The sequence below is a fragment of the Bombus bifarius genome, unplaced genomic scaffold (genome assembly GCF_011952205.1).
Source record: "Bombus bifarius isolate JDL3187 unplaced genomic scaffold, Bbif_JDL3187 scf7180000007978, whole genome shotgun sequence".
Classification (NCBI taxonomy): domain Eukaryota; kingdom Metazoa; phylum Arthropoda; class Insecta; order Hymenoptera; family Apidae; genus Bombus; species Bombus bifarius.
This window is the reverse complement of record NW_022884363.1, coordinates 1,098,996-1,335,460: the sequence shown is the minus strand read 5'-3', so window position 1 is coordinate 1,335,460 and position 236,465 is coordinate 1,098,996. Positions and strand designations below refer to the sequence as shown.

Here is a 236,465-nt window from a genome sequence, read left to right as displayed (position 1 = left end):
CCGATATTTCCGGTTGTGAAGTTATTATCTGTGATCAATGTCTACATTTCACGAAGAAAATGAATCATTGTTGAGAGTATGGAACAATCACTCGGGTAGGACTCTTTTTATCTTTTCCTACTAATTAATTCGCCTTTAACATCTTATTTACGAGGTCGGAAATTATCGATAAATTGGAAAGCATTGTTTAATGTCACGAAGCGAAAGAAAAAAGATTATAAAATATGAAAACTTAAATAATATTAAACTTGAAAGATAGCACATGAAATAAACAAGTTTCAAAAAACCAACAGATATTAATATATTTCCACAAAATGATTATCATACATCGTATCGTTGCACAATAATCGCGTCGATATAAATCCAACGCGAGGGACAGCGAGGTACTGAAAAGAAACAGGAAGGACGCGCAAGAGAGTAAAGAGAAGCAGGAAGAAATAAGAAATTGATAGGAGGGGTACGCGTAGCTGCAGGCAATGCAGGCAGGACATTTGATGGTGCAGAAACGCACGCACAGGAGATTTAGAGTCGTGTTGGTCAGCCCTCGAGGTGCTACTCGGAGAATCGTGTGCAGAAGAGAAAGAAAAGACGCCAGAGGCTTCTTCTATCGTTGGCCATCTTTGTTCGCGAGATAAGAAACCATGGAACGGTGACGCCTTCGTTAATGCGAATTAACGTTATAAAGTGTTGGCGTCTAAAACGAAAGATCATTTGAATGCTAAGATGTATTCTTCATCTACGATCGAAAAAGAGATGAAGAAGCAAGAAAGAAGAGGTACCTTGCCCGAGGCGAAGCATGAGGAACATGTGACACTAAATATAGAAACACGCCACGGACGAGATCGAGGAATTCTCCGGGAGGTAACGAGAGAAATATCCTCGTTTCGATAAAATAGAATTAAATGACAGATAGTAAAGAAATTGCGAGGAAGAAACGGATTAGTACATCGATGATCTACTATGTTAGAAGTGGTGCATTTTCTAAGAAGAGTGCATTTCATTCATCCGGAGGGGGAAATGTGTACCATATTATCGTGATGGTAGCAATGCTTGAGTTGGTAATAGGTAGATGGCGAGTTTTCATGTAAAAATTCTAAGGTATAAAAACGTATAGAATACACATAATATTTATTTCGGATTACTATAAAAGAATAGGAAATTTGAACTTACTATCATTTTAAATGTTCTATAAGAAACAATGCTTTAGGAACAAATCCTGATTTCTACATTACATGACTCCAGCAAAATCTAAATCAGAGAACAATGATCGCTTACGACAAACTTTTCACATTCGCTCGAAACGACTTCATCCTCGATCCAATATCATCTACGAAACACCAATTCCTCGAACTCCATAAATCCTCTCCCAAATTTTCCCATAACTAATCCCGGATCTCCAAATCACCAGACCCAAAATACATCCTCATAATGCGTTCCCTCCCACGAACCGCAAAATGACGCGAAGAAGTTGGAATTATCAAGACGAACGCGAAAAGACGAAGGTAAGTAGAGAAACGGGAAGAGAGACGAGACGAGGACGAGGACGAGGACGACGAAGAGGAAGATGATGAAGAAGAAGTACACCTTGCCCGGAGCGCTGCAGGCAGATGCCAGTACGTTGGTACGTGTACTTACATATACACACGTAAGAGCCGTTTCGGTTAGCCCGGGGGCGAAGGCGCGGAATCATGCAGCGTAGAAGAAGAAGGAGGCCCCCGCCTCGCCCCCCGGCCCCCCTGCGTTGTGTGGAAGATGCCTCCGAGGGTAGACGCGGAGGTGTACCCCACCACGAAGTACAGCGGAGCAACGGTCGTTCCGCTGCGGGCACGGAAACGAGAGGAGATAGCGGCGAGCTTCGTGCGTCCTCTTCACCCCCGCCTCCGCCTGGCGGCTCTCCGCGGGCAGAAAGGGTGAAGGGCGGAGGGCACCGTCGAGGTGGAGGGATTCACGGTGCCCTCCGGACATTCAACGAGACAATACGCTCCGTGAAGCCTGCGGCGACTTCACGGCGGACCACGGCTCTTCTTCTCCTGCTTCCCTTCTTCGTCCTCTTCCGTCTTCCCCTCTGCCTGTCGTCCTCGTTCCTCTGCCCTTTCTCGTATCGCGCTTTCAGTCCCTGCTACGCTATACCTCCTACCAATAGTATCGCGGCTCGTGTTTCATCGTTTTAACCGCGTACGTTCGCGGTCTCCTCACACTATAGAGAAATCTGATTCTTTTTATTACGGAAACAGATTCCGAGTCTTGATCCACCTTTTTTTTTTAGAAATTATTAAAAGATTCTGCAACAGTGAATAAGTTATAGAGGTAGATCGTTGATAATGGTGTGAGTTTGTATGGATTTTGACAATTTTGATGATTTTGTTAATTATATTCTTTTGTATCTAAATTTCTCTATAATTATGACAAAACACAAGGCTCATTGCGTATACTGACAGAAATCTAAATATACGAAAAAGGTAATCTAGAAGAAATGCTCTGCGTTCCATCTAGTTTAACCCTTAACCAGTGTGACGCGGATCATATGATATACTCTCTTCCACACGTTTACCATTGTTACTGTCACATTGGAAATCCTACGTTTGGTATCCTTAAATTACGAGTTCGGCTTTCCAGTTGTTAGTCAAACTTCTGATTAACTTTTTACTCATCGCTTATTTATCAACGATCTGACCACACCAATTCAGAGTAGAGAAGTTCCATAAAGGATGGAGGAAATGTAGTTCGCGAAAGATGGATAAGGGACAGCGAGCTCGTCATTTTACAAGAGATGGTAACGAGGATTACGATTAGGAGAGCGCGGAAAGTTTGTCCCTGTTTCTGCAGGGCGAAGAAACTACCGGAGCTGCTGCATTTCGTCTTTCGATGTAATAAAGTGCAGCACGGCCTCCAGTCGGGGTAGCTTCTCGTTCGTTCCGCCGCTCTATATTTGTCTTTCCTTCTTTTCCCTGGCCCTTTCCCTCGGCCTTTCTCGCCCTCCACCTTTTCGTTCGCCTTGTATGCTCGCTTGGAGGGAGTAACGATGCCCTGGGGCGCGCCTCCGCGGCGCGGCTCCGCGGTAACGATAAGCAACGAAATGAAATATTAATGAAGTACCTGAACGCGCGACCATTTTTCGCGGGCGTCTCACAACCGACGCCTCGGGTGTCGAAGAAAAAGTCGTCTGGCTCGAGGGGTGGGTTCACGAGGATCATCGTCGTCGTCGTTGCTTGAAATAGAAAAAACGGCGAATGGTTGGGAGAAAGAAATGAGAGAAACCGCTGACGAAAGCGTGTTTCGTTTCTAGATAAAAGTAATTGATGACTCGGTCAGATTTTATTCGGCGATCCTTCAGAAGGTGAAGAAGCGGGTAACTCCGTGTTTCTTGTTGCAAGTTTCTTTCCTTGACATTCATGTACTATGAAGATTTATTGCAGAAGCACTTAGAGAAACTATTCATTAACATAACATACATACGTAATGAGCTGACTGCCGATTTTTATGGATTCATGAAAAAGAGGGTTTAAAAATGCAGAGGATGAAAATGTACCGTAGTTTATAATATCTAACAAAACAGTTACCCGCGTAGGCCCAATTTTTTAAATTATACACATGAAAACTACGAATTACAAACTATGAATATACTTGAAAATACTCGAACGACACCAAATATTTTATTATCCCGTGGAGTACATGGGTATTTCATAACTCGGGAACTCGTTTCAATAATAGATAGGAGACACGAAAATACCGTTAATTTCCTCTGAACAACTATCTATCTGAACATAAAAATATTATTACACATCGCTAGATTGCAGCTTAAATAAATTGAACAGCATTAAGATAAAAACGACAAAAAAGGGAACAATTTAATACGACCTTTTTCCTCGATGATTTCTTACCTGGATGCAATTATCCATCTACATGGACATGGCTAACATGGATTCGTCAAGGAGAACGCGGATCGCTTGTGAAAGGGTTAATCTATCGCGATATATCATTCGAGCACCTGGCTGGTCGTCGCGTCGCGCTGTGCAACGTCAATCAGTGACACGCCGATCGATGTTTTTTTGCACGCGAAGCGTTCGCTCAATAATAATTAACGACCGACAGTCGTATTTCCAATTTAAAAAATCTCACTACCGCCCGTGAACTGTCATTTGCATCGATCGCGCCTTTAAACGTGCTTCGAAACATGTTCGACTAAAGTTTCTCTTTGGAAGAGACAGGTACGCGTATGTAAGCGGTGAGAAAGGAAGAGAGGAAGGATAACGACGACACGAGAAAAACAGCTGATAAACGAAACTTTCGACACCCCGAATGAGGCATGCACGTCCAGGTAACCAGGAACAGGATACGCGATAACCCGGGATCTCGACGCGAACAGCCAGCTAATTCGCCGAAGCCGCGTTTTCGCGAACAATGCATGAAAATAACCCATTGCACACTTTTACCACGGTGGTTCATGTCAGCGTGGTTGCATTTGCGATGAATGCGAGATACCCCGGGCAATTCCCTAATTGCAGTGAGAGGCAAACGAAGCGGGAAAGAGAGAACGAGATGACCGCGGCGCTGAAGGGAAAGAGAAGGTGAGATCTAGAGAAGGACGATATGGAAAAGGTGAAAGAGAGAGAGAATGTTATCCGCTGTTCTCAGCGATGCTTCGAGCGCTCCAGAATACACCAGAATTCTCTCTCTGTCTCTCCGCGAAGCTTCGCGGAGCATGCCACTCTACATTCACCTTCCTACTCCCTTTCTGTCTCTGTCTCTGTTTCTATAACCAGCAATCCTATCCTCTTCGTCCCTCTATCTCTCCCTTTCTGCGACGTGTGCAAGAGCTTCGAAGCGCTCGAACGCCCCCGCGAGCCAACACGGGCCAGCGCCTTCTTCGTGTATCACCGTCTCGCTCGATCTTCACGATCTTCACGAGTCGCCCCGGGACCCGACTGCCTATAAGCAGACTTCACGGACGGAAGAAAAGGGAACGGGCTGCTTTACCAACGTTTCCTCGGCTGCCTTCCACCGCCGATTCTCCGCTGTTACTGTTTCTCTTCTCATCGTTCTCCTCGTCCTCGTCTTCGTTTTCTACGTCATTGCTTCTATTTCTTTCGATCTTTCGTCTTAATCGTGATAAAACGGTCACGTGGTTGTAGCTTGGTACGAAAAGTATCGTTCCGCAACGATCGCGATACGGTCTTTGGATAAAGATTAATTCTACGTATTCGTTGGTCTCTCGAAGGAAATTTATCGAATCATATTATCATATTCAATTTCCGTCGGTTTCTAAAACAAGCGCAAAATCAGCCACGGAATAACGATTTTAACCGTGCTATACGCTTCAATGTGCACATCGATGGTATTATTGAATTTTCCATTCGAATTGTTTTTAATAACCCGGTATTTGAATGAGGCAAAATTATCCTTGTGCGGTCTTCTGTAAGAGCAATGAAAAAACATTTCAAACCACCGACCAGTACCTATTTATTCAAATTCATAAAACGTGATATACTTTGCGTATATTTGTAAAAAATAAAAATGTAAGTAGGGAATAAAACGTAAAAATACAATGAAAAATAAAACTAAATACAAATCTGTTTTCGTCTATCCAGCCTGTTTTTGTTCCCCGCTCTTCTTTTCTATCCTGAACACGATCGTTTTATCAGAGAGTAACGATCTGGAAATAAACGATAACCCAATTAATCACGCTATTTCGTTTGTTGACATCGATTCCGCCCGCACGATTGCTCGGATAATACGATCGGATCGGTGACCACAATCGCGATATCAAATCGTCGAACCAAATCATTGGAAACTATCATTGGCGCACGAATCGGTTGGATGTCGGGTCGATGAAGCTACACGGTGAGATGGCTACCTGCAACGAACGTAATTACCGCTCGGTTCCAGCGGAGGTGAGGTCGAGGCGAGCAGAAAAGCCAAAGGGGCGAAAAGTTGGCGGAGTACCGTGACGCATTTTCGTTTAACAAACCGATAAAAGTTTTCTGCTTATTTGATAATCTCGCAGGCTACTTTTATCATAACCGAACCTTTTACCATAGACTGTGAGCTGGTCGTTGCGCGTCGCGAGGAAACGCCAAACTTTGACGCCTAGCCGAGTAAATCTTGTTTGCCACGTAGGGAAAAGCGTACAGGACGATAAATACGCGAGCGGAGCAAAGCACGTGAGTTTAAAAGCACGGCGTGGCCCGCCGGTGATGGTTAATGGAGTGGTTATGGGAGAATTATTAGACGAGTGTGTGAGATTAATTGCGGTTAAGCCTCCTCGTTAAACTCACCGAACAGATTGAATTATAGCCGTCGGTGACGATAAAATAAACCCGCGTTATTACACTGTAATTTTCTTCGCCCGTGGATAGGTTGTTTCCTTTGTCGAAATATGCTTCTCGTTCTCTTTATCCCAGAACGAGAGGACGAAGCTTTCGTTTCGCCCGACGCATTGTGCCTCTATATCTGGCGCATTAATCAGAGTTCCCGTTATCAGCTGTCGTTACGAACGAAAACGATCCGACCGCAACGATCGAGCCCGGTAGAGAAATTGAAAAGCGAATGGGAAACGTAGAGGAGAGAAAAGACGAGATGCTCGACAACTTTCAAACTTTCTGACCTCGAACAAACTTCTGCCTTTCTCCCGGCAACTTTAACCCTTAAAGCTGGGCGAACAACGGGGCCAGAGTGACGTCCCGCGTGTAACTTCAAGTTCGAACGCGAATTATTGGAAATTCGATCGTACACGAGCGTCGACTTTAACACGCCCTCGTCGGTCGATAACGAACATGGCGGAAATTATTGAAATTCACGGGGTCATTAGTCTGATGCGGTCCACTCGCATGAGAATAACAATGTGCCGGCGTGATTCTGCGCCACCGATCACATTTATATTCATTTTATAATGGCTGCAAAATTATTAATGCGACGCACGAGGTAGAACAAAAAACATATCGTAAATACGTAAATTATACGGCCATCCTGCCTACCGTAATAATATAATTATACGGTGCCTTCCGTCGATGCGCGAACTGCCTTTCGATACGAATTTTATACCGATTCCACGCGGCCATCGAGATCGTGACGATTCTTCACGCAATCCACAACCTCCATCCTGACGCCGGGAGGATAAAACGGAACCAGAGATGATCTTCGATCGACGATCAAAACGATCATGCGGTCCCAGTTTTATACGTGCATATATCGCAAGATGATTCTCTTCTAACATAATAGCACGATCACGATCGTTCTGACAAGTTGTTATCATTCCGACATGGCGTGTCTGGAAACATATGTGGCTTCTGGCTTCCACTAATCTGCCTCCGTTGCATCGTATGCCGAGTAACCTTTAACTTCCACGATATATTACGTATGCATCCCTTCCCCAAGTATTAGGAAACTTTGAGTTCGAAAAACGAATTAAGAACGAGTATTCCACTTCATGAAACGATTATATGATTCATGATTACTCCATTTTTCTTTACCTTTATTTGTTCGCAACCATTAATTTGCATCCGATTAATTGGATTTATCGTTTCCTTGATATTATAAATCAAATGTCACATTTTATACAAGTGATTTTTAACAAAAACTGTCCTAATACTTACGAACGATAAGATACTATACGTATACTTGTGTTACGAAAAGGCCAGTCACCTGAACGCGCTAACTCATCCCAACCATAGTAACTCATCTTTACAAAGAAGGACCGAAACGAAACGCCGTAAACCTCTCGCACGTGCGTATATATCATCCTCGATCTTATCGTACGTCGAGTTCGAAACCTCGCTGTATACGCCACATGCAACCGGTGTCTCCAAGACACGGATCCCTCTGCTAGGACTTTAGAAACCATGAATTGCACGATTTTCACCGCAATAGCGAATCATACAGGAATTCGTGATAGGTTTCGTGAGGACGTATAGCAGAGAAAGAGAGAATGAAAGAGAGCCTAAAGGCGGTTAATAAACGTTATTGGCGGGGTCCTGGTCGCGCTAGGTGGGAGTAAGGCCCAGAGCACATCCCACGGCCATCTATGGGAGCCGCCTGCCTTTTCTCAGGGAGCGTTCGATGACTTACGTAAGTCTTACGAACGCGGGACGAAGATGGAAACGATGGCCAAACGAGGATAACTGGCTGACGACGAAGAAAGAAAGTAAAGGGGGGTGAAAGAGAGAAAAAGGGGCATCGCGAGGCAGACTCGAAGAGAAGGAGCCCGGGGGCTGTCTGGAATCTTCTCAAAATGATTCACAGCCTCCGGTAATTTACATTCGCTTGCGTGGGTGATCGTCGGAGGCTCGGTATCCGGGGATCGAGGGGGGGTAGTAGGTGGGTGGCAGGAGGGGGTGGTCGGGGGCCGCCGGCCATACTCCTCTCTTTGCCGACTGCCATCGAAAAGGTTAAACATACACCCACAAGAGGTCACGTAACCAGCCAAGAGAAAGACCGAGTTTGCCAGCTACCTTCCTTCCTTTCCCTTCGACCACGGTGGCATACATACGTGCGAGCACCGTGCACGCTCGACACCGGTGCACATCGCGAAGACCAAAATAGAAAATCAGGAGGAAGGGTGAATACTTCGATGGATACTGTATTTTGAATCTGTAGCCTCGATGAGGATTAATTTCTTTTTTTCGTATAAGTGTGAGATCTGAACGTGAGGTTTTTGGAAATTGTGAATGCTCGATAAAAGAAAAACAGACGAAGAAGTAGAAGGGTGAATATTTGAGTAGATATAGTATCGGTGAAGGCCCTTCTCTTTTCTAAAAGCTGAAATTTCTGAATATTTGGAACCTTTAACAAGCATAGAGGATAAGTGGAGGGAAATGGTTACCCTGAAACGGTTACAATATCTTAAATCCGTGGGCTCGTCAAAGATCGTTCTGTATTTTGCGAAGCTGAAATAATGTCAGACAAAGGATCCTTTTTACTTCGAATTTAATGCTTCCAGCTCGTGACTTAATTCGATGGACCGCCAAAAGTCATCCTGTTAACGTTTTTTGGCCATCTGAACCGTTCCAGGGGATCCTCAAGTACTCAATTTGCCCCTTTGAAGAACTTGATGTCTTCATCCTGACATACACATTACAAACTCTGAATCTACATGAAGATGGACAAATTACTATCGTATAATCTTCTTTGTACAACATCGTTTCCTTAGTCATTTAGAAATCAAAGACTAAAATAGCCCTATCAGTGACTGCGTACATAATGATCATGGTTAGACGGCAAACAGAAAGGAAAACGTCAGTTAGCGCTTGACTGGATCTTCGAGCTCGTAATTAACCGCAAGATTGAAATTAATAACGCACAATCATTCGTACCGAGACGTTCCTCGAAGACAAAGGATTCCACGATCGAACAAGCATTCAATCATCGTTTGTTTTTCCACGATGCACCGTCAAGCCGAGCATACCAAACTGGACAACTCCAAAAGGTACACACCGCGTAGGAGTCACGTCGTGGTTCGTTACGAGGCAGAAGTCGATAAGCATCCAATAAAGTATCGGTTTCAGTGCGTTGCATCGAAGTGTGACGTTTCACGGCGATCCGTGCTCGATGGATACACACCCACCCGGTTCAAGGTAATTTTCCACAGACGAGGATTTGCATATCAACGGGAAGTGAGATGCACGCGCTCGCGCAGAAACACTCGCGTCCTATATCCTAGTATTAATTGCTCTGTCTTGCATGGATAACATTTTCTATCTCGATTCTTCGTGTTAATAGAATTCTCACAGCCGCTAGAGGACAGAAAATGAGATATGAAAAGAGAGGAAAAATAAATAGAACGGAAACAGAAGACGAAGGAAGATGGAAAAAGAAGATGAGGAGAAACAGAATAGCGAGACAGAGAAACGGAGATAAAAGCAGAAAGGAAAAAAGTGGAAAGAAAGAAAGAGACAGAGGTGGCTCACCAACCGAGGCTCTCGCCTTGGGCACGACACGACCCGTTTCAAAGACACGTAGGGCCAAACCAGAGGGCAAAGAGGAGGAGGGAGAGAGAGCGACTTCTCCCTAAAATATGCGGACCCACGGGCAACACTCGGACTCTCCTCGTTACATCCTGCTGGACGCCTCAGGCGTATACTGGTCCGCCATGCCGGCAGTCTGTATATCGTATGATACAAAAACATCACATTATTTTCATCTTTCTTCATCGTAGCAATCGTTGTCTCTGTTCTACGCTCTGTCGTTCGTCTCTTTTCTTGCTTTTCTCCGCGGACGAAGGCAAGAATGCCTCGGGGCATGTGACCACCATTATGCCTGCCTTCCTACTCCTTCTCCACCTCCTCCTCATCGTCCTCCACCGCCTCCTACTCCTTCTGGTCTCTGTGCCCGCACTCGCCACTCGGTGTATCCTTCTTCCCTCATCTCGTCCTTCCTCGAGAATTACACATTCGAAAGAACCATTTGAGAGATACCAGTCGCGAGACCAACGATTAATTATGCGTTCGATACCCGATACTTTTCTTTTAGAGGCAATTCCAACCAGGATTTCTAAATAAGTAATGTTTTTCAATTAAACGAATTGAAACGAATTGGATGATTGATTGTGCTAACAACGTCCATTTGTCATTTAATCTATTCAGTCATTCGGTTCCAATATTCCTCACACTGTTTAAATCGTGGATTTCGCGTTGGGTTTTACACTAATTTTACGACCTTCATCCGTGTGCATTATGTATTTTATTTCCAATACTATTCTTTGTATACACCAGAGAATTCGCTTTATATGATAAATAAATGATAACAAATAACTAAACCGAATCTTGGATGCGGGGATCTGTGGTGTACAAAATGAATTATGGAAGAGGACCAAAGTCTTTGATGGATTCCTTTACTTGAATAAATAAATAATCAACGTTCCTTGATTCCACGCGTCTTGAAAGTTATACACATTCGTATATCCATGTTTTAAAAACATTTCTTTTCATTTGCTTATCGTACAATACCATTATAGCTTATCCCTACATGATGACACTGCTTATTCGTAACGATAATTGTTTTTCAATGTCCAAACCGAAATTGAAAACTATTACGTAATCAATTATAATTCCTCTCTGTCAGAAATAAACGACATTCTGATTATAAAGATTCGAACGAGCTTCTCGAACGTTCAAAGTGTTATTTTCTTCGGCCGTTTTCACGGAGCGTGACATTTAATAATATTTTGTAAAAAGATAATTAAACGTATAATGGATTATCGACAAATCATACAGGCGAATTTTATGAATTCACGACGCTCGTGGTCGTAAAATACGAGGTTTAATGACGTCTAAACGTGTCCCGTACGTTAAGCGTCAATCTTTTTCCCAATGAGCTTACCAGACGGACAAATGAATACCGTATACAACCATCAATCTATTAGGCTAGTGGAAAAAGCTAGATACCAAGATAAGTAATAAATCGACGTGGATGCACGTGATTCCGTAAAACTAGCGGTAAACGGTGTTCGTTTTAGTCCATTAGAAAGATAACGCAACGAGTGAAAGCACTCGATGCAATCGAGTGGACGAGTCGAGTGCGTATCTGTTCCCTCTTCTTGCGATCTCCACCGATATATATCTATCGGTGAATTGTGACGATCGGCTAGCTCGATCGATCGATCCATCACCGTGGACGGTAGTTGATTCAGAATACATTCGTCTCTTCGCGCTCAAAAAGAACGAGCATAGAATGTTATCCGTTCGAATCATCCCGTCGATGCCATTTGTATGTTTTTATGGATGAGATAATCGATCGGCCAAGCAGGATCAGAGAAACGAAGACCACAGAGAAGATACGCAATAGGTTTATTTTTGTCAATTTTCTGGTTTTTGTGTAAAACATACGCAAGCAAAATTGATTAATTCCATCAAGGTTAATTCATTTCATTTCCGACACTAATTGGGTAATTTAAATTTCAGGAAAACATAGAACTTCTGACTTTCATTCCACGATCCGTAAAGTTGAATATGTCTGTACACGACGTTCCAGATCTACTTAACGCGGATCGAACTAGTACTTGCATAAATTTCAAGCTTACAATGACTCACACAGTCCACCAAGAGAAAAAACTAAGTAGTACAAAACTGTCTTCATTCGCGCTAATTAATTCTCTTCTCGTTGGTTTCCATTGCCTCTTTATGGTACTCTTTAGAAGGTTTCTTTTCCACGCTGTACTGTAAGACTGGTGTAAAAACAAATTAAAAATCTCTCACAATACAACAACAAATAATACGAGCACATTATTAAAACATACGGACATTACGAAGTATATATATTAATTAGCAACCAGGAGATCCAAAAATTCGTCAGGTTTGCCAGCCTTATCTTTCTTATCAACAGTACAGTCTTTCAGCGATTAACTCAACGAGACCACTCGAAAGTGGCAATATCCATTCAACTGAATCGCATGATTAAAAATTCGCGGAAAACTACCACAAACTTCTACATCAGAAATATTTTCTTATCAACGAAACAGTATTTCGGCGACTACCTCGGAATAACCAAAAGTGCCAATATCCATTCGTTCGATCGCGTGGTAAAAAATCCTGAAAACGTCGGACCATTTCCTCGAACGATTTCCCGTTTGACGAAGATGGCATCACGTGGAATCACGTGAGTCGATTCTCCACGTTGGTTTAATGCGTCCTGTCGATTCGTTCTCAAGCGCTCCTTCGACAGGCTTTCGCGGTCTCGACAGTGGATAATCAGGGCCGTGGACGACTGCAAAAAGCCGTGGACAAAAACGAACCGTGGACGTCGATCGGCGAACATTTCGAATGTGCCTCGAAATGGCAAACTAACCCTCTCCTCCTCCCCGCTTTCCCCCTTCTTCCTTCACATTTCGTTGTCCAGAACCGTGACTCGGTCCACCGTTACGTACACGAGCGTCACTTTGTCCCTGACGAAGTTAGCGTTTACGTATGCGAGCAGCATCGTCCGGTGGGTTTGGAAGTGCCCGGGGCATTCTGGAACGATGTTGTCGGCCGTGGCCGTTTTAGCCCCGAGCAACACGAATACGACAGACACCGAAGCCGAGCCGAGGCATGGTTCCCTTTATATCGGCCCTCGCCAACTGCCCCATTATTCTCGATGGCCGATGGCCAATCGTATCGGCGAAGTACCAACTGTAACTTTACGAGGACGAAGTCCCCGACATCGCAGGCCCGCTTGGAAAAGCTCCAGCTGCGGCTCCGACGAGCCTCCGAAACCCGTTAAAGCCCTGTACGTGGAATTCTGTTTATTTTACCTTTTACAATTTTAGCTCGACCACGAAGCTGATTTTCCAAAGGTATATGGTGTATTTTGGAGGCATTTCGCAAATGGGAATTCCATAGGATGGATCGTTGGTTGTAAGGAATTGGAAATTGCTTTGTGAAATGACGTTTGTATACGGTGTTTGGTAAACAGTTTGAAATGGCAAGCAGTAGTATAGAAGGTCTTGAAAGACTTCGATTTTTAGACTCCTCTTAATATATGCAGTAGTGATCAATAAGTAGGACTGCAGATTCAGTGAATCGAAGAATTCAAGAAACATACAGTTGAGAATTTTGCCAGGAAATTTTCTCTTTAAAAAAATCTGTTAAAAATATACGTGGTATTATTCTCGGCAAATGTTATATTTGCTTTCTCTACTTATTGTTTGCTCAGTGTTTGCAGCTGTAGCATATAATTTCATTGGAAAAGAAACGTGTCTGAAGCACCCTTTGTTAAATTAGAAAACTCTAACAAAAATTATCTTACTATTATCTCAAAGAAGTTCTTTACTTAAAACACCGTTGGACTAAAAAAAATAGCTATATTACCTCAGAAAATCATTTACTCAAGTTAATTGGAAATTAATAACGAACTTGGCAGAAGTTTTGTTTCAACTTTTTAGTCTGTAGCGTGGATAATACTAGCGAAAGAAAGAAGAAGACTAGAAAGGGTTAAGATAACAAGACGTACACAGGTGTATTTAATAAAGGAAGTGGAAGATAATCGATCGACAGAAAGTCGAAGATTATCCCTTCCGAGGATTAAACGCTACAGACGGCCCCGAAGGGTATCGATCCAGTTTTCGTATAAATCTTCGGGACAACTTACTCTCCCGGACGAGTAATTTCAATCGTGAAATCATCGATTGCTTTTATTCACACCAATCATTCTCAAATGCGACAATATCGCCAAGCACGCCGGTAATGACGGACGTCGAATGCTTCTTGCGGGATAATTTATATAGCGTGCAATTACCGCGACTCCCCTGGCCCGAGCTAAAAAGGTAAATGAACGGGTGAGTACGACGAGAGCCAGGCATAGCGTGCATACTAAATATCTCATTAGTTAACTTAAAGGTGGAGTCGCAAATTATTGTTATTAGTATAACGTTAAGTGCGAGGCGGTAATAAACGGGAGGCGCATAGATAGCACCATTTATCTAAATTGTTTATCGAGCAAATTATTTCTCCAGGTGGAAAAATTACACGACGCCGAGGTCGCAATCACGAGGACGTAACTTATCGCGCGAGTCTCCCGTTTCCGCCTCTTTTTTGCCCGTTCGATCGAGCTCGCGCGAACGTTATGCTTGAAAAAGTCGATCGAGACGTTAAATACACGAGCAGAATCTCGTACGCTCTATATCGTTAAGCCTGTTACAAGGGTCTCTCGGCAAATACGAACGTGAAAGAGCCATCGACAGCACGAACTGTGCAAAAAAGACGAAACGAATTGATATACGGACGACGAATACCTACGTCCGCGTATAAGAAGAACCGAAGCGTGCTCCGGGCGCTTATCAAAAGAGAAACGCCTCGGGAAAAAGAAAGGAGGGGAATACTGAAGAAATAGAACGAGGAACAGGATGACGAACGCGATAATCTAAATTAAAGAAGCTAGACATCGGATTAAGGGATCGAAACACCGAGGAGATACCTCGGGCAGCAAACGGGATGAAGTTGTTTCTCCGTTGATTAAATTTCATTTGCATCGCAACAAAGTTGCTCGGCTATCTACCGAGGTCTCGCCACCCGAGCAAATAAAATTGAAATTATATACATGAACGATAGAGAATAAAAATGTTTACATATGGATGTCGATCGTCATGATGAATCTAACGCACAGATCGAATCTGATAAGAGAACCGTAAGCTGGCTATAAAGAAGTTGTGTAAAAGAAAATGTAGTAAATGGTAGTTGTGACGATGATAGCCGCGAATATCGAATTGACCGCAGGGCGTCCAACGGGGTTGAAGCCAATTGACACACAGTAGAGTAGGATGACCTCGAGGGTGAAGAGGATTGCAAGCTCAGGGCGCTTACCAAAACGCCGCGAGAGAATAAGAGAGAGAGTGTGAGGGAGGGGGGAGAGAGGGAGAGATATTAAAGGAAGAAAGAGGCGTCGGAGAGGGGAAGACCAACGCGACGTCGAGGTGGCTAGAGGTGGTGGTTGCGCTGGTAGTGGTAGTTACAGTGGTGGTGGAAGTAGCGCGAACACTGTGACGCCGGCGAAGACACTTCAGTCCCATTAAAGCTGCAGTGGAGTGCGGCTCGCGCTCGTTTTACCTCCCGAAAGAAGACACGTGAATCGTGACCACGTGGATCTGTGCGTGACACACGAGTTTCCCGCGCGTTACCTCCACGGTGGCTCGAAGCAAGTGTTGAGTTTTTCTTTTCCTGGTGAAAAGTCGGGGGATTTTTGTAAGTCATCGCCGTGGACACGAGAACAACCGTCAACCTGGAGCCCACGTGTCAAAAACGGTGGGTGTTCAACTACTTTCTTGCTTTCTTCTATCGGTTATTTATATCGAATTATTAGGAAAATTAAGTGGTATGAATGTTTCTTAATATTTCTAAGTAAATTGAGTTAATTCGTTGAACTTGAAGCGAGGCGAATTATTTTTCTGATGTATTTCTAGGACTTTCATCGTTTAAAAATCTATAGGTGCTATTTTTAATAAAACGAGTTCTATTGCTAGGGATAGGAATAATATATTCTATATATATTGTTTTGTTTTTTTTAGAGTAATGCATAATGTTTCAATGCGAAAAATGTACCGATGAGGTATGCGGATTTATAATCGGATCGTTGGCATATTGTCAAACTTTGATTACAAAAAGGAAGAAAAAGGACAATGTGCGAAGCTAGGCTGCTTCCTAGAACGCTCGTTCCTTCCCGATTTATCTAATCAGTAGTTTTACTTTTGCGCCAACTGTACGGCAACTAACCAACCGGTGAACAATTTATAGGATGCAGAACATTTTATCTAGACACAGTTACCAGATAACACACAACGTACTTCTCCCCTCATCAGCTACCGGTTTAATCTCTATTCGACGATACTAACACGTTCTTCGGAAGATTCTACGTAAACTAAAATATAAAGAATTAGATCCAGAGTATCTACCTACTTTAACGTAAATGTGATTCGATATTTCTGAAGCAAGTAATTAATGAATAGTCCATGGTTGAGTAGTAGTCAAAATAAATCGATCGTGCATTCATGCGAACCATAAATTTATATACATTTAATATCAGTATACTTCGCCGATTGTACGATATTTATAAATATTACTTGCACACCGTTGTATTTACTACAACATTTACGTACCAATTAATTAGACCCAATTTAGTAAATTCCGAATTATTCAATGGTACCTTTATATGACTACAAAAATTTGATACTGCGACACTGAAGAGCATACAGGCCGATGAAAGATGTTTCATTAATAAATAACAGTATATGCAAATACTTTCTGCAACCATTGTATCTACTTCGCGACTCACTACACAATGCGAACGTCGAACAACTTACAAACCATCAACAACGTCCATGGATTAGGATAATTATGCGGAGTCGATAGGATGACGATCTCGCGACTTTATAGATGCGAGGAAAAAGCGTAAGTCGTAATATTTGAACGGTATCCTACGGATACACAAATAGACAGAGTAGCGAAGGCACAATGAAATTGCTCAATCGTTGACTGCATTCTGGCGTCATCGAACAATACTTATGATCAATTATGCATCTCGCGTCCACAACAGTGACATATCGTGCCGCGTTGCACGGAATTCGCTTTCGAGAGTTAATGCAGTTTATAGAGCTAATGCATCGTTTTTAGTTTTCTTTCTTTTTGTAGATTGTGAACGTCTGACAAGAGCTAATAGAAAAGAAAATTGGAAAGCCTTGAATTATATAAGCTTTGAAAAATAGCTTGAAATACCGCTTTGTACTTATAATTGTAATATGTAATTTAATACGTCACTTTCTATTTCTATGTTCCTCATTTCCTTTTCCCTTTCGTGAGAATCAATGTGTGAATTTTAATAGCAGTTTGGAATTTGACTAATTTCGGTTTTGATCTAAGTAAAGGAGAAAATATTTCTATAAATGTCGTTAAACAGTATTTGATAACGTAATTCCTCGAGAGAACATTAGATCGTTGCTCTTTGTCCTAACAAACATCAACATCATTTACCGTGCACATCATAATTCTCGAAACGCGACAAGATTCCTCAGCACGCGTGAATCTTAGATGAATAAATTACGCGTACAGTCTCAACATCTTTTCCACAAAACTTCACACAACATCATCTCCTATAACAAAGCTATAGAACGAAATTCCTGTTCGTTTTCCTACACAGTCACGTTCAACGTGGGATGTTATTCCAGCGAGAGAAACACGCGAGAGAAAATACAACAAAAGGAAAAGGAATAAGAATGAGGCGGAGGAGAAAGGAAGGAAAGCTCTCTCTCCAAAGCGTTTCGTGTCTTCGAGTTTACGAGAACCGCCTCGACGAGGACGAGCTCTTAAATTTTCTCGCGTGAGGCGTTTCGAGAGTTACGAGGAAGCGATCGAACCGTATCGAACGTCGAACGTTCAAAAGCTTTCGAACCGTGGAAGAAAACGTTCCAGTTCGTTAAGACGCGTTGCTATCTGAAATAATTACCGTGCTGTCATCCGGAGACGTGCAATCCGTGACAAAGCGAAGTAACGGTTCGTATGGAGGCCCACGCATTCACGTTAGAGGAAGCACGTTTCTCTCGAAACCGTGGCAGAAAATGACGAAACGGTGAACGCGATTTATCTTTCGCCACGTACGCCACGTGTCTCCTTACCGGTATCCATTAATTTCGTTACCAATTCAAAGAACTGGTGCGTTATTGCCTCGAAATTTCTTCGTTTTAACCGTTCCGCGCGATCGATTCTTCGATAGATCGAACCAGGGGAGTATCGTTTCTTTTCTTGAGAAGATCCGGTTAGCCCGTGGCGAGACTCGCATCAGTCACGAGTCTGACAATCGCGATATCAACTAACTTTCAATTACCAACACAACTCGTATTGCCCTGGTATTTTATACATTGCGTTGGTGAGATACTCCTTTGTCGTGAATTCTCTATTCTAATTAGACACTCACCGTGACGCAATTTTCATTCATAAAGAGGAGATACATATGTTTACCCTAGATTTCTCTCTTCGTTTCTTATTTATCTGTTTTTATGATGCAGCTTCTGTGTGGATATGGAATGGCATTGTGAGAAGAATTTTCAATAGCAGGCAATGTTTAAGAGTGATGATGTTGAAAGCAAATGAAACAACAGGGAAGAATATAAAGTAGGTTGTTTTGTCTCTTCCGTTCGACTACCGTACTTTCGTCGCGCGTCTTTCCAACGATTTGCTTTCTCTCGTACATCCACATACGCATCCGTAGTAACGTAACAATAGGCAAATATTTTAAGCTTTTCTTAAAACGTGAAAACTTCTTCTGCAAACATAAAAACAAGGATAATACCGCTACATAAAAATTGGTGAACCGCGGCAGAGCTGAGATAATTTGACTGTGCAATACGCTAGATCTCACACGCGCGTATCACTACATTATCTCACTCCATTAAATTCCTATACAATCGATATATCGTACGCGAAGCAACGTCAAATATTACGATCACCTTGCTGCGCTTCCACAGGAACCAAACATTTTCACGATAAAGAACGACGCTAAAACACGCCGACAAAAAACGCGACAGGAGAGAGAAGAACGAACAAAAGGAGGTTGTAGAAACCGAAGAACACGCGTCTCTCGGCGAATTTCCGCGGGAAATTCAACCAGATCGCGATAGCGTTTGGAACATCGGAATCGTGAGACGATCCTCACGAAATTGGAAAACACGACGGAGACGCTGGTACTGGAAACTTTTGAAACCGGTTACCGGTGCCGCGGCAGAGGTACTCGACGTATACCGATAGCAAAAGCAGGGTAATGGAAGGGGTGGTTCGCAGGCAGTTGGAGAAGGCAGGGGTACAGCACCCGCTAGCATTTCAGAGAACGGATGTGGAAGGGATGTGGACTCTGCGGAAATTGTGCTGGGGTAGGAAAACGGGGGTTGGAAACTGACCCGAGGGATCGCCCAAGGCGCAGACGAGCTCTGCAGTTGCCGTAATTAGAACCGAGCGCCTGGGGCACCTAGCCGACGGCTGACGAGTCTCCAGCGGACCGAAATTATTCATGAAGCCGCGCCACCCACGGCGAAATTTTCCCGTAAATATTTTCCCTTGTCCGAGATATCGGGCCCCGTGATCCGCGCGGCACAAACCTACGCGTATACTCGTACGTATAGCGCATAGAAATGATACAGCCAGAGAGTAAATTAAAACATTAACCCTTCCGCTACGCTGCCTTCCGAATTGAAAACATTTTTAGTTTATAGAGGCTGAGAATGTCTCTGGTAATCTCCAAAAACTTCAAAAGCTATAAGAAGCGATATTTCATTCTATACGAATTTTGTTTTAATCTCATTGCTTCGTAATAATATCACCGCAGTGTTGTTTGTAACAACTGCAAAGAATAACTCATCCGTGTTTTGCACACTGTTGGAAGAATAACGAAACGTTTAATTGCATTTAGTTAACTTCTAGCTAAGTTATTGGTTTCTGAAATAAAGCAACTATGCCGTTTTAAAAAATTTATGAGGTTAATTATATTGTGACACGAGTGAATGAAAGCAAAATAATTCTTTCTAACAAATAAGTTTTTGATGCCTGAGATTATAGAACTATCTCGAAAAGTAGAGTGGCATACCTGGATGTTTGGAGTTTCCGAGTTATGCACGATGTTTCATTCGGTGAACTTTTTAATAGACGAAACAGAGAAAGAACAGTTGAATGAAATGAACGATAATAAGGTATCGACTAAACGTAACAATATAATATCAACATGAAAGGAAACTGGAAACGTTTAACGATTGTAATCGAGCAGAGATTTTAATCATCGGTAGCAAACCGATTTCTTTTGATATTTGCCAGACTTTACGATCGAGGCAAATCAAACAGTTCCGCACCGTTTCCCATTTCTAGATTTAAATAGAACGTTCGATGGTAATGCTTCTTGCGGTTTGAAAACTAAATTCGACTAATTGTTATGTGTCTAATTCCATATCAATCGACATGAATATGAAATAGTGCAATTAAAATAATCATAGCTCGTTAATAAATCAATTATCAGCTTAATTACAGTAGTCGAACACTCGGTTACCGTACGATTATCAATCTATCTTCCTCAAACGAGGATCGTAGAGCATATCTAACTACGTAATGCACGTTGCAACAGCAATGTCGGATTACAAAACAGCCGAGTACCAACCAACAACATGTGGCTGAATCGTCGGCACATTACCAAAGCAATAAAATAACGACCACCGACCGCGTAGCATTCCCTCGCGTCTTATCCAATCGATTAATTACCGTGATTACATCCATTCGACCGCCAACTGATCTTGTATCGATCGATCTCATCCAAGTCATACTTCTGTCACTTTCGAGACGCGGTCATTTTTAAATCCTCTTTCGGTTTGATTTGTTGTTGACAGACGTATCTGCGGATGAATCGTACGGGTCGTAAAACTGTCAGGGATTACGATACACGTGTCAGATTTATCTGGAGATTTTTGGATTTACATGATAGATCGTGTCACGTTTCTTTTTCTCGGTTTTCAAGATTTCCATTGAAAGCGAGCGATCTGACACGAAGATACCGGAAAATGAGAAATCGTAATAAGCTTACTTTATGTAGAATCACATTAATGCAATATGGAAATTCTGTTTATAGGAAGTCGATCTATTTGAATGAAATTTTAGTTTTGACTCGATTAAATGAACTCTTGCTGGCTGAGTCTATTTGTTGGAATTCCTATTATACAAACCCTAATTATATACTTCAGATAAACAGAGTTCTACTATAGGTGCGTGTATTGTATAGAATCGTCTACGCGAATGCGAAATCTCAAGAAAATCCCTTTATGCTAAGTTCTAGAGAAAGCAACACGTGTGCGTAGGATTATTCATATAGACACAAAATCACATGAAAATGCCTTTTCACAAAATCCCTAACTTCAACGACGAAGGACCACACGCATGAGCACGGAATTGCATTTAAATCCCATTACCTGAAATCCTTAACATCAATGACAAAGCACTCCTAAACAGAGAATAGCCTATGAGAATGGAGAATTTGAAAAAGATTTGTGCTGTAAAATTCGAGATAATCCTCCAACAATAAAGGAGCACATATGCGTATAATTACCCATATGAGCACAAAATCTGAAGGAAATTCCTGTGCGAATCATTCCTAATCTCTCAATGATGAAGTAACACCTGAGCGTAGAAGCTACATGAAAAATCATCGTTTCCGAGCGATTAAGCAGTGTAGATAGATAGAATTGCCTATACTATATAGAAAATCTCAAAAAGCTCCTTTATTGCGATATCCTTAACCCGTAATGATAAGACAACGTGGTACTCAACTTATATCGCGTTATAACAAAACCACAAACCAATTGTTCGACATAAAACTCATAATCTTCGAGATAAAGCAACATCGATGAATAGAATTGCCTATTATAACGTACGAGGCAAAAATGTGAAGAAAACTCGCAAACGCATAAATCTTAACCTTTCGATATTAAAACAACCGGTGCGCATAGAATCGCTGACATTATCATAAAATCGTCTACAAATTCCTTTACGCAAAATGTTTAACCCTCAACGATAAATCCACTCGTAGACATAATACATAAACAGAAATAAGCACGTGAATGCAAAGTCGCGAGGAAACCCAGAAACGATATCAACGAACGCGATAAAAGGCGTATACAGTTGGTAGATCGACATCGCGCTTGACGCGTGTTGCAAGAGGCGTGTTGCACCGCATGAAATTCCATTCTCGGCCGGTCCGTGGCTTTACAACGCGCCACGTCTCGGTCAGAGTTTCCGTCTCGTAGGGTAAGTAGGTGAGTAAGTGGTGGGAATAGGCGAGGATGAAATGGAGCAAGACATGCATTGGCGCGTGTCGGGAGTGCCTCCTCGAGTCTGTCCGCGAGTTTGTGCACAAGCCAGGCCGCGTTACGTGGGCAGCCGTGGCCTGCCTCTCTGAATACCTGGCGTCGACCAGCCTAAGTAACGACGCGTGCAACCGCCTCGTAGGTAGATATACCTACGTCGTATCTGACTGCACCACGACGTATCGCCACCAGGCACAACGAGCACGACCAAGCTAGAGATTTACACCGCGAGAGTCGCCAGCCAACCAACATCCTTCTCGTAGCTCTGTATCCGGCCGCGTGTGTTGCCAGCGTTAAGACGACTTTAAACGGTAAAATATAGAAAAATCGAACGGACGGATTTATTCGACTATAAAAGAGGCGCGCAGGAGAGTCCTGACTCGCGACAAGCGTTTAGGCCGCGCCGCTTTGTGCCAGTGTTGGCCAAAGTTATGTCCGATTCGGCCGATAAAATTTGTTGTAATCGGTCGTGGCTGTGCCGAGCGAATATGTTTTCTCCGAGGATCGTGTTCGATCGGTTTTTAAGAATGTTACGACGTATGTTGCGTTGGCGGTATAATTGAGCGATAATAAGCGCTTTTTGTTGGCTCGAGTGGTAGTTTACTTTATTCCTGATAGGTAATTTATATTTATTGGTGGGGTTTCTTAACCCCTCGCCGTGGGATAGCGAGAGTCTTATATATTATAGTTGTGAATTATGCGAGAGTCTCGTTTGTGTTTGTCAAGTTTGAATTTCAATCCATATCGCGTGTAGTATCAATTAGTAATACAATATCATTAGTATCGTGATATATTACAAGGCAAGCGGTTAATTCAATTTACTCTATAGATGGATACCGTCTCTTTAAGAGGATGATAGTGAGTTAACTGTCTAATAAAGATTGCTACAAACGATTTCGCGGTATTAATTACGAAACTACAGGATCTGATAATACATAGCAGCAGTAATCATAATATATACATTGATTCATGAGAGATATAAAACTGTCAAATCACTAACAATTCAGCGGTATAATTTCGCGGTGCATCGTTTGCTTTCATCAAATCTAATGGAAAGAATTAATCTCGGCGTTTCGTCCAAACGTGCTTAAATGGAACGTGCCCAAATTCATGGACCCAATCTCCTTTCATATTCTAACAACTCGATGCATAACACCAAACATCTTCGTACCAAATTTTTCAATTCAATAATATCATAATGCAACATAAAATGCGTGGAACGCCAAAACTCGTAATCGAGCAGACAGTCTATCGAATAACAGTTTAAAACAAATACTGCAAGGATACACGTTTAGATACCAACAGTGCTAAGATCTCTTAGGATGGACGAGGCTCGGAAAGATTTACATCGCGGCTGCTTGCTGCACGTGCGCGTGTACGCGGTTGTCGTGATCAATGAAAAATATATAGAAACCCGACAGGGATTTATTCGCCAATAAAAGGGGACTTTCCGTAGGCGAAGCGGACTGTTAGGATGCTGGATTTCGGGCAAAAATACGAGACGCTGATAAATTCTACGCTGTCAGATAGAGTTGACGCGATTAAACCTTATCCGCGAGTACACTGTAAATCACGCGTAAAGCACGCGTAGGATGAAACGGTGCAAATCTGACGAACATTTAGTGCTTTCAATGCGTAGTCGTAATCCATGGGATTACAGAAGATTAATGTTGCATAAAGGAAAAAGTCGACGATGACACCGAGTCACACCGTTAGTCGCTCTTTAATTGTCCAAACAATCGCGATGTGAGAATAGCCTAGCTGTTGGTAAAGTAACGCTAAACTCGTGCGATCGTTCGAGTGCTTGTATCGTACAAGCTGTTTTCGCACGCGAGATTCAACTACCTGTAACGATTCGTTGAAAGTTGTGTAATTTGTTTTATCGCGTACAGTTAGTCGATCATTAGAACAACTTTGCCCGATACCGAATACATAGTTAAAATAATGGCCGTATTACTCGCTAACTAGCTTTTAATAACGCTACCTTTGCAACGCTCGGTTTAACTATCAACTTACTTTTTTGTTTACCCTCGTCTTTGAACAAACGCCGTTCGATGCGAGTTATACTCCTTATCGCAATACAATTACTTTAAAGGGTTGACAGCTGGTGTAAATCATTAGCAAGAAATAATTAAAGGTAATTATAGCGTTTGCAGCGTTCCGTACACTGTATTTAGTCTTCTTTTTTTTGACATGGCAAGCTGGTAAGACCCGCTAACACTTATTAATGATGGTGATGATCACGGGATGTGTTAAGAGTTGACTTATGTAAAATGAATTAATAGTAAGCCTGGTTGAAAACAGGCGTTGAGTAATTGATATTGAGTTTAGCTTTCCAGGCAAAGTGAAATTTTTTAGCTTGTAGAGTAATACTATACTACATTCTGTCTCTGTGACTGCATACAAATATACCCCAATGTGCATATTCATTGACAACCCATTCCCATTTACGAGAAGACTAAAACCAACTCCATCAGATTATCCCATAATAAATGTTGTCCCGAGACGAACTTATTTTAAAATGAAAATCCCCATTCAAAGCAAGAATCGTCTCAACCGATACATCATTTCCATCATTGCATATTAATCACAATCTATAATTATTTCGGGATAGTTTAACCAAACTTGCAATCGTAAACAAAAATGAGTCAAAACCCGCGTTCTTACATATTTTACCACGAAAGATATAGAATATAGTTTATATAGAAGAAACTCTTTAAACAAAATAACGTACAAGCAAAAACGATTCTCGAACTTATTTCTCCCGACTTTGAAATGACCAAATCAAGATCTTGTCGGAAAGCAACATTTACTACATGTTGCTAAAAGATAAAGCCTTTCGTACTTGTCACACGCCTTGTCTCACGCAGCAAAAAAAACTGCACACGAGCGTTTTCATGTTTCCTTAATAAAAGATCGATTGCTCGCTGATGCTGCCTACCCTTCCATGATGTATCGCGGCTTAATTGAAGCTCCTCTAAACGAGAATTAAGCGACAAACGCTGGCGTGTGCTCTGAAAGGATGAGCGAGACTACGTGCCAGGCCGTGGCATCGATAAATTTCAGACTACCTACGTAAGTGTTCGTGGTAACTGCGAGCGCAAGCCAAACCGGTCGGCACGCGCTTCGACCATCCGCTATCGAAGCAACGTACATGTACCAAAGAAAGGAGCCACTCTCCTTGTTCGTTCTCCTCTTCTTTCGTCTTTCTTTTTCCTTTCTTTTGCCTTCTTTTGTACCTCGTGCCACCAGCTTTCTGCTCTTCACGCCATGTCAGCCTTTTTCTTTCCCTTTTTTCAGCTTATTTGCGCAACCGTACACGGATAATCGCTGGGACAATGAATACACGATCGCCTCTTCGTTTCTTTTGCGTTACTCCTTCAGCGACATTACCTCCTTCTGTCGCGTTCATCTTTTTGCCATGTTTTCCTTACCTGGCGGACACACCGTCATTGACATTTCGACTTTTTGCCGCTTCTTGCAACGTGACGCATGAAGTCAAGAGTTTTTGTACATACGTACCACACTCTCTGCAAGCGGACGTTTTGCATTTTATAACGTTATTCGTTTTCTGTGGTATTTTCTACTAATCCATATTCAATTTTCGTGTGAATATATTATCAATTTCTGTTATATTGGAATAAATGTTAATCATAGATAGAAACCAAGGTATCCTGACGAGATTAAGAGGACAGTATGTTCGAAAGTATCCTTTAGGAAGATTTCTGGAATGCTATAATTTGTCAAACAATTCTGAACTCTATCGAAACATCGTTGTACTCTACTATTAAAAAGGACTCGATAAAGTTAAAAAGGAAAAAAGCTTTTCAACAGGACAAAATTGTATCAATAGAAAGCAGGTAAGAAACCAGAATTCTTAATTGCTACGTTTAACTCCATTCGCCGAACCGTCACTTACTCGGGTCCTTACAAATGCTTTTCAATAACAAGAAATCGAGTATTCTCCAAAATTACTAGCAAAGATTCATTGTCGCAGAAAGTGATAAGACTTGCAGAAGCTTTCAAAGCTAACCGATAAATTGCAGAATCCTACCAAAATAACTAATGCATTATTAAGAATTATTTATAAAACTGCTAATTTTATGGAAATACATTGTCTTTAAATTGTTTCGAAACTTCGCTATGAAGTCTTCAAAGTACCCAACATATATTTTGCTTCTTGTAATGCAATAACTATAATGATTTCTAAATCGAGTAAATTATAATGAACCAAGATTTAAATATTAATCGTAACTAACACGAGTACATTCTCCAGCGGAAATTCCGCCGCGTTTCTTCGCCATAAGCTCCCTCAAGAATTGAAGTAACTTCTATGCTAAAATTCTCTACTCATCAAGGAAAATTGCTTCTGCTTGATTACCTCGCTAAAGAAACGTTTACAAATCCAGCATGCTCATCGTCGTTTCGCATCTTTCTCCACAAAGCCAGCGTCATGATCTACACGCGACACATTCCCGTCCAGTTCTTCTCCCTTTACCCCTTCTACCTCTTCTTCTTCTTCTTCTTCTTCTCCTTCTTCATCTTCATTACATCACATCCTTCTGACGTGCACACGATTAACTAAGAAGGCTTCATCTATCTCGTGAAAGCACACCGACGCTTATTAAACTCCGTAATAACTACCGTGCCATTCCTGACCGATCCTCAATCAACGAAACCAACGAGTTACTCGCGAACTGGCGGATGTGGGTCAGTGCGAAAGCTCGCTAGCAGGAAGTATACCGTTAGTCAAGGACGCTCTTCGGCGGACGTCCTGACAAAAATCGCGATAACCCTTTGATCTTTTAATTAACGAAACGATACGCGTTGAGGGCCTTCTTCCGGTTTTCCGCAGTCGACATACTCGATCTTCTATCGTTGTCGATTTAATTTCCAAGGGAGTTCTATATAAAAATAATACCGTTTAATAATGAATTTTTCCAAGTTGAGAATTAGGAATTGCTAGCGGAATTTTATTTATTCGTTCAGTTGCTGCAGTCCAAATATTTCCGGCGTTGTAGAGGATTATGAAATCTTGATGGAGATTTGACGTTAGAAAAGATTTCGTGTTAAACGAAGAGAATCTTCGATAAATATTTCATTCAGTTTCCTGTGATACTTCTAATAATACAATGATAATTTCCCATCAATCGTTCAATGCGTATTTAAAATTTACACAGCTACACAAACTCTCTGTATACGAGTAATGCAAATAGCAAGTTATTCACGAATTAGCGTAATGTTTTTCTCCTGTATTCTATTGTCCGTATTCTATTTTTCATGAAAATATACGAAGCAAAGATCACAAGTCGCAAATTCGTCCTCGATTGATAATTGCACGAACCAGGTTCTCCAGTCGAGTCGAATGAAAGTTGATAAAACGCAACTTGACGAGATCGTGCCGTCGCTATTGCATTATAGTAAACGAGATATTTTACTTACTTGCTTTTTCTCGCTAATAGAGGACCCACTTTCAACCGAACGTGCCACCTCATTATGATAAATTCATTATCATTCCAAATCCAGCAGATCGTCGAGTGAAATTCATTTATCCAATGAACGAGGAAAGTGGCGATCCTTTCAGCGATATTTCATCGTCGAAAACCAGATTTCCATCGGTATGCGGTTCGATTAATCGAATACAGGATTTATTATCGTCCGGACACGCGGTAATTTCATCGGAGGCGACGAACGCCAGCGAAAGACACTTGTAAAAATGGAGAACGCGGTCGTTTTCACGCGTCGCTGATCGACGCAAGAACGCTTGTAAAATACAAACAATTCGATTGCGTCGTACCAGTTTTCGCGAGTCGCGTGAAAGAAAACGAGAAATGCAAAAACCCGTGTAGCCTCGACAGAAATGCGTAATTATATAGGTGACGGATAATGTTGGAAATCTTTACGTATGAACAATCATAAGTAGTACTTGAGCATGTAAATGCTGTATCTTTCCTCGCAGTTCTCTTACCGGAAGACATTACTCTTGCAGAAACGAAATTACGCTTACGGTGGTATTACGATTAATTAAATAATCTTGGTTTAAGCTATGGAACTGTTTCTGTCTCTAATTCAAATTCTATCATTTTTATGGAGTTTGACGCAATTAAAATATTCATAGAATTACGATAAATCAAATATTTTTTCTTGTAACTATAGAATTTATATTTCGTATCTAACTTGTGTAACAGGCTTGTACAAACTAGCTGCTGTTCTGATACAGAAACGAAAGTTTTCGAACATTTACCCCGAAAGATATTTACGAATATATTATATCTTCCATATGAAACTTTTTAAAATATCATTAGTACGTAATGAAAGACGGTTGCATTCCGTAATTACATCGGTAAAAGTTTAAACCAATTGGAAAATATATATAGAATTATAACAATTATTACAAATATGCGCTTAATAAAAGATCGGTATACATATAACTTCTTTATACATTTGTAAATTCGTTTCAAGTTTTACAAATACCATCATGATACTCGTGATCGCGCTGTCAATGAAATTGTAAAATGCTTTGTACAACGCACGTAACATATTCGTAAAAAGTTTCTACAAGTGTTGAAATGCTCCCGAGAGCAACTGTATAAAATACAAAGAATTCAATCGCGTCGTTCCAGTTTCCCAGCCGCGAGAAGCGCGAAAATCCGTGCTGCCTCGGCGGAAATGCACAAGGATATACGTGACATATTAGCAGAACGCTGGGTTTCCCTTTAAAGCACGCGTTTCGCGCGGTATCCTCGCTAAATAACGACAGGTCACACCGACTAATTTCTCTGAAAAGACGGTTACGAGTTACGGCTGGTACCTACCGGCGTCGGTGCGGATCGTTAACGTCTTTCCTGCCGTTTCCCTCTGTCGAATAGTCGCGTGGCACGTACTGAAAATTTATGACTCTGTGAAAGCCAGCCGCGCGGAATTACAGGGGAACGTGGAGAATGGATTTCGAAGGTTGAACGAAATAATTTCGCACGGCGACGAGACGAGCAACAGGGAAGACGCGAGCGTAGACACGCTTGAAAAGCGATCGTGAGTGACGATTAGAGGTGACGTAAGTGGTATGTAGTTAACGTAATGGCGTTTTGTTTGAACGTCTTTTACGACTCGGTGAAAGCGTGAGCAATTGTTTTGCGAGAATTTAGTACGGCTAATGAAGCTGTGATTGTACAGTATGCTTGCTCGTTTCAAACCATCGAGCTCATGTTAATGAGGGATTATTTAAAGTTTTGCTGACAATAAATAGCAGAGATGCTTGTAAATAGGCTTTCTTATTTTCTTTCTTCTTGCAGTTTTAAGGTGAGACGATTGTGGGTAATCAATTATTTAATACGAGCAAATCTGTGACTTAAACACGTTAAAGATAAAGTGACACGACTATTGCTTCGATCTTAATTGATCATCTCAACCCGTTTAAAACCAAACATAATTTATTAAAAAGTATAATATCGTTTTGTCAAGATGCAAAAGATGTATCAGAACGATATACAAGCCTACTGCACAAGTTTGAAATACACAAGAAATTCTATAATTTCAAGACAAATTATTTAATTCATCGTACTCTACTATAAATACTATAAATTCCTTAATTTCTTCGTACTCTATAAAATTGTAAAATCTAAATGAATAAAGAAATAGAGATGAAAAATATCAACAAAATTCTTTATTGAATCTCCTTGAATGAAGAGGATCTGTTCATTAATGACAAAAACGCTATCGCATATTCATCGTAACGACGTCTTCGTCAAGTAAGTTCTTAATAAGTACAGAAAGAACATGCAATGCGTGGAATCTCTGGAACGCGCGGATCAAAGCGAGCAAGCGTAATTACAACAACAGATTGTTGATCGTAATCGACACAATCGAATGTTCCTCGCAGTGAAACAGCTCTTATACACGTACAGCTGTGAATCGAGAGCAAAGCCCTCTCAACGACCAGATGGTACTAACTGGTTGGAACCGAAAATCGATGCAAACGAAAAGCAAAGAGGAAGTTAATGAGCCACGGGTGTTTGCAATGCAAAGACCACGCGGGTAGGTACATGTTCATGGTCGTTTTATGAACACGAAGGGTTAATGAAATGCACTAACGACAGATGCGCGTATTAACGCAGATAGCTTTCCAAGCGCCGAATTATTCAAATGTTTTTTTAAAGATATTAAATGCCTCCTTAAAAAGAAGAAAGACACTTCGTTTTTCGACTTGAAACAAACTCTCAACATTATTTATTCACAAGGGAATTTAGGGAATCTGAACATTTAGAAACTTACGAAAGTTTACGTATAGATTAGAGTAGTTCAACTATAAAAATGAACTTTTTCTTTTTCAGCGTTATACGTGTATTACTGTTCTTAGGAAGGTCATTCCTCGAAAAATACGTGGAATTTTTGTTTCTTGTAAAATGCCTTAAGAATAATAAGAGACGTTAAACAACATTTTTTATGTGTTACGTATGCTTTCTATATTTACAAAGCTGTGTATCTAGCAACTCTTAAAATCGTGCTTTTGTACTTTGCACATTTGCACAGAAATTTTCTTGGAAAATCTCTTTCCATCTATGTATATAGATAATTTATACGTCGTATGTTTATTATATAACGTCAGTTTCAGCTGTTTTCATATTCTCGAAAATACTGCAAATTCAGCACGGAAAAACACTGTGTTCATAACAACGTTCGTAAAGCAAACCGACATTCTTTATGCCGCATCAATTACGACCAATTATTCACGACGCTCCTCGCAGCCCTTGTAACGTTCCTCCATGTTATGCAATTCTCATAAATACTACAAGTTCCATAGAACAACAGCGTATCCGTAACAAGCTTCATAAAACAAACACGCATTCATTACAACCGATTCCTTGCAACGTTCCTTCTCTCGATCCACATTTTCATCCTTGCATCTCCATAAATTCCCCTCAATCAAGACCACCCGAGCCAACGTGTTCTCTCCTCGAGAAGAGAAAAAAGGAAGCGTTTCTCGCGGTAGCCGCGCCAGTCGGAGAGGAGAGAAGTCCCGACTTCTGACTGCGGCGTAGCCCGGGGCGTTTAAAATAATGCTATTCGCGAACGAAAATGAGGCATTTTCGAATTTGCATTCGCCGTGGCCCGCAGCTATCGGTGTCCTCAGCGCTTTCGGAGTCAAGTACGAGCCGACACGACTCTTGTTTCTTGTACAATTGGTCCCCACAACGAACCGAACACCCCACCATGCTTATGCACGATGTATACGCGACCCGAGAACCTCGAGTTTCCTGAATTTATAAACTTACGTTAGCAGCAAATCGTGTGGCTGTGACGTTGACCCTGAAGCGGTAGCTCGAGGTGGACTCCGGCTAGGGTTAACACGACTCCTCTGGGCCACGAAAACGACGCTCACTCGACCCAAGGATTCCTTTGTTCCGACGAATATTACCGCGTGAATGTTTCAACGCTCGTAATGAACGCTGTTAACCGGCAAAGAGAAAATTGTAATAGAATTCCGGGTGAACGTGTGAGCGCGATTCCAACTGATTATTGGCAGAAATTAGAGAGTGAACATGATTCGTGAAAAAATCGAAGTAGAGTGTAGATGGGAGAAGGAGTGATCTAGTACGAAGAACGATATGAATCGATCGATGAAAATAGTTATCACAAGTCGTGAAGCGAAAGTACACGTAGATATTTGAACACGAGAATATTGCCTTGTGGGTGTTTCGATAGTCATAACGAATGTAGTTAGCCAAGAGAGAAGAAATTTTCACAGAACTCTAGACGGGGACGTGGTCGCGATTCGAAATGACGACTTTTGTTAAAATTTGAAATTGAGAGTTGAAGACTGAATAAAAATGCAAAGAGATCATACGTAGGAAAAGGATAGTTTAGTAGCTAGAAAGAACTAGGCGTTTAGTTATGAAGCAAATCAACTAAAATAATTATGAAACTGTGACTGTGAAAAGAAAGTATATATTTGAATATCTATGAAAACATTACCAATCGGTTGTAATAAATCATAGATTAGACAACGAAGATACTACAATTCTAGGAATTGAAGTACATATAAAGGATCATCTAATATGAAGAAGCAACAATAGTTGTTACTAGTAATTATTAACAATTACTCTTTCCGATGGAAATATTAATCTTACGAATCGTGAATCAAAGATATAAAGAAATATTTGAACATCATCACATACGTTATTTAATTTAACGTTACGATTCTGTCGATGTCATCAAACAAATGATTACCGTGATAATGTTGCTGTCGCAGGTAACGAACGATCACGAAAATACCATTCCATTACAAATATTATTCAGACGAGGCCGACATCGCGTTCCACCCCACCGGTGATGAATCATTTATAATGAAGTCACATAAAGAAAAGGTCACCATCCCGACCAAATTAATGCAACATTTTACAATTTTATCGCAGTTTGTCGAAATTATGTCGCAGTTGGTCATTCCGTTATTTCTCGATACGTACACTGATTGTAACAACATCGACGAGCTAAAGGAAACAAACGAGCCATAGAATCATCGATCGTTCGATCACAAGAGACGACAGCGAATCGCAATTAACCCGAAATTTCCATACGAAAACATAGCCTGCTCGATTCATTACATGTATCGATGTGATAGTCGTAATTTCTTCTTTCAATTCTCAAAGGCCACAGGCGATTCGATAAAAAAGAGTTAATCGTCGCTTCATCGGACTCCGAATGGAAAAGAAAACGCAGAAAAAGGAAGAAGTTCGTTTTCGTAATGATTGCCGATAGTATCGACGCGGTCGGTCCCATTGGCAGGATTTCCACGTGCAACGATACGTTTTACGGAAACGCGTGCTCGATTGCCCAGCAACAAGGAGAATTTGCATACGACGATGCCTGCAGGCGATCGGACGTCCACGCAAACTTACCGGCAGACTTCTAGTTTGCGACGTCGTACACGCGCTGAGGACACGCGCGTGTCCTCAGAACGTGTTAGACCCCTTCTTCGGTCGAAGCCTCCGGCGAAGCTCATCTTGGCACACGTGCATGCAGCTGGTCACTTGGAGCAGGGTGCCGCCGTTGTGCACACAAATGTTACGGAGAACATCGCACAAAGCGGCCACTACCATCTTTTCGTAAGAAGATCGTTCGCTCTTCCTGCATCGCGGTCTGCTCTGTGCGGTCTGAATCCACTTCCGCGTGTACACTTGTTTGTCGCTTTCTCGAGTTAATCTGATTGTGCGACTGGATACACTTGGTGAGTTTAATCGAGTTAAATTCAACGGAGGATTAGTAAGATCAAAGAAAGATATTTATTCATATAACATATACATCGTATTTATGAATATTTATGTAGCGCTGTATCATCTGCGACTCGTGAAACATGTTTTTAATCATTTAAAGGTGAAGGTTTCTGTATTTCAATCTGAAATTATATGTTGGAAAAATTATTCCGATTGAAAAAGTGTGTTTGATATTTTATTCGAATGAGAGAAAAACGAAAGAAGGAAATTACTTCGGAGAAAATGTACAGATAAATAATTAAATTACAATTTCTTTACTGACTCCTTCCTTTAAGTAATTTCTGTAATATAGTCTGAGCAAAAGGTCCTCCATTTCCTGATCTACATTTCTTACTCAACTCTTCTCCAAGAAACACGTGTGTTTTCTACTAATTTACGTTTCCTTCGCTGTAAGTTCAGTTTGAATGTTAACAACCCAATATTACTTACAGAAAACCATTCGCTTTATTAGAAATGCCTTTCTTTCCAGGACTTTTAATTTTATCACCAAGCAAATACAATTTACGTACATGCTTCCTTATTTCCTGTCGTCCATGTATTGCAATGATGCGTGTCGTCTAGGCGCATTAAAGCGTCCTTCAGCAAACACCCTGCGGCGTCATGTTCATTATCCTAATGCATGTCTGTATTCTACATTTGTATGCATATTGATGACCCATTCATTTAGACCATACGTTCTACACTCAAATACACACACCCACACGCACACACAAACACACAAATATACACACAGATATTCAAACAAGTTCATTTTTGCGATTCAAGGCCCCAACTCGACGGGACAGCTGTTACTGAAATCGTTGCTGCGGTGTTCTTTCACTTTCTCCGGCTAGTTCTGCCTATCTTCGTTCATATTTTATCGCGATTATGTACCAGTATATAATATTAATTATGCAACGTAACGAAACAAGAGCAGTTGAATGTTTACGCTTACATAACTATCGAATTAAAATAGAAAATTAGAAAACAAGAAAATTTAGAGCACAGTGCTAAGGAAATTGATTATTTCTGCATTGTTTTTATTCGCAATTTAGTGTGCAATTATGATCGAAGTTAATTACAACTACGTTCATACGCGTATTTGTATTAATAGAATTTGCATACGCTAATCGATCGCCCAAAGGTATTCAAAGGTCGATCGTTGTTATGTACACTAACATAAAACTTCTTCAACTCACAATCGGTTCTTCTTTTCTTACTTTGCACTTCGAACCGTGTTAAAACTACTTGTATAATATTGAATCCATCATTTTTTAAATTCGTCATCAATAAATCCAAGAGAAGTGAATTACATATTACGTTTTTCAAAAACATCGTTACTAAACCAAACTCGAATATCTATCGCATTCGTCTAATATGGATTTTAAATTAAACAAATGGAATCTTCGTCCAAATTCATGATCGATATACCACGTGCAATTACCTATCACAACTGTGGTAACAGCTTTTTAATTATATACATTATGGAATATTACAGCTTCCTTGAAATTTATTACCGATAAATCAAGTGAAAGCTCGTAACAAATACGCTCGTAATATCAACTCTCAAATTAAATAAATTATATCTTAAATCTTCATTCGGATTCGCTACGAATAAATCAACTAAAAGCACTTACCACATCGATGATACACAACAATTTCTAAATAAAATAAATTACGCAAATCATAAACCAAAGAAAAGTACGCATAACGCGTATCGCCTATTGTTACATCTCTTCAACCGATCTACCACTAGTTCCATCAGCATCAAAAAAATCAACCTTCGCCACTTATTCCAGCTAACAACTCTTCTTGCGTTACTTCACGCCCCCCAAGCAACCCTCTGCGCATTCCCTCCTACCTGGAGGATTTATCGTCGCCCCGATTCCAGCGGCCGCGTGTCAATTAAAATATATGGACCAACCAGGTCCAAACAAACAACCACACCGTATATATTCAACCGTTACTCTACATTCATAAAAGTCAAAGGCGCGAAACCGTCGATCGTCGCTCCGGGCGACGAGCATGGTTGTTGTATGGTAGCCGCCCTCCGTCAACGAAGAAACGCGCAAAGAGCTGTACCAGAAGAAGATGGCTACGAAATTTTGACCAATCCGTACTAATTCGAATACATAGTTCAACAACGATAATTCAATAATCCGAACTTTTTCCTAAACTTAAGTTTCCCACTTACGTTTCAAGGTGATGACGAATTGCAGCATGGCAAGGAGAAAAAGAAACATCTTTCATCTACACGTTATCCTACTTGTAAATCATTCTAACGGTTAAACAAAATTTTATCGAGTGATCCTTAAGGACTTAAATAATTAGATAGATAAATAATACATACTCTAATGAAGGATCCTTAAAGACTTCGAAACTATTGTACTTAAGCAATTTTATAGGTAAATAATATTCTAACGAAGAATCTCTACGGACTTAGAAGCTTAAAAAAAAGGAAAATACGAGCCTGTCTCTGTCACACAGCGGTTTTCAAACAGTGTACTACGCCGAGAGGATGCGGATCGCTCGACGACTTCCACTCGGAGCGACGAAGAAAACGCGCTGCATCGCGTTTCACGTGGTCCCTGCGGCGATGCGCCGCAGCGCATGCTGGTACACCGCGGAGAAAAGAAGAAGAAGACGAAGACGAAGAGTTGGAGGAGGCGGAAAAAGGTGGGGGAGGAGGTGGAAAGAGAAACCAGTCCCCTTGGCCTTACCTTCGTCCCCATCGACGTCGCAGGAACTCTCTGGCTCACAGGCTGAAAATAAATATCGCCACGACGACGAGAACCTTCTTTGCTTCTCGAGTTTCGTGGTTGATGGTACTTCGGCCAGGGTTCTTTAATACCCCCCCCCCCCCACGTTACACAGTCTCATATTTATTGGTGTTTATACGGGCGGAGGTTAACGTTACAGAGCTCGTGTAATGATTTATGCCGTGGAGGGCGAGCTGGAACTCGCGGAGACTCGAACACAAGCGACTACATCGGGGTGATGTTGCGGTTGATTTAAGCTCGCGCCATCCTTGTGGCAAGGGTTTTGTGTCGTCGTTGGTAATTAGTAATTAGACTTTTGCGGTCTGTCGTTTGTATGTCCGAGTAGTTAAAGCACGACTGTTACCACAGTAGTATGCCAGCCGCAGCTGAGGCATTGAGAAACCACATTGATCAACTCCATAGATCGAAAAGCTGGAAAAAGGGACGATGTTGCAAAAACTGTTTTCTTTTTTTAATTTATCTCGGAATTTGCATCGTTGTAAGAAAAGACCGATTGAAAATTAACTCGCTTAACTTAAAACACCAAACCAATATCGCGGAGAAGGATTTGTATACGTTGCAGCGTGTGGCCTTAGTACAATAAATCAATCTTACCTGTTAACCGTGAAGTCATATTTTAAGAACGTCAGTGGAACACAATCAGTCACGGGGTACACGATAAATACCAGAATCTTCAGCTGCGTGAGAAGTTAAAGAAACAAACAAGTATATGAAAACTGATAACATTAACTTATATCATTTGTATTAAATACGAAATACTAAATACAAAAGTTGCGTAAAACAATATTAACGTGAACTTTATTCGTTTCTAAATAACAAAAATTAATGTGAACGATCAAACACACCAAAAGATCGCCGAAATATTTTTTAACTTCGACAGATTCACAGTTATACACGCAGATAAATTTCTCGTGTAACGACGCTAACAGATATCCAGAAACAGTGAACTGTATCTTTACCATTTCCTCCTACGACTTCTGATAACACTCAACCTTAAACGGTTAAGTTGATTTCACCCATAAATTCATTCGTATCTTGTTCCCCGCTTTCCAATATCTCCAAACGTATTTCTAAACTAACTTAGAACTGAATGAACAATCCATGATCCACTTGCATACTCTCGAAGCAACGACAATGTTAGTACCTTGTAAACCTTCCTTCGTTGCATTACCACCTACATAAACTCTATCTCTATAGCCTATTCCTCTCGTTTATTCTCTAGCTATTTCTCTTCAAAAGATAAAAACCAGTCTGTCACTACCACCACAATAGTGATAGTATTGGATTTAAATACGGACTAAAGAGAATTTTAAGTAGTACGAAGCGAAATTTGACAAATGCTCCGAATAAATACAATAGAACATTTTCCTAAACTCATCGAAAGATTGCTATTTATTAATTTTTTTTGTTAAATATATATCTGGTTGTACTCAGAATTCTCAACGAATCCGCGTATCGTCATCCGAACCGGAAGGATTCCGCGCGGCGAACAGAGGAGAACTTTAGAACAAAGCGAGCAGGATCGCAGTGTGTACATAGGCTGGAAATGAGTCAGGGTTCTCTGTTCGCAAACCGCCGACCAGACCGACCATCCCTTCCACTTTTCTCATTCGTCGGACCACGGCGAGTTTGGTTTTCCCTCGGCCAACGGTGCTCGTTAAATATTGTTTCGCCGTTAATTGCCTTATTAATACATATGAAAATCGTTGTAGTGGCTCGGTAGCGCGTGTGGTAACGTTCGAAAACTTTCCGGGTCAACGGCTAGACCGAAAACAATGACCCGCTAGATCAGCGTTATCGTCGTCGGCGACCAACCGCGAGGATCAATAAATTAAATCGAGCCGCGTCGAGTACCGCTTGGAATCACGCGACCTCGTTAGAGGGAAAGTTCCGCGCTAATGTCAGCGTGTGCAGCGCTGTTTTGACTTCTAAATGGCGGCGTCCATCGTCGCGGTTTCAACGTCGGGGAAAAAGGATGATCGGAAACCACAGACACACTCGCACGTGTCTGCGTATGACAAGTGGAATACGGGTGTACGTGTGTTTATGGGAGATTTGCTCGGACAGAAGTGTAGAGATTGTTAGTAGAAAATCTTCAAAATACCTGGTAGATATTATATTTAGAAGATGAAATGTATCTGCATTTAAATTCTATTTTCTTAGTGTCCATAGAAATATACATATACATATTTGGATTCATGTCTGTGGTATAGTAATAAATTATATTTTCTAACTTTTATAGCAGAGAAATTCCATTTATACAGAGAATAGCCACTTATTACTGTCAATGTACTATATACTAGCAAAAGTGTGCATTTATTTGGTTTTGAAGTTAAATATATATTTATATCATTCTCCTAAATACTTCAAAAGTTTCAAATAGCGTACATTAGTTGTATCTTTCGATAAAACCCGGCAAATTTATCCTTTTCAACTATTTCATATTAAAATACTCCAACTAATCAAAAACATAACAAAAATCATCATCGTTCGTAGATAAAAAATAGTTCGCGTTTTAAAAAATAGTCGCCGCAGCAACTATTGCCGATTTCGGGAAAAGTCACATTTTCCTCGATAGTTTCTGGATTCGTACGATGGAAAGCCAATCGGTCGGAATTTAGAACGAGAGATAAGCGAGAGCACAGGGTAGGATGGAAAAGAAGAAGAAAACGCTGATACCTCGCCGGAGAAAGCTGGCTGAAACGTGTTACCATTTGTTTATGTCGTGTTTTGGAATTCGTTTTTTCGATTTACTACGAAGTCTGTTGGCTACTGTTTTAGGGCTTCTGCTCGGGTACAGAATTCTGTCTGAAAAGATTTTGAAACAAAACGTTGGTACTAAGTTGAGTAATAAATTCGTTTTCCCTTCACTAGTGTATATATATGTGGGAAAATATTATGCAAATTATTTAAAGTATATTAAGATACACATATTTAATTTTCTGATGAAAGATATATTTATAGAGATATGAGATAAATACTTCTTGATTAAACAGACTACATAGGAAGGTAATAACACTTCTTGCGCACTTTTAAGGAAACGTGAATGAGCTTATTACACAACCTAATATTTGATAATTCCAGGAAAAGAGATTTTACTACTCTTGTGGTTTTTGTAACATAAAATTTCTTTTTAGCATGCTAGATGTATTAGTGTGCAAGATTACGTTACGTGGATTTTTAATTACAGACGGAAATGTGAGGCCGACGGAAAGGAGGCGAAGGCGGAGCTGGCACAACGCAATATGTTCCCTAGCGCTCAAATTAAAATGAGGTAAATAGAACCACGTTCAAGTTATACTCTTAAAGAGCAAAGCGTAATATACCGTGGAACATCGAGAAAATGATACGCCTCCGTGCAATTGAAATTCTTCGATCTTACGTAACATCTAACAATCGGTCGTAGAATGTAACGAGAATTACACGAACGCATAAATCTTTACAATGGAAACGATAATGTCTTCCTTCTCGGTAACTATTAATAAATCAATTAACTACAAGGTAGTTGCAAGCAATTGAACATTAGAGAAAAGCAACTATAAGAAATCATTTTAAAAGTCTATCGTATTCTATAAAGTCTAAATATCAAAAAATTCAAGCAATTAACTACTAGCTAGTTGCAAACTATTCATTAAAAACATTACATATTCTACAAAAACTAGAATTAATTTAATACGAGTAATTAATATCCTACACCCTATATTCAAAAATTTTAAGACAGCGATTTTTTACCCTTAACCTTACCCTTTCCTAAATTATTGAGGCAACAATTTCGAAGCCTCGTAGAAGGAACACGGCCTGATGGTGGCTAATGTCGAAAGTATCTTTCTCAGATTGCTGTCGCCAAGCAGTTCGCCGGCCACGTCGCCCACAATGTCGAATTCTTCGTCGCCGACGCCACCGACACCGGCTGCACCAGCTTATAACCAGAAGATGACCGGAATACCCTGCGTGGCCGCCGCTTCCAGATACACGGCGCCGGTACACATCGACGTAGGTGGCACGATATACACGTCCTCGCTCGAAACTCTCACCAAGTAAGTACATACACTACTTGATCCTTGCGAGACTAGTGGTACAATGCATGTACAATTGCGTTCTTTTGATCGTTTCTCAACTAAATCGCACTTCTCCATCGTTAAAAAAATTCTGAAATTTGAGAAACATATGAGACGATTTCGATAGATTTTGATTTGAAGATTCTGTGGCTCAAGATTTGTCTAAAATATTAAAAATATTTTTCTCGTTTGTTTTCGAGGACCACGAGAAGCTTAAACATCATTGTCCTTTGATATACAGAGAAATGTTCTGTCAAGCGTGAAGCAAAGGGATGAAGACTAGAATAATTTCGTGGAAAGTTCGCAGATCTCGATCCTCGAACGGATACGCTGCTGTCGTTCTAATATATTACGCGCTGAAAAGTGAAATCTGCGATAATGAATGCGAGATAGATATTTTTACGAACGATCGAGACGGTCGAGACGGCATTCCGACGGGAAAGTTGAAATCGACACTTGTGTGTCGTTAGCCATTAAAATATCGTGCTTAAGATAGCGAGATCTCGAAAATGGGTTAGTACCTCTCCATTGTGTTTGGAAATTTGTCTTTACAGTATACGATATTGTGCTTGAGACAGAGAATTTTCGAAAGTATGTAGACTAGTTGCTCCGCATCTTATTTGGAATTTTTACCGTTTCCAATTAAAAAATATCGTACTTAAACTAACGATCTATCGAAAATAAGTTAGCCCTTCTATTTCATATTTCGAAATTTATTGTTTCGCAATAAATATCGTACATGAAATAAGCAAGCTCTCGAGAACATGTTATCTTTTATCCACCGTGTTTGAAGGGCTTTTATCGCTTGGAAATAAAATATTGTGCTTGAGATACTAAGGTCTCGATAATGTGAAATCTTCCCTATCGTATTTAGAACTTTATAATCTTAAAATATCGTTCTTAGAGAGAACGATTTTTCAAAAATAAATTACGTCTTCCGCATCCTATTTCAATTTTTATCCTTTTGAACTATTTACAAATATCACTGCGAATGCTAGGATAGAACTGGCGAATAAATTGTCTACATATATAAACCTCAGAAACCGAACGTTTTGCATCAAAGCGGCTCCGCGTCCGCGCGAAAACCGTTTCCACAGTCCGAAGAATTCCGCCGCGAGAGAGTAGAAAGGGAGCGTGATGTCCGGATCGCGGAAACGTGACCATCGACAACGCTCCAGGATGTTCGTAGCAGGCAATATCTCAGGGAACATATCGCTCGCAATCAGGCACACCGTTACTATGCTCGACAGTGTCCAAAGGCTATTTGCGGTATACTCGTGTACTTTATGCATAAAAGAGACGTAACGTGAAAGCACAACCACACTTTGTACCGAGAAGAGACTTTAATCTCTTCGAACCATCCTCCCAATCCCTCGATTACAAAAATCTTCCTCGAGTCCAACACCTGAGAAATCAAACAATTCCATCGATGTTGAATTTCGCGAGATACCTGAGTATAACGGACGTGCAACACAGCTCTTTGGCGTCTTTCCATTAACTTTACTTCGTTGAGTGTATCAACCTACTGAATCTACACGCACGAGTACACAAACAGATCTCATCGATCGACAACGTGATAAATCACCAGTTCATCGGACTCGACGTTAATAAATTTCGATTTGAGTCGAGCATCGCGCCTTTCTTTAGTTCCTCTCACGGTGGTTACCTTTCGGATGGTAGCGTAACACGGTAGACCATAAAATGGCACCGCGATACAGTTACGTGCTCGTCCGACGATATTCTACCGATGCTCGTTACGATCCACCGTCCGTAAGATAACTAACGTGGACGTGGATGGATATCCGGTGCCTCGGCTAGGGTTAAGAGAATCATTAAGTCGTCCGCGCGGCATAGGATCCAGCGAAACCGAGCGAATTCATGGCAAAGTTAATTCTAATTGGCAAGCGAATGCCTACTATCGTTAACGGAATCATTAACCGAGTCGCTGGCGCTCGATTTTTCCTTCTTCGACCGCGATGAGCTTGCGAATGCTCATAAGAGAGCCTCGTTAAGCAAACTGTCTCGTTTGTTAATTTCATGAGATATGGTCCTCGCGATACCGACGAGGAAAATCGTGGATGTCGACTTTTTGGTAGCGATCCAGCAACGTGTAAGAACATGTGATCTTTATTAAATTAAAACTACAATCCTTATCACGGACATAACTCGACTCGTCATAACGCGATGGATTAAACAACATGGATCGTTTGCCGCCAGTTCGTATCAATTACGCGATAACACGGTTAATGAAGTATAGAAGATAAGAGAAGCAGACCAAAGAGACGAGATTCGAACGGATAAAACTGGATTTGACTCCTGTCGCGGTTGGTTTCGCGGTTGATCGAACCGTCGTGACGTAGCTTGGCTTCGTTTTCGATCGATCAGCGGTCAGATTCGCATCGTTCGTTTGGATTTTAATCGGTGGGAACGCTGCAAGCGAAGGTAAACGACAGGCGAGGATAAGTGTCGCGACGTGACGCACAAGAATCGAGAGAAAAGAGCCGGAGAAGTGAGGCCAATCAGCCCGTGGATATATCGTAGAAAACCGCCTGGCAACCTCTCCGCCATCTCCTTCGACACGCTCCATTGCACCTTCCTCCTTCATTATACGCCGTCGACCTTATTGTTTTGTCGAAAGTATCGCCAGATTACCGTACACTCGATCGTATCGCTATTAGAATAGGAACGCGACAGAATCGCGCGACAAGGTCTTTCGTGAGAATGATCTGATGGAAATATGCTAAAGGAATTTCTACTACCGTGTTACACGTTACTCTTTTCTTCTATTTCGTTTCTTTAAACACCTTGTATCGGTATTTTCTACTTTTACCACTTTATACGAGCAGAGTTTGCTCGACTCAATTTGTCTGCGAGGAATGTATCGGCCTAATTATGGAAATTATTGCATGAAGCAATTATCTACTGTTCAGTTTTGAGAGGAAGAGGAGAAATATACGAGAGAACTGATCCGACATAATATCCTCGTTTAGCGGGCCCCTATTTTCTTACGTGTTGTTTCATATGTGTTAAATTTGTATTATAGTTCGGAAGATTATAAAACATAATTGGACACGGCTACACATAGCTGAATATGGTTTCTTTTTGTTTATTTGCAATGACCGTGATTATAGCAGTTTCTAATTAAGAAACGATCTGGTTAATAGAAAATACGATATTGAGGAAAGTGATTAGCGAATTATTAATTATATTTAACGAATACAGTAGATCGCCGTGTATTGGAAGGAAATTTTAGTTGGAGTTAGCTGGACTCATGCTAGAGCAATTCGTTTGTTTGAACGTGGGAGGAAAATCAGTGAACTTCTATTATATGAATTATTTATCCTTCGTCGAGTTCAGATAGATTAAATGAATAATGAATATACCCGTGAATGAATTTTATTCATAGCGGATAAAAATTCAAAATATGTACCTACTTAGTAAAATACAAAGGTTGTTTGATTGAAATAAAATTAACAAGAAGGAAATGAAAGCATCCTTTCTTTAGTCTTGCAGATATAAGTTATTCACTTCCTGGTGTAACCATCGTATGCATTTTACATACGCTCGAAGCAAAAAAGAAGAACACAACAGCGAAAGGCAGTAAAAGTCGCGATCGTTCCAATGCATAGCGCATTGTATGATAAGTAAGTTACACCTTTCACCCATTAAACGCAGGGCAAATCGCGCTTAAAACATCTAACTCGATTTAATTCAACGCTGCAACGCGACTCGCTTGAAACATTTTAATGAGCGACTGCTATGTCGACATTAACTTGCAAAAAAAATACATAGTTAAAGATCATACGAACCAAGCTATTACAATATTTTTGTACAAAATTGACAAAAGCTACAAACTTGTAAATTAACATCGTATACATTTAAATTAAAAAATTTGTTCTGTACGTTTCTTCCGAGAAATTTCCCTCATAGATGAAAATTCAAAGAATATTACTTTCGAAGATAGATATCTCCTTTTGAAAAATAAAAATTCTCTATTTGATTGGAAGAAAAGATATCTAACGATAATAATCCCGCAGAAGTGATATTGAAACGGTGAAAAATAATCCGGTACCCCTGTGTTACTCGCAAAATTGATTTACGCCAGGTAAATTATCGTCGACACATAACGGAATCGCAGGAGATCGCATCGAAGATAGTCGTTTCCCAACCTGAGACACCTACAAGGATTTATACGCCACTCTTCGAGAAATGAACGACAATGGACAGCAACCATAATGATTGCGATGATGGATAGATAAGATTACGACCATGAGCAAGTTACGGGATAACCACTCGCAAACCCTCGCCTCGTTGAATATGGTTCCTAAATCAAGCTTTACTGAAACAGACGGAAAAAATGATTATATGTACACACAATTCCATATTATAGTCGGATATTGCAACAGAAAGTTACTCCTCTTGATGGCATCATAAATATCAAATGAAGCTTTATATTAATCATAATACTATGTTTAATGTCTACGGAAACAATTTAGGAATTCTTGAATGTACGATAATACCTTCAGAAATTTATAATGAATAGCATTGAGTTATTAGAGACTAAATCTATGGAATTGCTCTTATCTTCTATCGACTGTTTATTTATGAAGCGTTTAATTGAAAATGGAAAATCTCATATTTCCATGAAAAATTTCAGATAAATTTCTAGTATGGAGAATATTCGGAATCGAGATAGAAATCAATTGATGGAAATGATACGAAGACGTTGTGACGCCTGTTGGATTCTAGAGGAATCCTCTAGGATCCTCCTCTTTAGGATCCTCCACTAGTGATCTCTACGATTCAGGATTTTTGAAGTCACATGATTTTCTGAACCTTCAGAGTCCGTAGAAGTGTCAAGGTCCACGGAGGATTTAGGATTTCTAGAATTCCTACAATCTTCCAGGTATTCAGAATCTTTCGTGACTATGGAACCTCCCAAATCTATTATAGGTCATTGGTCTCCCATTCTCAATTGGTTGATCGTTCCAATTATTTCTAGAGTCTCAGAAATCTTCACACTCTAGCATCTTTCACTTCTTTAGGATATTCAGAGTCTCCGGAGTCGTTGAGGTCTCCTGGATACATGTATTTTTAACTATTCATTGAAATTAAAGAATGTATCTGTTAAAATGCATTTGAATAGTCGTTCGATCAATTTATAAATTCAATGAATTATTCTGCAGAATTAAACATTCCCTCCGTTGAATACAACAAGTTCGCAACCAAAAAACTACTTGTATATCCGTTTTTTATTTTATCATATTCATTTTTTCTACGCTGTTCTTATAAAAGCGATCCAGTCACGTACGTATAGAAAGCCTTGTAAACTTGGAAATTTTATTTATTCTTCAACGATGAAACATCAATTGCAGCATAAAGTCAAAGGATTTATCCACTCTGAACAGAACTCAACGACGTCATCGTATTAACCACGTATTCAAGTCGTTCTATTCTAAAACTAATCCGAGGGGCCAGCATGATTTTCCGTCAGATATTTTCAGAAATTACGTAACCGCCGATCATTAGTTTGCGCTTCCGGTATCACGTAATCCCTAAAACATCGTCCATCATCCTGCCGGGCCGGAGAGTCCTGTTGAAGACTTAGCAAGGCCCTCGGGCTATCCCATAGAGATCCAGCTAGTCCTCGTTTCCTCGCCCTTCAGTCCAGCACGTGCAATTTGCCCAACTCTGACAAAGCGATCCTGTATTGGTCGAGACGTTTCGTTCATGCACACATACACACATGTGAACTCCTGAGTCCATTGTCGTTCGCATGCACCGAACGACGGCATATATTTTATGCACCTCTGGTACCAGCTTGTAACCGTGTAGTATTACCAAGCTCGAGTGACTCTTATTGTTAACTTTCCACGCTGGAACAAAGAATGTAAAACAAGTTTATAAGCCATTGATTGTAACAAAAGAAAAGTGAATTCTCGTTCGTGGAGCGGATACAAAAAAAAACAAATATATTTACGAAAGAGAGGAATGAGAAACGATTGTCGACAAAAGCAGAGTTTGCGAATCACGTGCTAGTATTACAAAGAACGTTTATAGATAGTACAGAAAAAGAATTAAAAAAGAGAGGTATGTAGAAGGCTTTAAACTTTGATTAGATGAAGAAAATTGTAATAAAGAGATTGTAGAATCTTCGGATCGTTGGTTCGCTTGAAATTTTGGACACTAATAGATTTTGTTATTTTATTTACAAATATTTTACGCTCCAAACTTGTTATAAAGTCAGATACTTAACATTTGTTGTAAAAAAGATTTGAGGCTTGCAGTATTCATTGAGAGCAACGAAAAATACTTAATCATACATAGTAGCAGTAATAGTAATAGTAGTAGTAGTAGTACTACTCACTTATGGAGACAGATTTTACATCGAATGAGTTGTTTTTGCGATTTACGTTGATTAAATATCCTCTAAATATCTGTCGTTTTAGCTAACAACTACAAACCCCTAAAATTAGATCCCTTTTTCCTTCGCAATTTACCATAAAATATCAAACAAACGCCAAAAGCGGTAGCTCCAGCTATCCAAACATTCACGCAGACGCAAGCAGAGTATCACAGCGAAAGTAATCAAGAAAAGGTAGATCAAGACAGCTTCAGGGGCCACGATTTGAGCAGCGTATTCACGCATCTACATAATCACGCTGGTATAAAGTCAGTCACGGTTGTTTACGTCGCACACACGCACATAAGAAGATTATAGTTGTGTGTGTATACCAAAAGCAGAGCAGGAATCTGAGTGATGTGAGCCGATCGTTTAGCGTTTTCCCATAGCGAGCGGATCTGACCCGGGATCGGACCTCGGCCGGTCGGTGGGCCCAAGAAATCGCCCCAGGTAATCACGGCGCTCGTCCTCCGCCCCTGGTACCGTTTCCTCCCCCGCACACCCACCCTTTCCAAGCAAGGATCCCCACGAACAACGCGCTCTTGGCCTTCTGGCACATACATCCTGCCCTTCTTTCCCCTTTTGTTCCTCGTCCGTACTTTCTCGCTTTTTTCACCTCTCAACACCAACCTCGCCTCTCCTATCCACCACCATCAGCTTCACCTTCGTTTCTTCTTCTCTTCTTCGTCATCTTGTTCATCTTCCAGCCTGGCCTCCTTTTCGCTACGTCAGCATCGTCCATTGTACGTTTTAATAAGGAAACGGAGTGGTCGTCTATGAAACGATCGTGTGTTTTATATCGTACGATGCACAGAAGAATCTTTGTTTTCCATCAAATCGAAATTTAGTAGAAGTTTGAATCATAATTGGATTTTACCTTGGATCGTGATAACGACAGACGCTGCTGTCTCTCGTAACCCCGATAGAGTACTGATTTTGATCACTACGTATATCGTAAAACTTCATCGAAAATAAGGATGTCCTTTAACTTTCTCGACCATCCGAACCTTATATATCCTTAAACGGCATACTCGAAAATATTTCAGTGAACTTTTACAGAGTTTGTTACATATTCAAAATACACAGAAATCGCGCCAAACTCGAAAGACCTAAGTGTGACACCTTACAGTTTCTAAAGAAATAATCTAAAAGCAACAATTCTGCCATAGCAGAATTTCTAGTACATACCCTCCCTTACGTTACAACCTGTTTACGACCAGCAGTCGGAACGCAAAAAAAACGCTGCATTCGGTTCTACCTCTTTGACGAAAGATAGACGTTCGCTATAAAACTCATGGCGCGGCAACGAGCAACTAATATTCGATAATGTTCTTCTTTTTGAAACGGAGAATTTCCGACCCAGGATTCACAGAATTTTCATTTTCTCGGGCGAGCAACCTTCTCATCCTTCGGTCTCGACTTTCGCGGTACCGTCGAGAAGAACGAGACAGAGCGAGGCAGAGTAAAAGAGACGGAGGATCGTCTCTCGGCCCGTATACACGTCTATACGACGCTATCGTCGTACCTACCCCGCGGTATTTTCTCTTTCTCTCTTCCCCGCTGAAGTCAGATCGCCCACGGGCCTCCACCAGGCCGTCGTTATTATATGTTATCGCCGTGGAAGGTATGGGAACCGGCCTGAGGGGGCACCGGATACCTACGTCGGTATTTCCCCCTCGTTGTGCCATAACGCACCATCGAGGTACACGAAGAACCGAGCTCTCCAGCTCTTGTTCCCTTTCTATCTCTATCTCTCTCTCTCTCTCTCTCTCTCTCTCTTTCCACCTTTCTCCTCTCTTTCTTTCATCTCGCTCAACGTGCTCGTTCTCCCGGCGGCCTTCGTCTTTAGCGCGCTCTTCTTCCTCCTGTGTCCCTCTCTCGTCCTTTTTCCAGGGCACTCGTCTATTATATGCTAAATTACGACGACCTTCGGCCGCGCACGCAGAACGTACCGCCTCTGCTATTGAAAAGCGCATCGATGCCTCTCTCGATACCGGATGACACGATCACGCGTGGGGGTTGAAACAAATTCGAAAGTTGAGAAAGCTGGGGATCACAGGGTTATTTAAAATTGACCGGCTTCTTCATAACACATGGATGAAGGTTTGTTGTCTTTGATTAATTAGCGCGAATTGTCTTCGATTAATTTGATTGACTTCCACAAGAAACTGTGAAATTAATTATTAGATATATTTGAAGAGCACGCGAGAGGAACACGACAAGTCTATTCTAATGGTAATTTCTCGATCTTGAACAAGTTGTCTGGTTCACAAATGCAAGTTTTCTGAAAGTAGGTAATAAATTTACAAAGTTTCGTAAACGATCAAGTCATCTCTTCGAGTGAGTTTCTTCAATAAATGAATAAGTCCACGATCAATCTGTTTCGAATGAGAGAACTTACGATGAACAGCAGTTTCTTCTAGGTGGATGTATCTTTCAACTTTCAAGATGACTTTTATTTTTTCAAATCGAACAGTAGCTGCCTCTTTTTAGTTAGCCGCGTTATTTATATACTTACGTACTATTGTACTGTTATATATATGAATTAACTGTACTTTAATTTTCCTCACATAAAAATTACCGTTCACTTTGCGAACAAATTTAATCGAGTTACTAAGAAAACAAAATGTTACCATGCCAATTAACACGAATAATCTAACAACAAACTTTCTCATGAACGATACATCGCAGCTGTAAAATATACGAGTTGACTATTATATCATTTGACTGAGATAAAATTCCCAGACACTCGATGCAACGCGTTGGAAAATGTCACCAGGCACTTTCTAAATCTGAGTCGCAAAAGGTGGCACGGTTGGACCGCAGCTATCGCATCCGCATCCGCATCCGCATCCGTATGCCTCTTCGATATACATACATTGGCGTGTTCCTGTTATCGTCACGCCTCTAGATCACCAGAACTCATTTCCTTAATCTCTCTTCCTTGTTCGTGTTTTATTTTCCTTTAACGAACCGTTCGTACCCAGCCACGTTATCCCGTTATCCCGATTCATCCCGCGTCCGACCTTTCTCCATCCTGGCCGATCCAGAAGGCATTCGTTCCAGCAGCTTTCACGAAAATGATAGCGGTTGTACGTCTGTTCACCTCCGGCATAGTAGCCGCAATAAAGAGATGAAACTCGAAGCCGAGCGATGCTGATAATCGATCCGGTTGCCACGGGATTAAGCGATCGAAATCGCGCGCGTAATAAGCAACCCCCTGAAAAATATTTTAATAGTCGCGCCAATTTCGATCGTATCTTCGCTTTATTTTGTGACTTCATTGCGTCGATCGGATGATTCGAGTAAATTTTATCGATTCTCATCGATATTGGACTTTCTTTTAACAATCGAACAAATTTTCGTAGTACTCGTAATATGCAAATTCTGGCAGAATGTTGCAGCTGTTGGCCGTTTATCGATATACAGATATTCGGGTCAAAGCTTATGGTAAATGTTATGGCGGAAGATGTACCCAGAATCGTGTTTCAGAATTAAAGAGACGCCTCGCTGTTGCATCTGAGTTTACGACCGACTCGACAATGACAATTTCGATGTAGTTTTTTTACTGAAACCACCGCTTTTCATTCACATAACCGATGAGCCGTTTCTTTCAAAAATTTCCATTAGGTTTTCATTAATCCAATAAAATAATAACCGAACGCGCCGATACCCTTTAGTTAGCGGCACATTCGAGCCGCATAAATGACAAAATATGCATTTACGAGGTGACGTTAATCGATCCGGCTGCGTCGGTGATCGTCAATTAAAGCGAACCAAGGGAGGTGACTCGGTTAAAAAAATTGTTAGCCCGGAACAGCTGCGGCTCTCTTGGTCGCAACGCTACCGACATAACTCGGAGCGATTTTGGCAGGTGACCGGAATATCGGCACCTGCCTCGCCTCGACGAGACCTCTTCAATGCGAAAGTATAATTTATATGTCGCCGAGTACGAACAGCAGCGTACCCCCTTCGGTAAAATTGCTCGAGGATTTATCGAGTCAGTCGATCAGCGAGATTTAAAAACGAACAAAACAAAATACCGTAAGCGTGTAACAAGCTTACAAACGACATCGTTTTATTCGAGAAATTAAGGAACATGGCAACTTAGCAAACAGATTTTCGAATCCAGACCACTCACGTGGGTGTCGAACGAATTTATCTCTTTACATTTAGCTTTCAATTCTTTGGACCATAGTAGGATAAAAAGTAGCCTATCTTTTTCCAGTACTTATGACGTACATGCACAGTGGGATGTTTTTCATCCCACTTTGAAATATTAAGATAATTCAAAGCACAGCGGTTTACAGCGGTTAACTGATTTCGTTTTGTCACAGATATGAATAACACTCGTTTAATAGGTGTACAGGAAAGAACATGTATTAATTCAGCCGGTACGTGTTCATAACTCATTCAGAGTGGTCGTAATTTTAAATAAAATGTCTGTGCAATTAGAGTCTTTTTTTGTATTAAAATTCTGTACCCCAAAGAGTTAAGTTACAGGATGGAATAAAATATCGAATGTGCAAACTTTTTAATGAAGTATGATTAGATTAATAAATTATGGACGGATACATATAATGGTTAAAGGCGTCAATGCATCCCGTGCTCTGTAGAATCCAAGAATAGCTTTTAGAATAATGTCAATTGCGAATTTTCTTCCTTTAAAAAATTCTTTAGTGAAAAATCTATTGAAGTAAAGGAAAGTGCTATTACTGATGTTCATATTATTAATTCTAGCGTGTGGTTCGGTACGCCTAGATACAGTTGGACAGATATTAATTCTGAATTAACAATACAAATTAGCATGAAATACGATATGTGTCTAGATATATACAATTGGACGAATGACTGTAAATTTTTGATCGGTAATGTATGTATTCGGCAAAATCTCACTGTTATAGACCATTGATATGCTTGAAATAAAAAAGATACATTCCATCTGTTTCACACCCTTTTACATAAATAACAAAGTATTTGTGAAACGTTCTTGCGGCAATAATCATTAGTTATGACATATAATACATCTTATGTCATCTATAGAAGACATTTATACTCAGAATATTCATCGCTTAAAGAGTTAATATAAGGAAAAGTTATCTTAAGCACCTTAACCGTAAATTATCGAGGAAAGATACTTTAAAAGCAGAATAAATATTCTTCTAACGTGTATCTTTCAGGTATCCCGAGTCAAGACTAGCAAAATTATTCAACGGCAGCATCCCCATCGTACTGGACTCCCTGAAGCAACATTACTTCATCGACAGGGATGGCGGCATGTTCAGACATATCCTAAATTTCATGAGAAACTCCCGTCTACTAATACCAGACAATTTCGCCGATCTGGATCTGCTTTTAGAAGAAGCACGATACTTCGATATTGCGCGTAAGAGAAACTCTCTCGTCTTATCTTTGATCGTCGTAGTCCTCTGATACGTAGTCCTTTAATTTCCATGCGATTAATTCTTTTCAAACGGTCCTTTCAACGCTCAATTACTCAACGGAGAGGCGTACCGTTAAATACGAACAAGAAGAAAGTATTCAAATTGACGAAAGAGCCGGTATTACTTAATCTCGTATAAAAATCTTTGCGGTTTGGACGGACAACTTCCTTTGGCTTCTGTAAGAAGGAGAAAAGGGGAACAAGAGATCATGGTTCACCAACGATAAATCATGTTATCTGCATGGCAGAATCTCTTCTCAGATCATTTTTCCTGCCATTAACCGCTAATACCAGCAGCGTTAAAAGATCGCATTATAATGCATTAAAACGGGTAATATCTTGATGAACGAGAGCCACGGCGAAAGCACACGGGACTCGTGAAATCCCAACGGCTCACGGTATCGTTCGATCACGATCACGTCTCCTTGTCTCCAGTGTGTGCGATCGAAAAAAAGGTAAACAGAAGCGCAGTAATATATTAATCAATATTCGAGAATTCGGTACCGAGGTAAAGAGAAAGGAGACAATATCTTTTCCGAAGATTCTTTCCCAATCCTACCACATTCAACATTGTACCTTAACGTATTATATCAAGTAGTTAAATAACGAGCGTGTTTGTTTCTGGTAAAACTGGTCTTGATCTTTATTACATTATTTCTTCTTCGAAAATCAGATGAAACGTGTTTCTATTATTGATAGACTGGGGATTTTTTATGTATTTATGGGAAATTTGAAAATGCAATACGCAAAAATATATAACATATTACCTATTATTACATCTAATACATGAAAAAGATTCTTTATCTGTATCCCATTTTTCAATTATATTCGTAAAAATCTGAATTCGCATAAATATCTGCAGTCTGACTAGCAGTAATTGATAAAATTGTCTATAGCCGAACAAAAAGAGTTAAAAGACAATCTGCCAAAATAATAAATCATATTCACGACACATCACTTTAAATATCTATCCACTTATCTTCCAAATTCCGAATGAACTCATCTCTACATTGTTTTTCCAGCTATGTGCAGGCAGCTGGAGCAAATGAAAAAGGAGCGTATAAAAAACGGTTCCACGACGACCACCACGATGTCTTCTTCGTCCCCGAGTCCACCGCCAACCAATCAACTAGGCAACCGTGGCACAGGATGCACAACGCTACCGTGTAACCGAGACTCTGACAAAATCCGCGCCAACGAAGGGAATTGTAACTTCGAGTGCGTGGCCCTTCACGTCAGCCCAGATCTGGGGGAACGAGTTATGCTGTCTGGCGGTCGCGCGTTACTGGACGAGGTGTTTCCGGAAACGACCCAGGCGGTAATCGACGCTCGATCTGGCGTTGCTTGGCACCAACAGGACGCTCGTCACGTTATCAGGTTCCCATTGAATGGTTACTGCAAACTGAACTCCGTGCAAGCCATCACCAGGCTTTTGAACGCGGGATTCCGCGTGGTAGCCAGCAATGGTGGCGGCGTGGAAGGACAACAATTCTCGGAGTACCTATTCGTTCGACAGGCTATCAACACTTGACGGAACACCGCTCATCAGCGGAAGACTAGCTCGAGGACGGTTCGTTGCCTTCAACGCGACCACGATCCCGAGTGAAACTGTCCAGGAGAACTCTTCAAGACTGCGTCACGAACGATGATGATCCGATTGTTCTGGCGGACGGAGCACCTTCGTGTCCGAGATGTTGCGCGAAGATAAGATATCGTAACTGTACGTTGATTCTTCGTTCGAGGGAATACGATGACCGTCGGTGATGGAACAGTTTGTACTTTCTTGTAATATAGCGGTTCCCCATGTTCTTTAGATCGACGAATTTTAATTCATTCTTTTATCCTTATTAAGGACCAACGTTGAGTTAACGCAACATTTATCGAATTCGCTTAGTATGTTACTTTTTTCACCACCAGATTTTGCGTTTAGATTCTACGATTTTATAAAATTTAAAGAAATGTAAGTATTTGTAATGTTATGATAAACTATTATTACTTAGTCCTTAATGAGTTAAATCGACCGATCTTGACTCTGACAATTGGATAGGCAGCCATGTAATCGTAAATTTCATTTCCTTTTGCGATTCTTGTATTCTGTGATATATATCGAGTTTCGGGGATTCCTTTCGTTGATAGATGTTTAATTATATGAACCACTACTGTGGTTCATAGCATTGAAAAATCTATTACCTGGGTAGAAAGAGACAATTATATATGTATAATTAGGTTTTGCAGGGTATGTATATTCTTGATAGAAGGTTTCGATTTTTGTCCAGATTTCCAACTACAGTTACGATAATGAATGACAAATGTAACGAGTATTTACACTTTTGTATCGAATTGATGAAATCGATGTTTAAATTTAATTTAATTACGCGAGGGAAGTCAAACAAGAACAGCCGTTGTATTCTTGGAAATCATTTGGAATAAAATCGAAGTTCATTTACATTGAATTTTATTCGATAATTCCGAACGTTTAATGAATCGAGTGCCTTGAGTTACTACGCGTCTTTACGTTACAGATGTTCGACTCTGCATAACGTTAATGAAATTACGACTGGTGCGGCGTGTAATTTATAATTATAAGAATTACCGTTAAAATCGTTTCAATTCTTTAAGAAAATCGGGCTAAGAAATATAATCTTCGCGGTTGTATATCGTCGAACGGTATCATCACGCACGCTCGTGACCCACTTATGCATATAAGTACGTCGGGTGTGCCGCTTCTTACTTTGCTCTTATTTAATAAGGTGTACCTATATGTATTTAAATGCCATATTAATTAATGTAAATACCGCGAACAAACGTGTATCTATATCGATATATAAATATATATATATATATAAAAACTGCCGACATCTAGATGCGGAACATTCGACAACGAAATAATTCGCGTTGATCTCATCGACTCAAGCTGTGTTTCTAATTAAATAAATTAGACAGAAGCGACCTTCTACCACAAGAGAAACGAACGAATAAAATTAACAAAAGGAAAAAAGAAAAGAAAGAAAGTTCTTTGTATCGTTTCTTTTAATTCGAAGCTTCGCTAAAGTCTCGCGAGTTCTGATCCGCTTCACCGACTGTCCCGGTTATTAACGCGTTGAAAGGAGGAGAATAGTTTCTAATCTTCGATAAGACACTTGCTACGATAACTATCGTTTCGATTGATTTAATAAAATGTTTATTACTTGAAACCGTGGAAACGATGGTGCTTTATTTCGCGCGGGTCGCGAATAACTCATCACCCGAGTCACCGTCCCTTTCACCAATCGATGCATTAAATTTTAAAATTCACTAACGAAACGATTACGAGCGATTACGATTACTGGATGTTATTTAAATGTCTGCTTATTTGAGAGGTATATCCTCGCGATACGAGAGAGAAAAATTGTAAAAGCGGCGAGGAGGACCGCTGGGTTCGGTCAGTTCTCGAGAGGAAAAATAAAATCTGACGGAGAAACCAAGCGGAATAAATCCATTAGTCGGACAATTCAGTTTTCGTAACGCTCCGGTATAAAAATTCGATAGGCTCTAAACTGGTTACGCGATATCTGCTTTCGACTTTTCCACCTGATTGTGAGCAACTCGAGCGTCCCACGCGCTGACCTTTCGCTCTGATGACTTTCAATCGATGCGATGACTTTTGAACGCCGCGGACAATAAAAAACAAAAAAAGAAGATGGCAGTAAAAAATTATTGCGTTGCCGGTTCGCGTTATTATTCGTTTTAGACACGGTGACTGGCCATATCATTTTGCGAACCACCCAGCTTCCCAACGATCTAAAAGAAAACCTTCCCTGATAACTAGCGAAGGACAGAGACAATGGTAATAACCAGATTTATAAATCCACCTAACAATAGATCCCTCGTAGCGCTAGACAAAGAGAAAAAGGGGGCAGCGCATGGAGAAAGAACAAGAGGAAGAAGAAACGGAGGTGGAGAAGCAAGAGAGAGCAAAAGAGCTCGGAACAGCGTTGATCACGTAACCGCGGGAATAAGGGATAAAGCGTACAAACGTCATTGCCTCAGGCCCCGTTTCCATGGTTACCGTGAACTCAATATCCGCGATGCCTGGGGGTAGTACAGGCCGCGGGCTGTCATCCCTCGAACCTGCCGAGTAGAGAGCCCAACGCTCTGCTTCGACCCTCTCACCCAACTCTCTCTCATCCTATCTCTTTCTGTTCGCAGTTCTGTTTTCCTCCTTCCTTTATCTTTTCATCTATCCTACCTTATTGTTTCCGTCATTTTCTTTACAATCCCCTCTTTTTTCTACAACTCCTCCCCTTTTCTCTGCTCTGTATTTTCCCCTTCATTTTTATACGTTCCTCTTTTGTCCTTTCTATAATCCTGTTCCCCTTTTTCCCCAAAACTCCACTTTTTTTCATCCCTTTCCTCAGTTTCTTCTATATCTTTGTAACTACCACTCCTTTTTCTCTGTCCCTCGATTGTCCACCTTTCTTCTGTTCTTCCTCTCTCTCTCTCTCTCTCTCTCTCACCTCTCCTCTTCATGCTACCTATTGCACATTTTACCACCCACCCCAACGTTCTCCGTCTCTGTCGAGCAACGGCTTGATTATATTCCATTTCTGGATCGCCTCGGGGCCGCCTCAGTCCCAGGTCCTTCAATACACGACACGAGGCGAAGTAGCCTTTGGCGTCAACATGGAAGACGGGCTTGAAATTCGAGAATACGCCGGGACGCAACGCTACCCATTGTCTGCATGAAGGCTGAACGAGCGATATTTTTCACGATATCAATCCTCCGCTAACCACGATAACCGCAATTCCATGAAATCGTGATATGTTTTTAATCTGTCATCCCAAGCTACTTCGGTATATTTTCTTCTGTTTTTTTTTTACATTTTACTCATTTACTTCCTGTAAGGGTATTCTTTTACTTTCTAATATCTTGTTGTATGATTAGCGTAAATTTTATGTACTTAAATAACGACGATAATTAAAGTACATATATATATAGTTACGAAGAAGAAATTATGGTCGCGACAACATCAAAGACACGAAGCAAATGTGCAAATGGTCGACCATTTGGCAATTTCTTTAAATGGAATCTTGTACCGAATATTGCCAGAGATGATAGCCCAGCGATACATAATCACAATCTGATAACTTTTAACACGCTTATATTACATAATTGACTTTCTGCCACATGTGTTTTATTTCACGAACAAAGATAAAAATCTTACATAAGTCATTCAATGGTTACTGAAATTTTGCTAATGGATTGTTTAATTGAACTTAAAAAAAACATTTACTACATAAATACATCCATCAAAAAAATGTAACATAAATACAAATGAATATATTAAAACAAAAATGGTACAATAAAAATGATATTTACTCGATTATACTTCCAGTATCTTAATCGTTTAATGTTGTAAATACATTAACAGCCCGAAACTTTATGAACTTATAATTTCACGGAAGCTATACTTACAAGCCGAACTATAACAAGGAAGAACAGAATTTTATTCCTTTTCGAAAAAACTCAACGTACCCCGCATAAAGATCATTTTCCTTTTTTACATGACAAAAAAAACAATTAGAAGCCTAAGAATAAAAAATTCGGGCTATTCTTTGGTGAAACTTATTCTTGTGTTTTATTATCTCTCGATTACGATTTATCCAATTACAATTTGTAAAAATATCATACTGTACCAAAACTGCTATGTACCTTTAGTATTTTTTTTTTTTGTTTCTTTACATTCCTCTATTTATATATTTATGTTAATAATTCCACCTAGTGGCAGTTAGGAGAACATTATAATATAACTAACTTCGGAAATTTGCGTTTTTTTTCATCGAGCTCGTAAAAAATGATGCAATCATTCTAAAGAGGAACACGCAGCTAAGTAAAAATTTCTTACACTGTGAAGTGCGCGGCAAAAAGTATGGTACAAGTAATTGTATGTGCGCCTTTTCCGATAAAAGTATATAGCTACTAAAAAACGAATTATTTACATGTTATTACTCGAATAATGTTGCTTCAACGATCTGTTTTGTTTTTTTTTCTTTTCTTTTTAATTATAAGCTCTCTCTCTCTCGCTCGCTCGCTCGCTCTCGCAATGAAAAACTTATATCAATTGCTATTATATATATTTATATATAAAAAGGCAATCATTTCTTGGTGCACGCAATAACAAATAGAATTATGTAGCTGAGATCAATATTGCAATCATATATCCTTGCACCCATTACGCTTTAAATAATTTTTTCCTCTTTTCTTTTTCTTTCCTCTTTTGTACTGATCCACCTCATAATTAATCAGCGCTATGGATAGTCAAAGTTAATAGTTCAGTTTAACTTAACATCTTTTACGCAATTCATCAGTCTTGTGCGCGTATTATATTTTAAATCGATATTGAACCGTTGAAGCATAACGTTTCACGTAATTGTAACTGAAATGTTACGTTAGACTCGCTTTTATTCTCCCGTTATTTACACTAGAAGACTCACAGGTGTACGTGCCTTTGCAATATATTTTACTTTTCTTTCTTTTCGAATGCCTATCAGGAAGTGTTATCGTGCATTCCAAAAAATGTGGAAGCACGAAAATCATCGAGCAATTACAGTTAATCCAGATTATCAGAATACTTTAGACTTCTTCTTTTTATTATAATTCCTGTTTGTACTCGGATAATCTGAAATAACCATCTTACGCGATTTGCTAAAAAAAAATAAATAGTATACCTCGTATTGTATCATTCTGTAACTCCAAACTACAGCAGTACAATAGAAAAACTTCTATTATTGCCTCAACAAACTTATATCAAATTTATATTACAGCTTATAAAAATCGATGATTTCCGGTATCGGCATCAGTGTATAGTATTTATGTTTATATTTAAGACAGGAATTCACTATCTATGTTCCGTACGTAAATCTGCAAAAATGAACATGAATCATTCAAGATTAAAAACCTTTTTATAACGAAGGTTACCATGGAAAATCTAAACTGATATTATACTAAAAATCAAATCTGTACGTAATAAATGATACATGCGTATATGCATACATGTATGTATTGATGGTTCTGCATATGAGACATATACAATGATTTCCTTTTTTTATCTTTTTTTAATGTTGCACAAGAATCTATTTCGGACACGTGTAGTGTAAGACGCTCATGTGATGAGCAAGTTAGGAAAGATTGATATCTTTCTAAATATTCTGTTCGATAATAGGCACACGTACATCTGCAGCAAATTCTTTTACATTATAAATCAGGTACACGCTTTTTTTTCAATCGATTATATAAAGCATATTTTTCTCTGAAGATTAGCAAAAACTGTACTAATTCCGAAGAGGAAATATAAATGATTAAATTAACATCAATCGAAGAAATATCCGTAATTCTTACTTTTGTAAATATTTCTTTAATAAAAAACGTAACAGCTAATTCTTTTATAAACACTGAAAATGTAGATTACAACATAATATACTGATAACAATTCCATCTTATTGTGGAGAGTAGCTATATTCTGTTGTACCAACATTGAAATTATCACTATTTAGTACTTTATACGTAAGGTATTGTACAAATTATTCCATACTTTTTGGACAGTGTGCTCACAGTATGTTATTACATTACAGATTGCAAAAATACGATTTATTATGTTAACAAAACACGCACTCTTTATACTGTCGCTACAGTGTCCAAAAGTATAGGTCAAGTGTTACAATATAGTAGGCATATACATAAATGACAATATACACACATTCATTCGGCATACATTCACCATATAACAATACTTATATATGGCCACACAACATCCTTTCCATAAAGAGACTATCCAAGACTGATCATCAGGCATGTGCTTATACACATTGCTCTTTCCAATGATGCAATTTTGTGTTGAAAAATAAAGAACAATCTATTATATTACATTTAAAAAATCTTCAGTCATTTACAAATAGGGAAGCCTATCGACACGGTAGAAATAATCTTATCTTGGATGTATATGGAATCCCGACGTGATTCGTAATGAATTTCATTGTATGTAACTTATGAAACACTGTACAATGCAACGCACACTAATGTCACATGATTCGTCAAGGTCCATTGAGGCCAGCTCACACAAGACCATGTAGATAGAGCGCCAGATATCGGGCGGGTCACTTAAGTTCCTGCCCTTTATAGAACATCACTTCAAGTATGATTTATAGAGCATTGTGCTCCTACACGTTTCTTTTTCTTGTTCAAGAAGGAACAATAAGTCTCTGAAATTCACTTTCTTTAAACGTGGTTTCATTGGCATTTGTCTGTTAATCCCAGTCGCTGAAGCGTTCAATCCAGAATTACTGCCAGGACTATTAACAGACACCCCTATGTCAAGTCTAGGCTTCTTACGTGGACCGATTGCTCTCAAAGCTGTCAAGTTTGCTTCCCTTTGCCTTAATTCCTCCATTTCTGCACGTTGCATCTATATGAAATTTCAGATGCTAATTAATTCTTCTTAAGCTATATTTTTTTCTAAATTTATATATTTGTGAAAGTACCTCTTTAGCTTTTGCCTTTAACTTGGCTTGTTCTGGATCCTCAGTTTTTGCGCGACTTTTTGCCGCACGTAAAAGTATTTCTCTTTCTTGTTCTTCATGTCTTCTACGTTCCACTTTATCCAAATCTTCTAAAAATTTTAATTGTGCCCTAACATCCTGTGTTACTTCGTAACGTGGGTCCACCTGTAACCATTATACATTATTTATGCTAGAAATACTCGATTTGATTAACAATTATGATATAAAATTGAATCCTCATTCAATTTATTATAATCTGTGAACTTCACCTTTATCAAATCGGCTCTATGTTCTGCTACCACTGCTAATTTTTCTACTAAATTTTTTAACCTTTCTTGTACAGCATGAGATATTAACGCCGCAACTTCTTGATTAGGTTCTTCTAATCCATAACTGGAAACTAAAGAATAAGTTTATATCATATCTATGTCACATATGTTATATATACTATGTTACGTATTCACATCGAACAATTGACAGAGGTAACTACCGATTTGTTTTATTCTTTGCTGTAATGGTGTCATTTGTAAGAATACTTCATCTTTACAGGATCTGATTTGTGTTCCAACAAATTCTGTAGAACCAAGAATCCTTTGCGATTCTTCGGCGAGATTAACACCACCCATAGCTGCGACATCATTGATATCGTCATCTCCCCTATTTAACCAAAATAAGCGTATATATATAATGAATAAACATTACAAAACAATATGACAAACAACAAAAAATCGTTGCTTACGTGTATCCTGCAGACGAAAATGTCTTTTTTTCTTTTTCTTTAGTAACTGGCTTTGGAACAAAAGAAGGCACTATGGCTTTATTAACAGTAGTGGCTGTGTTGACTGTTTTGCCTTGCGTTATGGTTGGAACTGTTTTAACAACAGTTGTAATAGGTGGTTTTTGAATTGTAGGCACAGTAGGTCGTATCCCAGTTATCGCCGCCGTTGATTTCACAGTATATGGTGCAGGACTACGAACTGCTGTTGTGACAGGTCGTATCTAAAACAATAAGTACTTTATAATTTACTTCAATCTAATATTGAGGAATCTAATCTAATTTTAACATATAAATGGCCAGTTGAATTTTTCGGATCGTACCTACACAGACAGCGGACGACATTTGGATACAAATACATGAAAATATAATTTTTATATATTGCTTGTTTTGAATATATATATATGGTTTATATTTATATAATATAGTTTTGAATATATATTTATTTTAGAATCTATTTTTTCGTCGTCCTCTAAATGTGTAATGATATCCAACTAGTCATTTACATAAGTCTAAAAAAAAGACAACAAATAAAAAGATATTTTATAAAAATGGATAATCGTAAGCAAGTAGTACACCAATCATTAACAACCAAGAATCAGAGCATTAATTTGTCTCTATTATGGAAATTAAATTACATAGCTTATATATACAGCAATATATTTACAATTCAAATAATATATTCTAATGTAACAAAATTAAACCTCTTCTTATATCTTACCAGCCTTTGTTGAACTGGCTGAGCAGGTCGTGGGACTGTAGTTGTAGCTGCAGGTAGTGGAGCCATTACTCTTACTTGTGTAGTTGGAGTAACTGCAGTTACAGGAATTGTTGCAGCTGTCACAGCAACAGTTGGTCTAAGCTGATTCTGCTACATTATATTATAAAATACATTAATATTAAGCAAATAGTATAACCAAATTGAGAATTGCTATCAATTACTTTCAATAACAAATTCATCAATATACTGTACATAATAATACACTAATCTATTGATAGATACATCAGAAAATTATTTTTGAGATTATACTAATTATACTCTTTGGTTTCTTCTACTTTTCAGTTTAATTTTGTCTGATAAAATTTTAATATCTCTTTTTTACATTTGAACAAAATTTTTAAACATAAAACTACTTTCCAAGTTTAATTTATAAATAACCTGCCATAAAAAGACTTTGGATGTTAAAGATCATCTTTTATCACCTTTTTTTTTCAGAAACTGCAAAATACATGTCTTGTACAAATCTCAACAACAATCTCTCTCAGTGATACAACTTAAAACTCTGAAATATCAACATAGATCAGTGCTGTCCATGAAGAAATCTTACGCGATTTTTTATTCGTCTTCACGCGTTATCGCTATAAAAGGAAGAAAGTTTAGAAAGATATCAACAAGTCTGACATATGATTTTCTTCTTTTCTTATTTGAGTCTAAAAGCAGAAGGCAATATACGAGAATGGGAAGAATCCACTTTATTCGCAAGTAGTACTTATACAGCACTGATATACACATATAAATGTAGACACAAGATAACATTATATGTAAACTATGTGTTTATAATCTGTACACACTATTCATGAACAATTTCTACGAACTGTTTGTAAATTTATACGAGACTTTACCTGTGTTACTACAGGAGTGGTAGATGTTACGGGAAAAACAACATTGGCTGGAGGGGGTTTTATTCCCTCTATGACCAATTCTTTTGTAACAAGAGATTGACGTAAAAGTGGCAAACTTTTCTTGAGAAATCCAATCAGACATGGTTGTGGTGATGCATTTAATAATCGTTCAAGCCTATCACAGAACTCTTCAGGTTCAACTTTAGTATCAATTAACTCTTGTATTAAAGTCCGAACATTTCGCTCCACCGCTTTAGGTTCTCGACTAGACAACTCTAACAAGTTTGCTAAAAATTTACGGCACTTTTCTTTGGTATTATCTGTAGTTGGACGCTATAATTAAAAAAAGACAGCGTAACCAACTTAATACACTATAAGCAAAATTATTGGATACATTTAACAACTAATATACACATTTCTTTTTAGTAATTGCATGTAATACATACTGGTGTAGATGTCTGAACTGTTTGAACAGTAGTAACAGGTGGAGTAGGAGTACTTGAAGCAGCAGCAGTTACTGTTGATGGAGTTGTAGTTGCTGTTGTAATAGTTGCAGCCACAGTCTGTACAAATAAACAGATACTATAAGATTTTCTATATTTAAAATTAAACAAAGAAAATAAACTTTTATTTGATAATTCTACGTTTAAAAAATTAATAAATATATACACTTTTCTTTAAATGATATTTATGAATTTGTAAATTCTGTAAAATTCTATATGAATTACAAAACTGCAATGTCATTCAAAAGTATTTAGAAGCATTTTGCAGCATTGCTAAAAATAAAATATAAACAGCAAATTTATGATATGAATAATAATTTTATATATAGAACATGCTTTTATATTTAAGTTTATAAAAATGTTCGTAGCATCACATTTTCCTTTTTCTATTTCTACAATTATAATCTACATATGTCCTCTATATGCATGCTGAACTTCTGATTCTTCAAACACAAAATCTACATTTTTATGATTTTCTCCATTATTTTTATTATTTTAAGAAATCAGATGTCAATAGATACATATATTGTGATTTGATACAATAAGTTTAATGGTATTATGTATTAAAGACGCACTTGTACCTTGTACAGACTCGTAATTTCTTTTACTATATTATACTTTAATTGCTTTTTATTAAGCTGTACATAATATACTTGATTTTATTTTACATACATAAGTACTGTACATGTTTGTAGAAGAAATATTTTATAAGGAACTAATAAATGCATCAACTTAATAAAATATAATTTTTTATATATGAAATTCTAACAGAAAATTAATACATGAAGAATCAAGAATGTTAACTTCATATTTATCTTTTTCAACTAATAATTTTTAAATTACCTTGAATATAAATTATTATGATTTGGAAATAATTTCTAAAGTTGTGTAAATATGAATTTCATTTCAATGAAAATAAAAAAATTTATATAAATATGAAGAAAGTGTCATTGTTCTATTATAAATAATTGCAATAAATATATAAATGTCTTTACTTTCCAAAATTTCAAAAATGAGTTACTCTATGATACCCTTAACCAATATAACATGCAATATCTATACGAATGATAATAGCATTGAATTTAATAAAATAATTGCATATTTAAAAAATGTAGAAAGTCTGTCTACAATAAAGAGGCATCCCAGCAAATAAGCCAATACAAAAATAAAACTTTCTGTATACTACATAAAACTTCTGTTTTATGACAATTGGATATTTTTATAAATCCTTAAATAAATAATATAATATGTAGATATAAATTCTTTCTTTGCATATATCAAAGTGATATTTGTACACCTAATTATATTTTAAAGAAAACTTCATATGATTGAAATAACACAAAGATAGAATGAAAGAATATAAACATAATACATAGCCTTACCAATAACACCATTCCAACTAATGGCACAAACTAAAAATCTACTACTGCACTACATCGAGTCTTGTAAGAGGTATAAGAGTGCGTCACCTGAATAGATTTTCTTAACGTGGCGAGTGGTGGGCCAGTGAACTGTGTGTTCAGCCTACTTACAGCCGGCACTGAGGCTAAGCGATAGGTAGTGCCCGGAGATGGTGCAGCAACCACTGCATTTCCTGCTATACTATTTGGTGTAACTGTAGTACCACCAGGTGTACCTGCTGTTGGAGCTGGCCCTACCCTTAGTAATTGAAACTGTCCAGTTTCTGTTTTTAATAGTATATGACCCTGAGTTCCAGGTTGAAGACCATGTAATGTTTGCAATGTTATCTAAAAAAAATTTTTTTTTATTTTAAAACAATTAAAACAGTAAGGACATTAACGCACACATAATAGAAGCCAAAATTTATAAAGGAATATTTTTCAATACAATATCACAGATTATTCTTGATAATAAAATAATAAAATCAAAATTGGTTTATAAACTACAAATATCTTACCCCTGGACCTCCAGGTCTTGTTCCAAGCATGTGTGGACCAATCACTACTCTAGATGCAACTTGCTTGCCTGCTTGTTGTCCTGTCACCGGTGTGGCAGGTCGCATTGCATTAACATTAAGAATTTGCACATTGCTGGGTACTATCGTAGATGTAACTCCAGCTTTACCCTGTAGTGCTGTGCTGACTGTGCCAGCCACAGAAACAGGAGCAGACATTGGAACAGAAACCATGCCACTTTGTGCTACACTAGTCTTTATCACCAAAGCTGCACCTGACGGCTTATTTACACTAGCAACTGTTTGACTGCCTGTTTCACTGACAGAACCAACATTAGAAACATTTGATGCTGTCTGTAACACTGCCGGTGAAGTTATTCCCAAAGTACCATTGGCCAATTGTCCAACAGTTTGTGCAGGAAAAGAAAGTTTGTTATTTGCATTAGCTACCCCTGTGGTTGCAATTACTTGACCAACAGTAGGATAAATTATTTTGACAGGTTCATGTGTTTTGGTAAGGCTTGGTATATTCGTCGTTTGATTGCTGGTCACTTGGTTTGTAGTAGCTTGATTGATATAAGCAGCAGGGGGGACTGCTGACTGTGTATGCTGTTGCTGCTGTTGCTGCTGTTGTGTAGTAACCTGTGGCGCCACTGTGTTTGAGGTAACCACGTTTACAGGGAGAAGAGTACTCGTGGTAATAGACTTCGTGACTTCTTGATTCATCAGACTATTTACTGTAGTAGCACCGCCACCGTTTGAAACCCCATGTTTCTGTGGTTGTACCGCGGTGATGGTGCCCCCGTTGGAAATACCGCTGTTCACCTGATGATTCTGCTGGCTGACTGATGCAGAACTTACTTGGTGACCAGATACAGCTGGCGTAGATGTTACCAGTTGTGTTTCAAGGGAGCCCACTATCGCGTTCACTGCAGATTCATCGACGTCCGTGCTCAGAGCTTCCTCCAGAAACTTAGCTGACGCCATTTTCTTCCAAGCTCCAACTGTAAACTGATCTACGCATGCGCCTGTCGCAAATTGTTCCCATGGTGCATTGCCCCCCCCACCATGGCTGAAAATTATACGCGGCCTTTCTTCTGTTTACTTTCCACCAATCTCAAATTCATCGATGTTTCTCACCATTGTGAAAAATTCTATCAATCTTTTCCTAACTCAGCCACGAATTACCATGTTCTTTACTTCTTCTACATCGGAAAAGCAATTATCGCCATATTACATGCAACGTCGATCATTTATGTTATGGCTGTCAATACACGGCATGCAAACACGTCACCCGCCAAAATGGCTATCTTCGAAACTATAAAATAGTACACGGCTCGCATTTTTAACAACATTATATTGGTATATAAATCGAAAAATTATAAACATGTATAAAAATTTTCAATCCCTGAGAGCTCTGTACATTTACTTCCTTTAAGGATGCTGTTACTGTTAGTAACAGTTGCCTTAAACAATATGTGTTCCATAATCAATCATTTCATAAGCATCTATATCCTTTTCGCGTTCCGCAAACTTTCTCAATTAAAACACATCAAAATTGTAAATAAGACTGAACGATTTGCGCTGAAGACGATTCTAACGCCCTCTGACAATGAAGAATTAAAATTTAATTGCTACCTCAATTTTTGGCGGTACAATCTATCTTGTATTATTTAATGTAGCAATGAATTGTAGAATAAATTCCTCCAAAAAGTTAGTATTTGGAACAGAGAACTTGATATGATTATTTCTTTTATACCTTTTTACGCAATTCCCTGTTCTCACAGTATGTATTGTAAATTATTTATAATTTTCTGTAATACACCTGCAATAATCTGCATAAAAAATTATGCGGATATCACCATTAACAGTGAAAAATATGACATTTCTTAAATATCTTATCCTAATCCAAAGAAAAGATCCTTATAACACCTTTATAGTTTCATACTTTATTTAACATTTTATCAGATATATCTAAATATCTGCAGATTAATTTACAATAAATTTATATAAAATGTCATAGTTCAAATTTTATCAATAAGGTAGCGTACGTACTAAATTGCTACATGAAGACATAAATACAAACAGAATTTAATTGTTCGAAATTTGTACAAATGTACATCTGTATTTCGGACGATAAGAATATATAATTGAATACATTTGAAATATCACTGATACATCGTATTGTACAAAAAGAAAGATTTCTTTATGGCGATGGTGACCAATGGGGCCAAGTTTGGATGGCACTGTATAATGTATCTCCCGGACTTGAAGTCCGAAAGACTTGTCGGTGTCCTAATAATTTGTAATCCGGCGCAATTTTACCATTTTCAATGCCCAATTCGATAAGTCGTTGCGCAGCATACAGTTGCCTTGTAGGTGGTATTACGATGTTGAACGTTCCGATAAAAGAAATACCTATGCTAATATTATTGAATCCAAAGGAATGAGCGCCCATAAAATCCCAACTGCGACCAACGTATACGTATCCATCGCCACCAACAAGAAAGTTATAAGCGATATCCGACCATTGTTTAGATTCTATGTGAAATGTTTGTATATATCGAACGTGATATGCACATTCTGCTTCTGTTCTACAAATTTCAGTTGCTGTATGACTAATAATCACGTATGGTACTGGAAGTTTCATCTTTGTTAAAGCTGTCGTAGGTGGCTGAGCACCCCATTCATTTTGTTCAATGAAACGAACATTTTTTACTTTATCTGTAATTTAACCAATATAATTTAGTTACAAACAACTTGTTGACAAGCAACAGATATATTAACTCTTCAGACATTTTCAGTTATCATTAAGCTACAAATCGATTGACAAGTATAACAAAAATTAACGAATTATAATGAATAAGAAAGTTATGAATATTACCTCCGAGCCCAGAATCTGGAATTTGCGGAAAATCTACAGATGTTGTAGTACTCGAATTACGCGCGAGGTATTTATTCGTAATGAGAATGATAATTTCAGGAAGGGCAGATACTAAAAACAAAATTGCTGCGCATCCAATGCCCCACAACCATTTTTTTGCTAAAATAACATAAAAGTATTATTAGACGAAAAAAATCATTACATTACTAATATTATTACTAATATAATTATACAGATAATTTTGATAATATTTAGTTTATACGTTTTAATCCTTCCTTAAAAATTTCTTACATCTGTCATCAGCGTTTTTTGTTTTAATTTCATAGCACTCATTGATCTTGTTCAATCTATGTCAGAATAAACATATTTTTAAATAAAATGAAAATATAAAAATGCAAATACCGTGCGAATTAAAAATTGCATATTATATATATTAACATCAATTAAGATTGTGTCTAGTATAAGCTGCACATACCTTTTTATTCTGGCATAATAAGAAGCACGCACCTTTGATTTTTTCATTATTTTGTTAGCGTAATGACAGAAACGATACGATTTTAAACCCAAAGTACAGTGTTAGAACTAGATCGAAATACTTATATACTGTGTAGCAAAAAATATGGTCTGCGAAATCGTTCGTAGCTGTCTGCTAATTTTTGGAATTCCCCCGTGTTTTATCAATTTCCTAACGCAGATTTTAAAATATCATTATTTTCTGTCGTTTATATCATACCCATTTAATAACTGTGCAATGATAAAATTACATAATTAACCCCTTGGCCTACACGCTATCTGCCCATCGCGCGAGCCATAATAAGCAAGAAGTTCGGTCGCGCGCCGTGCCATTCATCTGTTTAGCCGTGTGCTCGAACTGGCGCAAGATGTATACCTCTTATGACATGTATATTTAGGGGCTACAAAGGGAATTGTGAAATAATAAACAACGTTTGAAGACAAATAGTGTTTTTGGATTCGTGGTTTTCGCTTATGGCACAAATCCCGTACCACGAGTCTCGCTCGTGATTATAGGCCAAGGGATTAACAACAAGAGATCTACGCATTTACTTACTGTTTACTTTCCACCAATCTCAAATTCATCGATGTTTCTCACCATTGTGAAAAATTCTATCAATCTTTTCCTAACTCAGCCACGAATTACCATGTTCTTTGCTTCTTCTACATCGGAAAAACAATTATCGCCATATTACATGCAACGTCGATCATTTATGTTATGGCTGTCAATACACGGCATGCAAACACGTCACCCGCCAAAATGGCTATCTTCGAAACTATAAAATAGTACACGGCTCGCATTTTTAACAACATTATATTGATATATAAATCGAAAAATTATAAACATGTATAAAAATTTTCAATCCCTGAGAGCTCTGTACATTTACTTCCTTTAAGGATGCTGTTACTGTTAGTAACAGTTGCCTTAAACAATATGTGTTCCATAATCAATCATTTCATAAGCATCTATATCCTTTTCGCGTTCCGCAAACTTTCTCATTTAAAATACATCAAAATTGTAAATAAGACTGAACGATTTGCGCTGAAGACGATTCTAACGCCCTCTGACAATGAAGAATTAAAATTTAATTGCTACCTCAATTTTTGGCGGTACAATCTATCTTGTATTATTTAATGTAGCAATGAATTGTAGAATAAATCCCTCCAAAAAGTTAGTATTTGGAACAGAGAACTTGATATGATTATTTCTTTTATACCTTTTTACGCAATTCCCTGTTCTCACAGTATGTATTGTAAATTATTTGTAATTTTCTGTAATACATCTGCAATAATCTGCATAAAAAATTATGCGGATATCACCATTAACAGTGAAAAATATGACATTTCTTAAATATCTTATCCTAATTCTAAGAAAAGATCCTTATAACACCTTTATAGTTTCATACTTTATTTAACATTTTATCAGATATATCTAAATATCTGCAGATTAATTTACAATAAATTTATATAAAATGTCATAGTTCAAATTTTATCAATAAGGTAACGTACGTACTAAATTGCTACATGAAGACATAAATACAAACAGAATTTAATTGTTCGAAATTTGTACAAATGTACATCTGTATTTCGGACGATAAGAATATATAATTGAATACATTTGAAATATCACTGATACATCGTATTGTACAAAAAGAAAGATTTCTTTATGGCGATGGTGACCAATGGGGCCAAGTTTGGATGACACTGTATAATGCATCTCCCGGACTTAAAGTCCGAGAGACTTGTCGGTGTCCTAATAATTTATAATCCGGCGCAATTTTACCATTTTCAATGCCCAATTCGATAAGTCGTTGCGCAGCATACAGTTGACTTTTAGGTGGTATTACGGTGTTGAATGTTCCGATAAAAGAAATACCTATGCTAATATTATTGAATCCAAAGGAATGAGCGCCCATAAAATCCCAACTGCGACCAACGTATACGTATCCATCGCCACCAACAAGAAAGTTATAAGCGATATCCGACCATTGTCTAGATTCTATGTGAAATGTTTGTATATAACGAACGTGAAATGTACATCCCGCTTGTGTTCTACAAAATTCAGTTACCGTATGACTAATAATCACGTACGGTACCGGAAGTTTCATCTTTGTTAAATCTGTCGTAGGTGGTTGAGCACCCCATTCATTTCGTTCAATGAAACGAACATTTTTTACTTTATCTGTAATTTAACCAATATAATTTAGTTACAAACAACTCATTGACAAGCAACAAATATATTAATTCTTCAGACATTTTCAATTATCGTTAAACTACTAATTGATTGACAAGTATAACAAAAATTAACGAAATATAATGATTAAGAAAGTTATGAATATTACCTCCGAGTCCAGAATCTGGAATTTGCGGAAAACCTACAGATGTTGTAGTAGTAGAATTGCGCGTGAGGTATACATTCGCAATGACAACGACAATTATAAGAAGCAAAGCTAGTAAACACAAAAATGCTGCGCATCGCCAGGTCCACACCCATTTTGTTACTAAAATAACATAAAAGTATTATTAGACGAAAAAAATCATTACATTACTAATATTATTACTAATATATTTATACAGATAATTTTGATAATATTTAGTTTATACGTTTTAATCCTTTCTTAAAAATTTCTTACATCTGTCACCAGCGTTTTTTGTTCTAATTTCATAGCACTCACTGTTCTTGTTCAATCTATGTCAGAATAAACATATTTTTAAATAAAATTAAAATATAAAAATACAAATACCGTGCGGATTAAAAATTGCATATTATATATATTAACATTAATTAAGATTGTATCTATTATAAGCTGCACATACCTTTTTATTCTGACATAAAAACAAATACACGACTTTGATTTATTCATTATTTTGTTAGCGTAATGACGGGAACGATAGGATTTTAAACCCAAAGTACAGTGATAGAACTAGATCGAAGTACCTATATACTGTGTAGAAAAAAATATGGTCTGCGAAATCGTTCGTAGCTGTCTGCTAATTCTTGGAATTCCCCCGTATTTTATCAATTTCCTAACGCAGATTTTAAAATATCATTATTTCCTGTCGTTTGTATCATTTCCATTTAATAACTGTGCAATGATAAAATTGCATCATTAACGACAAGAGGTCTACGCATTTACGATAAAAGAAATTTTATTTACGCATAAAAAATTAATCAATCCAACATTTGTAGAGAAAATATTTAAAAAGTGTTTAGTATGAGATAAAATACAATAGACAACACCTTTTATTTTGGTATCATTCAGTTATATTTAAAATAAGACTATTTCAAATAGTCAACTATCTATAAATAGCTTCCAGAAAATAAAGACAATCACGGTATCAGGCACGATGCAAACGAGCGACTTTCATCCGCGCAATATTGCTGCGATCATATGTCTGTCTCCGTTGTTCTTAGTTAAGGAAACAAAGAAAGAAATATGATTGCAACAATATCGCGCAGACAAAAGTGGCTCGTCTGCATTTAGGCTCAGTGCATTCAAAATTAATCCATCGAAAAAAATGGAGAAGATTTAGATTCCATAGCTAGCCAATGAAACTTATATGTAGCTAAACCTAATGGATTCTATGTCTGTTACGATCGTGTTTACAGATTCCCATAAAAACATCCACAGAAACCTAAACACGCACAGTACCTATCGAGGGCAGGCTACTAAAAAAAATTACCGTTACGGAGATCAGGATTTTGTGATAAGATCGCAGTCGAAGCTCCTTTGGTAGTCGACAAATCGGAGGTATTTGCATTCGATGCTTGAACATTATCACTCTTCGCCGTATTGGGTTCCTGTATCGAAGTCGGGTTCGTGTAAACGAACTGCTTTATTGTTACTGGACCTTTATAGAAGGTTTTGTTACCAAGATGCACGTTACTCGAATTCTTCACGCGTACATCACCAAAATTCGAGACATCTGCATTTGGAAGCACCACATTGCCATCGACTGTGGTCACTTCTTGATGTTGCTTAAACACCGCCGGCACGGGTAAGTCTGGTACCCAATCTCCTTCATCGATATCCGTTTCATCATCCTCACTGTCATCTTCTATGTTACTGCACTGCGTAGAGGAACCGGCAAGGCTGCCATTTCCGGTGACGCTAACCACAGTATCAACAGAAGAATGCACTATCTCACCTCCACAGTTTTCGTTATCGCGATTTTCAATGGAGGCGTTGCTTATTTGATTTGAATCTTTTAGATATTGGTTTTCGTCCGTTTGTCGATGCTGTTGCACCAATGTCACCATACCAACACACTGCAGAAAGAAAGAGTCCGTTTAACACGTTACAAAATTTGTATGCTCACGAAAAAATGTAATTACTTATCATACATTTTAATTACGTTATTGTACACTATGAATGTAAGTAGTTTAAATATGCAAATGAAACTATTTTCTTAATGAGGTATCTTCAACCAAGTAGTATAGCATGAATGGAGAACATGTACGATAGATGATAAGTTCATACAATGTGATTAATGAAGAATTTGAGTTTGAAAATGAAATAAGAATAATAAAAGAGATTAACGATAAAGATACGCAGGTAATAGAACTTAATAATTCACGTTTACGCTGAGATTTGATTCAGTCTTATATTTCGACCAATATATCTCAGTAACAATAAATACGCTAAGTTGCATATAATCATATACATACATTATGACCGATCTATACTTGTGAATTCCAGAACATTAGACATATCATTTGACAAACAATACGTATATGCTATAAATGACTGGATAATCCTTTCATAAAATTTTTTGTAGGATATTATATCCTTTGTTTTCCTAACACATTTCTATTCCTAAGACATTCCGAGCAAACATTATCGTTAATCACTTGTAGAATGGATACATATTTAGAAAGTTACTAATCTATGATCAATTCACATAATGGCCTACAATTTAGATCATCAAAGTAATTTTTGAGGTACCGAATGGCTTGAAATATTTATATTTACATTTGCTCCATTCTTTTCCATTTATTGAACAAATTTAATAATATCTTAATTTAAATTTAATAATAATTTAATAATAATAATAAACGAACAAATTATGTTATTATTCTAATTTTTTAATTTTTCAGTTAGTTATGACTAGCTAGTAATGACTTATCGTAATATGTATTTGGAGTGGTGTTAATCGCACTAATAGGGCGAAGATCAATGTATACTATAAAATTTACGCAATCATAAAATACTAAACATGACAAAGCTAAAGAATCGGAAGATGTCAAAGGGAAAACACTTACAAGGAAAATTGTAATAAGAAAGATACAGAAGATGACAAGAAGTTTGATAATAACAATAATAATTATGCAGAAAGTTAACAATGACGAAGAATGATTAAAGTAATTTTAGTTTCAAGTGAGTATCAAGTGAATCATAATGGAATTACCTCGCACAGATCATCGTTTCCATCGACCACAGTCACTTTGTCTGCGCCTCTAATTATTATTATCAGCTTCTAACATGGCGTCTTTATAGTTGAATTTTCATCGACGCTGCTCGAGAGGAAGATATCGATGAACGGAACTCTCAAAAATTGTACGGTTTCCAAATACTTTGTGCATGCCACTTACTGTACATTTACACATGCGATACATACATACATATATATATATATATATATATATAAAATTGATATAATTATGAAAACACGTTCATAAAGTAAATGTTAATCTTATAATGATTCTGTACTGTCGGACACTATTGCCGGTGATACCACGCGCCTCCGAAGGTCGCAGCTGGAACTTCGACACAGATAAACTCGTGTTTTCACACCCCGTAAAAATGTATGGCACATAAAAAAAATTAGACGTAATCCGACGCGTCGCGGATATTCGTAAACGATTCGACTAATATTAACATCCTATCGCTTCGTTCACTGTCTTCGCTTCGTCTCACGTCGTTTCACAACTCTACGTCACTGCTTTGTGACGTTCAACGAGTTTCACGAAGGACGTGACAGTCGTTAGCACACACGGTTGGAGAAGGAAGTATTCGATACGTCACTGGCGTACATTAAAATGAAGCTAAAGGAAGATTTAAAAAGAAGCTGGTGAAATGTTCACGCCCAATTCATCATTATCAGTTAAGCAGCACTTTTACCATTTCACGAATCTCTTTACGATAAGACACGAGGTCTCAATCAATGAAAACTAAAGCGAGCTGATTAAATAGGATTGTCCAGCGTCGGTATTATCTATCCGTGATTTGTCGTCATGACGAACTGTCGATGATTTGTCGACCAAACCGCAAAATTGTTTGCAATCTCTCTCTCCGTCTTTTTTTTTCGTCGTGTACAACTGGAAATTCTAGTCTTACATCTCGTTGAATTGTAAGTCACTGAAATCCAGAGTTCAACCGTGCAACTTGCTGCTAGCAATATTTATTTTTGTAAAGTTAGATACGATATGATAATAGCAATGAACTTATCCCACTGTGTTTTCCCATCTTACATTTTGTTTGCATGATAATGATGCTTGAAATCAGAGTAGTATAGATTATTACATACCTACTTTTAGATTGTACTTGTTTATTTTTTTATGAATTAACACACGAGTTTATTTTATAATATTACACGCAACCTATTATAATCATTTCCTACTTAACTTTTATGTTACTTCTTATTTGACACTTAAGTCTCGTGTTATCTAAGTGGTTAACGCTCCGATTATACATGTATACATATGTAGCATAGCAGTTGATAAAAAACACTCATGTTTTGAAGATTATCTGCCGAAATATGCAATATGTTTGCATGTTTCAAAGAATCTTTCATTATACATAAAATTTAAATATATATATATATGTATAATCTTGTTATTAGTTCAAGGTATTAAGTAACTAAAAAAAATGTTTGAGACAAGTGAGACAAAATAAATTTAGTTACATAATGTTTTATTGTAAATCTTTCTTCCGTTAAAGACATCTACATTACTGGTTTTCGTTAATGTTAAACTTTACCTTACGTTGATATCAAAACATTAATCACGTTAAATACATTAAAAACATCTTCTATAATTTTGTTAAAAAAATTTAATTATTTTATATAAGCAGAGTAATCATTATTGATTTCTTTGTGAAGTTGATTTGAATAGCATATTCTTGGAGCATTTGCGATAACCGTATGTTAGAAAAAAAAATTTTTTCATCTTTAATAAAAATAACTAATATTCAAGAGAATCACTAATGACACATGCCCGTCTTTAGAGATAATATATTATACCTAGTAATTATAATATTGGTCGTAAACTTTTCAACAGAGTCTTTATATAAAATAAGGCTTAAATAATATTTAATGACATTTATTGTATGCTTATTTATTCTCATATACGAACTACATTTTGAACTACCAAGATATTAATTTATTTACATACAATGAAAATTTTCTGTAATTTATTTTTATATCGTATACAGATATTTTCGAATATATCTTGTACTAATGTACAAAAATGTTCTATATAATATAATTATATATATATATAATTAATATATTATAATATTAATATAATATATATATAATTATATTATATATATATATAATATACCCTTAAATATATAGTACGATATTTATAGTCCGTAAACAGAATGCATATGATATAAATGAAAAAGATGAATGAAGATGGCGAAAGTGCGGGAGGTAAATTTGCAAATAAGAGAAAAAATATAAAGCCGGAAGTTCATTCTAAGCCAATAGATAAATAATAAATAAAATAAAATATAATATTTTTGAAGACATTACAACCAATAATTTACAAACCGTTATTGTTATTTTTAACAATTCCATTGCGCGTTATGATTGCGTGATCTCGCGGTGAGTTATTAAACTATTTACAAACATTACCTTTTACTGATCATGTAGCAGTCCTACTTATAATCTAACTTAAATTTGTTTTTTTTGTCAATGAACCTTCAAAACAACTTATGTAACCATTCGAAATGAATCTTTTTCTTAACAAGTACACATTTCCTCGATAAAAAAATGTTATACTTTGTATAAATATTAGTACCTAATTTACTTTTCTTTATGACTGTCTGTATCTTATATCTTTAAATACAAATCATTTCAATCAAGTCACATTTATATCTATTTTCGTGTATTAAATACGCTTCAGTCGAATGTAACAAGCAAGATGTATTTTTCTGTTTTGATAATATAATGAACTACTTTTGTAACTTGTGCAAATGATATATTTTAATAATGCTTACCATACAATTTGGGCAATGTGGAAATCAACTAGGACATACATTATTCTCAGAAGTATCATCTGATTTGGAATGTGCAAATACAGGTGTATCATATAAGGCTAATTATCAATATTCAGAAGACACATTTAATAAATGGTTTAATGGTATATCTAAAAGTAATGAACGTTTGGCAAGAGCAGTTCTTGTTGATACTGAGCAAAAAGTAATAAGTAAGATTTATAACGATAAAAGTAATTCATGGACATATTCAACAACGAATGTAATTTGTCAAGCTGGCGGAGGTTGTGCAAATAATTGGGCATTTGGTTATATGATAAAAGGATATGAATTAAGCAATGCGATATTAAATTGTGTCAGACAAGAAATTGAAAAATTAGATCATTTTGATGGATTTCTTTTGTTACTAAGTTCTGCAGGTGGAACAGGATCTGGCATTGGAAGTTATATTACAAAACTATTGCGTAAAGAATATGGTAAAAAATCTATTGTTAACACAACAATATTACCATTTTCATTTGGAGAAGTATGTACACAAAATTATAATACATTATTGACTTTAGCAAAACTTTATAGTGAAAGTGATATCAATATTTTAATTGAGAATGAACAGATATATAATATATGTACCAATTTATTGAAGAAATCACCTACAAATTTACAAGATATGAATGAGGTTATTTCAGAAAAGCTACTAGCTGTATTTCAACCAGTAGATTGTATAAACCATAACATAAATTCATTATTATCACAGATAGCATGTCACCCTTCATATAAAATAGCAACAATCAAGAGTAGCCCACATATACCTGCAGCATTCGCAAACTATGAACCTGTGTATAATTGGAATTCATATATACATCATTTAAAGCAAACGCTTAGAATATCAAACTTCAATTCACAGTTAACTAATGTTGAATTAAAAATACCATCTAATTCATTAAGCAACACCACACATCATACATATGCTTGCTCAATATCAAACGTTTTGATAACTCGTGGAATAGCATCAGAACAAGATCCTATAGTAACAGACATATTTAAAGAAAAACATTTATATGCAGACTGGAATACAATTAATTGGTTCACTCATTTGCATCAAAACCGAAAATTCTTAAACCATGATAAATTTCTTGCATTGATAACCAATAATTTCCAAATTTCTTATTCTTTGGATATACTTTTAAACAAAGCTTGGAAGTCTTATGTTCATTCTGCATTTTTACATCAATATAAACAATTTGGTTTAGAAGAAGATGATTTTTTACAAGCATTCGCAGTGCTTGAAAATGTTATAAAAGATTATAAAGAATTGGTTCCTCATGCAAAGCAATAATAAATCATAATTAGTTTTCATAATTGAAATGTAATAAATAAAAAGTTAATTATAAACTTTTTACAACATTGTTTGTGTACATAAATTTTTACTTGTATCACAAAAGCAAGCTATTTTTCGTGACAAATTCAAATATTGTGTACGTAGGAGTCAAAAACACGTATGGAAGGGTAACTATGACGTCACAAGAAAATCGACCAACTTGCGACGTTGTATATTGCATATTATGTAGGTATAATAGATATCTACGTCTAAAATGCAACGATGACAAAGACAAAACAAGAAATGTAGTAAAAAAAGATAAAAAGAAATTTAACATAGAGAAGACGAGACGTATTTAACAAATCGAGAATGGTTTTCAGTTTAACTTGGAGAGAGTGGGAGAAAGTAAATGAGAAAATGAGCATCTTTGTACTACACATCCCTTTTATAATGTGGGAGTTAGGAATAAGTAGGAAGGTATATTCTGCGCTTGTGCGAAGGGGCGGCTGAATCCAAATGATGCAGAACGAAAAAGTTCTGACCATTTCCAAGAAACAACGAAAATATTTCCAAGAACCGTAGTCATCTATTTCCCCTCTTCTGTTCATCCAGGGAGAATCGAAAGAATAAATTTATCGAGAACGGTATTATATGGTACAGCATCACTGTTAAAATATAATGAAACTTTGAATTTTATTTGATTAACTTTAATTATAATTAAACTTTGAGAATATTGTGTAATATAATTTTTAAAACATGATTATCGATATTTAATAACTAATATATTGGATTATTTAACGCTTACAGATTATTTTAAGATTTAAATATTTTACATATATAAATGATATTACATATTATTGGGCGCAATCAAATTTAAGTATTTTTTATAATTATATCAATATAGGACATTTTGAAATTTCTAAATAAAATGATCTGTTATGGTTGTCTAAGATATTTCAAGGTCTTACTTTTAGACGCGTTATGTAAAGGTAGAAAAAAAGAAAAGAATCTATGGCGTGGGGAATACTATATAAACAACGACAGATGCACTATCCACACCGTTCTCTAGCATCAGTCAAGCGTTACAGGTACAGCTACGATTGTCAGAAACTCGTTTGCTGCCCCTTCATCGCCCCCACTGCATATCCTAACTATTGAGCACCTTTAAGATTAAGTATACCCCACTACTAATCTTTTAAATCTGGCGATAGTATGTATGTATTGCCATAAAAAAAGACAAGGTTTTTGAATATGAATTAATTACATAAATCTTGAGGCATATGTAATCAACATGGAATTTATCTATTCTTCTTCTTTCATAAAATCTAGAAGATAATGTTCCAAAGCTTTAAGTTAGTGATTTTTCATAATGTGGGGTTGAAGGAAGTAGCGTGTACAGTAGTGGCGCCATCTAACATATACAGGGTCGCATAGCTGCCTCTTCAAAAAGTATATTATTAATTGTAAGGTTATTTCTAAATAATATATCAATATCTGCTCTGTATCCTTACACTTTTAATTGTGCGACGTTTATTAACGAGATCATTGAAACTACTATAACAAATGGAATATCAAAATATGTTATTTTAAGATATCAACAAATTAACAGGATTCTTCGAAAGTATACATGCCTCCCTGTAAACCTGCGCACGGATACATAGAACACAGCACGTAGTAGTATTCGTGTGCGCGACTCGAATACCAAGAGGCGTGGTTTGAATAGACGAACCTGTTCGGTACTTTGTCTCCCTCTACTAGATACAGAACCCATCGTCTTTACACACTCCCACAGAAAGCAGGCGCACTCTGGTGTCGAAGCCATGGACGATGGTACGCGCCATTTTGTTTAGTGTCCGCTGGACGCGTCGTGCGTCGGGGTGTTGTGGGGTTGTTTTCATGACCGTCAACCGAGAATAAATCCGCGGCTCTTTGAGCTCGCTTACAATTTCGCGCGTACGTACTAGTGTAATCATTTGAACAGTGAAGACACGTATATATGTCTTTTGCATGATTATTGTGACGTGCAACACGAGGATACGTTTTTTGAAAGAGTCGAGGACTCTCGTGCTTATAGTGTCAGATTTAACAGTTCCAAAGACTTCGCAAATGTATGGCGCCAGATACAACTATATGGATACTTGGTAGGGGATTGCCACTGTCGTCGTTCATCGTCGGCAGATATATTTTTTATAAAGGTAAGAAAAGAGGGGTTGCCCGAGCTTAATCAATAAAGCGTCTTCTCCATACTCTTTCTCTTCCTTTTCTCTGGTTTTCAAACACGGGAAACTTTTATGTATCGTCGTTGTCTGAATGTCCGACGCTTCATGGTTCGACGAGTTTTTCGTACCAAATGTCGTGCGCCCTGACCACGGTAGTGTCTCGCTTGTGCAAGCCGCTCGAGGAAAGTGAAAGCTCACGTTCCCGATCGTTCTGCACTGAGCACGAATCTCGTTCCGTCCGTCGCGTCGTAGTGGTGCACGTTTCATGCGTCTCGTCTCAAACACTGAAGCGTCATTTGGCCCAAGTTGTCGGCACTTTGAATTGTACTCTTATTACTTCTTCAGTAAAAGCGTCCATTATTTTCGTATGAATGAGAAAAGAACGCTTTTAAAGAAAGGCGATGAATGAGAAAGGATACTCTGTGTAAAAACAGGTTTTTCGAATTAATCCGTGCATATTAAAATAAAAGGATTTTTATCTTAAATATTAATAAGGTTCGGTTTTCTTTAAGACCAGTAAAATGTTGAAAATGATGAGTACTGGTATATAAAATGAAAAACTGCCTGTTATTTATTTTTTGAGTATATTATAATTTCGGAAAAGGTTTCTTTTCTTAACATACACTATATATGCAATGCACACATGTACTTTTTGTGTTTTTGAGCCGAGTAAAGGCAATAATATCAAAGATGTTTATTCTCAATAAACATTACATAAGATATTAGTATATAAAGTTATTATTAAGTTCTGGTGACATATTTCTTTTATTACATTGTACTACGTGCCCTTGAACAGATAGGTTACACTGAATTTCATTTCACTTGTGTTTAAAAAATAAGTAGTGAAGTTCATTTTCTTGAAATATTATCAAAATATCGTCTAGTTAGAACCGCATTAAAGCAATATGTGTACCGATCACTGATGCTATAAACAGCATCGCGATCACTCAATTTATCGGGTGATTTCAACGCTAGGATGTGCACCAATACTATACATGTTACTCTAATGAAATATTTAACACGTATACATAATAAACACGTCGAATTTCATTTTTGATAGTAATGATGCAATATATAAACGATGAATTAAGACTATTTGATACACCTTCCGTACTAGATCATATAGCGCTCATTCATTTTTTATGTAATCAATAAATTTTTTAAAAATTCTAATTTATTCTAGTGATGATCTACTTAAAACATTTCATGGATATTTTTCCACGTTATCATTTCTATCGCATACATTGCATTTCGTGCGTTTCAGACAACAGCAAAACTGAAATTTCTTCCACCTCCGTCGAAGGATGCGGAGGTGTATTCGTAAAAAGATGTTAACGAATGCAATGATGGAAGCATTAATATGTATTTCATCCTTCTTTCAATGTATTAACAGAATTTGTTCGTTACGTTATACATAATAAACCATTTCTATTTCTTATCGTATTTAAGTTTTCTATCAAACTCTTCTCTTTTGTTTCGCGACCTCGATATTGGAAGTATTTTTAGATTGTTCTATAAAACTTACGATGGAACTTTTCTCAATGCAACAAAGTCACGCACACATGTATATGTAACGCACACATGCATATGTATATGTAACGAAAATATAAAGGTTTGAAGCTGACGTAATATTTTCTGTTAACTTATTAAATTTGCCGCTATAACATTAGTCATGTACACATAATTCCTTATTTTAATCTACTTTGTGATATACTGAATATATTATAATTTAATATTAACCATCCATATCGTAATGTTCACACATACCCGGAAATTATAGCATTCTGGTCAACAAAGCGACAAATCAGGATAGACAATGAGCACCCTACTCATTACGATTCATTCTTCCCCAACTTTACTCACGGAAATAGTCTGTTCAAGAAACGTGGGGTGCAACATGTTCACTCTTTTGGAACATTGATCTGTTAACTCTAGCAAAATTTTCAGAAACCCCTTCATTGTATCATGTGAAGGTTCCAGCTCTAGAAATATATTCTGTAAATAAAATGAACATATATTCAATTTTGAAAATAAAATTATTTGAATAATCATAAAAAACCATTAATAACGTCTTTCTTTGTATTTATCCCAAATAAATATATTTGGAAGCACAAAATATCCCTCCTGCCCCCCTCCCTTCTCCCAACAGATCTAGGTTTCGGGAGGTGGTTCCTAGTATATTAGACCTTACCTAGCACAGGTGCTGCGGATTAATCCAAGACACACCTACGAATGACTCACTATACAAAACTCTGTATCCTTTTTTTTTCTTTTCGTAGCGCGAAAGGGTTCCGTGTTTAAACCAGTATCTGATAAAGGTTTTTTGCAAAACCGGTTGGATTTTTAATTAATCCTCTTATTTTCTGTCGCATTATTTTTGCTACAAAATTGCAAAGATTTTATAATTTAAAAAAAGCAAAGACTTTTGTTGTTTCATAAGTATTAAATAAAAGACAAGCTATATGTAATACTCAAATTTTAAGTAAATCTTTCACTTTACCTTTCGTGCTAATATTCTGTTAGAAAGCGTGATTTCTTTAATTATCGGCTAAAAATGCAAGTATGATTAGGTTTAACCTAAAGAATCTGCACAAAAAATAAAAGCACGGTTGTTTGGTATGTGACGGCCACATACCACGCCTCTTACTAGATCGGCATTCCATTGAACCCAGCCTCCCCATGTTATGCTAAAGGTGATTTCTTATTCGTCTTTTCTCTTTTTCCTCTGGTCTTCGCTCTTGATAAAGTAACATTGCGACGAATACATTTTTTGACGATATACACGTGCATGTAACAAGCGTCAAAAATGTTCTCTTGCTTAAAATAATATTAGTAAGGAAATTTACATCCATAAATTGTATTATTTATCAAATGATAAATTATATTACAGAATTGGAATACAAAACAATAAGCAACCATGCGTACTCCTGCCGGGACAGAGACACTGTCGCAACCTGAGATGTACAAATTTGAATCTCAGAAAACAGAAGCGTCATCGGGTGTCAATCAAGTAGTTTTATCACCTTCTCATCCGGAAGCGCACATATTCACTAACAGGTAAGAATGTAGTATTTTTACAGTGTCAAATATAAAACGAGTATTGCATATAATAAATTTGAAATAACACGCTTTCTTACATTAAATTACGCGCGTACAATTGCGCATGCGCATTCTTAATTATCTGTCATAGACCTTAAAATTTATATTTGAAATTAGGAGTAACTTAATTATCATAAAATATAACTTTACTGCGTGATATTAATTCTGATAATGTTTCAATTGTACATATGTATTTGTCCTATAAATGATATGTAGAATAATCGTATACTTTTCGATTGTCAAATTGTAATGCACTACAATTACGAACAACCACTTAATCGTAACATCGTCATGCATCATACTGTACATACACACATAAAAGCAAACGGTAAATGTGGCCCTCTGCCGGCTAACTTGTTAGTTTACGATATGTCTCGTGGTCGTATGCATCCTGTATAGTTTCATCGTATTTATATTTTGTTTATCGTGAAAACGTTCAATCAGTGGCATGGTTTTGTGACACTTTCTCTCAGTGTATGGGTCAAGCGTGTTATATCCATATGCTACGCGTGATACGATGGTATTTACACGATTTTTCCTTCGGAAGACACAGAACGACGATGTGGTCGTTCCAAACAACGTCGGTACGAGGAGGTGAGGACGAAGGCCAAGTCGTCGGAATGCGCTTCCGATAACGGCATAACGGCACCATCGTTGACGGCTTTGATCTTGTCCCCACACTAACACATCTATAGAAACTCATATTGTCAATCTTTTCTATTTATCAGATATATTTATGTCCTAAACATAATTCCTAATCACACGACCCATGTCATTTTTATCATTTCTATTTTTCAGTTATTAAAACATGTCTTTCTTACGCGATTTCAGTATCTTCGATATAAACACGAAAGAGTATTTTTAAATGATATAGCACAAGATACATAATACACAGAAGTAAAGTACATTGCAGATACTTACACTTATCGTATGATATTGCTTATAACAGCTACTTGACTCACGACTTATGATCACAGCTTACATGTTTGACAGGTGTATAAGTCATTTAAGGAAATCGATGCTCAGTGATTAAATGTTCCTATTAATTTCACTTACATTAGATTTCATGACGTTTTAACATGACGATTTTAATACATACACATGTCCATATTGATTGTGTATGTAACGAATCGTTTGTTATGACAATAAGACATGAAAATTTGATATGCCCAAATCTCTTTGTTGCGTTTTCCGAAATAACGTCACTTTTCTTTTGTTTGGAGTCTAAATTCTGAAATTTTTCAACACAGATATGTCAGGGACTTAAGTTTATTAATAATAGTTATAAAGCGAAAAAATATGATTATTGTTTGATTAAGATAATTTGATTAGTGTAAATTAATGAGTTAATAAAGAGATTTGTTTAAATGGTACATTTTCAAAAATAATTTATATATTGACATTTTGAATAAAAATTTCATGACAATTATTTACTCTTTTAACAAAGTTATGAGTTAGTCAGTTAGTTTATATTAGAAGCTTTATTCAAAATTAAATTAATAATTTCCAAAAAAATTAATAAAGAATATTTTTACTCCTTACTAACATTTTTTCTATAGTTAATATTTCAATTCACAATATCATATATTACATTATTTTCAGTAGTTCAAGATGAGAAACTCCAGTAAAAAACAAAATTCCTGTAACTCTTGCTTGATAAAGTTTCGTAATACACATTTGCTACATATTTCATGATAGTATTTTTGCTGCATTGTAAAATAGTAAAATAATTGAAATAATTTTGTTCTTTCATTAATATTTTAACATTTTCATATTCAGAAATTAAGTTTTTTAATGTCTTTGATTATTTATTTTAGCATGTTATGTATACAAGAAGAATTAGGTCAGTTGAGTGGAATTGCAGGAGGTCCTATTATCCCTGACCCACGTGATGCTCAATTACCTAATAACAATCATAGCAATTCAGAAAGCAATAGTAACTCTAGTGAAACTGCAACAAAATGTACTCCAGGTACTGGAACTTTAGATGCACAAAGATCAAGCTGGGTGGAAGGTATATTAGGGTGCATGCGTCCAGTTTGGACTATGCTTTCAAAAGCAGCTGTTAATGAAAAAATTAAAGGACATCAAAGTAAGTAATCACTTTTTATAGATTTAATATAGTCTTTATAACATTATTTATAGAATGAAATCAAATAATTTTAGCGGATGACTGGGAAATACCGTTTGAATCAATCAGTGAACTGCAATGGCTCGGATCTGGAGCACAAGGGGCAGTATTTAGTGGAAAATTAAATAAAGAAGTTGTAGCTGTAAAAAAGGTGCGAGAGCCGCGTGAAACTGATATACGGCACTTACGGAAGTTAAATCATCCGAATATTGTTCAATTTAAGTAAGTTTTTAGCTGTACTATAAATGCTATAAAAAATAATATAAATAATCTTTATATATTCTCAGAGGTGTTTGCACACAAGCACCATGTTACTGTATAATTATGGAGTTTTGTCCATACGGACCATTATACGACCTCCTTAGGGCTGGAGAACCAGTTCCACCTCCTAGATTAGTATCATGGTCAAAACAAATTGCTGCTGGAATGGCCTATCTTCATGCACATAAAATTATACACAGAGATCTTAAAAGCCCAAAGTATGTTATTTAATCTAATATAATTAAATTCATATATATTTTTAGGCTCAGTAAATTTTTATTTACCTCATAAAATAAGAGCATCTTTGTCTTACTATACTTACGTACTATATTTACGTGTTTATCTTCTAAATTCTATTTACAATTTCAGTGTGTTGATAGGACAAGGAGAAATTGTCAAAATTAGCGATTTTGGAACTAGTAGAGAATGGAATGAAATTAGTACAAGAATGAGTTTCGCTGGTACAGTTGCCTGGATGGCCCCAGAAATCATCAGAAACGAGCCTTGTTCTGAGAAAGTAGATATATGGTCGTATGGTGTGGTATTATGGGAACTCTTAAGCGGAGAAATACCTTACAAAGACGTGGATTCTTCCGCAATCATTTGGGGCGTGGGCAATAATTCTCTTCATTTACCAATCCCTGCAAGCTGCCCAGAAGGTTACAGGTTACTTGTAAAACAATGTTGGGCAGCAAAACCACGTAATAGACCTTCCTTTAAACATATTGAAATTCATCTCGGAATTGCAGCAGTTGAAGTGCTATGTAAAAAACCTGATGATTACTTTAAGACACAGGTAAATTGAAAACCTAAAAATAAAAATGAAACAAACCTATTTAAATATTAAAAGGTGTTTATAATTTTTATAATTACAGCAATCTTGGAAAAAAGAAATTAGAGATCATATGAAACAAATGCAGACAAATAGTTGTAGTAGTCCAAGATTTGAAGCTGATCTCATTCGACGACGTGAGGATGAATTAAGACATGCTCAAGATATTCGAGAACATTATGAACGTAAACTCGAACGTACTAATAATTTGTACTTAGAATTAAGCGCTGTTTTATTGCAGTTGGAACAGCGTGAACGAGATGTAATTAAGTAAGTAATAAATTAGAAAATTAGAATATCTAATAGTAAGTAATTTTAATATATCTTATTTTCTCTCTTAGACGAGAACAACAAAGTGGGTATAAGCAATGTAAGAAGCGACTTGTACACCCTCTTATAAAGGCTCAAGAAAGACTTCATCGTAGACGTAACCCTCAATTTTCAACATCATCTACTCCAACAACTCCACCATCCCCAACAGACTGTCCACAAACCCCTATAAAAGCAACTATGTGTACCCAACTAAATGAATCTAATCGACCAGAGACAGTTTTAGTCCCTAATAATAGTTTCAAACAACGCAAATATAGGCATCGTAGAGTAGGATCTGGATGTGGTGTAAATTCTAGCCCACGATCGAGTCCTCATCGTGAAAGAAAAGTACGTATCTAACATCAGAATATGTACTTATTAATTAACAAATTAAAATATAATGCTGGGTGCATATCTATTTTCAGAGTACAGAAGTATGTGCACGTTTTGTTGATAGTCAAACACAAACAGATATAATGGATATCAACGAAACTGATTTTAATCCTGTTGGACATACAACAACAATCTCATCAACAGAAAAACTTTCTGTAAATAGTCTTAATAAACAGTCATTAAATAAACAAACACCAGAAAGTTTAAATGGAAATTCAGTTTTATCCGAAGCTCATTATAGAATGCAATCTAGTCCTTGTTCCAGTCCTGAACCTTCAAATGAAAATCGTGCAAATGGAAATGAACGTTTAAAGGACTGTAGTGATGACGATAATCTTGAAACACTTGGTCGAAAAGTTAGCGAAATTATTAATGCTAATCGTCTTATTTCTCCTATAGATAATGGAAATTGCGATGATGTGATACAACACAGGTAAAACATATTTAATATAAATATACATATATCAATATATGGACTTCAACAATAATTAAAAGTAATAAATAATTGTTCATTTCAGAGGCAAAGAAGAACCTATAAACCTGTCCGGACATTTTTGTGGAATTATTATTAACAATACTAATACACCTCATGAACAATCAGAAATTAAAACTCGACCTTGTTCTGAAAGTATGGATACTTTATGCGATCGTGAAGATGATGCATGTGAGGAAAGTTGGTCAGATGAAGAAGGCGAAGATCCAAGTTATACGTATAATTACTCTTTAAAAAGAAGAAGGTATTTTTTTTAGAATAATGTAAAAGTATGAAATTAATCGAATTCATATCTTAATTTAATGAATTTATTTTAAAGTATTGCAAGGCGACCAATTGGTCCTGGATGTAGATTAAGAAGATTTAAACATGCACCTGAACGCATAGAGAGAGTGTTAGCTTCTGATGAGGAAAATACTTCCGAATATTCACATCCTCCGTCCAGTCAATCCTCCACGTTAGAAAGTAATCCCGATATGCAAAGAGTATTTCGTAATATTCACTATTCTCATAAGGTGAGTCAAAATAATTCTTATTATTAATGTAATATTATTGAAAATACAGTAAAAATATATACAGTATAATACACAATATATTTTTACTTTTATTTCTATTTTTATTTAGAGGAAAGAAATAGATGATGTTTCTGATACATCAAGTCAATCGGAAACAGATGAAGTCAGTGAGATTACAATTGCATCTCAACCAGTAGTTGCAAACTTAAAAATAGAAAGTAGTGTGTAGATTAACAGGATTTTTTATATCTCATTTACGATTGATATAAGTACCTAACAACCAGTGCATTTTTGTAGCGTATGCTCTCATCCTGTGTTAAATATTGTAGATATTTATCAATTTAAGGTATATGTTAGATATATATGTACATTAATTTTATGCATTATTTATCAATGAAATATTACATTAATATTATTAAGATACTAGACAGTTACTGAGAAAAGTTTATAAAAATCACATTCTAAATCTTTATTAAAATTTAAATTACTATTTTTGAAAACTATTACAAAATTCAACAACTGAATTAATTTAATGAAATTGTTTTCTATCATTATCTATGATATGATTTATTATACGCTATAGAAAATGAACATAAATCAATAACTATTTTTTCTAAGAAAAATATAAAATATAGATTGCTGATATTTTCAACAGAATCGAAAATTTACACAAACATGTGTATAAACATGTTATATAGTATTATTTGTAAATACATGCACCTCATGCTCGCGTCTGAAAGAGAAAAAAATCATTACTTAAAATTCATTCCATTATGTTTTATATTTTTTTTTATAGTTCCTTTTAGTAAATGTAGAATTCTCAACTAATCAATTATGAACTTATTATCAATTATGTATTGCATTTATTTCATATTATTAATAAAAAATATTCAGTTAGACTCAAATCAATCATTCCTATGATGAATGCAAAATCAGTTATTGATAATTGCATTCACTTGTACGTATAGATGAAATTCACCATAATGTAGAAATCAATTTTAAAAATCAATAAACTCATATATTATTTGGTAGTTTACAAAGAGTTATTGTATATAAATACAATAAAATAAAAGTAAATATTGCATTAGAAAAATATACTTTTGAAAGTAATTTAGAAAATATGTAATGGAATGACAATTACTAAATAAATTTTAAAACATAAGTGCCTGTGGCAATTTTCATGAAGTACACCAAATAGTGATTATTGAAATAAAATAACAAACTCTAATTAATGTGCAATAAACAGCAATTAAGCTTGCAACTGAAAATAGGATCACATCAGTACAATAATTTTTCGATTCAATAAATATTCTGCTATTCCGATAAAATCAAATTATAAATAACATGAGGTATTGCTCGAGGGCTATTTTACTGTAACAAAGTCATTAAATATTTTTGATGCATTAAAACTTTTACCAATAATCTTACTACAGATTTCATTAATGTACTATATGTAATAAATTTTATTGTTTCATTTTTCAATTAATAAATGAAAACAATCTAATTTAATGACTATGTTAGAAAACTAGTGTAAGTAGTATTATGATATGGTCAAAACAATGCAGGTTGTCTGAGTTTCAAACTGAAACTCAATAATAGTGTTGGACTGTATGTAAAAGTCATATACTCATTCTCTCAAATTAATAACAATAAATATCGTAATTACACATGCAAAACTAAACGACATCGTTAAGTCAATTGTCCAAAGTACTGTCTGCATCCATCTATTGTACCTGCTTTGAAACTCAAATTGCCTTAATGACAATTACTATACTATTGTAAATATAGACAATACAACATAAACTTAAGAAAATAGTAGCTAAGGTATGATATAACATTTTCATGTGCTCATTTGGACGAAGTAATTAATAAGATATATAAAGATGTACTTTATGATAATCATACATATTGTATCTATTATATTTATGCGAGTAGTTGCATAAATTGTTCCTTCTTGTGCAGTGGCAGCTAAACTGACTAGTTCTATTATTCTTTAATAATAGAAGCAGTACACAAAATTTGTGTTATAAATAAATAAAGTTGATTTACAATAATTGGTATATGCAATTTAATTACAAACCTTAATAACATTGTAAACTTATTAGATAATTTGATTTTGTTATAATAAAACTATTTTTATATAAATTATAAAGTATTAATTATTTATATATGCATTAACATTTGAAAACAAAATATATATATGATCTGAAATCTTTATTTAAGTGAAAAGCAAATGTTGTAAAGAAAAATGATGCTATGTGGTAGTATGTTACTTTACATGTAAGTATATATATATTAACTTATCAAAATACAATAAATATTTGCACAGCCTATTTTTAACAACAAAGTATACATATTATTATGGTAGAAAAACCTTACTAGCAATAAAAGTTGCTATACATACAAACAACGTAATATTTTAATTATTATATATATTTAACATAATTTGAAATAAATTTCTTTCTGTATAACACTGTTTCAATATCCATTCGACATAAAATAGCGATCTGAATCTTGTTCACATTTATCAAATTAATGATTATGTTTTTTATTCTATTATATTATTGAACATGTGAAAGTTCTAATCACTTAGATCATCATATTGAAATTTCTATATTTTATAGCTCTACTTAATTACAAGATTTAATACATTACATATGTACAGTTTACTTGAGGACAAACATTAAACGTGGACATCAAATTTTTATTACATATAATAAAACTAAATTTATTTACACTTTCTAGTAGATATTCAGTCTATTTTAATAAATATAGTGAATATTTGAGTATTATATTAACTGTCATGAAAAATGAATAACTTGAGATTATATGTCAAATAAATAAAAATTAAAACATGTTTATGAAGAATTATAGTTTCAAACATTTTCTACTTTTATAAAGTTGTTCATTAGTAATAGAATAAAAAATAATACTTAATATACTAGAGCTTACAAATTTACCAATAAAATGAATTGTGCAGAAATTCTGCAGTGGATTTATACAATGATGAAGCACTTTGTCTTAATCCAGTCAATAATGATACAACTCCCTCTTTCTCATCTTCTTGTTCATCTTCTTCAGGTAAGTAGTCTGGCATGTCTTCAGTATCACCATTATTTCCAGTATGAATCTTATGATTAAATATATTGTTAATAAAAAAATCATAACTCATTTTAATCCTATAATTTAGAAATTTTGCTCTGTACAAATATTTACCAATTTAACGAGATACTCTTGATTGAATTTATTTCGTGTCACCAATCTTGCTTCCATATTCTCAGAATTTTTTTGGATAGCTTCTGCAATTTGTTTGGCAGTAACATAACTTAAAGTACGCATTGTAACACGCTGATGTTCTACATCAACTACCAGAGAAACTAGTCCATTGATTCTTATTAATATTGCCTCCAACTCTGCACGAGTTTCCTATTTCATATGCATATATAATTTTTATGAAATAATAAATACATAAAATTAAAACATATACATACTATCTGTATGTATTTACCGGTAATAAGCCTTGAACATGTAATACAATCACATGAGTCTTTAACTTTTTAGGCTCTATAACTCTTTTACATCTGCTACGTAAATTATATATTGGTGGTTTCATTCTTTCTATGTCATCTTTTATACATTGTGCTCGTTTAGATATCTTTGGTTTATCTACATTGTACTTATTTATAATTGCGTCCAAGGCTTCACGAACTCCAAAAGTAGAGGTTATGTGTACATAATTATCCACGTTTTTAACAAATAACTCCAAAATATCTAAACTCAAATTAACAATCTCAAAATCGGGTACTTCTAAGACATACGCTACATACGACAAAACTGTTTTATCCTAAAATCAGTAATCCTTGTTATAAAAATAAAGTATAAACAAATTTTGAAAAATTTCCTACCTTCAAAATCGTATCATGATTTGCAAAATCATTCGCCAATTTTTTATATGTTTCGAGGGTAACTTTCAATTCTTTCGGATCCAGAGATTCGTCCACGTCCATTATCTAAAAGTGTAATGTTGACATTAGTTTATTCTTAAACTAATATTGTCATAATAAAAAGAAGTTCAATATTACTACTTATGATTATCTCCCTGGGTTAACATTGATAGGCATTCAAAAATAAGCAGATCTTTAAAAATATTTTTATTTCTTGAATAATTATCGAATGGAACACAAACTTCGTAGTAGTAGAACGCGTTTACCTAACTTGCTAACTGATATGACAAATTTCAGGGAATAGATTTTGAATCTTTTACTAGGTAAATTTCATAGATCTACAGTTAAATTACATTCTACATATTGTTAAATGAAAAATAATTTCATTTCCAATTCATTCGCAATTTTTCAACAGACTATATTATTCTTTAAAAAACATAACGTAATCGACATAACATAAAGTTTCAATTGAAAGGATTTAAATATAATTTTCATATATAACAAACAATATGTATACTTTGTATAGTAGTAAAATTGTTTTTTTTATTCTTATAAAAAAAATAAACTAAAGTACATACATTTAATGTATGCATAAATTCTATATGCAGTTGCTACGTATATATGTATAAAAGTTATGTATAGATAATCATGTATTTGCATATATGCATATAATACACATATATGATGTTTCGAATAGATGTATCAGTTTTACCCTACGTAGTAATAACAGTATATTCATGTTACAACCAGCTGCTGCCAGATTACTTCGATGACGCGCATATTATAGGACAGTAGCGAAACTAGTGTCTATATGACGTACTAAAATAAGATGGCCGATATTCATTCTACCAGCTACCAACAGCATAACACCCGTATTACCTTTCTAATGAACTTCTTTCTTACTTTACGCAACCAAATATTTTGAACATTCACTAGTGTCATTCTAAGTACTGGTAGAAAGAAATTGATGTAGTTATACGATATCGAACAACATATTGAAGATAATAGGGAAGTTAAATTAAATAGTACGTAAAGTAACAAAGTATATCTGACGTATTTTCAAATATACACGTATAGGTGATTATTCGTAAAGAGTGCTAGTGTAAAGTGCATATTGATTGTCAAAACAATGGAATACGTATTGATAAAAGACATACGGCCGGGTCAAAAAAACATTAATGTAGTGTTTATTGTTCTGGAAGTTGGTCATCCTACCATTACCAAAGAAAACCGCGAAGTTCGAACGTTTAAAGTGGCAGACAGTACAGCATGCATGAATGTTTCAATTTGGGACGAACCTGGACAGCTTTTAGTACCAGGGGATATTGTAAGATTAACAAAAGGTTATGCTTCTGTTTGGAGACAATGCTTAACTTTGTATTCTGGAAAAAATGGAGACATACAAAAAATTGGTGAATTTTGTATGGTAATAAATGAACAGTTAAACATGAGTGAACCAAATCCTGCTTTAGCGCAACAAATGATTAATCAAAGTGGTTCTGGTCCACCTGGTAGTAATGTTAACAATACTATTACAAATAATGGAAATGCAAATAATATCACTGGCCAACCTGGAAGGCAACCATTGGTATGTTGTGCAATATATTCATTGCTTTTAATTAGATATTAATAATAGATTTATTTCTAATTTTACAAAGAGTGTAGCTACTTTTAGTGCTTCTATTAATATTAGTATTAATTTATTTTATCATAGACAATTCAAAGTAATTCAACAACACCTGCTAGTGGTACTTCTGGTAGTTCAACAACAACAAAGAGTGGAAACAATAATAATAATAGCACTGGTGGAAATAGTGGTAATACTTCAGGACTTCCAGGGGGATCTGCAAGATATTCTGGTGATTCAACAACAAAAACATCTGTTGCAACAAAAACTAATTCTCGTGGTCGTGGGGGGTACAGAAATGGTGGACGCAGTGATCGTAGATAACATATAAATAAAAAGTGGTTAATTATATATGTGTAATAAAAATATGCAATTGGTTATATAATATTTAGGATAACTGTAATATACTGTTTTTTTAATAATCCTGTATATGTGTATTCATGAATTAATGTATACGATAGATTTGTCTTAGAATATAACATCATGAATTGAAGACAATCCAATTAAGTAGAATAGATGAAAAATACTATCATCAATGATATAATATATTAATGTTTCAGTGAATTAATTTTAATTCATATATTTGGAATCATTGAGTTTTGTACATTTCTTAATTTAAATCTGGAGCTTGTCTTCAAATCATAGTAAAAGTATCAAATTTCTCTTACTCTGATAAATGAATGTAATATATATATAAAGTATATAATGTTTGCATTTAACTGATAAATAATTTTATTTGCTAATTTTTTAAAATATATTTTATAAAATAAAGAACAATAATATGTGTATGTTTAATTTACACTGAGTAAATAAGGATAAAATAATTTTGAAAAATATTCAATCTGTATACAAAACATTTAATATAAAACATATTTGAATTTATTATATGATGTTGTTACTCAGTGTAAATATACATTAAAATAAAAATATATGATTATTGACTTTGTATATTTTCATCAGAAGCGTTAAATAGAAAACTAAATATGTACAGTATTTATTACTACTTATAACTATCAATTATTTTGTGTACATTGACCCTATTTTTATTTAATATTTATATTTTGTACATAATTAAATTCAATTTTTATAACATTAAAATTGGTGTCAATTTTTTAATTAATGGATGTGCCGGATAATAAATAACCCAATTATTAAAAAGTAAGGATATATTAAGTATTTGTGTTTACTTTAAAGTCAAGGTTTTTAAAAAAAACTCAGCCAAAGTATAGATAATTCTATAAATAAGTTTACCACCATAAGAAATTTCAAAATGATAAGAAGATTACTGTGATAATATGCATTTATCAGATTGTGATATGCCACATTTTTGTCTACTATAATTTTTAGGTTATGTTTATACATGACTTCACGTTTATGTATATCGTATGTCACATCGAAGTAAGTGATAACGATATGTATGTACTTTAATTTTGTTTTCTTTCTAATGTTCTCACTTGTAATTTTAAATACATTATAAATTTACAGAATGAATGTGAATTCTGTCGTCATTGTTACACAATTATTTCTTTTGTTAAACATATAACTTAAAATAACAGATGTCTAAGTTAGACATAACAATTTATGAGTATTTTTTATGTATTTAAAGAATTCTAAGACGGTACGTTTAACATATTTGTTATAACATTCGGTTATATTTTACTACATTGCATAATGTTATCATAAATCGTGAATCTTAATTAAAAGTGTTATTGATTTAAAATAAGAATTGTATTCTGCAAATACCATTTAATAATTCACTGTTTCTTATGTTTAACTGTGTTATGTAGTAAATGAATATATTATTTATACATTTTTAATACTATATTTAATATCGTAAATTTGTCATTACAGATTATTTTTTTCTGAAGTATGACAAGATCACATATAAAATATCAAATTGCAAAAGATACAGATGATACATCAGATTATTTTCTCGAACCAGTCCAAGAGTTTCCAAATCTGTCTAAAAAAGAAGTATCTTTTTGGAAAAAATCTTTTCAAATTATCATATTAATTCTGTGCTATTTTGTGTTGTCTGTAGGTTTAACTTTTTATGTACAATGGCTTTATAATACATATGTAAGTGAAGATACCTGTGATTTATAAGAGTTTATTATTTGATTTTATTTTATATATGCACTCATTTTTTAGGGATTTCATTTTCCACTTGTTGTGGTGATATGTCACTTATTAATAAAATTTTTGTTTTCTGCCTCAATAAGATGTATTAAAACATGTTGGAAGAAACAACAACAATTAAAACTTCCTTTACAAAGCATAATAGGAATGGTTATGCCAATTGGCATAGCTAGTGGCCTTGATATAGGTCTATCAAATTGGGCAATTTCATTAATTACTATGTCATTGTATGTATTTAATATTCTACATTAAGAACAAAATAAAATATATTTACGACTTTGTGATAGTATTAATGAATTATATTGTTATTTAGATATACTATGACAAAATCGACTTCTATTATTTTTATTCTTGGATTTGCACTCTTTTTGAAGTTGGAGAAAAAGGTAGTAATATTAATTTCCCATATGAATGCTTCAAATATAATATATTAAAGAAATAATTTTGTTATAGTCTTGGACATTATCATGTATTGTAGTAATGATATCAGGAGGTTTATTTATGTTTACTTATAAATCAACACAATTTGAAGTTTTTGGATTTGTAATTTGCCTCTTAGCATCATTTTTAAGTGGTATTCGGTGGACTATGACACAACTAGTTATGCAAAAATCTAAACTTGGAATGAAAAGTCCAATTGACATGATGTACTATATGCAGTTATGGATGTTATTACCTATTGTACCAGTGATGATATGGTTTGAAGGTATATATATGTAAAATGTATAGCTATATTTTTTTTTTAAATTGTATATGTAAATATTATGTTACTGTGTTTTTGAAAAAGGTAAAAAAATATATTATTTTTAGGATCTCATCTATACAATAGTTTTAAAAATACAGATTGGAATGATGTTCAAACTATTACAATGACTATAATTGCTGTATTTGGAAGTGCTATTATAGCTTTCCATATGGAAGTTATGGAATTTTTAGTTGTTACATATACTTCTAGTCTTACACTTTCAATTATTGGCATAATTAAGGTAAATTAACTACATATTAAATAACATAATATTATATAACTTTATTGAATATTGGAATATACAAGTAAAATATTAATATTTGGGTAAAAATTTTTAAATTATTGTCTTTCTAGGAAATATTTATTTTAATTTTGGCTGTTGAATGGGAAGGTGATCAAATGAGTCATCTTAATTTTGTAGGATTGTTAATGTGCCTTTGTGGAATCACAATTCATACGATACAAAAAGCATTATCCAATAGGAACAAAAAAGCTGAAAATTTGGAATTACAAGTAAATTCTCTTTCAAGTAATAATTTTAAAACTGAAGAGGTAATCGATACAAATTTACCTTTGTTAACTCAAAAATCAACATCGCTAACAAATCTTTTAAACGCGGAATTCAGTTCAGATGAAGATGATACAGTTAAACATGCTGAGAATTCTACTCAGATACTATCTAATATATTGCAACGTAGGGAACAGTAAAGTCTAAACTTTAACATTGATATACAAGGACATAAAATTTATTTATTCTGAAAAGTCATTCCATATCTAATTATATACTATTTCTCGCATTTTATACATATTTTTACACCTCAATTTAATTATTAAATTTATAATCCTTAATTTTCAATGAAAATGTTAATTATTATTTATGTCCTATTTTTAAGGATATTATTTATGCATGTAAAATTATGTATAAATTTATTTTTTTAATATTATTTCGAAAAACAAACAAATTTTTATTTAAACACTTAAAAACTTAAAGAGTGCAAATAATATACATATATAAAACAAAGTACATATATGTATAGTAAATAACTTTAAAAGGAAATTTATTTTATAATTATTTACTTACAGCCTGTGTTATTAGTTCCTTGCTTAAAAATAGCATAACTATACCTTATTATTTAGTAGTATTTTTCACATTTGATCTTATTTATGCTATATACATATATTTATATACAAATAACAAGACTTCCAGAAATACACAGCATAATAATAGATGATAATGTAAACATTGAAAAACTGTGTACATTTTATAAATTATTATTAATTTAAAAAAAAGGTATATCTAATTAACAACTTTTTAATCAAAATTTGTGTGAACAGCCATTATTGTTATTTAATATTATTCTTATAATATTATAAGGACAAATATACAAAAACATTACAGTAGACAAAGAGGTTATTAATTTTTTATATTCATAAATCGTATTTTATGTAATTTGATGTTAATATTATACAAATTAATTATACAGTATAAAAACAATGCTTCATATAATTATGTAATTTTATGGTAATTTATTTGATTTTATGATATACATGTTAATTTGCATAAGGATAATAATAATGTATTTTGTCAAAGAAATTTATTTAATATGTATGTTCTCATATTGAGAATGTTATAATTTTTATTTTATAATCTTAAAGTATTCGTAATAAACTTTGTATACATAAGTATGCTATTATATGTTATTATTTATTTAATTCTTAAATAAGTCCTATGGAATTCGTCTATTGTAAGAAATATTTAATAAGATTATGTTTCTATAACTCTGTAAACTATTGAAACATAATTTATATATAGTTTATATTTATAATTATAATATACGAGAATAAAATGCAAAAAATATGTGTTTTGGTATCGTACTTGCAATTAGAAGTACGATTTACAGATGGTAAAAGTAATCTTTTTATTTTGAAACTTAGGGATTTCATTAGAGGTTCACATTAAATTATTTAATTTTTTTAATACTATACTAATACTAATAATGAAGTTGATTTCTTTTTAAAATTACGAAACAAATTTTTTTATACAATTGTATTATTATGAGAAAAATAATAAATATGATATATATATATATAAAACAAAATTCTGTAATTATTATTAGATAGATTAATAAATAATTGCTATGTATGTAATTTAATAAATAACTTTGTAAACCCCTTACTTTGTTTGTTTGATTTGATTAGTCTTTTTAGATTTGGCTTCAATTCTTTCTTCTAGTTTATGGATCAAATCATTTAATTCCTCCTATTACGAAAATAAAAATTATTTTAAATAAAATTATTATTTATAAAAGCCACTTGAGTTAAAAAAACATATTTACCTCGTTGTATGTGTACATTAGAGTACAATGTTTTAAAATTTGTTTCTTTCTATTAAATAATTGCAATGCATGTGGTAAACAGTAAACACTGTCATCTTGTGAATTACTCACTAATGAAACAAACAAATTAGCTCTACAAGTTTCACATTCAAAGTCGCCATCATCTTCTTTTACTTTTTTTCCTTTCTTTCGTTTTCCACTATCTGGTAAAGGTAATCTTTCTGTGTTTATGAGACCTACTGATTCTAATTGTTTACGATAATCTATTTCTTTTTCACGAATTTTAATTACACTTGCTAGAATCTGCAAATATAATTATTTATAAATCATATATGTAGTTTTACATTTTTTATCTCATAATTATTAGCTCTCATATTTACCTGTTTTAATACTTCTATATGAGATCTAGAGTCATTAATAATATTAAATAATAATCTTTCAAATGAAAAGATTGATGGTTCACAACTATCTTGTATATCCTATAATAATTATTTAAAATTATTTTGCCATTCTATAAAATATGTAAAATAAAAATAGAGGAATGTTATTCACTTACTTTAAATACTTGTTCAGCAGTTTCTAACCAGGATGGTTGTGCAAAGTAAACACTTTCAGATACTACATAACCAGTGCATATACTTGATGTAAATGCTTTAGGAAATACAACTATAAATTGCCCTGGTTCCTGAACAGTCTGGCATAGTGATACTCCGTTACTAACCAATAATTCTGGAGGAACCATTGCTGTATCTGATGGCAGCCATATAGTTTTATTTTTACAATATCGTGGAACCATTTTTGAAAGAGCCTCTCTAAAGTTATTGTTGTGTTCGTCGGGTATACCGTACCAAATTTTTTTAGCACCAGTATGCAAATATTCTATCCAAGGAAGACCATGAGGATCACGGTACCAACAACATGCACTAAATAACATACCCACATGAAGTGTTGGTACAGTCACACCTGCAAATAAAATTAAAACGGTTGTAAATAAGAAAATATCAATTTATAACATATGTTTTAGTTATACAAATTTAAAGAAATGCTTTATACCCATTATAGGACCTAAAGCTCTCAGTACTGAGCCAGCGTTATTAGTAAGTACTTTAAGATTCCATGGATGTCTTGCGAACGGACTATTTTTAGCAACCGAAAATCCAAAACCGCGTCCACTTGAATCAATGCTTGCAGCGTGTACACAAACATGTCTTTTCCTTTCTGCAACATGTTTCCAAAATGCACTTTCAACCTCATCAGCAGAAGCGCCTTCTGTTTCGTTTCCAGATCGTTGATTTTCACCAAACCACATACGTTGTGTGTTTCGTGCAATACGATAAAAAGCGTTTAACGGCATGTTTCTACCCTGTAAAATTGTATATTTATATATACAATATTTATATATACAATATTATATATACAATATTTATATATACAATATTATATATACAATACTTATATATACAATATTTATATATACAATATATTATATAAATCACGAAGAACTGAAAATTATGTGGTTATGATTATAATTTTAGAATTCTCACTTTAACGATGCATTCCTCAATTTCGTCAGAACTATCATCATCTTCATCTTCTTCATTTTCACTTATTGGTGCATTTTGCCTTTGTAAAACTCTACTTTCTCTTTTCATCCACTCAGATTCGACTTCATCAAATAATTTACCTCGTTCCTCTAAATCGCATTATTTTATTGATAAATAATTTTAAAATATTATAGTTTCTTATATTACTATATTTTCTATATTTATGCACAAATACCTGGAGATAATGTATCATATGGTAATAAGTATTTGCAGTAAATGTCATCCAATTTGGTTACACGATCTTGAGCAGATTTTGGTATTTTCATCCCATCAGCTACTTTCTGCCACTTTTTCTTTTCAATCACTTCCTTTAATCCGCCTAAACTTTGAACTGTTTGATATAAATGAGGCAAATCAACTTCCATACCACCAATCTATAAGAAAGAAAAAGAATTGAAATAATAAACACATTAAAGAAAGTAGAAAAAAATCATAAATATGAAACTGTACCCAAGGTGGATGAGTTAATGTTATGCTTTGTGTAGCTAAATATTTCTTTATAGCCATCATTTCTTTCACATTGGGACCCCATCTATGTAACATACGATGTACATATTGATTGTAAGCAGTAAACCTCATATCATCTGATACTTTGCATTCCGGCTAAAATAGAGAAAAGAATGTATTTATATTTTGTAAATATATACATTTAATTATGCAACAACTTTTAATGAATGTTACTTTAAAATTAGGTGGTGGTACAACTCTGCATATTCCAAATTTCTCTGCAATTGGCCTTATTTTATCTATGTATTCTAAAGGATCTTGGAAATCTTTTTCAGTAGGATGAAATGTTGGAGCTTCAACTAATCGTGCTTCATTATTTTCATCTTTTGCACTTGGAAATGTCACATTATTGATGGGAGAATAAATTTCAGAACCCTTCTGTTTTGCTTTGATCTGACATCTAAAATTTTAGAAATACATAATAATGTATTTAATAAAGTGAAAAGTGAAGCTGCAATTCTTTTTACGTTCAACTTGTATTACCTTTTCCCATTCTTATTTGAATCAATTGAGGTTTTTCTTTCTCTAGGAGTTTTTGGTGATTTTGGCAATTTTTCAGTTCCTATATTTAATCCAGTTCCAATATTTTGCCTATTTGCAATTTGTACCATGTTTTCATTTTTATTTGGAGTAGATGGTTGAAGTTCGGAATTAGATGTAGTAACAGTTGATACTGTACTTGAAGAAGTAGATGGTATTGAATGATCAGTTGTTATTAAAGTAGAATTAGGTGGAGTACGAGTTGTAGGCTGTACTGTTCCTACAGGAGGACAACGTGCAATTGATGATGGAGGTTTAGTAACCAATTTTGCTCTTAAAAGAACTTTTTGATTAGGACCATTTGGTCCTTCAGTACCGAGTTTTACAGCTACACCTTGAATTAATTGCTGTCCTTGAACTAAATTTGGTCCATTTCTTGTGACAGCTTGTAAAGGTATGTAAAACAGTTGACCATCAGTTTCATCATCATTTTCATTGTTGTTTTCAGTCTGAGTAGATATCTCTGTACTTTTTTGTTGATTTGTATCACTTTCTCCAATCTGCTTTTGCGTTTGTGCATTATCATCAAGATTTACTTGTACAGCTATTGAAGTACTACAATTTACATTACTCCAAGTTGTTGTTAATTTATCTAATGGTAAAACTTGTATATTAGCCAAAGTTGCAAAATTTTTTGGTAATTCAAATTTGTTTACATTTAATGTTGTATTCGATATATTTTTTATTTCTACTATTTCATTTTCATTTTTTGCAGAATTATTGATGGAATTTTCTTTAAATATTGTCATTTCACAATTATCTTTTATTATTTCTTCTACATCTTTATTTACTTCACTCGCAGATTTATTTATGTTATTTTCGGATTTATTTGCATTATTGACAAATTTATTTGTATTATTTTCAGATTTATTTGGAGCGTTATCAAATTTATTTGAATTATTTTCAGATTTATTTGTATTATTTTCAGATTTAGTTACATCCATCTGGGATAGATTATGAATCACGTTTGATTTATTAGATTCTCGAACTTTACGTCTAAAAGGAGTACTAACAGGGATTTCTGTGTCACTTTCAAATGCATAAACACTGCTTTCATTTTCTGGAGAAAATGCATTTGCATTAGGAATTACTGTTTTACGTTCTTTAACTTTTGGTAAAAAGGGTTTTCTTGGTTGAAATATGGTTTTCTTCTCTGTTGATATCTTTTTTTCATTAGAACTATCTGTAGAATTTTGATCAGGTTTTAGTGCACTATCACCTTCTTCTCCAGGACATGAGTCTTTATTTGGCTTTATGTTCCGCCCTTTATTAATATCTTTCAAGTATGTATTCTGTTTGTTAATATTAATATTAATATTAGAAAACTCATTCTGCTGTTTTATTTCAGATTGTAATTCTCCTGTTATAATGGGAGCATATTTATTATATGTATTCATGCGATCTTTTACATTAGCCTTTTCTGCTAATTTAGAAAGTGTAACATTAACTGGTCTTACCAAATGTTGAATTTTTGTTGAAATTGATAAATGTGATACATCAGTCTTCTTTTCACAAACATCATATTTAAAAGTAGACACATTTTCCATTTCTAACTTACTTTCCTCTTTAGCAAATGAACTTTCATTTAACCATTTTTCAATTTGTTCAGTCGACATATTTACTTTCTCCTTCCTTACATGCAATGTTGATAAAGACATATCTATAACATTTGTGGATGAAATCTCTGTTTTATGATGACATTCTTTTTCAGTATTTGTTGATATTTCTTGTTCTATTTCATCAGATATTAAATCAGGTAACTCTGATTTATCTTTTTCAGATTTTTGAAGATGCTGATTATATGGTATATTTAATACTGGTGGAGAATTTATGCTTAGTAAAGGTTCATTACTCGACAATTCCTTATCTACCTTTTTATTAGCTACATATGAATTTTGTTCATTTTCTATTTTAACTGTTTCTAATTTATCACTGGTCTTTTTCGTGGTCAGAAGATTAACATTAACATGTGTTTGACAAGAATTTAATACTTTGGATATTGCTTTCTTTGTAAATCCCCGAAAAGATTCTTCGTCATCTGATATTTTTGAAAGGTCGGTTTTTACAAAATTTTCATTTAAAGACTGCTCAATTTTATTCTCAATATCTTGATTGTTATTTTTATTAACAATTTCTTTTTGTACATTATCATCTTTCTTTCTTTTTAATTTATTGAGCAACATTCCTAATGTCTCTTCATCAGAATCTGTACCTTCAAATTCAGTATCTTTTAATTCTTTTTGCTTTAGTCCATTACCTTTTTCAGGTAATGATTTAGTAGAGCTTTGTTCTCGTTTACGTTTAGTTACAAATTTTTCTTTATTAAATTTTGCATTATTTTGAACTTGACATTTTGATTTAATACTTATATTATTTTGAATCTCCATTCTTGTAGTTATATTTTTAGTAGAAGATCTAAGATATCGACTTACAGGTTTATTTAATTTTCCTAAACTTCTTCTTGTAACAGGTCTTGTATTACTAGTGGCATTAGAACTTACAGATTCTTCATCACTATCAATTTCACAATACTTGTGAACTCTTATTAATCTTTTACTTTTAAAAGCAATTTTATTAGTTTTGGTCTTATCCAATCGTTTATTTGATGTATTATGAATAGAAGTAATCTTATTATCTCTATTTTTAGTAGTTGTTTTTGTAACAGATTGTTTTACTTTAGTTTTGATTTCATTTTCTGGTTGAGTAGTTTTACGTGTATTTGGTAATTCTGGAAAACTGTCCATAGAAACATTATCATCATTTTCTAAATCAGGACTTACGAGTTTCCGTCCAAGAATTTCCATATATACAGCAGCTGCTTCTTTAGTTTTCCTTGTTGGTCTCCTACAAAGATTTTTTGGGGAAATTGTGCCACTATGAGAACGTGTAATTCTTCTCATTTCAGATTTACTTCTTGTACATATGTTTTTTTGCACAGCCTTTTGAATTGTACGTTTCATCTGTGGAACTGATTTTTCCAAGGGACCTTCTTCTTCTTCTTCAGATGTAGAATCAGAATTTGATGTATCACTATTCTTTTGTTTTACTATAACTTTCTTCTTTGGTTTAGATGATACAGGTTTAACTTTTGAAGGACCTGTTTTTGTTTTATCTGCAAGCACACTACTTCGTAAACCAAGTCTCTTAGTTTCAACTCTTGGTAAAAATTTTCTGGGTGCTAATTTGTTTACAGATTTTAATAACGTTCGTTCTGTACAAGATCTTGTTCTCATAACACATGATGTTTTAAATTTATTTTTGATTCTTTGTTTAGCAAGACGCTGTTCTTGATATTTCTTTTTGAGTGCTTGTACTGTAGATGTAGTACTTTTAAATGTTGTAATATTTTTCTGTATTGTATTTGAGACTTTCTTCTTGTCAGTAATAATAGGTTTCACTTTTGTGATACTTTTCTGACTTGAATCTGGTTTTTGATTTTCAATAGATGTACTAGTTGAAGATATAGTTTTATCTGTTGCTATACGTGCTGGCTTAGTATCTGGCTTTTCCTTTTTACTTCCAACATTGAAAAAATTTAAGCTTGGAGGTAAAATTGGAGTTCCTATATAAAGATTCGAATTAATTATTGATACATAAAATTAATTAAGTATGAAGTAAAATTTTAAAAACCTCTAAAGCACAAAAATGTCAAGAAATCTTCTGTATTTGGTCGTTTGTGAGTTATTAATTCTGTTATAACTGCTGGTTTAGTCTTTTCTTTATCCTTGATAGGAGTATGTGAAGGATTGAAAACTGTCGTTGCACCTTGTGCAAATTTTCTTTGTGCATGTACTTTGGTCCTACAATAAACAATATATGTAAAAAATAAATAATAAAAATAAAAGCTATATTATATCATAATTAAATAAAATCCCTTTTAAATCATTTAAAGAATATAATTATCTTAAACATATTTGCACATCTTTAGATTCATATATTGCACAAAAAATGTATATTAAATAGTCTATAGCAAATTACTCATTAGTTATGTTAAAATGTTTATTTATTTACCTCTTTGGAGATTCGGAGAGTGGCTCCATAAGATCCACCAAATCTCCTTCTTTCCTTTTTCTTTTATCATTTCGACTTAACACCATTTTGCAATTTTATTAAAAAATACTTCTGTCAAAAACAACCACAAAAATTTGATATAGAAATATGTTCATTAATACTTGATTACAGAAAATTAAACTATTACCTGATCAATATCTTCATTTTTACAAAAACTAAAAAAATAAGAAGTTAAAAAATATTTGAAAACATTATATTATATAAAATGAGATACGAGTATTGTTACAAATAACAAATATTTAATATAAAAAATTTCAATAAGAAAAAATATAAAATTTAAGAATTTATGTTCTTCTATAACCTTTTAATGCTTCAAAGTATTTTTCATTTAAATTAGATAATTAAGAATTTATGATGCATAAAACCACCTAACATCTGTTCTTTACACTGAGCGAACGATTGTTTATTGTGTCAAACAAGATTAAATACCACGTTCTGATCTATGATGTAGATATACATAGATATGCACCATAAAATGATATTGATTTCTCAAGACTTATCCACATTGCATGTATCGTATTGTGTTGAACATAGTACGGTTTGCTTTACTTACATTAAGCATTCAACCAATAGAAAAAATATATAAAACATGTGTAGAAGAAATTATTAGCACCTTCTTATGTACATATCTTACATATGTCAAAAATTCCTTATTCATTATTTATTAAATTAGTTTACATAAAAGAAAGATTAAAAAACAATATTTGAATTGAAAAATTTTAAATAATCGATATTAGCAGAGATATTAATTTCAATGGAATGTTCATGAAACCTCTATCCTGCCATCTATATATCTATGTGCATAAGAATATTTGTTACGTTTTTCGTGTTTACACTTCAAACCTATTAAAATTATACACATGGACTATATTTAGAAATTACTCATACATTATTTAAATAATTAGTGTTTAATTTATAATTGTTTTAGTAAGGTAGGAAGAACTATGGCGTACTTTGTAATTAGACAAACATTAACAAAAGATCATTGCGACTTGTCATACATTAACTCAAATAAAGTGAAATGTCAGCCTGACATTATTCGCAATCAATTAATTGATATTTAAGATACGATTATTATTGATATTTCTCTTAATGAATAATTATAATTTGTAACTTACTGTAGTATTTAAATTGTATATTTAATAATTTTTAATAATTTTATAAGGTAAAAATTGTTCTGTTATTAATTGGACACTTGATTATGTGATGATATTTCTATAATTTAATTTTCTAAGTGATTTTCAAAAATATGTCATATTAGATATAATATAACATATATTATATACAATTATTCTTATTTACATCTTGTTAAAATACAATACAAATTTTGAATTATTTGCATCTAAGTATGATTAAAAATATGGATTATTACTATTGTTATTCGTTTATACATAGTTACATAATTGTGTTTAATTATAGATAGACTATTTATAAATAAGACATCATGTATAATAATGGATCACCACCACCTTATGAATCACCTCCATATGTACCGCCTGGTTATTCACAAACAATGGGTGGTGTTCCACCTGCTAGCCCTTTCACATCTGCAGAAACTTGTATGTCTCATTTTTATTTTTTTATAGTGAACTCTACAATTTAACTAATTAATTAAGAAAATAAATTTAAAAACTTTATTATTTCTTTATAGACACAACTGGACCAACTATAGTAACAACAATTGTTCCACTGGGGCCAGGATCAACACATACAATTTGTTCACATTGCCATGCAGAAATAGATACTACAACAAAGACAGAACCTGGCATGATTGCCTATATATCTGGGGTTATAATTGCATTAATGGGGTATTTACAAAAATATTTTTCAATTACCAATTCAGTATTTTAATTTATTTATTCAGTAATTTATTATATTACTATTTTGTATATTATCTTCAACAGATGTTGGTTGGGATGCTGTTTAATTCCATGCTGTATTGATGAATGTATGGATATTCATCACAGGTGCCCTAACTGTAAAGCTTATCTGGGACGTTATAGGAGATAAGATAACACAATACTAGTATCTATTGCATTTCACTTTGAAGTCATTTGAAAATTGCATCATATATATACATATATAACGAATAAGTTTTAGTTTTTATCTTCAACAAATATTTGCAATGTTTGGAACATAAACAATCAGCTTCAAATATTTTTCACATGAAAGTTTGATATACAGTGTGGTTGGTAACTGATGGTACAAGCGGAAAGAGGGTGATTCTACGCGAAAAAAGAAGTCGAAAATATAGAATAAAAATTTTTCGTTTGAGGCTTTGTTTTCGAGGAAATCGACTTTGAATTTTCGCTCAGTACGCGTGCACTTTATCACGTCTCGTTATAACGGATCTCACTGTAGATCGTTGTCTCGATGGATATTATCGCAGTTTAAGTTTGTTTTTGCCGTAACGGAAAATTAGGAATACATAATGAAATAATATGAACTAATCATAAAGTTTATTATTACAAAAATTGCTGAAAATGTTGCCCATTCTGCCGAACACATACTTCTGCTCTTCTAATTAAATTTCTATGAACACTTTCTAACGTATTCGATTGTTTTAAAGTATGAAAGGCTACAATAATCTTTTCTTTCAATTATTCGCAACTTGCGATTTCTTCAGAATAGACAATTGATTTAATATGGCTCCATAAATAAAAGTCAAGCGGAGTTAAGTCAGGAGAGCGTGGTGGCCAAGCCATTGTTCCAGCACTACCAATCCAGCCTTGGTAATGTTGGTTTAAAAAATCTCTCACATGACGACTAAAATGTGGCGGTGCACCGTCTTGTTGAAAAATTAAACTTTCTCTAGTTCTCAGCGGTACATCTTCTAATAATTCCGGTAGTTTGTTTTGTAAGAAATCGAAATATGCTGCTAACGTTACATTTCCTTCGAAAAAATATGGCCCAATAATTAGATGTCCGATTATGCTAGTCCAGACGTTTGCGTTCCATCTTACTTGAAAATGTGTTTCAAGAATAGAGTGAGGATTCTCATTTTGCCAATTATGCATGTTATAGACATTGAACATGCCGTCCCTTGTAAATTTCGCTTCATCGGTCCATAAAATTTTTAACAGAAATTCTGCATCGTTGGCATGCTGTTGAAGCAACCAATGACAAAATGCCTTTCACGAAATCTTATCATGAGGCATGAGTCCTTGTACTCTGGTGATATGATAAGCATGTAAGTTGTTTTCGTGTAGAATTCGAAGAATCGTGAAGCAACTAAGATTATACCGCAAAGAAAGGTTTCTTGCACTTATGTCAGGATGTTCCAAAACGTCCTTTAGTATTTGCTCTTCAACATTTACACTAACGCGTCGTCGACGACCACCATGTCGTCTAAGTTTTTCAAAAGAACCATATTCGTCGAGGGTTCGTTCTGCTCTTTGAATAACACGTTTGTCAGGATGTCGACGATTGGGATACCGGTGTCTGTAATGATCAGCTGCGGCTGATGCATTACCACCACACGCACCTAACGAAAGTGTCATGTCCGTATATTCCCGATTGCTGTATGTAGACATGATGGTAGACTAATAGGTACTGATAGTGGATAGCGATAAAAGTCGGATAGTAAGTTAATAGGTAGGAAAACACTTCGGTCACATTGTAAGTGTTTATCAACATAACGTCAATCGAGACAACGATCTACAGTGAGATCCGTTATAATGAGACGTGATAAAGTGTACGCGTACCGAGCGAAAATTCAAAGTCGATTTTCTCGAAAACAAAGCCTCAAACGAAAAATTTTTATTCTATATTTTCGACTTCTTTTTTCGCGTAGAATCACCCTCTTTCCGCTTGTACCACCAGTTACCAACCACCCTGTATGTAATGCACAATGCAAGATTGCACATAATTATATAAAAAAAGTATTTGATATTTACTTTCATAAAGGGAATCATTAAACATATTCGTGGATTTAAATATTAAATGAAAAAATTCCTAGAATTCAATTTATTTGTTATATTTGGAAACTTTTTCATTATAAAAGTATAAAATAATTGAGCAGAATGTACAAATGAAAACAAGGTTCATCGATAATTTTGTTTACAACAAATAGTACATAATATAAATTTTCATATGTAACATGTTTATAAAATTACTTCTAGATGAGGTAATATTCAAGTACTATTGTGTATGCAAGTACTGTTAAAAATCTATTTTTTTAAATTGTTAAAGATGATAAATTTATACAATTTGTGCCTGTTTTTATGAAGTCTATGAAGTCTATGAAGAAGTTTATGAAAATAACTATTTTTGGAAATAATGTACACTGCTGTCTTTTTATCACTTATAAAAATTTATATATTTTCAAATAGAAATAAATACTTTATAACATATAACAGAAAAGTTACATTTTAAAAATAAAATCAATTAATAATATTAATGTAAAAAAAGTTGATATTCCATAAATTATGTAATTAATGCCTTTCAATGGAGTGCCTATATATGTATAAATACAAATTAATATAGGTATTTTATAAATAATTTATACTAATAGCAAATCTCAAAAATGTATTTTTGAATAAGATAGTAATTTTTACTTGTATATTTATAGAAGAGACTAATTCTTACAATAGTCATAAAAAAAAGTGTAGTCATAAAATGTAGTCATAAATAACAATAATTGTAAAAATAACCATATTTGATTAACTAATCTGTATTTTTGATATTACTTTAGTGTAATATATATGCTTTTATATAAAATGTTCAGCAGTGTATTCTATATTAATAAAATTATAATATTATAAACAAAATGAATAAAATTTAATGTCCTAAGTAATTTTTGCCTGCCTTTACATATTTTCGTCGACTTTTACTAGTTAAACATTTTTTTTATATTTTCAAAACTGTATTATTATATAACATTCAAAATTATAATTCAAATAAAATTTTTTACTTTTATTTAATATAAATCGGTTATAACTACTTATTTCTTTTTCAAACCGATTTTATCTAAGTGATCTCATAAAAACTTACAGGAACATGACATTTATTAAAGACTAAACGTATTTTGAATTTTGTAAATTAAATGTTAACATAATATAGTTGATAGTGTTTGAAGACAATTAATGAAACGATAGTTCAGAGAACAGTCTCGCATTCTATAACAATCTAACCTTAAAAGAAACGTGATGATCTATAAATATACATGTATATTTATATTGTTTTTACGTGAAAATTAGTAAAAGATATTAAAGTTCTATCTATATACATTATGACAATGTGGCATCATTCTAAATTAATTTGTAATAAATTTGTGACAAAATGGAATAATTTTGCTTTTTACAACTACAACAAAAGAATAAGACATAGTAGTTCAAAAACTACTGTAGAAACAAATGAAGATGTTGATGACCCACTTCCTAAGCAAACAAAAGTTGTTATATGTGGAGGTGGTGTTATGGGTGGTGCAGTTGCTTATCATCTTTCACTTATGGGATTAGGATCTCAAACTGTTATTGTAGAAAGCGGCAGGTATGAAATGGCAGACTTTGTAAGTCCATTTTGGACTGGATAAAAATGTATTTTCATTTATTTACTTTGACTAAATTTAGATTAGGAGGTGGAACAACCTGGCATACATCAGGATTAGTAGGAGCTTTTAAACCAAGTTTGGCACAAGTTAAGCTAGCTCAGAATACCATAGCATTATATAAAGCATTGGAAAAAAAAGGCTTATCAACAGGATGGAAACAATGTGGTAGTCTTTCTTTAGCACGCACAAGAGATCGTATGACTGTATTTAGACGAATGAAAGCACAGTCTATGTGAGTCAATTACTAATTGTAGTAGTATATAAAATTAATTAAATGTAGATCATTCTATGAATATTTTTAGTTCCCGCAATATTGAATGTCATTTGATTACACCAAAGCAAGTACAAGAAATATGTCCATTATTACGAGTAGATGATTTAGTTGGTGGATTATGGATCCCAGGGGATGGAGTGGGAGATCCATATCAAATTTGTTTAACATTAATAGGAGAGGCAAGAAAGAAAGGTGTTTACAGTTTTTCATGAAAGTAAAAAAGGATATAAGAATATGTATTTAATTTCATATTATAATGAGATTGTAAAATTCATTTAGCTCCTAATACTTTTAGGTGTTAAAGTGTTTGAAAATTGTAAAGTTACTAAAATTATTACACAAAATGGTAGAATTGCAGCTGTAGAAACAACACATGGTACTATTGAATGTGAACATTTTGTTAATTGCGCTGGATTTTGGGCACGTAATGTAGGAAAATTAAGCGAGCCATATGTAAAGGTTAAATATTTTCTTTACTGTTATTAGTGAATATAAGAAAGAAATATAATTTTTATAAATAATCTGAATTAAATATATTCTATTTTTAGGTGCCTCTCCACCCTGTAGAACATTATTATTTGCATACAAAATCAATTAATGGTTTAGATCCTATGACCCCTGTTATAAGGGATTTAGATGGATATATTTATTTTCGAGAAAATAACGGAAGTTTATTAGCTGGTGGCTTTGAACCAGTTGCAAAACCAGCATTTGAAGATGGAACAATACCTGGTTAGATATAGATTTTTATTTATTATTGACCTTATATAGATTTAAATATGCAACAAATTTTAATTTAGGAGGTACAGAGCAAAGATTTCTGCCAGAAGATTGGGACCATTTTCATATATTACTTGAACAAATGCTTTATAGAATTCCAAGTCTAGGAAATGCTATTTTAGAAAAATTATGTAATGGTCCTGAAGCATTTTCTCCAGATTGTAAGTGGATAGTTGGTGAAGCACCAGAAATACGTAATTATTATATTGCTGCTGGTATGAAAACGGTAAGTTACCTTAAGTTATGAAATTATAAGATATACAAAAATATAATTTTTATAGGTGGGTATATCAGCAGCTGGTGGAGTTGGTCGAGCAACTGCAGAATTAATAGTTAACGGTTCAACATCTTTAGATATGTATGAATTAGATGTGTCACGATTTTTGGGACTTCATAACAACCGTAAATTCCTACGTGATCGAGTAAAAGAAGTTCCTGGCATGCATTATGCTCTACAATATCCACATCATGAATTTAAAACTGGTAGAAATTTAAGAATGTCTCCAATTTATCCAAAACTTCGAGCAGCTGGTGCCATATTTGGTCAAGTAATGGGGTACGAGAGACCATCCTGGTTTCAATTAGATGGTGATAATGGTAGGTTCACTCTCTTTTATAAAAGACAAATTTTCTATGAAAAATTTTATATTAGAAGATAGATATTTCTATATTTTTTAGTATAAAATTCTTCATAAAACATTATTTATTAACGTGTCTGTATTATAAAAGAAGAAACTGGATTTTATTATACAGATTGCTTTGCTACACAGATTTAGAGACGATTGATGGGTTTCAAAGATGTAAGATAGCATATACAAATACGTTCAGTAAACCACCATGGTTTGAAGCAGTTTGGAATGAGTATGCTGCATGTCGAGAAACAATTGGACTGAGCGACTATTCTTCTTTCACTAAAATTGATTTATGGGTATGATAGATTATTGTAACTAATATATGGATATATTATTGCATTACATGATTTTTCAATTCATGTATTGTTTTAGTCAAATGGAACGGAAGTAGTCGATTTTTTACAATATTTGTGTTCCAATGATGTTGATGTTCCAGTAGGAGGTATTATTCATACAGGTCTACAAAATCATCGTGGAGGTTATGAAAATGATTGCAGTTTAGCACGTATTGCTCCCAATCAGTAAGTTGTTTAAATAAGTTGTACAACTTATAAGATATAAGATATAGCTATATAATTAGACTTTTTATATTTAAGTTATATGATGATTGCACCTACCATACAACAAACTCGATGTAAGCATTGGATTAATCGTCATTTACCAGTAGATGGTTCTGTAGCAGTATCTGATGTAACATCAGCATATACAGCAATCTGTATTATGGGTCCTGCTACTAGGCAATTATTATCAGAATTAACAGATACTGACTTAAATCCCAAAAACTTTCCATTTTTTACTTTTAAGGTATTTATTGTTAATTATTAATTATATTTATTATTAATTATAAGCATATTTAATATTATATTATTCATATTTAATTTTATTATGTTTACCACACATTTATTTCTTGAAAAGGAGTTAGATGTTGGTCTTGCTAATGGAATACGCACAATGAATTTAACTCATACTGGAGAACTTGGCTATGTCTTATATATTCCAAATGAAGTTAGTATCCTAAATTAATAAAAAAATCTTTTCTAAATTATGAATTTTATATTTTATTGATGTACACATTACACATTTGTAGTTTGCATTACATGTTTATACAAGATTAGTAGATGCTGGAGTTAAGTATGGAATAAAACATGCTGGTTACTATGCAACTCGAGCTTTACGAGTTGAAAAATTTTACGCATTTTGGGGTCAAGATTTAGACACCTTTACTACTCCTTTGGAATGTGGACGAACTTGGAGAGTAAAATTAGATGTAGTTATCTTTAGAATTTGCATGATTTATATATTAAAGTTTAATTAAAACAATATTTTAAAGCTATATGCTTAATAGAAAGGTGTGCATTTTATTGGAAGAGATGCTCTTTTAAAACAACGCGAAGAAGGTGTAAAACGGAAATATGTGCAGCTATTATTAAACGATCATGATCCCGAATTAGATACATGGTGTTGGGGCAGTGAACCTATTTTTAGAAATGGAAAATATTGTGGAATGACGACTACTACAGGTTACGGATTTACATTCAAAAAGCAGGTACATATTTAACGTTATTAACAGATTACTAAATTTATATGATTATAAAACTTTGGTAAATTTTGAAAGCATAAAAATTACAAAATATAAACATTTATAATAATCAATAAATTTTTATTTAGGTTTGCCTTGGATTTGTTCAAAATTTTGACTCACAAGGACGTCCACAAGAAGTGACAAATGAATATATATTGTCAGGAGATTACGAAGTAGATGTAGCGGGAATAAAATTTCCCGCAAAATGTCATTTGCATAGTCCTAATTTACCAACCAAATTTCCAGATAAGGAAAGGGATTCTTACCATGCAACACGTGATCATCAAGTTGTTTGACTCTAACATTATAAGTTTTGAGTTTTGTACAAATAATGTATATAAAGTTTAATAAATTATTTAATAAGTGACAATTATAAATCACTACTTAACATATAAAGCAAAGGATTACTTAAACCACATTTTAATTAATCAGCTTTATCTTTTTTCGTAGCTACAATTCTTAAAAAATTACATCAATGTATACTAGTAATTATATACTATATTACAGATTTTCAGGTGCACCATACATTCTGCAAATACTCCCTAAATGACTTACATAGTACAACATATTAATTTTGGTATTGATTCAATATACCACTTATTCATATTACATTTATATTCAATTTAACCTACAAAAATTCACTATTACTTCTTGAACACCCTTGCTGTCTTGACTTCCTCTTCTTCATTATGATACGCATTATACTGACATTTGTGCTATAATATTACAATGTCGTGGTAACACACTGTCTCAAGTACACTGTTCAAAAGACACATTTTGTGAGGTTGAATGTTCGTTGCTTTCTGATCGATGCAACAATATTTTTATTAAAATATTAACATAATAGTAATCTCGCTTATTCTAGCTCAATTGATACACTTAATATACGATTATTCAATATCTATCCACCAAAAGTTAAGCCCAAAGTATGGTACATCTATCCGTACATTAACAACTTTTTACACGCGATTCTTATTATTTATGTTCTTCTTTTTTACTGTACACAAATCGACAATGAAAAATAAAGCGTCCTATCACTCTGGGATATTCGGTTCCCGAATGGATTCTAAATCTTTTAGGTTCCTACACGAATGAGCTATTGAATCGAATAACCTGAAACAATATAAATAAAAAAATATACATTATATGAAAAATCAAAATAATAAAATACACAATTATCATTAATAACTTACTTTTCAATTTCTGGTGCACAGTGAATAAATTCATGCGTCCAGAATTTGTATGTTGGATTTTTGATAAGTTCAACAAAAGTAACAAGAAGACCCCATGGGTGAGGTCTATTTACAACAAGTCTTTCAAGAATAACTCTTGTAATTTGTTCTTGTATCGCTTGCGTATTAGCTTCAACAAACAAGTACAGAAGTGTACAACAGAAGTAATTCGTATGGGTGTTAGGATACCGCAACTGATTCATAATTGCATTTATGAATAAATAACGGCCTTCTGTATCAAGATCCACTGCCAAGTTTTGAAATATATCCATATGTGCAGAATGTGCGATAGCAGACATGTTAGGCGTATGTCCTTTACTGCGAATAAAAGATATAGCTTGTGTCCCAACATAAAGTACGAGAGCGTTCATTAATGGAATATTATAGCGAAAACCGGTGTCTTGAGACACTTGTAAATTACTACGCAATTCAGAAAGGAAAGTAACTGGAGCTCGCGCTTTTAAATACGAATCAAGTTCTTTTTTGAAACTTAATGGCTGTATCATAGATGCAAAATTTGTCAATATTCGGGGGGTATGTGTTGCTTGTTGTAGCAGATTAACTGTTAAATTCGGCGTGAATGGATCAGGTAACCGCATACTTCTTGGATATGCACTTAAAATAATATTTTTCATCTGTGTGCAATTAAGTGGAATTACATCACAAAATCCATAGTGATATTCACAAAGAAATTCAGGAAAATCGTGTAATAAGACTAATAGTACTCTAACTGTTCCTCTGTATAATGTATGAACAGGCTTTGCAAGTTCCGTGTTTCGAAGGTATGATGCAAGGTACTTAAAGAGATCAATTAAAAGTTGCGCATACATGCCCCAACATTTTTGTTGTGGTGTAATCGCAAGCGTACGTCCAATAAAAACTCTGTGTGCAACTATATCCAACCAAGCGTAACAAAATCCTGAAGCTTTGGCTGGTCTAAGTATATGTAGCGTATGGCAGAAAGCAGTTAATACTTGATAATTTATTGCTTCCAATACAGGTTCAGGGGTGCAAAGTTCCAAAAAAAGCATGATGAAAATTCTATGATACGGTAATTGTTGAAAATCAGTTCCTCGCATTTCCTGATCCTGTAGTAATACACCAGCAACGATTCCCAAAACCTTGTTCAGTAAATTAATTTTTGTATGAGTGTTTGTGCTGTCACCAGAATGTTTTACCAGAAGTGCGATCAAACGAACGAAAGCATCCAACGAATGGAAACATTTCGCACGAACAATACATTCTACAGAATTTGTCTCAGCTAAAGCACGATAACACGAATCGACACACATCTGAGTACTCAACTTAAAGAATCTTGTTATGAGATCGTCTGTTTTAAGGATTCCATGAATGTTCATTTGATGGACAAACATTCCGAAAGCTTTCGTGGGATCACGAGCATGCGTTGGATTATGATGCATTGAGATCCATTCGCGTAACAAATATTCCGTCTTTTCCATCAATCCAGGTGGATCGTCAAAGTCACGAGCCTGTAAAAAATAAATAACATAAATTGTAAATACAAACGTGTGTTCTTGGTGCCTTAAGATTGGCAGAATTTACTTACTCTCACCTGTAGAATTCCAGAATGAATATGCGCCGTAGGGCCAGCAGGAGCTCTGTCTGCTAATACTCCTGTATCATGATTTAGGCGCAATGATTCTATCAGATTTGTCAGTCTAAACAGTAAAATTCTGAAAAAAAAAATATATGTTTTATTTGAATTAATTCTGCACTAATTAATATCGTAATATTAATAGTCACCCTTCAGGTGGTGCTCTGTGGTGAGCTATTCGGGCAAGTATTTCAATTGTGTGAAATAGGTCAGATTCGGCAACATGTGTAGTTTGTCTTTCATCAATTAAATAAAGTTGCACCAACTGCATAGCAAATGCTGTCGCCATAGAATTTCCAGAATCTATAGCTTGAGCCAAAGCTAAATCATACTGTGGAAGACTAATTAAATGAGACCTAAAAAAGATAGTAACGGTACTATTTATATTTTATCACTCAAATAAATTTAATAATTTAATAATATATTATGAAAAATAGAATACCTGATAAGATAATCGACAGCTTCGAAGTTGTATCGAAACTCTTCTCGACACTCAGTTAAACACCGAGTAATGTGTTTGTTTGTCCATTGCATGCCATAGGCACGTGGATCTTGTAAACATTTTAAAATACGTAGATGAAGTTCTCTATATCGCAATATAATTTCTGAATCTATTACACCGCTGGTAATGGTAGGGCCATCTAATAAACCTTCTACAGCCTAGAATTAGAGATATATAGATTGCATATAATGTAGATTACATACTTAAATAATATAATTTGTAATAATTTACTTTTTTAAGTAATGTCATAGCAGCGCCTGCATCTCTTGATCTTCGTGTTAGGATAATAGAATCTAAGAGACTGTGAAGAGCAGCATGTTGTGGAGGAGGTGTAACTGGACCCATTGCAGCAAGCAATACTTCAACTTCAGCTGCAAGTTTTTCTAACATAGCTCCAACTTCATCGTTACTCACAGCTGCTGCATATGCAGCAACTTGTTGTGCCGTCGCTACTGCAACTGCTGGATTAGCAGCAAATGCAGTTACAGTAGGTTCCTTTAAGAAAAAAGTATTTTAAATAAACAATATTATATAAGAATTATAAATATACGACATATAGAATATGGAATACATACTGTAACAGGTTTTGGCATTAACAAAGCTTGTGTGTCTCGTTCAGATAGTGGTAAGAATCCTGGAATATTCCTCGCAAATTCTTCATAAACAGCCATTTGTTGAGGCGTCACTCCGCCAACTTTTAGTCTTATTTGTTCAGGCATTCTCTCAGCTTGATATTTAAGTAATGGATCGCAATATCTTCTTCCTTCTTGCCGTGCAATTTTTCGTAATTCAATTTCATTCAATAAACGTTTATCCATTTCTGGAATTGCCTTTTCAATAGCTGTTTTTTGTACAAATGCGCAAGCAAGTTCCATATTATCAGCAGCTACTACATTAGCTGCTTGTTCTGCAAGTTCTTTTTGTTGTGGGGTGGTGCCCATCATTGCAGTTAAAAAAGCTTGTTTTAAATTTGTACTAATTGACGCCAAAACTTGATCACGGCAAGTAATCATAGCCATTCCAGCAGTTAAATTACGAACCATATGTCTTGCTGCTGTTCTCATTCGAACTTCTTCTGGATCTAATGCAAAGTCTTTTCTCACAATTTGTTCGCTAGTGGTTAGAGCTATTTTGATCGATCGATCAACTACAGGATGAATCCATTCTTGAATTGCTCTTTCAACAGCTGGACGAACAAATTGTTTCAAATGTGGGTGCGTTTGGAATAATGGCAAATTATTATTAATGGTGATATGTTGAGAAATATTAGCAATCCCTGTTACAGAAATATCCATATAATTAAAACGCGGCTCTGGTGGACCAGTAGGTAAAGATGGTGTTGTATTTGCTGGAGCTGTTTGTGGAACAATAGTTCCAGCTGTAGTAGGACCAACCAATTCTTCAATAGGACCTTGTGTTTGTTGCTGATTGTTGTTTGATTCAGACTTTTTATTAGGATGTGATAGCTGATATTCTAAGTTCCGTAATTTTTCTGGATCTTTTAAATAAAGCGCAGGTTTTAATTCACCTACATCAATGCTTAAATTTTTGCATAATACTTCTATCTCGAATTTTAAATTCAATTTTAGGTCTGGTTCTTGATGTAATTCTGCTAATACATTCATAATTGCCATTGTCCAAGGATTAGGTGGACGAAAAACACGACTTTTTGCACAACTTTCAAGTACTTTAGCAACAAATGGAACAACATAAAGAAGTTCTTGTTGACCTTTGTGATATGCTTCGACAAGTAAACTTTTTAGATCTATATCAATGTGTAAAATCGGTTTATTTCTGCCAAGAGTTAACATTCCTAGCCAATGACCTAAATTTTTTAAAAGTGAGCGATCAGAAAAATTCGCTATTCCTTTATCACTCCGTAATAAAACCTTTATGTTTCTAAATGTTTCTCTAGTAACCATTTTGTACACTTCTGGTAATTTCAAACAGTCCAGAAAATTTGAATATAAAGCATGGAAATTTAATTCTATGCTTGCACGTTTCATTACTAAATACTGAGCCATCCAAGGCCAATACTCTTCTGTGACAATTTCTCGAATTTCGTCACATTTTTGTTGTAAATTAAGTTGACTAAGATTATTGAAGATGAATGCTGTTTTATCTTGCAAAGCTTCTGGAGGTGTTGTTATCTTTTCTTCTTTATCGGTTGCTACTAATAACGTATCAATGTTTGTTGCATTAGCAATAGAAGGCTAAAATTAAAGAAAAAATCATAAGTAACAATGAAAATGTATTATGCAGTTCTCAAATTTATATTTTACTTACTCTGGCTGAGAGAGAGGTGGTTGGAGTCGTGGATGATTTCGCTTGAGTAGTGCTTGTCGTTATTGTTGTTGTTGTAATAGTTTTATATGGTGTAGTAACTGGTGCCAGCATAGCTGCTAAAGATTTTGGGAGAACTGGACCTTGAGGTCTTGTGGGAGGCTCCTGCCCCTGGAATCCATATTCTATATACTCAATTAAATGTGGTGGGAACTCACTGAAATGTTGAATTGCCCTGACGTGATCACAGTATGTTTGGTAGTCTTTTAAACGGCTTTTGAACCGATCCAGAGCTGTTATGCCAAAGTAATACATCTTGCTGCCTTCTGGTTTCCTAAGTGCATCCAATACAAATCTCAGAGCTAATCCAAGTGTCATATAGCTACTAATCAATCCTCTTTCGATAATTCCTCCGAATAATTGTGCCGTAATTTGCAACTCTTTATCTGGGTATTGAGGAAAAAATCGATATTCCTCAAATAAGTTTCGCAACATACAGTTGAATACTTCTCTCTCTCTTTTACTACCAGAATCTTGAAATTTTTTTAACATATCAAGAACTTCATCAATTGATAAGGTAGGATGTGGTGGATGGTTGTATATTCGCTGAAAGTAACTGTTTGCTTCATCTTCAATTTCTTTGGAAACATTTTGTGCCATATCAGGAAATAAGTTCGATGCTTCAGGTATTCTTGCTTTTTCAATGCCTGTTGGTGGTCCAAGTCGTCCTAATCCTCCGATTGTTGTACTTCCAGGTAAAACAGATGGTCCTTGCGTACCAACTGGTCCTGAATGCAACTGTGAAGATAACGGTAACATTGGAAATGGACTTGGAGAAGGTCCCATGAGACGAGATGGAGAGCCAGGTGCTGATACTAAAGGTCCAAGTGCACCTGATAAATTAAACGCAGAACTACTTGGTGGACCAAGACTGGAACCCAAACCAATAGATGCAAGACTTGAACTTAAATTTCCAAGCGGATCCACTTGTTTTGAAGAAAACAACTACAAAATTAAATAAGATATATTTATATATAAGATTAGTGTACAAGTAAATATAAGAAATTACATTAATTTCGATACCTGTCCTCCCAAAGTTGCTGGATTAAAAGGTTCCAATCCACGATGTCGTAAAACTCCTGGTGGTGGAGGTCTACTCATTGTACTTTTACTCAACATTAGACTACAATTTTGTACCATTGTCATTATTGCCTCGGAACATTCTTGAGATACACTTCTGTAAAATAAAAAAGAGGGGAAATAAAAAAAATATTAATAATAAGGAAATATTATTTATATTAAAAACATTTAGAATACAAAAACAGTAAAACATACCCAGCGCATACTTGCAAACAAGCAAGCATTGTTGTTAGTGTTTCTTGTGGAAGTTGACTTGCTTTTGGTACTGTAAGATCTTCCTTTATACCAGGTCCCATTACTTGAGGACAACGTCTTTGTAAAAACTTTACACAAGCAGTAACAAAAACTTCTCCTTGTTCTCTAATTTTATCAGTCAACCATTTTTCTAATTTTAAATATTCTCTTCTTGAAGCCAAACAGGCTAGATCAATAACAAATGGATACGATTGAGCAGTCAATAAATGAGTTAATGCTTTGAGGTCTTGAGCAACATCAAGAATACGAGATAGTCTTGTTTGATCATGATCTCCACGTATATACCATTCTGCCATAGCATGCATAATAATAGATTTTATTTTAACTGTATTTCCATGCCATGCATGATGTAGAATAACAGCTGAATTTGGATGATTCCCAAGAAAAATAGGCATTAATGTACTAAGTAATTCTTGTCTAAGTATTGTAATAGGAGCACTAATTTGTAATAATGCTAATACAAGAACATCAGGGCAGTGTTGAATGGGCCATTTAAATATTTCTTGAACTGGTCCATACAGTCCTCTTTCTGCCATATGCAAGAGTAATTCAACTACATTTAAGGACCTCCAAGTTTGTGCTTCCTTACTGTCACTCTCTGGTGCTGCTTTCAATACATCAACAGTTACAGAATGATATGGATAATCGGCGAAACAAAATATATCAGGGCACTTTAAAATTTGTTGCACTAAAGAAAACTGTCCTTCTATGTTATCCCAATGACGATAAAAAAGTTCCACGGGAAACATATCTGGAGGATATCCTTGATGTTGCAATCCCAACCTTAATCCTGTGATCAACAAATTCAATCCTTGTCTATCTTTGATAACAAATTCTGCATGATCTAGTTTAACTATCACTTCATTCCAAGATAATGTTGATTGCTGTAATTAACAATGAACATAAATTAAAATTAAATACTTAATTTAATACATAAAGTTATTAGATATCAGTTACTAAAGATTACAATTTCTTTTAAAGCTTGAACAAAAACTTCAACATTCCATGTAGTAGGAGCAGCATTATCACTTGATTTTTCCTTATTTGCATCTTGTGTAGCTCCTGAATTACCCCAAAATGATTGTAATCCTCCAGCATCATCAAGACTACTACAGCTACGTGCCATATGACCTAAAACCCTTGCTGCGCATGTTGGAGATATTTCTCGAGCCCCTAAACCAGCCAAAGCTGATCGACATTCTTCAACACTGTTAGTGAATCCATATCCTAATTCCATAATCAATTCTACTAGAGAATTCCCATCCTAAAATAGACATATTACATGTATTAAAAGATTTTTAATATATAATATATTACAATAATTATACAGTTATTATTATTTGTATTACCATTTGATTAACAGCCATGTTTAGTTCGATTTTGGTTTGCGGAGTTTCCCCGTTGTCTGGGTACAAGAGTGGTGCTAGCACCACTGGTACCAGCTCACGGGGAAAATCGCGCCTCAAATTCTTGAGAAATTTTTCTTTTGCTTCAGATGAAAGGCCAAATTGATTGGCTGAATGAAAAGCTTGAGACAATATAAGATGAAGAACTTCAGGTAATGAATCGTGCAATCCTTCTTCGTGATGTCTGTTGCTTGTTTCAGAATTAATATAATTTTTTATCAATTCAGGCAGCTGTTTTTGTACGTGCTCTAGAGCTAATGTACGAATTTCAGTATTTTCAGAATGGAGCAATGCAATCGCAAATGCAACTTCTTGTACCAGAGTTAACCCAAGTGCCTTTTTTAAACGTAAAAAAAACTTTGGTGATGGGTTCAAAGTCTAAAAGATAAAGTTAAAATTAACAAAAGTTGTTTGTTTTAAAAGAATGTGATATAAAGAAATGTTTAATATATATCAATTTATATAAATATACACATATACACACACCAATTCTGATAATCTTTACCAAAATAAAAAGTAAAATATACCTTTTGTTGATGAAATGGATGGTCTATAGCAAAGCACAGATTAGAAATAAAAGAAGGTTTGCTAAGAAGATTAGTACACTCTTGTTTTAGAAGTTGCACTTGAAAGTAATCTCTCGCACTTAATTCTGGTGACTCTCCTGTAGAAAAGTCGATGCACGAGAGTAAAGAGCGCAGCAAATGTCTGTCTGCCTCCAAACCCTTCCACTGCACCAGCTAGAATACAATAATACATTTTAGAATGATGAATTATCATATATAAAATATGTATATAAACATGAATATATTAGATATGACCTCTACGGCATTATCACATATTCAGTAACAGAAATAAAACTGAGAAAAGATTATAATATATTTCAAAATAACTTCAAACAAATAAGTATTTTACAACTATTATATTTGTTAAGTAACTGAAACATTATTATTATTATTTATGTTTTAGAAGGGAGCATTGAAAAATATACAGAGTTTCATCGTTCGAAATAATACGTTGGAATACATACAAATTACGGAAAGAGGCTAAGTTCAAGATGTATTTCATGCCGCGTGAATATTCAATTGCCATTACTTATAGAATAAGTTTATTAATCTATATATAAATCCACATTTATTTTTTTTTTGTGAAGATGTTCACTTTAATAATTGAAATTAAATGGAATCTGTAATAATATTCACGAAGCATATTGCGTTGTTCCGAGGACGGCGTGTGATGAATAGAAGGTGGAAGGGGTGGACATAAGAGATGCAGTAGTACAACAGGTTTTTTTCTACTTACAACTGATATTTCTTGGCAGCTGTCTCGAAAATTTTTCTTATTTAAATTCGTAACCAAATAACTGATTTGTGACAAAGTAAAAGATAACGAGTCCAGGTTCATAGTTCCATGAATACGACCTCGAAAGCTTCAAACACGTTTGAAGCTTTCTTCGGTATCCACGAATTGCCTCCCCGGATTCTCTCCTCGTTAAAAGCATGAAAACTACATTGGCACAGTCCTGCGACCAACATCGGGATTAATATTTTGAAATACAATTTCAAACCAACGTCATGGCGAGCACAACAAGATAATACTCAAAACGTAACACTACTCCAAAATCACACCATATAACCAGTCACACTTTACTGGTCTTTTTTTCCATCTACTTCGGTAGACTTCTACCTCTACAAGACAGCCGGTTCAATGTTTCTTTAAATCGTCACTAGAGAGCGTTAACGTTCGAATGAAAATCTATTACATTTTCTTATATGTTATATTACTAATTTTTACATAATTGTAAAAAATTTTCTTATAAATTCTATTATAAAGAGCATGTCAATTCATTTTTTTATTTTACAATCATATACGATTAAGAAAACAACTAAATTTGTTTGGACTTTGATTAATTAATTACGTAAACAGGTTGACCAACTTTACTATAATCATTATTTTAGTGAAAAATAGATATGTATATTTACTAAAATATTTTTCAAGAGATGATAAAATTGTAAATTCTTACTTAATCACATTCGAACATTAGCGTTAAGTATATAAAATAAAAAATAGCAATGATGCTCTACTAAATAATATAAGTGAATCTTAGTAGAAACATAAACTGGTATAAATAATATTATATGAAAAATGTTCACTCCATTTTTTTATATTTTTAAATTTTCTACTTTTTATTAGGTACTATATATTTGTGTGAAGAATAGTTTTAAAATCTGATTTACAACTTGATTTTATTATAATTCAGTTATTCTATTATTTTTTATTATTCCTAAAATGCAGGAATTTTTTTATCTTACGTTTTCCAGACATATCTGCTTCTAAAATGAGATATTGTATAAAATAGATCACTAGTAGAGTAATAGTACCAATAGTACACAAGAGTAGGCTGAGTTGTGACTAATAAAGATTCTATAAAAATAGATTTTCTTGTAATTATTATTTAAAAATGGAGATGTCTAATATTAGAAAAGAAACTTTTGAAAGGAAAAAAGTGAAAAAGAAGATGAGGTAAGATTTACTTTGCATAAATGTATTTAAAAATATAATTGAAATATAAAAAATATATGTAATATATACTAATTTATTACATTTTTTAAGTAAAGCACAAATGCAATTAGTAATAATTAAAAAGAAACAATGTGATGCAAAAGCTCTTAGAATTGTTGAACACCTTCTAGAACCAAAAATAGATTTCCAATGGCTTTTGACTAATGTAAGTATATTTTTATGTGTTTAAATAATTTGACATTTACTTTAAATAATTATCAATTTTTTACAGTTAGGATATATTAACAAAAGTCACATGGAAGATGTAATTGAGGAAAGGGCTATAATCAAATTATGTGGCTATGTATTATGTAGTAATGCATTAACAAAAATAATTGATCAACGATACCATATATCAACAACAAAAAATAAGGTTTATGATATAACAAGGCGTAAAAATTTTTGTAGTTCACATTGTTATGGAGCTTCAAATTACTTATTAGAACAAATGCCCACGAGTCCATTATGGTTGAGAGATAAAGAAGAAATACCAGAATTTAAAATATTGTTAAACAAAGACGAATTAAAAGAAAGTATGCTTAGAGATGAAATTCATGTGAGAGATATAGAAATGGTACTGAATTCTGAAAACACAGATGAACATGTACAAAATAATAAAACATGCAAAAGTACAGAAAATACACTTCTCAGTAAATCTTCAGAAGTTGAAGCACATGATGAATATACAATAAAAATGTCCCCAAGAAGTAGTGAAAATGTAGCAAAAAATATTATTGAAAAACCTGGTATTTTAAAAGAGTTTCCAGAAAATGGTGTTAAGGAACCTGTAGATGTGAAGAAAGTATCTATTAATTCAGAAGATAAAGGTAGCACTGCTAAAGACTACATAAATGATAATACTGTTAAAAGAATATGTACCATAGAAGCTAATAGCTTACTAGATTATACAGAAATTCAAAATACTACAAATGTAAATAATTGTGCTACTCTTGTAAATAAAGACAAAAATCAAAATACAGAAAATAAAGAACAAAATGAGTTACTTGAAACATCAGGAACAGAGGATAATACAACTATTTCAAAATATAATACTGTTATTAGTAATAAAGATCCTATACAAAAAATAAAACAAAATAAAAATAAAAAAAATAAGCAACAAAATTCTACTAAAGAAAATCAGTCAAATAAATTTTATAATCTTGCAATTCATATTGAACATAATGTAAGGAATTGGATTACTGAAGATACAATTTCTTTATTATTAGGAAATGAAGATATTAAAAATCAATTGTTAGAAAATATAGTTCAACATGATAGATACATGCATTTGTGTAAAAAATTAAATAAATTGCAGTTGGAAGATGAAAAAGACATCCATGTAGATTTAACAACAAATTCTTTAAAACCACTACCTCATTTATGTGTTCTTCAAGAAGAGGGGGAAAAAATGGAATTAAAAGTATGTACAGCTTAATTTAAAAAGTAAGGAATTTCTAACATAAGTATCATTTGTAGGTTCGGGCATTTTATAAAGGGAGTATGATTATAGAAAATCACAAAAACACTACAGAAGTTACTGATCAGGATAATGATTTTACTCCAATATTACCTTTAACAGAAGCACATGCACCTAAAATACTTCGACGTCGAATATTTTTAGACAAACTTAATAAAATGTAATATGATCTTCTATGTTTCTTTAATATTCTTAATTTATAATTTTATAAATATGTTTATTTTATATTTTTTTTTGTTATAGATTACCTGACCTATTATGTGCTTTAGCTAGTAATAAATTACCACAATATATATACAGCAGAGAAAAGAGTACTTTAATTAAAGCATTAATTAACACTTTCTCATTGTCTGCTGCAAATGTTATTTTTAAAACAGCTGAATGGACTCTTGTGGGTCTTATTATCATTAAAATGTAAGTATTTCAATAAACTGTAGATATTTAATTATCATAAAAATGATTAATGTTTTAATATATTTTACTTAGGTTGAGCATGATAGATCCTGAGCTAAAATTTGTATTGTTAAGCAAACAAGCATCAATGTACATCTCAATGATTTTAATGTCATACAAGTTGGATTCAAATTATTTAGACAGACTAGTAATGGAATTAATTAATAATACAGATAAACAAATACCTGTATAATAATAAAAATACTAATGTCGTTTAAATCATGCATATTATATAACATTTGAATTCTATTCTTTGAATATTGTATTTGAATAATATAAGTAGAATAAAGATATACATATGAAATTTTTATTATGTTTTACATTCATTATTCATTAAAATTAAAGAAACGTGCAACGTAAAAAACTAACTGTTCATAAGTTTCATAATTAAGTTTTATTTTTACATATATTAATAAAAAATGTTACATTATGTTTACAATGCTGGTGTAGGTACGCCAGTAAGAGGAGAGGGTGGACATTCAAGACCTAATGTATCTATTTGTGTTGTTGTTAATTGATCCTCCGTAGAGCGATTCCCAATTTTATCACGTAAAGCTTCATAAAGACTATGTACTGCTTCATTATGCTGAAATCATACATGAGGTTATGAAACTGTTATATAGTTATGATATAATATAACTTTATCTTTTTCTTTTAATAAAAATATATTACCTGACTAGTTGGTTGGAGTGCTTTTATTAGCGTATGAAGACGAGTCGGAGGTAACTTTAGATGGATGTACCAAAGTAACTTTAATAAATGGCGTGTAACATTGTCTCTGCCTAATCCAGCTAAGAAAAATTCGTCAAAGATGACTGTACAGAATGATTCATTAGGAAATTCATCAGCCATATTTAATATTAATAATGATACCTGCAAATCATGTGCAAATTAATTAATTATTATGCTATCAATGATTATTAAGTTTTAAGTAAAATGTACTTACTAAAGTGTGTAAAAAGGGATCTTCAAATGCACGTTGTGCTTGACAATTTGGTAAAGTAGCTAATACTCTCATTAAACCCCTAGCATCACCTCTACCTCTTCCTATTCCACCACCACCTCCTACATGTAATGCATAATACATAGACAAAACAGCAGCAACTCCTGAAAGTTGTGCATATGCTTGACAAGCATCAGGAGGAGGACCAGAATGTTCTATTATAGCAATTGCACTTTCTCTCTCATCAGGCGGAAGTTTACAATTTAATTGTCTTATTTGATCATCGACCTAAAATATGAATTACTAATTATTACATTTATTTAAAATTACGTATTACTATATACAGCCTATGTAAGTTTACCATTAAAGACATAAGTGCAGGTAGAAATTTTGTCACAACTTGACTATCTAGTTTCGGTTCCTTAAAATCTTGCGAATCAATCATTTGCCAAGCAGATAAACCTAATGCAAGCATTCTGAGTAACAATACAAGAACTGCATTTTCTCTAGGCAGTGCTTCACCATTTATCAAATGAAGTGCAATTTTGATTGCGCTACTAGCAAGGAAATTTACTGCATATGGATCACATAATATCATGCTTAGATCACCCAAGACTTGTTCTTGACCTCTCTGTAGAAAAATGCAGATCATTTTACTTTCTATCAATAAGTAAATAGGTATTATTAAATGCAAATATTTTTATTACATACCTTAATACTATCCAAAAAACCTTGTAATTCACGGGATCTTTTAATGTCAACATTCTTTTCTCTAATACATGCATCAAGGCACCAAGTAAATTTATGACATGGATCAACAGAAATAATATCTTGTACCTAAATATTTAATATTTAAATAATATTATATTCATTTTGCATAATATTGTATAAGTAATTTAAAATGATACAAATTTACCTCTAAATCATGTAAGGCCATTAATAATTCTGCTCTTAATGTACAATAATGTATATTTTTTGTACGTAAAAATAAAGTTCTTAAAAATTGTAATACCATGTCATATAATTTTACACTATGTCCAATCATATGTGCTAGTTTTTGTACTACTTCACCTTGTCTTCTTACCTAAATATATAAATTATATAATTAGAAATTCACAATTTTTTTAATGAATATTTATTTCTAACATACTATACCTTGGGAGAAGGCATAAAGAAAAGACTATTTAAGTTTCGATGATCAAATAATATTTGTTCTTTCTCAATGATATATCGACTAAATAATGGAGAAACTTCATCTCCAAATAAACTCTGATTATCTTTCCAAATTTGACGTTTAACTTCAGTGTCTGCATCATTGTATAATTCTTTTTCTCGAACAAGTACTCGTAAATATTTATCTTCTATGTGTGGAGTATTTCTTAAAATACACATAACAACTGGCCTTAGTGCTGCAACTCTTACAGCTGGAAAACTTTTGGACAATAATTCTTTTAATCTTCTGTCACCTGCTGAACCTCTGTCTGCTCTTTCTGTTCCAATTTCATTAATTCTTTTTATTAATTTTTCTCTTAATTCTTCAAGAACTGATGCATGAAAATCTAGTCTTCTTACTCCATGAAGATCAAGTAAAGGTAACATTGGACGTAAAGATGGTAATAAAATACCATTTTCTAACTGAAATTCTTCAATTGCTTTTAGCGGGTCTGTACAACTTGTTAAAGCATCTCTTAAGAAACCTTGTCCAGGTATACCAAGATCATCCAAACCATTTCCAATCTCACAACTATTTTTCACAGTATTCATTACTGTTTTGTTTATTTATATGGAATATCTTTACACACAAATGAATACAGAATTATAATGTAATATTATATGATTCAATAAATTTTTTAATAATTGCGATATATTTTAAGATGTACAAAGAATCATTTCTAAATATTTTTCATTTTTAATTGCAATTATTTATCAAATACGATTTCTCATCATATAAATAATTTTGTATTACTTTTATATAACCTGAAATTATCAGTATATTGTTACACATCATTACAATATCACAATAAATTTAGCAATAACTTCTTATTGAATTTATATATATACCTGCTTAAACCAACAGTGAATAGAAAGAATATACCTATGCGGCATCACTTGACAGCACAAATACCGCTACTCGACATAAACAACTAACGGACGACGGTAGCGCAGAGGTTAGCGCAATAGATTACGAACGTTCGGAACGCAGGATCCGAATTCCAGCGACTGAGTCAGATTTTTATTCCACGATTCTAAATAGGAAGAAAATATGGCAGTACCCCCAGCAGCGACATCTACAGCCACCAGCCACAATCATCACGGACACGACTTATACACCTCACCTATTTATACTTATTCTGTTTCCTTTTACGAAATATGTACCTATAGCTATATATGTATATGTATATTTATATATAGATAACACAAATGTCAGCTCAGATAAATATACTATGTGATGTATAAAGATCAAATTTACTCAAGTATTGTATTCAGATTGCTATTCTCTTAAATATAATGTAAATTAAAGTATAAATAAGATACAGAAATTGTCTCTAAATTTGTTAAGTGATCTGATTCGAGAGGGAATATATACTGTTTAACGTACATTCATTCATAAGATAGTAGCATTTTAGGTTACTATGGCACAATCAACAGCTAGTGGAACGTCTTCTCGACGATATATGAAAGAACACGATGTTAATGTACCATCTTCATCACGCTATGTGGATAGTGAATGGGAAACTAAAGAGGTAATAGTTAAAATTTGTTACTCTTATTTTTGAATCATAACAATTTGTTCTTGTTACTTTACATAAAAAATAAATTACACTCTATACATATGAAATTTTAAAAACATTTTACTCTTACTTATTTCTGTATAAACAATAGCAATGATTACATATATTTATTTTAATACTAGAATAATATTTACCTACAGTAAGCTTTTTATTTTCAATATTCTTAGGCTTTACGACAAAGAGAGCTTGAGGAAGCAAGAGCGCGAGCTGCACAAATGGAAAAAACAATGAGGTGGTGGTCAGATTGTACCGCTAACTGGCGAGAGAAGTGGAGCAAAGTACGTAATGAAAGGAATATGGCAAGAGAAGAAGCAAAGACGCTTAGATCAAAATTAGAAATTGCTGTAAAAGATGCAAATAGTTATAAACACGAATGCCAGGAACTTGAATTACAAAATGAACAATTAAAAAAAGAAATGGAAAAAATACATATGGTATTGTTAAAACACGCTGGCCAATTTGATCAACAAATTTTTACAGTTTTAGAATCAGATCCACAATTAAGAAATACATTAGGTATAGATGAATTATTGAAGTTTTACAATAATGTGGAACAAAGTGAAAGTGTAAATTCTCAGAAAGATTTACTTACTTGTAAAGTTCTTGATGACTCTAATGTTTGCTTAGGAAGTCATAGTATCTTACCAGATAGAGATATTGAAGAATATGTATTACAAGGTGCAGTGCCAAAACATGCTGTAGAATTATATAAAGAGAGCCCTCTTAATTCATTAGATAAAGATATTGCAGGATTGGTTGCAGATTCTAATTCTGTAGAAGATAATGTAGAGAAAAATTCGTCTTCATTACTAACTCGTATAGATGATTCATATGCACAAAAAATAATTTTACTCCAACATAAATTGGATGAAGCTACAAAAACTATTTCTACTGAAAGAGAGTAAGAATATGAAAAATTATTATTTGTTTATATCTAACTTCAATTTACTGAATTAATTGGATTTTATTTTAATAGAGAAAAAAATTCTTTACATCGTAGTATGGAAAAATTGAAAGCAGAAATAATACAATTAAGAGAACAGTGTGAAGAATTAGAAGAAAGCAAAGCTGATGTTACAAGAGAATTACTTGAACTGAAAGATCGGTTTCAAATTAAGCTTAGCGATGTACAAGCTGGTATAATTGATGAAGCTTCCAGTAGAGAAGGAATGAATCGTCGTCTGTGTGAACTTAGGGCTGAGGTATATCTTATAAATATATGTCGGAGAAGAGTCAGGAATAGGGTTGTGGGCGTTTGATAAATCTTCATTGGAATTGGCCATCGTTGTGGTATAACAAAGGTACAATCTGCTAACACGAGTATGGATACTACCGACTCTACAATCAACCGCGGCGGTTGAGCACTCGCAACACTAGTGATAATGGTCTTAGGTTCGATAACGAATCCGCGGTCAACGGGATGATAGATATCCTTGCTTACAAAATCTAACTCAAACGTGTAATACTCACAGATCGTAAGGCGCTACTCTCTTCGTCGATAAGATCGCAAGAAAGAATGAATTTTCGTCCTAATGATGCCACAGAGGAAAACTATGATGGGGTGTGTCTGAGGACACGAGATCATCGGATTCGTCGAGTATAGTCCTCGTTCCGAAAGTACGGGAAATTGACGTCGCTGTCAATTGGTCAATTTGGGACTGATGCTTTGGTGGTAACGATATTTGACCCTAATTATCCGATAGGATTACATACCGACGCTAGTTTGGATGTATATGAGGTTACTTTAATGCATAAGGTTGAAGGTATACATACTTACAGGTATACATACATACTTGACGAATCCGATGATCTCGTGTCCTTAGACACACCCCACCATAGTTTTCCTCTGTGGCATCATTGGGATGAAAATTCATTCTTTTACATGTTTGAGTTGGATTTTGTGAGCAAGGATATCTATCATCCCGTTGACCGCGGATTCGTTATCGAACCTAAGACCATTATCACTAGTGTCGTGAGTGCCTAATCACCGCGAGTGATTGTCAAGTCTGTAGTATCCATACTCGTGTTAATAACCCGTACCTTGGTTGTATCATGACGATGGCCAATTCTAATGAAGATTTATCAAACGCCCACAACCCTATTCCTGACTCTTCTCCGACATATAAATATAGAAATATATTTAAAACTTTGATATATTTGTAATTATTTGTGATTATATGACTTTAGTTAGAGAAACTTCAAGCAGAAAATGCAGCCGAATGGGGAAAACGAGAACGTTTGGAAACGGAAAAAATTTCTTTAGAACGTGAAAATAAGCAACTCCGTAATGAATTAAATGATTTACAAGAAAGGATAGAATCTCGACGATCACGTCCAGTTTCCACATCAGACAGCGATACAAGACAATTGCAACAAGAATTTTTAGTTAGGAATGTGGTTTGTACTATGTACTAACACTTTAATTTGAATATAATATATGTTTAGTATATAATTATACTAATTTAATTAAACATTTGTATTATTGTTTATTGTTAGACAATATTGAAAAAATCTCTGGAAGAAAAAACAACAGAACTTTCACATGCCATGAGAAGATCAGAGCAATATGAAGCAGAAGTAAAGAGAGTTAGAGCGAGAGTAGAGGAATTGAAAAAAGAATTAGCTGCAGTTCAAGATGAAGTGGATGCTGCAACTAACAATGTTCGTAAATTGCAACGAGCAAATAAGGATCTCTTAGAACAGTTAAAATCAGCTAATGTACAATTGGAACATTTTCGAAATAGGTAAATGGTAACAATATTTATTAATATCTTGATTATATTATATATCCACATTTTTTTCATTAAATTATAGAACTCATATTGACAATTAATTTGTTATCAGTACTGATACCTATTCGGTAGATGTAGGAACAGGAGAAAATCTTGAAGAAAAATTACGTATAACTAATGATGGCAAATTAGCAAATGGTAAGTTTCAATATATTGATTTTCGTATCAATTTAATAAATATAAATAAATCATATAAATACTATTTCAGAGTATGAGCCACAGGAGGCCTAGTATTCACTCATTTTAATAATAATATTAAATTAATTCGAGCAATGATAAATGTGAAACTTGGAATGTGAAAAGCAATTTTTTCCATATTTTCCAAAATGTATACACCAGTCGATGTAGCAATACTTTTGAATTATGTCAAAACCCTGTTAAATGTATAAGAACTTATTTATTTGATAACTGAACTGAAATAATGAAATATTATTGTCTATTTCAGTATTGTATTATTGTTTAAATTAGACTATTTTTTCAAGTTTGTATTATAATTTGCTCTTTCTTATTAATTTTACATATAACTGTATATATATATAATTCTTTTTGTAATGTTTTATACTATGAACACTTTTGTGAATATTTTAAATATTTCTTATTTGTAAAAATTCACATTCCAATGTATTATGTTTTAAATATTTTTACTGTATGTATATAAATAATGTATATAACTTAAATCATATATGTCGGAGATGAAAGGACACCGGAGCCGTCCCTCTGGAACTTCGGGAAAATCCGTAAAATCATAATTAAAGTTTACAGTCGTAATTAAACAATTTGCCGTTATCCTGCCCAATTGTACTTGTTTGCGATTTGTGATAATAAACTTGGGCTCAAGGCGACTGTCAATCAGTCGCCGAACGTAGCCGCGGTCAACGGGACGGGCGCTTCGCCTAACAAAGATGTGGAGTTATAGTATGATCTTCATTAAAAGAAATACCAATAGAGGTACTTGACAGTAAAACATTCCAACGGTTCCTGAGGACAATGAATACCTGATGTTGAGGCACGTACACAGCACAAGTCCAGTTAGCCCGAGGACCCGCTATAAAATCTGAGTTTTTCCGGCAATTAAGATTTTCCAAACGGACAGACAGTCTTTGTCCCAAACTGACCAATTGACAGCGACGTCACTTTCCCTTACTTTCGAAACGAGGGCTATACCCGACGAATCCGATGATCACGTGTCCTCAGATACACCCCATCATAGTTTTCCTCTGTGGCATCATTGGGACGAAAATTCATTTTTTCTTGAGATCCCACCGACGAAGGGAGCAGCGCCTGACGATCAGTGAGTTTGAGTTAGAGCAAGTATATCTTTCATCCCGTTGACCGTGGATTCGTCATCGAACCTAAGACCAACGTCACTAACATCGCAAGTGCCCAACCACCGCTGTTAATTGTCGAATCAGTGGTGTCCATACTCGTAGCATCAGGCCGTATCTTCGTTATCACACAACGATGGCCAATTCCAAGGGAGATCCATCAAACGCCCACAACCCTGTTCCTGACTCTTCTCCGACATATATGTATGTAATTTCAAATTTTGTTTCTTACCTAAAGACTGGTGAAGTTAGATAATGAGAGATTATCTGTACCATCTATGATACCTGATATTTATATGTGCGTGGTTTGTAAAATAAGGTCTAAAAAATCGTGAATGTACCTATGTCTATATTATATGGAAGTTAATGCCCTAATTTTAAGTAGAAGAACTATTTAAATTCAAGCTTGACTGTAATGAATTTAAAAGAGGTCATATATATTTATTAATTGATGTAATTAATATTTGAAGGCGAATAGAAAGTAGAATCCTTTATTTGTTTAATATATGTTTTATTGATAAAAAAGGTTAGATACTAAAATTTGATGCAGCATTAAATTTATAATGTACACTCAGTACAAGTACCTCAATAAAAATGATATGTAGTGTGTATATGTGAAAGAAATAATAGAAATATTATTACATTCATAAGATGTATGAATGATCATAAATATTAATGCAAGGATAAACAAGAAGAATAATCTAAATTGTAATAAAAAAATATCTCTAATATTAGTAAAGTATAAAATAATCTACGAATAAAAACTAAGTTTTTTTAAACAATACAAGAGAGTTTTTATACCTTATAATCACTATTTAACATTTCATGGGAGTACCATCGGGATATGTCGGCATTTTTGGTTTGCAAATTTTTGTTCTACCATTAGAACCATATACAATATTGCAAGAGAATGTAAAATATCCACAAGTTGAACTTTTCGTGTAATAACGATGTTCATATTTTCTTGGTGAATTTCTACCATCTAGTTTACCAGCAATGCTGTTTGTTATTGTATAATAACTTGGTTTCATTGGTACATTAGAATTGTATTTCGGATATTCTGTTGAAGTTTGATATCGGATTTGTGGAAAAGTATTTTTTTGCTTTTCTTTAGATGCAGCATGACTTTCTATTAATCTTTCATGGTTAGTTTTAAGAGATCTGATTTCTGAAATAGGTGATTTATTTTCGTAAGTTAAATTTGGTTCTTTTGGAATCAGGGAAACTGTTTGAGATTGAGATTTCCCATCGCCATGAGTAATAATTTTATCACCAGCTACAGATATTACTCTACCACGAAAGCCAGGTGGTATAGTGTACCTCGATTGTAATGATTGACCAGGTTGGAGGACATCACCAACTTGTGCTGTATTAGTATCTTGTTTCACGTGAACGTCATACTGATTTCCAGCTGCAACATGTAATGTTTGTAATTGATAATTACTATTATTTTGTTCTGCAGCATAGCTTTTTGAAATCTTCGGATTCATTGAAGTTTGAAATGATGACATGTCATAATCTTCACCATTATATTCTTCTTCATAATCATATACTGAATCATCCAGTTGGGACTTCTCAACAGATTGATCTGATTTACTAGTAATATTTCGTGAATTGTCATCTGGCTTAGTAAAAGTTCTTCTTTGGAAACTAGAACTAGTTTGTAAACCTGACTGAAGTTTGTCTTGATTATATTCATTATCTGGGGCTGTATTTATCCTTTCACTACTATTCTTCTGTACAATTTGTGGTCCATAAGATGGTTTGAATGGTTTAAATAGCTCACTATCCGTAAGATTGAAGTTGAATGGCTTTCTAGAAGTTGCTGCACCAGATCCCGATCCTGCTTGTGCAGCACCAGTGTAAGTAATTCCATATTGGAAAGATCCTTCCAGTTGCGATTGAGATTGACCTGTATATGCTCCACTTTGAGCGGAGGCTGTTCCACCTCCGCGGAATGGTTTCGAATATCTTTCAATTTTTTCATCTGTCTTAAGATATGGTTGAAAACCAATTTGAGCTTGACTTGAAGTACTTCCTTCACCATTTGCTTGAGCATCTGCCATTCCACCTTTGGAGCTTGCTTGTACTTGGGAATTTGTACCATGATTCCAGCCACTACTTTGTGCACCTGTTGTTGTGGCACCTAATTCTGAATTTAATTGAACTTGTGTTTGACTCTTTCCATAACCACCAACTCCTTGAGCATTGCTTACTACACCTCCTTTACCACCATTAATTTCAGCTTGTGCACTTTTATTTATGTCAGTACTACCAGCTTGAGCTGAGAATGATCCAGAACCACTATAAGTACCTGTTACTTGAGATTGAGCTGTACCTTGTTGAAACTTGCCTTGAGCTGATGCGCTTGCTTGAGTACCTGAATCTGTTTGTTTTACAGAACTAGATGCTTGAGAATTAGAGTTATCATTTTCTACAGGTAAAAGATTACTAGGTTGTTGATAATATTGAGGAATCTCTCCAGTATTTGTTATGGATCTTATATTGGATGGATACTGTATACTACCAGGATATTGTCTGATACCTTGTCCTTCACCTGGGTATTGTTCAATTACTTGTCCATGCCCTACAAGACTTGAAGTTAAAGCTCCTTTATCTTGCCATCTTGAACTGCCAGGATATTGTCCTTGCAATGGGTAGCTCGGCGGTATTATTGCACGATTTTCTGAATATTTTCCTTGAAAAGAATCTCTTGTACCATCAAGATTACTTGTTCCCGGTGCAGTACCTGTAGAATAGGTAATACCACCACTTGGAGCTGTGACAGATATTCCTGGTATAATGTCTCCATCAATCTTTCTACCTGGTATCACGTTTCCTGGATAATGTACAGTTTCTCCTAATTGACTTGCTGGTGGTGAAATACCACCACCATAAACACTTGTAACATCAGCAGGACGACCAGGAAAAGTCCTTGGTGTACCTGGTGTTCCAAAAAATTGTGTAGGGGACTGTCCACCGGGATACACATTAGTATCTCCAATTGCTTTTGAGTCTGTTATAATTTGGCCATGAAGAGTATCTCTGGTATCTGGTACAGTACCACTAGTATAAACACTACTCGGGTAAGGTACACTACCACCAGTTACAGTACCAGGTACTCCTCCAGGATAAGTAACATCATCATTAGTCGTAGTACCAGGTACACCCCTAGGATAAGCTATGCCACCACCAGTTGCTGTACCAGAAATTATTCCAGGGTGTGCTATGCCACCAGCAGTTGTAGTACCAGGCAGACCTCCGGGATAAACTGCAGCATCACCAGTAGTAGTACCAAGTACACCTCCAGGATAAGTTACACCACCACCAGTTGTAGTACTAGGTACACCTCCAGGGTAAGCTACAGTACCGCCAATTGTAGTACCAGCCACACCTCCAGGATAAGCAATGTGACCAGTTGTAGTACCAGACACACCTCCAGGGTAAATTGTACTACCACCTGTTAAAGTTCTAGGCACTCCTTCAGGATAAGCTACACCACGACCAGTTGTTGTATCAGGTGCACTTCCAGGATGAACTACACCATCACCTGTTACAGTACCAGGCACTCCTCTAGGATAAGATACACCACTACCAGTTGTTATACCAGAAATGCTTCCAGAATAAGCTATACCACCACCAGTTGTTGTACTAGGCATACTTCCTGGATAAGTTACACCACCACCAATTGTTGTACCAGGCATGCTTCCAGGATAAGCTGCACCATCACTAGATACACCTCCAGGGTAAACTGTACCACCAGTAATTGTAGTACTAGGTACACCTCCAGGGTAAGCAACATCACCACCAGTTGTAGTACTGGGAACACCTCCAGGGTAAACTGTACTACCAGTAATTGTAGTACTAGGTACACCTCCTGGGTAAACTGTGCCACCATCAATTACAGTACTAGATACACTTCCAGGGTAAGCAACACCACCACCAGTTGTAGTAATAGGTATATTTCCAGGGTAAGCAATACCATCACCGGTTGTAGTAGTAAGTATACCTCCAGGGTAAGCTACACCACCACCAGTGGTAGTACGAGGTGGACCTTCAGAATAAGGTATACGCCTACTTATTACAGTACCAGGCAAACCACCAGGGTGAACTGCACCACCACCTGTTATAGTGCTAGGAACTCCTCCAGGATATGCTACACCACCAGCAGTTGTTGTACCAGGTACAGTTCCTCCAGGTACACTTCCAGAATGGACTACTCTACCATCAATTGTAGTAGGTATATTTCCGGGATAAATTGTGCCACCTACTCTTGTTGGGTATGATGCATCACTACCAGTTGCAATGTCAGGTATACGTCCAGGATACATTGCACCTCCACTAAGGTAAGGCATGTGATCTCGAACTGTACTAGCAGGTATTTTACTAGGATAAGTTGTACCCATTCCAGGAGTGATCATACCAGATTGTCTAACAGTATTATCTCCTGGCTGTTTGATTGCTGAAGAAGCATTAATTAATGTACAATAGAAAGTTCGAAAAATTCAGAAGATTAGAATGAAAATTCACTGATATGTTATTCATTGTGCATATAACGGTATGCGAAATTGTGTTTTCGGATAGCAATATTTACAATACCTGGAATTTGAACATATCTATCTGGAACATTTTCATCAGTATATTTTGAACAATCTTCACATCCATTACTACCCAATGACATACTTTGTGCTTGCCCCATACCATTGCTTCCAGCTAAAAATGTTTTGCAATAACAAAAATGCAAAAAATCATGCAATAACATAGTAAAAATGTTTTCTTAATTACGCACTAACAACTGCGCGGGAAGATTGTTGAGTAGCTTCAGCCTCGGCCTTGCCTTCTTTCTGTTCATTATTACCGATACTTAAGTATTGAGATTGTGTCTGTCCTCGAAATTTTCCTGGAGATGGTTGTACTTGACGACGCAAACGATTTTGTTTAAAGTTTTTATTAAGCTTCTGCCTTTCTTCAAGCGCGACTTGTCTCTTAGCTCGACTTATCAGCGGTGTTAGAAGTATATCAGCTACTCTTCTTGTTACGATATCATTTTCATCCAGGGGAAGTATATTAAAAAAAGGATCTATCGTTTGTTCGAATATTGGAATAGTTTTTTGTAGTAAAATAATTTTGTGGCCATTACAGAAATCAACTATTCTAGCCCCTGCAATTTGCCATGCCTGTCAAAGGTAAATTATTTTTTGTATTATATAAGTAATAATAATGTTAACAATATCAGTAATGTGTTACCTCTAATTTTGTCAAAACTTCGTTTGGAGCATAAAGAACTTTTGATGTTTGCTTCTGTTCAATTCCATTTTCTGAAAATCCTTCTGCAGCGATATTGTCTTCTAGTTTCTCTACATAGCAATTGTTTTCTTCTCTATCTTTATATGCACTAAAATGCTGTAAGAAATAAAAATTATAAAATATTGTTTATACAATTTCGGTGAGTAAAAGTTCTCATTACCGTTTCATAATCAGTAAATGTCCATTGCTTCTTTATTAAGTGCTTGCTAACATTCGGTATTTCAAAGTCATCATAAATGGAGCGGTCAAAGCGTTTTTTTTCCTATGAACGAAGAATGAAAATTATTAAGGGAATTATTGAGATTAAAAAAGTACGTAAAACGAACAATATAGTTTTTTATAAGATAATTTTTAAATCTAAAAAAATTGTTTTACACTTTTTACACTTTTTAAATACAATATTCGAATCTTAATCTCTTCAAAATGTGTATTACTTAAATTTATTTTTAAACAATACATAATAATTGATAACATTTTGTGATAAGACAAACAAAATAAAAGGAGACGTAAAAGAAAAGAAAACTAATCGAATATAGGAATTAGGAACGGGTCGAGTTGATTTCCTATCAACTTATCTTATGAACTTTGATCTCCAAATCTTTGGCCTCTCAACTAGCTAGAGTCACACTAATATTTAATTTGTATTAAAAAATTGAGTAAGTTTTATTCGAATTGGGAAAGGTACATAAAGAAATTCATTGTATATGAATTATTCATTATAATAAATTACGTACTTTTCTTATTATCTGACTCAGATATTAATATACTCTATAATGTGTCTACAATATTTTGATTTGTAAATAATTTAAAAACGAATATATTTAATTAGACATCTATAACTTTTTTTTTTATGAATATTTTTAAATATGCTTTAGATTAAATTCATTCGTTGCGAGCAAATGTTTTAAAGATTAAAAAATTAAAAAATTGAAATGAAAAATAATGGATGACAACTTACATAGTATTTTGAGAGTACTGATCCCGAGAAGAAAACCAGGATGACAAGGATCGGTCGCATGGCTCCAGTTTACTTTGAGGCCTTCGCTGCGACTGTTGGCTTCTATTTAGCGGTAGTTCTAGTAAATTCATTCGCCGATTCCCTCCAAATATGTAGTACCTCTTCCCTGTTTTTCTTCTTCTTCGGCTTACTTACACTCGATCTTGCAAAGAGATCAAGAAGTATGAGGATTTGAATTGAAGCTTGGGTGGGGGAATAGTTTGATAGGGGAAATTCTAAGAAGCGTGGGTATGTAAATCGTGATATGAAGTGCGTCTGCAGTCTTATAAGCATCACGTTATCTTATGTCGTCTCATGATGTCCAGATCTCCTTACCGGCATGTTTTCACAAGCATTTTTATGCTTTTATAATAACAATATTCATGAAGTTGTGCGGAGAATCTTTAGAATATATGAAGAAATAATGGAAATAAAAGACAAACAAAGTCAGATCTAGGCCATTTTATCTAATTCATATTCTTTGAACAGCTATTCATTTATTTGTATTCAATTTATTACAAATTCTATTTTATCAATTACCAAGTATTTAGACCAAACTTTTATTAAAAAAAGCTACTTGTATTGCTATACAGGAATACATATATAGTAAAAAAGATCATTAAAATAATATACCCATTATTTTTTGTTCTTAGTATTTTTTATTTGTTTATCAACGCCAACTTAAGATGACACCTTCTTTTTGCTTTGATCGCACATAGTATTTCGAAGATGATATTCCTATTTACGCAAAATTACTTTTGGATAAGAGTAATCTATTTCACCATACCATTTCGCTGCCTTACTTTCCAAGACGCAAATATCTTTCTAATCGTGCATGATATCGCCTAAAGTCAGTTTATGTGACCATCATCGACTGACTAAGATAGATGTGTTCCCCTTCATTGCCCTAATTATAAACTCCAATCCATTTGGTAAATACAGAAAGTCGTTGTTTGCTCTTCTTCGAAGTGTTATTAAACTATCGCACAGTTCATCAGCAATAGAAAAAGTTGGATGAGTAAAAGTTGGATTATTCGTATTTGGCAATTATATTAATACGCGCTATATAGCTGTCTAGTTATGAAGCTGTGTTAAGTGAATCTTTACCATAAATATATTTTTTATTCTTTGGAAAATTTTTCGACTATAACTGCGTATAAAAAGCGTAGCTAACGTTTCTTGAATAGTTCCGTTTTCCTTCTCTTCCATTTTAGAATATGAAAAGAGCAAAATATAGATAAAAATTAATAAGCAAAATTGTAAGCAATTAAAACTAGAATGGGTTTTTACAAAAATATTATACACACTATCAAGTATATATAGCTATACGTATATTTTTTTCATTTTAATAGATATAACTTGCACAATTCGTAGAAAAATTGGTAAAATGTTTGCTTAGGCACTCCAATGTACAAATGGTACATTACATACGTAAAACGAAAATACATTACAACTGTGTTAATTATTAGGACTATTTGTGACATTCTAGATATATACTAATGTATAATGTAGGGAATGCTATTTACAACATGTGATTTTACATAACTATACAATATAACATTACATTTTGGGATGTAATTTAATGTTCTGTGTTTAATCTTCGTAACAGATCGATGACTAGGATACAAGTACTTGTGCTCGCTTTTGATTTCAGGTTATTACAAACACGTGTTCTAATGTATGACATTACTGTGAAAAAATAGATAAACTACGTGAAATCTTTATTATAAAACCGCTGCTATTCGATTTCCTGCGCAACCGTCCTTTTGTAAGTTTTTATTTTAGCTGAGAAGAGTAATTTCATTTTTCTTAAATCACCATGTAAGTAATTACGAAAAAAGATTAGAAAGATTATGAAAGATATGCGTGAACCATTTCATACATAATATACATATGCAGTACAAATTAACAAAAATTCGATGGGTTGCGCATAGAATAGCAGATCGGATTGGACTAGTTTACACTCAGATCGTTACCGATGATCGGTAACGTATCGAAAACAAAAAAAATTCTTAATTACATAATACGACCACTAGAGGGCTACTAGATTGCATATGGCCGTCGGTTCCGTTTATGAAAACTCGAATCACAGACAATACGCGTTCGTATTTAAAAACGCGATTAACGTACTACAATATAAAACTATGTGTTTCCTTAGATATATACTTGTAGAAAAATGTGATCCAAAATTACATTTATCCACATTATCTGTCGTTTTAATGGAAATCCTAATTGCTATTCAATATTTTTCCGCTTTACTTTATACACTTCAATGATTAATTTTGCCAAATTTGAATTTGACCACCGTAATAAAAATATGTAGTTCAATGTAAACGTCTAACATACATTTTAAACAAGACGTTGTAAAGTTACAAGTTCTTGAAAAATGTAATTTCTTATGTACAGATTGCTTGAACTAAAAATAGTTCTATTCTTTTCACTTATTTTTATACTATTTCACAATTATATGAATGTCTACATATAATTTGATTGGTATTCGTTGGTAATCTACACTTCAGTGTATTGTTAGTTTCAAGCCTCGAGGAATTTTTAGCTGCCTAGAAGAGCTTGGAAAATTTGATCAATGCAACTAATACTAAGATAGGTATGCATATAGGCACTGCATTTCACTTTAAATCAATAAATTAGTTTTGTTTCTTAATACGCGTGATATGTCTTTAAAAAATTGTAACTACGTACGAATAGTATTTAAGGCACAACACTAGGAATTGATAATTCACAATTTTATCGTTAATATGACTATGTGCTAGATGGTCCCTAATTAGGAAGGTGTGTGGAATAATATTCGTGATATAAGTAATCTCTATAATATTTCTTATCCTCGTTGAACTCATCTCAAAATTGACTCCATATACTTAACTATATAGAAATGGGTGTTCATTGCTCGTAGAAAGATGTCAGTAAGTAAGATAATAGAATTTCAAACGTTTCCCATTAAAACTTAACGAACTTATCTTAATATTGATAGGAATGACACTAGTTGCTAGTAAGTAATTACGTCTTTGTATCTCTATGAAGCGATTATTTAATCATTCATATTTTTTGATGTAGATTGTAGTTCTTTCATGCTTATGATACACATTCAAACCCAGATTGAACGTTTCATGAGTATAAAATAATCTTTGGTGTATCTATGTACGATAATATTGCTATCGTTATTCGCTAAAAATACTTGCCGTAGTTTTGTTCTAGCATTTTGGACGAATATTCTTCTTTTCTTCGATATGCGGTTATTCTATGCAATAGCTAAATTAAGTGTCATCGTTGTCGGCTGGGAAAATGCGGAAGACCTCGCAGGGTCGGAAAAATCATAACTGTTAGAAGAGGTTTGACTGTCATTGTTGAAGCGACTAAGATGTTCCGGATTAGGAGATATAACGGAAGTTCTAATGACCATTCTGGACACACACTCTGGATTTTTGGTTGTGTTATCAGGTGCTTTCCTCTCTCGTTCTTCGCCTGGGGTTTTCTCTCTGTAGAAACGTTTTGATGGCGGAGGTGTCACTGATGCATCGGGAACCCTGGTGTGCCTAATGATAGCGGAAAACGCCGAAGATGAATTATTTTGATCGCGATTGAGACCCAAGCGAGGAACGATAACGCTGGTAGGGGATGCCGTGACGCACGACGTTGTTTGTAGTCTGTTCAAAGAAGATGCCAGCGGAGCACAGGATTTTGTTGACGACGATGTTGCTTTTTGATCGTTCCCATCGGCTTTATCCGCAGATGATCGATGATGCGCTCTCATACATGATGACTCTTCATGTTTGTAGAGATACGACTTCAGAGCAAATGCTTTACCGCAGCGACCGCATACATATGGTTTGGTGTTCGAGTGCGTTTGTATGTGGGCGCGTAAGTTTGACTTGTCAGCAAACGCTTTATTGCAGATCGTACATTTGAATGGTTTCTCGCCTAGTATACAAAAGGGAAATGTCGTTGAATTACATGGTGGGCAGGTAATTATTATTTGATAAAAATCGACGTATTTATATATTTTATTGGTTACGTAATACATCATTCACTCCATCAGCGACGTATAAAATAATATTTTTGTTTAAATTCTCACCTGTATGAGTACGTATGTGTCCCTGCAGGAGCCACGGCCTCGAGAAACACTTGCCGCAATAATGGCACTTGCACCCCTGGTTATGCGTTCTAACGTGCATACTGAACGCAGGCATACTGACATAGACTTTATCGCAGTGTGGACACCTTCTGGCTTTCTTGTCTCCAAGAGATCTATGCGTTTGTCGATGTCTGGCCAAATTAGACGATGTCGAGTACTTTTTTCCACAGTCAGGACATTCGTGATCCTCATTGTCTTCGGATTTCGACGTCTCCGTTGAAGTCGAGGTTGTTCTTCGGTTTTGACAGATAGTCGAGGGTGTGGACTGAATTGATTCCAATTCAGCTTTATCGAGCGAATTCTCAGAGGCTTCGAGACTTTGACGTTCCTCTTGCAACTGATGAGAATGAGGTGAAACGTGGATGCCTAAAACTGTGTTCCTCTTTGAACGATTCTGTAAAATCTCACGTTCGCACTCGATCCTCTCGAAGAAGAGTCTCGTTCTTTCACCAAGTGTCTGTTCATCTTCGAGGGTCTCTGGGTGATCTTGAAATTGCGATTCTTGCTGTTTTGCTCGTGGGGTCATTATTCTGCCGCATTTGTCCGAAAATTGAGCACATCTAGGCGAAGCTGGTTGCTGATAAATCACGTTGTTGGGATGAATTAACGTACCAGCGGCTGCGGCTAAGCTCACTTCTGCCAATTTTGTGAGATTGTACAATTCTTCGGGACAATCTGACGATGTTTCGCTACCGCATTCGCTAGCGCCGTCAGAAGTTGGATGGTTTCCACTGTAATCGGCCAGTCTTACTCCTCTTTCAGGACTGAAATCTATGAAAGATCGACAAAAATTAGATTTATCATTAGTCTCTTTTATTCCTCTGCAAGGTATTTTTGTTATTACGAATTTTACGTTTAACAGTATGAACATTTAGACAATATAAGATATTACCACTAGACTATCACGTCGGATAATAAAATTGAAGGAAGTTCAAAATGCCGCACGTGGAAACATTTATCATTGTTAGTGGAGATTTCTACGATTTCGGTGCGTGTTGGCGAATTTCCAACGGAAATCTCGTGATCAAACTAAAAGAACTTCCAATTGATAGTTTGATTTCGTTGTACGCGGCTGTTTTGAAATTAGTGACATTTTCGCGTCATTCTTGTGCAACGAGGAAATGCATCATGTTCTGGCGCCTCATTCTTTATAACTAGTTTTTAGGAAACGACGTTTCTGTATCATATATCAATCTCTTTGATGAAACTTGAAACAGGTGGTACCGCTCTGCGCATATTAACAGAAGCTTATAGAAAAATTTCGCTCAAAGAACAGAGGATTTCTTATTTCTGGAATTTCTTTTTATGAATTTAACTTACACTTTATGTATTTAAATCGTAAACCGTGCCGAACAAAGAGATCCATATTTATGACTTTGAATCCATGTATCAAGGCGCTTCGTGAAACACGAAGCACCTTCACGAGTATACCGCCTGCTCTGTTTTTGAAGAGAACAGAAATAGAGTAGCTATCTTTCTCTCTCTATCTTCTAACTTATTCTTCTCTCTCTATTTAATTCTTGTATTTTCTGCGTACCTCAATGTACACATACATATGCGTTTGTATGAAAGTTTTGGAGGGGTTGACGGCATCGCGACGGTATGCGTCGTGTTAGTTTCGTGACGCATCTAGCGTCTCCTATTCTTAAATCTGCATGATGTACCACCTTAATCACGAAGCAACGACCAGCAAATTCTCTTGGCTTGTGGTCAGAAACTTTGATTGACGAGATGGACGTAAGCAGCGCGAAAATTTTGCTTGCTCCGACTCAAGTACCTACATTTACGTTTTTGAGGCGCTAACATTACCATTAATGGAACTTTCGTCTTAACCTTTGAACTTTCAATGTACTGTTTTCTCATAACTAAAAGTTTTTTGATGAATACATGAAACTGAACGCAAAACCAAATGGAACGTAAAGCTGCATGTAAAATCGAACATAAAATCGAATTGATGAATAAGAAATAGCAATCTTTACAGGTTTTTCGACGAAGAGGACGCGTTAAGGTTTATTTTTAAAACGGAGATACAGCGCAGAAGATGAAAAAAAATTCCTGGCACGGGATAAGCAAGGAATATTCAAAGAGACAGTTACGAAAGCGGACGTACCTCTTCCGGATCCATCAAACTCTTCTTCGACTCCATTGTATCGTCGGTGGGTGATTAGAAATGCCCTCGGCATTTTCTTCTTTATTGTAATTTGCCTTCTTCTCTCTATTTGACTCTTGGAATCACACAAACCATACCTTAGATCTGTCTGATCTAACTTCACTGTCACACACGGTCACTAATTGCAAGTGTTACTTTAAGTTGAAGAATACCGCGAAAGAACGTTGAACCCCCGGATTGAAGATGATGCCGCGCGGTTTTAAGTAATCTCTTAAGGTATCTTGTACCTGTTGCTAAACACGGGGGTGCGTCCGCCTCGAGAATTTCGGGCGTAATAGTTGCTCCGGCTAAGATTCGGGACTACATATAGCAGCGCAGCCTCCCTCGCCCTCCGCCGTCTCTTCGTCATCGTCTTCTTCTTCTTCAGCTGCTGCGCACCGCGTTGCACGCGCTCAGAAGGGTGCCCGACTGGCTCGTGTGTCGTCGCTGCTTCTGTTTGAGTGGTGGCGAAGTGTGCGACCACTGTATGCACATCCGTGTCGCTTTTTCAATCGAGCGTGAACGGGGACAATGTTGTGCACGAGTACACGCGTAAAAGATTGAATATTAAAAGCTCTTTAGATTGAAACTAATGACGATTTTTGCTTATTATCATTTTTTTATTTACACTCGCTTAGGCACTCATTTAAGTACCGACCAGAAGTTTCTTCTCTTATTTGTTAGAAATTGCGTTATGTTTGTTAGAAAACTGTAATGTTTACCTTATTGAAATTTTATGTAATTCATTGGGCAAAATACTCTTGAAAATTCGAACACTTCCTATACATAATATTTTATCAAAATTTAATACTGGCTGAGTTTAAAACTATCATTACGAGAAAAGAGAAAACAAAATAGGTCTCTTAATTTAAGATTTTTTCATTCAAGCTTCGAAAACAATTTTCGTTTTAATAAGTCGCCAAAATGTTATCGACTGATAACATCGTTTTGTGTGTTATTTGAATCCTTATAAGTTCGTTCTAATGTTTAATAGGTAGTTAAAGCTTCAGTTTGAAGTAATTCTGTATTTTTGGATTTGATTTGGAAATATAAGACATATTAGATGGTTTCAAGGTGGAAAATTATACTGAGCTTTTTTCAGCTGAATTGTTGCGCGTTCGTAAGGAAGCGTAACGAAGATTTATTTTTTCTTTGACGTGGGTCGAAATACGTGGGGGAAGGTAGGTTGGAGGCCTACGTATTCGTTTATCTGTAGGAAATGTCGACCTGTAGCTCATGTGCGGTCACTGAACACTTTGTTCTAATGTAATATTGATGAACCAGTAAGAATCGAACAAAGTGTTCTTATTACTGCATTCGCTTTAAGAAACTTGATGAGTTATGAAACTGCTTCCGGATGGACATGAACAGGTGTAAACATATAAAGTGCATTTAGAGTGCGTTAAATTTGATATGAACCGAGGTGCTAAGAGGCGTTGTCACGAAAAAGATTTACATCCAATTTCAATTAACAACACGGACGAAGCATCGTTTTAATGTAAAATAATTTTCAAGTTGTCAAATAAAATTTTATCTGCATTGAAGTGTTGATATTTAAGATTTAAAGGCACGAATCCAGAGAATCGGTAAAAACAAATGAAACAAACGGAAGAAAGCATATTATTGAAACGATATTTACCAGTTGGCAAATGAAGGGATAGCATTCTATTTTTGTGCGAAGCCACCGTTGGTAGACAGATTTTGTGGGATCCGTGGCACGCGTCCGATGTTCATTAACTGCCACTGAACCGAGAAAAGAAGAAAGGGAAGGGAAAGGAACGTGTGTCGTTTAGTATGCGGCATCTTTTGACCGTCATGACGGAGAAACGGAAAAAGCGCAAAGATGGCAGACGCGATTCATCGGGATACACAGTCTTTTTGCTTACGAGATGAGTGAAATTTCCTCGAACTCGATGCTACAAGTATTTTGAGAAAACGATGGAAACCACACTAATAATATTATAAACTTTCGTTGCAAATGACGAGAAATCAGCTACAATTCTTAAACGTCTCTTGCTTCGTAACCTTCCACGCTTTTTCCGTGGAATTTTTTAAAAATAAACATTATATTTTCATGGGAAGCGACTATCATACTTTAAGATACTCTGCAATGTTTTATTAATAACAAGTCGTTATTAATAAAATGACACTTCTATTTCAGTCACACTTTATCGATTATATATTCTGCACGATCGTATAATAATATCACAGATGATTTTGCTGAAAAGGGCTTTATTAATTACCTCGTTTCCTATCGATGTAACTGAACAATGAACCACGACGAAGGATTGTTGCACGCTTCCAGGTATCGAAGCATACGCGATAAATTTTAACGTGATTCGTAGAGCGCTTAAAAAGGAGAAAAATGGAAAGGAAAGCCAGATTTTCTGAGTGTGAGTGGCGTCGTTCGTGCAAATAGAGACTATGCAGCGAGAGACTATGCAAGCAGCGGGCTTTTTGGTCGGCGATTGAATGAATGCCACGCGAGTTAGTCAGCGTCGCGGTGCTAAATTCGGCGGACGCCTGGCGTCGCTCCAGAAGAACCACCCAGCGCACCAACCTGCTTCTATCCTGTAGCCACCAATGAAACTGCGAGAGCCTACGTCGTTTTCTTATTTGCTTGCCACCTTCTTTCGTCCCGCGTCGATGTTTCACGATGCTTCTCTTCTATTCGTCGCGAAAATACGATGCCAAGTGTAAGCTGCATTTATCGACACTCGTAAATCTCGAGGCAACAGAATAATGGTTCAGATTTAAGTATCGTAGACTAACGTTGTATTGGAGAAGGAATTGATGGACATTAAGAAACAAGATATTATATAGTTGTATGTACAGATAATATCCTTTTCATGTTTCTCTTTCTAGTTTACATACTTCGTTCATTTTTTCAGATCGAATAAATCTCGACATCCTAATCGTCTTTGAAATGATTCGAAGAACAGGTGTCTCGACAACTCTATTGCAATCATGGTACTATCGACGGCGGACCTAAAAATAAAGTCACGAGTGTCGAGCATCTCAACTGACGCAACTCGCAGAAGCTTTTCTCAGCGATGGATTGTCCATCCGAACTTCTATATGTCATCAAATATACGTAAGATGTAACTTACCTCGTGGTCTCTATGTTAATAAACCAGCGGACGGGGCGCATCTACAGGTGCCTGAACGCGTTTCCGATGGAACGTGTCGCGTAAAACGCGCACTTGGAGAAGCTCCAGGTGCGGAGGAGGAAGTACGTGTAAATTGTGGTGAAGTAAAAAGAGAAGTTGGATAGATCTAGAGGCAAAACCACGTGCGTTGCTATTTTTCACAGAAATGAGACAGAAGCTGACTATACGTTTTTAGATTTATCTATACTATATATACGCATATATTATACATCACATACTATCGAATGAATGAAATATTGTCATATATCTTTTTCAGTTTAGACAATCGAATTAGCAGGAAATTAAAATTACAGAGTGCTCGTATTTCAGAAGATACGGATAAACACTATCCCTAATGGTTATCCAGACCAGAAGGAAAGGGAAAAAGTTCCTCGGAAATTGAGAAAGGGGATGTTTTTTTGTTCGATAAGGAAAACAGCGTCATTAAGTGCAATCCTATTCCGTTTCGATCGTTCGGTAAAAAAATAAATGTTTCGGCGAGTGTGTCAAGTATCGTCTCGAAAAGTATCCGGAAACGCCTGGTTCTTCTTATAAATCAGCGTCGGTACACTCCCTCTTTCCACGACCATGTCATTTAGCGAGAAGTTTTCTGCTGGAAAAAAAAGGGAAAAGCACGCGATCGCTATTTAAAAGGCTCGTAGGTGGGTGGCTTTTTAACCGAAGTATATACCGACGTAGGGAGAGGGCTTCGACTTCGCTCTTCGGCCTCAGTATGGGGTTGCCGTGCTATTTTCAGGCCGGTGGCTCGATGCAGCTGTCGTGTTCTTCGGGTAAACCACCTCTCTTCTATTCCACGGTCACTCGCGGGACAAGGTAGAACGTACAGATTGGAATTCTAAATTCACGATTCGAGAATTCGTAAAGGATGACGCATCTTCGCTAATTCTGATCAAAATTAGACGACAGCGATAAAAGAAACGTAGTATTACCGGAAGTTCGTTTTATCGTTTTACCCATTCTCGAAATTGATATCCTTGTCATGTTATTTTCGTTTATCTAACCATTTTCCTTTGTTATTCTCTTTTCTCGATGTTTCTAAAACCTTCCATTCTTTAAGATTAAAGTTGTTCTTTCTACTGTAGAATCGAAACGATAATTAATAAAACGCACTAAGGCTGAATGTATTAACAAAAAAAATATTTTATTTGTCAATGTAAGAACTCCTCGAAGTTATACTTTTGTACGGAATAGTAAAAGGCATCGGGAGATAGAAAGATAGAAACTATGAGAACTATTTAATTGATTGCCTCCAGCAAATGTACGGGGAGAAGTGCGTGCTGAAGAATAGAAGACGTGGATGAAGAAGATGACAAGATTCGAAGATCTTGGCAACGAGCCAGACGAGATTTTCAGTCGTCTACGTGTACTTCCAACTTTCATCTGTCTCCTCTTCTAGCCACCGTACACGTCCTCTAGGACCTAGGGTGCAATGACACCGGGTTTTAGATGACAATTTTCTATTTTCAGTACATGAGTCATTGTATGCACATATCTGTTCTATGTAAAGTTGTTGGTTTTCTATGAATTCTTAAAATTCCAGAAAAGTGGCTTTACAATATAAGAATCTAAATTATTAATTTAGTAAACTTGCGTGAAATACTATAATCAAATGCAAGTTTATGAATCTCGACGTATAATAAGGCGAAGACAAGAAAGAAAGAAGAAAGGAGTATTAGAAGGTTAAAAAATATCAACCGGAACGGCCCTTAATTTAGTTTCGGGTGCAAGAGGTTAACACAGGGTGGGGATGTCCGTGGAAGTGCTCCTACAAGGGGAGAATGCCGTCATACGAAGCACGTTGGTTCATGTTTGGAGGAATGTCTTTGGGTATAAAGGGAGACAGTTCCTTCCGCCGACGGCGAACAGCCGCCTGTTTCACCCTTCTCGCCCCTCAGATTTGTTCCCTTTCTTTATATCGTTTTTCTTGCGATTCGTCGCCACTTACTATCTATTAAGATCAATGAATAGATATTTTTACTACAAAGGAAGTCTTATAAATTTTATCAAAATCATCTGAAAATCAATTTATATGCGAATATATAATATATTATATTTTTATTATGTATGTCGGAGTCAGGTTGGCATTTTGGGGCGTTCGATGAACCTTTACTTACTTTACCGTCGCGAATGTAGCTAATATTTATCAGTACGAATGTGGACATTACAAGAGACTATGAGTAATGGCAATAGGATGGTCGAGATGATGGTGACAACGAATTCAGGTTCGATAACGAATCCACGGTCCACGGGAGGACAAGGACATCAACGTACTACTCGATTCGGGTAACTTCTCGATAACTCAGTCAGTAATTCGTCCAACGACTAACTAACAAACTAACTCTCCCGTAATCCAAAAGAAACTGCCCTTATATACTCCTGTCCCCACTTCTCGGGTCAATCTTTGTTTTTAAGGAGAGTCATACAATCATTTCAAACCTCTGTCAGGTACACGTCCCTCCCGTGACCGTGGCTACGTCTAGTGACCCGCTATGTCACTTCGAGCCCGAATCCATCGTCATAAAGTCAGATTGCAACATTAAGACTATTTCTTATTTTTATTACTTAAATGCAGCTATAGTAAAAATCTGGACTAGGGTATTGGGGTTTTTCCCAACATTCCGGACGGGAAATCCCGCTGTCCCTCCATCTCCGACATGTATATACAAAAAATAAAGAATAATTTAATGATCAATTTTAGGAAAGCATGCAGAATAATGAAATTTATAAAGAGGACGGAAGTATAGTAATTCGTAGATTAATTGCATGCCGATCAGACTGTAGAACTAAATGGCTTCGCAGGTGGCAAGCAGGCATGCGAATCTAAAAAGGGTCACACACACGAGCACGTGCTCGCATTTTGCACAACCTTTTCAAAGACGGAGGCGATCAGCTGGCGGTATTCTCTCTTCCTTTTCCCCTCTTATCTCCTTCAACGACGAGAAAAAAGAATTAAAAAGGATAAAAATGAGCATACACCCCCTTCGTCCGCACCCGCATCCTGTGCCAGAGCATAGTGCTGCTTTCGTAAAAACCGGCCTGTCGGTTTCCATTCAAAATGCGCGAGTCACGAGGGCTCATTCACAAATTTCACGACGAAATTCTACACTCGGCCGGACCGTCTGCGATCTTGATCGAGACAACAGAGACAAACACATAAGAGTGAGAGCGATCGGGATATCCTTATTCTTGAAACCTCTTGTTGCTGGATTTATATTCACGTAAGCTTTTTTTTTGCAACAAAAGAACCAACGATGGTTCATAATGACGTACACGATGCATTTAAATTCGTCGCAACCGGTATGAGCACAGGAATTTATCGAGCAGTCAGCTGATTTTACGTATCTACATAGACTGACGTATAAGATCTTTAAATGATCATAAAAATAAGGACACCCGAAATTCTATTGAAGAAGGTAATCAAGATATGAGGTTTTACAAAAAGACTTTGTCGCGATCAGTGTTCTTAATTGACACTGACGAATGCACGAACATTAGTACAAATGATATTAAATAGAAAATTCTGTTCATTGATCTGAGCTGACTGAAATATACTTAATGATCATGTAGATTATTGCCCGTTTGAGATCTGGAGAATGTTGATGACTTCCGTCTCCCGCATCAAGCATCGGAAGCGTTAGGATGTAAAAGAAAGAAGGATGAACCGTTAACGTGACGCACGGGTGCCGTTCGATGATTATTCGACCGAGTGTCTGTTTTCCGATGGGATACATCTCCTGTTGCAGTAGGTGGTTCCTTCTATCGCTTCGCGTACGGACCACGTGCCACGTTGATCCTCCCTCGTTGATTCTCTTTCTTCCATTGCTGTCGTCCAGACGGCTTTAAGGAGAGATGAAAAAAATGAAGGGGACGGAAAAAGAGGAAGTGGACTAGACGATGAGGGGGCTGAGGTCGTAGTCCTGAACAGTTTGCTGGTGGATTCATGGAATTCATCCTTCTACGCACTTTTAATCGGTATTATAAAAAAAAGTTATTTAATAAACTGATAAAGTTACGTATAATATACCATATATTTACTGTGAAAAAATTAATATGCTAGTTAAAGAAGAAAAGATTAGAAGAATAAATGAAAGAGTAGAAAATAATTGGGATTGATACCTGTGTTAATCGTTCATATTATACTGAGATTATGAAAACTTGGATACGTTTAAAGGTCTAGTGATTATATTGTCCCCACTCAAACGTTCGTCCATGGAAAAGTTGTAAGAGGGGTTAAAGGGCAGGAGGGTCGCAGACACCGAGTCACCAGCGGCAACGGGCACGCGACCGACACGCGCCCTTCTTCTGTCTCTCTCTTTCCTATCTTCCCCTTCTTTTACGCTTCTTTTTCCACCGCAGCTTCCCTTCACACGCACATGCATTCATCTCTTACACGTGATCATCTTGAGTTTACGCGCGCGTATTAGATGAAAGGCTGGCGTTTTGTCACATAATTTGAGATAGCGTAATTTGTAAATTAGTCGAGAAATGTTTATCAGTATTACTATGCGAGGTAACACAGACATTATGGTGTTCTTGACACTGATGCTAATGGTAATTATTTAAATATCATTTAATATACAAATAAATAGTGTTTTATAAGTTAATTTAGTTAATTCATTTAGTTAATTCATAAATTTATGGTTTATAAAAAGGCATTTACGTGAAGTATGTAGAATTTTAAAGGCCAATTCATGCGCCAGGTTGTTTCTGGTCTCATAAAAAATATTTCAAGTGACCTTTTGCGTCTGCTGGGTACATGTATACGTGTAGGTAGCTCATTCAGATTTCCTCTTTCTAGTGGCTCATTGAAGAATCCAGGCGCAAGAAGATGCTCGTTGCACATTATCTCAATCCTTTAAACAGTTTCCGTAGCGATTAATGAATGACATGGGAAGAACTAGTAACCGTTTTACTACACGGAAATCACAGGAAACAGAGACTTGTAATTTTTGTTTAATAACGAAGCGGGAAACATTTTCCGAATCGCATTGCATTGGCGTTGTCTGAAAGCATTACTGTATGAAAATTCTACGAAGAATGATTAAGGTCGATGAAGACGAAAATGCGATCTGTTGTCGTAACGAGGGAAATCGGACATCTCTAAGTATAGCTCGTATTTGCATGCAGATCAGGGACGGATCGTACTGGGTTGCCAAGCTGCTACAACGTGCAAAGTCCACAAGGTTTGTAGTACAAAATTTTTAGTCTATTTTTTCATGTTATGAAACGTTTTTATAAATAAGAAACATCATCGTTACCGTGTTACGATACATTCATTCGGTATTAAAATCTGTACATAAATTTTATTTTCAGGATATTATATTTTTTATATTTTTTATTCTTACATATGTATAGAAAAATTTCATTCATGACGTTTCAGCAATCATTTGTATCTACTTCGATGACGATTACGAACTTGGCAATGCTCGGAAAGAAGCGCCATTGTTGCACAATCAAATTCCTTCTTTCGGCTTTGGGATACTGATTTCAAAATTTCTCATTGAGAAGTTTCTGTTATTGTTACGAGAGTTTATAATACTTTATATGAGGTGGTTTCTAGGATCAGTTATCATTATCGATCAGTTTTCTTAAAGGACCACGTAGGATTTGCCAACGAGGAAAGCGAGAGCCTCGTGCCAAGAGCGTTTAATGACACTTTATGAAAGACACTTCGTGAAGCTAAGAGAGATGGTTTTTGTCTTGTTTGTAAACATACAACAATGTATAATAGGAGAAAAGATACACTATCAATATAGTAGTACACGAAAAACTAACTAATCAAAATGATAAATATTGTTAACTGGATGCAAAGAATAATCAAAGAAGCACGTAAATAAAATTAAATAATAATACAAGAAGATAAATTAGATGCATCTAATGACGTTTTAGATGTGCATGAATTCACGAAATTAAAACCATGACCATTTTGCAAACTCCTGGCCGACCACCAACGATTAACCATTTATAATTGCGAGGATACTACATTTTGGCACGTGACACAGCATTTATAGATCGCGTCTCGATTTAATCGTCGTCGTTTCAATTATTTTTCTGGCTACCTGTCATCAGAAGCGTGGATCCGTGGATCCAGTCGATGCCAATGATCGAAAAATAGATCCGAGCGCAACCTGTTCGAAATAGCTGGCGTGAAACCTGTAACGTAGCTGCGTGTGTGCCGTTAATGTCAGCACGTTGAACGTGTAGATCGGTATTGGAATACCGACATCATGGTCGGCATTCAAATGCAAAACACGACACAAGTCAAGTGATTGCTGGCTTTGACGATGAAGGTGTATATTGTTTCAGACGATATCTATCCATAGGTTGATCGACCTTTGAATGATAAGATTCTATATCCTATGATCAATGGTATTTCTTCAATTCCATTTTCAACCCTTCGAGAGAAATTGACCCTGTTAATTGTAGAGCCTTCAATAACGTTTGCAACCCAGGTGGTAGGTTTCTGCGATTCGCGGGGCAAATGGAGATCATGCTCGAAGGTGTCTAAGCTAAAGGGAAGGAAATCTAATTATAGAAGTCGTTGTACCGCGTGCTGAAAGTGGTGGAGGGTGTGAGTACGGGTGCACGAATGAGAATCGGTTGCATTGGGCGGCTATAAAATGCAGGCTGCATCCGCTCGCCGCAGATGTACTTGGAATGGAGTTCCAGTACTACGACGAAACCAAAAGAATCTCTCGTTTCGAGGTTCTATGCCCTTCCAGATATCGAGGACAATGAACTTGAAGTGTACGCGATAGAAACAGATTCCATGGATTCTTGTTTGACGGAAGATCGATCGCGAAAGGAATGCGAGGTGCTCCGTTACTCTAAACTAAACTGAATTTGACCACTTCCAGACATCTGGATACACTTTCACTACCATCGTTCTTGCTATAATGTAGATGAATGTCAAAATGTTTACCGTTTCTTCATTGTTAAACATTTAGACTTAAAAGCTACAAACAAGCATTTCAGAAAATTAACAGTGGTAAAACTAACCACCCCTACAATATTTATAACAGTTCTGGCTGGAATCTCATTTGAATGATTGTCTTATCACGAGTAGAGCAAGTTCATTATAGTATTCATTCATGCAGGAGCCATGTGGTTCCTTAATCCACCCTACGATATTTCCTGTCTGAGTGATAAAAGGGATCAAACATTTACTACTAAAACTTTACAAAGCAACAAATATTGCTTACTAACAGATCATTCTTGCCTTTTAAAAAATACTAAGCTCATTTTTAATTTTATAAATAATCAGAGAAACACGTAACATATATTGGTCTGGTGCTGATAACAGCAAATTCTAATAATAGAAAAATCGAACAGAAATAAAAATATTTGTATCATAATTTCATACTCGTTAACTATTTCTTACGGGTGATACGTTTATCGTCAATCTTACCCGTACAAATGATTGGTCACCCAACTGCACCAGCTGTGACATTTCGCACACGATCGACTCCTGCCGCTCGGACCGTGATTATTATTGTTTCCTTTATCTTTTTTTCTTTCTCTGAAAGTAGCGGCGCGTGTGTCTGTGACGTGGCCATGTAAGGGCTAGGCGGGGGTGCTGGTCGCTAATTTTAGTTCGTCTCCAGGGTTCCTGGAGTTGTCGGCGAATCGGCAGCTGGTGATTCAAGACGTAGCCTTGCACGTGGGTACGTGTCTCACCGTTCACGCACGACGGACATCCCCCTTCTTGTTTCTCCTCTCTTCGAAGGAGGTCGACGTGTCCACTCGTTTCGTTCCAGATGTGTGCTACGTTCAAAGTCATGCGATATATTAGACATACCGCTGGATATTAAGACGAACGATTTCGAGGTCATTTTGGTTGTTCGACTTGAGATTAGATTGGAAAAGATTAATATCTTAGTACTTAATCGAAACGAATTTTTTAAGGTAAAATCTTTTGATTTTGTTTATTAAAGATTATGTGAGAGGATATATATATATATTTCGTTGTATTTAATTACTCAAAGGTATTCTTCAATTTTGATGGAGATTGCTATCTGGCCTCTTCAACCCTTGAAATCAAAAAGCAGAGAAGAAAGAGAAAGGGAGAAGGAAGAGGAAGGGACGCGTGTGTCTCTTTGAGAAGGAGCTAAAGGGGAAACGGAGGAGAGGTAAACGAGATCTGGCGGCGGCTGGTGCAGCGGATGTTTGAAGCTGCTGAAAGTGAGGCGGTGCGGTGGTTCCTTTCGCCTTCTTTCTCTGTCTTTCCTGTTGCGTTTCCTTCATCAGTTAGCCACGATCACGGTAAAACACGGTTCGCGGAGGAAGCACCTCGGCGGATGTGATGTTTAGGACATGGACCGGACAAAAAACTCTTTCCGTATAAATAGGCAACAGTGGTTGGTCCCGGTATTGCCGTTTAACTTTTGACCCACATATTTTCATTGATTATTTATGAAGGCACGTATTTCTTTTTTCTTTATAGTAACCTTGCGTGGCTTTGGTATAGAAAGTAAAATTATATGTATTAATTAAAAATTAACATTCGACTAATACTAATAAATTAGTGGTAAATTAGGTCTTATGTTTTAGTGGTCACGGTTGACAAGAGGATAATGATTCTAACGAAGTTGTAAATGCGTTGGTAATATGATCACTGTAAAGAACTGCAGCACTTGTTGGCCTGTTTCCACTTGGGTTTCGGAAGTCAAATCTTTTTTGACCTGCAACCTGCTAGGTCAAAAGAACGCGATCCTCTTCACAACTGTGCCGATTCATGTTACAGTAACAGAAGGAAACGGAAGGAAAATGATGAAGCTATTAACACACTAACCTACTCGTGTCAATAACCCGTTTACTCTCTTAGCACGCGTCGATTATAATACTACGTAGAAATCGTTATTGTTAGATACGAGAGAAATATAGTATAACATAAATACGACAAGGTATAAATGTTTTTAAAGTGCGTATACTGCTAAACATTACTACATACTAAATAATTTAGTGAGACTAAAGGGGTACACGACGCGTGGATCGAGTCAGATATGCTCGACACGTGGTTGTCGATATTCCAGGCTCCTGCCGAGAAACACAGACCTCCCAGTGTCATCCGACCACCATGTGCACGCGAGCTCGGTGAAGTCCCTCTCAGGTTTTGAAATTGTCTTCTATTTGTCGTGGTATCGCCGAAACCGAATGGCATGTAAAAAAGCAGAGAGAGAGAGAGAGAGAGAGAGAGAGAGAGAGGGAAAGAGAAACCATCCGAAAGACCAACGCACAGTTTGCACCTCCTCGGTGTGCTCGATGAAAATTTAAATAGATCCTTTCGAAGCGACAAGTGCCCTGCATATACTCTGTGGGAGAGTCTGTTTGGAACTACTGTTTTTTTTTTATGAAAAAGATAATATTACAAAAAAATGGAAAACGACCATTTGAGAATTGGTAAGAATGAATCAAAGTTGCTGTCTTAGAAATATTATATTTTACCAAGATCAATGCTGATCAATAGTTGCAAGCGGCGTAAGTGAAACTGTAAGCAACGACCGAGGTAGTTGTATTTTCCCTTGCAGTTGTCACCTGCTCTTGCTGCTTGACCAATTGAAATAAACTTACGTCTGCCACTCAACCAGAGTGCAGCAGGCCTGTGCCCATTTTCGAGGAATACGACACCCTTACTTTTACGATACTTTGCATATGCCTCTTAAACTCGTTATTGTTTACCCTTGCTAAAAGTTTTACGTGTTCAAATGTAAATTAAACTGCAATTGCAGAGTGTATTTCAACTGAAATCGATTGAACTTTAAGAATAACAATAGATATCGCATAGTAAGAAGTAATTTATATTTATGTATAATATTAAAAATTGAATGTTTTAAACATCATTGTTTTCATATCTAAAATATCATAAAGCCATTTAGGTCTGAAAATCATATTCAAAGTATGTGTAAACTGATGTCCTTCGAAAATGTAGGAAACCTAGGAATAAATAAATGTATGGTATTAAATTTATTCGATTATTATTCGCAGTAAAGGTAACTCACATCGAGGGGAAAATGAGGAGGATAAGTGTGATTCAAAGCGATGTGGAAGAATACACTGACTGTGACTTGAGGTTCGGGATACGCTGGAGTGGGTACACTCCAAAGAACTTGGTATGTATAAATTTCAATATTATATTTATATTGAAGGCCCATGAAGTTTACATGGAACATCCAATCCTTCAAAGCCTACAGGAACACTGTATAAAAATATTCGTCTAAAGATTTATTATAAATAAAAATTTTTATATATCGAAGTTTTACTGATAATGCATTCCACGATTTCATTTCATTTGTCACAGTTTCTAATCCATTTCGTGCGGTCAAACTGCCACACGTAGGCCATTTATTACCGAAATAGCCTAATTTCCGTGTAGTTATACCAGTCACATTGTCAAAAGTAAGTTCACCCTGTTAAATTCTGTATTTGAAAATTTCAACATTATAAAATTGGATGGAAAGAATTTTTTACAAACCAAGTTATTGATTATCTTGAATGCATTTAACGTTGCCTGATCAACGAATCTTTTAATAAAGTCTGTTGTAGTACGATAGCATTGATACAAGTGACCGTCAGCTTCAAGCGTATTATATGCTGAGTGTTTATGTGAAAGCATATTTACAGGACGTGAAAATTGTAGAAACGAATATTTTCTTTGAGTTTCCAAAAATTTATTTCACCGAACTTACATATCTCATTACGTTCGTGTTAAAAAAAGAAACGACAAAATCGACGATTTGGTGCTTCCGCTCGTGCGTGTTTTTTAACGTCTATACGATTACTTCGCGATATACATACATACATACGTCTATAATTGTATACAAGATACACGAATAAAACGCACGATACAATTAAACTATACGAAGACTTGAATTTAGACAAATAACTATCTGTAATATATGATACATTAAAATTTATGTTAAATTAACAGTCATTTTTCGTATTATTAGGATGATCATGCTGAGCCCGTGCCGCCTTTGTTGATGCTTCCAAACCTGTAACAGCCGCTAAAACTTGAAATAAGCTTTCCATCAATCTACTAAATATTTCTGACATTTCATCATCCTTTCGTGTAACCACAAAAATATCTGAAAAAAATGTGATAATTAATTTTTATTGTATAGTATTTTTAACATAAAATACATAATATTCTAACGATTTTTATTTTACACAAAATATAATATCTATTTTAGGATGATTTAGTGTGTGATTCGGTATATTACCAGATCTATCTTGTCCTAAATATTTGCAATACATATTAACAGCAGTCGTTACGTCATCATCATCATGAAAAGGATCTCCTGGCCATTGAGCTCTATGCAGCCTTACAGCTTCAAGCGCAGGACACCAACGCGCGTTTCTAAGTAGTTCTGCGACACGAGCAACTTCTTCCACAGCACCAGTGCCGGGCAAAGGACTAGGACTAGGCGTTGGAGTTGGTGTCCCTCTTTCACTCTCTGTACTCTCTTCAAGTGCTCTACTCAGAGCAATCTTCATATTCGCAATTTCTGCGGATATATCTAAAAGCGGAATTTGTACGTTTCGTGCAGCATTCATGAGAGTACCTAGCATCTTATTTGAAGCTTCGATTAATAATAACAATTGAAGATGAAGTTTATAGAGTGCTCTGCCTAAGTCTAAGAGCATTTCTTCAAGGCCTGCCTCTGTTGTATGACCACTACCTAATGCTTGGAGTTTTGCCGCTGCTTTAGCTGCTTCCAAGCACTGAAAAATTATATATTAGTAATAATTACATATGTGCATATATTTAATAAGCAATTATTTACTTCGGTAGCATGATCTTTCTTATCAAGGAATGTCTCAAGATGCTCTTGAATTTCTAACATTCCAAATCGCAATGATTCATTTAATCTTTGATTTGCGAAAATTGCGATCGAAAACCAAATTAAAGGTGGTTCGGCTTTTGAACTAAGTAGTTCCGCATGACTAGATAAATGATAGCCTAATTGAGTGGAGGCAGGACTGCCGTTACACAATAAGGCACTAGCTTCTCTTGTAAGAGTGACCGATTTACTGCTTACATCCTGATAATAATAATATAAGGTATTAATTTATCAATACTAAAATACATATAACTCAAACAAACAATATAATTACCCTTAAAATTCTGCTCAATAATTGGAAGAAATCTAAGGTATTATAAAGGGATTGCGTGATTAGATTTTGAATTTGTTGGCGCCAAATTTCTTCCGCGTCATCTCTTACAACTTGTCTAAAAGGCATTAACGCTGACAGATTTGGTGATGCATTACAAGGGGTCACATCTCCTAAATCTCCAGCACTAGAGCCACTGCACATGAAATATGAACGAACATCAAAACAAATTTTTTGCTTGGTTTAATAAGAAACTTACGATGTGTCAGACCTTGTCGAAGAATCATGTCGAGTACGACTAGGTATTAAAGATAGGGAGGATGGTGGGAACATTCCAGGTATATTGTTTACTTCCTGTCCTGCTCCAGATCCACCGGGTACTTCATCTAATGGTGATTCTGAACCAGCTTCATCATCTGATGACTCTTCCGCAACACCGCGCTACAATTTTGATATTGTACACTCTGATTCTTATCAATTTATTAAAATTATTCAAAAAAATTTTATTTATTTACCCGACTGGTGTGTTTACTAGATGATTGAGTCTTTTCACTTAAACTTTCTTCAAATTGCCTTAAACTTGGTTCTCTTTCTTCTCCCTCGCTGAGAGGACGGCGTCTTACTCCCCAATTGAAATTATCTGTACTTTCACCCTGTAATACATAAATGAGATATTTTTTATTTTAAAACCAAGTTGATTTATATCAACAATACATGCATAAACATGTTTAAATGAAACACTCGCCTCAACACTTTCGCTTTCATATTCAAGAAAATCGAAGTCTTTAAATACGCCAAATTGTTCGTCGTCTCTTCTTGAACCTCCGCTTAAATCGTTATTTGCACCAGAAACTTCTTCCGTTGAAGAAGCCATAGATGATTGTCTTTCCATTAGATCCGAACTTTGACTGAATATCACCTGTGTTATAAATGTTTAATCTTTAGTTAATAGAAGGAATCATGAAAAAAACGAGAACAGGAACTTTGTCTGACACATCTTAATTTCTGTCTTTACTATGTGACAATGCTGTGAACTTTAGCGATTATTGTGCATTTACGTGTTCATTAATGAACTCTTTTATATATGTTTCATTTCAACTGATATAGCGATAACGTAAAGATTGCAATGATGCACGCGTACATTGCATCCTGATACACCATTTTTTTATACAATTAACATGCTACACAGAAATCTACTATACATAGATAATCCTACAGATAATAGAGACTTTCTTCCGTTTCCAAAATTTTGTGCAAGTTAGGTATTTGCACGAAGCATGTTAAAGCGTGAATATAACTGATAGGACATCACATATGAAAATAAACAGATTCTTTTTTACTCTCGTGATAATGAGTGCAGACTGCATTTAAAGAAACCTGTTACCTTGCTATATAATGTCATTGAACTAATGTGTTCATCCTAAAAAGGGGTACACAACCAGAATCAGTTAAAAGATATGATATTTGGTTGAAAGCTATTGGAATGAAATATATGTAGCACAGACAAGTTTTTGAAAACAGTTTCTCTCCAATATAAACTTACAGATGGGCTCTTTGGTAGTCCAACTCGTTGACCGCATGTTGTTAGAAGATTTACCAAACATTCTCTAACACGACCCTGGAATATATATATTTTATTAAATATCAAATTTGTAAATTTTATGTTATTTAATATTATTTGCCAAACCTGTGACATCCATGGCCTTTTCCAACCGGAAACCGCATTACTGTCAGCTGGCGAAAGAGATAATGAACATCGGGGAGAACTAAGTGATTTTTCTTCAACTCCTTGACGTATTAACCACCGTCTACCAATTACAGGAGTTTGTGATAAATCGAACGTGAAATCCATAGTCCTTCCTATTTACGAATAGAACATAACAATTCAACTTTATGACAAAGAACTCAAACAAATATTAAGAATAATTAATATGATATTAAATAATACAATTTAACAAATAAATTTTACCTTTTCTAAAAATATGTATTTGAAAAAAATAAATCGATAAGAAAGTTCACAGAAATTAAGAATTATTGGAAGCGTGCTATGTGGTAACAAAATTTAATTTTGATTAAAAAAATAGTAACTATATTTCGTAAACAATTTACAATTTACTATTATTATTATTTTTATCGCAACCTGAGCATCGTCAGATAAGCAATCCATGCAGTGAGCGTGTTCCGCATTGTAAGAGGAAAAACAAAACATAATAATTTTTTACGTCCACATCCATGCAAAACGTATATTAAAGAGTAGCGTTTTACCGGGTAATTCTTTTTTGGTGAATATCTCGGTATCGGTGAAACTTGGATGTGGAGATGATATTGAAGATTCCCAAGATGATCCATGTACTGATGTAGGTGGTGCTACTAATGTTGATGACCTTGTTACTACCAGCTTTAATATTTTAAGGGCTTCTTTCCAATGGGGACCCTAACATTACATACATTATTATCAATCACCTGCTTATGAGAGAGCTATATATAGGTATTGTGACTTATTTCATTTCTTTTTTAATCATACCTCAACATATTTTGAAATCACTCTCAGAAGTTCAGTGTTGATTGGTTGTGCTGCTTGTGAAGCTAAATCAACATAATGTAACATACAATGTATAATACTAAGCACAGGTAACGCAACACTTCCTGGACCTTTCTCCAATACTTCGACCAGAAAAGCAAGCATATTGAAACTGAGATGAGCGTATGTATCATATAAATATTTGACAACACATTTAGTCCATTGAAAACTTTCTTTACTAAAAGTACGTCGACTATATAACGTCATAACAGTACCTAAGTTTTCTAATTTTTTTCCTTTCTCGGCGCTCACCTATAAATGAAGAAACATTGTATCCTCCTTATAAATAAAAGTACATACGAAGTTACTATAACATATAATAATACTTACTTGTGCAATATTTTCTGCGCTTCTAATACACAATTCATTAGCGTCTTCATAATTTAAAAGCATATAGGGAAGGAGCGAAACAACGTTCATCGGAAACGCGAGGCTTTGGGTTGGATCAACAACTGGCAAATCCAATAATGGAGTGAACTGAGATAATAATGTTACGACAGGTTCATATGTATTGGGACTAGTACATCCTTTTAATAATAGTGCATGTACACCAGGAAATGAGTTCCATCTTAGCTGCTGTTGTAATTTTTCAACTTTATCTCTAGCATCTGGTCGATCTAATGGTAATCTATGAAGTACGCGGCTAAGCAGCCTCAATGCCAAAAGAAATTCATGCTCATAGTCTGATTCGAGTAAAGACACCGATAACCAGAATAGCTGTGCCAAAATAGTCATTTTATCATCTTGTGTTGCTGAATCACCCAATAATTTAAGAGATTGAGCCGATCTCGAGCGTGAAAGATTAGAATTGGGATATTTATTGCATCTGCTATCTAATTCTATAAAAAATATTTGACATATTATATATTACAATTTATGTATGGCTATTAATGCAAATGTCACATACCTTTTATTTCACTTGCTGTCGAGTTACCACCACTTGATTTTTTCATACAGTAACTGACTGAGTAACTGGTACTTCTTGTATGACCACCTTGATTTAAGTGAGAGAACATATGTGGACCTGCTGGATATCCATTACCTCCTCCTGGACTTCGTTTTCCACCAATTAAACCACCCGACGCTGGATCTTTATTATTTAGATTTGGAGTAGACTTAAATATTTCTTTCATAAAATCTAAAGGTCGGAAGTCGGATTCTAGCGAATCGACAGCTGCTTCAAGTGTTAATAACAATTCAGTTACATAGCCCTATACATAAATTAAAGAAACAGAATTGCAGCCATTATAAAAATATTCATATAAATATTATAAAAAGATAGATACACCATGTACCTGCATATCTTCTCCTTGTTCAGCAACTGTTTCTACCAATCTAGATAAAATATCAGATAACATTCGAGATGTAATAGGAACTCGTAATGCTCTGAATACTTGAAGAGATCTCCCAGCATAATGTCTAGACGAACAGGATAGACCTAATTGTAATGCAGTTTGTGCCCAACGTTGACTAACCAGAGCGTGGGGTAAGGAGTCTCTAAAGACTCGTAATATATGTCGCAATAATACTGTTAATTGTTCAGCACTGCGAACCCACCATACTTTGGCAGTCATATCTTCATAGTTCCACAATGGTTGATTTATTCTATAGAAAAACGTGCTTTCAAATTTTGTAAAAATATTTACAAAAATATATCTACTTATAAACGTACCGAGATGCTAAGAAATTGATCAAAGATTTGATTACATCTTGAATTGGCATGTTTGGACCCGGTTGTGGACCAACCCAGTTATTTGCGTCTTCTGGTGTGACAATAACAGGTGGCACCGTATTCGATGAATTTGAAGTTGAAGGCCAATTATTGCACACGGATGATTCTGTAAAATCAACATTGTTGTATTAGCCCTTTTATATTATCGACAATACATACAGTCACAGTAAATGTTAACTCCTCACCATATGCATGAGAATTCGAATAATCTTTACAGTTGTCCACAACTGATTGATTTGTGTGATTCATTGATAACGGAGGGGTAGATGTTGAGTTAGGGATAGGTGAATGAGTAGGTGTTCCATTATTAGAAGATGGAAAAGGTGGTGGAGGAGGAGGAGGTGGCGGTGGTGGAGGAGCTGAATTGAATATAGACGATTCCGGTGGAAGAGGCGGTGGGGGCGGCGGCGGTGGAGGCGGAGGTGGAGGAGGAGGAGAAGATGACGGTGGAGGTGGTGAAGATGATGGAGGAGGTGTTGTAGAAGGTGGTGCTGGAGGTGGACCGTACAGATAACTGTCAAATTCTGGATCAACCTCAGTGAAGTTGTGTTCGAGTATTGGTAAAGCTGGAGTAGAGAGACCTAAGCCCAATTGTTCAGTTTTTGATGCCAATAGTACCCGTGCTACGCCGAGATGATCTCGATGATCCCCGAGGACAACCAACAAATTTAACAAAAGACAACGACAGTGATCCCTTACGAGAGGTCTTGAATGATCCAAGCCAAGGAAAACTATATGTAACATTAAAGGAACATGGATAGCCCAGTCAAGCTGTATGCCATCGACAACGACGTCAGTCAGCAGCATAACGGCAATGTTGCACCTGAAATTCATAATCGTAATAGTCATTGCAATGAGGATATTTTGAATATGCTACAGGATGATTATTTATTTTTAAAAATAAAAATCTATATATAAAAGTCACCCTAGTGTACAAATTAAATAGAACTATATATAACTATCCTTACCTATGGAATCCACTTATAGGTTGCGAACTATCTGGTAGGTATTCCGTCAAAGGAGCAAAGTATCCACCATATTCAGGCATTGGTAAAGGATGTGGCTGTGGAATATCAAACTTTTCTCCACCGCAGGAAATTTTTCCATTTACTCCCACGGGTCCGTTCCGTGTGCCGTAACAAGATTCGTCTGTAGTCAACTACAATCAAACACAAAATATCGAGTAAAAGGCAGTTGCAAAGTAAATTGAAGTATAAAGTCAATAAGGAAGTTAATGTACTTCGGCTTCCGTTGTAGGAGTGGACAAATCATCCGGAAGAACTGGCGGACCGCTCGCAGTCCGTGTCTTTTCCGCCCTTGGGGTTTGAAATCCAGCGAGTGCCCGCAACGCAGTATCAGATTTGGAACTATAGAATAGAATATATGAATTAAATATATGAATTAAGTAAATTAATAAAAATATATTACGAACTATTATGCCTGATATAATATTTACCCGGTTTTAACGGGATCTTCGCCCGAGTGCCTTTTAGTATGAATGGTACCTTTTTCAACGCCTAAATCACGCGGAGGATTTCCAGGATCAGCAACTGGAGCATCGCTGTGAGAAGAAGCTTTTCTCATGCTAGTTAATCTATAGAAAGGTGGAGTTTCGGTTCTTTCGATTAAACAATTTAATGTCTCGACTGTTTGCAATTCAGTCATCATCTCGTCAACTAAGCGATCTGGCCGGGCTCTTGCTAAATACAAGACAACACGCTTCGCCTAAAATATAGAATTAATGATTTAATGACTTAGATAAAAGTAATGAGTTTTCTGATTAAACAATGACATACGTATGGAAGCAGTTCCTGTGGCGCCATCCCTGAGACGATGATTAAGTAACGAATGATTACTTTTAAATTGTTAGGCCAACAACCACATAGAGTTGCCCAAAGTTCCTCCGTCTCTTTAGGATGCTCATCAGAAAACTATATAATAAAGTTTCTGTTGTTATGCAATTAGTCGTAATTTTCTTTCATATACGATACCTTTGCAGTTATATAGAATAAATTGTTCAAAACCATCTCCGTTGCTTCCGCGCTACCCCAACCCTCTCTGCGTGCTCCACCACGGGACATATCAGTTGCATAGTACTAGACAAACGAAAATTTTTAATATTTATATACTTTAAATTAGCATTAATAATATAAATATGTAACAAACAATTGCATATTAACAAAAAAAACTTCATCAATCATTTAAAAAATATATTGGTCAATAAGAGTATTAGTAAAAAAAGTAAAATCAAAGGGGGGCGTAGCTCAGACGGTAGAGCGCTCGCTTTGCATGCGAGAGGTACCGGGATCGATACCCGGCGCCTCCAGGAATTTCATTTTTTTTTATTTTATAAAAACTGGATCACACTAATACTACAAAATGATAAAGGAAGAAAACTAAACTAAAAGGGGGAGGAGGCATACGGTGGAGAGCTCGCTTTGCATGCGAGAGGTATCGGGATCCAAACCCGGTGCCTCCAGACTTCACCTTTGATCCTTTTACCAGAATTGGAACACTTTGATATTGCAAAATTATAGAGAAAATTAATAACATCGAAGGGGGCGTAGCTCAGATGGTAGAGCGCTCGCTTAGCATGCGAGAGGTACCGGGATCGATACCCGGCGCCTCCAAAATACATTTTTGCTCCTTTCACCAAAACTGGACTACATTATAAATCTACAATGACAATTTAAAGACGTCAGACTAAAGGGGGCGTAGCTCAGATGGTAGAGCGCTCGCTTTGCATGCGAGAGGTACCGGGATCGATGCCCGGCGCCTCCAAAATTCATTTTTGCTTCTTTTATCGAAATTGGAGCACTCTGATACTGCAAACTGATAGAGAAAATTAATAACATCGAAGGGGGCGTAGCTCAGATGGTAGAGCGCTCGCTTAGCATGCGAGAGGTACCGGGATCGATACCCGGCGCCTCCAAAATACATTTTTGCTCCTTTTATCAAAATTGGAGCACTCTGATACTGCAAACTGATAAAGAAAATTAATAACATCGAAGGGGGCGTAGCTCAGATGGTAGAGCGCTCGCTTAGCATGCGAGAGGTACCGGGATCGATACCCGGCGCCTCCAAAAAACATTTTTGCTCCTTTCACCAAAACTGGACTACATTATAAATCTACAATGACAATTTAAAGGCATCAGACTAAAGGGGGCGTAGCTCAGATGGTAGAGCGCTCGCTTTGCATGCGAGAGGTACCGGGATCGATGCCCGGCGCCTCCAAAATTCATTTTTGCTCCTTTTATCGAAATTGGAGCACTCTGATACTGCAAACTGATACAGAAAATTATCAACAGTGAAGGGGGCGTAGCTCAGATGGTAGAGCGCTCGCTTAGCATGCGAGAGGTACCGGGATCGATACCCGGCGCCTCCAAAATACATTTTTGCTCCTTTTACCAAAAATGGACTACACTATAAATCTACCATCGGCACCCACTTTTCCAAAATACATACGCAAAACGAACACATGGGCCGAGAACAACTAAACAGAATTATCATCGCCGAAACTAACAAACTCAAAAATGAAATGGAACAAGACAAAACGCTAAACAAAACAGTCTGCACATTCTCAAACGAAAACACCGCAGACAATCCCAAACAACCAGATCCAGAAATAAACTACTTCACAAATTACAATCAACTAAACACAATCCTCTCCAAACTAAACAACAAAAAATCCTCCGGCTTCGACGGCATCCCAAACATCTTACTCAAGCGCCTACCGAACAAAATAAAATGGTACTACACGGTACTCTTCAACAATGCTCTAAACAACACATACTTCCCCAGAAAATGGAAAAAAGCCAAACTGATAGCTATAACAAAAAAGGATAAAGACGGCTCATCGCCCGCAAACCTACGACCCATAAGTCTCCTCCCCAACATAAGCAAAGTATTTGAAATAATCATAAACAACCCCCTAACCTCCTTCTGCACAAAAAATAACATAATCCCAGAGAATCAATTCGGCTTCCGACACAAACACTCCACAATCCACGCAATAAACAAACTCACGTCGGACATCTGCTGGGCTCTAAACGCAAAAGAACGAGTAGCCGCCTGCTTAATAGACCTTGAAAAAGCCTTCGACACAGTCTGGATCCCAGGTCTCATATACAAACTGATCAAAAAAAAGTTCCCTAAACACCTGATTAAAATAGTCTGGGACATGATCACAAACAGAACATTCGTAATGACTGAAGGTTCACACTCATCAAGCAAAGAATTCTCCATAAAAAACGGTCTACAACAAGGTACAGTAAATTCCCCGTTACTTTTCAGTATTTACAACAGCGACTTACTAAACCTCTTTGATCTCAATACATCCACCCATAAACGCTCCATAGTCTTCGCAGACGACCTAATCATATACGTAACAGGCCGCAAAACCAAAACTATAAAAACGGAACTCCAAGAACTTTTTGAGAAAATAAACGACTATTACCACGCATGGAAACTAAAAATTAACATAAGCAAATGCGAAACCATACTGTTTAGACCCAAGTCAAGTGAAATCGGCCCAAGAGAAAGAGAACACTGCAAAAAATTTCAGATAAGAGAAAAAACAGACAAAGGGGCCCTCATACCACACAAAAATTGCGCAAAATACTTAGGGGTAAACATAGATTACAAATTAAACTACAAGCAGCACACCGAAATTCAACTTACCAAGGCCAATAAAGCATTTTGGAAAATGAAAAAACTATTCCACTCCAAACATCTCGACAGCAAAGTAAAAATTCTATGCTATCAAGCACTAATCAGACCGATCATAACCTACGGCTGCCCAATCTGGTACAACATATCAGCCTCCCAAATGGAAAAAATTCGCATATTCGAAAGAAAATGCATCAGAGCTTGTTTGAGCACTTACAGATCCGAACACAGCGGATTCAAAAAATACGTAAGAAACAAAATAATATACGACCTAGCCAACGTTCACCGCATACTGTCACATCCTAAAGCTAATACGAAACCACTTCGCGCAAGCGGCAAAGATAAAAGAAAATAGTTTAATCTTCAGCTGCTTATTTCCAAATGACACATATTACAAAAACACTCTGACAACAGGCTACATCCCGCCAGAAGCTTTCCCATACCTTGACGGAAAAAACTACCTACAAGACCAAAATAACATCCCGATAATTTATCACATAAAGAGAAAAATAGGGACCCAAACTATACTTTACGAAGAAAACCAAGACGGTCAGACCGCAGACACTAGATGGAGATACAACATGGCCCTCCCCCTGAAAGACACCAAAGACAAACATAGAAAAAATTCAAAAAAATATTGGTGGATACTGAACCCATAATAAAATAAGAAAGAAAATCTATTAAACCGATAAAACTCAATTCTGCCCCCGTACAACACAGGTGCAAACATTGTAACTTTCGCAATTCTCCTTCTTTTAAAAGAAACTTATTTATTTAACATCCCCCTCCCCCGCCCCCTCATCCCCCCCCCCCCCCAAATTCCACATCACCCAAAAACATACTACCGAAGCGTCCTGTTTTTGCGACCCAGTTTCCAGGACAATAAAAACAAGTAAAAACAAAATCACATAGAAGCTCCGCTCCCCCAGCGGCTTAAACCAAAAGATATATTCAACACGAAAAATGTAAAGCGTCGACACATATTATAGCATGGCTACGTAGTACCGTTGCGTATCGGTACCTTTGCCTAAGATACCATTATATAAATTCACCGTTTATTGTGAACACTATAATGTATTTATAATTGTATATTGGGTTTTAATAAACAGTTAAAAAAAAAAAAAACACTATAAATCTACAATGACAATTTAAAGGAATCAGATTAAAGGGGGCGTAGCTCAGATGGTAGAGCGCTCGCTTTGCATGCGAGAGGTACCGGGATCGATGCCCGGCGCCTCCAAAATTCATTTTTGCTCCTTTTATCGAAATTGGAGCACTCTGATACTGCAAACTGATAAAGAAAATTAATAACATCGAAGGGGGCGTAGCTCAGATGGTAGAGCGCTCGCTTAGCATGCGAGAGGTACCGGGATCGATACCCGGCGCCTCCAAAATTCATTTTTGCCCCTTTTATCAAAATTGGACTACATTATAAATCTACAATGACAATTTAAAGGAATGAGATTAAAGAGGGCGTAGCTCAGATGGTAGAGCAATATTGTATGGCTATGTAATATTGTATGGCTATGTCGTACCGTCACGTATCGGTACTTTTGCCTAAACCACCCCACAACCGAAATTCATTGTTTATTGTGAATAACATACACATGTAATACTCATCTTGAACAATAAACATTATAAAAAAAAAAAAATCAGGTGGTAGAGCGCTCGCTTTGCATGCGGAGGTACCGGGATCGATGCCTGGCGCCTCCAGACTTCACTTTTAATCCTTTTATCGAAATTGGAACACTCTGATACTGCAAACTGATACAGAAAATTATCAACAGTGAAGGGGGCGTAGCTCAGATGGTAGAGCGCTCGCTTAGCATGCGAGAGGTACCGGGATCGATGCCCGGCGCCTCCAAGAATTTTTTGACTATAAAGGTTTTAATTTAATCTTTGTAAAGTAGAAAATTTGCAGAAGTATCTGTTAATTATAAATCCTGAATATTTTGCCAGCAGATATCCCATTAGTATTAAATTTCGATAGTAATCATTATGGTTATTCTTAACTGTTCACAAAATGGCCTTCTGTAAATATATGTGTAATAACGTTTTTTTCTCTAAACATCTATAAAATCAAAAATGTTTCTTTCGTGTATAATACCGCGAACTTCCTATGAATTCTATTACAATTATATGCAAATGATATTTAAATTGTTCATAAACAATTTCTGTTGAATATAAATTATATAAAGTGCATTGCGCACAGAATTTCAAACCAATTGAACTAGTCGCCAATAATATCTGAATAGCATGTAAGTAGTATAGGAGTAGCAAATGGCAGTCAGCCGAGTACCGTAGCTGACGTCTGACATCTCCTATGTTATACTACTGAATTCTAACTTGTCTAGGAATCTCTTATTTTCGATATAAAAATTAATTTCTCAAGGAAGGTAATCAAAAGGGGCGCAGCTCAGATGGTAGAGCATTCGCTTAGCATGCGAGAGGTACCGGGATATATGCTCGGCGCCTCCAAAATCTTGTTTTCGATCCTTTCACTAAATTGGATCACACTGCTGTTCCAAAATAATACTTGAAATAAACCGGATTAAAGGGGAGGTAGTTCAGGTGGTAGAGCGCTCGCTTAGCATGCGAGAGGTACCGGAATTGATGCCCGGGGCCTCCAAATATTTTTTAACAATTAAAAAATTAAACTCTTTTCCATATATGATAAGATGCATACCAATAACATTCATCGCGGCTTTGTTACCATTCCACTTAAAGCTTTGATTAAGTTGCTACAAGATTAATTTTAAATCAATGGTAAATAATAGGAAGATTATTTAATAAATAATCTATAAACTTTACCTGATAATAACTCAATGGATTGGAGGGTGGTGGTACATTTGGGTCCACTAATTCCATGTTGTGTAACCAGGGCAACAAATATTGCAGTAACAATTGCCGAACTTCTCTTCTAGCTGTTTGAAACCTGTGTGTAATTTCTGTAAATAATATATAATACAACATTAGTCTTATACATTTGTTAACCAATTCTTTTAATAAGATATTGATTGATTTAATTCGTAGTACGGTATTTATGTCTGTTTCAAGACTATTTTTGTGAAAATTACTCATCTTTTCTTACTGAATGGATTGAAATATTGATTATTGCATTTTTAATTAACGTATAATAACATATAATTACGTTTAATTAACGCATAATTAAAGTACACTGTTGAAAGAACCATGTATTAAATTCGTAATGTAAATGTCCTTAACAATTACTTCAATGCATTATTTGATAAGTATGTTGCCAAGTGAAGTGCAGAAAGAAAGCATTTCTGTTTTTGCTTTTTATTAAGTATATATGTATACACAGAAAACGTGATCAAACATGTGGCAGCACTCAACAACAAATACCACCACTCGACACTAACTAGGATCGGACGACGGCAGCGCAGTGGTTAGCGCCTTAAGTTACGAACGTTCGGAACCCGGGTTCGAATCCCGGCGACCCGGAGTCCGATTTTTCTTCCACGCATCTAAATTTGGAAGAAAAATAGCAGTACCCCATTAGTGTCATCTTACAGCCATCATCTACAATTAACACGGACACGCACACACCTCAAACAAAAGACAGATTACATTTGAACGTGTAAAGTATCGTTTGAAATTCATTTTGATAATATCATGTATCATTGTTCATTGGAAATACTAATCAAAACCAGTAAGACAACGTATATTTTCTGTACAAATATACAAAGTAAACTAGAGAAAGAGGTATTAGGCTGAGTTATAAATGGATGAATTATTTCTAGCTGTCCGCTAGTAGAAGGCTTGAGCTGTCTAATGGACTTCTGCCTAAAATGTTGTACACAATAAACACTGAGAAACAGAAACGAATGCATTTTGTTTATTATTATGATAAATGTAGATCCTAAAAATTATATTGCAATGATCAATAACAATCATCATCTTGTACCAATCGTTATTTCGTAAATAATGAAAAAATATTAAACTTACAAATTCACACTGATACGAAAAATAAGAGAAATAATTGCGAAAATAAACGCTATAAATAATATCATATCGATGCATCATCCAATTTGTATCAATGAGTTTATATAAAATACGAGTATCTGTTACACAGGGCAATCAACATAACTATAATGTAGGATATAAATGATACAAATTATGATGGATAAAGATATAGTAATCTCGTTTCTCTTTCTCATATCTTACAATAACAATTGAAAATGAATATTAAAAGACTTAGTCTGGCAACCGATTAAACCGCTAATTGAAATAACAAATTATTCCAAAAGAATATAAATAGCATGATGGTTCTTTTTAAACTGTATATTCATAGTCAATATTTTCTTCTGAAATGCTTATTAAAAAACATCTGAATTTTTTGTTAAAGTAAAGCTGCAAAATCATTTTTGTTACAATGAAAGAGAAACTTACCGCTGAACATTGGCATCGTCAGCTCCGGATGAAGTTGAGCAAGTTGACGAGAAAGATACATTTGATTGCGACAATATGTAGTCGATAGAAGTACATCAAGAGTGCCACCCCTAATTGTACCGTTCGAGGACATTCCGCCGATGGGATTACTTTGTTGTCCTGGTGCAGAAGTAGCTGTAGTTGATGAGCCGCCAACAGGGTCATCCTGACCTAAAGCAAGTACCGGCGGAATTATTAAGGACAGTGCTTCGCGTCAAAATAACTCTGAAATTGATGGGGAAGCGTATAATTAATGTTCAATACAGTTTTATTGCGTTAAGGAAGCGAATAAAACTAAGAGATGCTTTTAATGAAACCAATAAGAGGAGCCAATTTTAAACTTTATGAGAATAAAAGATACATATGAAATATATTTCACAATCTTTAAAACCACATATTTCAAAACAATGTGGAATCTTTTTGAATATTGAAACTGATTAATTGAAGGACGCGAAGGAAAAACGCTAGCTTTTCAATCATATTTAGAAAAAAGTATTCCTTAGAGAATCAATACAATTTAGAAATTCAAATATTATATTATAATTACATTATTTATTATATTATATTATGTTATATATTAAATTATATTATAATAAGTGTAAGTCTACACGTATTATAATTAGCAAATAGAGTAACATTTTTTAACGATAGTGTCGGTAGAAGTTATATAATATCTAATATCATATGACTTGCATTTGATAATAAATATGTTATCTTTTTGCAAAGTGTTCCACGTAACATGTAAGAGTTCATATATCGGTTTGGTGCGCAGAAGCTGGATTGGACTTTATCAGGAACGGTTGCCGATGCACCATGCAGAAATAGTCGAGCTGGCATCTCGATGTATACTACTTAACTTTCCCGTCCGTTATCCAGAAAAGTCTTTTTTTAAATAAACAATTCCTCAAAGCATCTGTCATCGATAAACATTTTTAGTACCAATAATACGTGCAAAAAAGCTATAAAAATAAAAAGAAGCATTTAAGATAGTGTTCCTATTCATAAGTTTTCTTGAAACTGAACATAATAACAACGAATATAACTTATTAAAATTATAAACAAATAAACTGTGCGCGCACTTTTCACTGCAGTATAGTGGAAAAATCATTGAATTAATTAAAGCAAAAATTGTGCTGTAAAATAAGGTAAAATAAAATAAAATAAAATATGTTAGTTCAAACGATTGAAACGTTTCGGTATCATTCAGTTCTATTTACCATAACTTATGTGAGAAGTTTTAATGCTGAAAATTGAATATTTTGTTTAATGAATGGTAATTTAAACTTGCGCTGAATTTTCTAACTTGAAATTATAGCAAATCCTACGCGAGTGACATGCACTTCTTCGTGAACCTTTGAAGACGTCAAGAGAATTTGGCAACACTCCAATACAGTTTTTCGTAGAACGTTAAACAAATACCGTACGTTTCTATTCGCGATATGGAATCGAATAGATTGCTTCAAAAAGCTAAGAAAGAATTCATCTACTTAAATCAAAGACTGGGAAAGCATAACAACTGAAAAAATCGTTGAATCTCTTTGATGAATTAAAAACATGTTGGTGCTACGAAGCAACTAAGAGGACCACTATTTTACGATAATGATAAAATATAAGAGAATACTCGGCGCTACAATCCTGATTCATAAAAAATTAATTTTAGAAAATTCAGTGATTTTCTTCCAAATGAAATTTCCAAACAATTATTATCGCGTTATTTCTTTATTTAAAATAGTATTACTAAATATTCTTCTAAAAGACGATTAGAAAAATATCAAGTCCAATATGCTGCACGTGGAAAATATAAATCACGCGAAAATGTATTCGCATCTGTGGGGTGTCAATTGATGAAAAACGAAAACATAAAAATATTTTCGAGCGTCACGCGTCATTGCGAACGCATCCTGCATACGATCAAGATCGATCACTCTCCCTTGTTTAAAATCATCTTGCGAAAATGGTACACGTGCAAAGAGACCTCGTGGAGCTCGACGTAACGGAAAACATATTACGTAGCGTCCAATTATATTACACCCCGATTCTAGTCTACTTTGGTTCACTGGGGAATTGCCTTTCGGTAATCGTGTTTTTTGGAACGAAACTCTGCCAGTATTCCTCGAGCATTTACCTCGGTGCATTAGCCATAAGCGATACCGGTTTTCTGGTATCCGTTTTCGTGGTTTGGCTAAATATGGTAGAGGTTGGTCTGTTCAATAAGCCAGGTTTCTGCCAATTTTTCATCTACTTAACGACTCTTTGCAGTTTCATGAGCATTTGGCTCGTGGTGGCATTCACCATCGAGAGGTTTATTGCCGTGGAATATCCACTGTATCGTCAGTCAATGTGTACAGTGGCTAGAGCAAAATTGGCAGTCGCTATATTGACCATATTGGGACTTATACTGTGTAGTCCGGTTTTATGGTTTTCAGCGCCGCGATTAGAGTCTAATGAAAAAGGAAACGTAACCGAGTGCCATTTGGCGGAAGGACTGGAATCTTGGGCTATTGTTTACAACGTGATTGACACGGTATTAACGTTTGCTATACCGTTCACGGTGATCATTATCCTGAACGTGCTGATTGCACGAGCTATTTATAGACATATTAAAATTAGAAAATCTCTAACCAACGAACCGCGTATCGTGAAAGAGAGACAACCATACGCTCAAAGTTTCCGGAACAATTTGGCGCAGACCAAGATCACCAAAATGTTGCTCGTTGTTTCTAGCGTCTTCCTCTGTTTCAATCTACCTGCGTATGTTTTCAGAATTCACGCTTTTTTACATGTACGTACAACCAAGAAGAATTGAAACGATTAGCATCTATGTATTAGCGTAATTTCATCAATATTGGATGTAAAAAACATAGTTTCAGGAGGAAAGCAACGCACCCAGATCAGTGGAATTGGCGCAACAAGTTTGTAATTTATTATTTAATACCAACTTTGGAATTAATTTTATCTTGTTCTGCGCAACAGGACAAAATTTTCGAAGAGCGATACGCTGCATGTTTTTGAGACGGTTCCGTAGAAGAAATGTGACTATGACTCAAGTGTCGAATCAAGGAAAACAAAATGGTACATACGAAATCGATAACGTAAAATCAATGTTGATAGCCATTGTTTTTATACACAATATTAATTCATTCATTGATTTATGAAAATCATATTTATTCTCAGGTTCAAATTTTGTACGGTCTACTACGGGAGCAACACGTCAACATGCGATTGTATTTACGGAACCATGGGAAGAATTTCATGAATTAAATGTAGAGTAAAGCACTTTATAATAATCTAAGAAGTGATATAAGTTAATATTTTTAAAGCTACGTTCTTGAACATATTTTTACGTAAAATTTCAAATATAAATGTAATGTTAACTTTTCGTTAGAAGGCTGAAATGAACGAACAATTATAAACTTACTGGTCTCCGGTTCTGTAGCGGGAAGAGGACCTACGTTCCCGAAAAATCTTTGATCCAACAATTGAAGAAGTTGGAGTGCTGCATCGTGAACAGGGGCACGAGGACAACCCGTACTCATTAGGGTGACATTAATGATGCTTGTATAATGATCACAAGGATACTCTCTATAAACATTAAATATACTTTGTGTCATATTTATGTACTAAAGAAATGACCAAATCTTTTTGTACTGTCTAATAATTTGATATCATGTCTAAAAATAAATTTTTCATAATTTAAGATACCTAAATATTTGAATGTATAAATATGTCACTAACCTTGCACTAAAAATTGTTGCTAAGGCAAGGAAACAACCGTCAGCTACTTGTGGAGCACCAGTGTAACATCGATCGACTACCCAATCGAGAAGTGTTCCAATATCGGGGTTACATTCCAACAATAAAACTACTGTTTCTCGAGCAAGCGCATAGATCTAAAATATTTTTTCAACATGTAAAATCCCTGAAGACAACTTATCAAACGTAAAAATCGTGAATATTCTGAAATTTACCTTTTCATCCTTGCTTGCCAGTAGTAAATCTAGCCATTGATAAAGTATTGCTCCTTCTTCAGAAAGTGATTGTGGATTAAAACACGACCCACAACATAATAGACCGCTCATAGCTTGCAACGCTGAAAGTTGTAATTCTGTACAACACTTTTCTTCTTCCTGAAGTGAAGATGTACTAGCAAGCGGTCGTCCATAAGGACCTGACCAACTAGCGAATAGCATAAACAAGTTCCGTCTCAAGTCTCTTTTCAATAATGTATGACATGTCTCCACTAAAGTACAAGAAATATGAATTACTACAAATGTTTACTGTAAATGTGTTTCTATGAATAAGATACTTACATGAAAAGCTCTTGATCATTTTTCTGATGAAATTACAGAAATGCAACTTAATATCACGAACCGCAGGAGCTTCTTTATCAGTTTCGTTTTCTAAGTATAAACGGGCGCCATCGATGTACTCGACAAATGTGGGATGAAGCGATTGTGTTTCTCGATCTAATACTGCAGGGCTATAAAAATACACGAAATTTAATAAAGGGAATGAGATAGTGATGATTAACTATGTTAAAGAGATCGATTACTAACCAAATACCGAACGTTCCATATTCAGCAATCAATTCCAATACTCTCACTAGTTGCAATCTCAATGCATCTCTTCGTCTTCTACGTCTCATATTTTCTTGTTTACGATCAACCGCCTCACGGATGTAAAGAACTAATTCTTCCATTAAATCTCTGAAAATAATGATCATCAATAAGGATACTTCATGCTGAACAATTTATATATTTACTTACTTTAACGCATCGGCATTTACTTTTCCGATTGCTTGCACAGCAGCATCTCTAACATCCACTACTTCACATCTCAATAAAGGTACTGTTAACTTATATAAAGCTGCAGGACTTGCATTTGTACCAGGTGATTTGTTATCACCTCGTTCAGCAGATAGACTATCCGGCGATGAACTATGAGAATATTCAAATTTTTCATATATTAAAGTCTTTTAAAGTTGAACTGTTACAAACATGTAAATCGTGCGCGACTGACAAGTTTAATTTCCGATTAAAGCGATCGGGAACGGTCGTAAGGCTAGATAGAAAGAGTAAATAAAAATATATATTCGTGTTAGCAACAGCAGTTTGATCAGAGAGCTAAAAAACTTGCAAATAAAGAAAACAGTCTCATAAAAAGATTGTGCAAATTACCAACGACCGTTTAATCCCGGGTGACTTCGAAGCATCGTCGTTCGCTATGGTTAATTAGGCTCACCTGGTCCGCTTATGCCTGGTGTAGATGCCGGAAATGGACGGAACGGAGAAGCGACCCGGCAGGGTCTGTGCCCCACCGAGATTCTCCAGGCTCTGACTCAACTCCTTACTCATGCACAACACACCAAACTCCACCGTATGCTGACCACTAGAGTATGCAATACAGTGTACCACCAATGCTCCTTGTATCAAACATTATTTACTGCTCAGAGACTACTACTCTAAGGTCCAGATGTACATGTGCGAGACAGTGACGAATGGCATGCGAGGTAAAGAATGTTACAGGAAACTAAAGCGAAGAGATATGCGCTCAAGAAAAAGATGTGCAATATTGAATCCCGCTCCCGAGTGCAAAGCGCGCCTTGGTAGAAATTGGTGCTCTTCTATTTTATATAAAACACCTTATTGTTAAATACGATAATGGAGTCCTAGAGGTGATAATGTGCATAGTTCATGTGAGAGTAGACAATCTTGCAACGTATCAGACGTTAGGAATATAGATGCCACGTGCGTGCCACAACAGGATATACATGTTATAATAAAGAATCATATGATTCACAGAGTTCTACACTTTAATTATTATTGTAATGGTTTATGAGAAATAAACATCGATATATCAAATATTTCCGAGGTATACAACAGACATAAGCAGACATGACCCCACACCAATTAATACCAAATAAATTTGATTCCACCTGATAATCATTGTTTTATATGTGCCTAAAGCTCTAATAATTGAGCTATAAACTGCATCATTTATGATTTTGAATTTGGCACTAATTTGTGCAAATAATGTGAGTTTAGGACTATATGACGACTACACGACTAATGTTTATTGACTTTTTATGTTTTAATATAATGTCTTCAGTGTATTTTAAATAATAACATAAAATGGTACGTTATGAGACTAATGTTCCTATAGAGGTATTTAAGCACGAACTTACCTTAGGCTGAGATCTGGACTAGCACACCGTACAACAGGGCTTGGTACTGGTGGAACAACTCTGTATCCAAAAGTTAGATAATTTTTCCACACATGCATGTACATATCTCTCTCATTCACAGGTTTCCGAACTGCGGTTGAACTTCTTAATAGAGAAGCTCTATTGTCATTTACAGGTCTAAAAAATTAAAAATAAAGACTTTTACTTTTGTACAATTATAAACATATAACTTTTTACAAACTTTAGTATGGTCTTACGTGGGATCAATTACTGAGAACAGTGAATTTATCCGGGTAAAAACGATAGGCCACGAATGTGCTACAGCAGTGGGACACAATGTTAGCACTCTATCTTTCTCTAAAAATGCAAACAAACAACTTCCCCATGGATCTGCTCCATTCAAATTTAAAGAAGAAGAGCTTTTTGTACTAGTATCATCATGAAGACCTGTAATTTTACATTATATATTAAGGGAGATTATATGCTTGGCTAATATAATTAAGATGATTATGTCACTGTCATCATCACCTGCTGTCCATACACAACTACTTCTTTCAGCTATCCACTGAAGATCAACGTTAGAAGTAGAAGCAGCTGCTGCTTTTTCAGCAGGAGGTAACATATGATAGCATTTCTCCAAAACTATTGGACAACAAGCGTCTATTACATCGATCACAGGTTGATCATCTTCTAAGCCTCCTAAAATGAAATAAATGCTTGTTCAATGTTTGATTTCTTTATGTTAAAATGCCCCGATGTAATTGAACTTACCTAATGTTTTTAATAAATGTTTAACTTCACGTAATATATGAACTGCTATTCTTCTAGGATAAAGGCGACAATTGCAAAGCATAACTAACGCAAATCCTTCCACTAGATGAAAAACGCTAGAAACAGGTTCTATCTTTTGTCCCGATTCACTTTTCTTAATGTTACTATCTACGCGAGTATTAGTTCTTGCATTATCCACTGATTGCTCCTTAGATCTTATGCTAGGACTTGTTAGTGCATTTTTCCAACTCGTTAGAAGTTGCAAAAGCATTCTCAAACCGTTATCAACAAGTTGCGGAAAAGTGTCTTGGACATCTCTAGCAAGAAATTGTGTAAATCCAAGAACAACATCCTGCCTCCAGTCGGAAAAATCTAATACTAAGGTTTGTAGACTTTGATATGCTAATCCACGAAGTTCTTCATCCATGTGGACAGTTAAACGGGATAACAAATCAACTAATTCAGCACCAGTCATTCCATCAGGTATTAATCGAGGAACTGCAGCAACGCAAGTTCGGAAAAGATCTATCCTAGGTTTCCGTTCTCCAGTAATCATTTCATCTGGTTCCTTATTCATATTTTGAGTGCTTGTCATCATAAGAGGTCTGCCATAATGAACATCTAAAGCACGTAGTATATCAACAAATACTCGTCGAACGTGTGGAAAATACGAAGACATTCCTATACTTCTTGCTGTATCTTCTGTTAACATCTAAATTTTATAAAATTAAAATCTTTGTTAGAAATATGCAGTTAATTATTTAAATTATATACACAATTCATTTGCCATACTTACCTTATTGAGAAATGTTTTTTTAACTCGCATAGTATTACCGCTTGGTAATACTCCCATCGTACGCGGCATAGGTGGTTCTCCTTCTTTTTGTTGTAAACTATCAGCTACAACCAAAAAAGCTCGAAGTCCAATACTCATACGTTCAGGAGTTAAAATTATCTTCACTGGTCTACCCACGGATAATAAATCAAATACTATTTCTCGCATTGCAAAATCCAATCTTTCCTGTGCAATGAACTGAATGATTTTTACAAAAATATTCAGTGGGGTATCACGTGGTACTACCGCTTTTGAACCTTTCGGGAACAAAGAATTTACTATACTTTGTAATCTACTTTGAGTAGCTGAATTACTCTCGCATTTAATACGTATCATGTATACCCAAAGTAAACGATATAACGCCTCTGAAAAATAAACAGAAATGTTCAGACTATTTTATTATAATATAAAATCTGCTTATATAAGAAATTATTTACACACCTAAAGCAACACGACACATCTTAGGATCTCGATTCTTCAAATGCGATAGGCACATTGCTAGAAAATAATGCCAATTTTGCAAAAAAAATGTTTTCTGACTGACACATAACAAACAAGTTACAAGAGGAAAAAGGGCCAATCTATGTTTTGACTTTGTACACATATCTAATGTTGTAGAATATAACATTTCTACAAAATTCTTTAGACAAGGTACATTAACTTCATTTTTGACAGCCTGAAATATAAAATTAATATCACTTATACATGTTAAAATTTTAATATAGATATTAGTGATGTAATGTTATAAGCTTACAGCTGCAACAGGAACAAGTATCTCTACGAAAAGTCCAGCCAAAGCATGTTTGACATCTTTATCTTTTACTTCCAAAAAATATTGTGCACACTCTTGCATAAACTGAAATGAGGCCTCAAATTCTTCTATTGGTACCATCTACAATTTTATACATATATGCAGAATATATACAGAAACTTATACAATAAAAATATTTAAAAACAACTTTTGCTTTTTAATTACTTTTACTCTAAAAAATTTCATTCCCATTAGTAACGAAATAATACTCTGTGTAGTGTGAGGTCCTGGTTCCTTAGCACGTAATTCTTTCAATTCGACCATAAAACGTTTCCTAACTGACATAAATCGAGACTGTGCAAGAACTCCTATTACTTCTGCATAAAGATCAGCAATGATATGAATGTTTGCTGCATTTGGCTCATTTTGTATTCTGTAACACAATCATAACCTTCTATAAAACTGACTGATATTTTATAAAATTTGTATTGTATTATGCTCTTACCCTTCTCTGTATTTGAAATGTTTGAAAGCTATATTTTCTATGTAAGTTACTAAATCTTCATGACCAGGGTGAAATGGTAATTGACGTAAAACCTCTATTAACATTAAACAAAATATAAATTCTACTGCAAGATCTCTTCGTTCCTGAAGTAAATCTGCTTCACTTCTTTCAACTGTCTCTACACTTCCTGATACTATTGTATACATAATGCTGAAATAGAACACTTATTTTACAATTTTCATAATTTTGATATTTAAAACATGTTTTTACCTTTTTCCTTTCTGATCTTCTTTTCCAGGAGCAGGTTTTCTTTGATCACTACCTTGATCGACTAACTGACGTTCATACCAATTAAAAAGTGCTCGTAAAATAGAAGGTAAACAATGTTCTGCAACTGAACCAAATGCAGATAACAATTGGTCAAATTGTGGATCTTCTCCTCTTTGTAAAACTTTTGAAAGTGGCTTTTCCTGTAATATATTTGTTGTCAAAAACAGACCTTGTCTAAATAATAAAATTACTTACATGTTCTGTCATCACTGCTTCCATTTTTTTTTCTGCTTGAGTGGTGAACTCCGCAAACAAAGTACGCATCACAAACTCTCCAGGTCTTAAATCCATATCTCCTATTTGTTGTGATTTCACTGTTTCCTTCTGAGCACCCCAAGGTAACACAACAGTTATTGCACTCACTCTACTGGAACTTGATTCTAAGAAAACCAATAAACTTCAATATTTATTTATATTTCTTTAGCCAATGTTATATGAGTTCTGTGCTAACCATTGCCAGAAACTGAAGTACTGGCAGTGTGAATGCTAACAGCATCGCTACTTTCTCCTTGCGTTGCTCCATGAACAGTAAGTAAATCTTGATTGGGTTCAGGTACACTTTGAGATGATTCTGCTGTTGCTTCATGTAATCCTTCGCCATGTACGGCCCTGGCTTCAGAGGCTTCTGATAAAAATGACAGGTTTAGTCATTGGGAAATTTATATATTAACTAATTCTATAATTTATTTAATAGAAGTATAAAAATATATTGTTTTAAACACAAATATTTTGTATGATCATGTCTAGAAACTACTACTACAAAAATATTCTCAGTTCTAACACTATTAATTCTGTATGATGGTAGAGACTAATAGATGAAGCCCCATTCTGTAACGTAACAGATGCCCACAATGAACACTAACTTAATTATATTAAGCTTGATAGCTACATTTTCAGTGCACTAAAATTTGAAAAATTTAATGTATATGAAGAATCAATGAAGAAGATAACAGCATACCAGGTTGTGCCTCATTTCCAGGAGTTGGTTGAGTTTCACCTCCTAAAATATGAATTAATTCATTTCGTTATAATCTTGATAAATATATAAATCAGATAGATACATGTTAAAATATAAAATATATACATATTCAAATTTAAAAAACAATAGGCTATAAATACTATATTTACTAACCTTCTGTCATATTGTCTATGAATGCCTTGCTTTCAGGCAACATTAATACATACTAATGTCATACTGTAAATACATAGCATTTTCGTTCTAAAACAGCAAAAAAATTATGTTATGTAAGATATTTCTTTTAATATTTACTTTTTCCAAAAATAAAAAATATAGGAGCAGAATGAGATATATAAACATACACACACACACACACACACACACGTTTGTATGTACTTATATATATATATATATATATATATATATCTTTGTTTACTTCATTCATTCATATATTAACTTGGCGACGCTAATATATATGAACTTTCTAACAACAATGTTTATACAAGTCGGAATTAAAAAATAAGACAATCATATTTTTATTTCCACGTATTGTCATAAATATATTATGGAATTCAAATATTTTAATTCTTTTACTTGCACAAAATAATACTACGAGATATGTGAAAAATAAAAATTGTTTATTTAAAGCGTAATAAAAGTCTGAGAGATTGTAGGAAGCCATAACCTGAGACAGAAAGTGACATCATTATAAATTTATGAAACAATACAAAAATTTCGCACAAAAGTTTACACTATCATTATTATTAGACAACCACTACATAATTGAAAATCGTGAAGAAGAAACATGTTATTTACCGTAAAATGCCGTAAAATTGTAATTTAATTGTAAGTCTGACGTTTCATAAATGTCCGGCTTGATTCGTATGTATTCGTCACTTCACAGTTTCATATTCCACACGTTCCTGCATTTAACATACTTTGCAATACTCCACTAGAGGGTGTTAGATCTAATTATTAATTAAAAAAAAGTTCATTGGGAACTGTATAAAATATGTGTAATGTATGTTTACTCGTGCTTTTCAATATTTTTAAATATATTAGAGACAGAGTATAGATTAATTACATAATCTAAATTTTAAAGTTTGGGTATATACTCTAATTGTATATCATGGATAACCTTATTGTATTTTACGTTACAAAATATAGTAAAATAACTTATTTATTACTACTCTTGGTTTGATCTTAGTTTGGATTAGATAGGATTTATTCTACTGTACCAACGGCGGATACTATGAAATGCCACAGAAACCATAGAGTAAACTGTTAGTAGCTTCCTGTGCGTAAAATGACCCTGACATTGCAATGAAGCACTTTGAATATGCTATTAATTCTAACAAATCAATCACTCAAGAAAAGTTTTTTTAGAAACTTTTCGTACTTCTACAGTGAATTAAAGAAATATAAAATTTTATTAGTTCTGCAGTGACAAATAAATGTCGTACTATTCGCTTAGCTCGCCTTATTTGGATCGGGTAGAGAAACATCAAAATTTTATTTTGTACATCGTATATGTATAATCGGAACATTGTGCAATTAGAAATATCAATCATATTTATTTTTACGTAATTAATAATAGACGTCCTATTCGAAAGGCAAAAACAATAAATGTCTTGAGCATTACCCTTAATCAGAATTTATATTTATATTCACATAATATATTATTGTTCGTATAAATTATTTACATCATCCTATATACGTTTAAGGTATTTGTAACGCAAATTAATTTTCTTAATTTTAATTGCTCTCAAATCTTGACGATACGTAAGTATACGATACGTTAGTATATTATCTATACATGACTCAATATTTAGGAAACCTAGCCTTACCGAAATAAAGACGTTCATTATTAAAGTTGAAAGTTTTAACATAAAATCTCTATAGTAAGTCTCTGCAAAAGTGACATTTTGATTAATTACGGAAATATGTAACATTGGTAATTTCGGCATCTAAAATGCTGTGTTTATTATAATGTAAAGTTGTCGTTCTGCCGATTTCTGAATTGTTTGTTAGTGTACGCGTGCAGAAAATACAGACAGTCAAGAAAGTTCTTCCTTTTCTGATAGAGAAAGAATCTTAGGCATGCGCGAAGAATATGGCTTTCGATTCTCTGGGTGTTTTACTTTTGTGGGATATGTATTGTCGCGCTACAAAACCATAAATCCTGTAGATCTCTATCAAGTAATAAAACCACTTCGAACTGCTTTCAGGTGCATTGACCATCATGACTTCAGTTATTACACTATGTGCAGACAGCCGCATACGCCATCAAGGTCGTTATTTAATCCAATCCACACACTTAAGTTCCACGTTGCAAGTTCGATATAGTAATGTGTTAGAGCTTGCAATCGTTAACTTTCTATGTATGCAACTGAATGACGCATATACGTATGTATCTAATGGTTTTTCTTCTATTCATTCTAATTTCTTTTTAGTATTATATGTCAATTTGATAATAGTTACGTAACATCGTTTGCAAGTTAGGAAGTACTCTGTGATGGATAATATATGGATGCATTGACGAAAATTTTGAATTTTTATTTATATATATCTACACAGTCGTCAAATTACTGATTATAATGCATAATATGAGCCACACGAGTCATTCTGCTTACATGTGTTTTTGTGTAGATAATCACAACAGTATATCGAATATTATCACTGAACTCAGTAAATGTGGAATTTCCCGTTATAACTGAAATGTCTGTATAAATCGATGAAGATAAGTTAGTAGTGGTACGATAGAATTAGACATAAATATAGACAAATATTTTGGTATAAAAATAGGTGATGATATATCTTGAAATTTTTTAAGTGTCCTATCACAAAAATGTTACCTCTCGAATACTACATAGTCTCTTACTTAATTCTCTATAATTATATGAATTACAATTATATATTATGTATTTATAGTATCCTCAATCACTTTTTGTTACCATTCAATTATTCATCCAATTGGAAACACAATGGATAATTATTATATACAAGTTACAATTTCTTTAAATGTTTAATGTTATCGAAAACAGAAATTTATACGGAAGTGCAAGAACATTTAAAAGATACAGTCGATTACTAGTGTTACGATTAAAATTATTGTATTAGTATTTATGTACTAGTATCCATAGGTTTATGCTCGGCTGATATCAGTTGATATGATTAATTCTCACTATGAATACTTGCACGCGCAGTGGAATTTACTTGATGTAGACAAAGGACATTTTTAGCATTAGTCTATTCTCTACAAGGTCCACTACGTATGTACGTGTCTTCAAGGTGTATAAATATACTTTACTTGAAGTTACTCCATTGAACTCTGGCGTTGTACTTCGTAACATACTGGCCGTACGCCAGGGTTACGCAAGTCGCGCCCTGTTGACCTCCTTCTTCATGAAAGATTGACCTTGTATCTCGTTCTTGTATCTTAAACAGCGCAAACTCGAAACCACCCCAAAGACATGTACCTTATCGCAATTGTATTTATCAAAATTTTCTGCTTGTATTAATAAATGAAAATATAAAAAATGTTGATAATAAATGTTCTTATTGATGAGGATATAACTTGATCTATGTATTCATATTATATACATGACCATTACCAAAGTGTAGAGATAACGATCGATCGGTATGACGGAACTGTACTGTAATACCTGCCTCAAATCGAATAGGGTCACATCAAATTGTATAATACAAAACTCGATCGGTCATTATCCTTGACATAATGTTTTCTTATTTTTCTCTTCAATGTAATTTTCTTCGATTTTATAGACCGCTCCAGCAATTTTTATCATTAACGATTGTTGCAAATAATATTATAGTTATAAGAATGTTTATGTTAAAACTAAGCAATGTTGTGATTACATAAAAATGATAATTAAGGAATGAATTACATTAAAGTTAAGGTAAAGATAAATTGTTATTAGTTATTCCTTGTTGAAATAGGAAAATAATTGCAAATTATACCCTGTTAGTACCTGGAGAACCAGTAAAGATGGGTGTATCAGGCGGGTATTTCAAATATACACACAACTTCTCTACGATATTTCTTCCTATAATTTGTACAATTCTTTGTGAATTAAGATATGAAGAAAGAAAACGATATCACTATACTCTTTTTTTTTATTAAACATTGAGTTGCAATCATCAATTAATTTTTATTTGTAGAAATATGTTAAAAATATTGATATCAATTATTTTTGTTAATCTGCTATAATATCCGTGTTTGGTATTCATTTAATCACTATTGTTAAATGCGGAAGAAGTCTTGGTATAATACGTAAAAATATGATACATATTTCATCGTTTTATAGAAATATATTCCCGCCAAACTACTTCGCGTTTCGAATACCTTGACACTAGCGACAATTTCTATATTTTCTTTACCGGAAATACGTCATAAGCGCGGTTAAACATCTAATTTCGAAATGACTGACCGTGAACGCATTCTATTTAATTGATATACACATGGTGACCGTGAAAAAGGGGAAGAAAGGCGTAGTGTCGCAAGATACGAAAGAAAGGTCACGAATTCGGGAACAGAGTACGCATTCGAAGTGTATGAAGTGTCAGGGTCTCAAGGTGCGGCCGTGCCAGAAGATTGAACCTGCGCAGAACTCTGCACGTGACCTGCGCAGCTATTCTTAGCAGAGGTCCGTTCAACGAGAGGAACTCGTCTCGGTCACTCGTCGTCCGGCGCGCGTCCGAAACGTAGGAGTGGTTCCTCCTCTTTATTTTGTTAACCCGTTTTCACACTAACTGTCTGAATCAATATGTCTGGTCTTGCGGATCCAGTGGCATTCGCCAAGGATTTCTTGGCTGGTGGTGTAGCCGCCGCTATCTCGAAAACGGCGGTTGCTCCCATCGAACGTGTGAAGCTGTTGCTGCAGGTACAGCATATCTCCAAGCAAATTGCTGAAGACCAGCGTTACAAAGGTAAGCTATTTAAGGAGGCAATTACATTTATTCGATCACTTATGAGAGATTAATAAAATGGACAAAGTGTCAGGATACATAACATGCAAGTAACTGGAATCACAAATCACTGTGCGTAAGACTAGGCAACGAAACATAAAAAACATGTGACAGGAACATTTCGCTCATATCGGGATCCTGAAACTGCCAAGCGTTTCCGCCAAGTTCCTCCACGGTGGTTAAGATCGAGATTACTGTTATGTAATATCATTTCATACTATATGTTAGTAGTACGCCAGTAGTAGTACTATCTAGTTTTAATTTTCTACTTTATGTAACAAAGATAAAGTTTCGGGTCTTACATAACTTTTGCAATATCGATTGAAGAGGAAGTCGTACTTTTCTGACAAACCAGTGGGTCGATATTCGGTGAAATGACTTGGGTACCAGATGGCAGTGCATGGCATTGCTCTTTGTACGGGATTCGCAAGTGCCGATCGATGACTATGCGGCTCAATATGGCTGCCTTTATAATATAAAGCATATACTCAAATTTTATTTTAAAGATTTTTTAATATGTATTTGATAATGAACAATTGAAATCATACTTACGAGAATGTAATTTATTGTCCTATATCTAAGATGTGATGTAATTATGAAAAAATAAGTAATGTTTTATTTAAGAAAAAAAGAAAATTACGAATATATCAAATTGCACAGATTCAAGCGTGGAATTATTTTGCTGACGAATAATAATGTTTTAATAATACATAATCTTAGATTGTAGTTTTATGATAAACATTTAGTAGATAATATTTAATCATTCGCGATATGTTATCATTAAAATTTATGATATTTAAATTATACTAAAATAATACGATTTCATGACCTTGAGTATCTTCCTTTGCTTAGTATTAAAAAAAAACGGATTTTTAAAGTTTCTGCAATGTTAACATATCTTAGTTATTGTAAAGATAATCTTATGTACTTGAAGATATGAAATATTATAAATAATTAAAAATCTATAGCTGACAATGTTCTGTTACATAACAGCATGCAGTTCAATATATGACAAAACAAAATTTATAGAATTTCTAAATCTAGCATTGAAATATTTTCATGTAGATATTCAAAAATTTTCATGAAAAGATTCTAATACTTTGAATAAAATGAAAAAGTAATTAATCTTGTCACTTATTATTCATGCAAAATATAATCTTTCTTGAAATAAAGTATGATGTAAATATATATTCATATTATTCCAGGTATGATTGACTGCTTTGTGCGCATTCCAAAAGAACAAGGATTCCTCAGTTATTGGCGTGGTAACTTTGCCAATGTTATCAGATATTTTCCCACACAAGCTTTGAACTTTGCCTTCAAAGACAAGTACAAGCAAGTTTTCCTTGGTGGTGTTGACAAAAACACACAGTTTATGCGTTACTTTGTTGGAAATTTGGCCTCTGGTGGTGCTGCTGGTGCTACATCTCTGTGCTTTGTCTATCCTCTTGACTTTGCCAGAACTAGGTACTTTTTATATATTATTTTGGTATTCGATTGTGATTAATTCTTAATTACAACTTGTGTGATAAAGTTTTATATATGGTGATTACTTACACTTATTATTTATAGGTTGGCTGCTGATGTAGGCAAAGCTGGAGGTGAACGTGAATTCTCAGGTCTTGGTAACTGTCTGACTAAGATCTTCAAGACTGACGGTATTGGTGGCCTCTATCGTGGCTTCGGTGTATCCGTCCAGGGTATCATCATCTATCGTGCTGCCTACTTTGGTTTCTATGATACTGCCCGTGGTATGCTGCCTGATCCCAAAAAGACACCATTCCTTGTTTCATGGGGTATTGCTCAGGTACAGACCAGACAATAATATCTATTTTAAATTTTGATACAACTGTAATCCTTTTATTAATATCTAATATTTCTTGCAGGTTGTCACAACTGTTGCGGGTATTGTATCTTATCCATTTGACACAGTACGTAGGCGTATGATGATGCAGTCTGGTCGTGCTAAATCCGATATGTTATACAAGAGTACCCTTCACTGTTGGGCCACTATCTATAAGTCAGAAGGTGGTGGTGCTTTCTTCAAAGGAGCATTCTCCAACGTTCTTCGTGGTACGGGTGGTGCACTCGTGTTGGTACTTTATGATGAAATTAAGAATCTCCTTTAAGACATAATAACAATCCTCACCTCATTACCTTCACAACTACAATTGCAAGTACCATCTTTATTACCCTCACCATCCGACATAACAACAGATCAAGTGATTTCATGGCTGAAACAGTACACGAACTGTCGAGAAATTTGAGAACAGTCAGACTATGATCTTTTGGTAGCATCTTGTGAAATGCATGAAACTCGGCAGAATATGTATCTTGACTGTAGAAGAGAATTCGCTTAATTTATTGCCGGATTCAGTATTTTCTTGCAGCTCACATGTTCTATATTTCATATTCCCTTTTCGTAAAGAAAAACGAATGGATATGTGAAATGTTTGATACATGTGACTATATAAGCGATGGTCGAGACATAAAGTAGTAAAAATAATTATCTAAACAAAAAAGAAGAAAATAACAAAAATAAGCGTATACATTTGAGCAAGAGAAGGACGCGCGACGAAATACCATTGCGGCGACGGCGGGACGCGTAGACTTGGGCCGCCCCCCCGCCCTTACTCTCGGCCCGTTGTAGATAATAAATGATCATATTAACGATATCAATGAAATTCATCGAGTTTCAGTGACAGTAATTTAATTTCACACTCCAGACTACTACGTGTAAGATAATGAGAAGCGTTACTTGTAAGTGTACGCATCCAATGTGTTCATGTTAGGATGTGTGCAAAGAAACCAACAGATCAATAAAAGTAATGACAAAACATAGTTTTGAGTCTTTTCTTACCTTAAACATAACTTTTTAATTTTTTTTAGTTAAATTCTTTATCTTACGTTTTGTAACATACAAGATAAGATAATTATCTAAGTTATTGTTTGTTCATTAAATAGATACTAAAAATAAATAATATGCCTGCATTCTTATATAGTAAAATTATATTTTTAAGGAGTAGTGACAGTCACGTATCATATTTCATATTACATATTTCATGTTTCATACAATGTTTCATTATTATAAACATTCCAAATATAAAGTAGGTGTTAGCCTTAATATCATTAATCTACTGATACAGTGAATTAATGATTTTAAATAAAAATACTTCCCATTTTAATTTTGATCCTCAATCTACCTGAACATTTTGGAATGCTCTTAAAATACACATATAGTCTCTGCAGCAATACAGTAGTTTATATGAAAATGAGAAATTTATATATTATTTTTACACAATATTTCTAGATTAAATGGGTAGGTAATTGAACTTTGTTGTTTACACTTGACATTTATACAATACAAACAGAGATCTGAGAGAAATTTCAGAAGGGAATGACGAGAAAGTTTGGGACACAATATAAAATAGTGGATCTTATATACAATGATTTGTGCCATCATATCAAGAAACATATCATACAGTTGTTCTATTTGGATCTCCCGCAATTGAATCTAATATTCGAGATAAACCTGGCAAATTTAAAATAATTCTTAAACCAGGTATCTTTCGTAAAACATTTATGGCAACTGGCAGGAAACCACTGAAAAATTAATAACATTAAAATTTTAACTAGTTTCATAAAGAACGAATATGTATTCGGTAATAAAACAGATGTAGAATACATACCTGAATAATAATATAAAACCATACGTTTCTATGATCATGCCTATGATAGGCCAACCCATAAGTACTATAATAATTCCTCCTAAAAATGAAGCACTAGCTTTTATCTTGTGCCTTTGAAAAAAAAAGCTGAGGGTTCTCTTTGGTCCAATAACACATGATAATCCACATATAAATAAAATCTATAGAGAAATAATTAATTCAGAGGAATGTAATAATGTACACTAGATGCTTTCACAGATCTATGAGAACAGTTCTTACATTTCCAATAGCAAGAAGACCTTTATCAAAGAGTAGTAACATTCCAAGGAAAAGAAAAGATATACCAAATCCTGCAAGTCCGACTCCTATTTCTGAAATCAATACATAATTGTTATATAGTGTTTTGAAATTTACATTTCATTTCGTACTCATGAGAATAGTTACAGATCGTAGATTTTTTATAAATTATAAATTATTTATTACTTACTTTGCGTATCTGTAATTTCGAACATTATTTACGATTTGTGCTTTACGATGAACTCTTAAATTACTTTTTTAGTAATATTTCGACAAGATTCAGGTAAAAATTGTAAAGCATAACCTAACCTAAATCCACGTCATTAATTGTGATGTGACACTTTCCAACTAAGCACTATTTCTAGTCACCGTATAAAAACCGTATATTGAATACTGTATATATTTTGTAATAACCACCTTAGCATTATTTTTACAAAATTTAAATAAATTAAACACGCTCAATATTTATCAGCGAAAGGAACGCCATTATACATACATGTGCGTTCATACTTCATACGTATGAGATTGTCGACTCTATTCTTACTTTTTATTGTGCGATTTTTCAATTATTTAAAATACTTCTTGACGATTGAATTTAGGATATATACAGTTTGCAATAAAAAATTAATAGCATTAGGTATTTGATATTATTTACAATTTTCAATAAGAATTTTTCCAATAATTTTTTGTGTGAAAAATTTTATTTTAAACAAATTCATATCATTCAGTTCAAATTATATGCATGTAATTCGTACAACTTGTTATACATATAAGTTATATGTACTTTGAAGTATATAATTTGATGACAAGCCTATTTACAAATAATTAATTATTTATTGTGGATAGGGGCTGTACAAAATAAATTTAACTTTATTATTCAGTATGAATTTCTTATACAAATAACATATAATACATTGTCATTTATAATGTTTAATCAGATGAAGGAATGATGAGATTGCTAATGGCGGGAAGAATGACATTATTTTACAAACAGCACAAAAAATAGACTTGTTCATTAACCGTTAATATGGCTAAAACTTAAGTCTACATACGACGTAAAAAACATTATTTACAAGTATTCCAAGGTACACGAATTATGTTGAGTAGTAAGTTCAGCACATCAAAGATGATCTGAGCCACTGAAAATAAATATTGATATTTTAAATAATAATTTAATTTTTTATATCTAAATCAAACCAAACTTTATATGTAACGTGAGTACCTCAGTTAAACTTAATTTTATGGTCCCATTTTGCAAAGGGTCTTTACTTTCAAATATTCCTATAAAATAAGTGTAAATATTAGCGCGCGATTTAAATATTTAAATATTAAAATATACAGAAGGAGGAGTCAGAAACTTAAAGTATACCAAATGCGTCACTCAAGTGCAGTATTGCCGAGACGAAGTCACCAAATCTGAGTGTCCCATCCTTTCTCATATAGCGAAGGATTAAAATTGAAAGTACATCCGTATTTAATTGGAACCCTAATAGAAATATTTTTCATGCGTTAAGAGTACGGATAGGTGAATATCAAACATCGGTAAACATGTATATATATAATATATACTTACCCACTTCTAATAACGCATCTCGCAATCGTTCCGCTTTAAGTATACCCGTTTTTTCCTTCGTGTGATTTTTAAACGCTGCTTGCCAGTATTTTAAACTGCACATGAGATCCTTAAAGTCATTGAATTTTAATCGACCACTACCAGAACTCTATATTAATATCAATGTAAGGAAAACCACCAGTAAATTATTATTAATTAAAAAAAATATTATTAAAAACAGTTAAGGTAACTAATTTTAAGGATACATCCATTGTAAGAACTACCTGTCGGCATACTTCCATAGAAGCACAGCTTTTTATATAATCTATAAATGAAACACAATAATTTATCAAGTAATATTAGAAGAATCGATGAATTAATTTTTTTATTATAATTTTAGATAGTGCGAACTTTTACCATTTGGTAAACAAGCTTCGAGAAGTTCTTGCAATTCAAAAGCGTTTACTGTTCTGTGTTCATCAGCAAGTTGCAGAAACACGGCTTCATATTGTGAGAAACCTTTGCCTTCGAGGGGTGGCGCTTTGATGATGGCCGATTTCATCAAAGATGGCGGTGTATCGAGAAGTCTAATAAAATCATTATATATGTATAAAGTAAAATTATATTTTCAAGTAACCTGTTAATATTAAAATTGAATTACTTACTTAAGTTTTAGAGGCTTACTACTGTAGACTCGCAGTGTGAAACTTGTTTCTTGCGTAGGTTCAAAAGTAGTGGGTACTAACAAATAACCACCCTGGTCTAATTGACATCTGTGGCTCACTTGACGACTGTTGGTATATTGCGAGTTAACCAAAGATTTATTCTTTTTGAAAAATTGCTTGTTTATCGATTCTGTGCTATTTTTCGGCAAAGTGTACGCCGTGAAGCCTATCACCTTAATATAATACAAATGGTACAGTCATTAATAATAAAATTTCTAAAATAGGATACATTTAAAAGCTATAAAGAGTATTTCTTACTTTTATTTCCATGATAGAGTGTTGATACAAAGAGACAATTACTTCCTCCATTTCACTTAGGATTAGATGTAATTGTGGATTAATATGGAAAGTTTCTGCAACATATATAAATTTATAGAATCGTAGAACAATTTATCGTAATTCTAATAAGTGCTTACGTTACGTATTACCGGATTTCCGTTGTAAAACGTTCATCATTGGAGTAAACCGCGTACGAACCTTCATTGTTCCGACATCCTCCTGCGGTTACGCCCCTCCTCCAACTGCCTTGATAGAGTTTCATTTGCCAGGTATGTTTGCTATGCAACGATGGCTCATCTCTCGACGTTTCGGCATCAAGATGTACGACTTCTAAATGAGTGAACGTCTTCACGAAATCCGAATACGATATCCTATGATTCATGCGATTCCTGTTAATTATTTTTATTCACACGTTTGTAGCATTTATTGCAATTATCGCGTAACTAAATTTAATGAAGTGCGTACTCAAATAAACCTTATAACTTAAATAAATTATCAAAGCTTATTTTATAAATTAAGCTATTATTAAAATAAGTTCACCAGAATTCTCCCTCGGCCATATTTCTGACCGCTAAACGATCCCTTTCCATTGGAGGTACTTCATCCCATTCAAGGCCACCTCTCGCCCAAGCGCCAACATACTCCCTACCAGGTCCAAGAGGATTTCTTAATTTTACTAACTGAACCGCCTCGCCGTTGAATGTTTCCACCTATATTTTACGCAACGATCCATCATGAAATACGAGTCAGAATTAATCAAGATCATCGAACGATTATTATCTCTGGTATTTACCCTTTCAATAGCGTACAGCCTGTAATTGATCCCCATCTGAATGCCATTGGCGAGTTTCTCTGTACTGGCACGAATCTTAAACGAAGTAAAAACAAATAATTTAGTTTTTCAATAACACAATGTTTATAACATCTATAACGCCCATGTTTAAGCAGTTTTATATTTTTATGGGTATAATCGGAGAAATGGAATCTAAATAGAGATCCGAACGATCCGAGAGATCTAATTTTTTATAAATGTACAAACACCGATAGTCTAATAATAACGGGCTTACAAAGTATTAAAGATACCTGCGGTCGATAATAAATTAAGAAGAAAAGAGTCACGTGTTGTTTACCTGCTGCTGATTGTTATTTACTGTACACGTGATAAGGGATGTCATATCGAGGAGTTTCGCTAGTACTCGCCCACACGCAGTAGGATCTTGGCGTATGGCGATACTCTCAGTGATTCCGCCGGTAAGGTCAGACAAACCATCCAACAGAGTTCCATACTTCAAAGCTTCGTACGATCCGTGCAATCTGAAAGCAAATAATAAAAAGTCAGTTTCTCGAGGTAACATTTCTTGATGAATTCTTAAGAAACGACTACCATCCTAACATAACGAGTCTAAAGGTGCATGGAAAATCCTATTCATTTATTCAATTCCAACGAGTTGTCAGGAATTTTCACTCGCGTTGTTTAAATAATAGTGAAAACTCGTATCATGCAGGCGGTATTTTTTAAATTCAGGAACGTCAAGATCGGCTCAGGGAAAGCGGATGTCTAGAATTTTTCGACCTGCGACCTCTTCCCGTCGACGATGAGGCACCTCTGGAGGAATACCACGCGATCGCGATTTCTCGCGGGCTCCTCATCGATTCCGCGAAGAAAGTTGAGTCGACAGCTCGTTAATCTCGCTCGCCATGCTACCGGAATAGCAGCTTTTGTTCCACGAAGCGAACCTGCCAGTTTGATTAAGCCTGCGTACCAAGACTTTTCGTCTCGGAAATCATCGGTCGAGATAGAAAGGCGAGATCTCGCGAGGATTGATAAGAGGATAGGCGAGAAGGTAGCGATTGTATCTGCTCGAATGTGCCGTTCCTGCGGGAATTAGCGTTCTCTAGATAACGGGGTTTCTTTCTCTTGCTCTATGTTCGTGGACTGACTCGTCCCAGTAACGCCAACGCCTCTTCTGCGTCCACATATGCTCGCTCCTGGTTAGATAGCGAGCTTTCCATACTCACGAGAGTGTACGCCAGCGTACAAGGTGTTTCAGAAAGTTGGTTCCAAACTTTAGCGGCACGATTCGTAAATATAAGCAAAAACGTCTTCAAAAAATATGAATAAAATGATATACAAATATGTATCGTTAGTTTGGAAATTACAAGACGTTTCTAACAGCCTGAGTTTGTAACAATGTAATATAATGAGATAGAATTATTTAAGTCGCTTAAGCTTATCGAGATTTTAAAATTCGAAGATTAATAATGAAAGAACGATAAAATATTAAATAATATAAGTTGTACCTTAGCTCCGGCAGGAGAAAATATTAAAAGCGAGAAAATGCTTTGAATAATTCTAGATATCATATATAGATTCCTTATGAAAAGATAAGAACGAAATATGGAATAAAATTTGTTCATTTAAGGCTTAGCTTACGAGAAAATTGAGTTTGAAAATTTATCGTCATGCAGCTTCTATTATACATATTATGTGACCGCCCCCTGTGTATATGTAAGAACTAATAAAAAATAAACGACAAACTAAGTTCCAGTAATAAAGTAATATACACGCGTTATTGAATTATGATAATCGCAACTGGGAATATTAACATTAAGTTGGACGATCTTCTTTTTTTCCGATGAGTAGAAAATGATATTTGAACCCACGTCTATTGGGTCATTTTTGCTTCTCTCAACGAGTATATAATATACGCTCCCGAAGTTTGCTACTTTCTGAAACACTCTGTATACGTAGGTTAATCTCTAAACCGTAACCATTCACACGAGCCGTTCAAACAGTCACATGGGTATTTTCTCAGGGAAGGTGAGCGCAATGCGACCAACAGACAGATCCGTTTTTCAATTGTGTGCCTCGTATGGGCTTTGGATTCGGTGTGTTCCGCAATTTGCCGATGGCGGAAGTGGCAATGACTCGGAAGTGGTGTAGCGAAGTTGTTGGTCCGCGGCCAGAATACCAGATTGAAGCGGGACGAGTTAACAGGGTAATGATCGAGCCGTTGTCTCGACTATTTTCACTGATCGAATCACGTTTCGAGGAAATGAACGGTTCGACGTTAATGGTTGTCGTTGATTGAATTATGTTATGGTTAAATTGACCGCTCTTGATTTACAGTAAGAGCGATTTGGAACAGTCTGTTACAGCACTGGGCAGATTGTAGACATTTGGGACAATCTGCTGCAGTGTTAAACCAAGTTTAGCGAAAGATAGATGAGATAATAGATCAGACTGGAAATTATACTAGAAAAAAAAAAAAAAAATATGTGGCAGCTTGTCGCAAGAGTCAGCGCACTTTCGAGCGAACATTCTGTCGACTATGTAATACCGCTGTCGGTTTGTGAGTCAACGGTAACACGAGTCTTGCCATTGACGTACTTCCGTCCCATGACCATCTAACGGGGTGATGAAGTCACATGCGGATGTGCAATGTCATTTACAATTCTTTCGTGCGATCGTCGCATTACGATACTTCGAATCACATCTATAATACCGTGACACACGGTAAAACAATTTCAAGATCAATGTACAATGCAGTTACACGACAGGCTACACATAACGTGTATACGTCGGCATAGCTAGTCGAGATTGCTTCGTAATTTAGGACATAAACATGACTAAGGATTTATAAAGATTATCATCGTGGTGGTTATTATCGATTATTAAATTCATAAGTAGCACGACGTATAAATCATTGTCGTTGTTCTGTAATCGAATAAATTAAAGATTAATTTTACTGTACCATGCCCTTCGAACTACTATTTATAACTTACCCGCTGCTCATTCTCTTAATTTAAGCTTTTCTTTGATGCCAAATTGAGGTACAATAGAGAAAGTAAAAGAAAAAAGAAAGAATGAAATTTCTACACATTCGGACATAAGACTTTCGTATTGTTCGTACATAATAATGCGCAGGAACGAGGAACGAACGTGAAATGAATACTTGCTCCAGATATTTAAAAAAGTAAGAAAACAAAATTAGTTCTGGGTACTCGCATAAGAAGACCAGAACAGCGAGTAGAGTAGCTTTATCAGAGAATGAGAGGTATCCTGAAACTCGAACTCTTAATTATCTTTAACGTTGAAACGATTCGCTAGAACTACTTCCAACGAGAAGTTATATCTGCCGTGCTGTTTATAAACCGATAAGATTTTAACATTAAGGAATCAGATAGGTGGATGAACTGTTAATGAGGCTCGTTTTCGAGCGTCCATTAGCACGGTACGTTTGTTGTAGCAGTTTCGTGGCCTCAGATACGAGCGTGGACTGTGGTCACCGGTGCACTGACCTCCGATCCATTGCTGGCAACCAACGAACCGACTACTCGTCGAGTGAAAGTATCCGCGGATATACTTGCTTAGTATACCTACCCATGGTTGGCATGTGCGTGCACAAATATACAGCGCCGAATATAGCCCGGCATACTGGCGTATTCCGAAGCTATGCCGAATTCTGATTTCTCGTTGCTCGCGCGTCAAAACGTCTAGTGACCCATCGTTGAAAATCTTGTTATCCGAATACCAACGCGGTGAATCATTATCCTCGAGTGTACGTTTTGCGGAGAAAAGCATTTTCGAATATTTGCAACGGCACGCAAGGAATGCTTTCTCTATTTCAAAGTTTAAACTCGATCGATCAAGTTCAATATTCGATTTGTCCAGTTTCTGAGAATCCATCTGTCATTGCGTCGTTGCGTTATCAGTGTTGATACGCGAATTTGCCAAATTTTCATTCGGTAGTATCTATAGATGAAAATTGGTTCACACCTTCTTTTCAAACAAAAACGCGTTATAGGTTTTTTCATCATCTTCTACAAGATCACGAGAAGGTACACGAATTTTCGTTATTGGCGAAATTGCAAGTATCGCATCTACAAATCGAATTACGTAGCACCACGTAAAATTATAATTACAGTAGATGATTCGTTCGAGTCTGACGAATTAAACATATGAAGATCGAAGTGCATATAGCATATACTAGTAAGAATCTTTATACATATCTGATTGTTTCAGATGGTCAGAACAGGCATCCGTTATAACCATAGTAACGACGCTAAATGATACTGATCAAATGCTCTACGACTCACAAAATAAACTCTGGTTCTGTCGGCGCTGGATTATTAAATGTTTCATGCTTTAGCATATCAAACTCAATCTGAAATTCCTCTTCTTAATAGTCACGCGAAAAGAGAATCGCATTGACCATCTTAAAGAGGAGAAACCGAATCGGTTTTAGCGAGTAAAAAGAGTTAATTACTTCAGCAGATCGTTACAGTTACAAAATAATTAGAAGCGAAACGTGTTATCGTAGGACTGGGGGTAACCAGTGAACGCATAATGCGTTACTTAGTGATTCTTTGTTGCTTCGAGTACCGTGCGGCAGGAACAGGCAGTGGTTTCTAATGGAAATCGCGGAGAAGCGCGTCCAGCATAATTCTTTGGCTAGTTGTGCACGCGCTGGCACGCGAATGTACGAGCTTTCTAACTGATTTTAATACAGCCGTCGGATTAATAAGCCTGGATACACGGTACGTCCCGGATCGACGGGATCTATGCGACGGGGTTATCGTGAAAGAGGGAAGGTCAACCAACGAATGCTTCTCTCCCTGTGGAAAGAAGTGTGTCATCGGCGAGATTCTCTCGGTTGGAGAACGCGTCCCCTCTTCTCATCTCGCGTCCGTATCGAATCGAAACGCGTGGAATACTAATTTCGTCATCGTGGCAAAAATCATCAGTCGGTTTATCATTTCGGCCGTTATTTGCCGCACGGGATCTCCACGTGTGCCAAACGAAATTGGAATTGAGGTCAATGTTAGCCAGATAATATCGATTTCATATAAAATTGTGCATTTTTTATGGATGTACTTATAAAGAAAAATGTTCTTCGTTAGACACGGTTCGCTTGGACAATGTTCTAGAGAGATTTTTATCGCGTACGATTCCAGGAAATTAAATAAAGAATGAAAACATGTGATATCGTGGGGTAATTTCAATTAATATTCGCATCCGGACGAGAAACAAACACCGATTATGATTTAATTAGTAAGAATACAGTAGCGGATATGGAGATATTTTATTAATGTTTGTCTAGAAGAAAATTTGGTTAGAACGTCGAGCGCATCGTGTTAAGTTAACAACCAGACGATAAGAATTTAGTAACTAGATACTTATACTACTTGAGGCTACTTTTTATTAAAGTGCCTTTTAGTCTCCATAATTAGCTGATGACAGGTATAAATTAAGTCGTAATATCGATAAACGGCATATTTTTAAACATAACATATAAAAAAGGTTTATTATTAGGATAGCACAATAATCCAACACTAAGAAAAGTTCATTAATGTTAACAAAAATGCGAATTTTCCTAATTACCGAAATTTTTTATTGTAGTATTTATTAGCAGAATCTGGCTATTTACTGCTTCTTTTTTTTAAACAAACAGCGAAACACAAGAAATTTCAAGATAATGATCACGTCTAGCTCTTCAATTATCCGTACGATGATTCAATTATTCTTACGATTGTAATTGTACTCGAAGATCGCCAGTGACACAGCGTGCCAGCGAAAATTAACGATGAATAGCATCGAAGATTAGATATTTTCAAGCTTTTGTCGTAAAATTTGCCGCAAAAGTCGATTGACACAAAGATCAATCACATTTTCAATACAAATGTGAGACATCGTTCGGCCATAATCGGTTATGGAAGCCAGTTGATTTCAAGCGATTCAGCGTTAATCGACTGCATCGTACATTCAACGTCGAACGGAAGTCATCGAGAGACAGCAACACGCTATCAATTATTAATGAATCTCGACCTCGATTCCTTTGCCGAAGTTGTTGACCAGTGTAATCGTTGCCACGTACAGACGGCTTGTAAGCGACATTACGATACACCGTCTCTCGGTGGATGTAATCGAGCGAATCAAATTAATTGAAAAGAAAGACCAATGCTCGATGAATCGAACGATCGTCTGGAATTAATTTACGGGGAATTTATTTATCCTTTGATCAAGTCGTGACCTCAAGATTCAAGAATCTTTTTTACGTATTCTCAGTTGTGTTTCACTTACGAAATACACACTTTCAATTTTTTTTCAATTCGACGATTGTGTCAGGTTTAATGGTCGTGTCACGTAGAACCATTATTATCGCGGTATAATTTGTTAATCGGCTATTTAATTTTCGTACGGTATCGTGATGTGGCTCACGAAAGTATTTAAACACTTATAGAAACGTCTTCTGAATACACTATGTAGGTACATTATATTCGTAAAAAAGTTGTGCGGTAAGCGGTCAAATATTTTCGTAGCCACCGTATGTTACAACGTTTGATCCTTTTGTTCTGCTTTCTCTTGGCAAAACGCAGTGCAACCACGACAATTTCTTATTACACATGTACACACACACACACTATTGTGATGCAAGATGTACGCGTTTGATGATGAAATTATAACGAGCTGTGTTCTCGACCGTTAAATAAGGGTATGTGCTACGAGTGTTGGCCTTTAGGAGAGCGTATGATCAAAAATAGAAAACTCTGACGAGTAAGAAAAAATTGGATAAGTTTACGTAAAAGGAATTAACTAAACGGATTGATAAATTAATTGCTGGGAATAAATGAAAAGAACGCACAAGAATCGATACGTTCGCATTTATATCGCAATGAAAATGGTAAATAGTCAGGCTGCACTAGCTGAAACTCGAAGTTGTTAATGAAAATCGTGTTTAGTTGACCAACATCTACACGAATAATTACGAATGAACAGATCAGAATTTAACTAATTTCAGACGTATCTCGATGTGTTTGGTTAATAGAAATTGTAAATCACATAATTAAATAATTTGTATAAAATTTAAAGGAAGATTAGGACTTTAAATCGTGCAACGATCGCGCTATTCGAGCATTGAAATCTCCAGTTTCTCCAGTGCGCTGTGCCGAGGCAAGTAAAAACATTTTACATAAAATGACCAATAAATTACACGTATTACGTATAACAATAAAATCACTACAATAGATTACATGGTATCAGATTTTTCTGAACGTTGTTAATATATGTATATACCTTCAAACATTCCCGTGTAAGCGCCAGAGAACGTTTACCCACGGAAACTTTCTTTTTCGCAACGATTCAAAGGACGCGTCCTCGGAATTCTTTCTATTAAGACTACGTATAAAAACGAGGAAAAGAACCCTTTCCATTATACGTTTAATGGCACAATATCGTCCGAGCAAAGTGTTGCCCGACGTTTAAAGGAACGACGTGCACGCATGTGTATACGTGTACTCATCGCTCACGAGCGTGTAAATATCGCGTTATCGCCAGTGAAATTTGTTACGGCCGTGGTTCTCATAAATGAAAAAAAGAAGAAAAAAGGGAAGAAGGCGGAGGATGAGTCGCACGGCGATTCTTATCGGCGATCCTGCTCTTCTTTCGCCAGTTGCTCCTCGCGAGGTCGTCTTCCTCTTCGAGGCCGTCACGTTGCAGTCGTTTCAAGAGCAACGCCCAGCCAGGGTTTACATCCTTCTGACGGCAAGAAACGAAGAGATGCCGAGGAAGGGACGCGAGTAAGAAGCGGATAACGAGGTGAAGGAGAGAAGAAGGAAGGAGGAACGGTCATCAGCGGAAAGATTAAGAGGAGGAGCAAGGACCTTCGGCAAAACCGGTCATCGTTGTTCGTTCGTTCGCGTAAACGCGTCTTCCACCTCGGGGAGGAGATCGCGCGGTACCATTACTCGCGTCGCAGATCTGCTCCGTAGATTTTACGAGACACCGTGAATAAATTCCATGTCCCTGCGATATGACGCGAGCTTCGTTTGCCGTGTTCTTGAATCGCTCGATTACACGCCGCTTCGTTACCGATCATATCTCCCGACCGTTAGAGCAAGTTGCTGCCTTTTCATTAAAATGTTCTCCAATGCTGCGACATTCAGGCTCATGAGTTGCAAACCTATCTACGATCCTTTCAATTACGCTCTCCTTGATTTTCTTAGTAGGGGGGCAGAATTATTCAGTTCTCTTCTCCTTAAGTAAATGATAAATCTATCTCTTTGGAAATATCGCGAGTTTAATAGCAGAATCTATGTATGAGAAATTTAAACGAGTAAAAATGCACATAATACGCGGAAGTATATATAATATTAAAAAATCTCTAGTGACAGTTAGAAGCTCGGCTTACATTTCATTTCTTTCGTTGTAGTTATGAAAGTATACATTTGCATAAGTATCCGCAATTTGCCAATAATTATGAATGTTGTAATTAAAGATAAAGGAGGTTCAATTTCTTTCGTATAAAAATTTTCATTTCCTCAAAATGATTCTTTAACTATATTTAATGTTTTCGTTGCACCCACGCTATTTATGAAAAACATCGAAAGTTGTAGTCATCGCATGACTTTCGAATTTCCTGAGAGAATGGAGAGTTGTGGATCGGATGGATATGCAAACACACGGAATAACTTTCACGTTACCACGGCCGATCTTGTAAGTTCCGGTGGGTGGCGTGGGTGTTCATCAGGTGGACGTTCATGGTGCGTTAGCACGAAGATCGACCTTACCCAGATCGATCGATGAACCTCGATCGCCACCGCCTTCTACGCCCACGTAAAACTGCATGCGATTGAAACTGGCCAATTGCCCAGTTTGATGTTATAACATCCGAAGATACGCCCATTTTTGAAACTCGTTTTTTCTATTCATGACATCATCCACCTACCATTTATGTCCATAGCGTGGCCAATTAATTATGTAATAGGGATACTAATAGATAGATATTAAAAGACTCGTCGTTTAGAAAAGTTGAATAAATGTTCTATTCATATAAAAAAGGAGAAATACTTTTTAACTATCATCAACTATCATCATAGCTAATAATAAAATTTACATGTACTTGACCAAATGGCTACAAGAAAGAATCATATTGCGATACGTAAATATCGAACATATTCCCGTGAAAAAAATTTAAAGAAAACGATCGTTTTATGTGGTTCCTAGTAAGTTTGATGTGTTTTCACCACAAAGATTGTCGGAATCCACGGATTTGGGATGATTCTAGCTAAATCCTGTAATTCGTACGTATATCGTGGGAAGCCTTAGGTAGGTCCCATAGACATTCTGAGTCAACTACTTGCCTCTTTAAACCTTGTCAAAAGGAGAAGACAAGAGAAGCAGGCGCGAGAAGAATCTCATGCGCGGCCGCTCACATGATGGATAAATAAGCAAGTACTCTCGAGTTGAAGCACTTGCTCCGGTACTCACTTGGCATACGCTTTCTCCAGAAGAGCCGGCCAGAATTGATCACTGTGACGACTTTGCACGAAAGCCAGCCGTCCGTGAATCGCCGGTAGCCTGTCGTCGACGAGAACTTCGACCCATGCGCCGCACCACCACAACCGGAACCTGAAGACCCCTGCGTATTCAGCCGTTGGTGACCCAGGTGGTTCTCCGCTGTTCCCGAATCCTTGATCAGCTGGTACCACCCTGTAGAAAAGTCCCTTGCTCAAGTGCAGAACGCCCAGGCAAGAAACTAACCATTTGTCACCTGAATTTAAGAATAAAGTGTTGAAAGTTCTAATAACTGTAACGAATAAAATAAATAATTATAATAATTATAAAATAAAAATATTATTAATTATACAAATATAAAAACATATCTGAGTCTTTTGTGGGATATCCCTTCGTAATTTGAATAAAATCTAGATATTAGTTGTAAAATATATACTAGAAGGATTCGAGAATTTTTTAGCTAAGTTTTACAGTATAGGACTTCATCTTCTGCGCTATTAATAACGAATATTCCCCGTAATGATTATGTAAGTAAGCAGAAGTAAGAAGATATAAACGAATGTTTGACTAACGAGGCTTACGAAATTACTCTTATCCTGAATGAACTTTTACTGAATGGAAATGAAGACTTATATGTAAATTGTAGGTGCACTGATCTTCGAAAGATATAGTATCTAAACAATGGCAGACGTACAAGCGTGTTTCATGAACTAGGCAAATTATAACTGCATTTTCTCCTTTGCACGTGTTCTTTATTCATCGCACATCGGTTCAACAGACACGAAACTAACCATATTACGATCCAAATGAATTCTTTTTAAGTATATTCCGTGCGAGCTACGAGTGCTCTGTTATCGTTAATTAATCATCTGTAGAATCGCGAGAAATCTTTGTAATTGCATTGTTCGTTATTACTCGTTACATTATTCGAACTTATTAGAGAATAGTAAATAATGACCGAAAGTAAAAGGGTATTAATACACGTAAATGCAATAAATTGACGTACAACTTTTCCTTTCCTCGTGTCTCATAATTAAACAGGAAAATGTTTAACAAGCGAGCTGCATAATTCCTGATTAGACCTTCGAAAACGAAAGTTAACCGAGCAATAAAGTCGTCGCGGTGTTCGATCGCAGAAAATGTTCTCACGACGTTACGACACATGCCGACCGAAGATTAAGAATCTGTTTCGCTCCTCTACGAAGTTCATCAGGGCTCTGTTCCATAATTTATCGAATAACTTAAACGCCTCTCTTTCTCTTACATTCTTGTTCATGCATTCTCACGTTCGCTTCTATTCAAACGAAAAAAAAAAAAGAAAAGAAAAGAACCACACGTGCATTGTTACGCAACGCCTTACCAGAGCATAGCAGCTTAATTATTCGACTTCCGAGAGAGAAACCAAAGTCGATCGTCCCGATCGAAAACACGACCGGTTCGAGGTAAAAACCTCGTAAATATATCGAATCACGTAAGTACATGTTGAGGACATTAAAAATATCATCGATCGACGAGTTTTTTTCGATTCGCCAAAAATAAACCGCCGTTAAAAAACGCCTCAGAATTATCCTGAGATTGACGAGGAGAAAAATCTCCGAGCGGTTGCGACACACCGACCGGTACAAAAATAGGATAACACGCGTGTCCGGCTCTCACGATTTTCTCTTTGAAATTAACATCGTCGACGCCGACGAGATTGGCGTTAACGCGGCGACGATCGGACATTTTGCCACGACCCGATTAAATTGTGTCTCTATTCAAACGGTGAATGCATCGATCCACTTTCACTAGAGCCACAACCGCGATGACGACGAGACCCGGTTCCGAACCGCAACGATTACAGATGAGCTAACCGGTGTCCAGTTTTCAGCGGGTAAACAAATATTTTTCCTCGAACCTGTCGTTCCCGCAAGCTTGGACGAGGAATAATACCCACGAAACCGGGTCCATTGTAATTATGCTTCGAGTCGGACTCGACGTTTGCGCTGACATCGGTGTCAAGAGCTGGAAATACATTGTGCAAGAGAGTACAACCGATTATGGAGATGTACACGGCTTAAAATCGGATTTTACGAGGGACATTCGCGGTTCAATAATACCTAAATATTACTACATACATATAGGAATTTTTATTATCTTTGGAATAGTATCTTTGGAAGGACGAAAAGATACTGGTAATTTCAATATGAAATTAAAGATATAATTAGACATATACGTGTTAAAATAGAAGTAATTAAAAATATAAAGTACACACGATGCAATATGATTTAATGATTATTATTCAAGAGCTAACTCAGGTATCGTATCCTCTATGTGACGTTTATTCGATCTATCGTGACATATACAATTCGAAATATGAATTTTAATAAAGTATGTCTGTAATAAAGAATTCAAATTATAATATAATTCGAGTTTAATATAGTTTTCCTCATTATACACGTGATTAATAAGTGTCAATTTCATTTTATGATTTGAACATCCACTTATGCCTATCCTAGCTGTATCAAGTGTCCCATGATTTATGAACGGTAGTGTACATTCTCTCTTTTTCTATTTTATAACATCCATCGTTCATTTCACGTAACTTACTTGGATATCTTCAAGACAATCTTGTAATTTTATTGAATCGTGGGGTATAATTTGTAAATAGCGCGAAAGTGATTCGCAAAGATCAAACAATCGGCTTTCTCCGACTGGTAAGAAAATAAGAGATAATCATCAACGAATCGTAATTATAAAGCGTAACAACACGCGCGTAATTCGTTGTCTTTATTATAATGTTTTTCTCATATATTAAACGTTTAAATAATTGTTACCACGGTCGCGTTACACCCGCATTTTTCTCATTGGAACGTAAATATGTATGCCAGCGCTTGTAGAGCGGAAAAGAAGGTGCCTCGATTATTCAAATAAACGAGAAAGAATGGTTGTCTACAATTCAGCGTGCAGACCTGTAATTCTATTGTCCAGCCTCTCTCAAACTTAAATTCTAATTCTTTCCACGTTCTCGAAATACTCACCACCTCTACGAATTTTTCATTTCCAGCATTTAGTGCGTTTCTTATATCGAAAAGGAAGAAATGTCGTCAAAACGAAGAAAATATTTTATCCGATGGACTATTCGCGCATTTAATATAAAAACTTCGATCTCAAAGACCAAAAATTCCAATCTCAATTTTATCGAATATTCAATCGTATCAACTTCTAGATAAAAAATTTATCTTTTGAACACTAAATCCATTTCATTTACGTCCGCGAATAATTCAAAGTCGATTAATTTTCAACAGTATATGCGATTATATATTTTATCTTCCATTATCTATACCCTGACAATCAAATCTCAATACTTGTCAAGTTGTAATGTTGTATTATCGTCCAAATTAAAAATTTTAACGACCCGTAACTTGTATCTTATCTTCCATTACACATACATGAATAACATCTCTGCACTTCGATTCCAATTTTATCAAATAGCAAAACATGATACCGTTCAGCTTAAAACTTCATTTTTTAAATGAAGGAGTCGGCTTCTTTTGCATCATCCGTGGAGAATTTTCAACGATTTGCAATTTGTATTTTATTCTCCGTTACACGTGTGTTAATGGCTGGAAACAGTGAAACAGCAAGATACTCGGTTCTATCGACGTGTCGCATCGCGGTCGACGAGTTGCGACGCCAAGTATAGTAAGAGAACTCGGACGCATCGTGAACTTAATCTCCGTCTTGTGGAGAGCCGGTGTAGGTAATTCACGAGCATCGTAACAGCATCGTGGACGGAAGTCGAGCGATCCGGGAATTCGTGCAAACGCGTTTCTCGAAGACGACGCGTTCACAGCACCGTGTCCCGTTATCGTGCATAAGTACGTAAGAGTACGCGCGCAAGCGGGCAAGGATTACCATGACACGTGATTGTTTCTTTTTGACCTACATTAAGGCGATTCAAATTGCTCCTGTTACGAAATAAGCTGATTCTAATGTAAAAGAGATGTTCGATCGTTTTATGACTTCTATACTCTTTTTAAATCAATTCTTTTACAGATTTGCCGTGGAACGTTTTTTTTGCTGTCTTTATTGTATATTTGGTTTATTTCTGAAAATATCCGCCTGGGCGGTGGATTTTTAAAATAATTTTCATGCTTTATATCACGTTTCTGGAAAAGTTTGATTTTTAGGAAAATAAGCAAACTGTGCATTTATTTTACTAAACTTAAATGCTTCCAGATAGAATTTTTCTCGCCAACTTTTCATTATATAATAATAAAATCTGGTTCTTTGTATTTCTTGTAAATTCTGGAACAATCAATTTCTAATTCTTATATAATTCAAAAAATTATACTTCTTATAAACTTTGAATTCCTCAAATAATAAAAGTGCAGATTCCATGTACCAATAATTTTCATTTCGATAATTACAATATTACATTTCGATAATTCTTGAAAACTGAAAGTAAACCGTAATTATGAAATCGCTAGTTTTTTAATATTCAGAGTTATTGACTTCTACATTTTTACGGGGTGAGTACCAAAAAGGAGCTGTACGAGGTAGCCATACAATTATCATACAATAGCGATGAGTTCGGTTATTCGTTAATTAAATCGCCGAGAATATTGATTATACCGGTATACGGTTGTAACTGTCGTGCCCCGAAGAAAGTTCGTTTGGATCTAACAGCTTCGAGCCATAAGTACCGTAGAAACGACCACGCTATACATATCTCCCACATCCTTCAAAGGTTACCAGAGTCACTTTCAGGGTTTGTACGATTTCGAGGTCGTTCAGAAAAAGACTTGACAAGCATGTCGACTCGCGTAATATATCTATGACAATAATAACGTTACGTTATTAAATGGCAAATTATAGTAGTCGTAGCTAATCTTAAACGTGTGAAAGTGTCTCAGTGATGTCATGAAATGGTAAAACATAATTTAACGATAAAAACGTGTGACTTCGTTATACCTTTTAAAAGTTTAATAAAATTATTACGAAGAAACAATACGAATGTAGAGTTAAACATTGATATAAAATAATTCAAATTTAACATTCGAGTAGCTTATACGAGATAAGATAACATACATAACTGTTTGAATAAAATACTGTAAACCGTGCTCGCTTCGGTTTTTGTTAGGAAATCAACCAAGGTGAAGTGATTCATTGATTCACGCGTATGCACGCATGTGAACCATATCATTAGGTTTGATCATGAGAGGATTCTTTGCGCCAGAAGGAAGAGCGAAACAGAACGATTTGATTTTATTATGCTTCTATATCTTCCGCGTTCATTTTATCTATCGGAACTATTTCGCTTTGATTTATGATAAACTGATAGGTGCGTGCAAAATATTATATAATCATGATGATAATCTAAATTAGAAAATAGAAGTTTGATTTCCAAACTTACCCATTTTCCCGGGAATTACGTCGAACTGAGCTGGTGTGTCGTTGACAAATATTGGACGATTGCATAATTCCTAAAAAAGAAGAAAAACGGAAATACGGTTATTCGTCTCTAAAATCCTTACTTCATATATAATTCTTCGAATTCTTCATCTTTAGCGGTACATAATAATATTATTACATAGAACTTTTATGCCACATTGATTCCTGCGAAAAGTTTAGAGCAATAAAGAAATTTATTTTATATCGTGGTACTAATTTATCAGAAGTTATCCGACTGAAACCGACTCAGTCACAGAACAAAGGCTGATTATATAACGCTTCGTTTTATCTTCTACAACGCATAATTATTCCCAGACGGACGTGGAATGCGACTCGCAATGGGCTCTTGGCTTTATCGAAACCTACGGAGCAAACTTTTTACAGCGTCGCTGTTTTTTGTCGTCCCTTCTGCAACTTAGAAACGGTTTCCACGTTGCTTCCGGTTTCGGGAGAAACATTTCCGCAGAATTCCTCGCGATCACACGACGTAAGATTTAGATTGGCAACGTAACGTGACAGATAGTCGTTAATTACCGCTAATTACAATCCTCTAACATGACTCGAGCGTTTGCAGTTCGTCATTTATATTTTCATTGCCACGTTCGTTCCACTTTTACCGTGGCACTTCCGATTTCTATTAACAAATAAATCTTTCACGATCAAACGTGCAACTTAATGATACTTTTCTACAATCCCGTAAGATTGGTCGATAATTCGCTCGACAAATTAACAACGATAACGATATGTAACAGGTCTTGTCAAAAACGAAAACAGTTCTAAAAAGAACATATTAAATCTTGAAACTTTAAATCTTTTTCCACATTACAGAAATACGTAGACATCCACGATCCAATACTATGAATTAGGTATCAAAAGACTTTTAAAAAACAAGCTTTCAAAAAAACGAATGCAAAATCATGTATGATATTGCGTCATACATATAATTCATATTACTTCTATTTAATTTATATGGTAGTCATCGATGATCTTCCTTTTCAGCACAGAACATTTAACCTGTCGTTCCTCTTCACTACTCGTGTCACGCTCACCTTCGATCCTTTCCGGTCGTAGCAAAGTGTGACACGTAAATGCGCGTCTCACGTAATACCTATTGCGTGAACGCAATTGTCGACTGTGTTGCAGAAACGCACCGATGTCAGTAACTTTTATTATGATCATTATACGCAACAAGGAGAACCATAATGTCTCGTTTCAAAGGCTAAATAGACTCCGCTTACGCATTGGTAACCATACTCTTTGCTCTTTTTCTCGTTTCTGCGGATCGTCGTAAAATTTACGTAATTAATCCGCTGAGTTACTGATCCCATGAAAATTCTCATACTTCCATTAAACGCATATTTCATTCAGAACGATCTACTTCGATAAATCTTCGGAAAATCGTTTATTACCTTTTACTAAAAATTTTATTACTCTTATAGTCCGTTTTACTGATATATAAATGACTTGGTCATTTGAAGTTGTAGTTAAGGAAATTGCGTTACAGATATTAATCGAGCAAATTTTATGTAGCGACTTTTTGCTTGGCAAGAAACCGTTAATACGTCATGTACAGTAAAGATGTTACTGCGCGATTATGAACACGGAGACGGTAAAGACATACGCTATGTGTCAAGGTTGCATAGTGCCGCCGTTACGGTTCCTAGATTTCAGATTCTTTGTCCTTCCGTCTCGTAGAAACTGAGGTAAATCAATGTCACTGAGTACAGACCGCATCAATGACGGTATAAAAATTCTAATATAAGAGTGGTGAGAAATTTTGTAGAATTAGTAACAATTCAAAGATCCACCGCAACCTAAGGCATTGTAATCGGAAGACATACACGCAAACTCCTTAGTCTCATGAAATCCTAAAGCAGTGGGACTATGAAGGTATATTTGAATTAATCTTGAGTCACAATATTTCAATTCAGGAAGCATGACGAGATCTTGAAACTCAGCTGGAGTTGATACGAATTCATTGGATACTGGACTGAACCGTCTTGGAGCTGTAGAATTGGATAAAGCTAACCCAAGTTCATAAGCAGATTATTGCACACAAATAATACCTACCATCCTAGATACTCTAAAAATCTCATGACAGGAAACCGTAGAGGAGAACGTAGAACATCCTGAACTTGTAAACCCACAAGAACGACGTCATGAACAAAAGAACACCTTAAGATAAGGAAGTATTGAATTATGAAATAGCTGGAGATCGAATGACTTTGAACTTGTAAATCTCCGAAGAAAAGTACTTCAAAATCATGGAAGATCGTGGAGTTTGCGAAAGATGAATGGAATATCTTTTATTCTTAATGAATTAATATTAAAGTATACGAGATGATAATTAGGTAAAAAAATTACCTTTGGTCTCTTCCATTGAAACTGAAACGGAGGCGTTTGATGGTAGAAGACCGAGGTCTGCGTGGCTGGAAATTCTGGGTCTTCCCATAATTCACCTCGTTTCAAGCACGAACGCTTGATTCGTTCGTACTCGCTCATTACGTCCTGCAACAATAGAATTCCATTCGTTAGCTACGGTAATTACTCGGACTTTTAGTATCTCCACACGCATTTACTTTCTGTTCTTTGATTCGTGCATGCAAAATTATTATGTAACAGTCCATCTGAATTTATCAACAATATTTTTACAACGAGTAGGTCTTTCACGGTTGAATCTGGTTTAGTGTATTATATTCTTAATTAATATTTATGGCAAGCTGCGTATGGAAGGTGAGAAACTAACCGTACACGTCGTTTATTCGACGCTTCCCATACTTAAATCACTATTATAACCATTATCACGATGGAATTCCTCCACGTATTTCCATTCGTAACGTTACGTGCAATAATTTTAAATATTAATATTCTATCGTCGGCTACATCAACGTGTAGATTACGTAAGATAGCGAGCACTGTGAACATCAGGCGCATTAAAAACGTTTATTACGACCTCGATAGGATGTGATAACGCGTTTCAAGACCTCATCGAAGAACCATTGTATCGAGGTCAACACTTTCTCTCCTGGCTGGAAGTCTTCGTTGCTCAGACAACGTTTTCCTTTATAACCGCAAGCAAACTCATTGCGACCGGCGGAAAAAATATTTTTAGTAATCATTAACCGTAAAACAAAGAGGCAATTTACAATTTGTATCCGAGGGCGTCATAATCAGTGGGAAAGTGGTACAAACGTGCCTTTATTAAAAATGAGATAAGTATAAAACAAATAACACATAAAATCGATATCCGAGTTTCTCAGAAACCAAACTGACGAATTCCACTTTTTATTAATTTCTTAATTTCGTTACATAAGTACATGATTAATATTCGATTCTCAAGAAACAAATGACTTACTTTCGTAAGCTCATTTATCACAAAAGGATGATATAAATAATGGTAAATTCTAAGGCAGATTTAAAAAGCAGTGTTTATGACATCGTCAATTTCCTCTACTTTCCAATCTATGGACTTTATTACTGTAGTTTGTGAGCGGTTCGATAAATTTCTGAAGATTAAAGGTTTCGTCATTCGCGCCACTTTTCCCCCGGGTCATCCACGAAAGTTTATTACGATAAAACTTAACCATAATCTTGTTTTATATCGTGAGCATCTTCAAGCTAAACTTCATTCTGTATTATCTTAAAAATATGACCCTTTAGATGTAACGTTGTATATATCTTTCACGTTGTAAATCATAACTAGCATTAATAGAAAATGATGCAAATGGATCATGAACGAATTGTTTCTTTCATTTCAATAGAAAGTAATTATTTCATGCAATTGGTGCTTATACCGTCATTTTGTTAATCAAACGTAACGACAGGACGTAATAATTATATATCGACGAACTTTCTACAAAAATTATATCATAAATATTTTGTAACAGCAAACATAACCGTGGACATACTACTTTCCTCCCTTTCTAATAATACACGAAGTTTCTTCTGCAAAGATCGTAACGCAGATCGCAGAAATGTGCGATCTCTCGAGGCAAAAGTACAAACGCTTTCGAATCCTAACGAATCGACGATTTCCCCTTGGCGAATCGTCCGTCTGCTATTACTCAAAATCATCGTCACGGAAGAGATGCGAGAACTAGCCTAGGTATTGGCGATTTGCACGCGCGAAAGGAGGATTTTCGACACGGTTGAACGAGCGGTAACACCGCACGATCATATTTTGCAACGCCGCGCGGTTGATAATATATTTTCACTGCGTGTAGGCGATAACGCGAAGGGGAAGGTGCGCACACGCGTGCAAAAGTAACTCGTGAAAGCGTCACGGTTGCGAAACAGGTAGAGGTAATTACAGAAGGTTGGACCCGCCACGTTCTGACCATTGTTCCAACCAGTCAACTAATCCGTCCGCAGAACAATCTGGTGCACCAATTAAGATCGTAATGAGTTGCTACCGCGTACTGACTAATTAGAATGCCTTCGAGGCTCCTCCACATTGAACAATTTCAACGGTTCACAAATTTCTGTTATGTTATGTCGTTACCTCGGCATACCGGGTTAAGGCGTGCATTCTTCTATTGTTATACTGGTTGACAAAAGGTGCGGTTATGTTGTTTGCTTTTTTAATTAATCCCTTTTGCAATAGGGTTACGTTATTTATAACGATTTCTCGCTGTCTATTCTTGAAACAATTTGTCGAAATTTGGATTTAAATAGGTTGTGTATTAGTCATATGTTACAGCTTAGTTTGCATTATAGGTAGAGCGCGGATATTTGTCTGTGGAAATTTATATTTTTATAGATACAAGTGAGGAAATGGAAGGCAAAGCTATGCTCTCGCAGGCATCGACTAAAAGTTCAATTTCTTCTTTTTCTAATAAGAAAAAAATTCACCTGTAGTCGCGTTGTCAAATACGCGCACGTCTATATAAACATACAAACGAGTGCCATTCTCGTAAGCGACAAATTGTCGCGTATCGACTAAACAGAGATTTATTTTACAGAACAGTTATACTATGTATTTATATACTTTGGACATTTTACGTACTTTTGCGTGTTATTTGTATTCTGTGCGTATATAAATTTCCCATAAAATTGGCCTGAGATATTTTTAGAACTACAGAGAATATGATTGCATTTGGGATGCTTAGGACGACGACTTCATTCGTTGGAATTTCAAATAGGAGTTTTATATCTCGTGTCTTTTACTTGATTATAAATCATAATATTTTCTCGCAATACGTGACGATTAATAAATTCTGCCAATCAAAACACATGAGTACGTTAGTGACAAGCTTATTGAATTGCTCGTTGTTCAATGAACCTAATGAGCAAGGAAACCCTCTTGTCGAACCGTGTCGTAGGTAACGCGTCCGTTGTAGCGGGATAATGATTCAGACTGTCGCTGATAAATTTTAATTCCGCAAACCGGTTTAAAGGCAGTTGTGTTTCGGTAGACCAGTAACGAAGAGGAGCTTGGACGGCTGAGCGCACAAAACCACATTGTTTTCTTACGGAAATCTACGGGATCTACCGTTTCTCGCAAAACAAATCGTACGATATGATATATTTCATTTCTCGAAACTGGCTTCGCTTTCATGCGAAATACTTTCACTCTGTTCAAACCATTCGAATTTATCCTTAAGCAAATCTGCCGTCGTTGAACCGAGTAATGAGATAGTAAAAGAAACTGGTCACTTGCGACATCGTTTGCAGTTACAAGTGGCCTTGACCGATTCGCGTTCAACAAAGGATTAACTGTAAGTAAGAACAATGAAACGAGAAAATGCAACATTTCGTAGAATTTAAGTCTACTATATGAAAAATTATTTTGCCATAAAGAAAATGATATACATAAAATTTGTCTCTATTCTCAGACTCTTTCCAAGACGATAGATAGAGTATTTTAACTAACGGAGCAACGTTCTAAGATTCTGATCCAAACGATTCGGAACTCCGCAAAAAATTATCCAATTGAACAGACGAAAATGCTGGCAAGAAGCCTCCGGTCGAACTTTATTTCGCAGGAAACCACGCGGACGTTTTATTTACTTTTACAGAATTACCGGTTGCCCGGTATCTTTTTTTGTCAGCAGCAGGAGTAAGGAGCATCGAAGCCTCGGCGCAATCATTCGACGAAGGGAAGCATGAAGCACACTCGCGGCTTGGTATTCCGTCAGAGATAGATGCCCCTGGCACGTACCACGGGCAGAGAGAGAAAGAGAGAGAGAGAAAGAAAGATTTTACATTGTACGTGCCAGGTTATTCGACTTCGCCTTCCGCTAAACCGAACACTTCTCTCCGATCCACTATATATATGTTAAGCCGTATAATAGCTACCATACTCTGGTACCGGTCGGACTAGTTTCACGCTTGGTTCTCCAGCGGCCTTGGAGCTCGCCAACCACCGCTGCAAACTCGCGACGAGAAAACCTTTATGGTTTTGCCTCTCCCGAGACGACGTTGCGTCGGACCCTGTCGTGGCCTCTCTACGTGGATTCCGGCTCCCCGCCTTCCGGAATTTCAGCTGTTAGGCTTCGGCTTTTATACAGCTCTACGATAGAAACGACCGACCCGGGACGCAAATTACCGACGATTCACTGCGGTGTGCCTGCAGCGCGGAATCACGCTGGTAAAACGGACCGATTGGAAATGTTCTCCTCCGCTAGGAAGGTGTGGCTCCGGATGATAAAATTTCGCGACTACGCGGGAACGTGGGTTAGTAGGTGCTGATTGGGCGAATAAAAGAGTGTTTCTAAGGAACACTGTTTTGTATGATTTCGATAAAAAAATATGGATTAAGATAAAAAGACGAAAGAACGTCTTATAGATCATAGGATATGTTTACTTGGGGTATGGTTAATATGTAGAACTATCAACGTTTTGTATTACATTTGAACTTTTTCACACAATTCATCATCTTAATTATTCGTAATTCGAAAAAATATATTAAACAGAAGTTACCCTGTTTCTACATTTATAGGTAGGTATATTGATATCTGAATAAAAATCGACATTAATTTCATCAAAGGTAGGTATCCACATGTTTTCAGCAGAAAATATAAAAGCAGAAGAAATGTAAATATGAACGTAGAAAAATGTAGAATGTATGAAATCCATCATTTCTGGATCGACAAGCTTAAAATCACGGAAACACTTGGCAACATGAACGTGATTCAGTATTTGCGTCCTCGATGACTAATCATACACTTTCTATTTCCTCGATCATTTTTCTTTATTCCACGTACACGTTCATTTCAACGAATCTTTTAAGACAGGTGTATAACTAAATGCTTCGAGAAATTACGAAATTACGAGAATTGTATAAAAACGGAAGATGAAAACGTATCTTTCCTATGCTGACGAATCCTTTCGACTCTTCGCACTCCAAGAACTTAATGCAATCAGCAACTTCAATCAACAACTTCAACACTTTCCATAGTTTCTTGATACCATAGTTACGTATATTTTAAAGAAGAAAAGATAATAATAAATATGTACAAACTTTATCAGCTATACAAATATATAATTAAACATCTTTAGAATCTCGAAATTGTAAGAATTACGTAAGAACAAAAGATAACATTTCCTTTCGCTGTCAACTATTTTCAGACAATATTCGCATATGCTTTGATCAGCTGTTATTGACAATGTGGTAAAAATAGAATAGATATAGACAAGTTACTCAATGAAACATCGATCGCAATGAATGCGTTCCTTTCGATTGGTATACGCAATCGATTATCACCGTATGGTTATGGTCTGTAAACGTGTATCAGCGTGGATGATTATTTCTTCGATGTGCCAGAGCAGTCGTGGCAAGTTGCTCACGTAACGGGATACCACGAAGGAGAGTTCTGTGCAACCTCGTGCACTACGACCTTAATTTCCTTCCTTCTATTATACGGTGCTCCATTTTTCATCCCCTTGCGAGCGCGTCTCTTCTTCCAACAATGATTTCGAAATCACTGGATCGACATTGTAAGTACATATAATTTATTGCGCTGAACGACGCATTGTTTCACAAGACGAACAATTTTTGCATACAAAATTTGTATTTGTACGTATATTGGCAAGGCAAGGTGCTAGTTTTTGTTTTGTTAAAAGTGCCCTTTTTGTTTATATAGTCGTCTAAGTAATCTTCTAACTTTTTTAATTTTACAGAGTCCTATAAAATAAAAGATTGCAAGTTTCTGCAATTAAGACATAAAGATTTGAAAAGTTCGCTTTCAAACGTCATACTTTGTATCACATGTTATTAATTCAAATATACCTAGACGAGAAATTCTGCACTCTTTCGAAGGATTTATCATTGACTGTACTTTAACCGTGTAGAAACTATTTACGTCAATATAATATACCATTATATAAGAACTAGGTAGTCTATGATGATCAATTGCTTCCCAAGTTTCAAGTTAAACTATAAGACTGTGATTAGTTAAATCCCTTTCTTATAAATTATCAAAATATGATTAAATCTAATGAAGATAACAATTAAACAATTAAGAAAAGTTGCTATAACTGGAAATACCTTAGAAAAATAGCTAAAGCTGAAGAAGTTCTCCACAGGCAATAAATATAAAAGAAACCTAGTTCCACAGAATCTGAGGATAGTTGATAACACGAAGAAAACATTTTTGCGACGTCAACCGTGTTAAAACAGGATATTAATCCTCCGAACCTGCTATTCGAACATTCCTTGCCAGCATAAAAATATTTACACAAAGAGTCAACTACAAGGTTATAAACCAGTAAGACGTCTTTCTAGCGTATCCCACGAGAATGATCAATTATGAAATGCAAAAAAACCAAGCAAAACGAAATCAAATTCTCAACTGGCATTCCACTACTCGATCACTACAGAAAGAAGCAAATTATGCTCAAGGTAGGCCAAACTCCTGAAGCGAGACCATGTCTCTGCATCACCAACGACGCAACGAACGTGCAAAGTAAGGAAACGGAGATCCGCGATATTAATCCGTAAACGCAGAAATCACCTCTCGTTATTCTAATATAACAACTAGGTGAATCACTATCATCTCTGTATCTGTAATGATGTATTATCAGCTAAAGATCAAAGATGTTATACAAATTGTCATTTTAGCACATACAGTGGTTCACACAGGTATTCGAACACTTATCATAGAAAAGATTTATTCGTGTATTGTGGATGTTGTACAAAAAATTTGGAAATTTCATTGGTGCTATGATGAAACACGACTGCCACGATCATATTGATAACGCTTGAAATTAATCAGAAGATCTATATAAAAGTTACAAGGTATTCACTTCAAATATATATGTAGTAAAAAATTAGTATATAGAATAGATAACTATGTGAAGCATATAATAAATATTGAAGATGATCCCACTAAATATTAATACAATACATACTTGACTGTCTCAATATTTTTGTGAACTCCATGAAACATGTACTATAAATGTCTTGTAACTGCTATATATATAACGCATATATTTTTAGATTTGTTTCACACTTTACCAATATAATCGTAATGGCCAAGTTTCATTACAGTGCTAATGACATTTCAAAACATTCTACTCATAAAAGGTGTTCACGAGCGTTCGAACACTCTTGTGAATTGTGTATGTTCAATACGATTCTCTTTATATGGCTAGTCAGAGACAAGCGATCTCGAGGTTCGATTCACAAATGCGTTTCCTTGCGGATGCGCGTGGTACGTGTCGGAAATGATTAACGCGAACGCGCGTGGATCTTTATCTGCTATTTACCCTTTTGCCCGCCTCCTCGCTTTCCAACAAGAAAATTATAGCTACCTCAGGCTCAATACCCTTTGCCACGTAACTATTATTTCTGCCACGATAAGAAGTTCAGCCAACCTCCGAAGCACAATGAAATAACTTGATCGCCTTCGAGGCGCTCTCGTGACAGCCATCGTTTACCGCAATCCGATGTTTTCTAAAATCATTCGAGATTATGTAGATTAGGAAGATTGTAAACTCCCAAGTCAATATGAATTCCCGAATAAAAATTATATTTCAATAGATATTACTTACTAAATATTACTTACTAGGCAGCGTATATGTACGGTACATTTTACTAGATTTTGTGCATTTCGTACTTTTTACGAATAAAGTATTTCAAAATCTGAAAAATATAACAACAATTTTTGGAGATATCTTTTTTCCATAAAAAGAAAGTGAAACTATCTTGCAACGTTGCACCATATCGTAATCCATCATAATTTATTAGACGAAGAATTTGGTAAAATTCTTCTTCGATCCAATATAATCAAAGATTTCAAATTATCCAGAGACAAGAGAACGTCTGCTTTCGTTTTCGTAGGTTCGTTCCAGTTCTCATAGAGACAGGTTTGCTAAGGGGACTCGTGTCGCCGTTTAATGACCGAGGGAAGAACAATGGAGTACACACCTGCCACTCATCACGGTGACCAAGTTTTGAGTAACTCGAATAAAGGAGACCCACGTTCCTTGGCTTTGTATTGTTTGAAGAATGGTACGCTGGTGTGCGAACAAATAATACATTCTTATGCTTCGAAGACTTTTGATCTAGAAGAATAGCTGTACTAAAAGAATTGTTACCTGTATTCGTACATATCTTTGAGATATATATATATATATATATATATATATATATATATATATATATAAACACAGACACAAGAAATCTGTCGATCAAGCTAGAACGCGAATGGTAATCTATTTTCAATCTATATGTCATTTTCAAAATCCATTTTCTGTCATCATTGGTGTAAAAAAAAATGTCCAACGTTTGTATCTCTATAATACTTGGTAATTCGTGTCACATCGAGAAACGTGTTAAGGAAACGACCGTTGATTTTTATTACGAATAAATCGCCGAATTGTGCTCGTTCCGATCGCTGAGCACACTTTCTCCAGTCGGTGCGCTCGCTGTGTGCACTGTTTCGGATTTACGTGAATTTCTACTTCTACACCTCTCGTTTCTTACGTATAAATATTGTAATATTGGTGAATTGAATATTCGAAAATTGATAAATGAAGATATATTGATGAACCTTTACAGCTAATTAATTCGATAAACGATTCTGACTACTTTAGAATCCCATAATGACTTTCGAAAAGTTCTTCAATAGTCCAATTATGTTTCTTTGACAACGTTCAATTGTATCATATTCTTGTGATATTCATATTGATCCTTCGACCAGTTAAATATGCAACATAAGACTGAACGACTTGTCTAATGTGAATTTTGTCGCGATACAATAAAGGTAGATTATCTTCATAACGAAATTAACTTGAATTGAGATTTACAGTTTCAATGTTCGAACGGAGGATTATTAAATAAAGATCATTAAATACGTACAAACTACGTATAATATCTTAATATCGTATCGTTCAATCCGATGTTACGGCAATGCTGTAACACGGAAAACGCTTCTACAGTCACTTCTATAACAGCAACAAATATGAAATTCACCATCAGAATGCACCTGGAAGTCGAACATAATCTGTTCCGTATCTCAAGTATCTCGTTAGGAGAAGGCGATTCCGTCTGTCGCGAACCACTTCCTGTCTATGTATACAGATTCCGGTGCAAGAAGCTTACGTAACCCGCAATATCATGTTCAGATATCTCGAGTTCGGTGCCAGGATTTCCGCGGTGTCCACTCGACAATTTTTACTTGGTTTCGAAATCAAGAACCGATCAACCGAACAGGAATGCCGTTTCGATTTAGTACAACCGATTTAATCTTCGATGGATCGTAGAAAACAGGGCGCGCATTAAAAACGAAGGCGATACGCTCGAGAGGAATTGTAAACGGTGAATACCGTACAGTAATCCGAGAAGAGGCACCTCGCGAGCAAAATTCGATTTTGCAACTGTGATATTTAAGGAAGAAGTTATTTTCTATGACAAACTGAAAAGCTGGATTTTGGTAACGACGTGCCGCTTCCCAGACCACCGTGCACCAGCGAACACACGGTGAAATTTCATCGCGCGTTCCGCGCGAGGTCTTGCCGATTTTCCGGGGGTAGAGAGCCGCGCTCTTTATTCTCCTCGGGCCGTTTTACCTCGAGATCGCTTCGCACGATAATGAAACAACCTGTAAGCAGTCGCTCGTGCTCCCACTCCCTTAGCAAATACCGGAAATTTGTGCAAGCGCCTTAACACTATCACGTTCGAGGATCGGGGGAACCACGAGCCTCGATCTACCACGCACGTCTTCTCCCTTTCGGCTCGTGGTACTGGTCTCCTATGCATCATCTAGTAGATGCAAACTCTGGTGGAGGAGGAAAGACAGTGCACGCCAGGCCAACGGCTATCTGACGGTTTATCTTAAGAGCGAGCCAACTCGCGATTTTACTGCGCATCCTTCGTTAGACCTCGAGTCTTCCTGATTCTACGAGGGTAATAAACAGATTCGTGTAATCGAGGAGATAATGCGATATCCAGGTGTTAGGATGAAGTATCTTGATTCCAGGAACGATTGATTCGCTCGTCTACGTCAGATCGATCGATTTACCGAGAAACGTTACTCACAAGTTTGTAATAAGTTTGAGTTGAACGTGAAAAGATTAAATAAGATTTTAACGTTAAAATTATACGATGATCTTCAACTCGTGAGAAAAAGTCTTTTCTCATATTTTGTAAACAAATTGGATAGTTTATATTCAAATCCAATTTCTGTTATTTTAAGCTCCTAAAAAATTGTCAATGATCCTCGCGTACTTCTAAATGTATTTACTACATCATATGATAATTCGTTAAGTGGAATGTTCAAGACCTTTTTCAATAAATATAAAAATAAAAAAAGGAATTTCAAAAGATATATTTTAGGAATACAATTTTAGAAACGAATTTCAATTAATCAATTTCAATCAATGGTTGTACTTTTATCTCCACAAAGTGTTAACGTATATTTAAATTGATATATTCCACATGGATAATCGCAATTTCTTGATTTCTAAACGGTTACTTCACCGATGTGTTTTAGATTTCTATGTAACATACATATGTATTTATTAATTGATATTAACATCAGTGAACGTCATTTAATATCGCGTAAGTCGTGTTGATTGCCGATTGCTTTTACCGTTTCTCCATAGATCGTAGGTTTATCCCTGCGGATGACTCAGTAAATACAAACACATCATTTCTGTGGCTAATCCTCGAGTCGAGAAACCACAGTGGGAAAAACTTTCAGAGATTGTTAGCCAAGTATAAAAGGACTAAAGAAAGGAGCGAGCATCGACGTGATTCAACGAGATGTTACTGTGATATGAACGCGAGACCTTCTGTACGGCCTTTCGACGAACGTTCCTTAACCCTGAAGCCTTGATTTCTCAATCCTTTTACGCACTATGAACTGCTACGATTCTGAATTTCATCGATCTTTTGATAAATTTGATATTTTCATCTAAAATCTTATAACTGTGTTTCGTGTCCTTCTATCCTATTTCTTTTAAATATCTCTCATAATGGACCTTAAGTTATTTCCTGTTGTCTATCAAAAATTAATCTAATCACCATTATTGGAATATTGCAATGTAGAAAGAAGTAAATGCTAAGAATTTTCCTGATGAATTTTCGTATGAAAATAATTACAACTCGAAATATTCGCAAAGATTCCTCCGCCTCTAGAAAACGCCATACGACAGTTTTCCAGTTTCCAAGTCACTCCAAAGTCCGAGATTCACAGGTTGAAAATCCAGATTTTATAAAGTCATTACGTGATCTAAATTCCTCGTGTCTCCCGATGATGTATGTTTCAACGTACCAAGTAACATTTTACAGCAATAGGAGCTTGGTAATATTCGATTTTATTACGAACGGATATCGTAATGAAGTTCCTACGAATGTAACGAAACTCTTGCTCGTGTTTTCCGAAGAGCGATCGTTAATTCGCTATTCAAGCTGTGGGCGACTCGGAACGACTCGGCGCCACGGAATCCTTTAACTGACACTAATTTCATCTTGAAGAGATTCTGATTTACGAGGACTTGTCCAGCGAGTCGAGTTTCTTCTCATCGGCAGCGAGTTCTAAGACGTTTTTCTGGCGACGTTCGCCGAGGTTGTTGCCCCGTAACTTCATGTCGAACGTGTCGAATCGAAAAGTTCAACGTATCTGTCTTCGCTTCCCGAACCGTTCCTCCGATACGAATAAACGTTAGTATTTCTTCGTTTAATCACGACTATAACGCAACGTTTCGTCGAATCTATTAGGCATTTCTCAATCGTGAAATAGTCTTCAAATTTTGTGGTCCAATTTTGATCTTCTCCCGTTGAACAAGAAGACTTTGGATGTTTTAAGAATAATACCGACATAACGAAATTAAGAAATCTTTTAGCATTAAAGGAATTGAAATTGATCCAACGCACGTAGGTTAACATTTTAATAAGTTAGCTGATCCAATTTCCATTAATTATGAAAATACCATCGTGTTACTAATAATTTTCGTGTAAAATCTATCATAATGTCTTAAAATTTCACGATAAACGATGAATATATAACGTATGAATTATTATGAAAGTCTTGTTTAAAATTCCATGAGTTTTGATTTCCCTTCGTCGTTCGAGTTGATATTAAACGCATATCGTAAGTTTCATACACAATTCATGCACACCGAGCTTGTTAAGCAACGAAAGAAAAATATTGGAAATCTGCAAATGCCTTTTGCACGAGAATTCTCTCTCTTTCGCAAACCGCGATTACACTTTTCATAATATCGCGAATCATTATCCACGGCAGCGATTTAAAAGAAATTCAACGGTGATTCATCGTGATTTAGCGGTTCGCCAACATTTTCGATTCGCTTCTTTGCGGTCAATGATGGATCGAGTCGACGATCCATCCGTGTCCTTGAGGCTTCTCGTCGTTGATTTTCTTTTTTTGTACGTGCTTTGTCGTCGATCATTGTCAACCGTTAGCAACGATGATTGTTTAACAGGAACAATTTGAGGTAAAGTTTACGAAGAACCAACCCAGGAAACTCGCTCTCGGAGTTTTACTTTCGCCCAGCAATTGATAGCCAGGGACCTTTATCGGTCGTTACTCAGCTGGTATTTTAACACGAAGAACGTGTTTTGAACCGTCTACAAACTCGACAAAAACCTCTACCCGCGAATGCTTTTTCACGTGTGGTGTAACATTTATAAAGGTGGCGAAAAACAATCTCAAAGATTAATTTCAAAACATTGCAGTCTGATGACTAAACTTTTAGAGAAACTAATTCTTAAGCCACCTCCTTTTTATACTCCTCTTTCTTTTACTTAAACGCATAACACGCTCAATAAAGTATAAATCTCTAATTCAGAGGTTTACTACAGAAGATAGTCGATTCTGCGTTATACATATACTAATAATCATTAAATTAATCCCTGGTTGATCAGTTGTGGGTCGAATATCAAAGATGCTTTCTCACTGCTGCAATGATTGATTTTTCTGAAATGAATGAAACTATATAAATACCTCAGCATCGTACTCGTAAAATTTGCCTTCTCCTCGTTTTCCCTCCTTTCGCATTCAAGCGAAAACCAAGCGCACCACGATCGTTTGGCTCGTCGTGACGGCAAGGTTAGTAAATCTTACGAAGAACCAAGAGATTCCCTTCAATTTATAACCACGCTTCCTCTCGTGGGAGGGAACGAATCCTCTGGAGAGTGGAGGGATCGTAAATTCTAGGAAGCGAGCGAACAGGCTGACTATCGGAAGCGTTCGAACCTCCGAGGACTTTCTACGATCCCGTCTCCGGGAATTCTTCTTTCGTTAGGGCAACGTCGACGACGACAAGGAGCAAGACACGATGCACAAGGAACGACCTGTCTCTCCTATTGGCTCTCTTGGTACGCACGCATTGCTTCGTGCCTCCGTAATTTGTGTGTTTCGAGGTCGTGGAGAGAAGAAGACCCGGTTTCGAAGGCAAGGGAATCTCGCGGAGGTAGAAACGTGTCGGTCGAGTTCGAGGTACATCGACCATATCGAAGAACTGTTGTAGACAGGTGCTGTAATAAACGCTGTTCCTTTTCTTTTTCTTTGTCTTTTTTGTAAGGGAGTTAGTACTTTGGTTGTCGTTCGTCGTGGACAGGCGCGAAAGTGCGATGGAACGAGCGATTGAAAATTTAGTCTTTGGCTAATTACTTGCTTACGCGCCAATTGTAACGCGACCTGCTCCAGGATTCGTGAAATGCGAACGTAACGACCTAGATTTTCGTGTATCCAAGGTTTCATTGTAAGATCGCCGAAATTTGTATCTGATTTTTACGAAGTATGTACTCGCTACTCAAATTCTCGACTCTTTCAATTTCTCGAATTTAAATCAGAATTAATTGGAATTAATTATTTAGCAGAGAACTAATTTCCTTCTAGTTAAGTCTCCGATGGTCAATGAGATCGTTTATCATACATAATTGGATTTTTATCTTTTTCATATGAATAAAGTATTATGTTTATCGCATTCATGGAAGTAATTATTTTCTTTCACTTCTTATATTGTACTTTGCATTTCATTGTCATAAATAATAAGATATAACCTTATAATTAGAGGAGGAAAAGAAACGTTATTACAGAGTCAAGAAACAATTGAAACAGAAAAACTGATCATTTTTGTACGTTAGGTGAAGAACTTGAGGTTCTTGAGAAATATCGATCAAGTTTGAAGGATTGAAAACGTAAGGCTGTTGTTAAAGTAGGCAAACTACTTCTGGACAAAATGCTACTTTCGCCGCCAATAAATTTAACAGCGGTCTGATAAAGGCCCGCAAACGTAACAACATGATTTTCTATTCGCGAAACTGGTTCCTCTAGGTTGTACTTCCGATCTTATCGAGAGCGCGATTTGGTTTCGTTGCTTGCTTTTTCATTCGCGATTTAACAAGCAACAATGAATAAATTATATCGAGGAAACTATGAGTTCTACAACTGGACTCGCTTTACAAAGTGGAAGATCAGATTTCTAGACCGCTCGGGAGAACCAAGCGTCGAGAATCCAACTTGTACAAGCCGTTTCAAATTTGGAGATACAATCAAAGCTCTTCTGTAATTGCACTAATTAATTTTACATTCACATCTTGGAAATTATTCTCTATGTATATGCACATATCGTAGAATTTGTTACGTCTTAACTTTAACTCCGTTTTTAGTAAATTGTTTAATTTCGTTACTTGGCTGCGTGATTAGTACTTGAACCTTTCAAAGAACAATTGACTTAAAATATTTTCAACATTTCGACTCGACCTTGATTAAAATACCCTATACGATCCGATCTGAAATCTTTGGATATCTAAATGTCTATTTACTATGAAAGTTTCCTCTAAAATTTCACGATATCGAATCTTTAGTTTACGGATTCAAGTCGATACTACACGTACCTATGCAAATCCAACGAATATACCAACTTACAGTCAAGATATATTTACGTAGTGAAGATATTTTTCCATTTAATGGATATCGAATATGATAGAACGTAGATACAACATATATTTAGTATATTTACTATAAAATTATAATATAATAAATTTACCATAAATTCGTAAGGAACCACCTTAACCCGTCTTTTAACAGCAGTTGACGAAGCAAAATACAAAGACTGACCTAACGTAACGGAGAATATGCGGGATGTGTCGGGTATGAGACGTGTGTACGGTTACACCAGCCGCGTAGACAACGACGTTACAAAAGACATCGATGCCACGAATGTGGGCGACGCTCGGGAAAGTAAAAAATGCTCCAGGGATACGTATATACGGAGTACATTGTCTTCCGAGCGTCGTACCATACCGCCTACTGTCAACTTTATCGTAATCGTATGCAGGCACCGTAGCGTTCGACTTGTGAAATTACGGCTGGAAGAATGGAGAGAAAGATTTTGAAGAATGCGAGGAGATCACTTTCGACGAATAGATCTCCTTTTCACGGAACGTTACGTAATCATGACGGTCGAACGACCGAAGAATTAAGTAACGTCATCCCCCGCGAATAAATTTTATTCGTTCCGATGAACTCATTAGACGTTGCAGAAATGTATATAAGGATTAATATGTATCGTGATTACGAGTCGAGACGAGTTCATTTTTATGAGATACCACCGGAAAAGGAATAAAAATGAACACGAAGAAACGCGTATCAGACCTAAGAGCTGGAAAATTCTTTTCAAATTTATTCCTAACGCGTTTAGCTTGTCGATTATCTTGCCTAGTTGTTGGCTAGGCGGATAATTTAATACGTTTGTCCGGTGTTAGCCTTGAATCAAATTAATTATCAACGTTAATAATATTTTGTAACTTGGCTGTTTCACGGATTGCAACTCGCGAGAGGATGCCGAATTATTTTTTTCAACCAGTCGGATTCGTTTTATACGCATCTAAGCGAAGTGTGGACGCACGCGAACTTAATACATGCTGAAACGGCTATCAGAATTATTCGATGGAAGATTTAAAAAGCGGAAGCGAGAAGCGTGCGTCTTAGCGAAGGGACAAATTACGTTCGGTCACGTAAACGAAAACTCGTGTCCAGAGTGATAAAACGTATACCTATGCCAGGCTTTCGAAGTTGTGGACCGCGTTACAAGAAAATCACTATTCCTCACCCGTTCCATCGCATGTATTATCCTGCCGATACTCCTGCAAACTACGAGCGTTTCGTATCTTTTACTGGAAAGCGTATTCGTGATACAAGTCTCGGCAGGACAAATGTAAATATCCATAGAACAAGCATCCTGTACGAGTACATTATACAGCACTGAGGTGATGTTTTATATTTCCAGTTGAAGCTTCGAAAGCATTCAACGTTTTTAAATATTTTTAACTATATTCAAGGTATTGCTAGTAACATACCGTTTGACGAAAAATATGTGTTAGGGCATCTTTTCATATACGACACAAGAAATCTCCAAGTCGAAGCTGAATCCATCACCGCAACATTTTATTTCCAATTTTTTAAATTTACCTTAGCGAATGTCGCTTTTCTGTTTTAAATCACAAGAACTCTGTTTCTGTTTCTAACTCGTGCAACAGACTTTCGTAGGGTATCTATTATTCTAGTATATTTTTGTATCTCAACATAGCAGTGTACAAATCATTCCCGTTTTCTGGCAATTCTGTATTTACGTAACCTTTATACATATCTCACTACTTGACTCTTTAATGGGTTAATATGACTTACATTTCCACTCGTCTTGGAGTTGCAGTTTAACGAGACTTCATTTGCATTTCCACAAGTTTCTACATAGTCCTGCGTGCGTGTGTTCGCATTCCACGTGGATCAAATAGTTTCCATTTCACTGGCTGGATTCGGTTGTACCATTCTAGGGTGACTTTCACGCAAAGAAATCATTCTGGTCACATAGCGAGGCGCACCTCGCTAGAAATTCTATAATGACCTACTACTACGAGGGAAATCTTGGCGCGCACGAGTATCTTCTGTTCGTATGTTTACCGAAGTGTGGAGAAAAACAAAGAATTTCTTTTCAGCAGTGCGATTTATCGCCGCATCGAACCAAGCAAATAGATCCGCCTTGTAAAAGATTAACTGGCAAATCGTGATCGTAGGTGTTCACAAGTTAGGAAAAGCTAGCCAGCAATTGTTGCACCAGCTTTGTACGTTCATATTCAGGTGCTATTGAAACAAAACCTTTGGCTATCTCCTTTCTCGTGTTTCGTTTCTTTTATCGGTGTAGGAAACGGCGCGAACGGTTTCATAAGTAATGCCAACTACTTTCTCCAGTCTCTCTTAATATTCTTTGTTACATCGCATCGAAATTGGACGCGGAGCAGCGTGAGATGTGAGCAACTATGTATTTAAATTATGGTACTGAAATTATCGTAAATAGCGTCAGGAAGAATATCAAACGAATATACATGCAGCACACGTACAAGTTTCCGGTTACATAGATTTTTATTCCAAAAACGATGTTTCAATGAATTTTTACAGCGTTCTTTTGTAATGTTATTTGCTTTTACTTGCCATATTCTTATACCCGATATTCACTAAAATTCTTTTAAATATCATTTTTAAAGGATAAATTGAAAAATCTATCTGCACGTCATTATATGCTCCGATCAAAAATACAACTCGATCAAAATAATCCTCTGCAATTTCTATATAGGTGCGACATTATGATGTTCTATGTAATCAATTACACGAGTTCAGTTACACAGTAATCAATTACACATATTCTTACAGAAGTTTCTTGATAGATTTTTCGATCGCAGAGCTACAGGTAGTAAACACATCAGAAGATACTCACGTTAACCATCCGTGGCTGCGTTTACGTCGCGTCCTCTCCAGGCTGTCACCTCTTCGCGGAGGTCCTCTTCGAGATCCTGCTCAAGGTCGCACGTTCCTCTCACTTTATCACTGGTTCCACTGGAAGAAAGGAAGGTCCTTACGCACACACTGACCTTACTGGCACTTGCACTTTCATCGATCGACTTCACTGCGCAGAACCAACCAACGTGTTCGTGGAAAGGAAGTACAAGAAAAAAAAGAGAGAAACGAAGAAAGAGCGAGCGAAAGATCGAGGAAAACGGTTACAGTGGTGGTCGATGAGTCGCAACAAAGCCGTGTCAATGAAAGATTAAATAATACGGGTGAAACTCATGCGAACCGAGACGCGAAAGGAACATGTCGCGGCTCCGCGAGCGGAGCAACTTCTACCACCAACTAACTACAATCGACTGCCTGAATGACTGACTGACTGTGCGCTGACTACCAGCCGTGAACTGCTAGTCGCGGATCCGGACTCGATCACCACCAACCTAGCTGGCCTTCCTCCTCTTTCTCTGGTCGCCGACTTACTGACGACCACTATCCTCTCTCTTTTACCTCCCTCTTTCCGCGTCGTGATCGTTGTCTATACACCTAAGTACTTACTTACCGAACTTTGTTTACGAAGTTCACGATGACTTACCGATGGACTTCTTATTGACCTATGAGCACACAGCTAATATCTATATATTTATGTAAAATTTAAAGGTACTAAATGCACATACGAAGAAACAGAATATACATATGAAAAATTATATAAAACATTTAAAGTGTACTAACCTTTGTGAGACTTAGCAAATGAAAAAAATTTCTCCTTCGGTTTTACTTTGTTGGTTGCGACGATAAAAACATGAATTAGCAATGTTTGTATTTATGGGAAGTTCAAAGATGCAGGAATACACAGAATGCACGCAACATGTAAAAATTGATACAATATTCAAAGCAGGATACTGGTTATAATATGTGGTAAATGGTGCAAATCCGTGCTTGCTCATTATTCTACTTGTATCCTTGAACATATGAATTTGCATAAATCATATGTTTTATCTATTGCAGCCAATTTATGAGATTCACTATGCTGAGTAATGTTAAATATTCCATTTAAATGAAGAATGCATTTTGATCTAAAACAAGCAGATTATCCGTTAAAATTTAGTGCGTATATATGGAAATTACTTACATATATTCCTGATCTAAATTGAATTTATTAAGGATCGTATTCTAATTCTCTTTTGGTGTTAATATCAGCTGCGTTTTCGGTGAGGTCTGAAATCCTTCCATTGTTTTGAGCAGTGTAGCATGGCGGGATCTTGATAAAGTATTCCATAAAATGTTCAATGCACGGTTCCCGGAAGCCATTCTTTTTGCAGAGAACTTTTCTTTCGTGTTGAGGTAAAGTGAATAATAATTGACGTTTTAATGATCTATAAAAAGAAGTTTGTTTCATTTGCTTTTAATTATTTCTTTTATCTTCTCGTATCTTCCTCTTCCACTGTA

General features: G+C 35.5%; 23 protein-coding genes, 6 long non-coding RNA genes and 10 other non-coding genes across 71 annotated transcripts; 22 read left to right on the top strand and 17 right to left on the bottom strand.

Annotated features, from left to right (window-relative positions):
- Window positions 1-15,429: 15,429 nt before the first annotated feature.
- LOC117204351 (BTB/POZ domain-containing protein KCTD1) lies at window positions 15,430-55,415 on the top strand. Of its 6 annotated transcripts, none has more exons than XM_033441642.1 (5): window positions 15,430-15,707; window positions 39,508-39,591; window positions 40,139-40,354; window positions 51,959-52,164; window positions 53,244-55,415. In XM_033441642.1, exons 2-5 carry the CDS (start codon window positions 39,563-39,565, stop codon window positions 53,750-53,752), a joined length of 960 nt encoding a protein of 319 aa, XP_033297533.1. In that variant the 5' UTR covers window positions 15,430-15,707; window positions 39,508-39,562; the 3' UTR covers window positions 53,753-55,415. The 6 variants fall into 6 exon arrangements, with proteins under 6 accessions (XP_033297533.1, XP_033297537.1, XP_033297534.1 ...); XM_033441646.1 differs by having other exon boundaries at window positions 15,434-15,707; window positions 40,151-40,354; XM_033441643.1 differs by lacking the exon at window positions 15,430-15,707 and adding an exon at window positions 33,243-33,512.
- A 2,504-nt stretch (window positions 55,416-57,919) lies between these two features.
- On the bottom strand, window positions 57,920-67,130 carry LOC117204350 (transcription initiation factor TFIID subunit 4). 3 transcript variants are annotated; one of them, XM_033441640.1, is made up of 10 exons: window positions 65,576-67,130; window positions 65,127-65,405; window positions 63,601-63,717; window positions 63,155-63,487; window positions 62,253-62,399; window positions 61,496-61,755; window positions 61,247-61,413; window positions 61,026-61,156; window positions 60,739-60,921; window positions 57,920-60,662 (listed from the first exon to the last, which is right to left on the bottom strand). In XM_033441640.1, the coding sequence occupies exons 1-10, from the start codon at window positions 66,557-66,559 to the stop codon at window positions 60,384-60,386; spliced, it is 2,880 nt and encodes a 959-aa protein (XP_033297531.1). In that variant the 5' UTR covers window positions 66,560-67,130; the 3' UTR covers window positions 57,920-60,383. The 3 variants fall into 3 exon arrangements, with proteins under 3 accessions (XP_033297531.1, XP_033297530.1, XP_033297532.1); XM_033441639.1 differs by having other exon boundaries at window positions 62,253-62,402; window positions 65,576-67,129; XM_033441641.1 differs by having other exon boundaries at window positions 62,253-62,402; window positions 65,190-65,405; window positions 65,576-67,127.
- Window positions 67,131-67,647: 517 nt separating this feature from the next.
- On the bottom strand, window positions 67,648-75,494 carry LOC117204417 (peptidoglycan-recognition protein LC-like). 3 transcript variants are annotated; one of them, XM_033441779.1, is made up of 5 exons: window positions 75,092-75,423; window positions 74,379-75,015; window positions 72,654-73,239; window positions 71,312-71,470; window positions 70,503-71,151 (listed from the first exon to the last, which is right to left on the bottom strand). In XM_033441779.1, exons 3-5 carry the CDS (start codon window positions 73,228-73,230, stop codon window positions 70,634-70,636), a joined length of 1,254 nt encoding a protein of 417 aa, XP_033297670.1. In that variant the 5' UTR covers window positions 73,231-73,239; window positions 74,379-75,015; window positions 75,092-75,423; the 3' UTR covers window positions 70,503-70,633. The 3 variants fall into 3 exon arrangements, with proteins under 3 accessions (XP_033297671.1, XP_033297670.1, XP_033297669.1); XM_033441780.1 differs by lacking the exon at window positions 70,503-71,151 and adding an exon at window positions 67,648-68,296 and having other exon boundaries at window positions 74,379-75,494; XM_033441778.1 differs by having other exon boundaries at window positions 74,379-75,423.
- LOC117204418 lies at window positions 68,529-69,999 on the bottom strand. Its single transcript, XR_004487087.1, has 3 exons — window positions 69,526-69,999; window positions 68,932-69,141; window positions 68,529-68,615 (listed from the first exon to the last, which is right to left on the bottom strand). It is a non-coding gene; the product is annotated as an uncharacterized LOC117204418 (long non-coding RNA).
- Window positions 75,495-76,804: 1,310 nt separating the features above from the next.
- On the top strand, window positions 76,805-78,595 carry LOC117204455 (tubulin delta chain-like). Its single transcript, XM_033441865.1, has one exon. The coding sequence runs from the start codon at window positions 77,187-77,189 to the stop codon at window positions 78,525-78,527; it is 1,341 nt and encodes a 446-aa protein (XP_033297756.1). The 5' UTR covers window positions 76,805-77,186; the 3' UTR covers window positions 78,528-78,595.
- A 1,741-nt stretch (window positions 78,596-80,336) lies between these two features.
- LOC117204556 (mitogen-activated protein kinase kinase kinase 12) lies at window positions 80,337-90,818 on the top strand. 2 transcript variants are annotated; one of them, XM_033442063.1, is made up of 12 exons: window positions 80,337-80,704; window positions 83,619-83,785; window positions 85,645-85,919; window positions 85,994-86,180; window positions 86,246-86,437; window positions 86,589-87,015; window positions 87,095-87,321; window positions 87,393-87,711; window positions 87,789-88,189; window positions 88,275-88,493; window positions 88,569-88,764; window positions 88,874-90,818. In XM_033442063.1, exons 2-12 carry the CDS (start codon window positions 83,646-83,648, stop codon window positions 88,991-88,993), a joined length of 2,703 nt encoding a protein of 900 aa, XP_033297954.1. In that variant the 5' UTR covers window positions 80,337-80,704; window positions 83,619-83,645; the 3' UTR covers window positions 88,994-90,818. The 2 variants fall into 2 exon arrangements, with proteins under 2 accessions (XP_033297954.1, XP_033297956.1); XM_033442065.1 differs by lacking the exons at window positions 80,337-80,704; window positions 83,619-83,785 and adding an exon at window positions 84,162-84,421.
- Window positions 82,504-83,179, bottom strand: LOC117204561. The gene is made up of 2 exons (XR_004487109.1): window positions 82,920-83,179; window positions 82,504-82,723 (listed from the first exon to the last, which is right to left on the bottom strand). It is a non-coding gene; the product is annotated as an uncharacterized LOC117204561 (long non-coding RNA).
- On the bottom strand, window positions 83,614-84,837 carry LOC117204560. Its single transcript, XR_004487108.1, has 2 exons — window positions 84,749-84,837; window positions 83,614-84,516 (listed from the first exon to the last, which is right to left on the bottom strand). It is a non-coding gene; the product is annotated as an uncharacterized LOC117204560 (long non-coding RNA).
- Window positions 90,819-91,179: 361 nt separating the features above from the next.
- LOC117204558 lies at window positions 91,180-93,316 on the bottom strand. 3 transcript variants are annotated; one of them, XM_033442071.1, is made up of 5 exons: window positions 93,287-93,316; window positions 92,670-92,774; window positions 92,273-92,608; window positions 91,981-92,190; window positions 91,180-91,894 (listed from the first exon to the last, which is right to left on the bottom strand). In XM_033442071.1, the coding sequence occupies exons 1-5, from the start codon at window positions 93,299-93,301 to the stop codon at window positions 91,721-91,723; spliced, it is 840 nt and encodes a 279-aa protein (XP_033297962.1). In that variant the 5' UTR covers window positions 93,302-93,316; the 3' UTR covers window positions 91,180-91,720. The 3 variants fall into 3 exon arrangements, with proteins under 3 accessions (XP_033297962.1, XP_033297964.1, XP_033297963.1); XM_033442073.1 differs by lacking the exon at window positions 93,287-93,316 and adding an exon at window positions 92,850-93,124; XM_033442072.1 differs by lacking the exon at window positions 93,287-93,316 and adding an exon at window positions 92,847-93,123.
- Window positions 93,317-93,779: 463 nt separating this feature from the next.
- Window positions 93,780-98,065, top strand: LOC117204557 (solute carrier family 35 member C2-like). Of its 5 annotated transcripts, none has more exons than XM_033442067.1 (8): window positions 95,522-95,733; window positions 95,821-95,953; window positions 96,187-96,414; window positions 96,487-96,701; window positions 96,788-96,860; window positions 96,928-97,180; window positions 97,285-97,460; window positions 97,574-98,065. In XM_033442067.1, exons 3-8 carry the CDS (start codon window positions 96,205-96,207, stop codon window positions 97,925-97,927), a joined length of 1,281 nt encoding a protein of 426 aa, XP_033297958.1. In that variant the 5' UTR covers window positions 95,522-95,733; window positions 95,821-95,953; window positions 96,187-96,204; the 3' UTR covers window positions 97,928-98,065. The 5 variants fall into 5 exon arrangements, with proteins under 5 accessions (XP_033297961.1, XP_033297958.1, XP_033297959.1 ...); XM_033442068.1 differs by having other exon boundaries at window positions 95,522-95,750; XM_033442069.1 differs by lacking the exon at window positions 95,821-95,953.
- Window positions 98,066-99,301: 1,236 nt separating this feature from the next.
- LOC117204555 (protein Jumonji) lies at window positions 99,302-106,875 on the bottom strand. Its single transcript, XM_033442062.1, has 14 exons — window positions 106,579-106,875; window positions 106,405-106,432; window positions 106,218-106,328; window positions 105,837-106,006; window positions 102,150-105,768; window positions 101,841-102,066; window positions 101,610-101,762; window positions 101,335-101,533; window positions 101,100-101,248; window positions 100,609-100,918; window positions 100,112-100,518; window positions 99,936-100,034; window positions 99,556-99,858; window positions 99,302-99,479 (listed from the first exon to the last, which is right to left on the bottom strand). Exons 3-14 carry the CDS (start codon window positions 106,301-106,303, stop codon window positions 99,393-99,395), a joined length of 5,808 nt encoding a protein of 1,935 aa, XP_033297953.1. The 5' UTR covers window positions 106,304-106,328; window positions 106,405-106,432; window positions 106,579-106,875; the 3' UTR covers window positions 99,302-99,392.
- A 204-nt stretch (window positions 106,876-107,079) lies between these two features.
- LOC117204559 (cell death-inducing p53-target protein 1) lies at window positions 107,080-110,609 on the top strand. 2 transcript variants are annotated; one of them, XM_033442076.1, is made up of 5 exons: window positions 107,080-107,209; window positions 107,701-107,836; window positions 107,929-108,085; window positions 108,182-108,461; window positions 110,120-110,606. In XM_033442076.1, exons 2-4 carry the CDS (start codon window positions 107,722-107,724, stop codon window positions 108,285-108,287), a joined length of 378 nt encoding a protein of 125 aa, XP_033297967.1. In that variant the 5' UTR covers window positions 107,080-107,209; window positions 107,701-107,721; the 3' UTR covers window positions 108,288-108,461; window positions 110,120-110,606. The 2 variants fall into 2 exon arrangements, with proteins under 2 accessions (XP_033297967.1, XP_033297966.1); XM_033442075.1 differs by lacking the exon at window positions 107,080-107,209 and adding an exon at window positions 107,425-107,442 and having other exon boundaries at window positions 107,697-107,836; window positions 108,182-108,456; window positions 110,115-110,609.
- Window positions 109,412-109,810, bottom strand: LOC117204529. Its single transcript, XM_033442031.1, has one exon. The coding sequence runs from the start codon at window positions 109,808-109,810 to the stop codon at window positions 109,412-109,414; it is 399 nt and encodes a 132-aa protein (XP_033297922.1).
- Window positions 110,610-111,214: 605 nt separating the features above from the next.
- Window positions 111,215-115,463, top strand: LOC117204564 (pyruvate dehydrogenase phosphatase regulatory subunit, mitochondrial). The gene is made up of 14 exons (XM_033442082.1): window positions 111,215-111,767; window positions 111,848-112,060; window positions 112,131-112,294; window positions 112,398-112,561; window positions 112,651-112,834; window positions 112,903-113,108; window positions 113,164-113,479; window positions 113,653-113,810; window positions 113,887-114,035; window positions 114,111-114,318; window positions 114,430-114,519; window positions 114,602-114,781; window positions 114,860-115,060; window positions 115,183-115,463. The coding sequence occupies exons 1-14, from the start codon at window positions 111,508-111,510 to the stop codon at window positions 115,390-115,392; spliced, it is 2,703 nt and encodes a 900-aa protein (XP_033297973.1). The 5' UTR covers window positions 111,215-111,507; the 3' UTR covers window positions 115,393-115,463.
- A 51-nt stretch (window positions 115,464-115,514) lies between these two features.
- Window positions 115,515-125,233, bottom strand: LOC117204563 (CCR4-NOT transcription complex subunit 1). 2 transcript variants are annotated; one of them, XM_033442079.1, is made up of 14 exons: window positions 124,832-125,233; window positions 124,057-124,269; window positions 123,473-123,907; window positions 123,091-123,387; window positions 122,064-123,007; window positions 121,812-121,965; window positions 120,732-121,733; window positions 119,021-120,658; window positions 118,677-118,940; window positions 118,386-118,603; window positions 118,093-118,299; window positions 117,896-118,022; window positions 116,290-117,818; window positions 115,515-116,209 (listed from the first exon to the last, which is right to left on the bottom strand). In XM_033442079.1, exons 1-14 carry the CDS (start codon window positions 124,931-124,933, stop codon window positions 116,131-116,133), a joined length of 7,209 nt encoding a protein of 2,402 aa, XP_033297970.1. In that variant the 5' UTR covers window positions 124,934-125,233; the 3' UTR covers window positions 115,515-116,130. The 2 variants fall into 2 exon arrangements, with proteins under 2 accessions (XP_033297970.1, XP_033297971.1); XM_033442080.1 differs by having other exon boundaries at window positions 117,902-118,022.
- Window positions 125,234-125,877: 644 nt separating this feature from the next.
- Window positions 125,878-128,260, top strand: LOC117204565 (putative RNA polymerase II subunit B1 CTD phosphatase RPAP2). 3 transcript variants are annotated; one of them, XM_033442085.1, is made up of 6 exons: window positions 125,878-126,052; window positions 126,148-126,261; window positions 126,328-127,511; window positions 127,568-127,728; window positions 127,812-127,982; window positions 128,055-128,260. In XM_033442085.1, the coding sequence occupies exons 2-6, from the start codon at window positions 126,153-126,155 to the stop codon at window positions 128,212-128,214; spliced, it is 1,785 nt and encodes a 594-aa protein (XP_033297976.1). In that variant the 5' UTR covers window positions 125,878-126,052; window positions 126,148-126,152; the 3' UTR covers window positions 128,215-128,260. The 3 variants fall into 3 exon arrangements, with proteins under 3 accessions (XP_033297976.1, XP_033297975.1, XP_033297974.1); XM_033442084.1 differs by having other exon boundaries at window positions 126,143-126,257; window positions 126,324-127,511; XM_033442083.1 differs by having other exon boundaries at window positions 126,143-126,261.
- Window positions 128,261-128,404: 144 nt separating this feature from the next.
- LOC117204325 (negative elongation factor B) lies at window positions 128,405-130,941 on the bottom strand. Its single transcript, XM_033441602.1, has 7 exons — window positions 130,120-130,941; window positions 129,881-130,048; window positions 129,676-129,801; window positions 129,326-129,595; window positions 128,968-129,252; window positions 128,694-128,894; window positions 128,405-128,607 (listed from the first exon to the last, which is right to left on the bottom strand). The coding sequence occupies exons 1-7, from the start codon at window positions 130,726-130,728 to the stop codon at window positions 128,455-128,457; spliced, it is 1,812 nt and encodes a 603-aa protein (XP_033297493.1). The 5' UTR covers window positions 130,729-130,941; the 3' UTR covers window positions 128,405-128,454.
- Window positions 130,942-131,369: 428 nt separating this feature from the next.
- LOC117204326 (coiled-coil domain-containing protein 102A) lies at window positions 131,370-134,995 on the top strand. The gene is made up of 7 exons (XM_033441603.1): window positions 131,370-131,708; window positions 131,924-132,657; window positions 132,733-132,958; window positions 133,944-134,153; window positions 134,253-134,500; window positions 134,601-134,686; window positions 134,757-134,995. The coding sequence occupies exons 1-7, from the start codon at window positions 131,598-131,600 to the stop codon at window positions 134,777-134,779; spliced, it is 1,638 nt and encodes a 545-aa protein (XP_033297494.1). The 5' UTR covers window positions 131,370-131,597; the 3' UTR covers window positions 134,780-134,995.
- A 1,376-nt stretch (window positions 134,996-136,371) lies between these two features.
- On the bottom strand, window positions 136,372-142,353 carry LOC117204323. Of its 3 annotated transcripts, none has more exons than XM_033441600.1 (7): window positions 142,139-142,353; window positions 141,341-141,442; window positions 141,121-141,276; window positions 140,663-141,050; window positions 140,473-140,586; window positions 138,698-140,335; window positions 136,372-138,622 (listed from the first exon to the last, which is right to left on the bottom strand). In XM_033441600.1, the coding sequence occupies exons 1-7, from the start codon at window positions 142,196-142,198 to the stop codon at window positions 136,689-136,691; spliced, it is 4,392 nt and encodes a 1,463-aa protein (XP_033297491.1). In that variant the 5' UTR covers window positions 142,199-142,353; the 3' UTR covers window positions 136,372-136,688. The 3 variants fall into 3 exon arrangements, with proteins under 3 accessions (XP_033297491.1, XP_033297492.1, XP_033297490.1); XM_033441601.1 differs by having other exon boundaries at window positions 136,372-139,222; window positions 139,613-140,335; XM_033441599.1 differs by having other exon boundaries at window positions 136,372-140,335.
- A 1,133-nt stretch (window positions 142,354-143,486) lies between these two features.
- LOC117204327 (zinc finger protein 134-like) lies at window positions 143,487-150,829 on the bottom strand. Its single transcript, XM_033441604.1, has 5 exons — window positions 150,720-150,829; window positions 150,116-150,219; window positions 148,438-148,959; window positions 146,268-147,098; window positions 143,487-146,113 (listed from the first exon to the last, which is right to left on the bottom strand). The coding sequence occupies exons 3-5, from the start codon at window positions 148,508-148,510 to the stop codon at window positions 145,434-145,436; spliced, it is 1,584 nt and encodes a 527-aa protein (XP_033297495.1). The 5' UTR covers window positions 148,511-148,959; window positions 150,116-150,219; window positions 150,720-150,829; the 3' UTR covers window positions 143,487-145,433.
- Window positions 150,830-151,166: 337 nt separating this feature from the next.
- On the top strand, window positions 151,167-153,223 carry LOC117204328. Of its 2 annotated transcripts, XR_004487067.1 has the most exons (4): window positions 151,167-151,301; window positions 151,368-151,570; window positions 151,634-151,768; window positions 151,903-153,223. It is a non-coding gene; the product is annotated as an uncharacterized LOC117204328 (long non-coding RNA). The 2 variants fall into 2 exon arrangements; XR_004487066.1 differs by having other exon boundaries at window positions 151,634-153,223.
- A 992-nt stretch (window positions 153,224-154,215) lies between these two features.
- LOC117204484 lies at window positions 154,216-157,743 on the top strand. Its single transcript, XR_004487099.1, has 3 exons — window positions 154,216-155,618; window positions 156,445-156,829; window positions 157,027-157,743. It is a non-coding gene; the product is annotated as an uncharacterized LOC117204484 (long non-coding RNA).
- Window positions 157,744-161,118: 3,375 nt separating this feature from the next.
- On the bottom strand, window positions 161,119-162,273 carry LOC117204553 (A-kinase anchor protein 14-like). The gene is made up of 4 exons (XM_033442061.1): window positions 162,118-162,273; window positions 161,906-162,052; window positions 161,645-161,830; window positions 161,119-161,579 (listed from the first exon to the last, which is right to left on the bottom strand). Exons 1-4 carry the CDS (start codon window positions 162,256-162,258, stop codon window positions 161,460-161,462), a joined length of 594 nt encoding a protein of 197 aa, XP_033297952.1. The 5' UTR covers window positions 162,259-162,273; the 3' UTR covers window positions 161,119-161,459.
- Window positions 162,274-162,296: 23 nt separating this feature from the next.
- On the bottom strand, window positions 162,297-188,785 carry LOC117204546 (protein furry). 7 transcript variants are annotated; one of them, XM_033442049.1, is made up of 46 exons: window positions 188,763-188,785; window positions 187,699-187,785; window positions 187,525-187,566; window positions 187,018-187,191; window positions 186,762-186,946; window positions 186,507-186,706; window positions 186,237-186,446; window positions 185,957-186,164; window positions 185,735-185,872; window positions 185,422-185,656; window positions 184,942-185,345; window positions 184,146-184,857; window positions 183,903-184,073; window positions 183,632-183,821; window positions 183,375-183,551; window positions 182,432-182,578; window positions 181,957-182,127; window positions 181,747-181,896; window positions 181,501-181,670; window positions 181,159-181,430; window positions 180,926-181,080; window positions 180,609-180,772; window positions 177,152-177,361; window positions 175,550-175,686; window positions 170,062-170,166; window positions 169,867-170,001; window positions 169,527-169,795; window positions 169,311-169,437; window positions 169,039-169,229; window positions 168,256-168,893; window positions 168,011-168,176; window positions 167,634-167,943; window positions 167,246-167,549; window positions 166,669-167,177; window positions 166,282-166,590; window positions 166,023-166,191; window positions 165,445-165,617; window positions 165,301-165,375; window positions 165,142-165,177; window positions 164,503-164,676; window positions 164,273-164,410; window positions 164,017-164,198; window positions 163,761-163,953; window positions 163,430-163,687; window positions 162,866-163,367; window positions 162,297-162,730 (listed from the first exon to the last, which is right to left on the bottom strand). In XM_033442049.1, exons 2-46 carry the CDS (start codon window positions 187,739-187,741, stop codon window positions 162,567-162,569), a joined length of 9,792 nt encoding a protein of 3,263 aa, XP_033297940.1. In that variant the 5' UTR covers window positions 187,742-187,785; window positions 188,763-188,785; the 3' UTR covers window positions 162,297-162,566. The 7 variants fall into 7 exon arrangements, with proteins under 7 accessions (XP_033297940.1, XP_033297939.1, XP_033297942.1 ...); XM_033442048.1 differs by lacking the exon at window positions 188,763-188,785 and adding an exon at window positions 188,341-188,456; XM_033442051.1 differs by lacking the exon at window positions 188,763-188,785 and adding an exon at window positions 188,341-188,456 and having other exon boundaries at window positions 164,029-164,198.
- Window positions 170,324-170,396, top strand: Trnaa-ugc. The gene has a single exon. It is a non-coding gene; the product is annotated as a tRNA-Ala (tRNA).
- Trnaa-agc lies at window positions 170,628-170,700 on the top strand. Its single transcript has one exon. It is a non-coding gene; the product is annotated as a tRNA-Ala (tRNA).
- Window positions 170,779-170,851, top strand: Trnaa-ugc. Its single transcript has one exon. It is a non-coding gene; the product is annotated as a tRNA-Ala (tRNA).
- On the top strand, window positions 170,930-171,002 carry Trnaa-agc. Its single transcript has one exon. It is a non-coding gene; the product is annotated as a tRNA-Ala (tRNA).
- On the top strand, window positions 171,081-171,153 carry Trnaa-agc. The gene has a single exon. It is a non-coding gene; the product is annotated as a tRNA-Ala (tRNA).
- On the top strand, window positions 171,232-171,304 carry Trnaa-ugc. Its single transcript has one exon. It is a non-coding gene; the product is annotated as a tRNA-Ala (tRNA).
- Trnaa-agc lies at window positions 171,383-171,455 on the top strand. The gene has a single exon. It is a non-coding gene; the product is annotated as a tRNA-Ala (tRNA).
- Window positions 173,906-173,978, top strand: Trnaa-ugc. The gene has a single exon. It is a non-coding gene; the product is annotated as a tRNA-Ala (tRNA).
- On the top strand, window positions 174,057-174,129 carry Trnaa-agc. Its single transcript has one exon. It is a non-coding gene; the product is annotated as a tRNA-Ala (tRNA).
- Window positions 174,530-174,602, top strand: Trnaa-agc. The gene has a single exon. It is a non-coding gene; the product is annotated as a tRNA-Ala (tRNA).
- On the top strand, window positions 177,918-180,891 carry LOC117204548 (neuropeptides capa receptor-like). Of its 2 annotated transcripts, none has more exons than XM_033442057.1 (4): window positions 177,918-179,972; window positions 180,055-180,262; window positions 180,365-180,453; window positions 180,579-180,891. In XM_033442057.1, exons 1-4 carry the CDS (start codon window positions 179,145-179,147, stop codon window positions 180,600-180,602), a joined length of 1,149 nt encoding a protein of 382 aa, XP_033297948.1. In that variant the 5' UTR covers window positions 177,918-179,144; the 3' UTR covers window positions 180,603-180,891. The 2 variants fall into 2 exon arrangements, with proteins under 2 accessions (XP_033297948.1, XP_033297947.1); XM_033442056.1 differs by having other exon boundaries at window positions 177,919-179,972; window positions 180,576-180,891.
- A 1,274-nt stretch (window positions 188,786-190,059) lies between the features above and the next one.
- Window positions 190,060-191,428, bottom strand: LOC117204554. The gene is made up of 2 exons (XR_004487107.1): window positions 190,656-191,428; window positions 190,060-190,246 (listed from the first exon to the last, which is right to left on the bottom strand). It is a non-coding gene; the product is annotated as an uncharacterized LOC117204554 (long non-coding RNA).
- Window positions 191,429-192,149: 721 nt separating this feature from the next.
- On the top strand, window positions 192,150-195,351 carry LOC117204549 (ADP,ATP carrier protein 2). The gene is made up of 4 exons (XM_033442058.1): window positions 192,150-192,471; window positions 193,716-193,977; window positions 194,083-194,317; window positions 194,397-195,351. Exons 1-4 carry the CDS (start codon window positions 192,309-192,311, stop codon window positions 194,637-194,639), a joined length of 903 nt encoding a protein of 300 aa, XP_033297949.1. The 5' UTR covers window positions 192,150-192,308; the 3' UTR covers window positions 194,640-195,351.
- Window positions 195,352-195,630: 279 nt separating this feature from the next.
- Window positions 195,631-197,013, bottom strand: LOC117204550 (vesicle transport protein GOT1B). Of its 2 annotated transcripts, none has more exons than XM_033442060.1 (4): window positions 196,662-197,013; window positions 196,458-196,549; window positions 196,200-196,378; window positions 195,631-196,113 (listed from the first exon to the last, which is right to left on the bottom strand). In XM_033442060.1, the coding sequence occupies exons 2-4, from the start codon at window positions 196,497-196,499 to the stop codon at window positions 195,987-195,989; spliced, it is 348 nt and encodes a 115-aa protein (XP_033297951.1). In that variant the 5' UTR covers window positions 196,500-196,549; window positions 196,662-197,013; the 3' UTR covers window positions 195,631-195,986. The 2 variants fall into 2 exon arrangements, with proteins under 2 accessions (XP_033297951.1, XP_033297950.1); XM_033442059.1 differs by having other exon boundaries at window positions 196,666-197,012.
- Window positions 197,014-197,318: 305 nt separating this feature from the next.
- On the bottom strand, window positions 197,319-235,484 carry LOC117204444 (calpain-C). Of its 2 annotated transcripts, none has more exons than XM_033441848.1 (17): window positions 235,460-235,484; window positions 234,949-235,137; window positions 217,129-217,272; window positions 214,727-214,796; window positions 209,302-209,584; window positions 200,162-200,345; window positions 199,825-199,899; window positions 199,572-199,741; window positions 199,230-199,402; window positions 199,011-199,105; window positions 198,693-198,925; window positions 198,445-198,614; window positions 198,294-198,352; window positions 198,049-198,196; window positions 197,845-197,961; window positions 197,698-197,756; window positions 197,319-197,614 (listed from the first exon to the last, which is right to left on the bottom strand). In XM_033441848.1, the coding sequence occupies exons 2-17, from the start codon at window positions 234,955-234,957 to the stop codon at window positions 197,588-197,590; spliced, it is 2,016 nt and encodes a 671-aa protein (XP_033297739.1). In that variant the 5' UTR covers window positions 234,958-235,137; window positions 235,460-235,484; the 3' UTR covers window positions 197,319-197,587. The 2 variants fall into 2 exon arrangements, with proteins under 2 accessions (XP_033297739.1, XP_033297740.1); XM_033441849.1 differs by lacking the exon at window positions 235,460-235,484 and adding an exon at window positions 235,396-235,410.
- Window positions 235,485-236,465: the final 981 nt, after the last annotated feature.

Bases quoted from the DNA above. Each gene is read 5' to 3' on its own strand.
- LOC117204323 (XM_033441599.1), bottom strand. From the start codon at position 142,198: ATGCGACCGATCCTTGTCATCCTGGTTTTCTTCTCGGGATCAGTACTC. The intron at 141,051-141,120 runs GTAACACATTAC...TACCTTTGACAG, and splicing joins AAGTTTTGACAAAATTAGAG to GCATGGCAAATTGCAGGGGC. The intron at 140,336-140,472 runs GTATTGTAAATA...ATGCTTCTTCAG, and splicing joins TAGATATGTTCAAATTCCAG to CAATCAAACAGCCAGGAGAT.
- LOC117204444 (XM_033441848.1), bottom strand. The intron at 199,106-199,229 runs GTTCGTACGCGG...TATATGTTGCAG, and splicing joins AGGATGTCGGAACAATGAAG to AAACTTTCCATATTAATCCA. The intron at 197,615-197,697 runs GTACTCACGTTA...ATTTATTTTCAG, and splicing joins TAAAATTAAGTTTAACTGAG to TGGCTCAGATCATCTTTGAT.
- LOC117204559 (XM_033442075.1), top strand. From the start codon at position 107,722: ATGTATAATAATGGATCACCACCACCTTATGAATCACCTCCATATGTA. The intron at 107,837-107,928 runs GTATGTCTCATT...ATTTCTTTATAG, and splicing joins TTTCACATCTGCAGAAACTT to ACACAACTGGACCAACTATA. The intron at 108,086-108,181 runs GTATTTACAAAA...TATCTTCAACAG, and splicing joins GTTATAATTGCATTAATGGG to ATGTTGGTTGGGATGCTGTT.
- LOC117204558 (XM_033442071.1), bottom strand. The intron at 92,609-92,669 runs GTAGGAAATTTT...TACTGATTTTAG, and splicing joins ATCATGATACGATTTTGAAG to GATAAAACAGTTTTGTCGTA. The intron at 92,191-92,272 runs GTAAATACATAC...CATATGAAATAG, and splicing joins ATGTTCAAGGCTTATTACCG to GAAACTCGTGCAGAGTTGGA.
- LOC117204417 (XM_033441780.1), bottom strand. From the start codon at position 73,230: ATGGTGACATTGGTGCAACAGCATCGACAAACGGACGAAAACCAATAT. The intron at 71,471-72,653 runs GTAATTTTTTTT...ATGTTATTTTAG, and splicing joins AAATCCTGATCTCCGTAACG to TAACAAAATGGGTGTGGACC. The intron at 68,297-71,311 runs GTAATATTCATA...GTTAAATTACAG, and splicing joins TCCAGATTCTGGACTCGGAG to ATAAAGTAAAAAATGTTCGT.
- LOC117204563 (XM_033442079.1), bottom strand. From the start codon at position 124,933: ATGAACCTGGACTCGTTATCTTTTACTTTGTCACAAATCAGTTATTTG. The intron at 120,659-120,731 runs GTAAGTAAAATA...CTTTAATTTTAG, and splicing joins CCACCTCTCTCTCAGCCAGA to CCTTCTATTGCTAATGCAAC. The intron at 118,604-118,676 runs GTAAATTATTAC...CTCTAATTCTAG, and splicing joins CTATGACATTACTTAAAAAA to GCTGTAGAAGGTTTATTAGA.
- LOC117204327 (XM_033441604.1), bottom strand. From the start codon at position 148,510: ATGCCGAGGGCATTTCTAATCACCCACCGACGATACAATGGAGTCGAA. The intron at 147,099-148,437 runs GTACGTCCGCTT...GATCTTTCATAG, and splicing joins GTTTGATGGATCCGGAAGAG to ATTTCAGTCCTGAAAGAGGA. The intron at 146,114-146,267 runs GTGAGAATTTAA...TTTGTATACTAG, and splicing joins ACACATACGTACTCATACAG to GCGAGAAACCATTCAAATGT.
- LOC117204350 (XM_033441639.1), bottom strand. From the start codon at position 66,559: ATGGCGTCAGCTAAGTTTCTGGAGGAAGCTCTGAGCACGGACGTCGAT. The intron at 65,406-65,575 runs GTAAGATATTTG...AATTTTTTTTAG, and splicing joins CAAGACCTGGAGGTCCAGGG to ATAACATTGCAAACATTACA. The intron at 63,718-65,126 runs GTGACGCACTCT...TTATTTGTACAG, and splicing joins CGTTAAGAAAATCTATTCAG to ACTGTGGCTGCAACTATTAC.
- LOC117204326 (XM_033441603.1), top strand. From the start codon at position 131,598: ATGGCACAATCAACAGCTAGTGGAACGTCTTCTCGACGATATATGAAA. The intron at 132,959-133,943 runs GTATATCTTATA...ATATGACTTTAG, and splicing joins TGTGTGAACTTAGGGCTGAG to TTAGAGAAACTTCAAGCAGA. The intron at 134,154-134,252 runs GTTTGTACTATG...GTTTATTGTTAG, and splicing joins AATTTTTAGTTAGGAATGTG to ACAATATTGAAAAAATCTCT.
- LOC117204556 (XM_033442063.1), top strand. From the start codon at position 83,646: ATGCGTACTCCTGCCGGGACAGAGACACTGTCGCAACCTGAGATGTAC. The intron at 87,016-87,094 runs GTAAATTGAAAA...TTATAATTACAG, and splicing joins ATGATTACTTTAAGACACAG to CAATCTTGGAAAAAAGAAAT. The intron at 88,190-88,274 runs GTAAAACATATT...TGTTCATTTCAG, and splicing joins GATGATGTGATACAACACAG to AGGCAAAGAAGAACCTATAA.
- LOC117204564 (XM_033442082.1), top strand. From the start codon at position 111,508: ATGACAATGTGGCATCATTCTAAATTAATTTGTAATAAATTTGTGACA. The intron at 111,768-111,847 runs GTATGAAATGGC...GACTAAATTTAG, and splicing joins GTTATTGTAGAAAGCGGCAG to ATTAGGAGGTGGAACAACCT. The intron at 113,480-113,652 runs GTAGGTTCACTC...TTTGCTACACAG, and splicing joins TCAATTAGATGGTGATAATG to ATTTAGAGACGATTGATGGG.
- LOC117204553 (XM_033442061.1), bottom strand. From the start codon at position 162,258: ATGCTTTCACATAAACACTCAGCATATAATACGCTTGAAGCTGACGGT. The intron at 162,053-162,117 runs GTTTGTAAAAAA...AGAATTTAACAG, and splicing joins TCAAGATAATCAATAACTTG to GGTGAACTTACTTTTGACAA. The intron at 161,580-161,644 runs GTGAGTTACCTT...ATTTATTCCTAG, and splicing joins CTCCTCATTTTCCCCTCGAT to GTTTCCTACATTTTCGAAGG.
- LOC117204565 (XM_033442084.1), top strand. From the start codon at position 125,991: ATGGAGATGTCTAATATTAGAAAAGAAACTTTTGAAAGGAAAAAAGTG. The intron at 126,053-126,142 runs GTAAGATTTACT...ACATTTTTTAAG, and splicing joins AAAGTGAAAAAGAAGATGAG to TAAAGCACAAATGCAATTAG. The intron at 126,258-126,323 runs GTAAGTATATTT...AATTTTTTACAG, and splicing joins TCCAATGGCTTTTGACTAAT to TTAGGATATATTAACAAAAG.
- LOC117204351 (XM_033441642.1), top strand. From the start codon at position 39,563: ATGTTCCCTAGCGCTCAAATTAAAATGAG. The intron at 40,355-51,958 runs GTAAGTACATAC...TGTATCTTTCAG, and splicing joins TCGCTCGAAACTCTCACCAA to GTATCCCGAGTCAAGACTAG. The intron at 52,165-53,243 runs GTAAGAGAAACT...TTGTTTTTCCAG, and splicing joins ACGATACTTCGATATTGCGC to CTATGTGCAGGCAGCTGGAG.
- LOC117204546 (XM_033442049.1), bottom strand. From the start codon at position 187,741: ATGTTGCCTGAAAGCAAGGCATTCATAGACAATATGACAGAAG. The intron at 175,687-177,151 runs GTAAGTTTCTCT...TATTATTTACAG, and splicing joins GACGATGCCAATGTTCAGCG to AAATTACACACAGGTTTCAA. The intron at 166,591-166,668 runs GTAAGTATTATT...CTTCATTTATAG, and splicing joins GCGCAGAAAATATTGCACAA to GTGAGCGCCGAGAAAGGAAA.
- LOC117204549 (XM_033442058.1), top strand. From the start codon at position 192,309: ATGTCTGGTCTTGCGGATCCAGTGGCATTCGCCAAGGATTTCTTGGCT. The intron at 192,472-193,715 runs GTAAGCTATTTA...ATATTATTCCAG, and splicing joins TGAAGACCAGCGTTACAAAG to GTATGATTGACTGCTTTGTG. The intron at 194,318-194,396 runs GTACAGACCAGA...TATTTCTTGCAG, and splicing joins TTTCATGGGGTATTGCTCAG to GTTGTCACAACTGTTGCGGG.
- LOC117204555 (XM_033442062.1), bottom strand. From the start codon at position 106,303: ATGGTGTTAAGTCGAAATGATAAAAGAAAAAGGAAAGAAGGAGATTTG. The intron at 101,534-101,609 runs GTACAGTTTCAT...TCTTTCTTATAG, and splicing joins CATTAACTCATCCACCTTGG to ATTGGTGGTATGGAAGTTGA. The intron at 100,919-101,099 runs GTGAGAATTCTA...ACAATTTTACAG, and splicing joins TTGAGGAATGCATCGTTAAA to GGTAGAAACATGCCGTTAAA.
- LOC117204529 (XM_033442031.1), bottom strand. From the start codon at position 109,810: ATGTCTACATACAGCAATCGGGAATATACGGACATGACACTTTCGTTA.
- LOC117204455 (XM_033441865.1), top strand. From the start codon at position 77,187: ATGCTTACCATACAATTTGGGCAATGTGGAAATCAACTAGGACATACA.
- LOC117204557 (XM_033442070.1), top strand. From the start codon at position 93,838: ATGGAATACGTATTGATAAAAGACATACGGCCGGGTCAAAAAAACATT. The intron at 96,861-96,927 runs GTAGTAATATTA...ATTTTGTTATAG, and splicing joins TTTTGAAGTTGGAGAAAAAG to TCTTGGACATTATCATGTAT. The intron at 97,181-97,284 runs GTATATATATGT...TATTATTTTTAG, and splicing joins AGTGATGATATGGTTTGAAG to GATCTCATCTATACAATAGT.
- LOC117204325 (XM_033441602.1), bottom strand. From the start codon at position 130,728: ATGAATACTGTGAAAAATAGTTGTGAGATTGGAAATGGTTTGGATGAT. The intron at 129,596-129,675 runs GTATGTAATAAA...ATTTTTCTACAG, and splicing joins GTTTTTTGGATAGTATTAAG to AGAGGTCAAGAACAAGTCTT. The intron at 128,608-128,693 runs GTAATATATTTT...GTATGATTTCAG, and splicing joins CACTCCAACCAACTAGTCAG to CATAATGAAGCAGTACATAG.
- LOC117204550 (XM_033442059.1), bottom strand. From the start codon at position 196,690: ATGTTCGAAATTACAGATACGCAAA. The intron at 196,550-196,665 runs GTAAGTAATAAA...TATTGATTTCAG, and splicing joins CGAAATTACAGATACGCAAA to AAATAGGAGTCGGACTTGCA. The intron at 196,379-196,457 runs GTAAGAACTGTT...ATTTCTCTATAG, and splicing joins GTCTTCTTGCTATTGGAAAT to ATTTTATTTATATGTGGATT.
- LOC117204548 (XM_033442056.1), top strand. From the start codon at position 179,145: ATGGTACACGTGCAAAGAGACCTCGTGGAGCTCGACGTAACGGAAAAC. The intron at 179,973-180,054 runs GTACGTACAACC...TAAAAAACATAG, and splicing joins GAATTCACGCTTTTTTACAT to TTTCAGGAGGAAAGCAACGC. The intron at 180,454-180,575 runs GTAGAGTAAAGC...ACTTTTCGTTAG, and splicing joins AAGAATTTCATGAATTAAAT to AAGGCTGAAATGAACGAACA.